Source organism: Lepisma saccharinum, chromosome 3 (genome assembly GCF_977018435.1).
Source record: "Lepisma saccharinum chromosome 3, izLepSacc3.1, whole genome shotgun sequence".
NCBI lineage: Eukaryota > Metazoa > Arthropoda > Insecta > Zygentoma > Lepismatidae > Lepisma > Lepisma saccharinum.
In genome coordinates this window covers 85,787,700-86,051,499 of record NC_139231.1, presented here as the reverse complement: position 1 = coordinate 86,051,499, position 263,800 = coordinate 85,787,700, and the positions used below count along the sequence as shown (strand labels likewise).

The window sequence follows — 263,800 nt, the reverse complement described above, 5'->3', positions numbered from 1 at the left end:
ATCTAAGAAACTGAAATTTTTCATCACTCCTTCTGGGGTGTAAGGGGTGACCTTCCACATAGTACACCCAAATGTCAACCTCACTTCCACGTTAGTGCACCCTGGACTGAAGACTAACGAGACTCTGGCGACTGGCCCCATGGCCAGTATAATTTTATTTGTATTGTCGTGTTGTCCTTATGTGTGCTGAGTGCCCGTTTATAGCCTCAGCTTTTAACAAAAGTCAGAACATTTTAAGATTTTTAATTATGCAACGTAACAGTTGTTCTTTGTAACGATAAGGGGCTGGACCCCGTATAATGTGACGGGTGCAAAAATAGCCTTTGTGCTAACGCACCCAAAATTTTAAATTCAAATTCAAATTCAAAATCACTCCTTTTTTTCAAAGTGCTGATATATTTCCAAGAAATATAACAGCATCTAACGTAGTTTTAAAGATATTTGCTCATTACATTACGTGGAGTAAAAAGTCATACCAGATAACTAGTGAGCAAAGGAATGTAAAGCCACACAACTGGTTTGCAATACACTGAGCCTCCTGTACGACCATTTGGACAGTTTTATTGTCGCCAGTTATTTGAAGGAGTGCATCATAGACCTCTCCCACTTGATATCCCAACGGAGTTAAGGCATCAAATCTGCTTTCCCACCTTGTGGCACTCGGTGGTTTTAAAGTGAGACTACTGATTTGTTCCTTCAAAACAGTGGGTTGGCCATATATTAACTTTCAAGTTATATAATATTAGATTATAACTTTCAAGTTTTCAGTAGGCTTATTTTTTTCTTCTCTTCAAATTTTGCCGCTCTGGGCGGTGGCACCGTCCCCCCCCCCCCTTTCCTATCCGCCGGCCCTGATCTCCTCATAATCTCCAATTCCAACAAAATCTTCATAGGCCTATATAGGTGTAAGTATAGGTTTCTCTTTCAGTGACCTTTGACAAAGTTCATAACTAAGTTATGGAAAAAATGGGTGATAATTTAGAGATAAGGCTAAGCTGGACTATTTGCCGACGCCAACAAAGCCGTTTTCGAAGTTTCCTTAACTTCTATAAAACGCTATGATATCCGAAAATCTGAGAAATTATATTTGCTTGGGATTCCTTCAGAGCATTCACGTGAGTCCTTGTGTTGTTTACTTTTGTTGTTGACTTGTCTAGATATTTGCAATAGTTTTGTGGCTATGTAAGCCTCTAGACACCAGGGAAATCAAACCACATGAAGATTCGCCTGAATGGTCTAGAAGGGATTCTAAGCAGATTTAATTTTTTACCTAATTTTTTAGGTCTTCGAAAGTAAAGAAATTTCAAAGACTGCTTTGTTAGTGGGGGCTAAATGGCACATGTCGTTCATGTCGACATTCACAATTGGTGTTTCCTTTATTCCAAGTCAGAAATAATGTATTCTGTGTAGGATCATAGAAATATATGAAGAAAAAAAAATATCAGTAAAGGAAGTGTTTTCTTTGTGTTATGTATGATGAGTCTATTTCCAAATTATTAACAAGATCATAGTGTATGAAATAAATATTAGATAAACCTATTTACTTCACAGTTGTACATAATTTTGAACAACCTTCTTCCCCTTTTAAGTTCATCTTTTTATTCGATATTCGACCTACAGTCTAAATTAGGATATGAACCTCTGAATCAAATTCAGAACACCTTGATTCAAAGTAATAACATATCTAAGCCACCGAAACTTTTCATTCAAATACAAAACATCCATTTGGATTAACGTCTTAAAATCAACTACTGTATATTAGCTTCCGAGCAAGTCACGCTCAATAATAAATGTCAGGATAGTTTTAATACCTCTTGAATGCACAACTGCTTCAATGTAATAGATGAACAAATAATATTATAGATAAGTAAAAATTTTGTTTTGTACAAGCCCTAAATTATTTAACTAACTAACATTTCCATCTTCAAGAGCTAAGAATACATTGAAATCTAATGTTACAAATCTTCAAAGATTTGAGTAACAGATCAGACAGGGAATAACACAACCACCCGACCCAAAAGAGGAACATTTTTATATTTCAAATGACTTTGAATGTCTGTCATTCACACTATAATAATCCATTTGTCAGTATATTTATAATACAGCAACGTTAATTCCATTCTGAATCTGTAAATATGTAGCAGGTCTGGTAAAAATATTACTACTTTATATTAGCATTAGGTATGTGCATAAACTCTTTTCTATTTGTCTGTTCCTCACAGTTGTTTCGAGTATTTGTGTTCGTTGTTCTTTGTATATGCATATTGCAACACTGTTCTTTCACATCTTGTTGATAGGTTCACATACATGTCGAAATGCATGCTTCAATGCAAAAGCGTAGTCCTACATTTCGTATCAGATAATTGTCTGGTGTTAGAAACAACAAAAGTGTGGATTTTTTATGAAGTAGAGTGCACGACAGATCAGGCATTATGCATTTCTCTTCTGTCTGTGGTTGATTAATCCATACCTGCTGTGAAATACGACACATTCTGACAAAATGCATCACTACAAATATTCACAATTTTCAGTATCAAATACCAAGTAAATTAATCATGCAAAGGAAAATTTGTCATATTTCAACTTCGATTACAATGTTCGTTACGAACAATGAACACAAAACAAACTTTTTCATTCATGAATCTTCATTTAAGCAGAGCATTACGCACTTTTCATATGTGAGATTTGAAGATTGTTTCCCACGATACGTCACGAGCAAGGAAAAAAACAATTGAAGCACTCCTTAGCTACCGACCGGGTTTGGGGAGAACAAAGACACCTCACTCAGTCACACTTTTAGAATGTGTTAAAACCATATAGAAATCCAAGATGGCGGATGTTGACATTTGAAAAATGACTATCTCTGAAACCATCGGTCCGATCTCAACAAACGTTTTTTTAAATGAAAGCTTAATATGTGTTCTATATTTAATGTTATCTTTAGTTTTTCGATAGGAGCAAGTCTTAAGTAGTTAATCACGGATTAGTAAAAAAAATCATTTTTTACTATGAATTTCATATTTATCATTAATTTATTAATAATCTAGGCATCTGAGAAGAAAATGTTCCAAACAAAGAATGTAGCATAAACGCTTATCTTTAATTTGACTTATTACACTTGTTGGTTTTCACCTTAGAATTCATATAAAACAAATGAATTATGTAGTGAGGTGTGCATCGAATTCTTCTAGCAACATGTGTCCTTACTCCTATTTAATTACACGTATTGTAACTCGTATTGACTATTGAATAGTATATTGTTATATACATACAATCACATTTAATAATAATCATAATTGATATTAGTATTATTATTATTAATAATAATAATAATAATAGTTGTTTTGTTGTAGTATTAACTAGCCATCATTAATTTTGTTTAATTGTTACTGATGTTCATGGAAGAATGTTATTGATTGATTGAAATTAAAATTTTGTATGTGTCAGCACTTAGGCTATTTTCACCCATCATATTATATGAGGTTAAGCCCCTTTCAATGTATAAAAAATCACCATGCGTGTGTCTCAAATCTCCTTACCCAGGGTAAAAACCGAGGCGGTACTGGGGAACTCAGTACATATGTTCCTATGAGCAATACACAGGAGATCATACATACAACCATACAAAGGTAGCCTTCTCGGTGGCTTAGTGTAATGTTGTTGCCTTGTGATCAAGGGGACCCGGGTTCGATACACTGTGCAGGCAGAAAGTGCCTATCTGTGGCCTATCTGTGCATAAAGTGTACTTACAAAATTATATTTTATACATGTATATGTGTATTTCTAGCAGATGGGGAGGATAGGTGGAACCCTACCTTAAGCATTATCTTCAATTATTGAGGAAGACATGCTGTATAATTCACCATAATATTTCACATACGTAATTCATTTTCTCATTATGATGCAGGATGCGTGCCAACCCCTAACGATACCGAATACCAGCAGAAGGCAAATTAATTTGTTATTGTTAGCATTCGACTTGAAAGATTGTGGAAAATTGCCGACAACGAAAGGCAATAGAGGCATGGCAGACCCCTTTTGTCGGTGCTGAGAAAGGGCAAACTTGAGGGTATTTTCCATGCATCCTCTTAGATTTTACCACCAGAAGATGTGGAAGAGATGAAAGACGTTGGTTGGGTCCCTCAGATGGTTTACTTTCTTTTGTTTGAAACACGTCCACTCCTGAAATGGGGATGTTCGGTTTATTTTCGCCAAACACAGGATACTCGGTTTAGCACCGTTGTTACAAAAGTATCTGTGACATTTACAACATAAAGAACACATGCCACTGCAGCAGGGGGCTTTTACGAGCTGTGACAAAAAAACAACAAAAAAAACGGATTGATTGCATAAGTGAAAAACAAAAAGGAGTTGACAACAACAGTTTTGGTGACGTCATGCGACATACCTAGTCTATCTGTGCTGCAAGTTTACACTCACCCGGTCTCGCCAGTTGGGAGTATTGCATCATTGAGTGAACACCTGCAACCATGTTCTGCTGAAAAAATGTCTAGTGTGAAAAGTGAACAAAGAATCAAATTCCTTGTGAAACTTACTTTCAGGGTCATAGGTAAAAATCCATGTCTCATCACAAGTAACAACAGATTCCAACAAACTTTGCTCATTTCTAAGGTGTTGTAACATTTCCTCACTCAAGTCTTTACAACACAGTTTTTGGTCATCTGACAGAACTTTTGGTACATCCTTCGCACAAATCTTCCGCATGTTCAATTCCTCTGTTAAAATGCATCGAACAGCTTCCCTATCCAAGTTAACTTACTCGGCCATTGCACGAACACTCAATCTTCGGTCACCTCGTATCTCTTCAAGAACTCTTGCAATGTTTTGTTCCATAATCTCAGTTCGTAGGCGCTCTGCCCTGTACGTTCATTGTCATCCACACTGTCCCTTCCTTCCGAAAACCATTCATGATATTCAAACACGCATGTTCTAGACAAAGTATCATCTTCAAAAGCCTCACTTAACATTTGGAATGTGTCTGTTGCCAATTTCTTAAGTTTCACAAGGAATTTGATGTTGATTCTTTGTTCACTTTACACACTAGACATTTTTTCAGCAGAACACTGTTGCAGGTGTTCACTCAATGACGTAATACTCCCCAACTGGCGAGACCAGGTGAGTCCAAACTTGGGAGCACAGATAGACTACAGACGTCACCAAAACTGTTGTTGCCAACTCCTTTTTGTTTTTCACTTATGCAATCAATCCGTTTTTTTTTTTTTTTTTTTTTTTTTTTTTCACGCCTCTTATTGTGACCCTTTGCTTGGCGACTCTAAGTTATTCACAACCTATCTCGTTCCCTTCCATTCTGGAAAATGAATGTTGACATAAAAGTACCTATTATTTCAGACATATGAGTTGATTTCAGTCACAGTAATTTACATCCATTATTATAATAGGAACGTGATAATTTCAAACTCAAGTGGTGTTTTCTGAGAGGGCAATGCTATTATGGGTTACAAGCCTGATAAAAAAATACATTGTTTCCCCCCCCGCTTATAAGTTTTTTTTCCCTTCTATCCCCCATAAAACATATAATTGAGATTAGGGTATATGTGCCAAGTAAACAGTCCCAATACCATTACACTGTTGCCATCGCCCTGTACTTTCAACACATGACATTGAGTCCATTGACTTGTTTTCACTACTTGCATTCTCCTATCAGAATGTTACAATTTAAACTCTGATTAATTGGGTTATAACTTTTTTCCACTGATCAACGGTTCAGTTTCGATGGTCTGGCAATCTGCAGGGTTTTTTTTTGGGGGGGAGCTGTTAACAGGAAAACCCTGGTAGGACATCGGCTAGACTAACTTCATATTCTTAGGTGAACTATGTTATACCTAAGAGAGGAAATAATTGTAATTCTTGCTATGAATTCCTTGCGCTATTGTTGAGTTGCATGCAAATATTACAAGGGGGCTTAACTGGTAGAATATGAATTTTGACTCTAGCAAGGGGTGCCAAATTCTCAGTTTTCATAAATATAGAAATATCTAGCTGCAACGTTGAATCAAAATAATATAAGTATTTGTTCTTGGAAGGTTCAACAAGATCTGATGTGCAATGCACTCTGTTCTTTTTTTTTTTAATGATCCAACGTAAATACAGGGTGCGTAAGGTATTTGAGAGCACATTGCAGGCAGTACGGAAAACATCAATATCTGACTAACAACGAAATGTACGAGGGTCACTATTTATATTTTGAGCCTTGGCAACACTGATTGAAGTTAGGCGCGATTTGACGTTTGCACGGAATCGTCTGGCATTATTGACCATAACGTACTTCAAATGTTTTGTCAATAGCTACATTTGTGTTGTTTATGTTGCCTTGGAGATTGCGCGACAACAATAAAATGGAATTAACTCGTGAACATTTTCGTGCGATGATTTTTTACGATTTTCGACGTGGATTATCAAGACAAGAGTGCATCGATCAACTTACTTCCACATTTGGCGATGAAGCCCCATCCTTTGGCACTGTGAAACGCTGGTATAACGAATTTAATCGTGGCTGCCATTCGCTCACCGACGAGATTCGCGAAGGTCGTCCAAAATCAGTTGTTGTTCAAGAAAACATTGATGCTGTGCAAAACCTAATACTGCAAGATCGTCATGTGACATACTGTGAGATTGAGGCAACCATAGGCATTAGTTCCACCAGCATATATAAAATATTACATGATAATTTAGCTGTGAGAAAGGTATGTTCTCGTTGGATCCCACACAATTTGACAAAAACTCAAAAAGACGCTCGCGTCAATTGGTGCAAACAAATGCTCAATAAATACAATCGTGGTGCTTCAAAAGACGTATATAAGATTGTAACAGGTGACGAATCGTGGATATATGCATATGAACCGGAACGTAAACAGCAGTCGACTGTATGGGTGTTTCAAGATGAACCCAATCCAACAAAAGTTGTTCGCGCTCAAAGCAAATCGAAACAAATGGTCGCCTGTTTTTTCGGGAAAACTGGTCATGTGGCAACTGTGCCTTTAGAGGAACGTAAAACGGTCAACTCTGAATGGTACACAACAATTTGTTTGCCAGAGGTCTTCGGTCAAATACGGAAAACAAACAAACGCCGTCGGATCATTCTTCATCAAGACAATGCCAGCTGTCACACATCTCATCTAACAACCGACTTTATGAACAATCAAAAAATCGAATTGATGAGTCATCCACCGTACAGTCCTGATTTGGCACCCAATGACTTCTTCTTGTTCCCGAATGTCAAGAATAAATTGTGTGGACAACGATTTTCGTCGGCGGAAGATGCCGTTGATGCGTTCAAAAACCATATTATGGAGGTGTCTCAAGAAGATTGGAAAAACTGCTTTGACAAATGGTTCGAACAAATGCAAAAGTGTATTGACCATAAAGGAGAATACTTTGAAAAACAATAAAGCAGTTTTCAATGCCAAATTCCTGTTTTTTCATTGTTAGGCTCAAAATATAAATAGTGACCCTCGTATTGATGCAAAACTTTGCATACAGATGCAATAATGGTTGCAGTACAGGGTTATTCGGTGTAACCATCTGTAGGTGCAAAGATTACTTCAATACGGGGCTGGAAGCGTTGACATGCAAGAATCAAATGGTCCTTATTATTGTTGGACATTACTCGGATAATGGTGGCTTTTAGGGAATCAGTTGTATTGTGAAAATGTCGATTCATCTACCGTTGAACACATAAGTCTTGGGGATTTGTAACTAGTGAGTTAGGTGGCCACATGTTTTGTGTGATGTGGTAGTACAGATTGGCCACCATCCAATCTTGGGTTGTCACAGCTTTGTGCACAGATGCAGAGTCCTGCTCTGCTGAAACACACACATGGTCTTCCATTGAGTATGCTATCTATCCAGGGCTTCACAACTGTTTCCAGCACTTCAGTGTAGCCAGCAGTATTCACCCAAAGACCCTGTGGAAAGACGTGGGGGACATGACGTGTCCTTCCCTACTCACCACCCCTAAAACTATCACAGTTACGGAAAACTTGTACATAAAATGGGGGACATCAGAAGGATCCGTACATAACCACCTGTCATTTCTCCTGTTCACCTATTGATCCTGGCCTTTTTTTTTCATTGAAAAAAATAAAAAGGTGGCCAGGTTCTTCTGGAGTTTCACCTTGTTCAGAGCAGCCGTTGTTCTTGTGTGTTCGCCAACATGAACTGCCCTTTTCACATCACATACGACTTATATCGAATGTTTTCATGCACCATAGTGCAGATTGTGCCCTCCCACACCTGGGGAGTCTGGCAATGGCCCTCATGAACGTTCTGGGGTTTTTCATCAATGATGTAATGCACCTGCTGTGCGAACTGTAGTGCCCGCATACTGTCCGAAAGCTTGGAATGCTTTTTGTGCATGGCTATAGGCGATACATCCCCACTGGAGGATTTCAACTCATTCCGAACTTTGTGCACAAATGACCTGGTGACTTTAAAAAAAACATGGTCTCAACATCACTGTGCTTTGTGTATTTCACAACAATCATGATAGAAGTTAAGAAAAAGATAAAGGATTTAAGAAGATATCCTGTGAACAAGTCTAGTTGGAGATAGATTGTGTTTTGTCTTTGTTGAATGTCTTTCATGTAGTTTTTTATAACATGAAGTTATAAGTTAAATAAATGTTGTTTTTTTCTGTTAATGTTTTGCATAATTGAAGATCATTACAATGGGCGACGAGGATAGAAATGGAACGAAGGTAGCAAGAATAAAGTGCATAAGAAGATTTAGTCTTATTATGAATAATGGAGGTTATTAATTATGTACAGTTTTCTGAACAGTTCGATGTGGAACATGGCAATATTCAAACATACATTGAAAGGTTTGACCAATTCTCTTTGGCAAATAATATTGCAGCAGATAAAATAGTTTGTACATTAGTTTCCGTAGCTGGCAGAAGAGTGTACGATATACTAAGTGATTTAGTAGCACCAGCAAAAGTGCCACACAAGACATATGAAGAATTAGGTACTTTGTTACTACCAGGTAACAAATTAATAATTCTTAATTGATCCAAAAGAAAACAAGTGTATCTGGGGAGAAAGGTAACAAATGATTTATTCAAAGTATGTACCATCGCTAGCTATACATTGTACCCATCTGTCCATCAAATTGTGGATGCCCTTCCAGACAAGTCGTTCACATTTTGAGGTGATCCAGTCATGGTACTCCCAATCTGGGCATTTTTCGATATTTGCATGGTTCAAATTGATGAGTTGTTGATGGTAGCGAACGGCATTCACTGTTTCACCTGGTTTCAGAAGCTCATGGTACACCACACCCTTCTGATCCCACCAAATGCACAGCATTGTCTTCCTTCCGAAGTGATTCGGTTTTGCGGTCGATGTTGAAGGTTGTCCTGGGTCAACCCATAACTTTTTGCATTTTGGGTTCTTGAAGTAGATCCATTTTTCGTCTCCAGTCACTATCCGATGCAAGAAAGACTTTCTTTCATGCCGAGAAAGCAACACTTCACACACCGTTTTTCGCTTTTCCATTTGTCTGTTGTTCAGATGATGTGGGACCAATTTTCCTGCCTTCTGGATCTTTCCCATGGCATGAAGATGATCAGATATGGTTTGGCGACCAACATTTAACTTCTCTGCCAGTTGTTGTTGTGTTTGTGTGTCGTCTTCGTCCAACAGTGCTTGCAATTTGGCATCTTGGAATTTTTTCAGCTGGCACGGGCAATCTTTGTCTTTCAAGTCGAAATCACCACTTTTGAATCGTCGAAACCAACGTACACACGCGTCTTGCATTAGGAAATTGTCACCGTACGTTTCCACAAGGATACGATGGCTTTCAGTCACGTTTTTCTTTTGATTGAACAAGAAAAGAAGGACGTGCCGCACATGCTCCTTATTTGGTTTGAAGGTCAACATGTTTCCCACACAAACCCAATATCACGATCACTTGCACTCGGTTGCACATCCACGGTGTTTTGACAGGTACTGTCCTGGCAACACACTGACGTAATAGTTAAGACTGTGCACGAACCCTTGCTTCCAGCGCCATCCAGCGAGGAAATTAAGAAATATTAACTGGCACACCTGGTAACTCATTTTAAGCCTAAAAGAAATGTCATAGCTGAAAGGTATAAGTTTCATTTATTGAGACAGGAGGAAGGGCAAATAGTATGTGAATATGCAATAAGTTTGAAGCATCAAGCAGTTAATTGTTCATTTGGTACATTTCTTAATGAAATGATGAGAGACCAATTAGTTTTTGGCATACGTAGTGAAGTAACAAGAAAGAAATTATTAGCTGAACCAGAGCTTGATTTTGTGAAAGCCGTATCCTTGTCATCAACCATGGAAATGGTAGAGCAAGATGTGAGGTTGTTTTATCAAAAAGATAATTTAGTAATGTACATCATGTACATAAAAATAGAACAGTTATTCAGCAAAATAAGAAAGTTGCTTTAAACGTGGCTCAATGACAATGTACTGGATTCCGAACTACCTTTTTCAAAACATTTCACTATGTACAGGAAAGACCAAGGCTCAAGGGGCGGGGGTGTGATGCTTTGCATAAATAACAAATGGAAAAGTGTGGTGCGAAGTGACCTGGATCGTGACTGTGAAATTCTGTGGGTTGAGGTGCTTCTCGGCAAGAAAAACAAACTTTTTATCGGTTGTTTTTACAGGCCACACAAAACTTGTCCTGTAGTAGTTCTGGAGGCTTGCTACGATTCTGTGCTGTCAGCATCCTCTATGGGCGACGTAATTCTTTTCGGAGACTTCAATCTCTCAATTTCATGGACGGACTCCACGCATGGCTTTACAAAAGACAACGACACGTACTTCATGGATCACTTCATACATGGCCTCAGACTTCAACAGCACAATATGTTCAATACACAAAAAGACAATAACCTGGACTACATTCTCTCATCACTCCCTTCAGCGCACATCACCCCTTCGAGAAACCTCATCCCTTCAGTCCACGAATCACTGGATGCTGTATTCTGGCTCCCGGACCACCTGAAGAGTCAACGACCTCCCACTCCTCGACGCCAATACCTTGTTTGGAGCAAAGCACCCTGGGGTGACATCCGTTCGGCGCTGGATTCCATTCCCTGGACAATCCTGGAGAGTGGAAGTGTTGACGAAGCGTGTGACAATTGCAGAAGACCAAATACAGGGAACACATCGGTGCTATCACAAACAATATCAAATCAAATCCCAAACTTTTTTGGTCACTAATCAACTCAAGGAGGCAAAATTCCCGAATACCTTTGAAAGTAAAACATGACTCAGTATGCGCAGAGGGCCCAGACAAAGCTAATCTTTTGAACTCTTTTTTTTCTCTCCATAAATACAACCTCGAATTCACCGGCTTCATCCCTTCCCAACCTCTGTCCAGTTTGCTGTGACTCTCTAACGTCTCTCTCCACATCTCCAGAAGAAGTGCAACACATCCTATCTTCAATGCCTCAAAATCGCGCCAATGGTCCTGATGAAATCCCTTCTAATTTACTAAAAAACACTGCTTCTTCTCTCGCTATTCCATTCTCTATTTTATTAAACAGATGCTTCAATGAGGGTACATTTCCAGATTCATGAACACCATTTTTAATGGGGTATAGATAGAACCTCACAATTGTATGTTTAAGGCAGTGGTGGCAATTGGGTTCCAAAATGGGTGGGGGGTGCAAGGAAAGTTTACTTTATCTTGGTAGACAAGGCTTAGCATTAAGAGGCCATAGTGATAGCGGGGAGGCAAAAATATGGGGAGCAACTATCCCCTAAATTGTAGCTACTGTTTAAGACTGTCATTTTAATCGGAAGGTGAAATTGGAACATTTTTTATCAGTTGACCCCTCTGTTTCAATGCGCTAACATTGTGTGTCGGAACCATCTCAGTATGTGTATGTCCATTTCTTCTCATCAGGCATCAAAACATCTATGTACCAGGAGTGTTTTACGAAACTGTTACACATGCATGGGACAATGCGAGATTCAAACTGTGGGCTGCGAACTGGATGCAGACAGTTCTCGAATATTTCTCTCTGATTCGAGTCTGAACACCACTAATGTGTCTTGTCCTCCCATGTTTGCATCTCTTATAAAAGCCGAAACCAACCAAATTGTTAATATCCAGGCCTAAGCACTCGCAACTGTTCAAAATTGTCTATCAGCGCTTCCACAGTCTTGTCATATCGGCACGAAACATAGGAAGTCTTCTAGAATACAGCTGGATCGCGAAACTAATGCACAGCATAAACCCTTCCGTTCCCAACACATCTAATGTTTTGTCTCCCGATATGATCACATGCTTACTAATTTATATCCAGTTATGTGCCCAAGGAGGGTTGGTTGGGTCATAACGCCATTTGACCCAGTACTCCTTAAAAAAGAGCATCAAAGACAGGAGAAGATGGCAAAATGAGGACTGACCACCAAAAATAGTATGCATAACCCCCCTCCCCTCCGAAAATTCTGAGCAGGCCTCTCTTTATTTCGGACACATTTTTTAAAATCAACTCACCAGAAGTTTTTATCATTTCGTATTGGAGACTAAAGTAAGATGCGTTCTTTCTGCAGGTTTGGATATTATCCATTAGGGTGCTGTCGCCTGCCTTCGTACCTAACTTTAACAAAGCCCTAATTTTCCATCCTTGAGACTAATCTTCAAGACTTAGGAAGATTTCAGACTGAAGGGATACACGATACATGTCATTTGGATTGAGCCAATCAACAGCAACGTTTCACACCGTAGCGACACAAAGGGCCGCACAAACCTACTTTCGACTTGTGAAATCCTCAGGCGACACGGTGTGAAAACTCCCTTAGTAGGCCACTATCATCGTCACCTAGAAGTGGTAGCTCTGGTTGATCACAGAAGAAAAAGGGAATGCTCCTTAGATTTCTTCTTTCTCCTTTATTATCTGTGCTTGTTCACTATACAAGCAACATCTTACGATTTGATGTATTATGCACAGGACATGTACTATGTAGACATTTTAACGAAAAATCAGTCGAAGTCAAGGGTGGCTCGGTGACACATAGACACTGACTGATCACTAATCGACTGTATGAACTGAAGTCTCATTAACCGATTCTGTTAGCCACGTATTTATATCCTCATTATATTCTAGAATGTTCCGCAGATAAAACGATTCGTAACTATTGCCAGTGGTTCGACTTCTTCTCTTACTCAAGAACATTCCCTCTCGTGCTTTCCAGAGATTAAAAATTACAACGAATCGCCCTACGTGTGGCGCTACCTTTGTTGTGCAGCTTCCAAATGCTGACAAGTCTCTACATAGTGCTCAAGTTTTCTGCAACAACACCGAAAGTGCAAGGAAAATTTGCGAGCAGTATTATCAACAACAGGGTTACAGAACATTCTCCGTTTTGCCTCCATAATTATTTTTGTCCTTAAATTATTGTTACATTATTCAAGAAGCCAAAAACCTAATTTTATGTAGTGTAAACTGAAAAATTTTCTGGCGGTGAGGGGCTTGAACCTCCTCATCCCCACCTTGGATATGCCCTATTAACAATAACAGGGTTATAGAACATTCTCAGTCTTGGCTCGATGATTATTTCTCTCCTTAAATTATCATCACATTATTCAAGTAGCCAAAACCATAATTTTATCTAGTGTAAACTGAAAAATTTCCTGGGGGTGGGGGGGGGTTTGAACCACCTCCCCCACCTTGGATATGTCTATTAACAACAACAGGTTTATAGAACATTCTCCGTCTTGTCTCGATAATTATTTATCTCCTTAAATTATCATCACATTATTCAAGAAGCCAAAATCGTAAATTTATCTAGTGTAAACAAACATTTCCTGAAAAAGGGGGGGGGAGTCTCGAGCCCCTGATTCCCACCTTGGATATGTGCTATTAACAATAAAAGGGTTATAGGACATTCCCCATTTTGCCTCGATAATTACTTCTGTCCTCAAATTATTGTCACATTATTCAAGAAGCAAAAAACCTAACTTCATCTAGTACAAACTGAAAAATTTCTTGAAGGGAGGGCTCGATCCCTCCTTGGATACGTGCAATTATCAATAAGAGGGTTACAGAACATTCTCCGTCTTGCCTCGATAATTATCTATCTCCTTAAATTATCATCACATTATTTTATTTCACGCCAAAAGAAACCACAAACCTCATTTTATCTAGTGTAAACAGAAAACTTTCAGGGGTTGGGGGGCCTGACCCCACTAAGCCATCCCCCTTGGATACGTGCCTGGCCCGAGAGGATCTGTTCATTATTCATCGCCAGGAAAGCTTACTTCAAGAATGTTTCAATAACACAAAACTAGTTTTGGAAAGGGTGACATATTACAATATAAAAGTTAATCTCGATAAATGTCAGTTCTTCAAAAAAGAGGTAGACTATTTAGGGTACAGGATATCTAGTAATGGTTTTCTACCTTTAATCAAGAATAAGACAGCAATATTGAATTGGCCAGAGTCAACAAACGCTAAAAGAGTGGAAGTCATATTTAGGAATGATTTCATTTTATCATAGAAGTATGCCAAAGTTCGCTATAAAGATAATACATCTTTATGAATTGCTAAAGAAAGGAGCAGTGTGGTCGTGGACAGATCGACATAAATCGGAATTTCAGGAATCCAAGGAAGCATTGAGAAAAGCTGTGATATTAACTCCATGCAATCCAGATCAAGATATTGTACTGATAGTAGACGGAAGTGGTGTAGGAGTTGGGGCTCAGTTGTGTAATAAGATTAAGGGGAATTGAAAACAATTGCCTGCACTTCGGCGACACTAGCGCCTTCCGAGAGAAATTACAGCCAATTTGAAAGAGAAGCGTTAGCTTTAGTGACAGGCATAAAGACAATTCATAAATATCTTTATGGAAAACATTTCATAGTTTATAGTGATTCTTTACCTATAAAATATATTTTTGGCGAGACAGCAGCAATTCCATCGTTAGCATGTTCACGTTTACAGAGATGGGCCTTGTTATTATCACAATACTCATACACAATTGTTTACACAAAATGTGTAGATGTAGCAGATTTTTTATCGAGATTGCCAATAGGGGAAGACACAGGGGATGCTGCGGAATCTTTAAATTATATTGACACCTTTGAAATAGAACCTCTACTGTTAGATAACATAGTAAAGAAAGCAAAAGAAGATGACATTTTACAAAAAAATGTACAATGGGTTGATGTTGGGTGGCCTAATTCACTTCCAAAAAGAGTTTCAAAATACTGTGATCTTACATTATTACAGAAGGAAGAATGAAATGACAATGAATAAAGTATGTCTTATGTGGGGGAAGACATATAATAATTCCGAAAGAATGGAGAGAGACAGTGTTGAAGCTGTTACATGCAGAACATGTGGGTACACCTAAAATGAAAATGATGGCTAGAGAGTTTTACTGGTGGCCTTTAATAGATGAAGATCTTGACAGATTGGGAAGTCTATGTCTAGAATGCAATAGTTTTCAAAGAGAAGCCTCCAGAAACAAATATGTCGGATGGAAACAAACAGAGATTCCTTTTCAGAGAATACATGTTGATTTTTTTTAATACGGAGGAAGGAAATTTTTGCTATTTATTAATAGTTGCTCTAGATGGACAGAAATGTGGCAGGTGCGATTGACAACAGGAGAAGAAACTATAGAATGTTTAAACAAAAATTTCCAGATCTTTGGTTATCCTTCTGTTATTGTGTCAGATAATGGACCACCTTTCAGGAGTAATCAATTTGAGAAATTTTGTGAAAAGCATGGAATAAGATTGGTACATTCACTGCCTTGGAATCTGGAAAGTAATGGTTTAGCGGAAAGGTGGGTGCAGACTGTTAAAGGCTTATTAAGAAAAAAATATTTTCAAAGTAGAAATGAGGGACATAGAATTAACTGGGAAAAAGTGATAGATAGTATCTTATACTATCTATGATTTTCGAAGTGGCAATGATTGGGAATGTCTCCAGCAGAAAGAGTTATGAGTTATCAGCCAAGAAGTATATTCAACTTACCAAATTGCCAAATAGATTAAAAAATAGACAATAATAAATATGAGGCTGAAACTTGGATGCCCAAATCAGGTGAAATAGTTCGGATAAAAAAATTTCCATCCTTAACGCCTAAATTTATAAAAGCACAGGTGATTAAGAGAGTAGGAGCAGGGCTTTTAGAAGTGAAACTCAGAAATGGATTGACAAAAAGAGTGCACAGACATCAATGGGAAAGCTTAAGAACAACCATAAAGGTCAGAGATTGGAGGTTGAGAAGAAAGAAGAGGAGTTGGATGATTTTTGGACGTTTCCAAGGTATACAGAGGCAGCACCAGGACATGGGGAACCAGAAGCAGGTGTAACTATACAAACGAGGAACATAAAGAACAGAGAATTTCGAAGAAAGAGCCAGATAGACTACAACTTACCTTTGGTAACAAGACCTATGAATGATTTTTTTTGTTAGAGGGGGAGACTTTATAGAAGTTAAGAAAAAGATAAAGGATTTAAGAAGATATACTTTGAACAAGTCTAGTTGGAGACAGATTGTTTTGTCTTTGTTGAATGTCTTTCATGTAGTTTTTTATAACATAAAGTTATAAGTTAAATAAATGTGTTTTTTTTTCTGTTAACGTTTTGCATAATTGAAGATCATTACAGATGACATTGTGCCTTTTCATCCCCTGCATTAACAGATAGTCTGCCATTGTTGCTCAGAAAAAGTTCAGCAATTAGTCTGCACAAAAATGCAGGCACAGACTCATGTGTCCTCAAATACCTTAGGCACCCTGTACATTATGGTTATTCCCTTAGTGTAAATTTGTCATTTATTCTCTTGCAATTTTCAACACAGACATAATTTGATAGCATCTGTCAAAAAAAGGCATCACATTACAAACATTTCACCTGAAGCCATATCGGCATCAGAAAATATCAGTTGGATATCTATTGATATTTTTGTCATTTTTGTCTTTTGCAGAGTCTGAAAAAATGCTGTGCAACATTTTCGCGGTATCTAGTAATCTTGGAAATTATGCAAAATTTGAAGTTTTCAATTTTTTGCGTAAGTATTCTGGCAAAATAAATGTATTTTGTGTTTCCATTTCAGTTATTTTAATATTTTGATGTAATTCTCGAATATTTTAAAGAAAGTTGATGCATCTAATTGGAGTGGAATACCTAGGTGGTTCTTAAAGGTTCTCATAACCACTTTTTATAGATGAAAAATAATATACAGTTATTTTAAGTTGATTTCTATTTTATTTTTCTGCATCATTTCATTCTGGTTTCCCAGCACTTTCTCAAGCCAAGATAAACACACTACCTTGAGAAAGTTCTGGGAAACCAGGACAAAACGTTGCAAGAAAAATTAAATAAAAACCACTTAACTGTATATTATTTTCAATATGGAGTGGAATACTTATAACATGTGTTCGAAAATTCTCTCTGCAGTTTACCATAATCCACTGCAGAGAGACTTTTCGAACGCACGGTACGTAATAATATCAATCAATATTCTGTACAACCGTGGTTACGAGTAGGAATACTTGTTTCATCTGATGGTGCGAACTAGAAGTTTATGAAATGTCATCTACCATAAAAACAAAAAAAAATCTGATTATTTATTTATTTATTTATATATGATCATAACTAACTAACTCACTAGCCTTCTTAAACCCGAAGGTTCATGGCTGCAGCAACACAGGCCTTCCATCTGTCCCTATCCTGAGCAAGATCTATATACTCTTTTCCATCCCTACAGATTTCCTTTAGGTCCATCTCAACGTTGTCCCTCCATCTTCATCTTGGCCTTCCTACAGGTCTCTTACCATCAGGTTTCCCAACAAGAATCCTGGAAACTCCTCTTTCCTCTCCCATTCGTGCCACATGGCCTGCCCACCTAAGTCTTCTTGATTTAATTATTCTAATAATATCGGGACATGAATACAAATTATGTAGTTCTAAATTATGTAACCTTCTCCACTCACCTGTCTCCTCATCCCTTTTAGGTCCAAAGATTTTCCTAAGGATCTTATTTTCAAATACTCTCAATTTATGTTCCTCTTTCAATGTAAGGGACCAAGTTTCACACCCATATAATACTACAGGCAAAATTACTGTTTTGTATATTTTAACTTTTAGTTTCTTAGATATTAAACGAGAAGACAAAATTTATGGAGAGAGAAGTAACATGCATTTCCTGAATTAAGCCTACTTTTTATTTCCTCTTTAATATAATTTTCACTTGTTAATATTACTCCTAAGTATTTGAATTTGGAAACTGGTTCAAACGAGCTGTTATCAATAATTAGATTTTGATTATTACCTAACACTTGGTTTCGTCCTGTAAGCATATATTTAGTTTTATCTTTGTTAACTTCCAAACCTATCTCTTTAGCAGTTTTGAAAAATATTTTAGCATTATTCTTAATTGTATTTATATCATCCCCTAATAAGTCTACATCATCTGCATATGCTAACAACTGAGTCACACCATTTAATTTTAGTCCTTCGTTAGTTTCTTTTACCTTCCTAACAGCATATTCTAAGGCAAAATTAAAGAGCAATGGAGATAATGCATCTCCTTGTTTTAACCCATCATGAATTGTAAATTTGTCAGACACATTAATACCCACACAAATTTTACTTTCTGTTTCACTGGTGCATACTTTTATCATACTAACAAGCTTCTTAGGTATTCCAAACTCGACTAATATATTATATAATTTATCTCTTTTGACCGAATCATATGCTTTTTTGAAATCAATGAATAGCTGATGGACATTTTGATTATATTCCCACTTTTTTTCAAGTGTCTGTCTAATGTGAAAAATTTGATCTGTAGTTGATCTGTTACGTTTAAATCCACATTAATAATCACCTATAATTTCATTAGCATATGGGGTTAGTCTTGTTAAAAGAATGTTACATAATATTTTATACGTTGTTGAAAGTAGAGAAATTCCACGGTAATTATTGCAGTTCATTTTATCACCTTTTTTAAACACAGGAACAATTATGGATTCTTTCCACTGTTGAGGGATTTCTTATTTATTCCATATTAAACAAATGAATTTGACGTATTAACGAATTTCCACCATATTTAATTAACTCAGCTGGTATTAAATCAATGCCAGGTGCTTTGTTATTCTTTAGCCTTTTAATAGCATTTTTAACTTCAGTCAAGTTAGGTTCTGGAACTAAAGGTTCTGCTGTTTACTTCTGATTTATCTCCTACATGAACATTTAAAAGGTCATTAAAGTAGTTCTTCCATCTATTTAGAATATTGCTTGGGTCAGCTAGAAAATCACCATTTTTATCTTTTATCAAGTTTACTTTAGGTTGCCACCCCTTTCTAAATTCATTTACACCTTTATATAAATCTCTGAAATCTTTGTTTTTGCTGTTTGTTTCAATTTCGTTAATTTTACTTTTCAAGTAATCTCTTTTTTAACTTCTAAACGTGCAGTTAACCTCTCACTTTATTCTATTATAATTGCTTAGATTTGTATCAGATTTATTTAACCACCTCAGTCTAGCCTGATTTCTTATTTTTATTAGATTATGACATTTATTATCAAACCATGGCTTACTTTTTCTTGGTTTATGGTATCCTATACTTTCTTTAGCTGCTGATTCTATTGCATTACGTATGTGCTCCCAATTCTTATTTACGTCTGTTTCATGTATATTTTCATTATCATTAAATCCTGCAAAACATCGAATCTATTTGACAGTTTAATTTGGTAATCTTTCTTAATTCTTTCATCAGCAAATTTTCCTGTATTAAATTTTAGAACTTTTAGATTTTGTTCCTTATGATTTATCACTGCGAGTCTTTCTCTTAATTTAGCAATTAATAAATAATGGTCACTGGCCAGTCAGCACCTCTATGTGTACGAACGTCAATTATACTAGTATGCCTTCTCTTATCAATGAGAATATGATCTATCTGATTATGAGTTTTACCATCTGGAGAAGACCAGGTATATTTATGGATATCTTTATGTTTAAAAGTGGTACTTTTCACAATTAAATTCTTTGAGGTTGCAAAAGTAATCAATCTTATACCATTATCATTACTTAATCATGAAGACTTTCTTTGCCAATCGTGGGTTTAAATGTCTCTTCTTTGCCAATCTGTGCATTACAGTCACCTAAGAGAATTTTTATATCATACTGAGAAAATTTATCAAAGACCTGTTCTAACTCTGCATAAAAATCATCTTTAGTATTATCATCTTTATTTATGATAATAAATAGTGAATAAAAATACAGAGTGAGTCAAAAGTCTTTGGACAACTTTTTATTTTGAAACCTAACAGGAAAATCTGGTAATGGGAGATTGTAGTAGGGGGAGGGGGGAGCAATTTGTAGGGTACATGGTGACCATCTTGAAATCTGCCATCTTGAGTGCAGGTTTGAAATTTCAAGTGGGAAGGGGGCAAGTAACATACCAAATTATACTAGCGTGAGCTCAGGAATTTAAAAGTGTCATTGTTTCTTTGATATCTTGTATCGTTTGCAAGTTATGAATCATTTGCAAGTTATGAACACTCAAAGTTTTTTAAAGTCTCATTGTGATGTTCATTGTTTCAGGTGATATAAGATGCCTCTGACAAAGGAACAGAAGATAGAAATAATTCTAATATCCGGGAAACGCAGTTTCAGAGACATTGTAGAGGACTACAACAGGTAACACCGAGACAGACCTCACAGCATGCTCGCGTACGTTATCAGCAAATTCCAAAAAAACTGGCAACTTAAAAATAGGGAACGTAGTGGGCAACCAAAGACTGCCACCTATAAGGAGACTGCAACGATGGTTCTAGCATCGTTTGTGAAGAGTCCCAAACGCAGTACTCGTTGTCTCTGACTGGAAAGTGGTATCAGCCAGTCCTCCATTGTCCGGATATTGCATACCAATCGCTGGCATCCTTATAAGCAGCACATGCAACATAAACTAAACGAGGATGACCCAGAAAGTCGGGTAGAGTTCTGCATGTGGGCTACAAACCAACACGAACTGGATCCCTTGTTTGCACGTGGCATAATGTTCAGCGACGAGGCCTATTTCTGTTTGAATGGGGAGGTCAATCGGCATAATTGTCGGTACTGGTGTGACAGTAATCCAAACTTGGTGCAACAAAGTAAGGAACATAGCCCTGCAAAGGCGATGGTGTGGTGTGGCATATGGGGCACCTGCATCATTGGTCCATTTTTCATCGACACCACCTTAACGGTGCAAGAGTACCTGATGCTCCTTCAGGAACATGTGGTTCCTTCCATTCTGAACCCCGACAGCAACTTTTCCTCTTATTTTCAACACAATGAGGCCCTCCCCACTATGGTGTTGGTGTGCGTAAATGGCTCGATGCACAATTCCCAGGGAAGTGGATTGGTAGCTGTGGTCCCGTGGAATGGCCACCAAGATCACCTGACCTCACACTCCTCTATTTCTATCTGTGGGGCCATCTCAAGCAGATGGTGTATGCCAAGAAACACCACGATACAAGGCACCTACAGGTACGTGTGACCACATTTTACCGGATATTCTCCTGCATGTGCAGTCTGAGTGGATACGGTGTCTATGGTTGTGCATAGGACATGACGGCTATCACATAGAACATGTGCTGTAGCATGGCATTGGTAGGTGATTTTAAGCTTTGAGTGTTCATAACTTGCAAACGATAAGATATCAAAGAAACAATTACACTTTTGAATTCCTGAGCTCACGCTAGTGTAATTTTATATGCTACATGGCCCCTTCCCATTTGAAATTTCGAACCTACATTCAAGATGGCGGCCATGGTCACCATGTACCTCTACTCCCATTACCAGATTTTAAATTTCCTGTCAGGTTTCATAATAAAAGGGTTTTCCAAGACTTTTGATTCACCCTGTATATTATTTAAAATGTTTAGTTAGAAGTAATACCAATATATGAATCCCCTCCCTCTTCTTGACAAAAAGTAAGATTTTATGGTGTTAGCAATAAGATTATGTGTTTATTCTTCTTTTAGAATTTCCTGTTTGGATAACACATCTAGTTTTTCCAGTTTTTTCAGGTGTTCTGCCCCCCTTCTCCCAATTGTTAGTTACTCAAATATATTTCTGTGTGTAGAATTCATCAATACTGCAATTTGCCATCTGATTCGATCACTACATTTTAATTACCTCTCACCTGTTTCCCTTCTGAAGAATCAACAGAGAGGAAAGAAGTTGTGTCTAAGGTAAGCCAATTCCTTGTTTGTTAATGGAAATTCTCGTTTATTGAGGTAGAAGTGCCTTTACTGTAAATAACTATTATACATAGTATGCATATCAGTATAAGTGAAACCAATTATCAAAGTAATTCATATTGCAAAAGTAGTTTTACAATTGTTATAATTGAGTGTTCAACATTATTTAATTTCAAGGTGCATTACGTACAAAATGTTCATAAAGGTGTCTTTGATATGAAGCCTAGATCTCCTCGAAGGTATGTAAATTGTCCTAATGGTTCTGAAGAGATTGATGGTTTCCTGTAAAAAAGGGACAAAGCATTTATGACAATTCATTTTCCAACTTTTTTTATAAACAGTTAATTTAATTTGATTTATTATGGAAAATGAGAGTTAATGAAGTGAAAACTTGTGAAGTAATAAAAAATTAGAACATTTACTGTATGTGTCTGTCTGTCTCTCTTTATTTCAGCACATTGCCACATATTCAGATGTTGTTCATTATAGATATGTTCAACCATATTTGTAGGCTTGTAGTGAACAGAACTGGTATCCATTACTAGCCAACACCCATTGGAAGTGACGGAAGAAGAGGGCATGCAGATCTACTCTCTTTCACTTTGTTGTGACTATTGAGATTGGCAAATGCCATATTATAAGAAGAAAAACAGATAAACCTAAGAAGAAAATTAATTTTCATTAACAATGATTGAAGGTTGAATGACTTTCTCTCAACAGTCCTAGATATTCAAAATATGTGTACAGTAATAGTTATGGCTAAATAGTGAACTAAATCCATTATTACGTACAAACTTTCTTTCATTTAATTGTTCTCTACCTGTCCCGTTGTTATTGAACTTTTTTCCAGATTTTTAAATTTTTTGTGAACATTATAATACGTCGTCGGACAGCTGATAAAACAAGGAAGTTTTTCTAGTAGTTTGTACACTTAGTGTCTTACTGATATTTTGAGATATTTGCTGTTTTTTGGGAAGCAACTTTATTGAGAATTTAAACATCGAATAAGTTTTGACCTGCTCTTTGAAAACATTCGGCACTTTTGATTGTTTTACTGTGCATAAAACATTGTCAACGTGTTGGCATGACATACAAATTAAAACAAGATGAATTCGATCACCACTTTTTTCTTATTTTAATTTTGAACCTGGAAATCGGGAGTTTTTCAACAAAATCAATAAATGTGGAATATTGCGAAAATGGACCCCCCTTGGTATAAGGCACTTTAGGGTTAAATTTGTTGCAAATTCGCTGTACTATCATGCCTTCAAAGGAATATGTCGAGTTTGAGGTAACCCTGTATATTGTCAAAAATTATTTTTAAATACTGGCCTCCTTTATCGCCTTTAAGGTAGAATTATGTTTTTAAAAAAATATACAAACTGTGAAGGAAGAACATTCTGCGTTTCTTCTGCATCCTTGTGGTATAAATCTAGAAGATCAAGTAGTTTCCTAAGCAGGGTCTTCCGTTTAGCTAATATTTCTGCTTCATCTTCACTAGGCTCACATTGAACCTGCAAGAAAGAGAATATGTATACAGTAGCTACATTTCTTGTAAGAATGGGGAATTCAAGCATCACTGAATTATGAGTATGGGGTATTAGATATGTGCAAATACTGTATATTAGGACTAATTGTATGCAATGATATCGGCCACTGAAGCTGAAGCAGTGTTACAAGTCATTATTTATTCCAAGTTTCAGATACAGCACTTTTAAGGCCATTTTACACTGAAAACTCTAACAAACAACAAGAACAAGTCAATATGGTTTTAGGTAAAAACAAGGAAGGTTAAATATAAACATAAGACATAAACAAGCTTTGCCTAAATGTGGATCTTAATCTGTTTTTAAACCAGTTTTTAATCCATCCTTATATGTACACTATCATGGGCTATTATGAATGTAGGTATTTTGACTTTAGCATATTAAGATATGACAATTTTCTATTATTTTAATATGGCTTCCCCAGTAGCACAGTGGTAACATTGTTGCCTTGTAATCGAGCAGTCCCTGGTTTTGATACTCAGTGGATGCATGTAGTAGTTCAGATCCCACTCTAAACTGTAGGTCTGGTCCCGATTAGCCTAGCTGTGCATAAAGAGGACTTAAAAACTCAACTCTGTTAATATTTATGCATGGTTCAAAAGCAAAATTAGTTTCTAATGAAAAATTATTAATTCATGTAAGTTTATTACACTCCCCCTTTGTATTCATCACATTTCATGGAGCAATTATTCTGTGGAAGATTACCAATACACATAGGTGGGGTGAGAGGGGGCAATTGCTTCCCCTAATCATTGACGTCCGCAATTTTTTTTCGCGGAGGGACAAGCAAGGTATTTTTCCAAGAGGCATATTACCCCGATAATAGTGTGCCCTCCCTCAAAAAACCTCTTGAATTTGAAATTACCACATTAATGTAAATTACTATGATTAAAATAAAATTATACGTGTGAAACATATACTTTTAGGTTGACATTCGATTTCTGAGGGGCAGGTGTGGCCATCTTTGCCTCCCCCCCCCCCTTTCAGACGTTCATGTCCCTACATTCACCTAGAAATTTAGTGTAGAGGAATCTTATCGCCGTTATTAAACGCTATTATACTCTTCAAGAAAATGAAGTATTGTCAAGCCGATTAAAGTTCAAAGCAACTATGGGGGAAGGAGGTGCAGTGGTCCAACCACAGGAGGCAACCTCAACCATGGACGGAAATCAATTCTAGGGGGCAAACATTGAAGTAAAAGGAAGCAAGACTAGTAGAATCTAAGAGTAGCAGGACAAAAGGATACTTCACATGGAATTAGTTTTTACGTCTTCCAAACGGCCAAGAACACATGCAGAGGGGAATTTCCCCCTTGACATCAAATTTTTATACATATAAAAACACATTTTGTAAAATTTTCTTGCTCACTTCGCTCGCAAATTCTGCTTTTCTTACAGTCTTGTCAAGTTCAGAGTTGTAGCTAGGGGGTGGCGGGAGTTGGCCCTGGGATCCGAACAATCTAAATGAAAAAAAATGTAAAAGAGAATACCATGGCGTCTCATGAATTATCTTACACCATATTAAATCAATATTGTTTTCAGTTTGCAAAAATTTGGATCTAAAAATTTTCTTGTTCGCTTCGCACGCAATTGTAATGCATTGTAAATTGCAGCGAGAGAAGTTATAACTACTAATGACTTTAGACTCTTGCTGCTAACCAGTTGTGTCTTAAATGCATCAACACAATTGTTTGGAGGAAAAGGAGTGTGGCACATTTCAGAGAAAAATTTATTTATTCGTTATGGTGCCTCTATGTTGCTGCATTACAGAAGGTTGTTTGCTTTATATCCGACCATTTTTGACGGTTACTCACCTTAAGAGATACCACGCCGCCACCACCGATCATGTTCTATTGGACCCCCAGCATTCTAGACTATCGCCCGGCATCGCAGTTTCCATTGCAGCAAGCTCCGGCGCAGGACAGGCATGGGAATTCTGTCCCACTCCTCCCTGCAAGCTTTCCATAGACTATCCAGGGTGCGCGGGCGGCGATGTTGAAGACGTCGTTTCAACAGTCCAAATGCGCAAAAATCCATTGGACTGGCATCTGGGCCTTTCACAGGAATGTCTTCCAACGGAAAGACACGAATTCCTAATTCCTCTGCCATTTCCTGATAAAAACGTAGTGATGTTCTGGCGGTATGACTCGAAGCCTTGTCCATATGGATCATCACCTGGTTCGCGTCCATTCCATACAATTGTGGGATGTCTCTCCAATAGATAGGTGTCAGAATGGAGTCTTGGAAGTATCTGGCATTCACCACGTTTTTGTTTACCTTGCATATCATCAACTTACCCTCATATCCGAATCCCATCACAACCATAAAGCCATGAGGGAAACTTTCCCTGCACTGACGAACAAAGTTGCTGCGCCCCTTGCCGTCAATATCACGGTATGTGATCGCCCGAATGTGACCACCAGCAGTGAGATGGCCATATGATTCATCCATTGTGACAACTTTCTTCCATTTGGAACCCGCCCGGTACTTTTTGTCTTACGTTCGGTAATGTGACGCAGTAGAAGGTGGTGTACACGGGCCTTCCGCACACACTTCAACCTACGGGTGACACTTTGCTTGCAGCCCTTCTCCTGGTGGTTTTCGTGGGTGAATGTTTCGCAAGGAGAGCCTGCTGTGTGTAACGGGCCACAATAGTTTTCGCAGTAGTCACCCCGAGTGTTAACTCATTCTCCCGACACTGTTTCACAATGCGTACATATGGAAACTTAGCATGGAAAAGGGCCATTACGTAACCCTCCCAATACCGGTTGTTTTTTGGCACCATTTGATAACATTCACTACCAACACTCTCGCACCTACAAGGTCAGACACAACACTGCTCCCACCAACAAACCCATAGTTCCAGCATGATACGCCAGGTGGCAGCACCAAATCGAAAATGGTCGGATATAAAGCGAACAACCTCTGTATATATATGCAATGAAACTAAAACAGTGAGATAAAATGAGTTTTTTCTTTCTCAACTGAACTTTCATCGAGGCTTTTGCCCGCCCTAATCAGAGGGTCTGTGCACGCCTATGCCAATACATATATGTACTTCTCGGAAGATAGAGAAAATATTCCACTTACCTCAATAGCTTCCCTAACAGCCATCACTGCAGAAGACAGACAATTTTCCAGATTTTCATTCCTGTCTGCGAGAAAGCTGTTTCGTTTATACAGTGTATCAATGGTTGCTTCCTTGTCTTGAATCATCCTCTGGGTTTCATGCAATTGTTGTAGTGCAAACTGGAAATCTTCTTTCCCTTGCCTTATCTCCTCCTTATATCTTGCACACATGGCTTCTGTATCCTTGAATATCTCGATCTCATCTTTCAGACTTTCAATTTCCTGTGTTAATCTTTGAATAACCTACAGAAAACAAGAAATGATCTGAATTGATGAATACAGCTTAACCAAGATGAGAAAACCCCAGGCAAACTCACAAACTAAAAAGCAGTCATGTGCTTTCTCTTCACTCATGCCTGTGAGCCCTGTGTTGCCACATTTGTTGCAACTGGAACAGGTTATTTCCCCATGCAAGTGTAACAGACATGTGCTGTATTTAATTGTACATATGTTTACAGAGGTGAGCAGCCTCTCCAACTCGTTCTTAGTCATCTGAACGTGGTTTTTATTGCTGACAACTCGGGTTCATCTGCACTGAAATTAGCAATAGTCATAATTATGCACATACCAAAGTCACCTATGGACAGTTTATGTTTCTAAAACCTTGTCACCACTCTTCCCCAGTTTTTTATTTTCCTGATAAGGTTTTCCAATCCTTGCACTCCAGCTGCTACATGCTTTTGTAGCTTGTTTTATGTGATATTAACTTTCATTTATCACTTCAGGATAAAAAATTCAACCACCGTTTGTACCAAGAGGGATCTATAAAATTACTCCACTAATGTATTCAATAACATTTATATTTTGTTGTACCAATAACACAAATCTATAATAGGGAAAGGGTCAGTGGGCTTGGTCCATAAGGCATTGAATGAGTAATATGAAAAAAGATTAAAGCATCAACAACCAGTGAATATATTGGTGGTCTATTATATAAATATTATTGTAGATTTGCAAAATTATCTTGTTCCATTGGTAATAGTGAACAAGGAGAATATCATCTGCATACACCAAACAGAGGACCAGATCCGACTACCACATGCAGAAAATCAGTTGCAATTTATCAACCAGTTGTTATTTGTCATGATGGACTGACCAACCAACAAAAACAAATGAAATTAAGAGAATAATAAATATTAAGAAATAACAGTACTCATTAATCCATAGTACCATGCTTCAGAATTTCTCTTTCCCTTCTGCCGTACCTGACTTTTAATAATATAGTATTTTCCTAGTCCTTCCCACATTTAAATTCACTATAACTTTACAACAAACGGAGATATTTCAGTGAAATAAAGTTTGTACTGCACAGCAATCTTTAAAGTTTTACCTGGTAAAACTGCACATTGAGAGAATCACGTGACTGCGAGTGATCAGGTGATTCCAAAATGAGAAGTCAGTGCGTTTTGTGGTATGCAGACGTTCTTCCTTCCCCAGCTGATTGCACTTGGTATCCAGGATGACATGCACTTCCAGCAAGACAGGACACCTCCCCATTTTACTCTTGCAGTCAGAAACTTCCTGGATCAAGAATTTTAGAGATAGGTGGATTGGCTGTAGAGTACCCACATCATGGCTCACAAGCTCGCCACATCTGGCTCGCTGTGACTTTTGGCTGTGTGGGTATGTTAAGATGGAGGTGTACGTGGAAAAGCCAAGATATCAGGATGACCTCAAAGCAAAGATATTTGCAGTCATCGCGGGACATTTCGGATGAGCAGCTCCAGAGAGCCATTCTGGGTTTCAGGACAAGATTGCAGGAATGCATCGATGTGAATGGTGCCCAGTTAGAGGTGGGGCAATGAGGATGACAGATATGCAGTGTTGCCAGGTAAGATTTTAAAGACTGCTGTGAAGTACAAACTTTAATGCACTGAAATATCTCTGTTTGTTACAAAGTTATAGCGAATTTAAATGTGGGAAGGGCTTTAGGAAAACCCTGTACTATTACTGCAGCCACTGCGCACTTTGAAGCTTGCTTTCTAGATTATTTATAACTTCCCTTCCTTGTTTCATTGTCTAAAAAGTTCATCAACATTAAATATTAAGCCTCTGTTTTATCTGCATACAGTTATTCCCTTTATAATAAACACTTGGCACTTAATGAGCAGTGAGCTTTTTACACTGCTGCAAAATTTGGGAATGGAGACAACAGATTGCATCAACTATGTTCCCTCCACTTTTTTACAGTTGAAATTTCAATGACAGTGCCACAGGAGCATTCATATTTTGGTCAAGCTGTACTTTCTACTAGGTATAAGCTGACATGAATTTTTGTTCATAATGATAAAAATACCAGTATAAAATGTATGGATACTGACACCTTATCTGATATAGAACATTCATAAAATATAGTATCATAATGGCAGAATTTAGCATGAAGTCATTATCAGCAGCAATTGTACTAATGTACCAATGTTCCTATATTGGCTGATACTGATTAACTTGTTCCATCCCCACTTTCTAAGTTGTTTGGCCTAAGCTGTTGCTGTTCACATGCTTGTCAAATGATGATATTTGTAGCAAAATTCATGTGGCATTTTGCTAGGGGAAACCCATTCTATGGATAACCTGCATGGGAACACACAAATGTGTGTACAGCACACTCACCAATACCATGAAAACTATGCAAAAACAAACAGTTTTAATGAGACATAAAAGAAGGATGAAACTATGAAGTGGCAAGAGTGTGTGCATAAGCATGATTCCCTGGTTTCCATTTGCTCCTTGCTGTCTCACCAACATTTTCCTAGTTTCCGATTGGCACAGGAACTGTCAAGTGATTGCTAACGCAAAACAGTTTCTATTAGTGTGGAGTTTCTCAATGTGTTTCTTCCCATTTATTTGCTCTCAAGTTGTGTGTGTCACATATCACTTTCGTGTGACAAGTTCACACATGCTCAGAAATTCTATATAACCCCAGTACTACTGCACAAAAATTGACTATGCCAATAAAACATCTAAGGAAAATACCTGAAATGTAAAGTTACTGAGAGAGAAGTTTGAAAGTTTTGTTCTATTGATTTCAGTGGCCATGACTGTCACCACCATCAATCTTGAAACCTGTTTCTTCACTGGGAAACTTCTGGATCTCCCTTTTTTTTTCTTTTTTTTTTTGCAAGAGTCACTCGGTCTGCTGCTGCAGCTGTAAAACTAGACATGCTGCAGCAGCTCATCTAGTGCAACAGGAAGTCTGTCAAGCAGTGAAGCAACAGAATACTTACATATTAACATGTCTAAATATTCTAAACAACTTTAAAGTGATACAGTGTTAGTATTGGTTCAGCTTGTTGTACAAGAATTTGTATGTCCAACATTTTGCATATTACATATACAACTTCCGCTTGAGAACTTTTATAAGAGCCCTTTCTGCAAATTGTATGATTCTATGTAACCCTTGTGAAAAAAATGATTTGCCTATTAATTTCAGTGACTTGCTCTGAATGGCAACAGTGATGCCAAAATTGATAGGAAATGAAACTTTTTTTTCTGCAAAAACTTCATACAAGTGTAAGAAGTGTAGCTTGATACTTTCCATTGTTTCATATTTAGACAGTGAATGAACTTTCCAGAGTTGAGAAAATAACAAGACCCCCCCCCTCCCCACACATACACACACATATTGTTCTTACCTTGCATTGGACAACAGACTTCTCTCTCATTTCATCTTGCAGCGACTCGAGGATCTCAATTTCATTCTTCTGTTCTTGGTATCTCCTTTTAAGCCTCATATTCTCTTCAGCCAGACTTGCTGACTGATCAACAAGGATTTCAAACTGTGAAAGAGGGTGGAAAATTGTCACCAAATTCTTAATGAAACATTTTTGGGTTATATAACACCAATGATGTATCTAAGAAAGGAGGAAACATGTATATTGTCTACATACCAACTAGACACCGATCACAGAACATTGCCATTATCTGCTAAATAAAAACATTGTTACATTGTTGTAAGCTTTCATATACTACAGTAATGTTACTTGTGTAACTAATAATGCATTGAAAATTTAGTGAAAATTGTGACTACCATGTTTTGAACCTGGACCATGATATTCTGTGCCAATGCTCTACCGACGCCTATAGCTTCACCATTTTTGCCACCACTGCCTGCCATTTCTATTTCAGTTTGAATTTATAATTTTCTTAAATGCTGTAATATTACCAGGAATCTGGAGAAATATTGGTATATTCAAATCCTAAAAATTTACCATTAAAAATGTGTATGTGACTAAAGGGCAAGCAGCCAATAACTTGCCTCATTGTTAACTGCTATATTTTCCCTAACTGTTCGATGAGTTGCTGCTGCCATCTGGGTGTGTGCTTTGTTCTGGAATTCAGTTGCTAGTTGCATCAGTTTTGCTTCCATATCTTTCTTCATCCTGTAACAATGGAGGAACAAAATTAAAAATATCAATAACTCTAGAAAGCAACATCCTCAGCAATTCTGTTAATTCATATGAGTTGAGTTCAATGAACAATGTAACAAATTTACAATGAACCACAAAGGTATGTGAAATTAAATTATCCATAATTATTTCTTAACATGATGAAATGTGTAAATTTGAAAAATTAATTTTGTACTTTCGGTGGAAAATAAGCAACTTAAATTTTGTGATATGAATAAGAGTGAGTTATATACAGCGCTTGTACTAACTGTTCCGTGTGGTCTTGGGTGATGACACATGGTGAGCCTATTTTTTTCTATTATGATTATTTTATACCAGTTTTATTCCTCATAATAGTGGCAATGAGGATGAATAATAATTAAATGAAACAAGAATAATCAAACTGAATAATAATAATAATAATAATAATAACTTAATGTTGTGCACTCAAGTACAGACCATTTTGTACAAATTACCATAAATTTTTCATACTGGTAAAAAAACAGTCAAATATGTAAGTACATATGTATTAAAAAATTGAAAAAATAAGTAATTAAAAAATTCATAAAGTAAGAAATGTGTAACATCAAAAACAACATATTACCACCATTTGCATCTTATCTCTTTAAACAAATTGCTGAGGTCAGACAACCAACAGAAGCTTATCTCAAATACAATATTAACATAAAAATTCACATATTCATCTACTTTCCCAATACATATAATCCTCTTAACAGTAAAAAACAAATAACAGATTTTTGGATTGACTAAATCATCTTTCAGCTTCATGTGAAGTTATTGGTGCACAATAAACCCTGTTCATAGCTAAGATTGTATTGTGCCCTCTGTTTTTCTCCAAAACGGAGACATCTTGATCTTCATCCCGTCCCCAGACAATCCTTCTAAACTTTCCAGAGATGCGGCTGTTGAGTGAACAATTTCAAAGCTGTTAGTTCTGAGCCATACATTCTGCAATTTAGATATGCAAATTTATTTTCAAATGATTAAAAATTCTATTAAATACAAAAATGACAGGCAATATGTACATATCGTCATTCCAGTGAGTAAACCATGAATATTGTAAATCTTACTTTTGAGATGAAAGCATTTTAATATTGAATATCCCAGAAAAAAATAATTATAGGCACATTGTGCTTCAGATTTCCCTTAAAACTGTAGATGCAGTCCCGATTAGCCTTTCTGTGCATGAAGTGGACTTCAAATCAAACTCATTTCAGCCCAATAAAATTTTTCTTCTCGTGAAGGAAAAATCACAAAGGTACTTCAATTAAAAAAAAAAAAACATTTCCAATTTATAAAAAAAATCAACCCTGTCATAGTCTCATTATCAGTGAAAAGTGGTCAGTCATACCTTGGGTCGCCAATACATTTAGGATTATTATGTATGGAAAAATGGGTGTGAGTAATTGAGAGGGATGATGATACCCCTTCTAGACACGAGGCTAAAGTGCCCACTTGTTGAGCGAGACCACCAGCTGCCAACGAGCTACACTGATTTAATCTGGAAATGGTAACAGAAAGGAAAAAAAAACCATGTAATTTCTCCACTGATAAGAGCGTTGATTCATCTGGCCCATTGCCAATATATTCATGAAAAACTTCTGAGAAAAGAAACTCTTTGAATGCAATATGTCAAACCTTGGAGATATTACCTTTCCTTGCTTATTGTGAAATTCCTATCTAAGTTGTACACTTTAGCTTCGTGTTTGGTGTGTTGTTCTTCAAGCTCTTTTTCTAGGTTGGCAAATTTTGCCATAAGCTCCTCCTTCTGCTGTCGAAACTCTTCCAGGGCATGCAGTTTTCCCTCTAGTAAAAGATACTGCAGAATCAGTACTTTTGAATATTTACACTTCATTTTCAGAATGGATCAATAATTCTACACATGAGTATAACTATTTTTTTTATTTTATTTTTCTACAGTCACAAAGAAACCAATTTTGTATTTACTTGATTCTCGCAAGGTCTTGTAGAACTTATTTCTGTGTATTGTTTAGAATCTTAGGCAAAGTAGATGAAATATGAGGGCCATAACTTGAATCTAATTTAACAAGAAAATGATCAAAAAAATAAAGTCATGCTAGGTGATGGTAAATCAGCAGTGGCGGCGATTAGGGGGGAGGTAAACTACCCACTTTTCGCCACTTTTGCCTCTGCACTATGCTAAACTTTATATACAAAGGCAAATATACTGTCTTTGCCACCCCAGTTTTGGCACCTTGACCCCCTTCCCCTTCAGTTTTGAAGCCCAATTGTCGCCACTATAAATCAGCATCTTCTCAGAGGATGATATAATTTTGGTATTGAGACATTTTCATTATTAAGAAAGTCAGACAACATATCTGTGAAGAACCGCCAAACATTAGAGTAAGAAAAATTGTCCTGAAGCCAAAGATCCTTCTTAAAAAAAAAAAAATTAATAAATAACAAGAATAATCCTTTTTGAAATATATGTGGATGGATCAGAAAAAAAGGTTACAACAAATGAAAAAAACACAGTATGACCTGATATGAATTGATGATGTATTCTAAGAAGGCTCCACACACATCACTGTTCCACGTAATCGCCAAGGTGATTGAGACATTTATCAGACCGTTGGACCAACTTGTTGATGCCATCTTGGTAGAAATCATGTCCCTGCTCATTGAACTACTTCATGGCAGTTGCCTGGACATCATCGTTGGACGAGAACCATGTTCCAGAGAATTGTGCTTTCAGCTGGGGAAGAAGGAAAAGGTCACTGGGGCCAAGTCCAGGCTGTATGGGGGATGGTTCCACACTTCTCTCCTGAAACGTTGCAGCCCGTGTGGACTCTGAAACCCTGTGTGCCCCCAACAGGTATCAAACCAGGTTCACCTTGATACAAGAAGTGTATGACACTTCACACTTCCACGGCAGACCAATTCTGCAAGCATTTCGCCATTGCATCGGCTACTTTGCCACTGATGGTAAATGTAGAATTTTCGAAACTCTCCACAAGTATATGGTGCCATCTGTTTCACCTCCAGGTAAAACAATTACTTACCTCCTATTTCTTGCATTCACAGATAGCTTGTTGTAACCTTTTTATCTGATCCATCCACGTATGTAACATAACACAGTTTTAAATGTACATTTTTAGAACAAGTCTGTCATCCATATTATTGCATGCACATCCTTATATTAATTAAGTGTTGGGCGAGTACAGAAGTATAGGGTACACCAGTGAATCGGGTGACTTGTCAACAGTTCCTACCCTTTCCAGCAGAAGGGAGGGAAATGGATAACACCATCCAAACAGAATTCCCAAGCATTTAGTTATAATTAAGTCCTGGACTGGCATACAGCATGCTTTCTAATATTAATTTACCAGAAATTATAATTTTGTGATAACACTAAGCTAAGATGACAATAAACAAATTGTGTGCTACTATTTTCATTCTTGTACACCCTATGTTGTTTTAAGGAATATAGTTATTCTGATTAGAATTAATCTGTCACACCCTTAAAAAAAATAAACTGCTGATTTAAAGTGCTACATATGTATTTCTGTGCTCTGTACATCTGTTATGTTTGATACACTTGGTACCAGCGTGTGTCATTCTTTATATTATGTCATTTCAACTATGCAAAGGACCACGTTGTACTTCTTGTTTGTTGAACCAGAAGTACAGCTAAAGTCAACGTAACAATATAAATGTGGACACTTACGAAGCATCTGAATTTCAGATGACAGCTCATCATGCATTTTCTTATACTCATCATTCAATTTGTTAATTTTCTCCTCGTAACTATTTATTTCAGCTTCCCTTGTCTAAAAAAAAAAAAAAGTCGGTTAAATATTACATTCTGAGATACGTAAAAATATTTGGTACAGTCAATAAAAAACTGGACTAATGCCGTGCAAAAGTGAAATAAAGTGGCAGAGTGATGAAACTTACGGGATATGTAGGCCAGGCTGGGGTACGCCACATGTCTGCGAGACAAGTTCCAGACCACGTCGCTACGTGGCAGCACCGGCAGGGAAGGGAGGTTGTGTATGTGCAATTTGCCTCCAAGGTGCCAGTCAGTGATTCAGTGAGGTGGGTCATGGCATTCACAGTGTCAGGTGCCACAAAGGAGGCTCAGCGATCCGTGATACAGTTTTTGACAGCAGAAGGCAACACACCAGGGAACATTTATGAGCGTATGACTGCTGTGTATGGTGGTGATCGCATGTCTCGAACACAAGTGTATGAGTCGGCAGGTCAGTTTCGAACACGACACACAATAGTGTCTGGTGCGGCACGTAGTGGGTGCCCTAAATGTGTCATTACGGATGAGTCCATTTCTGCCGTTGATGACCTCATACAGGAGTGTCGGTGCGATTAGTCTGAACCAGATTGCAACCGAACTCGGCATTAGTCATGGTACAGCATACACTATTGTTCATGAACACCTTCAATACCAGAAGTGTGCAACTTGGGTGCCAAAGATGCTCACAGAGGAGCAAAAGGTTACACAGATGGGGAAGAGTCTCACACATCTCCTGCGGTACTCGACAGAGGGCAAGGGCTTCCCTGAGCACATTGTGGCAATAGACAAGATCTTGCTCAGCCGGTATACACCAAAGAGTAAATGCGGCAGCAAGGAGTGCAAACACCCCTCATCCCTGCGACCCAAGAAAAGCAGAAAAGTCGACTTTGGTCGCAATGTGATGTTCGTGTTTTTCTTTGATCATCATGGTCCACTTCTCAATCACTTCCTCCAGCAGGGTCAGAATATGAATGCTGCTCTGTACTCTGACATCTTGCAAAACGAGGTGAGACCTGCAATCAGGTGCAAGTGGCGCATCTTCTTCTCACAAGGTGTCATTGTACTGCAATGCACGTCCCCACTTTGCTGGACACACTATGGACATCATCCCACAAATGGGTTGGGAATGCTTAGATCATCCCTCCTACAGCCCTGACCTGACCTATCCCCGTGTGACTTTCATGTGTTTAACCCATTGAAAGGCACCCTACGTGGAATCCCCTTTGCCTCGGACGCACAACTGCAGGAGGTGGTCTTCCATTGGTGCTCACAGCAGCCACAGGACTACTGGGACAGGGGCTACAAAAATCTGGTGAAGCGGTGGGATGCCTGCCTCAACAACGCAAGGGGGGGTATGCCGACCAGTATTAAACGTTAAGTCCGTACAAGATTCATTCCGGTTATTTATTGACCAAAGCAAATACTGTAAGTGTATACTGAAACATTGCCAATTCAAGAAATAGAAATAAAAGCTATCCAAGTCTATTACATTGAAAGTCAATGCAATATCTCAACTTAAGTAGCTGTGCTAATTCCAAAATTACAACTTCATTTCAACCAGGAGGAAGTTGGTGTAGTTAACTTGTTTCCCAGCTAATTTCATGTCCTGAGAAAAAAAAAAAAAATAGTCCAACACAATTTTCTCAGGAAACAAACACAACAGCATTTATAAATGTGATGCTAATATTTCTAATACAAGCAAATGCTCAAAGTAACCACTGATGCTAATTACAACAACTATATCTGCAACAAATTTTAATATTTGTTCATGTCTTTGAATAAACTGAAAAGCCTGTGTTGCAAGTATACATTTTGGTGACCCACTTCCACCATTTACAATTGAATTGGCTCTTCATTTATTCATTTAGAAAGAAGAAAATTTTCGAACTTGTTTGTCCCATGAATGAAATGAAACTTTTCCTTTTACCTCTTGAACACCTTCTAACCTCTGCTCAAGTTCAGAAATTTCATCTGTTCTCTTTTTAACCACCCTCTCCAGATATGCAATTATGTCAGCCCTGTCTTCATCCAGTTTTTCATAGCTATGCTGATACTTCTCATTGCTTAGCTCTAACTCTCCACACCTTGCCTTCAGCCTGTTGGGAATAATAGGATCATGGTTATAAGTAGAGAGCAGATTCATGTCGACAAAATAATAGTGCAAATAAAAGTGCTGGTACAGCATTAAAAAGTTTAGTAATATGTCACTGTACTGTAAGCAGTTCAGATAAAAATTGATTTCATTTTAGTGAATCACTAACAACACATGTGCTTTACTTCAATAAGCTTCACCAAGCTTGGATACCAAATTGTGAAACATACAGCAATTTTATTAAGAAATAACAAACAAACTCTTTTGAAAGGTTTAACTGAACATTAATACAAAAAAGTATTTAACCCTTGAACAATAGGATGGGTGAAAATTCACCCAGTGATATTTTATAACGGATGCCACTAGATAGCAGAACTTCACACAGGTTTCTGCTTTCAGGTATTCTCAAGAGGTTCAGTGCAGAGTAAGCATCTGTGAAGAAATCAGAGTTTTGTGTTGTAGTGTTAGCTGTGCTTGGTGTTGGTGGGTGAATTTTCATCCATCCTAGTAATAGTGCAAGTTTTTATCATTACTAATTACATTACTAAATACATTACATTTCAAATAATTCTTTCTTCATAGCTTTTTATTATCAAATATAAATATAGTAAATTTAATTACATAATGACATATTAATGTATTCTTCAATGATTAATGAAAATGTTAAAATGATAAAAAATGTCCTAATAAGAAGTTGATGATAAAAATACATTTTGACAGTAAAATGTTGTAATTTTACCCTGACAAAAAATTGTGTGATATAAAACTGTTTCTCAAATGACTACAATGTCTTTAAAAAAAGTTTTAGAGTTCAAATACACAAAAAAAAAAGAAAATCACACGGGTGAAAATTCACCCATTCTAGTAATAGTAGCAATAAACACATCCTAGTGTTCAAGGGTTAAATTACAGTAAACTCTTGCTAATCTGGAGCTTAATAACCACTCCACTGAGGTGATATGCTTCCATGGTAAAGTTGTCTCATACTCCTCCAAATGAAGAACAATAGAGTGATGTCATAAATGTGTGATAGGCAAAAGGTCAAGTTGCAGAAGAGAATAGTTATTTTAGGCCAGGTAGCATCATAGCGGTATGCAGTGGCAGCTGCTGCTTAGATGGCAAAGTTGGCCAACCACCACATATTTCTGGACTTATGTAGGTAATTAGTAAACTTATTTTGCAGAGAATAATAGTTACATAATGTAATCATGAGGGATTTTTTTTCCTGAGCATTTTCTGTTGTTGTGTGCCTATGCTGGAAATCTTTGTCTCTCCGGGCAATGGTGTACTTGGCTGCTGCCACTTCAAGAGGGCATTCGAGGCCTGACTATCCTTTTACACACGTTTCATGCAATGGCCTGTTCCATGGCAGGATGGGCAGCATCAAATACTGTGATGCCAGAGCTCCAAGCTTTGAACCCTGGTCAAGGCATGGATGTATTATTATGTTTGTCCAGGTTATCCATCTGTTCATCATCGCGATTAGACCATGAGGTAGAAAATGGACGTAAAATAAACACAATAGAAGTGAATGGAAATAGGTAGATAAACAATAGGCTACTTTCGATGTAAAAAAAAAAATGTTTCAAATTGTGGAGGATGGTATTTTATGAACACATTGGCTTCTTTGCTGAATGTTGTAGTCTGTGTTTGTGTGCGGACCAACAGCTGTTTCTTATTCTTAGAAATATTTCTATCAATTTAAAAACGTTTTTATAGTGTGTGAAGGAAGTTGATTAACATTTTTCAAGTTGCGACAATTTCTGTTGCTCATTTACAATATCATAATATATTCAAAACTTTTGCAATTTCTTTACTTTACCCCCAGGGCAACTTTATGCACGTACAATGCTGGAAAAATTCAGACTTTTAATCACCCTCCCTGGGAATCAAACTCGCATCTTCCGTGTGACAGTTAGACATAATACCCACTAAGGCACGGTGGCTCAAAAATATAAATACATTTCCAATATACTATGGGGAAATGACACTTAAATAGGGGTCAAGGTGGCCCTCCCCCATAGAAAAACAATGGGCCCGAAGTCAGTTTTTTTAAAAAAATTATTTTGATTAATGGCATCATTATAACCAGGGTGGAATTTGAAGGGCCACATTGTACTTATGTATATACAACTTTTTTCACTGCAACCACCAATGGTCTGTACAGTGGGATCCATGAGTAGTACCGTGCAAATTGTCCATCACCATGTTCGTGCACTTTATTTGAAGCAATGAGAGCTTCAAGAATTAAAAGAAAACTCAAAACAAGCTGTTGATAACTTCTGCACCAGCATACATATCAATCCATCGCTTAAAAACACATAGGATGTAAGAGAAAAATTAATTAAAATAGTCGTGGACAATTTGCAGGGTAATACTCATGGATCCCACTGTACCATGAACCACCACTGACGGTATGTGTGAAAGGTTTTATGGCTTATGGGTAATGAAACTGGTCGCTGCAGCTTTCAATCACCTTCGAACAGTAGCGGCATTTAGGGGGGTGAGGAGGTAGCCCCCGCTTTTGCCCCTACACTATGTTAAACCTTATGTTTAAACCCCCTAGTTTTGAAACCCAATCGCCGCCACTGCCTTCAGAAAATAAGCTGTCACATTAGAACTAACATAGAAATGTTAAAGCAAGTTTGTTAAAAAGAAATCACTGCTTGAATTCAATGTCAGATGTGCCGCTGGCATCTAAAAACTTTTGTGCACTCACAGTAAGTTGGTCCACCTCTAATGATCAGATTAGCAAAAGTCTACTATATTCTCAAAACATGATCAATGAACAAAGGAACAGAACCAGAAGAGTGGTTAATTACAGCAAAATTTTCCACACACACCTAAACTTTTTAAAAATGGCCCAATTTATGATCATTTTGGTTCTAAATTTATCCTTACTCCCCCTAGATGGAAAATTCTGAATAAACCTTGTATGTGTGTATGTGTATGTGTCAGGTGCGGTTGGCCCTATAGCGCACAGGATCAGTGAACCCTCAGTAATATACGATAATCACCTCGAGAATGAACAATAAACAATGTCTTTACATTTTCACATTATTTCGCTAAAAATTCTACACAATAAGTCATGTATTTGTGCCCGTAATACGGTGAACTCTTTTGCTGAGAAGAAGAAACCACGATTCGGCCGCCCTGATACAGACCCTCAGTTGAACCCCCACAGGACAGCTCTTGCCATTGTGAAAGCTTCGTGCGGGAGCAGAAGCTCGAGGAGGGTATAGGACAAAATACATGGAAGATGAGATTTGAAGAACCTATGTGCCACCCAACGGTCATGCGCAGTTCGTTCTCTCGCAGAAGGTGCGGGACAAGGCTCCGATCTCGCTGCTTCCTCCCTTCCAGTGTTGCTGTGTGCGGTTCAAGTTTGAAGCGCACACATTACATATTCAATATTCTCTTTGTATCATTTTTGTACTGAACTTCTTGGAATAAATGCAAGATTGTGGCAGAGATGGATGAGTGGAAACAAATAAAAGCTGGAATTAGATGCGATGAATTAAAATAAAGGAGATACATTACCAAAATAGCTCGTGCATGCATTCAGAGGTTTTTCCTTAAAGGTGGAAACACTTCGGGTTCGCGAAAGAGAAAGAATGGCGCGAAGACGTGACTCGCTGTCGCTCGGTGTCAATCGTCTCAAGTTTGTTAGTTTTTGAAGTGCTTGGATACTTGTTGGAAAGTATTAAGTGATGCTGCGAGTGAAGCGAGGGATGGACTTTACCTAGGTTATGTCATTTGATGCAGTGTAGGCGTTGCTGTCCGCGCAGGTAAGAAATGACCGATAGAAATGCACATAATTAACTTAAACAAACTTCCTTGTCCACTGAAAAAAAAGCGTGTGCTGGTCGACCAGCCCCAAATTTGAACAAAGCTATCTTGTATCAATGAAAGGGTCTCAGGTTCGATTTCTAGTATGCACATGCCATTAGTTGCCATTTCCCTTTAATAAATGTAGGACCAGTTCTGATTAGTCGGCATGGACGTCCGGAAGGGGAAAAGGGGGCAGCCCCCCATGGAAATTGAATGCAAACCAAAAATTATATATTACACGCATATAATTTAATTTCAGTCACAGTAATTTTTGGTAATTATTATAAAAGCGTTGCAGTAACTTCAGACTGAAGGAGTGTTTTTTGCTCCTCCTGAGGAAAAAATATATTACTTGCCCCTACTTGAGGACGTCCATTCCAACAAAACTCAACTTTTTTCATAAAGGCACAATTTATTGTAGTTTCAGCCCTAAATTTATTCGCACACCCCTAATACAAAACCTTATACTCCCAGATAAAAAAAATTCTGGACAAATCTTTTAAGCCCGCCCCCCATCCTTTTGTTAGGCGAAGGAAGTTTATTTTGCGGAAACTGAATATATGTCACATGACTTCAGTGAACCCCCGGGTAAATAATGCACGAGCCGCGCCTGGTATGTGTATGTATGTGTGTGCGGGGGGTGGGGTGCATGCTCACATATGTATGTCCACATATAAAATCTTTGCTATTTATTATTATCTACCTTTACATCTTCTTACCTGGACACTTTGGCTTGAAGATCATTGATCTGTATAAGAAAGAATTCCTTGTCAACTTCAGAGAGAACCTCCTTCTCTTCCTGATTTTCTTCTTTTTTCTTTCCTTCCTTCTTCTTTCCACCTTTCTTACCCATTTCACTTTAATAAATTAAGTGCATTAATTTTCTTCAAAATTATAATGCATCCTTCATTAGCATTATCTACTATTTAGGTGTATGTAATAAAATCATGGACATTTCCCGGGAGGGGCAAGCATGGTATTTATTTCCAGGGGGAGGGTTAAGGAGATACATTTCCCCCCATAATAGTGCAGTCTCTTCTGAAAACGTTGCTTCATTTGAAGTCAACATGTTTCTGTAATGCCCTTTCAATAATTATAACATATATTACTGTACTGTGACTGAAACAGGCGTGGGTGGCCTTACAGCACACAGGATCAGTGAACCCTCAGTAATATATGATAATCACCTCGAGAATGAACAATAAACAATGTACTTACATTTTCATATTATTTCGCTAAAATTTCTACACAATAAGTCATGTATTTGTGTCCGTAACATGGCGAACTCTGTTGCTGAGAAGAAACCGCGAATCTGCTGCTCTGATACAGACCCTCAGTTGAACCCCCACAGGACAACTCGTGCCATTGTGAAAGCTTCGTGCGGGAGCAGAAGCTTGAGGAGGGAATAGGGCAAAATACATGGAACAGAATACTGCTGAACCTGTCTCCAACAAACGGTCATGTGCAGTTCGTTATCTTGCAGAAGCCGCGGGACAAGGCTCCGTTATCGCTGCTTCCTCCCTTCCAGTGTTGCTGTGTGGGGTTCAAGTTTGAAGCACACACATTACATATTCAATCTTCTCTTTGTATCATTTTTGCACCGAACTTCTTGGAATAAATGCAAGATTGTGGCAGAGATGGATGAGTGGAAACAAATAAAAGATGGAATTAGATGCGATGAATTAAAATAAAGGATATGCAATACCAAAGTAGCTCGTGCATGCATTCAGAGGTTCTTCCTTTAAAGGTGGAAACACTTTGGGTTTGTGAAAGAGAAAGAATGGCGTGAAGACGTGACTCGTGGTCTCTTGGTGTCAATGTCTCAAGTTTGTTAGTTTTTGAAGTGCTTGGATCTTTGTTGGAAAGTATTAAATGATGCTGCGAGTGAAACGAGGGATGGACTTTACCTAGGTTATGTAATTTGATGCAGTGTAGGCGTTGACCGATAGAAACTTCCTTGTCCACTGAAAGAAGTGTGTGCTGGTCGACCAGCCCCAAATTTGAACATTAATTGATTAATTAATTTGGTGTTTTAAGTCCACTTTATGCACAACAAGGCTAATCGGGACTGGGCCTACAGTTTAAAGTGGGATCCGAACCACTATGTGCCTCCACCAGGTATCCAACCCGGGACCCCTTGATTACAAGGCGATGACGCTACCACTGTGCCATTGGAGAGGCCCCCAAATTTGAACAAAGCTGTCGCGTATCAATGAAAGGGTCTCAGGTTCGATTTCTAGCATGCACATGCCATTAGTGTGGCTGCGGTGGCTCAGTCGGTAACGCATCTGACTACCATGCTAAAGGTAGATCTCCGGCCGGTTCAAATCTGGGAACTTTCCTAACATTGGAAGCTGCCCCAGCATCGAATGAGATGGGTACCTGGGGGAAACCCTGTGGGGGGGGGGGTAAATGCAGTCAGGGGCATGATGCTGATCACATCACCTCCACTCACGACTGGATCAAGAAAGTGTAGGGCGTTACCCCCACACCCCCTATACGCCTTCATGGTGTGGTGCTAAGCACAGGGGAGCAGTCTACTTTTTTTTTCATGCCATTAGTTGCCATTTCCCTTTAATACATGTAGGACCAGTTCTGATTAGTCGGCATGGACGTCCGGAAGGGGAAAAGTGGGCCGCCCCTATGGAAATTGAATGTCAACCAAAAATTATATATTGCACGCATATAATTTAATATCAGTCACAGTAATTTATGGTAATTATTATAAAAGCATTGCAGTAACTTCAGACTGAAGGAGTGTTTTTTTGCTCTCCCTGGGAAAAAGTATTTTCCTTGCCCTTACTTGAAGACGTCCATGATTTTCCAACAAAACCCCACTTTTTCATAAAGGCACAATTTATTCTAGTTTCAGCCCTAAATTTATTTGCACACCTCTACTATGAAACCTTATACTCCCAGATGAAAAAATGCTGGAGAAATCCTTTAAGCCCTCCCCCCATCCTTTTCTTAGGCGAAGGAAGTCTATTTGCGGAAACTGAATATGTCACATGACTTCAGTGAACCCCCAGGTAAATAATGCACGAGCCGCACCTGGACTGGAATTAAATTATATGTGTGAAATATAACATTTTAGATTAATTTTCATTTTCGGGAGGATGGGGTGCCTGCCCCACAAATTTAGATGTTCCCATGGTCTATATATTTGGGCAATATAATTGTACTTTCTACTTTCTTCAGTACATGGAATTAATTTATGATAAAATAAAGTTTTGATTTTTTTTCTTCACACCCTCCCATTTTTTTACAATATACATAATCATTATATGCAAAACTTCAGCCAAGTCGAATAATATTTAAGGGTAGCATGACACCATGAAATGTCCATAGCTAATAATACTGTCAAAAGAGTATTGTGTCAAACGTTTAACATCTCTACAAGTTGCTACAAGTTAAAAAGTGTCCAGTCAGTTGAAAAAAAAATTTCCAGCTTTCCCTGGCTTTCTCAGTATCTGTGTAATGTGAGTGTAATCGCTAGCACCATAAAGCAGTGCTAGCCATGTAGTTTACATGTGCCATACACTGAAAGGTGCAGGCAGGTTACTCCAATCATTCCCATTTAGAACGCGATCAGCTGCAAAGTCATGTGTTCTGCTCTGTGCTCTTATTGTTTTCCTGCTATCTGTACATGTTATTGCAGTTATTTTAGTGTTTTCATACTGTATTTGAAGATGACAGCTCCCGCACACTGTGTGCAGGCAAGATGCAATATGACAATTTAACTGTTAGGAGCATTAGAAGAGTGAAATTATACAGAATAAACTCCCATCAAATCGGCAAGTTCTAAGTACATCTTTTACCAACATAAACCACTGAACAAGACTATTCACAAGAGTTCACAAGCTGTGATAACAGAAGTTGATGAACAACACTCCATTTTCAAGCTGGAAAAATTTCTTGATGCGTGGAGTTGACTAAAGAAAAGTAACAAACGAAGAAGTGAAACTCAATTATTAATTAAATTTTAGAAATGTTTCATCATCATTATTATGACTATGGTCAAAGCAGTCAAGAGATGAGTTTCAATATGTTAAAGCATATAACAAATTTCATGTTACATTTTGCTTCGTAGAAATTTTCAGCAAAAAATGCAGACTCGACCAGGACTCGAACCCGGGTCTCTGGCATACTGTGCCATTGCTCTAAACACTGAGCTACCGAGCCGGCCTGTTTTACCTGCGTGAAATCGTCTTTGCCAGTGCTATCGGAACAGGATCTGTGTCTCAAACTATTTTATTTACAGTATTCAAATTAACAAAATGTGCATTCAATAAGCCCTTCGAAGGAAGATAAATTTTACCATGCTTTACTTTCCGTACTACTTTTATCGCTTCATTAAAATTAATGACATAAGCCATGTCACTGCTTTACCCATTGACACCCAATTTTTTTTCTCTAATTATTCCTATTTTATTGTTTTATTCACTTGAAAAACACTTACATAAACATATTTCAATGAACAAATATTTTTTGCATTCACAGTTTTCTCAAAACGTGCCATCCTCAAATGAGGATGCTGGGCGGATATGAGATAAAATTGTCATTTAGATTTTTCTAAAATATGAGTTGTAAGTAAATAATTATTTTAATTGAACTTTGCAAAAACAGTGCAGTGTTTACATAGATTTTGTTTCACATCTCTAACGTATTATCTTCCTTCTCCTCAGACTTTTAGTTTATTTTGAATGGTACGGTACAAAACACTTGATGCACAGAGTAATATTGCACTTCTTACAATATGTACGTGGTTTGGCGTTACAACCCTGCTTCGCACATCTTCCTTGCTTGCTGCGATGAGCGATTAAATGTTGGATTCCATCTAGCCTAATGTCTGGAATCACAGCACGTACGGTAGATGAAGTTAAAGGACGTCCAGGTTGTGTTTTTCCAGGAATATCCTAATTTTAGGTAAGGTACTGTTACAGCTTGTCTGAATTCCAGAAGGTCCATAGATTCTCTTCCATGAACTGTGTTATATAAAATCCAGGCATTGACTAAAGCCATATCAAGCAGTTGAGTAAAAAGGCACCAGTACCATTTCTTTCCTTTTATACTTATTGTGTACTTTTATACCAGCCAATCATGATGGTCTACTCCACCCATGTGTACACGTTGTATGATTTCAGAACCATCGGTTGTGTTATACTGATTTTCTGTCTCGTGGCTCTGTTCCACCTTGAAGAAGCACTAACGTTTGTTGTCATTCCATCGCACGAATAAAATTTCACCACACTTATTGAATCTGTAGTCGTAAGTTCCTCTTGTTTCTTTTGAGAGTTCTTTACTTGGTTTTAGAGGACAGTCACCACATCAATTATCCCTAACTGTTCCTGTTACTCGGTACCCTACATTTCATGCAGAAGTAAATCACGGCTTGTAAAGAAATTGTCAAAATAAATACTGTGGCTGCCTGCGCATGAGACACAATCCAGCATTTGAAAAATAACTCTTGACCCCAGTTACTGCTTTCTTCACAAAGTTTCCTCTTCTTATGCTGAGATGCATTCTTGTGACTCGATGTAGCAACAGCTGAAGACTGAGTTTCTTCTCCATTCTGCGATGTTGAGTGTGAATTTGCTGCGACGTTAATAATCTCTTCTGCATATTCAGAGCGCAGGAATGGCGGTACAGGGGTACATTGTACACCCCAAATTTTTGAAGGGGGTACTGTACTCCCTAAATCCATAAATCCAACTGTACCCCCCCCCCTTATATAATTAGATGGACCCAAGGTGCTACTGTTAAAATAACCTATTTTCAATTCAATCAATACAAAAAGTTTATTTTGTTTATAACTTAAAAGCACTATCTTCCTTACCACAGAAATTCAAACAATTGTAAACTTATTCTACTATATTGTGCTTGCCACTACTAGTAGTTAGTGCATTGACCTGTGTTTTTGAAAAACCTGTTTAAGGAGATGAAAATCGTTTAAAATGTGTGTGGGACAATGGAATCGGGTAAAGTTTACTCTCAGAAAATCACGCTCCAGACAAATGCTCTTTTTCATAAGGGGGGGGGGGGAGGTGTACAATTTTTTAAAGTCACGGTCACGTCTATTCGAAGATACACAAATCTTCTTCATTAGATGGGTATATGACTGACCTCCTTTCTTTTGAATTTTTCAAATGGAAATTTTCTGACACCAAATACTTGCACAAACGAGACGAGACGAGACAATGAACTCCTGTATCTCACCCATAATTTTCATAAATTTATAAGAGGGTGTTCGGAAAACTACACTTAAACTACATGTTAAGAATTTTTCGAAAATAGAGATGGTACTCAGACAAGAAAAGCCTCTATTTCCTCTCAAATTTCAAGACGAGGCTGAAATAAATCTCTTCAAAATCCAAGCGAGATGATACTTGATGTCCGAGACGATCTCCTTCGAAACTTGAATCATATTTGAAGAAATTATTTAACGTAAATTTAAATTACTACGTGTCTTATCCAGACATACCAACGTATATCTTATTGATTTTTTTTCAAATAAGTCATGTATTTTGTTTACTGTAATTACAAACTTAATCTTTTAGTGACAATTGCAAGCCTGTGCTGCCAGGTTTCATCTATTCAGGATAAAATTCCATATTTCGACGGTTCGCAGCGTTGAAACAAGACGCAAAGCAGAAAAAAACGTTATCAAGGAAAGTTTTTGCTTTAATGACATATTGTATGTTGTGCAACTTTGACTGGTGACACAATGTAGGTGTTGTCTATACTAAACGTTTTGTTGGCCAGGATGATATATATATTTCGCCTTGTAATTAAGGGGTCCCACATGTACAGTGCTTTGGATTCCACTTTAAACTGGAGATTCAGTCCCTGATTAGCCTACCTGAGCATAAAATGAATCTAGAATAAGTTTTAACAAGTTCTGAGTGGAATCCCAAACAAAATTGAGCACAAACAAGAACGAAAATGACCTCACCACACAGGAGACAAGATAAGGCTGTGACAATTCTCGACCCATCTCATCACGATGTCATTCCTTGATGAAATGAAATAAAAATTTTCCTAGGCATTAAAACAGAGTGCAATTTGTGATCTTACCAGACAGGGGAGGAATTATTTTACGTATCTATTAGGTATACTTAGAATTCAACATTGCCTAAAATCTAATTTTGATATTGAATGCAACACAAACACATTTCAAGTTAAACTCTAAAGTCAAACTGTAAGAAAATTACATTAGTCAGATGAATGCATGAGATAAATGGGACTCACTGGAGGTTCTATGGTTCGCCAGTTATCACTGTGGAGCTTAGACTTGATCCAATTTCTTGCAAATTTTTCTGCATGAAAGCAATGGACTGGGGGTATAAGGAAAGGAAATCTAGGTTTAAACTTCCTAAATGATTTCTCTAATCAGTTAAGGTTAGGTTTATGGCATTGAACCAACCCGCTTGCACATTTTGCAGATATTGGTAGATTTTGGATTAGATTCACAAGATCTTTGAGTGAGATGGGAATGTTTGATTGATTGATTTGGTTTATTTCACTTCGCATTTCTACCACTTTCGGCTAATCGCGAAGATGAGGATGAGTGATGATATGATGAAATTGATGAAGGGACACTCATAAATAACACCTATTCCCAGGGCGGGATTCGAACCCGGGACCTCTAGCGTCGTAGTGCACCATGCCAACCACTCTGCCACAGAGGCCGGCAAAGTGGGAATGTGTTTTGGATTTTCTTTGTACAAAAATGCAAAAAAATCTTTATCTGTGATGCAAACATGCTCTTGCTTACATTAAAGTTCACCTTCACCTCTTCACAAAAACGAGGAATTGACATGTCACCCTAAAACACATGCATGTATCTGCATTTAATACTACTACACACGTAAAGAAACCTTGGCCGGCTCTTCATATTGTCCACCAAATATTGAAAAGTAAAAAATACTTTCGAGCATATTGTTTTCCTTGCTTGCTCTGAGATCTGAAGGATTTCAATTTTGTATTTGCAATGATAGTACTTCCAGTGCTTGAAGAGTGTCATTAGGTAGAGATAATTATATTCCAAATAAATATTTTGTCAAATGTTTTACAAATATTCCAAACTTACGCCTCTTACGAATTGATTGGAAACCATCTCAACTCAGTGCTTCTTTTTTTTTAATGCAATGCCCTCTAGATGTCTGAGAAAATACCGAATTCGAACACATGGCTTCTAAAAGGCATCTGCCGAAATTTGTTTAAATATATTTTTATGTGTACCTACGGGACTTTAAAATTAAAAAGAACTGAAGTGGAACTCTATAAGTATGATATATTCAATAATATGGTTTCTACATCCAGTGGGTGGAAGATGATTATTCCTGGTTGAGATGGTTGAGGTGGTCCTCCTCACTTCCTTTAATCTCACCCTGCATTAAAATAAATATATGTATCTTTGCTCGCAATTTTAACAGTTTGAACTCCTGATTTTCCATTCCGTTAAATTTGAAATGAGCCTAGAACAAAGAACCAGAGTTTTATATGTTCCTGAATTGTTATTTGATCTAAATCTCTCTTTGAAATAACTATAAATTCTAAGAAAAACAAAAGGTAACATTATAGTATAGGGGAGACGGATTTCTTCAAATTTACAGGAGAAAGTACTTACGGAAATTATTTTCTCTAGCTGAAATTCATGTTGTTTGTTGAAAATTAATTCTCCGACTGAGAATAGCTAGCCCACGAACCATTGGTGCATGGATAGGTTAGTTCTGTTACGTTAGGAAACATAGTTAAAATTTGGTGTCGTGTTAGTATCAGTATCTAGAAATTGGAAATAATTGCGAACCATTGCCCAGATAGCACGTAAGTTAACTGCAAGTTAAATCGAATCTTGATTTAACTTGCAGTTAACTGGGTGCTATCTGGGTGGCGCTAGCCCCATAAACCATTGGCGCGTGGTTAGGTTAGTTCTGTTAGGTTAGGAAACATAGTTAAAATTTCATCAAAACAACGTTGATACACCTTCAGGAATGTTCCGCGAAGCAGATACGTAAGTACAAATGTCAAAAATTGACGAAACGAAAAAATTAGAGGTGTCCGGAAGATAGTAAAGTTTTACCAAAATTATTTATGCAAATTTTGCATTAATAAACAGGAAATTTGTGTGCGCTGTTACAAAATGGAATATTTACCATGCCCTACCATGTGTATGTACATGTATACACTTTATATATATATATATATATATATATATGTGTGTGTGTGTGTGTATACATATATATGGGAGGCTGAATTTTGTACCCCCCCCCAAATGAAAAACGTTCATGCGGCACTGTGCATATTCATCCCTCGAAGTCGATGACACATATTGAATTTCTAATGATCCTGGAAGCATTCATCTGGACAATCTTCCTCATAGTCAAACTGTCTATGTCAGGTGGCCAGAAAACCACATCAATATTATCACAATATTCATCACAAACAATTTCTTGAAATCCAGGATACTCTAATCTGCTATCTCCTCGAGCGTTAGAGCTCGAACCTTCTTGCACGACATGTTGGCACAATATGACTTCACAAGGAAACAAACTCAAGTATTGGCAAAAGTTTTTACACAGTCATTGTTATTTCCACTTGAATTCTTTATGACAATTGAAGTACTGTCTTTGTAGTGCCGCAAAACCATACAAATACAGAAGGGAACGATAACAATGGAAGTAAACATATCATGTCATGCGAGGGCGGAAGAAAATCTTTTGGTGTATTTTTATACCCTTTGCGCCCAGCGTCCTCATTTGAGAACACTTATCTTTAACATCATATAGAAATATATAAATATTTTGCATCGTTTAGAAAACGTAGTTAAGCCTAATTTTGGGCTATTCTCTGTTAATTCCGTTCGTTATTTAATTAACAGGATTTACATGACAGAGAAAATAAATATTATGTAATAAAGGTAAAGGTAAAGTGTTCCCCTGTGCTTAGCACCACGCCATGAAGGTGTATAAAGGGTGTGGGGGTAACGCCCCACACTTTCTTGATCCGGTCGTGAGTGGGGGTGGTGATCAGCATCACGCCCCTGACCGCCTTTACCCCCCAGGGTTTCCCCCAGGTACCCATATTATTCGACGCTGGGTGGGCGCCGGGGCCGCTTCCATCGTTAGAAAAGTTCCCGTATTTGATTCCGGCCGGGGATCGAACCCGGGACCTTTAGCATGAAATATTATGTAATAGGTTAGCAAATTGATGGGTTGCCACATTCAGTTTACTGTTTTATAAAATATAATAATATTTAGAAATCGAGGAAAAATAAATTATTATATGAGTGCAATTTACATTAAAAGCTAGTAATTTATGGATAAAATAGCATAGAAACTAGTAAAAAAAATTGACTCAAGTGTCCTTATATGAGGACGGTGGGCTTAAAGCAAGTTTTTGCAAGAAAACGATATCCAAAAAATTATGTATGATTTGTCAATTATAAAGCAAAATTAAAAATAAAGTACTTTTTTTTCATTTAAAGAACATTGTTGAATTACGTACGATCGTTGCCTTCATAAACCCGACGTTCGCGAAATTTACATGCTCACCGATGTGTGCTGCGATTTGGAAATAAAGTTGTTGACTAACGTTACCGGTTGCCTGGGAAACGTGCAGTGTATGCAGACAGTATTTTATCATTATCATGGATAGAAGCAAAAAAAATTAATTCCGCCTTTGTCAGAGCCTAATGGAGAATTTTTACATAAGAAGTATATCAACTTTCAAGTTCTGTAGTGGCATAAACCTTCCTACGGTTGCATACCTAACATAACGCTGCGTGCTGTTGGAAATTTGCGAGGAATCACGCTGTAAACAAATTTCTATCGCAGAGTACTATGTTTATATTTTTTGGACGGCGTGTTTTGTTACCGTGGTAAACACGTAAAATACTGTATGGTAATATGAAAGTGGTTTTTTTTTTTCATTCTACTGGAATGAGAAATAATTAAAATTATTTTTTCTTTCCACAAATTAATGTAAGTCTAAATACGTGAATATACAGTAATCTAAATTGATTTTAAAAATCATCTCCTAGGGTACATAATACATATGTGGTACGTATAATAATGTGTATGATAATCTTTACACTTGTAATAGGAACGACTTACATTTAACGTTGTCAAACGTAAAAATAAATTCCAAGGAGTTCGGAATATTTTAGTAATTTCACAGATTATTTACATCTGATGAATGCTTATCCCCCACTAGCACATAACGAGCTGTACATTTTTCGATTTCAAGAACTATATTTAGTACTATTATAGTATAAGGGAAACACCTGTAAATCATATATCTCGCACTTTTTTACATTGCTAACGTACTATTCTGCATTGCGGAACATTTCCTAAGGTGAAATAATGAATTTCTAACGAAAATAATGTATATTTCTTACATGAACGAGTACTTACTGTTGTTCCTTATTTCCCATAAGCCGGTAAAATATAGGGTACTATTATCGTATGAGGGAAACACCTACGAATCATATATTTCGGACTTGTTTACATTGCTAACGTGTTATTTTCGAATGCGGAACATTTCTTAAGTTGAAATAATGCATTTCTAACTAAGATAATGTCTATTTCTTCTATTTACGAGTACTTACTGTTACTTGTTGTTTCGAATCTGTAACACATTATGGCCGTGATAGCGTACCGGTTTAAGGGGCGTTCTGAGAGTGTTTTGTCGATTTATGCAGTGTTGCAACCTCGTTCACTGGAAAGTATCTACTTTCGTGCCCTTATTTGAAATTATGCTAATACGTCGCAAACCATTGATGTTAGGCTTACAAACCATTGACGTTAGCCCCACAAACCATTCACGTTAGCCCCACAAACCATTCACGTTAGCCCCAAAAACCATTTTCCGTATTGTTCGGTTAGGTTAAGTTAGGTTAGGCGAGCATAGTTAAAAAAAAAATACTTGACACGTGGATCTAGTGAAAACACGGCGAGGCTGAAACACTGGCTACGGGGTTGCATCATCTTAACACACGGAACATTGCACTCTCATGCAGAAAGCAAATGGCGGGAGCAGAAACAGCATGTCGGACAGAGATTTTTGCAGAAAACAACACGCATTCACATTAAAATGGATCAAATCTACATTCAGGAACTTCCACAACGCTAAAGAAAATGATTTCCGTAAGTACTTTCTCCTGTAAATTTGAAGGAATCCGTTTCCCTCATACGATAATGTTACCAAAAAAAGCACTCAGAATGTGAAAAATTGCGTTTGTTTTCGTGTAAAAAGCATAATGGCACCTTGAACTATGTTCCGCAATACATAATTGGTAAGTACAAACCATGCGAAACACAAAATATACGATTTTCATTTTTTTCCGATATACAGAACTGTTACCGATTTCCGACTGAAATAGATTGAAAGATGGAAGAAAATACCTCGAGGTACTTCGACAATGCTATAGAAACTGATTTCCGTAATTAGCTTCTCCTGTAAATTTGAAGAAAAGTGTGTCCGATATAACGAACTGTTATCATATAATTTGCTCTATATAGTCCATAATGTAAACGAGACTGCTATCACCCTTCAGTTCTGTCAAGTTGTCATCTTTATATAAGACCAGTGAAAAAAGCAAAATCCCATCTTAAAGAATGTTTCGCAATGCATAATAGGTAAGTACGAATGTAAAAAATGACTAAATGAATGAGTGAAATGTGTTTTCCCGATATCAAAACCAGTAATTAAAGTTTTTGTTGAAGAATGGCTGTTTAGAGGTAACTTATACGCTAAGTCCAAAATAAACAAATGAATGAATGTTTAGAAGTCGCTTTCAAAAATTCTTGGAACGTGAAACATGTTTGTAACAAGTTACAAAGGTGGAGTATGTCACGCAAGATAAAAAATTCATAGACAAATGGTGCATTTTCCCCATTTTGTCTTGTAATTCTTGACCTATTTCACTAGTAGCATTGGATTTTAACTCATTTTCTAACTCTTCTGGAAGCAACACACAAAAACAACTTAACCTGGCCATCATTACACATTACATAATGCCTTACTTTATGTGGGTCCCATAGACCACGGGATGCTGTTTGCGTAAGTCTTTCGGGAAGGAACCTGGTGCAAGTATCATAGTTGTTGATCTGTTTTTTAGTGTACGAGGGGGTATCAAAAGGTTCATGCAATCTCCTGGAATGAAACAAACTAGAAAACCCATTAGATATGTGTATTGTACAATGGCCCTTCTATGTTAAGCACACAATTTTTTGTCTGTTTTGGATGTTTATTGCTATCCTTTTTTTACACGTGAATAAAGGAAGGTGTCATGATTGACAAAATTGAGGCACGGAGCGTCATCAAATTCCTGCATCTCCAGGGGAAAGCAGCGATGCAAATTCATGATGAGATGAATGCAGTGTACGGGGAGGAAAGCCCATCCTATGAGATGGTTTCCAACTGGAAACGGCAGTTCCAAACCTGTCACATGCTAATTTCCGATGCCCCTAGGACATTGAGACCATCCTTCACAAATGATGCCACATTGATGGAGAAAGTGGAGAAGATGATAATGGAAGACAGGAGGATCACCATTGAAAGTTTGATGGCTGTAATCGGTGTTAGTTATGGGTCCATCTGGAATATCATCCATCACCAGCTACACCTTCATAAAGTGTCGGCACAGTGGATGCCATGATTACTCACCCCTTTCCAGAAGAGGACTAGAGAGGAAGCAGCACTAGAGATGTTAGGCCGCTGTGAGCTGGATGAAGAGGATTTTTTCAGCAGACTGGTTACAATGGACGAAAGCTGGATCTACCTTTATGATCCAGAAACAAAGGAGATGAGTAACCAGTGGAAACACAGATCCTCACTGCCCCCAAAAAGGCAAGAGTGCAAAAGTCAGCCGCTAAGGTGATGCTGTCCGTTTTCTGGGACTGTGAGGGAGTCATCCTAAAGGACTACCTGCCACAGGCTCACACAATCACAAGTGACTACGAGGGGCGTATCATAAAGAATTACACTTTATTGTATTCGATACATACAGACATAGATACATTTAATCGGCTATATGCACTTTCTCAACATAGTCCCCCTGGAGCTGTAGACACTTACGCCAGCGGTGTGGAAGTCGTTCGAGACCAGTTTGAAACCAGTTCTTTGGAGTTGTGTGCACCCATTGCTGGACAGCCTCATGGAGTTCCTCACAATTGTTGAAATGGTGACCACGCAGGGGCTTCTTCATGGTGCCAAACAAGTGAAAATTGGACGGTACCAAATCGGGAGAGTATGCTGGATGTGGTAACACTTTGAAACCCAGTCGGTCAATAGCAGCTGTTGTTTCACGACTGGTGTGCGGCCGGGCATTGTCATGTTGGAGAAGCACACCTTTGCCCCATTTGCCTTGCCTCTTCTTTTGAATTGCACGACGCAACCACGTCAGTGTTGCCACGTAGACTGCACTGTTAACGGTGGTTCCCCTCGGTAGCCAATCAATGAGGATGATGCTATCACTATCCCAAAACACAGTGGCCATTTGTTTCCCAGCCGTGGGCGCTGTTTTGAATTTCTTGGTGGAGGGCTACCTTTTTGTTTCCACTGCATGGATTGGGATTTGGTTTCCGGTTCGTGGTAATGCAGCCACACTTCATCACCTGTCACAAGCTTCCCCATGAAATCAGCTGGATTCTGGTCGTAAAGTTCCAAAAGCTCCCTGGAAATGTCTACGCGTTGTTGTTTGTGGCATGCGTTAAGACATTTCGGTACCCACCGAGCTGACACTTTACCCATTTTCAAGTCACTGTGCAAAATGCGTTGCAGGGTTCGTCTGCTTAATCCCGTAATCCTCTCCAGTTCCGTAAACGTCACACGCCTGTTCTCCAGTATGACATTTTCCACACGTGCGATGTTTGTGTCTGTTTTCACACTCACATGTCGCCCTGGACTCTTTCCCTTCTCCGTCGACGTTTGACCATTTTTCCAGCCAGTTACCCAATTATACACCGTTTTCCGTGACACTGCATACTCGCCACACACAGCCACTAACCGTCTATGGATACGTGCCGTTGTTTCCCCTTCCTTCCACAAAATCCAACTCGTCCATTGTTGACCACATTCATCTTGTTCCATGTTGTCCGCAACAGCACTCTTGACGTTGTGCTTCGACGGCTGCACAGGCCACAGACTACGCACTGTCACACGGTGCTGCCACCTGGTGGTAGACAAGGTACCTATGTGCCCATCCTGCGCAGTGCGTGGAATTACGCCATTTCATTTTGCATTAAAACAATAAAGTGTAATTCTTTATGATACGCCCCTCGTATTATTGTGATCTCCTAGCTCGTTTACGTCAAAAATTGAAGGTGAAAAGGCGAGGAAAGCTCACAAAAGGAGTGCTGCTATTGGCAGACAAAGCACCAGCCGATTCTGCCCATGCATCCATTTCGAAAACAGTTCAATTAGGATACGAAATTTTGCCCCCCCCCCCTCGATATTCCCCAGACCTGGAACCGAGTGACTTCTTCCTCTTTCTGGAAATGAAGCGTCCACTCAAGGGATGCCACTTTGACACAGGGGATGATGTCATTTCTCAGGTGGAACATTGGATTCAGGCCCAAAGTGCAGTGTTCTATAAAAACGGCTTACGCAAGGTGAAAGACCACTGGCCGAAAATGGCGACTATGTGGAGAAGGCCTAATACCACCATGATTTCGTACTTGTCCAAAGTTGTTTCCTTCCAGGTGATTGCACGAACGTTTTGATACCCTCTCGTATATATCCCTGACACACTTGAATATGTTGGAAGCCGAAGTGAATTATCAGATCTGGAGTCTGATAAAAGTGATAATAAAGTATTTATCTCCACTGACTATCACTACGATCAATTAGCTTTTACCTCATTTTGACATTGTGCAGAAATTTTTTTGTGTGAATTGTTTTATGTGATTTTGTTTTCTTTGGGTAACTACATGTATGTTCTGTGATAATTGAACAAGTAAATGATTTTTTGTATCTTACAGTGACATGAAAATATTTACAGAGACGTTTATGAACATATTTTTCTAGCTTTAGATAAATTGAGTAATGAGAACTGCAATAACGGGAATAGTGGACAAAAGATTATCATAATTCCATAAAGAAGGTCCAAAATACATGATAATTTGTGAAAAAGTTTGCTACTGTTTCAATAACGTATGGAAATAGTGAATTCAAGTTGCAGGTCCACGGGACCACACCCCACCCTTTGCGTTACAATCTGGCACCATGCCAGTTACGGGTTAACATAATTATTGTTACACCTTGTAGAATCCACATATACAAGAAGTTACTTATCTGTTCACTTCATTTGCTTATCTGCTCAAGTTTCTCATATCAGGAAGTTCTTTTCTTGACATTATACAAATATTTTAACTAATGAAGTGGAAATACTAATGCCCAAACAACCCAAAATCTATTCTACATCCACCTAACTTAGGTAGCAAAGCTATCACAATCAAATATACATATATATGCACAGTGCCGAATCAACAAATTTTGGGCACTCCCACAAAGGCCCCTTATATATAGGTACATGTAAATATATGTGTGTGTGTGTGTGTAAAAATTTGATTTGATTTTTGTTAACACTGCTTTTATGCCACTTTTGACGAATTGTGATGATGAGGATGGCGATGGGATGAAATTGAGGAAGGAACACTCATAGAACACCCTAGCCTGGATACGAAGCTGGTACCCCCATCATAGCATGCAGTGCTAGCCACTCTGTCATAGAGGTCAGCATACCTCTGGAGAGCTAGGTAGAATTGTATTGTACTTTTCACACAGAAGTTATGTAAAATCATGTGCAGATGAAACTTTTTGATTAATCACTTTTGAGAGCTGTTTATAGAGAACAATTTTGCTTGTGATGATGGACCAATACCTGTTTCATAATATTTCTGTAATTTCTCCTCTTTTACTATCAGTTCGTCATGTGTTGGGCTTGACATACGGTGGTTAGGTAAGCAAATCAGGTTTGAGGGCCCCAAAGGTAAATAGTAATTTCACTCTGTCCAGGGGATTTTTATCCCGTGTCACCTCTTAAGCATTAAACTGAAGTTATTAACCGAAAACTACTGCATCTTAGCCAACTTAAAAATTAACAAATGCTTTCACCTTATTATATTTCGGCAGTCTTTTCTTCTTACGTTTGCAGTGCGGGACAAATTACTATGTTTATTGTCTTACACACACATATTTGAGTTCCTATGTAAAGGGCATGGCAAGACCCCCCTAAAGGCTTGCACATCACCCCACCTTCCCTTCTATTCTGTGAGATTTCGCGGTTTATTGATCCGGCACTGCATATATATCTTTGAATTTGAAAATGTTTTCCCATGTTATAAATTACTAACCTTCCTCCTGCAACTCGTGAAAACATACAGATAATTTCTGTTCCAGAATTACTACAGCTTGTATGTCTTGAATATTTTGGAACAATCTAACACCTTCATAACATGACTTGTTATCTCTTCTTGGATGCCAACTCAATCAGCAGCTGCAGAAACTAACACAAGAATGAACGTGGCAGTTAACATATTGATGATAAAATCGTGTCACTAACTGAAATGTGTCTGCAAGAGGAAATGCAGTTTGCCCAAGTGTAATCTATGTTCTATTTAACAAACAATACATACATTTAAGAACATATAAATATTGCAGACTTTTGTAGTCTACATATCTCTGCCATCTTAATAATTTGGTTAAGGCAGTTGGTGATCTGTTATTTAGTAATTAGTAGTTCCTTTCCACTTTTCAGCTTCGAATGGGGAATCATCTAAGATAGACAACAATGGAAGAGGTTGAACAATTCACTCCTTATGACCTTCAGGTAAGAAACACCACACCTTGAATACAAGTCTGAAGTAAATATTGAGGAATCTATGTATGTATGAAGATGATGATAACTCTTTTATGCATATGTATTCAACAATTTTTTTTTATGTTTGATCTGTTATTAGTGTGGTAAATCTATGTCAAGTGGTCCAGGATATGAGTAAATCGTTGATCGACAATTTTTAAAAAATCTAAATTTTCTCTGTGCAGTTACTGTACCATGTTGTTAGTTGAAAACAGTCATTATTTTAATTTTAGTGGCTGTAGGTTTCGAGTGGCAGCCATATTTGTTTTCAAAGATCTGCCATTTGGTAGTGTCGTAAGGGGTTACCGAATCTGAAATATCTCAGTCCCTAATTATCCTATCGATGTGGAACAAAAACCAAAATGATCAGCAAACTGTAAGCTACAAGACTGTGTATTAGCCATTGTTATATATGAATTATGAAAGGGTGAAATTTACGTTTGAAAAAGTAGGTTATTGACGCTAAAAGTCCTGATTTTAGCAGATAATATTTGCAAGAAGGGAAATGGTCAGGAAGTTGAGCTTTACTGGATAAAGAGCTCTGATATAGATGTGCTCATTCACCAAGTTTCAACCCTTAGACATGTCCCCCTTTTTTTCTAGAAATGATAAAAAAATTAGAGAAGTGAAAAAAGTTCACCTTTCACAGGTAGATAGATATCTCTGGTGGGGGACCTGATAAAAATATGCAATCCCTCCCCATAACAGTTCGGTATGAATATATTATGTTCCAAAAATTAGGATTTTCAGATTTCATTATAAGTACCTTTAATATTAACACAAAGTTATACATAAATCAATTGACAGTGGACGAATAACTCACAAAGGGGTTATCAAAGCATACAAAAAAGTTATATGAGGTAAATAGAATAGATATACATGAAAGCAGTAAGCAGGTTGCTCATTCCAAAATACACAATCATGTTCAGACATGCATCTCATGGGAATTCACCACTGGTGTCTCATTCAGATGCTTGCAGCTGAAGAGGAAGGCTGTGTTTCTGCAATTCTGTGTATCGTTACATCCAGTCAGTGACAAATTGGAATGTGATGTAGGTAAATTAAGTGGTGAAGAATGTCATAAGGATGTGTATGGGCCAGTATCAAGAAGCATTAAGGCAATCGTGTTGCGACCCTCTAAAAATCCATAAAAAAGTCATAACTAAATGACTTTCAGAAATTACGAGTGCACACCTACTAAAGGAAAAGAATTATGTTGTAGATCTGATTCCTGGAAAATCATTATGTGCTACATGCTACAGAAGACTATTTGTTGTGAAGGAAAAGTGCAATAACAAAAACAATGATGATGAATCAGGCCATGACCTTGATTTTTTTCCTTCATCAGACAATATTGAAATTTTGAATGCAACGTGTTCAAATTTAGGTTTATCACTGGTTTCCAAAATAAGAAAGTTAAGTGCTGAACAAAGACCACGAGCAATTTGCAAGAAGTTACAGCAATTGTCTACACACCTGCAAAGAAGGCTTGCAGCTTCCTGTGAACTAAGTTCAGTTGCTGATGAACCAGAAAATGTGCCTCCAGTGTCGTTGGCCAAAGAATATGAAGTACTCATTGAAAAACTGAAACAGAAATGCACTGTTGCTGAAAATAATAAGTTTAATACCCAAATCTTGGCCAAGAAGGAAAGTGAGTACTGAATTTCATGTTTCAGAACGTTTAGTTAAACTGGCGAGGGAACTAACAAAAAGTCAAGGAATATTGCCAGACGCATGTAAAAGAAGAAGACTATGTATCTGTGCAAATTGATGGTGTTAAAGTTCACAAGCAGAAACAGTTACTACTCGTTAACTGGAACGAGTTACTTACGTGAAATTTAAAAGATTTCGTAATTCCGCGTTGCACAATTAAATGGTTCAATCCTATTAATTTCGAAGACAGTGGATCTTCGAAATTAATAGGATTGAACCATTTAATTGTGCAACGCGGAATTACGAAATCTTTTAAATTTCACGTAAGTAATTTTAAACCGCGTTTACCGCAACCACCATGGAACGAGTTGTTCTTACACTTCAAGGATTCAACCCCAGATTGTAAAATTAAGCGATCAAAATTCTATGAACTTAGATCCAAGTGGTGTGTATTTGCTGGCACATCAGGAACACATTCTGTATGTGTATGTGTGTATCACCAGAATGTAAAGTTAATGATTGACGGGGCTAAGTTAAATGTGGACTATAAAGATTTGCTTGAAATTTTGACCTGCGATCTCAACAATTCACAATGCATGATGGATAACTGCATGAAGTGTCCAGATCCTGAAAATCTACTTCAACTTCTGTTGCAAGAAGAGTTCACAGACGAAATTCCTGACAATATTATTTACAATCAATGGGTAACAACAGATCGTGCTGAGATGTTAACCCTAGTTAAACCAAGGGAAGACTTTCTTGAGGACCTTACAGCAGAACACAGAAAACTCAAGCCACATCACTATGTGTCCGAAGTACAATCTAGTTTTCTTGCAGACAAGAAAAGGTGTCTTTCAGGCTATGAATGCATTGTTTTAGCTGATTTTTCAGAAAACTTCTCGTTTGTTATTCAAGATGAGATTCGAAGTTTCATTGGGTGAACAAACAGGCAACGTTTCACCCATTTGTTTACTATTATAAACTAAGTGATAAAGGTGATTTAAAAGCTAGAAGTCTGTGTATTATCAGTGATTATTTAGAGCACACCTCCACAGCAGTTCACACCTTCCAAAGTCATTTAATTAAAGATATTAATTAAGTAATCAGTGACAAAGATCATATACTTCTCGGATGGGGCTGCGAGCCGCTATAAGAATAGGAGAAACATCATCAACTTGTGTAATCACAAAAACGATTTTGGTCTTGAAGTAGAGTGGCACTTTTTTGCTTCCTGTCATGGGAAAAACGTTGTGATGGGATAGGAGGGACAACAAAGAGGATAGTAACCAAGAGGAGTTTTCAGATGATAAGCAGTGATCACATTTTGTCTCCAGAGGATATGTTGTCTCAGTGTTGTTCTTGTATGCTGTGATAAACCCCTTTGTGAGTTATTCGTCCACTGTCAATTGATTTATGATGTATATACAGTAAACTCTCATTTATCCATGCTTCTGCATATGCTTATTTGTAGGTATAACTTTGTGTTAATATTAAAGGTAGTTATAATGAAATCTGAAAATCCTAATTTTTGGAACGTAATATATTCATACCGAACTGTTATGGGGAGGGATTGTATATTTTTATCAGGTCCCCCACCAGAGATATCTATCTACCTGTGAAAGGTGCACTTTTTTTACTTTTCTAATTTTTAATCATTTCTAGAAAAAAAGGGGGCATGTCTAAGGGTTGAAACTTGGTGAATGAGCACATCTATATCAGAGCTCTTTATCCAGTAAAGCTCAACTTCCTGACCATTTCCCTTCTTGCAAATATTATCTGCTAAAATCAGGACTTTTAGCGTCAATAACCTACTTTTTCAAACGTAAATTTCACCCTTTCATAATTCATATACAACCTTAGTGACAATGAAGTTCGACCAGTCACAAATATAGGAGTGCGTTGTGAAAGAAGGAGAACACATGCATATGCTGAACATATTTTATTCAGTAGGCTACATGTAACAAAGGAAAACATAAATTTCCGCTGCAACGCAGCAATGTATGGTGTCCACACAAAATAAAACCTTTTTCGTCCATCTACACGTGACATTGAAGTTCGACCACTGTTAGAGGGGATCCTGTTTACCATGGTGTGACGCCGCCCCGTCGGCGAATAACTGTGGCAATGCGTCGGGGCATGCTGCGGACGAGTCGTTCAAGGTATTCCACATCGATGCGGTGCCATTCCTCCTGCAGGCAGGCGATAAGAGCAGCCACTGTCGTGGGTCCCCTCTGTTGCACACGTCGCTTAAGAACACGCCACACATTCTCAATGGGTGAGAGGTCGGGACTCGATGGTGGCCATGGCAGAGTTCGCACATGATGGCGAGTCAACCATTCTGTTGTCAGCCGCGCTGTATGAGGCCTGGCATTGTCGTGTTGAAAGATGAGACGCTGCCTGTGGAACAGGTGCCTTCGCACTGTGGGAAGATGCCGCTCCAGTATGCGTGTATAGGCGTGTGCATTCACGATGCCCTCACAGACGTGTAGTGGGCCAACCCCAGATGCCGTCATGCATCCCCATACCATCACTGACGCAGGTTTCTGTACCCGACGTGCATAACATTTTGCTTCATCCTGTTCCTCCTTCCGACAAATGACTGTTTTCCGTATTTTCCCGTACACAACATTGAAAATGGATTCGTCCGTCCACAAAACCCTGTTCCACTGCCAAAATATCCATCCCCGGTACGTTTGTGCCCACCGTAGTTGATTGCCTTTGTTCGACATGGAAAGGAAGGGTTTACGTTTCGCCTTGTACACTCGGTAACCGCATCGCTGTAGGTAACGGCGAATGGTTCTGGTTGACACTTCAATGTGAAAGCGTTCTCGAGTCCACAGTCGTAATTCGGCCACAGAAACATGATTGTTGGTCTGGATATAGCACCTAAATATCCGTAGGTCACGCACGCTCAGCAGGCGTTTTGGACCGGGAGCCTTACCTGGCTCTGTAGTACCCGTATTTTGGTGGTGTTTGATGATGCAGTGGACGGTTGACTTGGGTAAGTTCAGTTGGCGCCCTATTTCCCGTTCACTGAGTCCATCCCGTTGCAACTCCCCCACTCTTCTCCTCACGGTGTTGTCAGTAGGTTTGCCCCTGGCCATGGTGATGATGCACTGCGGTTCCTCGGTGCACAGCACGCGCTTATATACGGCGGACTCCCTTATCGTGTCCGTGACGTCATGCTTCCGTCGAATGTGTCACTATCTGGAATTTTCCGTATGGGTCTGGTGCCTGGTCGAAGTTCAATGTCACACGTATAGTTCCCCGTTTTCGTTCTTTACGTGACCTTGGGTGCAACATGCTGGGATCACGATTCTTGCCTGCTCACACGCCTCCTCTTACACACATGCGTCACTTCTGCGGGTCACCCATTCCACCGCCTATGCCTCTGTGCATTTAATCACGTATTCCTTTCTGGTTGAACTTCATTGTCACCAAGGTTGTATAACAATGGCTAATACACAGTCTTGTAGCTTACAGTTTGCTGATCATTTTGGTTTTTGTTCCACATTGATAGGATAATTTGGGACTGAGATATTTCAGATTCGGTAACCCCTTACGACACCACCAAATGGCGGATCTTTGAAAACAAATATGGCTGCCACTCAAAACCTACAGCCACTAAATTTAAAATAATTACTGTTTTCAACTAACAACATGGTACAGTAACTGCACAGAGAAAATTAGTTTTTTAAAAAATTGTCGAGCGGCATGGATTGGACCACTTGACATGGATTGTCCCAGTGATTAAAAAGACACTAACATTTAGCCTGGTTGGTAACCCAAGGACACTTGTTCGAATCATGTCTCCAAGAAAGCTACAAATCCTACTTTTGTATCACTGTGTTATTTAATGGTTAGCAGATTTGAGATCTTGATAAAGGCAATGCATGTTGTGACAGTGCTCATCGAGTTGTTTGTTTGTCTACTTATTAGCAAACAAAATGTAAATTTATACATATTAGGTGTTTAAATGAAACTCTTGGTCCGCAGCTAAGAAGAAAATATAGTGCGTAGTTTACATCTTTTCTTGTTTTTTTATATTAATACTCTTCCTTTTCCTTGCGATGGGGTATTTTTAGAGCCATGCTTTATATCCTAGGCTGAAGAATTAAAGCATTTTTTAGTAATGTTCATCCCCACATCTTGTGACGTGTTAAGGCTACCATACTTTCTGAGTGGGAAATACAAATGTAGTTTGGAACACTGTCAGAACAAAACATATAAGAGGTGATACAAAAATACAAATATGAAGGAGGGGTTTGGGATCTAGGAGGGGAGTAAAATTATGCTGTTGTTCCTCTACTTTCTTGGTATAATCTACATCATTCATTCTTTTGTTCTTCACTGTTAAGTTGCTGCTGCAAACAATCCACAAACTATGAAGAAATGAAGTTTTGACCATGGTAGCTCAGTCGTTAGGGCATGTGACTACCATGCGAGAGACCCGGGTTCAATCCCTGGTGGGTTAAAACCAGGATTTTTTTCCACCTGTTCAAGCTGCTCACGCACCCACCCATCATCATATAAAGTGGATATCTGGAGGAAATTCTGGAGGATCAAGGTGGCCAGGGCCGTGGTGCTGATCACATCACCCCCACCTTTGGCCGTGATCAAGAAAGTGTGTGTGGCAGGGTGGGGTTCCTGAGTTCGATTCCCGGTGGAGGCACATGGTGGATAGGACCCCACTTTAAACTGTAGGTCCAGTTCCGATTAGCCTTACTGTGCATAAAGTGGACTTAAAACACCAGATCAACCAACCAACCAAGAAAGTGTGGGGCCCTAACTCCACACTCCCTATTCCTTCATGGCGTGGTGCAAAGCACAGGGGAGCACTTTAGTTTACTTTACATCAGACTGGAATAAACTGTCAGATTACACTAAAGTTTTTCATTTTAAAGGAGGAAGTTTTTTGCCTGTTTCTGTGGCATTTTATATAAAGAAACACATTAATTTAATTTATAAAGAGAAAAACATGGCTGAAGGCATGTTTATAATATTATGGTATGCCAAGTTGCCGTTTTTTTTGTTGTTTTTTTTAAAAAAAAAGGAAGCTCCTTTTAAACTGTGACTACTGATGAACTCATTTTCATTTATTATCAGTACTGTCCTTTATTATATATATATATATTTTTTAACTTTTTTTGCTTCACTTATGAACTTTGCTAAAGGCTCCCTAATGATGTTCCATGCATAAAGCTAGATGAAGTGTCCACAAAGAGTGGAATTTGCATATCCTGGAGAATGTTGATGGTAAAAAAGTGCATTGATGAATGATGGGCAGGAGATTTCAAAATGAACCCTCAGAGATATATGAGAGGCTTTCAATAAAGATTTTCCCTTAACCCACTTAACAGTCATCATATGGCAATGAATGTGCACATGGATAAACACATGCATCTTTACATGTGACATATTGCGATTTTTAGCCTTGACATAATAACCGAGTTTGATTTAGGGCCGTAACGCTGTAGGAAGATATGAGAAAGTAGCCAATGTAGTACAGAGCAGTTATGACGAGTCTGTTCCCAAACAAGTTTTCCGGGAGATGACAATGGTGTATGGTGCAGAAACCCCATTCTGAGAGGTCATAAAGCACTGGCATAGCCAATTCAAATGTGGTCAGACATCAGTGGAAGTGGCTCCTATTCCAGTCAACTGTAGTTAGCCACTGATGGAAACACCTAAAGTAAGTTGAGGCTGCAATAATACAAGATTATCACGTAATCACTTGGGAACTAGCTGACAGAGTAAAGATTTGTGTGGGGTCTGGAAAAAAGCATCAAAGAACATCTGCGTAAGCAGAAGGTTTCAGCTCTTTCAGTTAGTCACACCTTTCTAGGAGGAGGACTGAGTCAGATACTCACTCAAACTTTTAGCCATGTACCAAGGAAAGACAAGAGAACTTCTTCACCAAACTAATTACACAGGATTCTGTGGGATTATCACTATGGCCCAGAAACTAAAGCACAGTGTAAGGAATAGAAGCACTATGAATCACCGCCACCCAAAAAGGCACATAAAAAATAAGAAAGAAAGATACTCTATGTGGTACTTCAGTATTATACGGACTACCTCATTTGTCTACGTGACGAGATTAGGTTCCATTAGCATAAATACAATGAAAAAAAAAAATATTTAGGTGGTATTTATGCTAATGGAAGCTAACCTAACAGGCCTAATGTAACCTCGTAAGCATTCCTCATCACATAGACAAATGAGGTAGTCTGTATAATACTAAAGTACCCTCTATGCTTTCCAACGGTGTCTGTTTCTTGTAAGTCAGTGCTCCTGTCCACACTGCAAATGTCTCCCAAAGGGAAGCATGCTTCCGTTGCTATGAAATTCAACGTCATCCTCTTTATTCTCCTGACCTTGTACCATCGAACTTCCTCTTTCCCTCCATGAAGTTATTTTTGAAAGGCATATGATGTCACACCAATTAATGAGGTGCTGCCTCAGCAGTCCCAACTTGCTGAGTTGTGTGAATCTGGGTGACAGTTATGTAGAAATGGACTAACAGGTGTGTGAACTTGCATGTCTCCCAGCCAATGGTAAGTGGGTCTTGGGAAATCTTTGTTAAATACCAATTATACAAGGCTTGGGTGTGGCATGTTTGATTATACATCATGGAAAACCGTGTTGACAGAGACATTTTAACCTGTAAAAGAACTCCACTACGTGGTGAAACTGTGATGCCTGAAGAGAGTTAGGTCCGCTATGAAGGGAACAGAAACTGTAATGAAATCTAAGTTAAGCCGCCTCATAAAAGAGCACGTGTGTATGCTCACAAAATGCTGCTGAATATCTAGCTGAAGAAAAATGTAAGCTGCTGGAAGAAGAAAAGAAGAAACAGGCCACAAAATATCTCTCAACAAACGAACTGAGAAATTAAGAAAAAAGGAAAGGAACCTAAAATAAAAGAGAAAGAAAAGTATGTGGAGGAGATGAGACTAAAAGCAAATCCTCAAAGACAAATTATCAAAGATTTAAATGACCAGAGTAAAAAAAAAATAATAATAATTCAGGCTGATAATTTGAAAAAAATAACCTGTAGAGGACACAAAGGATATACAGAAAAATAAAGGCAGGATTAAACAAAGCACCTTCATTCATTCATTCATTGTTTTCTGCCTAATTGGCAGGTTTTTCACTGCAATCTCCAGCTTTCCCTATTCTCCGCCTTATGCTTCGTAATAGCATACGACCCAGTTAATTTAATATCATCCATAAGCTGATATCTCTTTCTTCCACGGACTTTTCCTCCTTCAACCATTCCCTCCAAGGCATCCCTTAGCAGGCAGTTCCTTCTTAGACAGTGTCCTAACCAGTTTCTTTTCCTCTTGTTGATGGTCTCCAGTATAGATCTTTTTTCACCAACTCTTTTCAGTACGGCTTCGTTTCTTACCTTGTCCATCCATTTTACACGCTCCATTTTTTGCCATGTCCACATTTCAAAAGCTTCGAGTCGTTTCTCTTCATTTCTTCTCAACATCCAGGTTTCTGCACCATATAGTGCTACACTCCACACAAAACATTTCACTAATCTCTGCCTTAGACCTATGTCCATGGGTCCACAAAAACATTTTTTCTTCTATTGAAAGCTTCTTTTGCTATTGCGATTCTCATTTTCACTTCTTGGTTGCAGCTCATGTCACTGCTTGTAGTGCATCCGAGGTACTTGAAGCTATCCACTTGCTGGATTCTTTCACTGTTTGCTCTCACATTAATATTCCTTGGTTTCCGTCCTATAACCATTGCCTTTGTCTTCTTTACATTAATCCTCATCCCATACTGCTCACAGCTGCTGTTTAACTCTTCTAACATACTATTTATGGTTATTTCATCCTCAGCGAATAATGCCATGTCATCAGCAAATCTTATGCAGTTTATTCTTCTTCCTCCCAATTTGACACCTCCTGTTTCCTGGAAACAATTTTTCACTATATCTTCTAAATAGATATTAAACAAAGTAGGCGATAGGCAGCATCCTTGTCATACTCCTCTTCCAATTTCACAGCCTTCTGTCATTTCGTCTCCTGTTCTCACTTTAACTCGTTGATTCATATATAAGTTGCTTAGAAATCTCCTCTCTTTCCAATCTACCCGAATTTTCTTCAGAATTTCTGAGAGTTTAACCCAATTCACTCTATCAAAGGCTTTCTCCAGGTCTACAAATACTACAAACACCTCCTTTCCTTTCTCTAAATATCTTTCCCCAATGGTCCTCAGTAAACCAATTGCATCCCTTGTACCTCTCCCTTTCCTGAAACCAAACTGTTCTTCCTCTAACTCGCCACTGACCTTCGAGTATAGGCGTCTGTTCAGAATTCTTAGAAGAATTTTTGCCGAGTGATATATCAAGCTGATTGTCCTGTACTCAGAACATTTTCTGGCATTGCTTTTCTTCTGCAGAGGTACCAAAACAGTCTCCGTGAAATCTTGTGGCCAATCCCCTTTCTCATAGATTTCATTGCATAAGTGTAGTATTTCTCTTTTTCCATCTCCCAGACATTTGATAAGTTCAACAGGAATTTCATCAGTGCCCGTTGCTTTCCCATTCCTCATTTCTTTGAGTGTTTGCTCAAATTCTTCATTCAGGGTATAGTATCCTTTCTCATCATCAGGCACGTCGTCTTCATTTTCTACATTCAGACTGTCTGGGTGATTCTCTTTCTGGTAGAGCTCTTCAACGTACTTTCCCCACACATTCGATATTCCTTTTCTGTCTGTGATTTCACATCCTTCCTCGTCTTCTATCATCCACATTGTTTTCCATTTCTTCTTTTGGAAGCCCAAGCAGTTTACTTCACGATACATCAAGTCATACCTTCCTCTTTTTTCCAGTTCTTCAATTTCTTCACATTTTTGTTTCATCCATTGTTTTTTTGCCCTGTCAGTTTCTCTTCTTAGCTGGTTATTCAGTATCCTGTAATTATGTCTTCCCTCTTCTGTATTTACATTCTTCCATTTTCTCCGTTCCTCCATTTTTTCCAGCATACTTTCAGTAATCCATGGTTTCTTTGCACTTTTCCTTTCCCTGTAGCATATTGTTTCATCCACTGCCTTCTGTAAGCAGCTTTTTATTCCATCCCACATCTCATCCATGTTGTTACAACTAGCTTTAAACTTAGTAAACTTTCCTTGGAAATGTTCTGCAAATTTTTGTCTTTCTTCTTCTTCCCTTAGCTTCTCTAAGTGGGGTTTCTTGCTCACCTGGTTTTGTGTTATCTTCTTCAATGTAAGATTGATTTCTCCTATTAGCAAGATGTGGTCTGAATTAATGTCAGCTCCTGGCAATGTCTTCGCATTTTTCAAACAATTTCGAAATCTTTCTTGTACCAGTATGTAATCTATCTGGTATCTTTTGGAATATCTTGGACATATCCAGGTGTATCTCCTTCTCTTATGTTGCTGGAACAGTGTGTTTCCAACAATTAGGGAGTTTCTTTTACAGAAATTTACCAGGCTTTCCCCCCTCTCATTTCGCTCACCTAATCCATATCTTCCTACTGTACCTCCATCTACTACAGCATTCCAATCACCCATTACGATAATGCACGATCCCTTTCATCCTCTTTTATTTTTGTAAAGTTTAAGTATACAGGTAGGGTTTGTTTTGCAATAAAAGCCCTAAGAAAGGATAAGGAATTATTAAATAGTAGTTTTGTGTCTTTGAAATATAGCTGTTAATTATTGTTTGTGAAGCTATGAAATTTGAAATGTATTTGTGTAACTTTTTTCAATATTAACCAACTTACATATTATATTATTGTCTCTCTTTGATACTTGTATGTGGTGTTGTACTTGTTTTTATTTGGGGGGGGGGGAAGGATGTTCATTTGAAACATTAATCGGCTTGAACTTTTTAAATTAAATGTATGCTATTTACATGTATTTTATATTCCTATGTCAATGTACAGGGTGTATTAGAAGTCCCTTACCACCCCTTGTAAAATCCACAGTGATGTATTTTCATGGAATTTGATATGGGCGATACAGAATAGTCCTAGGGGGGCACCTTTTGGAGTATGTCACGGGGACGGCCGCCATCTGGGTTCCGCCATCTTGAATTCAACTTTTTTATTTAAAATAATAGGTGGGTCATGTGATAAATGACCATAGGCTAGAATTTCGTCAGGATGTCAAATCTGAAATCAGATTTCATGTAACTTCATTTGGTGAAAAGTTATTGGCAACTAAAGGTGATGTTTACCTGTTTGTTGCAGGTGCACATGCCGTTAACAACTGAGGAACGCATCCAGATCGTCAAACTAGGGTGGGAGAAGTGCCCGTGCAATGGCTGCCAATTTCAACCTGCATCGTCCAACACGTCACCCTGTGTCACATTTTGCAGTGGCACAGTTATTAAGCAAATTCGAGGAGACTGGCACGGTCTTGTACAGACCGCGTAGTGGACGACCGCGGAGAGTCACAGATGAAGCAACAGCTACGGCAGTGCTGGCCTCCTTCTCGAGGTCATCACAGCGGAGCACACGTATAGCAATTCAATGTGCTATGAGTCACAGTTCAGTGTACCGGTTGCTACAGAAACACAAGTGGCATCCATATAAGGTGCAAATGCAGCAACACCTCTCCAAGTCCGATCCAGATCGGCAGATACTCCATTCCGATAAAGTGAACTTCTACGTAAATGGGGAGGTGAATAGGCAAAACATGCGCTATTGGTCGCATGACAACCTTTCAAGGACAGATCCCTCCAAAATGACCGGTGCAGGCAAAATTATGGTGTGGGCAGGCATATGGGGAACACAGATAATTGGTCCTTTTTTCATTCAAGGAAATTTAAATACGGAACGATACCTGGGGATGCTACAGGAACTGATACTGCCAGCTCTGATGTCGGAAGATGGTACATTTCCCAGGTTTTTTCAACAAGATGCCTCCCCATTATGGCATCCAGGTGCGTCAGTACCTGGATGAACAATTTCCTGGGGCATGGATTGGTCAATGTGGGCCAGTTGAATGGCCTGCCTGATCACCAGACCTAACTCCAATGGACTTTACCTTTAGGGACACGTTAAGGATATGGTGTATGGTGTGAAAATTCGTGATCTTCATCATCTGGAGCAACGGATCATGGTTGCCTTAGATCAAATTTCAACAGATACCTTGATCGGTGTCCACAGACATTGGAAGAAGCGTCTGGACACATGCATTGCCCAGCACGGACAACATGTGGAACACATTCTCTAACAGGTGAACATCACTTTCAGTTGTCAATAACTTTTCACCAAATGAAGTTACATGAAATCTGATTTCAGATTTGACATCCTGACGAAATTCTAGCCTATGGTCATGTTCACATGACCCACCTATCATTTTAAATAAAAAAGTTGAAGTGAAGGTAGAACCAAGATGGTGGCCGTCTCCGTGACATAGTACTCCAAAAGGTGTCCCCCTATGCCTATTTTGTATTGCCCATATGAAATTCCATGAAAATACATCACTGCGGATTTTACAAGGGGTGGTAAGGGACTTCTGATACACCCTGTATATTATTTTATGTACATTTAATTATAAGTGTAGAAAATATTTTTTGTTAAATGTAAAAAAGAATTAAAACTGTCGCAGGAAGGGAATGCCCATTTGGCCTACATTTTTTAAAAAATGTTTAAAACCGATTTAATCTGAAAACAGGCACTTTTAATCCATAAAAAATGTGTTGATCCCAAATTTCCAATGTGGCTCTGCCTCTGTTCCCTTCTGGCCAGAGGTTCAGTATATACCACTGGTACTTCTCGGATGCTATAAAAGAAAAATAATTAAAACTGCACCTGGATACACTGAAATTGGAACATTACACACCCCAACTAAATTGGTACATACATATGATGGATGCATCATCCTGTCTTACTTATTATATGTTCTTTCTGAACATTCATACGTCATCACGATAAGGTATGATTCTCAGTTTCTGTCCTTTTTGGTAGCAACAGTATCTTTAATCTTCAGTTTTTGTTTTGACATTTTCCCTGTGGATTTAGTGGATATTATTACATCTTGAATGACTACTATGAAATCTTTTGTTGTTTAGTATAACAGACCTGATCATAGCCATCAATTTTTAAATTTCACAGTCCTCCCTGTCATTATTATTGTTGTTCAGAGGGAGTTGCCTTGAAGCAAAATCCACAAACATATTTCGGGATGGATCCCCTCATACTAATCAAGTTTTACAAATAATAACAATACATTTTATTGTTAATGATGAGCATATTATTATAGCTAATATTTTTATTATTAGTTACGGAAATTATTATCACCGTGATTACATGAAAAAGTAAAAAAAGATGGCATGAAAAATAAAGATACAACAACATACATTTATTATCTAGCTTATTTCTAGTTAGACCATGAAAATTTCTATGAAAAGGCAATTCTGCAAAGGAAAATAATATTAAAATAAATAGAAAAATGCAAGAATTATAACATAACAAAACAGTTATTTGCAACAGGTAAAGACTTAAGAATCTATTAATATGTATTATTTTTCGAAGCCATTGTCAATACAAGAAAACGGATTCATCCCAGTTGAATCCTATCTTCATGTAAGTTCAATGTAAATAGGCATACATTTCATACATCAAACAACACACAAGTAAAGTAAGAAGTAAGTAAAGTGCTCCCCTGTGCTTTGCACCATACCATGAAGGTGTATAGGGGGTGTGGGGTTAGGGACCCACACTTTCTTGGTCTCGGCCGAGCTGGGGGTGTTGTGATCAGCACCATGCCCCTGGCCGACTTTACCCCCTAGAGTTTCCTCCAGGTACCTACTATATACAATGCTGGGTGGGCACCAGAGCTGCTTGAACAGGTAGAAAATGTCCCAGTTCTCCACCGCCTGGGATCGAACCCAGGTCTCTCGCATGGTAGTCAGACGCCCTAACAACTGAGCTACTGCAGCTTCAACACACAAGTATTTAGCTAATTTAAGTTTAGTGTTGAAACATCCATTTTAATTTTATTAATCAAAGAGGTGAACACCATCCTGCATCCTTTCTAAAGGCATCGTTGGTTATCTTGTAACAAGGTGCATGGAGTAATTATACTGAAATCTTTCTTGCAGCTGCCTTTTGGTGCACCCCCTGTGCTCCCTGATGTCAAGAAGCAGCTAAAAAACTTCCTTCTGTGTCCAGACCATTTACCAATCCATGACCATGAGCAGGCTCAGAAGTATTGGCCAAGACAACCAACTTATACTTCATTGTACCATGTGGATCTTTGTCCGCTGGCAACCACCTTGAAGGTTAGTGAATGATATTGCTTGTTAACTTTTGATATATCAGAGTATACCAGTATGTGTGGTTGTTAACAACAGAATATCAAATAATGCATAAATGTGTCTTGATAATATTCTTATAGGCATCGAATATCTATGTGCAAAATTATCAAAATCTGTAACCAGTTTTTACATCTCAAATTTGAGGTCTGCCTTTTGTATGCTGGATGATGAAAATGTTTCGAAGTTTTGAAATGGATGTGAATTAATGTTTAATGTTTAAAAGCTTAAAAGCTGAAACGTGACCCCACAAGCAGACACAATACAGCCATCCGCCGAGCCATAGATAACTGTGCCCTCCTTCAAGATAGTGAAAAGAAGAAACTAAGGAACACCCACCCCAGCCTTCCCTGTGCATATGGCATACCAAAAACTCACAAACCAGGAACCCCCTTGAGAATCATAGTGGCCGGCTTCAGTCAACCAAGTGTCCACCTAACCAAATGGCTCCTCCAGAAACTGACCACCCACAATGACAAACTCACCTACTGCCTAAAAAACAGCCTCGAGGCAAAAGAATTTGTCACCTCTTTTGTCAAAGCCGACAACTGCAAACTAGCCAGCATAGACGTAGTGGACATGTACTCCTCCATCCCGATCAGCCTTGCACTTGACTCCACCAGAACTTGGCTACTCAGCAATAACACGCCTCCATTTGTAACTGATGAAATCTGCAACCTTCTACAAGCCTGCCTCACCCACAACTATTTCCAGTTCGAGGACAGTTTCTTCCACCAGACAGGGGGCCTAGCGATGGGCAACCCCCTTTCTGCACCCCTATCCAACATAGTGCTGCATGTGGCCGAGAAGTCAATTCTCACCCAACCAGAGTTTGCTCATATAAGATACAAAAGATATGCCGATGACACCATAGTCATTTACAAACAGGAAGAGGACCTAACCCTTCTCCTAACTGCCCGCAATAACATACATCCCAACATAAACTTCACTGTTGAAAGGGAACAAAATGGCCGCCTCAACTTTCTCGACCTCAGCATCCGACGACTCCAAGACAAGTTCGTCACATCCGTATACAGGAAACCAGGTTCGGGCACCCAGTATATCCATGCAAAATCCAACCACCCACCAAAACAGAAAGCTGGAGTATGGATGAACTTTTACAGAAGAGCCTTCACACACAGCTGCACAGAAGATGACCTGCAAGATGAAATAGCGTGCGTAACGGAAATAGGCCTAAACAACGGTTACACCGAGCGCCAACTATCCATGTGGTCCGCAAAAACAGAAACCCAGTTCAGACATCCAAGAAACAGAGATAACCCGAACCAAAATCCTAAACCCAAATGGATCGCCTTTCCATACCACCCCACCACATCTGGAAAATTTGCCAAGGCCCTCAAACCCTTCAACATCCGAGTAGCACACAAACCCATATCCCAAATCGGAAGAGTACTACCCAACTTCAAGAGATACTACCTACCCAAACTTGCATCCCCCGGTGTCTACAAGACCACATGCCAATGCCACAACACCTACATTGGCAGAACCATCCGCACCATCCAAGAACGGATTAACGAACATGTAAAAGATTCCAAAAACGACACACCTAAATCAGGCCTCTCCCAACACCTCCACTCCACTAACCACACCATCTCCTCCATATCCATACTTCACCCAACCGGCTCTGTCATAGAAAACACCATCAAAGAAACCCATGCTATCATCCAGCAGAAACCAGCACTAAACCTGGACAATGGACAAGCACACCCAACTTGGCACCCTGTCCTCAGAAAGATCCCCGACCTGAAAAAGAAAAGATGCTATGCACATACTCGACCCCCCTCCAGCCACGCAGGGAACAGGAACGGCACATTACCGAGCAACACGGCCCAGCCCCCCAACCCCCAACTGACAACGCCACCGGACAACAGGAAGCAGACGACACAAACCAAGATGCACGCGCCAGTGCTGCCGAACGGGAAAAATCGCAACCACCGCCGCCCGGGAACAAACAATGTACTGACGCCGTACCCTTTTGTGAATGAAGACAGTGGATCTTCGAAATTAATAGGATTGAACCATTAAATTGTGCAACGTGGAATTACGAAATCTTTTAAATTTCACGTAAGTAAGTGAACTTACATAACCTACTCATGCAAGTATTCCCCAAGGGAAAAATTAAAAAGGGATAGAATGTGTAAAGAAAACTGATGTTAATTTTGTATCTGTAAATAAAGAAATGTATATGCCAAATGACAAAGTAAAACGTCAGAATTGCACATTATACCAAATGTTTTAGGGATAGCAGCAATAGTTCATTACTTAGGCAATAGTTGACAAATGGTGAATGTGGAACTTCCACATATGGGAAAGAAAATTAATTCTGCAAGAAATATGTAGTAAATATTCTTTACACCTTAGTAGCATGTGCCCATTAAAATGTAGCAAATTCATATGATGTACAGTTGAACCTCGATTTTATGTTTTTCAGAGCACCAAGTTGAAATAACTTAAAATACTGGAAAATGGAAAATCGAGGAAAATGCTGTAACATTTTGCTCCTTTGGGACCATGATGATTGAATGTATAATGCAGGAAAATGTAAAAATCTATGAATGTAAAATCAGGGTTCCACTGTATAGAGCAGACATGTGCATAATGATGAGGTTAGCATCAGGCATATATCATCTGTTAAAAAGTTTTTTAAAATTTTCCTATGAACCATTGCTAAATACTGATATACGAGGTATGTTTCTGAAGTATATATTTATTGTGCTACATTGGGCAAGTTGACCTTTTACATTTAGAACTGCCTAAATGAACAGTTAAAGAGTATATAGTTTTAACCAGGTGATACTAGGTAATAGTTAGATCAAGAAGTAATATGACATTTATCCACGACAAGGTGGATCGAGATCCTACGACAGGCAAGCTTGAAAGGTTCCGTGAGGTGGAAGCAGAAGATGTGGGGATAACAGCCAAGAATTCCATGTCCCTTCGCAGAGCACCTGGGCCGGCAGATGAGTCTGTGAGGGGAAACCCTACAAATTACCCCTTTTGGCCAGGTGGATTTCCTGAACTCTCTTTAGATGAAATGAAGATTGAAGATGAGGCTGAAGTAGATTTTGAAAAAGGTAATTATTGCAGAATACAAAGACAAGGTTGTGGATGTATTTATGTGCGTGTCCCTCTCTCTCAGCTTAATTGTCACTCTGTTGGTATCGATCTATTGCCCATAGGTATATCACGTAATCCATTTCCTACTATATATCTATCAATAGCTTGTAATTTAGTGCATATTTCTGCTATTTTGTTACTATTTTCTTTGATATAAACATACTTCAATTTAATGAAATGATATATCTTATCTAAACAACCATACTTTTTTTTGTCTGGAGAATCCGAATCTGCAATAAAAAATGTGGGTTCCCATTTGAGATTTTAATGTTGCCCCTTGCCCCACCCCCAGGAGGTGGGGTGGGGGTGAAGTTTGGCATCATTGGATGGGCCCCTTCGAGACAAACAAATTTCATTCAGAACTTTTTTCTTTATGTGATGCATACTTTTCGAGATATTTCGTTGTGTCAAGCTAAAAAACTCACCCGGTATATACTTATTACCTTCTGCATTTTTTAAAGAACTTCTGAAACATTTATGCTTTATGAGCAATATAACAAATAGTAATAACATTTAATAAGCACAGAACATAATGTTAATTAAACAATAGTTGATTAATGTGATACCACCCACTAACATTTTTCTTGGTGTCCTTATACTGCAAGAATTTAAAATCCATGGTTTAGATTGAAATATTGACATTAGTACAAGAGTCGTTCAAGGTTGACCGGGATTTTCGTACGTAAAAAATGGATGAATAGCCGGATCATGATGAAACGTGCGGGTGACGTAATGTATTCCTTCGCGAGTAACTAGCGCCCGGCAGGACGTATTTCGCGCATGCGCAACAGTTGCAGCGAACATGGCGGCAAGCAGTGTGTGGCTGTGGAGCAGCGGTGTGTAATCAAATTTCTCGTGAAGGAGAAAGTGAAACCAGCTGAGATTTTCAGACGATTGCAAGCACAGTATGGTGAACAAACGATGTCGCGGACAAGAGTGTACGAATGGTGTGAGCAGTTTCGCGAAGGACGGGAGCTGGTGACAAATGAAGCGCATGGACACATTCGTCCGACTGCAGTCACACTAGTGAATATCGCAGGTGTTGAGCAAATGATTCTTGAGAACCGGCGAGTAACAGTGCGGGATATTGCTGCCGAGGTGAATATCAGTGTCGGGAGTGTTGAGACAATCATTCACGACCACTTACGCTTCCGCAAAATCTGTGCAAGGTGGGTTCCCCGCCAGCTGACATTCGATCAGAAGTGGACACGCAGGACGGTCTGTGAACAGCTTCTGAATTGGTTTTGAGCAGAAGGTGATGAATTGTTGCAATCCATCATCACGTGTGATGAAACATGATTGCACAATTCAACCCCAGAGACCAAAAGATGCAGCATGGAGTGGCGGCATAAAGGTTCCCCGCCCTCCAAGAAAAGCAAAACGTAGCCGTCCGCTGGAAAGATCATGGCAAGTGTCTTCTGGGTCATGAAGGGTGTTATCCATATGGATTTTCTGGACAAAGGGAGCACGATTAATGCCCAGTATTACTCCACATTGTTGAGGGGTGCTGTACGAAAGTCCATTCGCAAGAAAAGACTTGGGATGTTGTCTGGAAATGTCATTCTTCTCCATGACAATGGCCGCCCTCACACGGCCAATGTGACAACAACAACTCTGTTCGACATGCGCTGGGAAGTTCTGCCCCATCCCCCCTACAGTCTGGATTTAGCCCCCAATGATTATCATTTGTTTGCACCCCTTAAAGACCATCTGGGAGGGAAGAAATTTACGACAGACGAAGCACTGCAGAGCGATGTCCTCCAGTGGCTACGACAACAACCAAGTTCTTTCTACGCCAGAACGATGGCAACGGTGCCTCGGCGCGCACGGAGAATACTTTGAAAAACTGACATAGTTTGGTGTTTCTTCTGCTACCTATTTCCTCTGCAGAAATAAAAGTCCCGGTCAACCTTGAACGACCCTTGTATTTAGCCAGCTGTGGCTATAAATATGTCATATTTGTGTAGTCTTTATGCTCACTATGGTAGTTGCATCGATATCAGCTTAAAATTTATACACAACCAATATTCTACCAGTCTCATATTAATTGGTAGACATTCTGAATAACTTTTTTGAATTCACCTCCCTCAGTTACGCTTCCCAGATATTTGAAACTCTTCTCTTCCAAAACATTTCTTGTGCGCTCCTGGCTTCATTTCTTGTTATTTCCTTTTTGGGGGGGAGGGGGCTCACTGAATATCATTCCAGCTCTTTGGATTTCCTTAATTCAAACTATTGAAATTAAGAAGTAGCTGTTTGTCAAGTACAAAAATAAAATTGTAATGCATTGTCTTCCCCCAGACTTACTGAGCGTGCCTCCTGGTTTTGAGAAAGGCTATGAGATTGAGGTCCAACCGAAGGATGCAGTAGAGATCACGGAGCAACCAGCTGCAATGGTGGAAGAGCCAAAAGTGGAACCGGTGTCTGTGCTGAATCTTGCAGCTATCCTCCAGCAAGAGCAGGACTTAATGGGACTGTGGAAGGGTGGGGCTGAAGCAAAGGAGGAGGGAAAGAAGGAACCACTTCCAGACTTCAAAGTTGACATGGACGTATCTGAAATTGTGCCCGAGGTGAGGAAATTCTGCTTGAAATGTCATTTACCTTTTCCTACATAATGAAGGTCCAAGAATTTTCCATCATTTTTAAAAGAATAAAACTGTGTAGTCACCAAAATTAGCAACCTAATAGAATCTAATTTCTATGTTGCAGAAATTGTGAAGAGACCAGAGATTGGCTTGGTATCTCAGTGGTAGAGCACTGGCATGGTATGCTAGAAACTCAGGTTTCATTCCTGGTTGAGTTTTTTCAGCTTGGTCCCCTGAGAAACATGCAGTCAAGGTTCCACTGTACATTTTTGTGGTAACATTTTAACACATTTCTAACAATGCTTTTAGTTTGAGGAATATGTTACCACAAAGAAATATAGTGATTTTTCAACCCTAACTTGTTTTTTACAAATCATCTTTCTCCTTTTCGGCTCCCAAACCATGGAATGCATTACCTGCGAACATCGCTAGTGTAAACAACCCATTAAGTTTCAAAGGTAAAGTAAAAGATCTGCTGTTAATGGAACAATGGCAGAGTCGGGGCGGTACACATACTGAAGGTATCAAGTCACTTACTATATGGAATTGTATTATTATTACTATTGTCTTTTGTGCTTGTAGTTACACTTTTTTTTGTATCCAACTAATTCCTATGTATTTTTTTTTATCTGTGTATTATTTTACATTTAGCTTACTGCTCCCTACGCAGTTTATCTTATCTTATATGTATTATCATATTGGCAAGGGTTATGTGGCAGAGCAGCCCTTGGCTGAACCTTGCCTGCTTAATAAAGAAAATTTATTATTATTAACATGCAATAGCATGATTAAGAAGAATTAACAGATAAAATCATCAAAAACAATGCATTTTTAGAAAATAATAAATAAAAATACCTACATTGATATGAGAAACTCTGAAACTGAGCACAAAATAAAACAATCCTTTAAGAAAGCCCTCATTTAATGTTATTTAATTATTAAAATTTATATTATTATTATTAACATGAATAACACCATCTTTGTTTCTAAAGTGAACATATAACTAGGTCACGAAATGTAAAACTCTTTATTTTGTATGTTTCCTTCCAGTGGATTTATGCCCTTCTTGAACCTTTTCCTTTCCTTTTTCATGTGTTAATTATTGTTTTGTATAGTAATGTTTAGCATATTTTAATAAGGCATTCTACATAAACTGCCTTCCATTTTATTCATTGATAATTTTTATTGTTTTCTCAGGAATCCAACATTCCAGTTTTGAAAATAACTGGAGCAGCCCCACTTAAAGGTCCTTCTGAAACTGCATGGGCTAAAGTGGTTGACGTGACTCAACCTGTTGTGGACTTTGACCAAAGAATACCAAACATGGCTCGAAAGTGGCCATTTCCGTTAGATACATTCCAGAAACAGGTAAATTCAGTGGCATTGTATCTGTCTCTAATTAATTTTAATAGTAATAATTATTATGTTGGAAATTTCAGAGTGGTAATTATTTTCAGACTAGAAATTGATTATGACTTTTTTTTCCAAAATCATTATGATAGTACATGAAAATACGAGTGTGATTAAAAAAGAGAGGTAACAAGAGCTCTCATGGAGAAACTTTATTCCAGGCAAATATACTGATAGACAGTATGGCACTGATACACATTACTTTTCAACATAGTCACCATGTTAGTCCAAACATTTGTTCCAACGGTACACTAAGGCATCAATGCTGGTATAGAAGAAATCTGTGTCAAGCCCTTGAAGCCACGTCATGATGGCTTGCTAAACATCTGTATTGCTTGTTAATCGCCTACCACCCAGGTAGTCAATGGTCTAAAGAAATGAAAATCACTGGGTGCCAGGTCATCTCCGGTGTCACATGATGCACCCACGTTTCATCCTCTGCAATGATACGGTACAGGAATGGCGCTCCTTCCTCATGAAACCACATCAAGTGTATGAGAGACAATCCCATCCTAGTGGCTTTATAGCCTTCTGTGAGTTGTCTCGGCACACAGCGTGAACACGTCTTTCGGTTGCTCATCTTGCACATCTCTCCTGTGCAAACTCAGTGTACCAAAACCACACCTGTTTCCGTGACATTACATTACCGTACACCTCAACCAGTTGATGATGAATTTCTGCTGGTCAGGTGCCCTTTAGATGCAAAAACCTGATCACACTATTCACTTCCACGCTTGACCATTTTTCTGTGAGCGCAGCCATCTTCCAACTGATATTGCGAAGCTCTGAAGCAACGTATGCGCCATCTAATGGATGTGTGATAAAGCTGTGCTCTTCTGTTGCAAGCCTGGCAGGAAATTCGAAGAACAGGAGGGATATGATACCCGAAGAGCTCGTTACCTTACTTTTTGAATCACCCTCGTATATGAGGTTATGTAAAATGATGAGAAAAACAAGCCAGATTTTGCAATAATGTGACAAGTGACACGTGCCTGACATCCATGTACCATGTGACATATCACTTGAAAACAAACCTTAAGAAACAGATGCAACCTTTTACACACCAGAGTAGCATGATACACTGCACATATTACTTGACACTTGGGTGTCCCTCCTTCCAGGCCATTTTATCTTTAGCGTGCAATACTGGCATGCTTACTGGCAGTTATCCTTACAGCACTATGAATGAACACTTTGGATTTAAAATTGTTTGAGTAGTTTAAGTAGAACTTTAAGTTGTGGGCTTAATAGATAATTTAATCAAATATCAAAATATCAATACGTTCAATATTCCTTTGGCTTCACCAGTTTTGTTTGTGCAGCTAGCAGCTGAAATTCACTTTCAACTTTGCGAAAAGGAGCTGTGTTTTGATAATTTAGGATGTGACTGCTTGGATTTTGAAAGAGTCACTGAAGTCTTTGTTGATTGATTTGCTTAATTTGTTTTATTTTACTTCACTTTCTGCCAGTTTTAGCTAATTGTGAAAATGAGAATGAATGGTGTTAAGATGAAATAGATGAAAGGACAATCACAAACACACACGGATAGAATACACAACAAGCCCCACAGAGGATTATACTAGCTGTGGGTCCAGATGCCAGAGCTTCATTATTCTGCAAAATGTTGGAGTCTGTGTGAATGCATCATTAGAGCCACTAGTGTAAAAGCTCATTGCTTTATTCAAACTGTCGCTTGTGGCTTCAATGTGAAATGCCCATTCCTCATGGTGCCTGCCATTTGTCCATTTGGTGTGGAATCTTCCAAAATTCAAAATTATAGGACAGACAATACCATATCAAATGTATGCCAGGTATCAGCTGCTATTTACAAAATGTCATCCAGACTGCAGCACTGATCAAGTAAACTGCAAAACATTATTTTAGATGGCAGCTCCACTACACACTGACACCAGTAGAGGGAAGTAGTTTTTTTTTTTTGTGATCTGAAAGCTATAGAAGTTCTTTAGCAAATGAAAATCCAATATCACTTCATGCCTACCACTCCAGCAAGTTTATGAATGGACGAGACAGTTTGCCAATTGAATTACTTTGCAGACACGTCCTCAATCTGGCATTAGAGAGACTTGTCAAAGGGCAAGAATGACTGCACAATGAACCCAAACTTTACTTATCCAAATGAATCCAATGCAATTATTCTATATTAAGATATGGTAAACTTAATGCCACATGCAAAAATCTGTGAGGAAAGGAAAATTAAAGCCACATCACTTGCTCACCCTTGTATGAAGCAGCTATCAAATTGTTTATTATATAGGTGGGGTGTCATCATGACTGTCCTTTTTTTATTTAAGGCAATTTTGCTGCTAGAGGAAGGAGACAATGTATTTGTTGCAGCTCACACATCAGCAGGAAAAACAGTGGTTGCAGAGTATGCCATAGCCTTGGCCAAACAGCATAATCTGAGGTATTTCATTAATCAGTTTCTTTTTGAATCTGTACTTTTTCTTGCATGGTTTGTACTAGAGTAAAGAATATTCAAGTTGGATTTTGTAATATTTGACATTTTGAAGAATAAGCAGGATGTTAATATTTTCAAGTTAAATACACAATCAAGGGTCGAGAAAATAATCATACTGCAGGTTTAACATTATTTACTACATAAATTCACTTTTTGAAGAATGTTGGATTGTTACCGAACTAAGGTTCTGTCCCAGGGCTGGTTCCTAGAGACACAATGGGTGCGTTAAGACCTTAGCCGTACCAGATTTCAGCCTCTGTCTTGGAGGGTAGGATGGGCGGCGAGTCAGAGGTAGAGCAGTTAAACTAAAGAAACACAAATAAATGGCTGGTTGACTGAGTTTTATTGTGGTAGTAACAGCACTCCAGTTGACTAAATGGAAAAGTTAGGGGCGGAAGAAATAGCACCATAAAAGGGCAGGTACTTATCTCTATTCTGGATGCTGGAACGGTTGGCTGCTGGATGCTGGTCCCACTGGGTGGCCTGAAGGGTCTTGCCTCTGGACAGGCACTGGCTTGGGCCCCATGGCTCCTGACGGCCCTGCAGTGAACTCTCCGCAGCCGGCAGCAGTTGTCCCTCTTGCGACTCGGTTTGGATCCCTGACCTACTTAGTCGCCTCCTTGCCTTCTCCTTGGTTTCTCCTCCCGAAGCAGATTGTGTACCCCTTTTATAGTGCTCTCGGGAGTTAAGTAATATTTGAGAAAGGTTTTCCAGGTATGGCCGGTAACAGAGTGTTCAATTTGAGCATACATATACAGTGGAACTTCAATGTTATGTTCCCAGATTTTACATTTTCCCGCATTGTATATTCTTTCTTGATGGTCCCAACATAGTAAAATGTTATAAAATTTTCCTTCATTTTACATTTTCCCGCATTTTAAGTTTTTTCAGCTTGGTCCCCTGAAAAACGTAAAATCGTGGTTCCACTGCACATATAAAGGTGCGTCATTTTAACTTAAGCCTGCCAATGTGTAGATTACACCCCTTTTTTTTCCTCACTTTTTTTTCTTGGCTATGAGTTGTAAATACATTCAATAACTGTCTCAGGGTATCTACCAACTGGGAATTCTTGGAATCTTTGGTGCTAGGAATTTTCTTCACAAATGGGAAAAACTATTAATCCAAATTCTACGAGATATAGATGTTCATAAAGATCCTGATGAATATTTATCACAATTGTTTTCCTTTTATTTTCACCTATGAAGAAGAGGGTGTTGTTTGAAAAGATCCAGTAGTATTTATGGTGGAAAGCTAAGAAGAACCACTAATCCAATGTCATTTGCAGAGCATAAAGTTAATGGTATTTAGCAGGTACAGCAAGCCATGTTGTGCTACCAGCTACTATTATTATTACAGGAAAATCTCATTAATACAAAGTTCAAGGGACCAAAAAATGTCAGCTTCAAATTAAACGACTTCGAGTTATCCAAACTTTTCAAGATGGTGCATGTTTTTCAGGTGTAAATAAATTACAGTATAAATTATTCCCATAACGGATGTTTTATACTTGGTAATAGCTCACAATATAAGCTTTATATGTACTATAATAATATTGTAAGTTTCAAAGAAATTGTAAAAAACGTTACACAAAATGAGAGCATGGAGCTTATGCGGACACAAAGATTCCTAGGAGATGGTAACACCATTTATCCTGTGTATTTATGCAACTTATTATGCACCAGATCAGTGTGGCTACTCACCGGGAATTCCTTGAATTCCATGAATTCTGCTTGAATTTTTCCCCATAGAAGTGTAAATTGCAACTTTTATTAATCTAAATCTCATCTCATTTATTACATATTTATTAATGCCCTGAGGCAAGTTTTTCACAGTTTAGCTTTCATTTTTATCGAGGAAGGAAAAGAAAAGAAAGCTGCGTGGAAAATAAAGCATAACTGTCTCAATCTGTTTGCTTTGTTAGTGTCCTTTGCAGAACAATCCATCTGACATACGAAACATTATTGCAAGATAAGATATCTTGAATTTGATTAGGTAAATTTCAAATTCTTATAAAATTAACAATTTTTCGTAGATTACTACATCCCGTAACATTTGTGACGAGTTTGTAGATGTATTTCTAGTCTGAGTATGCGAAATGGCAAATGTAAACTCCGCATCTTAAATTATATATATATACCATTCAATTGAATTGAATTAGAATTTTTGGATACATTGGATTCACACAGACCCTTTATATTGTTCATATATTTGTGTGTGTGGGGGGGGGGGTGAGAGGCGGTAATACGTAAGGTTGAAATAGAGAAAACATGTGCTTCTATAGATGGACCACAAGGAAAAAAACCTTGGGACGAAAAGTCCCCGCGCAGCTTTCCCTTCTTCCCTCCACCTCGGGCCATAAGGAAGCATGGTCCACTCTCCCCCCACCCCTACTCGCGGGAGTATGATCCACAGGAGTCGTGGGTCTGCGCAGGTTGTTTTGCTCGTGGTTCCACTATACCCTAGAATTTTTGGGAAGTTCGTATTGAAAACTGGGAATTATACTTGAATTTTATCATGGTCCTAGTGTGGTCACCCTGCAGATGCACGTTGTGGGTAGTAAAATAGAACATGAAAACAAACTGTATTTTATTTTAGTTGTGCACACTCATTGGTCTTCCAAAACTTGAAGAATCTTGCCAGCAATCACACAGGTGCCAGCAAAAGTTGGGAGATAGTCGGACAGAATGAACGTTGGATTTTATGTGGGTTTACTAGAGAATTGTCCATTACAGGATTAACTGGTAAGATACGATCACTTGGGCTCTTGGGAGAGACAGCCCAACCTTTCTCAGCACCAGCAAGAAAAAAAGAGCAGGGCTGTAAATTTTGATCTGGTTCGGCTGTCTAAAATACATCGTAAAAAAAGATTGTTATTTACTCTCACGTTAATCGATGATTTATTGTTGGATTTAGGAGTATTCTGGAGGTCAAACACTCGATTTGCCAAAACTTTACCTCTTGAATAACTTCTTTTTTTTTTATCGGAATCAGCTTCCGTTCCTACATTGAGCATTATCAGATTATTTTTTTATAGCACGCGAATGTTTCTGAAGAAAAGCAGCGATTATATTATATCGAACTTTGTGTGCATCATGAAGTTGTTTTAACTCTTGTCTTTCTTTCTGGAGATTGAATTTTGTTATCGTCAAAGCTTTGCGAGATTCAAAACAATGCTCTTTTTTAGTTCGTGCTGGATGAGTCATTGCTGTTATAGGCAAGCAACAGCTTTGCAGGTGCTAGACGAAACACGGGCACCAGCTGCAGCATAAACACAATGAGACCGGCTGGAAGTTAGAGCAACAGGTGGCAGAAGAGAAAATCCTGGGCATTTTATAGATAAGACCGAACTTTTATCAGCAGGGTGTAAAGGAAAGAAATGATCCTAGATTTACGTTTTACCATGCAACAGTCACAGTGGCATGCCCAGGATTTTCAAAAGGGAGGGGTTACGTACACTTTTTTTGGTAGTCAGCCCCCATTTTGCCATCTTTTCCTACCATTGATGTTCTTTTGTTTAGGAATACCGGGGCCAAAGGGCAGGGGGAGCGGGGGGGTTGATGATCTTTAGTTGGCGTATGTGGCTTTGATCAGTTTCCCTTTTTTTTTTAAATGCTACAGGGCACAAAGAACATGTTTTAAATTAAAGTGGGTACTGGAAGTTGTTGGCTACCAGCCACGAGTTGCTCGCTCACGGGAAACTGCTGAATCTCGAGCTCAGAGCTAGACAGATGGGCGAGACTTCTAGGTGCCATGCATCTTGTATTTTGGAACATTCTTGCAATCTTATCTCGCATTTGTCATCTGGCACTGGTGAATATTTCCAAGGTGGCACATTCAGTGGTGAAAGAGCTTGACCTGCCATGCGCATTGACAAGGAATTCAAATCCAGCAGGTATTTCAGGCTGCTTCTCCCCAAGTTGTCAACAGCTCTTAGGACAACGAAACATATCAAGATCATGTTAAATTAACATCCAAGCTCTCTCCACATTTGATCTCTTGTCAACTTATGCAGGTGTCTACTTCGAATTAAGCGAAACCAGTTTTGCCGAAGGGTCTTGTAAACAACTTCATATTAAAAAGTGTCCGTATTTCGATTTATCCGTACCAAAATACATTGAAAATCCTATCTTATCAGCTGGAGAATGGAAAGAACTTTGAATTAAAGGGTACTTCGTATTAACCAATATCATATTAACAAGGTTTTTTTCCTGTATTTGTCTTCTGCTTAGAACTACTTTCTGACCAACATTTGATTCAGCTAGGTGGGAAGCAATATTGCTGGGGTGACATTTTGACTATAGTGAGAGGTATCCCAATGTAATGTCATATTTTCCAATCCACTTCTGCTGAACTTCTTGTCCAGGTATTTGTTTCTTCCAATTTGCTTTGTAAAGCAAATATGGCATAGACTTGTCATTAGATCTAAAATTTATTCTTCTGGCAATGTTGCATTTTGAACTCTGAATTTGAAAACTGAGAACTTATTTGTTTCTGTTGTCACAACAAAGAAGTTATCATATTTATGGTATCCTCATCCAAAATTTACTTATATAATGAATTACATGACCTTATATATATACAAATTAGCATCTTTCATATTGGTTCATGTTTCAAATGAGACAAATAACTCATAAATATCAATCAGTATACCAAAAGAGTTCTTAAGTGTTAATATAAATGCTACTGTAATGAATTTGAGAATCTTTAATGACCTGCTTGTTATTTTAGGACAGTGTATACTTCACCTATCAAAGCATTGTCAAACCAGAAGTACAAGGACTTCAAGAACACCTTTGAGGATGTGGGTCTTATAACTGGTGATATACAAATAAATCAAAAAGCCAACTGTCTCATCATGACTACAGAAATCTTACGTTCCATGCTGTATTTTGGCAGCAATGTTATTCCAGAGTTGGATTATGTCATTTTTGATGAAGTTCATTATATTAATGATGCTGAGGTGAGTTTTTGTTCTTTTACTTTTTTATCCAATTAATTGTGATTCATGAAAGGAAGGTCAAATAATTTAATATTTTATCAGTCACACAGCACTTAAGTGCTACAGGAAAAAATAAGGTACAATGGAATCATTCTTGAATAAAATGCTTCATATTCTTTATCTTATGTGCCTAAATGAAAAGGGATGCATGTGACTGAGGAATTCCTCTTTAGTGCACATTCTCAGTCTTATAGTTATACAGTGTATGGCAATAAATCTACATCCATTGTATTCTACTTGCAAGCTATTTCACTTATCTTTGTGAAGTCATTGAAAAATGTTTTGGTCAATTTATTAATTCCTTCCAGCTTTATCTTTCCTTACTACGTGGGTTGGAAATTTAATAGTGGCAACACTGCTGTATATACTCCATGAAACGGAACCGGTGCTTCTCACTTATACCACATGTTAGTTTGATACCTAAGCTACCTCCCAGTAAAGAGACTCTTCCTTTCAACACTAGGCGCATGCGCAGTGACAAGAGGAATAGAGTATCATTGAAGTTGGCAGTGTAAAGTTCACTCACTAATGTGAATGTTCTAGTGATTCTCGCCATACCTGCAGGACAGACTGTCAATGCTCAGTATTACCACAGACAAGTTAATTTTATTAACTTATTAACTCGTCTGTGGTATTACTGTTCATTTTGGAACATAACCTGCAGCCTGCGTTGCGAAAGAAGAGGAGACACTTTCTGCTGAATCCTCCTGTCATTTACAGGGCAATGCTTGGGCGCATGTAGCGCAACCTGTGGCTGGTTTGTTAGCTCGATGGGCTGGCAGATGCTCTACTACCCCCATACTTTCCAGACTTAAGCCCCTGTGACTTTGATTTGATCCCTAAGCTGAAGGACACTCACTTCCGAACTGTTCCAGAGATTCTTCAGGCAATAGACCACTTCATTCGAACCATGAACAGAATAGGCACTGCTACAGAAATACTACGACTTTCACATCGCTGGCAACCGTTGTACACAATGCTGGTTGAATTGAATTGAAAAGTCTTTTTATTTACTACAGAGCGAGATTCAGCCTTGGGCTGCTCTACCACCTAACTCTGTTGAATAAAAGTTACAATGCATATATTTATAATACTGATATCAAATATATAACATAACATGAATGAATTTGACATAAATGAAAAATAGTAAAATTATAAGAGAATACAATGAGAGATACATTAACACACATACACACATGCACACACACACATACGCAATTTCCAAATAGATACTAAAATAGCATGCACAGGTTGAAATATTCGTTGTGTCAGATAAGTATTTGCAAATTCATACATGGTTTTACTTTACTTGATTCCTGTTGCTTAGCTGTACGAGCTAATGCTCAATTGTTGTCTTTCCAATAAAAATAATACGACTTGTTCTTTGAAGTTTTTGGGCATTGTAGCAAAAGAAACATAATCGGGAAGAGCATTCCAAACCTTGCAGACCAGAGGGAGAAGGAGCCTTCGAAACTGACAGCAGAGTGGCGGGGAATGTCCATTTTTCGCTGACCTCTAGTATTGTATGGATGTATGGAATTTCTAAATGTCAGTTTCTCGTGGAGATAGCTAGGTGTTTACAATTTTAATACCTTATATATTGTAGAACACTGATGCAGAAGACGTCGCCTAGACATGTTAAGGATTTTGTATGTATTGAACAAGGGTAGGATGTGTGCTGATTTCTCCTGATCGAGAGAACGTAACGAATGCAAGAATTCTGTAATTTTTGTATTCTGTTCGATATTTTACGTTGTAAATTCGTGCCGTACACCACATCACAGTAATCAAAAATAGGATATATTAGAGTTTCGATGAGATATAATTTCGTTTCTCTAGTGAAAAAGTCTCTCCTCCTGTAGAGTGATCTCATTATTGTTAGTGCTTTTGTGCATTGCACTGAGATATGCCCTGCCCAGGAAAAATTGGGATAAAAAATAAGGCCTATATTTTTAACCGTTGATGCATAAATTATGTTTTGGTTTTTAATTTTGATCTTAATTGTATCATAATTTAATTTTTCAAGATAATAGTTAGAGCCTAAAATTGTGTATACGCATTTATTCTGGTTAATTGCAAGCCCATTTGCAGTGAGCCACTTGTTAAGGGCATGTAAATCATTGTTTAATTATCTATCTTGTTTAACAAATCTGATGGTGATGACGATATCATCAACTGCGTATCATCCGCGTAACAATGTATATTACAATGGCTGATGGTGTTTGATATATCAGCGACGTATAAGGTGTATAAAAGGGGGGCCAGAATGGAACCTTGCGGGACTCCTCCATTTAATGTTATCGGTGATGATCCGGTGTCGGCAGGGTAAAAAACTCCTTGCCTTCTTTCGTGTAGATATGATTGGAACCAGTTTATTACAGGCTTCGAAAAATTGTAGTATTTCATTTTTGCTAGGAGAAGGTTATGATTGACAAGATCGAAAGCTTTAGAAAGGTCTAATAATACTAGTATAGTTAGTTTTTTATCAAAGGGCTGTAAAAGTTTCACAGAGGTATCTCTTTCATATCATTTGTAAATTAATAGTTGCCACTAATAAATTTCCAACCCACGTATTAAACTTTTTTAATCTAGGTAATTATTGTTATTTTAAATGTTATAATTCCTCTCTACAAAGAAAACCACAATGTAAGACTGTGTTGACATGCTAGAAACACTTATCATTAAATATGGCACATAAAGTGATAAAAGTTATTAAGAGAGATCTTGTCTCTCAGAAGCTTGGAAATCCTTCCAGAACTCGTGGTTGATATCCTGAGAAAAATCACATCATTCGTCACGTGGAAAACTTGAAGATGTTTCTTAATTCTCCATTCTTTTTAACAATTATAGCGTGGCCATGTGTGGGAGGAAGTTCTTATTTTGCTGCCAGACCATGTAAAAATTGTGATGTTGAGTGCAACTGTACCAAACACCTTGCAGTTCGCAGACTGGGTAGGACGAACAAAGAAGAAAATGATGTATGTCATCAGCACCCTGAAACGTCCCATTCCACTGGAGCATTTTCTGTATACTGGGACCGGAGGGAAGACAAAGGATGACAGATTTTTGATTTTGAATGCAGATGGACAATTTGTAACGTCAGGGTATGTTAATGTTTTCTTTTTATTAAAGAGATTTTCTTTCAGAAGCACTTGCAAATGTTGGCACACCAAAACTTTTAGGTTCTTACATCTCATTGTTAGTTTTGTAATTGATACACGTTTTTTTCATATTGGCCTGTCACTAATATATGTTGCTGAATCAACTCTTGATTTTTCAAGTAGATTTCAATCCTCTTAAGCACGTGATTATTGCATTCTGTGTCTTCATTTTTCAGCTACAATGCTGCATGTGATGCAACCAAGAAAAGAGTTGAAGCAAAGTCAGGCTATGGACCAAAGGGTGGTTTCAAAGGAGGTGGTTCCAATCCAAAACAGGAAAAAACCATGTGGATAGGGCTGATAGACCACCTGCAAAGGAAGGAAAAGCTTCCTGTTATTGCATTTACCCTTTCAAGGAACCGCTGCGACCAGAATGCAGATCTTCCCACTTCAGTGGATCTTACAACACCCTCTGAGAAGAATAAAATTTACTCTTTCTTCCAGAAGGAAGTTATAGAACATCTGAAAGGCTTGGACAAAAAATTGCCACAGGTTTGGTGAAAATTTTTCATTTCTGTATTTGTTTAAACTACTGATATGTAGATAATATATCATATTGGTAAAAGTATCAGTAATTTTACCAATAGACCATTCAGTCAATAGAGATCGAATACCAATTGTGAATATATGATATGTGAAGTGTTGTATTTTACTAGAAGTAAGGAAAAAGCATACTTATGGTGACTAAACCTTTTAGTACAACAGAACAAAAGGACCATTAGGAAAAAAATTGTGGAACATCTGGATGATATAAGTGCACACAAATAAAAACATACGAATTGTAAAAATTAAGATGACAGAAAAATAAATATTGCTGAAGCTCCATCTATTACCACTTTTAGGGAATAGCTGAGAAATATGAATTACAGTGTAATTAAAAATGAGAGTAGTTAAGCATTGTTAATGTCAATATATATTTGACATTTTCTGATTTCAATCCCACAAAATAGATGGAGAATATTACATGTGAAATTAGTTTTCAGTAATTTAATGTAGTTAAATTCAAAGGTACAATTTCTAAATTATTTATTGTTTATTGGCGCCTTGTAAAAGTGATTGACTGACATTAAAATTTTACTTTGTTTATAATGACAAATGCACATGTGAAATGTGTCAAGACACCTAATATTAAAATGGTTTAGCCACTACTTTTTAAAATTAGTTCTGTTATGAATGTGACTCTATAAACAATCTACAAAATTAAAGGTCATTTTTATCTGTTTTATAACTTTGTCCAGTGGTGATTAGTTGGTATGGGACCAGTTAATTGACTAATGGTAAATAAATGATGATGTATTGCCAAATTTTATTGATGTGATAATTCTTTCAGTAACCGATGACTTAATAACAATATCCAGTTGTTCCATTGTTGTCCTTCAGAGTATAAAAGAAAATACATGTATTTCTACAGCAAACCCCATCAGAAGTGTCAGGTTATTTGTTTTAAAGCAGATTTTTTTTACACTGAAATTCCCAGCAAAGATAATTTTATATATATAGACTGACTAATTTCAGTTTAAAATTAATAAGTGAATTGATAAGCAATGTGAATAATGACCAGAAGAGCCATATGTTGTATACATTAAGAAGCTGAATGTATTATTCATATTCTGATTTAAATGTTGGTAATTTCATATTGGATTGTATGCTATTATTTATCTTAGTTGGTCTTTTAAGTCTGCTTTATGCACAGTAAGGCTAATTGGGTCTGGACCTACAGTTTAAAGTGGAATCCAAACCATATGTGCCCCCACCAGGTATCGAACCTTGGACCTCTTGATTACAGCATTACCACTATGCCATCAGGGAGGCTCCACTATTATTTAACAACATTTTATATCTATACTCTATTGTATTAGTTCAATTTTCCTATTATCACATTCCTAAAAAATACATTCATCTTGCTTTGCCAGATGTACTAGATGTATACCAGTCTTGTCTTGAGTTGTTTGTGTCTTATTTTCAGGTGACAAAAATGCAGCAGCTGTTGAGAAATGGAATAGGCATTCATCACAGTGGGATTCTTCCCATTTTGAAGGAAGTTGTAGAAATGCTGTTTCAGCAAGGACTAGTAAAGGTTAATCCCTATATATGTATTTTTTCTTTCTTTATGGATTTCATTTCTGCAACTGCCAATTTCTCATTGTTTGCACCTGGTTGCAATAATTATTTTGTGTGTAATTGAAACATGCACTTTAGTAGACATAATTATTTACTACTCTGCAAAATTACAACTTATTCCATGTCAGATTTCGAAAGAAAATGATGCAACAGCCTTGGTTGATAGGGTGCATAGTTAATTTTCTTATTTATTCTCTTGAACTGCAACTTGAATATAATGTATACAACAGAAATTCAGTAAATAGCAATGAATAAATTGTGCTCTTTGTCATGAAGGACTATAACATTTTGGCAACCAAATTAACAGAATTAACTGACTTGTGTAATGTGGCACAAATCCATTCAGTTTTCATCAGATTGGTGAAATCAAAATCTAATCACTCAAATACTGCTTTTGGGGAAGTTGCTTATTCTATGGTAAATCAAATATTTTTTAATAGTTTTAGACTTTGATGGCTCACAAATTTATATTTCATATTTTGGTTTGTGTATGCAGCAGAAAAAGTGGTGTTTTCTTCTTCTTCTTCCCAGAATTTAATACTAGACTGTTTGGGAAAATGCACTTAAGTTAAAAAATGCAATTTTACAGCAGACATTTATTGTTATTTTTTTAAAAGCAAGCATTACAGACATGATATACATGTTGGATCATCACTGTTTAGAATCTTTACACAGGCCCAATGTAATATTATTACTTATATTTCCTTTAATTGATTCAATGATTCAACATCATCTGTAGTTTCAGAGAAATGCTGTGTATTAATTTTGCAGTCACATGATGCTGGTACATATATGGACCAGCCTTTCACTGGAATTTAAGCTATAAAATTGTGAACAAACTATATTAATTGTAGCATTCTTCATAAATTAATAAATTAAGGTTGTTTCTTTTTTTTATATAAGTAATACATTTGTGATTTTATGATTTCATTATTGCAGCTACTCTTTGCAACGGAGACCTTCGCCATGGGAGTAAATGTGCCTGCAAGGACTGTGGTCTTCGACTCCATCACAAAGTTTGATGGAAATGAGTTCCGAACATTGCTTCCTGCAGAGTATATCCAAATGGCAGGTCGTGCTGGCCGAAGAGGCCTGGACACAACTGGGACTGTTATTGTTCTGTGCAAGAGAGATGTTCCACAAATACATGAGTTTCAAAAGATGATGTTGGGTAAATATGTTTTCATTTATTTGTTTCCTTTAATATATTATTGCCTCCCTATATTGATATTACATTCATTTTAAGAACAATAAATATATACACATTGACACAATGTATAAGATGTTTATCACTAGCAGCCATTACTGAATTCCCTACTGATTCCTAAATATACAGCATTATGGCTCAGAATATTTATTATTGTTAGAACGTAAGTTTTACATTGTAAATATGCAATACAAATCATTTACCAGAGTTGCACTTATATCTGTTCATAAATTCACTTATGACAAAGTCAGAATTTTTCGTATGAAGATGAGTGATTTCCATGCCAAAAGTGGATTTTGTAATGCACTTTTGGCATGGAACTAATGAAAATTTTGCAATTTACATAATTCCCAAGATACTCATACTGTGAAAATGTTTGTTTGTACTTTGCATACTTTATGAAATACCCACAGTCAGATTAAATCTGTGATTTAATTTGGATCAATATACTCTTGAATTTTCATACCAATTCTTCATCTTTGTAAGCCCCGCGACAGGTTAACCTTGCAGCAACTTTTCACATATATAGACCCAAACGTGCGCGCAGAAAATAGTTCCGCTGCAATACTGCGGATTTCCTCGCTGTCTGTGATATGAACAGCTCAGCTGTTAAGGTGAGACTGGCACGGGGATGCTGAGTGCCGCTGTAGAGTGGATTGATACATAAAACCTGCTGCAAACTTAACCTGTCGCGGGGCTTAGTGAATACTGTAGCTCAACTAAGGGAGCTTTCAGACCAAAGCAACATGCAACATGTGTTGCTTGGATGCAAACCCTCAGTAATGAATGCAACCTTTTGAACCGAAGCAACATGACAAGCTGCATGTGTCACTTCAGTGTGAATTCCCCCTGTCTCTTGTCACTTCTGTCGGAAGTCTCCCTAAAGATTAGGTTTTTGGCTCTATTTGTTAAAACTATGACTGAACCAATACCAATGCATGCCAGCAGTATTGATATGAGTATCGGTTCAAATGTAATTGCTAATACCAACTGATACTTTTCTGGAGTAGAATTATCTGCAGGGTCTGTAGAAATGCTGCATGACACTTTCATGAAGTCTAATAAACCTGGAAATTCTCAATTTTCATTAATATTATACTGTAGCTCTTTCAATATTTTAAATCAAAACTGTGGTAAATTGATGTGTGTGCAGTGGAATATTTATATATTAATATTAATCAGTATTCTGAACAACATTGAATTCTGACACTTGTCGAGCATCGATATTGATATCGATGAGAATCGATAAGAGTATCAGCATAGCTATCAGTATCAGTTCAAAGAGGAATCTGCTAAGCTCTAATTTACTTGTTTATTTATTTATTTAATATTTGTGCAGGAAAACCAACGGCACTTCAGTCAAAATTCCGTTTAACATATTCCATGATATTGAATCTGTTCCGTGTTGAGCGACTGGGTGTTGAAGATATGATGCTCCATTCATTCTCAGCACTTGATCATCAGACAAATTTCGAGAAGAACAAACAAATGCTGAAGAAAGTGGAAGGAGAAATAGCAGAGATGAACCAGCTGGAAGGAGTTACAACTCAAGATTATACTGAGTTTTATGAAATGGCTGAGGAATATTTTGATATAAGGAGAAGAGTACAGGTATATACTTAGATCTGTAGATAAACTTACTGACATGTTAGTTTTAGATAAGGCATAACTTACACCACAAGCTATTATTTCACTAAGTAGCTGAAGTCCAGTTTAGGCATTTACTTATTTTTTTAGTTATTCAGGCTTTCACTACGTCATCTGGATTCTTCAGGAGTTAAGGCAAGAAGAGCCAAAGTTACATTATTTTGTCTCTTGTCCTTTCAATTTGGTGAAATTCCTCTAATAACTAGAGCTTTAATTTAGATAAGGCATAATTTACACCACATGCCTTCATTTCACTAAGTACCTGAAGTCCAGTTTAAGCATGTACTTTTTTGGTTACTCAAGCCACATGATGTGACAAAAGTTTGAGTAAATAAAAAATTAAATGCATGACTAAACTGAACTTCAGCTACTTAATGTTGCTTTTAATTTAAAACTTTATATTTTGTAAAACGAGAGTTCCTTGGTCTTTCAGTTTTGTTGGAAAATATGTAAACAAGGGTGTCAATATATTGTTCACCGGATAACAGATCAAAATACAAAGTGTTTTTGAAAGAAAAGCCATTGCATTACATTCATTGATTCAAACCATTTTTAGAGAACATAGTTCTCCTTATTAATACACACATGAAATGTGCTTACTTATCTGCATAACAGATCTGTACTTCTTGGCTGTACTTGCTCAAGTAGAGCATGCCTGCTATCAATCTTTAGTTTCGTGGGAGAAATACATAATAACATGTGCATCCTTGATTTTGGTGTCTATTAGTGTGTGTACTGCATGCTTGGTGGGCAATTTCTTGATTTGGTGGTTGTTATATCTGATGTGTTTTTGCTAGGCCAGTGGTGGGTTTTTTAGTACGAGGGTCACTATTTATATTTTGAGCCTTGGCAACACTGATTGAAGTTAGGCGCGATTTGACGTTTGCACGGAATCGTCTGGCATTATTGACCATAACGTACTTCAAATGTTTTGTCAATAGCTTGATTTGTGTTGTTTATGTTGGCTTGGAGATTGCGCGACAACAATAAAATGGAATTAACTCGTGAACATTTTCGTGCGATGATTTTTTACGATTTTCGACGTGGATTATCAAGACAAGAGTGCATCGATCAACTTACTTCCACATTTGGTGAAACGTTGGTATAACGAATTTAATCGTGGCTGCCATTCGCTCACCGACGAGATTCACGAAGGTCGTCCAAAATCAGTTGTTGTTCAAGAAAACATTGATGCTGTGCAAAACCTAATACTGCAAGATCGTCATGTGACATACTGTGAGATTGAGGCAACCATAGGCATTAGTTCCACCAGCATATATAAAATATTACATGAACATTTAGCTGTGAGAAAGGTATGTTCTCGTTGGATCCCACACAATTTGACAAAAACTCAAAAAGACGCTCGCGTCAATTGGTGCAAACAAATGCTCAATAAATACAATCGTGGTGCTTCAAAAGACGTATATAAGATTGTAACAGGTGACGAATCATGGATATATGCATATGAGCCGGAACGTAAACAGCAGTCGACTGTATGGGTGTTTCAAGGTGAACCCAATCCAACAAAAGTTGTTCGCGCTCGAAGCACATTGAAACAAATGGTCGCCTGTTTTTTCGGGAAAACTGGTCATGTGGCAACTGTGCCTTTAGAGAAACGTAGAACGGTCAACTCTGAATGGTACACAACAATTTGTTTGCCAGAGGTCTTCGGTCAAATATGGAAAACAAACAAACGCCGTCGGATCATTCTTCATCAAGACAATGCCAGCTGTCACACATCTTGTCTAACAACCGACTTTATGAACAGTCAAAAAATCGAATTGATGGGTCATCCACCGTACAGTCCTGATTTGGCACCCAATGACTTCTTCTTGTTCCCGAATGTCAAGAATAAATTGCGTGGACAACGATTTTCGTCGGCGGAAGACGCCGTTGATGCGTTCAAAAACCATATTATGGAGGTGTCTCAAGAAGATTGGAAAAACTGCTTTGACAAATGGTTCGAACGAATGCAAAAGTGTATTGACCATAAAGGAGAATACTTCGAAAAACAATAAAGCAGTTTTCAATGCAAAATTCCTTTTTTTTCATTGTTATGCTCAAAATATAAATAGTGACCCTCACATAAGTGCTGTTGAATTATTTTGTAATGAGGTAACATTGTCACCTTGTTATCAAGAAGTCTTGCGTTTGATACTTGGTGGAGTCATATTGCATAGTGGTTTTGATCCTACTTTAAACTGTAGGTCCAGTCCCAATTAGCCTATTTGCATAAAGTGGACTTAAAACAAAAATTCAAATTCCATTGGATCTGATGATGCAAACAATAAGTTTGTGACATGTTACATGTTGTAAAACATTCAGTGTGTTGTTTATGAATTAATAATGGAACATAATGTATTTTCCAGTTTCTTGTCTCAGATAATATATCTTTCTTTTCTCATATTACAAGGCATCAGTTTTGAAACAGCCAAGAGTAGCAAAGGAGATGACTCCAGGCAGAGTTATCGTAATAACATACGAGGACCATATGAACAAGCCTGGCATTCTTCTAAGTTCAACAAAGGAGGGAACCTACAAGGTGCTTGTGTTGTGCAGTGACAATACTTGTCAGGAGACTGACAAAATACAGCTCTCAGTGGAAACGAGGAAGAAAGACAAGGCGAAAGTAGTAAACAGCGATTGGTATAAGTTTCTCACTTTGGCCGATGAAGAACTGTTTGTTCCAGATGGAGTTGGCAATCATGCTGTTGTAGTTGTGAAGCCGGAAGACATATTTGGCATCACCACTGTTTCAGTGAAAGTTGATTCTGAGAAGGTGCTGAATGACTGGGACAAGAGGCAGATTCCACGGTTCAGGCAAGTATTTGTGTTGAGCTTCAGTACATCATAAATTAAATTTCAAAATGCTTCTTGCACTGAATCATTTTATTGCAGACCCAGGAGTAAATTAAAGGTAATAGGATAAACGAGAGCATTGAAATATTTTATGGAAGCTAAAATTCAATGCAAAAAATAACACAGAAAAAGTTTGAAAATTGAATTACTTTTATTGTTCTCAAAAGGTAGCTGTGATGAAACACATGGGCTAAGAACTGTGTAGGGCATGTAAGATTCTCCTCTTCACACTTCTTGCTAGTTCATATATGGCAAATGTCAAACTTGAGGTATGCAAAATAATTGTGTTATTTTCATTCTGTCTTATATTTGATGAGAGAATGGTCTAGATGTGGGTTAGAAGCTATTTTTAATAAGAACTAAATGCATGTTTATAAGGGGAGCAGTTTTGAACATAAAGGATGTAAATACGGAGAAACTAGTACTCACTTTTATCCACGAAGCTGTTTTTTCTTTTTCGATTAATTTCAGTGGCCACTGCCACCAACCTCGTTCAGTGGCCACTGAAATTAATCGAAAAAGGAAAAAAAGAGCTTTGTGGATAAAAGTGAGTACTAGTTTCTCCGTATTTATATACTACCACGTCTATCTTTTCCCAATTATGAACAAAGGATGTGTATGGAGAGTCCTGTTATCAGTTTGATCCCATCAACTTAGTGGCACAACAGCTCACGCCAAGGCTTGTCAATGGACTTTTTGTTGGGTGATAAGTGGTCGATTTATCAAATCCCATAGATGCTGGTAGCTGGATTTATGGATTGAGTCTGCTCTTACATTTTAATAAGTAGCTTTCCACTTGTTCTCACAATACTGGTTCAAGACCAAAATTTATGGGATTGAACCTGGGAGTGCAGACATGAATAAAAAAAGCATCATTATTTAACTCTGTAGTAGCCCACTAGTTTGAAAACATTACAAATATATTTTTAAAAAATCATTTATTTTCTAAATATTTTAGTAACAAAACACATTACCTGAAACAATGGTATGAACACTGAGAACAAAGTTGAAAGAGATGTTAAAGAAGAGGTTAGAATAGCTTTAAGCAAAAATAATTTTAACAACAATGGTTGTGGTTAAACCACCCTAGGCCTCTCAACACCTGATGGGGTTGCCCCTGGTTACCATAACCAGAATTGAGCCAATCAGTGCCTCAATAGCACGTTGGAGCTTACAAACCTTGGTGCATTTAATCTCTCAATATGGAAAAAGACACAGGATCTTTCAAGTAACACATTTATTCAATACATTCAAAATTATGGTACTTACAATCATTAACTTTCTCCTGATGCACCTGTATCACATGATTACACTGAGTGGGCTAATATATTATTTACTTATATATAGAGCCCGGAAGTTTGGCAAAATGCCTCTTTTTATCTACTGCATATATTGATAAAAATTTTCCAGATATACGTTTTTTATGTTGTTTCGAATATTTTAGAAGCCTTTTCATTTTGCCTATTTTGCCTATTTTGGACTCCACTGCCTATTTTTAATTATAATGCCTTTTTTGCCTTTTTCAATGAAATTTGACCATTTTTTTAAAAAAAAATGTGTATATAAATTATTTTTCTCCCAAAAAACGTTGTTGGCATTTATTTTTCTTCCGTTTATTATTTGAATAATTTTCGCCTTATTTAAGTAATATTGAACTCACGCATGTTCCAACATTGCTGAAGGAGAAAAGTGTGAGAAAAAAGTTGGTGGAAAGATGATCTGGATTTCAATTGATGAAAGTACTGACGTTATGGGACGCTACATAGCCAACGTCATCATAGGAACTATGGAACCAACATGCGGAGAATCCTCGTCATTTCTTCTCATGTCAGAACAACTAGAGAGAGCCAATGGTTCGTCAATAGCTCAGTTATTCTAAAATTCCCTACTTCTGCTCTGGCCAGATGGTGTACATCATGATGACATGTTACTTTTTATCAGTGATGCTGCTCCCTGTATGAAGAAGACTGCCATAGCATTGAAAATTCTCTTCCCGAACATGCTTCATATCACATGTGTAGCCTACGCAATGCACAGAATCGCCGAGGAAGTTAGTGTGTTGCACTCAGAAGTGGACAGGTAGATTTCGAACACAAAGAAGATATTTCTGAAATCTCCCTCTCGAACCCAAAAATTTCAGGAAGTTGCGCCTGAGCTTAGTTTACCTCCGCAACCAGTCTTGACGAGATGGAGAACCTGGATATCAGCAGCTATATATTATGCTAACAACCTTGAAAAAATCAGTGAGGTGATCGATACTCTTCCAGAAAATGGAGCGGCTTCAATTCGTGAAGTGAAAAAAACTCCTGTGCTATTCAGAACTGAACAATGAACTGTTGTTTATTTTTGCACATCATGGTGCATTTCCAGAGACAATTACAAAGCTAGAAAAAAGAGGTGAGACTCTTATAGCATCCATGAAAATCTTCAAGGAAACTAGGCAGCAGATGATGGAAGTGCCAGGAGAAAAGGGGTCAGTCAGCTGTTGCGGAAAAGTGCAAACGGGTAGTGAGTGCAAATGAGGACTTGAAACAATTGAAAACAATTTGTGATATTCTAAAAGGTGAAAATGCTGTTACCAAAATGAGTCCAGCTACATTAGCTTGTTTTATGTATGCTCCAATAACTTCTGTCGATGTAGAAAGATCATTTTCTATTATGAAAAACATTCTCTTTCACAGACGACTATCAGTGAATGTTGAGAACTTAAGAAAACACCTTGTAGTTATGTGCAATCAAGACGGAGAAAATTGAAATGCTCTTCCCAATGTAGATTTTAACATTTTGCCAGAAATTATAGATAAAAGTAAGTAACTTCCAAATGTGCCTTTTTTCGGTTTATTTTGTCTTTTTCATTTTTAGTGCCTATTTTTTACATTATAAATGCCTATTTGCCTGCCTATTTTAACGAAAATAAATGCCTGAACTTCCGGGCTCTACTTATATAAAGAAAGTGGGATTCACTCAGCTCTGTTTCACACGATGAGCATTACCGCCTGATCCAAGTGACACACAAAAAGATTTGGTGGGATTGCACTGCTCACTGAAACTTTGATTTGTCCACCGTGTGCCTCACTGACTACATGGGAACTTGCAGGACAAACTGTTTTTCACATCCTGCTACTCCAAGCAGTACAAAAGAACTGCCCAAGCTTCCCAGCCACTGCTGGCTGAAACTTGGCTTTGTCCACCATGTGCCTCACTGACTACATGGAAACTTGCAAGACAAACTGCTTTCACATCCTGCCCATCCAAGCAACTCAAAAGAACTGAATTAGCCTCCCAGACAACATACTTCCACTTTTGAAGTCATGTGACTGCTGGGAGAGCTCTGATTGGTTGGTGTGACCAGCAGTAATGGCGATTGCCCCACCCATGTTATTGTTGTGGGTCCGCCATCTTAGAAAAATCCCAGAATGGCTGAATTTGTTTATATTTAATGTAAAAATCTTGTGATTTTACATTTTTTGCTTTTAATGAATGTGATTGCCTGGAATTTATTGCTAACAGTTAAAAAATTGTTTTCAAAGTGTTTTTGTGTCTGTAACCTTGTGTGTTAGTGTTTAATTAACATTTTGAAAATGGGTGAACATGTGCTTGGAAGAATGGTTTAGCCATAAAAGAAATATGTAAATTTGGAGGTATTGTATTTTGTTTCACCTCTTTATATCTGCATATAGTTGGGAATTGAAGTAAAATTTGTACATAATAAATTTAATTTGTCCTAGTTTAATTTCTTGAAGTTTAAACTGCCTTAGGAAAATAAAAAATTGCAAATTCATGTTTTGTACAGCCTGCTCTAAGGTTGTTTAGTTCAACATAAGCAACTTGTACACGCTAGTGGTAGAATCAACAAAACATCCAGACAAGGCAGAACGTCCTGCAGCCCTTTTTCCTCTTCTGATCTCTTCTCCCTGATTGGTCGAAAGCTAGAAATTAAGGTTTTAATTTGTTGTGTGCTGATTTTTTTTTAACATACTGGCTCCAAGGTAATTCAGACATCATCATCATAGCATGCAGCATAAGTAATGTATTTTTTTTAAAATATAATAATAATTCAGTGTCACAATAAGCTCTCTTCTTTTCAGTGAGGAATAAATGTTTCAAACTTTCCATTTCAGACCAATATTTACTCATGTTGGCCATTATAAATAGAGAGAAACTTGGTACTCACTTTTTCCTTGAAATTGTTTTGCAGAAAAAGCAAGTACTAAATTTCTCTGTATTTATTTCCTACCACGTCTCTCATTTCCCAAATATGAATTGATGATTATAGTTTCATACATAATACTCCTCTACCATTATCACTATAACACGTATTTTACAAATATTTAAAAAACACAAAATATGGTACTTAGTTTTATGAGTATGTTATTTGCAAAACGACGTTTTGAGAATCTACTGTTCTCTTCTTCAGGTCCAAAACTTCAACTACGAAAAACTTTCCATAGTCACGTCAAGATATTTTAAAAACCAGGAATGAGGGGTGGATTTGATATGGGTTAGTCAGGAATTCAAAAATTATGCCTGAAATTGTTGTAGCCTTCATATTCCATTACAAATTAACAGTCCTTGAAGTTAAAAGATCCTTTCCAACTAAAACACGTATTTCAACATTGAACAATTTAAAAAAGTTTAAAATCGTCCTGCATCATTTCACTACCCGTAGTAACTCCAGTATGTTTCCTCGCTGGGTCGATTTTAAACTTTTTAAAATTGTTCAATGTTGAAATACGTGTTTTAGATGGAAAGGATCTTTTAACTTCAGGGACTGTTAATTTGTAATGGAATATGAAGGCTACAACAATTTCAGGCATAATTTTTGAATTCCTGTCTAACCCATATCAAATCCACCCCCTTATTCCTGGTTTTTAAAATATCTTGACGTGGCTATGGAAATTTTTTCGTAGTCGAAGTTTTGTACCTGAAGAAGAGAACAGTAGTTTCTCGAAACGTCGTTTCGCAAATAGCATACTCATAAAACGTAAATACCATTTTTTGTGTTTTTTGTATATTTTTAAAATACGTGTTATATTGCTATTGTGAGTAATTCGCACATTCATAATGAGAACCATTATCACTGATAATGGCTTATTCTTTGGTCCATTATTATATTTGACCATTGGCGTATGTTAGCATGCACATAGCATTAATCTGAAATGTGTTTTACACTAATAAAATTTTTAATTTAGGGATGATCCACCAGGGCAGTCGTGTAGTCATGCTGTTAAAGGGTTAACAGAGATCTCTCACAATCTGCCAGAGAAACCATTAACATTTATTAATGTTAATGATATGGGACATAAGGAAATGGACTTACATTTGTCATTAAAGAAGACTGAATTAATAAAACATAATGTCAGTCAACTGGGTTGCATTACAAATCCAAACTTTAAGCAGCAGGTTGGTTGGTTTATATTTTTATGTGATCTTTGTATCTATTTCCAAGTGAGTGTGTCAAAGAAATGAATCAAACTGATGGTTTTAATATTGGTGCTTGTTCATTTGAATTGTTCTCTTACTGGTGAAACTAAGTGTAAAGTAAATGAGTGACAGAATATTTTATGTTGTCTTTACATGAAAAAAATTTTTGTTTTCACTTGTTTACATGTTTAAATTTTACATACTATTACAACGCGTTCCTCGCTATCAGTCTCACCTTAGCACTAATTGATACGCCAATTTAGGTCGAGGCCTTTTGAGCCAGCATGGCCGGTAGCACAGCTAGCTTGTATACCTAAAGATGTAAGTAGATGTCTGATGTTATGTGATGTGGGGCATGGATTACTTATTTACTAATGGAGGTTGTGCTTCCTGTAAGAGAACTCTGTTTGATTTATGCTGTTAAGACAACCGTTGAAATGTTGTACACACAATCTAAGTGTAAGCAAGTACTGCACTTTGAATAAGGTCAAATGTTAGTTGAGAAAAGAGAACACATTTATTTCGGATGAAAAAACATATGCATAAAGTTTTTTAAGTACCATTATGACAATTTCTGTATCTTAGATACAGGTGTTCGATGAAAATTTAAAAGTCACTCGAGTTGTTTGGCTACAGGTGCTCGGACGGAATTTTTGCAATTGCTTAATGTTACGTCTGATAAAAGGCCTTACACTGTGAATTCCTTAAACTAATACTTATATTCTAGTCCCATTTTAAATTTTACCAGAGCTCTGGGTTTTAAAAGGATACAAAACCATCACTTTTCTCATTGAGTCCTTTCACAAAATGGATGTCATTTTCCTGGGATTCAATATCTGATCATCGTCATCACATCCGATGGTAATCTGACAACAAACTTTCTTCAGAAGAACTGTGATATACCATCTACTCCATTGTGGGTATATTTTGGATACAATCCGACCAGATTCCGAGTTATCAGTCTTGTTTTGCCATCTTCCCCTGAAGAGTCTATCTAGTCAGTCATACTTTTTTTTACCAGATGCCTTCTTCTTCTTTTATTCTCCCTTGTATGATTTCCACTATCTTCCGACGCTATCTTGGATCCTAACTTTTCTTCTATTGTAAGCTTCAAAACTGTTGTAACCAAAAGAATTATGTCCAAAACACGAAAGTAACTCAATTGCAAGCAGGAACATTACAAAACATATCTCATGCCATGAATATAAAAAAAAATTACAACTTACAATGATATCCCGTATGTAGGATTGCTCATTACCTTTGCGTGACTCTCAATTTCTACGTGTTATAAACTGTGACTTAACTACATACATAAACAAATGGCAAGCTGTGCAGATAAAATCAAATGCGATGTTCCGGCTATGTAAACTAACTATTGCCAATTAGGATGACTTTAATACCATATATTATGGCTTTGAAAATAATAAAAACCACGGTAAAAAGCATATTTACCAAAATACATTAATAAAAGTACATTGTACGGAAATAATTCCCTTGTATGAATAATGTATACTAGATTTGATTTAGTGAAATTTTACATGTTTTAAAATGTTACTAGACCTGAAGATCATTGCCAAACATAACAATTTTTTAAAATGAAATACAAAAACAAGATCTCCATATGGTCTAAAATGCAGTGATGGTCATAATACCTAAATTCAGTAGGCCAGTTATTGAATTGAACTGGATATGCTCACAAATTGTTCTGGCAAAAAATAAATAAATTTCACTAAAATATTGATAATTTCCTTTAAAGTTTAGCCGCTCGTGGAAAAAGTACTGTTCGTACGTCCTGTAACATATAGGTGATGTAGTCAACCTAGTGTCAGTTGGTATTAGGTCTTATGTACTTGGTGAAAAGGAAATACAGTGGCATCCAATTACATGTTTTCAGATTATGCATTTTCCTACTTTATAGAATCTCCTTTCTGGTCCTAATGAAGCAAAAAAAGTTATAGCTGGTATAGTCGCAAAAGAAAGTTTCTCATATTTTTATTTCCCAGAAAACATAGAGATGTTCAGTTGGCAATATGGGTGCTTGTACAGGCATCATTCCTCTTTTATTTTGTAACTCATGAACTTGACCATGAAAGTGGCACCAGCATAGTGCTGTTTTAAGGAAATGGATAGGAAAACAGTGTGTTCCGAGTAGACATGGTAAAAGAGAGGTTGTGTTGCAATTGTTGGTGAAGGATGAAGTGCCATTGTTTGCTATGAATGGGCACATGGGATGTCCATTAATGAAATTCATAACCAACTGGTGGAAATGTATGGTCCAGATGTAACATGGAAGCAAGTTCTGCAGCAATTGTGCCAACAGTTCTGAGATGGGCATGAAAGTGTGATGGATCAGGTTTGACCCAAGAAGTTATCAACAGTCACAGGATGATTGATTGATTGAGGTAAATTTGTTGGGTGCTTTGGCACATGTGACCATTTTGCACCCTTCAGTGTAGTCATGGGATGAGAACATCAGACGAGGTGATGAGCTCTTGACGTGACTGAACTCTGTATCAGCCTACGAAATCATCCCTGACATCCTGCACTACCGTGAAGTGTCATCACTAGGGCCCAGATTTTTAGGATTTTAGAGACATCATTTTAGGCTTTATAAAGAGATTATTTAGCCCTTTTTAGGATTTTTTCCCTACCTGTATTTTTATTGAAATCAATCGCAAATCTTTGCATTTACATGAGCATCAATACTCCAAATACATTTTCCTTCACATATTACATGGTTACTAAACTTAAAGCATACAAAAAAACAGTTTTTAGAAACTACAGAAAATAATAAAAACTTAAAGTTCCAGTTTCTAAAATACCAAGTTAAAGGTTAGCATACAAAACGAAATTGTCACTTTTTTAAGATCAAGTGTTGCAATGAACAACCATGTACAATCCCACATTATCTGTTGTGAAAGATTTCCTATTGTCCCTCAACACATTTTTGTATTGAGAAAAAGTTCGTTCCACACAACATGAAGTGATCGGTGCATACTTCATAGATGCAAGTTCTTTAGGTCCCCATGGTAATTCTCCACTTATTTGTTATCCTTGGAGTCGCAGATATGTCCTTCATCTTCACATATCCAGGATTTCATTCCAGGACTTTAGAGAGCTTTGAAGAGAGTACACCGCCCAATACCCTTGGTACTTCCTTCTCTGAAAGTGTTTCAATGATGTTCATTGCTTTGTTTATTGGAAGTGATGCACCTTCCAGGTGTTCAATGGTAGCAGGAAAGTCAGTGAAGTTGGATTTTATGAATGCAAGAGAAGCGATATTTTTGCTATTATGTAGAGCAATCTTCGCCGTCGAGATGCAAGCAGCTTTGCTGCTGCCAAATTTATCCACAACACTTATTATTTCCTGATAATGTTCAGCGTAGTAGAGTGCAGCTGACAACTCAGCGAGTGATGATTGCCTCTTGAGGGATAGGTATTTCTGGTAGGAACTCTTTGAATGTCTGAATGCGACTTGGTGATTTCAGGAAAACTTTCTTGGCAGAAGAAACAATATCATTTACTTCTGGGAAATTGTTTCTTATTTCTTCTGCACACCGATGTAAACCATGGACTAGTCACATTACGTGGATCACTTTAGGCATGTTGCAGTAGGAATAACTTGGACTAGCTCTGTTCTCTTCTCTATTCTAAACTGTAACTGCTTTTCTTACATTTACAGTCTTAAACGGGAATCTGTTGGATCAAAACAACAATGAAATTTCGGAAAAATTTAAAACTTGTCATTGTTAAGCTATTTCTTTTGTAATGCCAACTTTGCTCCCCTTTTTTCCTCATGCCCTTTCCCTTCTCTCATTTCCATTCCCCTTCTGTGTGTGTGAGAGAGAGAGGGAGAGGGGGGGGAGAGAATACATTTTCATGTTGCCCTACAGTTAACAATGTGTTCACTCTGATCAACAAAACAAGGTTTCAGCATTTTTTTATTTTTATACATTTATTTAGTTGAAAAGTTCAATTTAGCCTTTTTTAGGATCTTAACTTCTTTTAGCCGTTTTTAGGACCTATAGGATTCATGTATTTCATTAAGAAATGGCTAAAACGAAAATATACAGGGTGGCTCAAAAGTAGGTATACAGTATATACCACTGTTGGCCTGGCATTGTTGTTTGTAAGTTCATTATCCTTTTCAGATATCTTGATACTATAAATGATGGCTGGTAATCTGAAAGTAAGCAGTCGTAGTACTACCATAACTTCTTGTTATTCATTAATTGTTGATGAATAAAGTCACTGGTACTGTATACCTACTTTTGGGCCACCCTGTATGTTAGAATAGTGATGTTATCAAGTAAGGAATAAAATAGGTTAAAACCTGAGAATCCGGGCCCTAGTCATCACGGTGATTCCTCACCAACTTCCTCCTGACCACAAGTCTCATAGACTGGGAATAAGCCTGAAGTTTAAGAGGGAGGGAAACTATTTGCTTTTCTGGATTGTGACGAGATGAGAGTTGAGTTCACCACATCACTGCATGGTGGTAGCATACAACATCCTCTGTCAGAAAGAAGTCCAAGAAAACCCCCTCGCAGGCAAGGTACTTTTGACTGTGTTCTGGAATGCTCAATGGGTTCTTTTGTTGAAACTTTGAGAGAGGGGAACCATCAGTGCAGAACGGTACTGCCAGACACTGATTCAGCTGAAGATGCCATTTCAAGAAAGAAACGGGACCTGGCCTCCTGACATCAGGAATCCTCATCCTTGACAACATCACGAAACCCCTGCCAATCATCTTGCTACCATCGACCACCTGCTCTACAGTTCTACCTAAAACACAATGACTTCCACTTTTTCCCTGCATTGAAGATGGAGAGAAGCAATTCACCACCAATGCAACAGTTGAAGCAGCTGTTTGTCAGTTCATTATTAATCAGGATACATTTTATGAACAGGATTCTTCATACTTTTGAAGCTGTACAGCAAGTGCATCAATGTCGGTGGGGACTACTACTTCATCTTCTTCTTGGCATTATAGTCCATTAGGTCCTCCTTAGAGTCGCTCCATCTCAAGTGTGGTATTCCCACTCTTCCTTGTTCCTTCCATACTTGTAAATTAAGTTTTTTTTACATGTTGTATTATCAGTCAATCTGTTCGTATGTCATGGTAATTTAATTTCCTTCACTATCTCTGTACCTTGATATAGCTGGTGTAGTTCATTGGTGGGGACTATGTCGAAGAATAGTAGGAGAATGCCTTCTTTTGTACGTATTATGTTCTATCCTTTGAATATAAATAACTGCAGATGACAGACTTATTTTCAATTACCCCTTGTAAAATTTTCCTGTATGGTAAGTTCTTTAGACACATTCCCCTGGAAATAAGCAAGGTTCCACTGTATACCAATACAAAATTACTATTATAATAATTTATACTGTGCTCTTCATGAGAAAATACTGTTTTTTCTTTCAATACTACTACTTCTTCTAGTAAATAATGAACCTTGATGGAAGGCAATGAGAATTAAGATATTGTTTTCATTTTAGTTTCAGGATGTGTTCAAAAAGATGCAACTCGAAAAGAAGCGGAAGGCTTATAGAGCTCGAATTTCAAAGGAAAGTCTTGAGCTTTACCCTGATTACTGCAACCGAGTTAAAGTCCTACAGAAACTGAAGTATATTAATAATGATAATGCAGGTAATATGCTTTCCTTGATCGACAATACATACCTAAAAATGCAAGTAATAAATATTAATGAGAATCAAGCCATGAAAAAATGTAATTTCCGGATTTTCGGTGTAAAGAATGTACATCGTTTTACTGATTTATGTCTAGTTATTAAAATACAGATTAAATAGATTAAAGATTTATATGCACTCAAAATGTGCAAATTAAAAGTGAACAGGAAAAGCAATTTTGAAAACCATTCTACTGCTATCTTACAGAATACAAGGAAAAAGTAAAACTGCTAAACAATAATTCATTTGCAGTAGATTTGTCTAAATGTACAACAGTCTTTGGTCTCCTGTACACACTAACAGGAGTGACTTTCATGTTGGAAACATTAGTTGTGGCTCTTTTATTTTGAATAGAAAGTGAAGTGAAGTATTCTCATATCTGTCTAACTTACATTGCAAAGGACGACTTCCCCATCAATAACACATAATTTCTCCCAGTACCAGGTGTGCTGGTTCATAATTCTTAATTTCGTCGCTGGATGGTGCTGGAAGCAAGGGTTCGTCCACCGTCTCAACTGTTACATCAGTGTGTTGCCAGGACAGTACCTGTCAAAATGCCGTGGATGTGCGTGCAACCAAGTGCGAGTGATCGTGATATTGGGTTTGTCTGGGAAACATGTTGACCTTCAAACCAAATAAGGAGCATGTGCGGCACGTCCTGCTTTTCTTGTTCAATCAAAAGAGAAACGCGAGTGAAAGCCATCGTATCCTTGTGGAAACGTACGGTGACAATGTCCTAACGCAAGATGCATGTGTGCGTTGGTTTCGATGATTCAAAAGTGGTGATTTCAACTTGAAAGACAAAGATTGCCCGGGCCAGCCGAAAAAATTCCAAGATGCCAAATTGCAAGCACTGTTGGACGAAGACGATACGCAAACACAACAACAACTGGCAGAGAAGTTAAATGTTGGTCGCCAAACCATATCTGATAGTCTTCATGCCATGGTAAAGATCCAGAAGGCAGGAAAATGGGTCCCACATCATCTGAACAACAGATAAATGAAAAAGCTAAAAACAGTGTGTGAAGTGTTGCTTTCTCGGCATGAAAGAAAGTCTTTCTTGCATTGGATAGTGACTGGGGATGAAAAATGGATCTACTTCGAGAACCCAAAATGCAAAAAGTCATGGGTTGACCCAGGACAACCTTCAACATTGACCGCAAAATCGAATCGCGTCGGAAGGAAGACAATGCTGTGCATTTGGTGGGATCAGAAGGGTGTGGTGTACCATGAGCTTCTGAAACCAGGTGAAACAGTGAATGCCGTTCGCTACTGTCAACAACGCATCAGTTAGATCCATACATTGATTGAAAAGTGCCCAGATTGGGCGACAAGACATGGAAAAGTGATTTTGCAGCACGACAACACCTCATCACACACAGTGAAAGGCGTCAGAGACACCATTTCTGCACTTGGCTGGGAATTCTTGCCCTACCCGCCATACTCACCAGACTTAGCCCCTTCGGACTACCACTTGTTTTCATCGATGTCTCACTCACTTTCCCAGCAACACTTCAACAATTACGAAGATGTCGAATAATGGCTTGCTGACGTGACCATGTACATGCTGTATATGTACCAATTCGGCAACACTACTAAATTCAGATGGAGCCATAATGACAGGGGGGAAAAAAAATTCAGTACGGTATGAGGGAGGGGGGTTACTGTGATGCTATTACCAAAAATTTCAATATAAGGGGAAAAAAAAAATTTCCAAAATTAAGCCCAATTAATAATTCCTTTAACAAAAAAAAAAAGATACAACCAGCTCTGGTACCAGGAACTTTGTAACGAATTAGGTGGGTACTCAAATAATAAGCAAAATGGGAAGATGCGCAAAGAGGCCGTGGAAACAAGTTACACGTACCCAAACCTAACAGTTACAAAAGTCGTTGTTTGAGGTTAACGACGTGTATTTTGTACCGTCACCTCAGTCTCGTGTGAGAACCAATTAATCGGGACAAAGCGATCTATTAAGTAAAATGATATCTTCGTGCTAAAGTCAAAAATATGTTCCCCTTTTTTGCGACCAAGTTAACCCTTAAACTAGAACGTGAATTCTGCCACGGTTCCGTATCCGAACAATTACAACCTCGTTTACCCAATTTTTTTAATTTTAAGGTACAGTTTTTTTCTAAGATAAACATGTACTACAATATGTAATTTGCGACACGAGGTCAAATTTATTATATTAACCCCGCAACGGAGAATGGTTAATATTTTCTCATCAACAACAAATACATCGATATAAATATAACATTTCTTTTTTTTTTTTTTTTTTGACGAAAACCAGCGTCTGTTCAAACGTTTAACATTCCCCTGGAGGTAATACAATAAACTAGATAAACTGATAACATATATGGATAACTTACACAAGGATACTATTAAAGTTAGAAAGGTCAATCATTGGCATTGATATACACGACTTTTTTGAGAGAAACCTATTTTTTTGGTGCTCTTATACGTTTTGCCAACATACGTAACGTACTTATTTATCCACAAGAGTGCCAACCAGGAATTACGTAAATTGCATTCCCCCCTTTTTTGTGCCCAATTAACGCTGATTAGTGACCGCCTTGCATATGCAAGAATGAACCGAACGTCACACCACGTTGCTATAAGTGCAATCACGACGTTGTCGTAAAATTGGGGAGGAAATCACTAAAAATCCTTTTTGTTTGAGTTCCCTTTTTTACAATCCCTCTTAATGTTTCGACTTGCAGTTTGGTCAAGAGTAGCACGTACTTTCGACAGACGACACTTCACAGTTCACTACGTAATGGTGGTAAAAGTACATACCTCAATAAATGGAGCAATCGGACTGCGTGGTTTATCAGTGATGGCGAACTGGAGAGCCAAATGGCGCCTTCCTCCGGGTCCTATCCACGTACGTCCGAAGTATCCTATACTGCTACTTGTATCCTTTTTCCTTGAACCTGGCCAATTGCGCCTTCTTGATTCATGTCCCACGTCATGCGCGAAAGAACGACGATCAAAGTAGCCAACGGTCAAAAGTGTTCCGTATAGTCATCGTCGCTGCTTGCTACCTTTTCTCGAAAACACCAACTCTCTCGCGTATTAGTCTCATGCAATCCAAAACAGGGCAGTCTCTTGTCGTGTTCGAGATATAAAGGTAGCCCGCTATTACCAAAGGTCATCGGAAACAGGAAGAGGTACGTCTAACCATACGAGTCCATGCTCTCCTCAAGTCGAGGCCGTCCCTTGCAACTCCTTCACAACTGACCAACCCGTTCGGAACTGACTTTTCCTTCGATCGTGATCGCAGAAAACAAGAAGAATGCCACTAAGGGCCTCTAGCGGTCAATCGACCAACTAGCCCCCAATAACAGGCTGACGCAAGGCGTATCAAAGATATGAGGAAGAATGTGAGGCTTTTCTACGCGATAAATTAACGTAATACATTTATTACTATCTGCGCAGAAAAACGTCACACTGGATCACCTCAAAGTGAACGACTTTTCTGGAAGGGCACCCACAATTTGACAGACAGATGGGCACAATGTATAGCTAGCGATGGCACATACTTTGAATAAAGCATTTGTTACCTTTCTCCCCAGATACACTTGTTTTCTTTTGGATCAATTAAGAATTATTAACTGGCACACCTGGTATCCATCCACAGTGAGGATGCTAGAAGGATTGGACGTCCATCTCCTTTCCTATGCCCCCTCCCCCAACAAACAAGAAAAGCTTTTAAAATGAACTGGTACCTCAAATATCACATATAAAATGCATGTTTATAAATTAAATGTAATTGCCCTCTTATAAAATATACTTGTCTCTTTCTCCTTTCTCAGCCTGCATGTTTATTTTTATGGAGTTTTTACTTGCAGTCATTCCACATTCACATCATGTGACTTTGATTCATCCACATGGTGGTTGGTTGTTACTGGTTATACAAATTAGTTTACAGTTTGAACAACCTTATATTTGGCTAAAAGAAGTAACAATCCTGGCAAATTCTCAAAAATGTGCACTGTCCATGTAAATATGCCATGTTAATATGATTTCATTTTATTGCATTTTTGGCTAAATACAAGAAATTACTTATTTTTTAAATGTGCTTTTCTCAATAAAAACATGCATATAAATCCCCACTCTAATAATAAATTAAGTGATATTTTATTCTAGTGTAGATTAAAGTATAGTTAAGGTTTGTGTTTTACTTCATCATCTGCTGGAAAGAAACTAAATATTACTTCTACCTAGGACATAAATTTGTAGGTTTTTTTTTTATCATTATGAATATATGAGTATTGCATGGTTTCTGATTATTGCTCCTATTTATTTTCACTTTTATTAATTACAAGGTGTGGTTTAGAAAAAAAACACAGTACTTTGGTTATGGACAATTAATAGCACTAACCTGATACAGAAGAGATTTGCCAATGTAATCAGCCAGTAACATTATACAACAATAATACACACCTTTAGTGAAGATTAACTATCTATTTATGCTTCTTGTTACATGTATAGTCATGGACACTTGTGGATTGTAACAACCAGTTGAAAATTGATGGAGTAATTCCAACCTACAAATATCCATAACTGTACATTATACTTGAGCACTTACATTGCACATAACACAGTTTACTAATTTGTCTGATAAAGGGAAATAATGCTCTCATATTCCACATAATCACATACACTACACATTTCTTCCACTTGTTCAATATACACTCTCTCTCCTTTTCCAAATGAAATCTGTAATCTTTTGCATATGCCTCAGACTCCTCTTTATTACTAACCACTATAATTTCTTCTCCCCTCTGCATCATCCTTACTCCTTACATCGTACTAATATTGGTACATGTGTAATCGTCGACTCCTCTTCCCATTATCCTTGCACCCATGAATTTGGGTGTGGACACTGGTTGATGCTACTCCAATTAGTTTCTCAAAATCCTATTTATCAGCAATCTCTAACACTTGTCAAAGACCCATGTCTCACTATTGTATGTAATGTGAAGGTAATGGTTGTAATTTTAAAGGATATTGCAGACCTCCATGTTGTTTGTAAGTCTGCAGATATACATTTGACTTCATTTTCTTACAGTGGAAATGAAAGGCCAGGTAGCTTGTCAGATGGGCAATCACGAGCTCATGATAACTGAGTTGCTTCTGGAAAGCATTCTTGTAGAGCTCCCACCTCCCGAGATTGCTGCTGTGCTCTCTAGCCTTGTATTTCAACAGAAAACAAGTGTTACTTTGAAGGAGATCCTGGAGGATGCTACAACTTTCCTGAAACAGGTAAGATAAATGGAGCGGCATTTTGTTTATTTAAGCTTGTAGATTCAAAATGCATATTCTAGGGCTGAACCGATATCACTTCAACCTGATACGAACACTTCAAAATTTTAACTATTCAAAATAGTTCTGAATACAGTGGAACCTCGATTTTACATTTTTCAGGAGACCAAGCTGAAAATACTTAAAATGCAGGAAAATGTACGGGGTTCCACTGTATTTATAAATTTTAAGGTATAAATTCTCCATTGGAGTTATATCATAGGAATCTACCGGAGTTTTGCTTTAAAATATTCGTAATTTTACATGAGATAATCATTTAATGACAATATCCATTTCTGTGCGCAATGTTGTTGCAATAATTATGAAAATTAAGATTTTCCAAAAAATTTCAGGATATTTAGATTCTGTAAAAGTAGGACTTGTAGCTTTCCTGGTGACGTGATTCAAACAAGTGTTCTCAGGTTAATTCGGTGTTAGCTTCCAACGTTTTGAGCACATACAACAATCTCATCATCAGGGAATGTAAAAGAATCGAGACCAGTGTAGGGGTTAAATACACAACTATGATGGGGCGGAACTTGGATACTGTCTTCCTATTGGCTCGCTCTGGATCCTGGTGTTCTTATTGGCTGGTGTAGTGGATTCCAGGCATGACTGAGCTGGAGACTCACGTCCCTGTTCAGGTAGGTGCTTTCCCGTGAAATGGCTATGACTTCCTTTACTTGTCGGTCCCAGTAACTGGCACATTTGACTATTATTTTGATGTCTACCAATAAAATCCTGTGTCCCTCGGTGATGCTCTGTTCTGCTAGTCCTGACTTTTCTGGTTGAAAAAATCTGATGTTGCGCTGATGTTCACTATGTCGCTGTTTAACACTAGAAGCGCCAGGATTTTTTTACTACCTAGAAGTGCCACCTCCGGTCAAAATGACCGGTATTTAAAATTTGACCATTTCTCAAAATGGATATTGCCAATAATCATGTTATTACTAATAAAACAAAATATTTTGTAAAAAAATACAAAAATATCATGAAACCCAGCGATTTTTATTTTCCATACACTAATTACATCAATAAATATTCATTTTCTTCAAGGAAATAAGTTTCCGTTATGAAATTTCACATATTACATTTTTTGCATTTCAGTACCTTTTCTACACCAGAAACACATTTTCCACAAACATATTTGTTGCACATTGAACAAATGTCACTTGTTTTGTTTTCATTGCACAATGCACCTGGCATTGTCGCCTCTTTCTGGAAACAGAGCCACTTACATTCGGTGCATGTGATATTGATGTTGACAATATTTTATTGGGCTTTGCATTCAAATGTCCTTCTCTCAGTTCCTCAGCTAATTCTATCAATCTCAGTTCCTCAGCTAATTCCATCAAAAAGTAATGTCTCGTAACGTTCCTCCCCGTGACTGCCTTGTAAACTATCCATGCATTTATTGCTGCCAGATCTAAGATATTGTAAAACACATGTACCGGCCATCTACATGATGAAGCACGGGCTGAATATTTGCGTGCCATTTGATCAACAACATCAACACCACATTTAGTTTTGTTGTAATACTTGATTGTTTCTGGGAGTTTCTTCTGGCTTTGCAAATCTATTTCTACATCTGAATGCACGGAGCTTAGGAGTAGAACATTTTTGTTTGGTTTAGCTTGGTATGCACACAATGTAATGTCCCCCTTTTTTAGCAAACATGTTTCATACACCTGTGTTCTAATGTTCATAATTTCATTAGGAATCTCCTTTCTATTTTTCTTCATAGTGCCAATTAGGCTTGTTTTTTCTCCTTTAGCTTCTCAGCGAGTTTTAGCGATGTGAAATAATTGTCAGTAGTTACATTTCTACCTGCATTTAGATAAGGTGAAGTAATTCTCAATACAACATTTTCAGGTACAGTAACATTATCATTCCTTGATTCATCTTTCCCAAGGTATGGAAAGGCATTGCACATGTATTTGGAATGTACGTCCACTAGCATCCAAAATTTTATACCAAATTTGTCTGGTTTGTTTGGCATGTACTGTGTAAATCTACACCTCGCTTTCGAAGGAAACAATTGTTCGTTAACTGTCAGATTTTCCCCTGGAGTGTAGCACCTCCTACAATTAGCTATAAATTTGTCCCAAATTTCAGAGCGTGCGCATGCGCGCGCGCACACACTCCCACACACACACTCCCACTCACACACTCTCTCTCTCTCTCTCTCTCTCTCTCTCACTCACTCACTCACTCCCTCTCCATTGTACAGGCATTCGGGATGTCCCAGGGGTTCGAATCATTGTGTGCATCCACAATGTATGCTTGCACACTCACACAGACACACACACACACACAGAGGATGCAATTGTACAACTACCTGCTTCATTATTTGAAGATTCATTCAATACTTCATCGTCTTCGGAATCCTCAGAATCAGTTACATCATCACCATCCGTTGTAGGAATGTAATCCATATCATCATCAGTAAGATCTGGGTCCTCGACATCAGATTCATTTTCACTAATCTCTTGTAATACTTTCAAATATTCCTCTGGACTGAGGACACATTGTCTAGAAAACATGCTTACAAACTGCAGTGTTCAAACGAAACTGAGTCTTCAGTTTCTTCTTCTTATCAGCTTCGACAATACGCCAACATATATGGGCGAGTTCAAAAGAGGAAGGAAGAATAGGGGTGGAAACTGTAAGTGCAATGTTCCAATCGAGAAGTGGTTTTCCATTGAAATACATTAGCGGTCAAAATGACCACCAACGGTGCTTCTAGGTAGAAACACAAATATTTCCAATAGTATTACTTTTTTTGTAAATAACTCATAGCAGTAATAATGTACTGCAAATTTTAAGAAAAGACAAAATTTCAACGCACGAAGAAAAAGGTTTCTGTACAAAGCAGAAACTGCAATTTGAAAAACGGTCAAAATGACCGGCTTGGCGCTTCTAGTGTTAATGGTGTGTCCTGTTTGGCCTATATGTGGTGTCCCACACTCGCAAAGTGTATGGTATACTCCTGGGATGCAGAGTTCCAGGTCATATTTGACTGAACGGAGTAAGGCCTTGGTTTCAGTGGTGATCTGTGAATGGTCTTCACTCCGTGCCAGGCTAGATTTCTTCTCAACTTCCTGGATGTGTGTCTAAAGAATGGTAAAACTGTTGAAGTGGGGGCGTTCGTGTCCTGTGTTGCTGCACGGTGCTAAATCGGTCCTTCTAAGGGCCTCGTCCTCATGTTTGGCTTCTCTGGGTCCGTGGTTGGTCTCTGCTGAAACTGCCTTGTTGATATCTGTGATGTGGTATCCATTCTGCTGTAACATGGTAGTGAGATAAGTGAATTCTGACTGTAGATTCTGCAATGGTCCGGGGATACGTGCTTCCAGGTTACGTTTCCGTTAGGTTAGGTGAGCTTAACCTAATCACCTACTTTGGGCTTCACTGAATTTGCAAGTGTACCTGGCTATGCAACCTGGACGTACTTATCCCCATGCAACTTTACACTGTCCTCCTATGACCATGTGCATGGAGGATGTCCCCAGCTGACCAGCATTCATTCCTGATGATTGCTGATTTGCCATAGGTACTTTTAGCCTATCTAGATCGGAGTTAGAGGAACACAACTCTGGGCTTATCCACCCAAATATGAATTGAAAATCAAGGAAAGGACACATTTAATTTTCTAGGGTCTCACACAATTAAATCAAAACAAGCACTTGACAAACTTATAAGGATGTTTTTACACAGATAAAATCAACATTTAGGTAAATCAAAGCATAGTACTTATATAATCCAGATCCACTTTACCTGGGCCTTTTGTACTTTTACCTAACACTCCAACATTAAAAGGTGGGATTTTGGAGGATAAACACTCGAAATATGAATGGGTCAAAATGCTTCTGGTTTCTTAAGTATGAATCCATTGTTCTGTGAAGGTATTTAACTGAGGATGTGCAGAATAAACATTGATGCAGTTGGCTGTACACCACATTGATCTCTGGAAAGTCCTTTGTCCCTACCATGTGGTTTGTAAAGCACACTCAACAAATGCATGCTCTCGCATTTTTTGTAATTTAGTCGTTTTTTCCTGGTTTGGAGTTCCTTGCTTTGTAGGACACTATATAACAGCCACTTTGTCCATTTTATGCACTACTAACACAGTTCTATGCATATTATGAATTTACCGCACTTTGAAAACAATGGACACACCATTCTTTCCCACTCCTATGGCCTACTATGGCTCAAACTTATGGAGCGATTTTCACTGCTTCAAGAACTAACAAAAACTGGGGTCAAGATGGCGTTCTCTGATCATATATATCATTCTAGCTCTCTTGTCTGGGGGCCAGGCCCAGGAAGCCATCTCATTGGTCAGCAGCACCTCTGGGCAGCTTGGTTGAAAAAGTACCCAGAGAATCCACCAGGTACAGTCTAGGCAAGGCTAGTTCCACTGGTCTCCACAGGTGGCACTGGTGCTGTGGTATTGATTGTTTTTATCTAAAACATCGATTTCTTAATGTTTTTGAGGTTTATTTGTGCAAATAAATATGAATTGAGATTATTCTCAAAGAAAGCAAGTTATTTTGTGCCTGCTAACTAACTAACTAACTCTCTAGCCTTCTTAAACCCGAAGGTTCATGGCTGCAGCAACACAGGCCTTCCATCTTTCCCTATCTTGAGCAAGATCTATATACTCTTTTCCATCCCTACCGATTTCCCTTAGGTCCATCTCAACGTTGTCCCTCCATCTTCGTCTTGGCCTTCCCACAGGTCTCTTACCATCCTCTTTCAATGTAAGGGACCAAGTTTCACATCCATATAATACTACAGGCAAAATTACTGTTTTGTATATTTTAACTTTTAGTTTCTTAGATATTAAACGAGAAGACAAAATTTATGAAGAGAGAAGTAACATGCATTTCCTGAATTAAGCATACTTTTTATTTCCGCTTTAATATAATTTTCACATGTTAATATTACTCCTAAGTATTTGAATTTGGAAACTGGTTCAAACGAGTTGTTATCAATAATTAGATTTTGATTATTACCTAACACTTGGTTTCGGCCTCTAAGCATATATTTAGTTTTCTCTTTGTTAACTTCCAAACCTATCTCTTTAGCAGTTTTGAAAACTATTTTAGCATTATTCTTAATTGTATTCACATCACCCCCAGTAAGTCTACATCATCTGCATATGCTAACAACTGAGTCACACCATTTAATTTTAGTCCTTATTTAGTTTCTTTTACCTTCCTAACAGCATATTCTATGCAAAATTAAAGAGCAATGGAGATAATGCATCTCCTTGTTTTAACCCATCATGAATTGTAAATTTGTCAGACATATTAATACCCACACGAATTTTACTTTCTGTTTCACTGGTGCATATTTTTATCATACTAACAAGCTTCTTAGGTATTCCAAACTCTACTAATATATTATATAATTTATCTCTTTTGACCAAATCATATGCTTTTTTGAAATCAATGAATAGCTGATGGACATTTTGATTATATTCCCACTTTTTTTCAAGTGTCTGTCTGATGTGAAAAATTTGATATGTAGTTGATCAGTTACGTTTAAATCCACATTGATAATCACCTATAATTTCATTAGCATACGTGGTCTGTTAGGAAAGTAATGAGACTGATTTTCTGTAAACGATGAATTTTATTATTTTTACAAATCAAGGTTATCCCCTTCAAAATAGTTCCCTTGGGCAGCTACACAGCGATGGAGGCGTTGTTTCCATTGTTCGTATCAGTGCTGGAAGGCTTCTGCTGGAATACCTTTTAGCTCGTCGGTTACGCTCTTCTGGATATTATCCAAAGTATCAAAATGGCGTCCTTTCAAGTGGTTTTTGAGCAAAGGGAATAAAAAAAGTCACAGGGACTGAGATCCAGTGAATATGGGGGCTGAGAAACCACGGGAATGTTTTTTTTTGCCAAAAATTCATTGATGGAGACTGCCGTGTGACATGCTGCATTGTCGTGGTTCAGCATCCAAGTGCGTGCAATGTCTGGTCGCACACGTGCAACCCTTTCCCTGGGTCTTGCAAGGACTTCACTCGGTACACACGTTCAAATTTAACTCACTACTGATCATTCTCACCATCAATCGACGATCTGACCTCACAAGAGACCTCACTCTTTCCACATTGTCATCCGTTTTTGAGGTTGAAGGTCTTCCCGCACGAGGTTCGTCTTCCACTTGTTCTCGGCCTTCTAAAAAGGACTTCTGCCATCTGAACACTTGTGCGCTAGATAGTGCATGTTCTCCATAAGCCCTTTGTAACTTTTCATAAGTCACAGTGGCGGATTCGCCAAGCTTAACACAAAATTTGATGGCGCAACGTTGTTCAAACTTTTGCCAGTCCATTTTCGTAACGCACCTCACAAACACAACTTCACGTCAGACGCTCTCAACAGTAGTGTAGCAACCGTAGCAAGTTGAAACTTGTACTGAGTCAACGGCAAGCGTTCACCTACCTGCCGTGTGAAGGTGGTGGCAGCAGCGTTGCCGGTTCGTGCACAGTGTTGCCAGTCTCATTACTTTCCTAACAGACCACGTATGGTGTTAGTCTTGTTAAAAGAATGTTAGACAATATTTTGTATGTTGTTGAGAGTAGAGAAATTCCACGGTAATTATTGCAGTTCATTTTATCACCTTTTTAAACACAGGAACAATTATGGATTCTTTCCACTGTTGAGGGATTTCTTCTTTATTCCATATTAAACAAATTAATTTATGAATTTGACATATTAATGAATTTCCACCATATTTAATTAACTCAGCTGGTATTAAATCAATGCCAGGTGCTTTGTTATTCTTTAGCCTTTTAATAGCATCTTTAACTTCAGTCAAGTTAGGTTCTGGAACTAAAGGTTCTGCTGTGTGTACTTCATTCACTTCTGATTTACCTCCTACATGGACATTTAAATGGTCATTAAAGTAGTTCTTCCATCTATTTAGAATATCGCTTGGGTCAGCTAGAAAATCACCGTCTTTATCTTTTATCAAGTTTACTTTAGGTTGCCACCCCTTTCTAAACTCATTTACACTTTTATATAAATCTCTTTTATTTTTAATTTTTGCTGTTTGTTTCAATTTCGTGAATTTTGCTTTTCAAGTGATCTCTTTTTTTACTTCTAAACGTGCAGTTAACTTCTCGCTTTATTCTATTATAATTGTTTAGATTTGTATCATCAGAGTTATTTAACCACCTAAGTCTAGCCTGATCTCTTATTTCTATTAGATTATGACATTTATTATCAAACCATGGCTTACTTTTTCTCGGTTTATGGTATCCTATACTTTCTTTAGCTGCTGATTCTATTGCATTACGTATGTGCTCCCAATTCTTATTTACGTCTGTTTCATTGATATTTTCATCATCATTTGTGACGTTGCCTTTTGGTTTGGTTTATTGACGCCCGGGAGGAATAGATATATATTGGAAGCAGTGCCGGAGATGGTAATTGTCAATAACCACATTTAATCAAACCTAGACAAATACGCACAAATCTCGATTTTTGCAGCGCCTTTACTGCGTGTGCCTCGAGCAGTTTGCTTGAACCACGCGCATGTAACGACGAGCAAAGCCCTCTTATAATGGGTCGAATGGATTACGCGCTCAGTGCATCCATTAAATGCTAATTTTACCAACAAAGGGGGATTCATTTAATATTTCTCCCATGCCAAGGATTTTACACGCAGAAGCAACATAAAAAAAAAGTTCAAATGTGCATTTTTATGTTGACACCTATAAACAAACAATTTTAATTAAACAAAAATGCATATACTATGTTTACCCAAAAATACCCTTCAGATTATGCGGTTAGTTGCACAGCCTGTCGCTATACGATGACGTAACGTGGGAAGATTACCAATTTTTATCTTAGTGACTTGTGTTTGCAAAATGCCAAGAAAGGTACAAGGAAATATTAACCAATGTGACCTTTATTACTAGTAACTTTGTCACTCAACAATTGTAAGTACATATATATTCAACATATTCCATAACAATATTACCCCAGGATAAATGGTAAACATTATGTTAATCACAAATTCGTGTTCCTTTTTTTTTATGTCTTGCGTCGCGCATACATCGACACGTACCTCTCTTACAAGCAACTCGACCAGCGAGATTAATTTACTATTCTACTATTCAGGTACAAAAAGATCAATCTGCCATTTTTCATTCTACAGAAAAAAATGGCTGCTGTGGCTCAGTCGGTAACGCGTCTGACTACCATGCTAAAGGTCCCGGGTTCGATCCCCGGCCGGTTCAAATCCGGGAACTTTTCTAACAATGGAAGCAGCCCCGGCGCCCACCCAGCGTCGAATAACATGGGTACCTGGGGGAAACCCTGTGGGGTAAAGGCGGTCAGGGGCATGATGCTGATCACATCACCCCCACTCACGACCAGATCAAGAAAGTGTGGGGCGTTACCCCCACACCCCCTATACGCCTTCATGGCATGGTGCTATGCACAGGGGAACACTTTACCTTTTTACTTTTACAGAAAAACACTTTTTTTTTTGTTTAAAAAAAAATCGTGAATATGGTTACTTATGTATTTTACTCTACCCAACAATTATTGTATTTGGGGGTCTTTCATTTGTAATACCCTTTTATATAATGTTACGAACGCGTTGAATGAACCCTTTGATGCTACCGCTTTTTGGGGGAATTTTAACAGAAAGCAAACTAACAAGGGATGGAAGGTTAGCACGTAGGAATTTACGTAAGATGCTTTTTGTTGTCAAGTATTTCCACAGTCGTTATTCTATGGTTCAAAAAAACACGAATAATTAACACTGTTGCAATTAAGGATTAATTTAGGTACTACAATTCGTGGTACGTTCACAATTATGTAGTCATTAGTCAAACGTGGAAATACCAGACACGCAGACAACGTCTAACTATAAGGCAGGCATTTGCAATTTAATCAGTGCATGCTTTTAGCAGTCGAAAACGTGCACGTTCATTCCAATTATAAAAAGGTTCAAAGTTTCACTTCCTGTGTTAGGGTTTGTTCTAAAACAAAAAAAAAAAGGATGATTGAATTCGTGCTTCGTTAATTTAGAACGGGCGAAAAGTCAGAAATAAGATGGGTACCGTTCGCTGCATGAATAGTTCAAAATTTAAGTTAACTTCACTACAAGTCTTTTTGCGTTGCTATTACCAGATCTTCCAATTCTACGTACCTTAAAACATGTGGCGTGTTTTACACAAACAGCCTCCAACGTAACATGGCGAGTTAAATCCACTGTCCGGAATCTTAGGTGTTTCAATGCATGCTTTTGGTACTCGTCATGCAACTTCCAGTTCTATATCGAAGGTACGAGAAGGTTGGCCTGATAAATCGACTGCAGCTGCCTAGTTGTCGGACATCGTTTCACGGACCCATCGAAGCACGAACTAAAATTGCTGAAAGACCAGCAATTTCAGGGTATTTGGAGGAGTACCACAGTGTGTCACCAGGAGGCAGCACGTCTATATGCAGCTGACAGAGGGAGCTACCCTCTGGCGGCGGACATGAGAACTTCGTTTTTAAACGAAAGTTCCTTTTGTGGACTGTGACGCTGCGGGATTTTATATTATAAAATAGCATCGTCACAATTTCCCCCCAGTCGAGGAAAAGTAAACCCACACAACCAAAGCACCGAAAAGGTGTGTAACCATAACCATCATTTGTACATGAAATACAATATCAACCCCAACATATATTTATACGTGGTCTGTTAGGAAAGTAATGAGACTGGCAACACTGTGCACGAACCGGCAACGCTGCTGCCCCCACCTTCACACGGCAGGTAGGTGAATGCTTGCCGTTGACTCAGTACAAGTTTCAACTTGCTACAGTTGCTACACGATTGTTGAGAGCGTCTGACGTGAAGTTGTGTTTGTGAGGTGCGTTACGAAAATGGACTGGCAAAAGTTTGAACAACGTTGTGCCATCAAATTTTGTGTTAAGCTTGGCGAATCCGCCACTGTGACTTATGAAAAGTTACAAAGAGCTTATGGAGAACATGCACTATCTAGGGCACAAGTGTTCAGATGGCAGAAGTCCTTTTTAGAAGGCCGAGAACAAGTGGAAGACGAACCTCGTGCGGGAAGACCTTCAACCTCAAAAATGGATGACAATGTAGAAAGAGTGAGGTCTCTTGTGAGGTCATATCGTCGATTGACGGTGAGAATGATCAGTAGAGAGTTAAATTTGAACGTGTGTACCGAATGAAGTCCTTGCAAGACCCAGGAAAGGGGTTGCACGTGTGCGACCAGACATTGCACGCACTTGGATGCTGCACCACGACAATGCAGCATGTCACACGGCAGTCTCCATCAATGAATTTTTGGCAAAAAAAAGCATTCCTGTGGTTTCTCAGCTCCCTTAGTCGCAGGATCTCAGTCCCTGTGACTTTTTTATTCCCCTTGCTCAAAAACCACTTGAAAGGATGCCATTTTGATACTTTGGACAATATCCAGAAGAGCGTAACCGACGAGCTAAAATGTATTCCAGCAGAAGCCTTCCAGCACTGTTACGAACAATGGAAACAACGCCTCCATCGCTGTGTAGCTGCCCAAGGGAACTATATTGAAGGGGATAACCTTGATTTGTAAAAATTATAAAATTCATCATTTACAGAAAATCAGTCTCATTACTTTCCTAACAGACCACGTATATTACAATACACAACAAAAAATGCTTAATGGAAAATTCCAAAAAAGTAATTGTTGCAATGAATATATCTAGATCAAAAAAATATATATACATAGCTATAAATATATACAATCAGGCCATTCCATATAAAGGAAGGTACCCTAAGCACAAGCACATGATGTAAAAAAAAAATAATGGGCATGAATGAAAGTATGGTTATGAATAGAACATCCCCAGACATAATTTAGGCTAAATATAGAAACTATTAGCACCATAATATATAGGTACAGTTACAATGACATACTCAGAACACTCAGCAAACATGCATAAATTAGATCAAGCAGGAAACATGCATCATATAATATAATCTTAATATAAAAATTTTGCTTTTGCGCATGTATACAAAAAAAAAAAAACTTAAAACATGCAAAAATTCCTATACTGCATAAGCAAGATGCATATAATTAATTTAGAAAATCCGAATTTTAAATGCCAAAGCATGAAAAGATTTGTGTGATCAAAATTCCTACAAGAATGAGCTACACCATAGGAGTGATAGCTATTATACATCCTAGTATCAAATACAAGGAATAAAAAAAAATATATTATTCATAACCCAACACACACTACAGTGCGAAAATTTTACAATCCAGATAAATCAACCACAATCTCTATCATACAAATTGTTTGCCATCACGGTCAAACACATAGAGAAGATATCGATGAAACAGGTACATAAAAGAATTTGTAGCACTGATAAAAAAAACACAACCACCTAGCTGTAATCCATCGCAGATTCCATGTGAGATAAAAGGGTAGGGTGAAGGAAATATATATATATTGAACTCGCTGGCAATAGAAGTATCCAGACTTGGTTCCAATTCCATACCAAATTGTCAGTAGAGTGTACATCCTCACGAAGAAAAATATGAAACAAAAGAAACTCGAAATCAATAATAGAGTACGTAAAGATGGAAAGAAGAAAAGAAATAGGAAAGAAGGGGGAGGACACTACTGAAGGAAGGAAGAAAGGAGGTAGCATCATTACAATATACATATGACAAATTAATACACCATGAGATATCACCTACAGAATATACAGCAAGAAAAGCAACTTTTGTGAAATGCATTAACATGCCCACACATAATATTACATATAAAAGTCAATTAGACAAGCAGAATCTAAACCATAAAGCCAAAATTATGACTTAATTTTAACTAAATTTGAAAATAAACTTTTACTCTAAATTTAGAGGTTCTATACTATCCAAAAGGCAAGGGTAGAAACATGAAATGATCAATAAATGCACTAATATCATGTAACAAAAAAAATATATATAATAAGGTTTATGATGGGTTTTGTAGGACATGACCCATCTGTGAATTTGCCAGATCCGCCATCACAGGAGAAGGTATAGAATCACGAAGAGTATAAGGTTTAACATGCGAAACATGAGCTTTCTTAACTATCTGTTTGGTATCAGGTTCAACCAAAAGGATCGTAACAGGACCAAGCATCTTATAAACCTTGGCAGGACCTGTCCAACGTCCCTGAAGTTTAGCCGAAATATTCTGCAAAGCATTACTTTGGGGAAAAGTGCGAAACAACACCAAATCACCCAGCTTATAAGAAACAGATGTACGAGTTGCATCATATTTACGCTGGCGAGAATGCCAGGATTTCAGCAGGTGTTTATAGGCCTCACCCCAACGGTGAGCACGATCAGGCAAAGGAGGAGCAGCCAGTTCCGCATCAGTTTGCAGTTCCCAAAAGAAATTCATTGGCCTGTCAATATCACGACCAAAGATGATTTTGGCTGGACTTGCGTAAGTACTGTCATGATGGGCAGTATTAAAAGCAAAGGCAATACTACTTAACTGTGTATCCCATTTAGAATGGTCCTGAGAATGGTAACAAATCAAGGATGCCTTCAAGTTTCTAATAAACCTTTCCGCCAATGAAGGATTAGGGTAATAAGCACTGGTGTATATGTGTCTAATATTAGATTCAAACAAAAAGTTGTTAAAGAGATGGGAACGGAAATATGAAGCATTGTCTGAAACCAATTCGCACGGAGCACCAAAAAGGAGAAACAAGGACCTCAATTTGTCAATAATCAAATGAGATGCAGCTGAACGAATCGGATATAATGAGACCCATTTTGAAAAAGCATCTACAACTACCAGAATAAAGGTATTACCTTTCGAAGACCGAACCAAGGGACCCACCAAATCAATATACAAACGTCGCTATGGATGACGAATGACTTCGGAAGACAGTAAACCCTGAGGTCTACGTATGGCAAGCTTGGCCCGCTGACAGATATCACAGGAGCGAACATACTGTCGAATATCACTAAGATAGTTGGGCCACCAAAAAAGGGACGCAATCTTCTTAATGGTCTTATTAACACCCAGATGTGAACCACCTACAGGGGTGTCATGGTAGTACCGACAAATTAAATGCTGTAGTACTTGTGGTAAAACAATTTGAGAAGATACAGCACGAGGAGGCTGCCAAACTAAAAAATCTTGAAACAAGTGGTAATGCTTAACAGATTGACCCTCTTGTAATTGTTTCATAATGGGTTGCAAAGCAGTATCCTGTGCCTGAAGTGCAGCAATATCTGCCTTATTAAAAGGAATAATATTAAATTTAGGAGCTGCACATGCTAAGCTCGTAAAAGATGGAGCTATAGAAAAATCCTCAGGAGAATGTATTCGAGAAAGACAATCTGCAACAGGATTTTTTGCTGAAGAAATATGTTCAACGCTGTAAGAGAAACGTGAAAGATATAACAACCAACGTCCAAACTTGCCAAATTGCTCGGGATGTTTAAGCAACCATGACTAGGCCTGGTTGTCGGTTTGCAAGATAAAATGTTTGGAAGTCAAGTAGGTTTCAAATTTCTTGAAACCGAAGACAATAGCGCAACATTCAGCCTCATATATAGATTGTTTGCGCTCCGGAATGGTACGCTTCCTTGATGCAAAAGCAATGGGGCGCAGGGAACCATCAGATTCACGCTGATTCAAGGTAGCCCCAAGAGCCAAACTGGAAGCATCAGTCTGTAAAACAAACTCCTAAAAATCAGGTAATGCGAGTACCGTATGTTGAACAAAAGCAGTTTTCAAATTATCAAATTTTATTTGGTCATCCTTGGTCCACACAAAGGGATGAACCTTCTTACATTTATCGGTAAGAAAACTAGTCTTTTCCGCAAAATGAGGCAAAAAGCGGGAATAGTAAGAAAGCAAACCCATGACCTGAGAAACACCTTTCTGACTTTTAGGAGGAGGGATATCCTGTATAGCAGAAATGCGATCAGGATCCATGACCATCTCGCCATGACGTACGATATAGCCGAGGTATTTGATTTCATGAGCCATCCAAGTAGACTTTGAGGGATTAACAGTGAGACCATGTTCACGAAGTGCTTGAAGAACTTCAGCGAGGTGTTGTAAATGAGTGTCCATATCAGGAGAATATATCAACAACTCATCTGCATAATTTAACAAGAACTTATATTTAAATTTTCCCAAGATCTCGTCAAGAGCCCTAGTCAAGATTTGAGTTCCTAAATTGATGCCAAAAGGTACCCGGGTGTACCGATATTGACCAAACGAAGTGACAAAAGCAGTCAGATCTTTACTTTGTCATCCAATCTAATTTGATGGAAGGACTGGCATAAATCCAAGCATGAAAAAACGGAGGCAGTTTGAAGATGTTGAAATAATAAATCTATACGGGGTTGTGGTAATTGATCATAGGCAATCAAACGATTAAGATTCTTATACGAGCATAATAAATGATGGGTACCATTCTTTTTGGGAACCAGAAAGGCCGGACTGGAATAAGGGGACCGACAGGGTTCTATAATGTTCTGAGCCTGTAATTCCTGTATTTGATGTCTTAAAATGTCTGTTTGCACCGGGTTTAGCTGAAAAGGTTTGCAACGAAATGGAATATCAGACACCAAAGGGATGGAAACAGGGGGTAAGGTACAAGAGCCAACCTTTTCCGTAACCACATCACTGAAGGTTTCCAAAAGATATTCAAGATTGAGAGGAAAGGAAGAAGGCAATATAGGTTCTAAAACTTGATCAGTTTGTAGAGAAACATGCGGAGAAGAAGGGGGTACCTGCGAAGTTGATGGTGAGGGATGTAAGTCAAACTCCAATGGAATACCCTCCAAAAAAAATGGAAAGGATATGACCTTGCTTTCCAAAGAGAGAGTATAGTGGAACCACAAGCAAAAAAACCTGCGCAGAAGCACATCGCGCCGGTGGGTGCAGGAAAGGGCAGGGGGGAAGGAACATTCAGCCGGCTCACGTCAGCGTTGCCAGGCCTATTGATTTCTCGGGAGAATTTCTTAATAAACTATTGCTATGGAACCTCCAACGGCCAGCTCAAAAACACGTTTCCTGCTCATCTTTACTTGAACATGGAGGAGAGATGTGGAATGAAACTCCACTCAGCCGTGAAAAGTGCTGTTTGAACTGTGAAATTATGTCAAACGCTACTAAATTGAGCTAGGAAATAATTTTATTACTTTTACTACATTACTACTTTTAGATGGCTGTATTTTATCCCACCCTAAACTCTATTTCTATTTTAGTTATTTTACGTCGCTTTTGTGCCTCTACGGGCAAGTACGACAATATGGATGAATGAAAAACTGATGAAATGGATGATATGACACAGACACAGTGAAAAACGTCCTTGCCTTACTAGGTAGAAACACTGACTTCGTAGCGGGGGCAAATTATGTTATACATGTATGTGTTTGTGGGTGTGTGTGTGTGTATTTCTAGCAGATGGGGAGGATGGGTGGCACCCTAGCATAAGCATTGCTATCTTGAATAATTGAGGAAGACATGCTGTCTAATTCACCAAATATATTTCACATACGTAATGCATTTTTTCATTATGGTGCAGGATGCGTGCCCACCCCTATCGATAGCTGTACACCGAACACCAGCAGAAGGCAAATTGATTTGTTATTGTTAGCATTCGACTTGAAAGATTGTGGAAAATCGCCGACAACGAAAGGCGGCACGTTAGCTTCATCTGTGAACACAACTTTCTACCATTTCCTGTCATAAAAATTCCTCGCGACAATAGAGGCATCACAAACTCCTTGTGTCGATGCTGAGAAAGGGCAAATTTGTGGGTGTTTTCCATGCACCCTCTAACCGGAAAATGCGGAAGAGATAAAAGATGTTGGTCGGTTCCTTCGGGCAGTTTACTTTCTTTTGTTTGAAACATGTCCACTCCTGAAATGGAGATCTTCGGTATATTTTCGCCAAACACAGGGTGCTGGGTTTAGCACCATTGTTACAAAAGTATATGTGACGTTTACACCGTAAACAATGCGTGCCACTCCCCTTTCCCCCCCAGTACGCACAACTATGCCGCTCCTCCCCCCCCAAGAACGTCGTTCATCCGCTACTATTAGATCATCTGATTTTGTAGCAGAACTTCTGGTTTCCAAGGAACAATCTCCCGAATTTTTCAAATCTGACCTGGCAACATTGCCCCGAACACCGATAACGGCAGGGAAGTTGCGCGAACGCTTTGGACGGAAGGTTTTTTTCCTTGTGGTCGAGCTATAGCACCCATATGACAAAGAAAATCTGTTCCCAAAAGCAAAGGAAAAGGTAATGAGTCAGATATCTAAAATCGCCATTTCCAAGATAAGTGACCCACACGCAATGATATGGAACTATAAGATGACAAGGCAAAAGTATTATTAGTAACATCTTTCAAAGCTATAGACTGATCATTAAAAATTGTACAAGGGGATTTAATGCATTATACGAGGGTCACTATTTATATTTTGAGCCTAACAATGAAAAAACAGGAATTTGGCATTTTATTGTTTTTCGAAGTATTCTCCTTTATGGTCAATACACTTTTGCATTCGTTCAAACCATTTGTCAAAGCAGTTTTTCCAATCTTCTTGAGACACCTCCATAATATGGTTTTTGAACACATCAACGGCGTCTTCCACCGACGAAAATCGTTGTCCACGCAATTTATTCTTGACATTCGGGAACAAGAAGTCATTGGGTGCCAAATCAGGACTGTATGGCGGATGACCCATCAATTCGATTTTTTGACTGTTCATAAAGTCGGTTGTTAGACGAGATGTGTGACAGCTGGCATTGTCTTGATGAAGAATGATCCGACGGCGTTTGTTTGTTTTCCATATTTGACTGAAGACCTCTGGCAAACAAATTGTTGTGTACCATTCAGAGTTGACCGTTCTACGTTCCTCTAAAGGCACAGTTGCCACATGACCAGTTTTCCCGAAAAAACAGGCGACCATTTGTTTCAATGTGCTTCGAGCGCGAACAACTTTTGTTGGATTGGGTTCATCTTGAAACACCGATACAGTCGACTGCTGTTTACGTTCCGGCTCATATGCATATATCCATGATTTGTCACCTGTTACAATCTTATATACGTCTTTTGAAGCACCACGATTGTATTTATTGAGCATTTGTTTGCACCAATTGACGTGAGCGTCTTTTTGAGTTTTTGTCAAATTGTGTGGGATCCAACGAGAACATACCTTTCTCACAGCTAAATGATCATGTAATATTTTATATATGCTGGTGGAACTAATGCCTATGGTTGCCTCAATCTCACAGTATGTCACATGACGATCTTGCAGTATTAGGTTTTGCACAGCATCAATGTTTTCTTGAACAACAACTGATTTTGGACGACCTTCGTGAATCTCGTCGGTGAGCGAATGGCGGCCACGATTAAATTCGTTATACCAGCGTTTCACAGTGGCAAAGGATGGGGCTTCATCGCCAAATGTGGAAGTAAGTTGATCGATGCACTCTTGTCTTGATAATCCATGTCGAAAATCATAAAAAATCATCGCACGAAAATGTTCACGAGTTAATTCCATTTTATTGTTGTCGCGCAATCTCCAAGCCAACATAAACAACACAAATCAAGCTATTGACAAAACATTTGAAGTACGTTATGGTCAATAATGCCAGACGATTCCGTGCAAACGTCAAATCGCGCCTAACTTCAATCAGTGTTGCCAAGGCTCAAAATATAAATAGTGACCCTCGTAAAAGAGAAGAAGCAATAATAGAAACAGATGAAGCAGTATCTATTAAAGCTAAGCAAGGCTGGTCATTCAGAAGAACCCAGATAGTTGGAGTTGGATACCCTTCCGACAAAAATGGGTACTCAGCATGTAACGAAGACACGAGTGGAACGGGAGTGGAAATGGGAGAATGGGAAGAAAATTCCCCAGCATGAGGAGGAGAAAAGGAAGTCTGCATAGCTGTCATACACGAAGAAACTTGATCAGGTTCGGGTGACGTCTGAGATGAAACTGTGTTCACCTGTACAGGCTCTAATCCTTCCCTCAAATTTACAGATTGCAAATGCAAGGTCCACTTTAATTCAGGTTGTAAAATATGTTGTGCTAAAGCGAAAAAATCCTTCATACTCTGAGGACGAGCGTGCCCGAGGAGGAGTGAAGGAGCAGGAAAACAAATACCCTCAATTATAACATCAATCAATTGTTTATCGGACCAATCCACTACAAGGACCTGGCTAGAGTCATAAATGTCTCTAAGATAAGAGTATAAAGACTCTGTTGGATGTTGCACCCGTTGAAGGATCGAGCGTCGAAAAAGTTGTAACCTAGAAATAGGAATTAGTCTATTCCAGATCATTGATTTAAATAGATGCCAGGGTAATTTTTGTAAAAGACCCTCCATCCATACTTTACGAAGTGGAAGTAGGGTATAAGGCAAGGCCAACAACAAAATAGATTCAATATCTAACAATTCGAGACTGATCACTTTATGCAGTGTCAACAGAAAGGTAAATAACTGAGACACATCATGGCCCGTTAATGGGGATAAATCCTGAAAAAATAAATTTACTGTGGAAAAACGAACAAAGTCTCTGGTCGGGGTTTGATTCTGAGGTAAAATCAGTCCCTGGAGGAAATCAACAGTTGAAGGTGAAGGAGGTGGTAAGGTTGAAGACCCATAAGGGGCAGGGGGGGGGGGTATAGAAAATGACATAATGAAAAAGGGGCATAAAAAAAATACACCTAACAACATGTAAAGGATAAGGAAAACAAAATTGTGCACAACTGAGAAAAGTAAAGGAGGGTGGGAATGGTTATCAGGAAAAAAAATTCCCAAAATTGAAAATCTCAAAACTTGTGTGTAATAATCACACTACAATTCCACTTCCTATTATTTATATTACATAAATCAAAAAGAACAGAGCTCAACAAAATATTTGGGAGGTGGCTGGGGGTAGTGGCAGGGAAAAAAATTACTGAAAAAATTGGAAAGCAACCTTGCTATGCTACCAAAACTTTGTGACGTTGCCTTTTGGTTTGGTTTATTGACGCCCGGGAGGAATAGATATATATATATTGGAAGCAGTGCCGGAGATGGTAATTGTCAATAACCACATTTAATCAAACCTAGACAAATACGCACAAATCTCGATTTTTGCAACGCCTTTACTGCGTGTGCCTCGAGCAGTTGCTTGAACCACACGCATGTAACGACGAGCAAAGCCCTCTTATAATGGGTCGAATGGATTACACGCTCAGTGCATCCATTAAATGCTAATTTTACCAACAAAGGGGGATTCATTTAATATTTCTCCCATGCCAAGGATTTTACACGCAGAAGCAACATAAAAAAAAAGTTCAAATGTGCATTTTTATGTTGACACCTATAAACAAACAATTTTAATTAAACAAAAATGCATATACTATGTTTACCCAAAATACCCTTCAGATTATGCGGTTAGTTGCACAGCCTGTCGCTATACGATGACGTAACGTGGGAAGATTACCAATTTTTATCTTAGTGACTTGTGTTTGCAAAATGCCAAGAAAGGTACAAGGAAATATTAACCAATGTGACCTTTATTACTAGTAACTTTGTTACTCAACAATTGTAAGTACATATATATTCAACATATTCCATAACAATATTACCCCAGGATAAATGGTAAACATTATGTTAATCACAAATTCGTGTTCCTTTTTTTTATGTCTTGCGTCGTGCATACATCGACACGTACCTCTCTTACAAGCAACTCGACCAGCGAGATTAATTTACTATTCTACTATTCAGGTACAAAAAGATCAATCTGCCATTTTTCATTCTACAGAAAATCACATTTTTTTTGTTTAAAAAAAAAATCGTGAATATGGTTACTTATGTATTTTACTCTACCCAACAATTATTGTATTTGGGGGTCGTTCATTTGTAATACCCTTTTATATAATGTTACGAACGCGTTGAATGAACCCTTTGATGCTACCGCTTTTTGGGGGAATTTTAACAGAAAGCAAACTAACAAGGGACGGAAGGTTAGCACGTAGGAATTTACGTAAGATGCTTTTTGTTGTCAAGTATTTCCACAGTCGTTATTCTATGGTTCAAAAAAACATGAATAATTAACACTGTTGCAATTAAGGATTAATTTAGGTACTACAATTCGTGGTACGTTCACAATTATGTAGTCATTAGTCAAACGTGGAAAAACCAGACACGCAGACAACGTCTAACTATAAGGCAGGCATTTGCAATTTAATCAGTGCATGCTTTTAGCAGTCGAAAGCGTGCACGTTCATTCCAATTATAAAAAGGTTCAAAGTTTCACTTCCTGTGTTATGGTCTGTTCTAAAACAAAAAAAAAAGGATGATTGAATTCTTGCTTCGTTAATTTAGAACGGGCGAAAAGTCAGAAATAAGATGGGTACCGTTCGCTGCATCAATAGTTCAAAATTTAAGTTAACTTCATTACAAGTCTTTTTGCGTCGCTATTACCAGATCTTCCAATTCTACGTACCTTAAAACATGTGGCGTGTTTTACACAAACAGCCTCCAACGTAACATGGCGAGTTAAATCCACTGTCCGGAATCTTAGGTGTTTCAATGCATGCTTTTGGTACTCGTCATGCAACTTCCAGTTCTATATCGAAGGTACGAGAAGGTTGGCCTGATAAATCGACTGCAGCTGCCTAGTTGTCGGACGTCGTTTCACGGACCCATCGAAGCACGAACTAAAATTGCTGAAAGACCAGCAATTTCAGGGTATTTGGAGGAGTACCACAGTGTGTCACCAGGAGGCAGCATGTCTATATGCAGCTGACAGAGGGAGCTACCCTCTGGCGGCGGACATGAGAACTTCGTTTTTAAACGAAAGTTCCTTTTGTGGACTGTGACGCTGCGGGATTTTATATTATAAAATTGCATCGTCACACATTTAAATCCTGCAAAACATCAAATCTATTTGACAGTTTAATTTGGTAATCTTTCTTAATTCTTTCATCAGTAAACTTTCCTGTATCAAATTTTATAACTTTTAGATTTTGTTGCTTATGATTTCTCACTGAGAGTCTTTCTCTTAAGTTAGCAATTACTAAGTAATGGTAACTGGCACAGTCAGCACCTCTATGTGTACGAACGTCAATTATACTAGTATGCCTTCTCTTATCAATGAGAATATGATCTATCTGATTATGAGTTTTACCATCTGGAGAAGACCAGGTATATTTATGGATATCTTTATGTTTAAAAGTGGTACTTTTCACATTTAAATTCTTTGAGGTTGCAAAAGTAATCAATCTTATACCATTATCATTACTTAATTCATGAAGACTTTCTTTACCAATCGTGGGTTTAAATGTCTCTTCTTTGCCAATCTGTGCATTACAGTCACCTAACAGAATTTTCATATCATACTGAGAAAATTTATCAAAGACCTGTTCTAACTCTGTATAAAAATCATCTTTAGTATTATCATCTTTATCTTCTGTTGGTGCATGTATGTTTATTAAGATAATTTTACACCACCTACCCTGTAAAACTGCATATGATATCCTATAATTAATAAATTCTACTGTTGTAAGAGCCGAAATAATTCTATTATTTATGAAAAAGCCTGTTCCAAAATTATGATTTTCAGTACCACCATAGAAAAAAGTATAATTTTTAGTTTTACAATTCCCTTCTTCTGGCCACCTAACTTCCTGGACAGCTACTACATCTAATGTATACTTAACTATCTCATTAACTGTACACTGAAATGCCCCAGGCCGGTAAAGGCTCAGAACATTCCAGGTGCCTAATTTAATATCCTTATTCCTAATGTAGATCTTATCCTTAGTCCAGGGACCTCCCAAAGTAGTCCCCACCTGGAGATCCGAACGGGGGACTATTTTACCTCCGGAATATACCTTGGGAACATCCATGGCCTTATATTGCTGTTTCTTGACATATATTCTGCACAAATGTTATTATCCAGAAAATCTAGTCACTATTAACAAATTTGCGTGAAATGCAATATGTGCTCATGGGATTAGGCCTACTTACAAAATGTTAGCATTTTGATAACAAATTATTTTGGGTCAGGGACCTACTATTTACTTGATATTTTGGTGTTTTAGCGTGATTTTACCAACTTAGGCCTAATTCCTGCTAATTTTAGTATATAGAGAAATCGCTACTCCTGTTAATTGTACATGGAGTGAAATAGCCTTGTACTTTTGTTGGAGTGGAGTGGTGCTTGTATGTGTTGGGGATGTATAGCCAACCTTTGGTTGGTTATAATTCTCCTGGTCCGAAATGGTTACTGCCCTGTGGGCTAGTGTGTTCAGAAAGGCTAGATGCTGTGCTTTATGATGGAATTTCATATTTTTTTCATAAACATGTAAAATTAGATCTACCAAGACTTTAGTGTTACAGTTAAACATTCATAGACATTATAATGAATGCCCATCACAGTTGTGCTTAGTGCATTTATAAAATCAGTAAAAAGTATTGTACATAAAAGTACAATTATTCTTGAACCTCCTTCACCCTATAATAAATATAAATATATATGTGCTATTTCCAGGGAATTGAAGCAATTCAAGCTGTAGCAGAAGATTTGGAGAGAGTGGAAAAGGCTCATGGTGTTGGCAGAGATGACCCCCAATCTGATTTTGGAGACAAATTAAACTTTGGCTTGGTTAAGGTTGTTTATGAATGGGCAAAGGGAAAGGTGTGTTGCTTGCGTTATTCTGTAGCATTATGTTGTAAAATAAACTGCAGAAGTATGTGCAACTTGTATCACAAGCAAGGAATGTAGAACAAAAAATTTGATAGTGTCAGTATTAAATATTCCATGTTTACTCCAAGCATTTTTCAGTTTTTTTATTCATTGGTGTAGCCAGTGCTTATTAGGCCTCGACACTTTCTGAACTTAGGCCAAATTATCCACAAATATTGGTCGGTGTGCTGAGGATGATCATAAAATACTTTTTGCAGCACCTGTAACGCTGATCTTGAAGATCATACTTTTATCATAGTTCAGGGTGAAATATCTGTTTGGAACAATGGAAAGAGAATCATAAGGAAGCAACCAATTGATGTTGATTGATTCATTGATTTGATTTAATTTACTTCGCTTTTCTGCCACTTTTGGCTAATCCCAAAGATGAGAATGAATGAATGATGATATGATGAAACTGATGAAAGGATAGTCACAAAAAAAAAATATGCCCATGCCAGGATCCAAACCTGGGACCGCACCAATTAATGTAATGGCAGAACTTATTCTGTGCAAGAAACAATTTTTCCCAAATGCCCACAGACCAATTGCAATTTCTTTCAACCCTATCTGTCTACCCACTCCCACAGCAGAGAAATCTTCGTTAATTAGAGATGTTTTTAAGAGACACATACAGTGACTGACAGTGATGACTGTGTGCACAGTAACTTCTTGAAGATCACACCAGAGGAAGTGTTTGTAAGGTACAACATTCCATTGTAAGGTATGCGATTTTGTCGTACTAAAAACTAAAATTTTGGAAAAAATATGCAACTGTATTAATGTTAAGTGCAGAAGTAGAATCTTAGAAATACAGTAGTCACAGTATACTTAGTGGTAGGTATGTATTGTACTTCAGATTTGTTTTCCCATAACAGTTTTCAAACATGCTTTTTTTTTTTTATCAAATACGAGGGTGGTTCAGCATGCTCCGCCCCTGACATAGAAGGAACCCTCGTAGGAAAACCAAATCACTGTCACTTTTCAACATAGTCCCCTGCAACATTAACACACTTTTCCAATCGGCTTTCCAGTGCTTCAATCCCAGCAGAAAAAAATTATTTTGGTTGGTCCTGCAACCAAGAATTCACAACATCCATAACCTCGGAATCACTGGCAAAATGTTTTCCACAAAGGTGTTTCTTCATGTTCGGGAACAGGTGGAAGTCACTGGGGGCCAGATCTGGAGAATAAGGGGCATGAGGGACAATTTCAAACCCTGCTGCATGAATTGCAGCCACCGCAACTTGGGAGGTGTGGGCGGGAGCATTGTCACAATGGAACAACACACCACGGGCGAACATTCCGCGGTGTTTCTCCTTGATGGCAGTACGTAATTCTTCAATTAGGGTTGCAAAATAAACACCTGTGATTGTCTTTCCCTGTTGGAGATAATCTATCAAAAGGATTCCTTCTGCATCCCAGAACACAGATGCCATCACTCTGCCCTTTGATTGTTGAACCTTGAATTTCTTTGGGGGTGTTTCCATTGCATGCTTTGGCGTTTACTTTCAGGATCGAAGTGGTGAACCCACGTTTCATCCATTGTAACAAATCTCTTCAGAAACTTTGGCTTGTCAGCCTTTATTGTCCGCAACAGGTTCTGACTTGTCACACGACGTGTCCTCTTTTGGTTGACCGTCAGCATTCTCGGGACCCAATGTGCAGAGATTTTTGCCATTAACAAATGATGATGAAAAATTGAATGCACACTGCCAGTTGAGATGCCACATGTGTCTGCTATATGGCGGACAGTCACTCGCCGGTCTGCCAAAATCATGTCATGCACTTTTGTAATCATTTCTGCTGTGGTCACCGTTGCAGATGAGCCACCACAATGCTCATCTTCACAGGTCTGCCGACCACATTTAAATTCACGGCACCATCTCTTCACTGGATCATATGAGGGGCTAGAGTCTCCAAGAGTTCCCACCATATCTGCATGGATGTCTTTCGGTGTTAGATTTTTCTTGAGTAAATATTTTATCACTGCTCGGACCTCAGATTTTTCCATTGTTTCACATGTGACTACACTTCTTACTGATCATCAACGTGTAACAAAGAGAGAAATTGTTGTAAATTCTTGAAACTTTGTGGATATTAGTCTAAAGAATGAACAATGTTACATATAAAATTACAGGTCTCTACTATCAATGGAAATGGGTCAGGGGCGGAGCATGCTGAACCACCCTCGTATACCCCCACCTGAGAAAGAAATCCTGGCTATACCCTGAGTTTTATCGTCAAATTGTACCAGATTAATTATTTCGAGAAAAAAATTTGAACAAGGAGAAATATATTTTTATCTTGTTTATTTAACAGCCTTTTGCCGAGATTATGGAGTTCACTGATGTGCAAGAGGGAATTATTGTCCGTTGTATTCAGCAGTTAAGTGAGACACTCAGAGATGTAAAAGGTGCCGCTCGGATAATAGGGGAACCAAGATTGCAAGAGAAAATGGATGAAGCCTCAACTGCAATCAAGAGAGACATTGTATTCGCTGCTAGTTTATATACCCAGGAAGACAAGAAAACATAATCATCCACATCCAGGTGCTGGTATCCTTGTGATCAACGAAGTACTAAAGTTAATATAAACTTCTGTGACTGGGAATCAAACTGCTGTGATCATTTCTCATTGTGAACTCTCTGTGCATGTAATTTTGCACAAAAGTTGTACAGAAATAATAAATATTGAGTAAGAGTTGGTGGCATTTATTTTTATACTTCTTTGAATGTTTCAGAGTTAAGTACCTTTGCAAACTGAATTCAAGACAAAAATATGAGATGAGTCTTGCCATTGTAACTTTCCCTATCATTCGTCTTCCCATTTCTTTACAATTTTCAGCCAGTGGTGGAGTAATCAGCTACGAAGCCAGAAGTCCCAAGTTCAAAGCCTGGTCAGGGATAGATATAATGTTGTATTTGTCCCATCATTCATCCTCGTCATTGTGGTTAACTCAAGAGGTAGAAAAGTGACATAAATAAATGAAATAGAAGGGAATTTACAATTTTTGCTTTTTTAATTTCTTTCATCAACAAGAGTTCTTTCTTTCTGTCTTGTTTCACTGTTTGTTATCTGCTTTCAAATTTCAATTTTTTTTTACCTTTGTTAGGGATCTAGAATTTTCGATGTGGGGGTGTAAAGGCAAATTTAGAACCAAAATAACAATAACCATAAAAGGGCAATTTTGAAAATTTTAGAGGATGTTGGGGAAATTTGGGTGTGTGTGGATAAATCACTGGTCTATAGTCCCACTGTTCATGTTTCTGGATGTTTCTTCTTTAACTCTGAATTGTCAAAGCCTTTTGACGACTTAATTTTTACATGCAAAACCTGATTTCTCTATTTGTTTCTTAAATGTTTTCCTGTTCTATTGGCATTTCTTTTTCTTAGTTCTGCCTTCTTGAATGAATTACTAGAAGTTAACACTCCACAATTGCTTTTCTTGCTAAAAGTATCATTTTCATCTTTCTAAATTTGCATCTTTCCAGTGCCCCATATGTTGGCAGTACAGAATGTTGTTCGCTTTATATTTGACCATTTTTGACGGGTACTCACCTTAAGAGAGATTACGCCGCCCCCACCGATCATGTTCTATTGGACCTCCACATTGTGGACTATCGCCCGGCATCGCAGTTTCCATTGCAGCAAGCTCCGGCGCAGGACAGGCTGTCCCTCTCCTCCCTGCAAGCTTTCCATAGACCATCCAGTGTGCACGGGCAGCGATGTTGAAGATGTCGTTTCAACAGTCCAAATGCCCAAAAATCCATTGGACTGGCATCTGGGCTTTTCACGGGAATGTCTTCCAACGGAATGACACGAATTCCTAATTCCTCTGCCATTTCCTGATAAAAACGTAGTGATGTGCTGGCGGTATGACTCGAAGCCTTGTCCATATGGATCATCACCTGGTTCACGTCCATTCCATACAATTGTGGGGTGTCTCTCCGATAGATAGGTGTCAGAATGGAGTGTTGGAAGTATCTGACATTCACCTTCACGTTTTTGTCCACTCTGCATATCATCAACTTACCCTCATATCTGAATCCCGTCACAACCATAAAGCCACGAGGGAGACTTTCCCTGCACTGACGAACAAAGTTGCTGTGCCCCTTGCCGTCAATGTCACGGTATGTGATCGCCCGAATGTGACCACCAGCAGTGAGATGGACATATGATCCATCCATGATTCATCCATTGTGACAACTTTCTTCCATTTGGAACCCGCCAGGTACTTTTCATACAGTTTCTTGCAGTTTGTCTTACGTTCAGCAATGTGACGTGGTAGAAGGTGGTGTACATGGGCCTTCCGCACACACTTCAACCTGAGGCGCTTGCGAATTGTGTTGTTCACAGTTGACGGTGCGAGGTGAAATCTGTGGGCCATATCACGTTGAGTCGGGGGATTTTCTTGGCACGCCAATCGACGGATCCCCCTTCGCACTACGGGTGACACTTTGCTTGCAGCCCTTCTCCTGGTGGTTTTCGTGGGTGAATGTTTCGCAAGGGGAGCCTGTTGTGTGTAACGGGCTACAATAGCTTTCGCAGTAGTCACCCCGAGTGTTAACCCATTCTCCCGACACTGTTTCACAATGTGTACGTATGAAAACTTAGCATGGAAAAGGGCCATTACATAATCCTCCCAATACCGGTTGATTTTTGGCGCCATTTGATAACATTCACTACCAACACTCACGCACCTACAAGGTCAGACAAAACACTGCTTCTGCCAGCAGACCCATAGTTCCAGCATGATACGCCAGATGGCAGAACTGAATCGAAAATGGTCGGATATAAAGTGAACAACCTCTGTATTCATATACTGTACACTATATTAAAGTAAAATGTTGTGGCTAAAGCAGTGGCATGTTACCTGATTTACCAATGGTAAATCACTTATTTCATATATATAGAAATTACTGGAACATTTGAAGTTGCCGGAGTTCTGTTTTTGTTTTACTTACATTGTTGTTTTATTTCTATTATATCTAATTACTATGTAATAAATATATTCAATAAATAGGATTGTTGCGGTGAACTAGGTCACATTTCAGAATGTGCCACTGGGCTAAAGAACTTGCAATACAGGCTCCATTCCTACATGGGCTTTTGAGTTGAGAAACTACTCTCTTGAAGGGATACTCTTCCGTTGTCTTTGGCCATTCTCACATTCCTTGTGCCTTGACAATAAAATTGATTGTGAATAGTTGCATGTTGGGGGAGGGAGCACTAAAATGACTGTCATTCTTCACCATTTGGGCAAGTGGTTCAGATTCTCCCTCCCCCTCCTACTTTCCATCAGGCATCTTCTATTGTATCAAGTGACTTTCTATTCCCTCCCTTTTGGAGTTCTATCTGGGTATGAGTGCCAATTTGTTTAAATTCATGCTGACCTATACATGTAAAACGTATTGCAGGGTCAACTTGAATTTCTGGTAGGGGCCTGTGTCGATGGTATGAATCCTACTTTAAATTAGATCCAGTCGCAAAAGGTGTATATACACAAAAAGGAGACTGAAACTGTTTACAGAGGTATGAATACATACTTCTGTGTTGTAGTGTGACCAATGTTGTAACTAAACCAATATATTTGTTATTGTACTGTTTTGCATACACAGGAGATGTACTATGCAGGAATTTCAGCAAATAATTGGGGCTCAACTGGGACTTCCGCATCCTGTGCCGTTGCTCTACCAACTGCGCTACCTCTCTTGTGTGTGCAAATTTCAATTTTTTTTTACCTTTGTTAGGGATCTAGAATTTTCGATGTGGGGGTGTAAAGGCAAATTTAGAACCAAAATAACAATAACCATAAAAGGGCAATTTTGAAAATTTTAGAGGATGTTGGGGAAATTTGGGTGTGTGTGGATAAATCACTGGTCTATAGTCCCACTGTTCATGTTTCTGGATGTTTCTTCTTTAACTCTGAATTGTCAAAGCCTTTTGACGACTTAATTTTTACATGCAAAACCTGATTTCTCTATTTGTTTCTTAAATGTTTTCCTGTTCTATTGGCATTTCTTTTTCTTAGTTCTGCCTTCTTGAATGAATTACTAGAAGTTAACACTCCACAATTGCTTTTCTTGCTAAAAGTATCATTTTCATCTTTCTAAATTTGCATCTTTCCAGTGCCCCATATGTTGGCAGTACAGAATGTTGTTCGCTTTATATTTGACCATTTTTGACGGGTACTCACCTTAAGAGAGATTACGCCGCCCCCACCGATCATGTTCTATTGGACCTCCACATTGTGGACTATCGCCCGGCATCGCAGTTTCCATTGCAGCAAGCTCCGGCGCAGGACAGGCTGTCCCTCTCCTCCCTGCAAGCTTTCCATAGACCATCCAGTGTGCACGGGCAGCGATGTTGAAGATGTCGTTTCAACAGTCCAAATGCCCAAAAATCCATTGGACTGGCATCTGGGCTTTTCACGGGAATGTCTTCCAACGGAATGACACGAATTCCTAATTCCTCTGCCATTTCCTGATAAAAACGTAGTGATGTGCTGGCGGTATGACTCGAAGCCTTGTCCATATGGATCATCACCTGGTTCACGTCCATTCCATACAATTGTGGGGTGTCTCTCCGATAGATAGGTGTCAGAATGGAGTGTTGGAAGTATCTGACATTCACCTTCACGTTTTTGTCCACTCTGCATATCATCAACTTACCCTCATATCTGAATCCCGTCACAACCATAAAGCCACGAGGGAGACTTTCCCTGCACTGACGAACAAAGTTGCTGTGCCCCTTGCCGTCAATGTCATGGTATGTGATCGCCCGAATGTGACCACCAGCAGTGAGATGGACATATGATCCATCCATGATTCATCCATTGTGACAACTTTCTTCCATTTGGAACCCGCCAGGTACTTTTCATACAGTTTCTTGCAGTTTGTCTTACGTTCAGCAATGTGACGTGGTAGAAGGTGGTGTACATGGGCCTTCCGCACACACTTCAACCTGAGGCGCTTGCGAATTGTGTTGTTCACAGTTGACGGTGCGAGGTGAAATCTGTGGGCCATATCACGTTGAGTCGGGGGATTTTCTTGGCACGCCAATCGACGGATCCCCCTTCGCACTACGGGTGACACTTTGCTTGCAGCCCTTCTCCTGGTGGTTTTCGTGGGTGAATGTTTCGCAAGGGGAGCCTGTTGTGTGTAACGGGCTACAATAGCTTTCGCAGTAGTCACCCCGAGTGTTAACCCATTCTCCCGACACTGTTTCACAATGTGTACGTATGAAAACTTAGCATGGAAAAGGGCCATTACATAATCCTCCCAATACCGGTTGATTTTTGGCGCCATTTGATAACATTCACTACCAACACTCACGCACCTACAAGGTCAGACAAAACACTGCTTCTGCCAGCAGACCCATAGTTCCAGCATGATACGCCAGATGGCAGAACTGAATCGAAAATGGTCGGATATAAAGTGAACAACCTCTGTATTCATATACTGTACACTATATTAAAGTAAAATGTTGTGGCTAAAGCAGTGGCATGTTACCTGATTTACCAATGGCAAATCACTTATTTCATATATATAGAAATTACTGGAACATTTGAAGTTGCCGGAGTTCTGTTTTTGTTTTACTTACATTGTTGTTTTATTTCTATTATATCTAATTACTATGTAATAAATATATTCAATAAATAGGATTGTTGCGGTGAACTAGGTCACATTTCAGAATGTGCCACTGGGCTAAAGAACTTGCAATACAGGCTCCATTCCTACATGGGCTTTTGAGTTGAGAAACTACTCTCTTGAAGGGATACTCTTCCGTTGTCTTTGGCCATTCTCACATTCCTTGTGCCTTGACAATAAAATTGATTGTGAATAGTTGCATGTTGGGGGAGGGAGCACTAAAATGACTGTCATTCTTCACCATTTGGGCAAGTGGTTCAGATTCTCCCTCCCCCTCCTACTTTCCATCAGGCATCTTCTATTGTATCAAGTGACTTTCTATTCCCTCCCTTTTGGAGTTCTATCTGGGTATGAGTGCCAATTTGTTTAAATTCATGCTGACCTATACATGTAAAACGTATTGCAGGGTCAACTTGAATTTCTGGTAGGGGCCTGTGTCGATGGTATGAATCCTACTTTAAATTAGATCCAGTCGCAAAAGGTGTATATACACAAAAAGGAGACTGAAACTGTTTACAGAGGTATGAATACATACTTCTGTGTTGTAGTGTGACCAATGTTGTAACTAAACCAATATATTTGTTATTGTACTGTTTTGCATACACAGGAGATGTACTATGCAGGAATTTCAGCAAATAATTGGGGCTCAACTGGGACTTCCGCATCCTGTGCCGTTGCTCTACCAACTGCGCTACCTCTCTTGTGTGTGCTAAACAGTAAGATCATTGGCGGAGCAACTTGTCACAAGGGCCTGTGTGAGATTAGAATGTGGGGACCTCCTAATCCGTTCTTTAAATTTTGCATCTCAATATAAATCAATACAAAATCTTCAGCAAAGTATGATCAAATGTAAATATTAATAAAAATTATGGATTAAAATTATATTGGATCATTTCACGCACCTAAAAGTGCTTTTTCTGCTTTACCTGGAGGTGAATTCGCTCATGACTTCTGAATAGCGTTCTTCTGACATGGTTGTTTGGAGATAAGTTTTTATATCTTCAACGTGGAAAAGCTTCTTCCATTCCTCTGCGTTCAGTGTTCATTGTAGCCTAGTGCAAGGGTAAACACTCACTTCGGGCCAAGTTTCATTAAAAGGCATAACAGAACAACAATCAAGTATTCAACACAATGAGAAATTATTTTATCCATAGCTTATTTATAGGAGAGTGGCTTCTAAATATAGAGGACTACCTCCTGGTTTATTTAAAATACTAAATATTTGACGTTTTCATTCAAATTGTAACGTTTAAATATAATTTAAAAACAGATAGTAATGTAATTTTATTGCCAGCAAAAATTAGCATTTTTCATCTGTTTCTCTAACTTCCATTTCTTATGATTTTTTCATACAAGGCCCTGGACGGTCGCCCACTTTGCCCACCCCCCTGCTATGCCTCCAAGTAAGATAATTTACTTTTTTATGCTGCGAAAAACTAGGCACTGTCATCATCAGCAACTGTTTCAAAGGCAACAGATTCTGTTGCAGCAGCACTTGACAAAGACAAGCACGAGGAACAACACCTTCTCACGTGTATTTCAAGAGCATGAAGCAGATGACCGATTTCACGGTCATGAGAACATCATAAAAGGAATATCCAAATTGAGGCCGTTTCGGTTTTCGTGACGTACATCATCAATTTGGAACAACTTGTAAGGTCAATTTTTCACAAACTGTCAAATTAACAGAAACTATTCCGCACAACGTTAATATAAAATGAATGACATTGTGTGATACAGTTGAAATCATATTGTACGTTACAGTGGAATGGAAACGTCCATTCAATGTTAACATATGTTTTATTGACATTAAGCGGACATTTTCCTCTTGTACTTTCATCCAGCCGAGCCCCTCCTTTTTTGTGACAACACTTTTCAAAATTATAATGCAAGACAGTTTTTTTTCAATTGGGCCCATAGTCTGGCAAGGGCCAGAGGGCTCCCCCCCCTGGCACTGCCATCAGCCCCCTTGACATCAGGTAAAACTATTTTGTGTAATTTATTTGAAGTGGAGAGTGAAAATGTAGACAGCAGATATTAATTTCTTCACAACTTGGTAAAGGATAAATTCGCAGAACATGAACATCAGCTATTACATTCATTCATCTTGTTTATGATCAGAAGTGTAAGTAGTGGCAAATATTTAGAAGATTCTCTAGGCTGTAGAAAGTTATTTCATTCATAGGGAAGCTTGTTCTCTAGACTAGAAAGTTATTTCATTCATAGGGAAGCTTCTTTATCTGTACCTTCGCTAGCCCCTGTTGCGGCCTCCCATTCAGACAGAAATCTGTGACATTGACATCAGCGGCATATACTCTGGGTCTCATAGGTAATCGAAGATGAGCCGGCTATAATTTAAAAAAAAGTTTTTTGTTTTTTTAATTTCTTCGCAATATTCTTCGGACCAATCTTTGATTCATACATTTCTTTGCTTCTAGCGCACAAAGGTTTTCAACCGTTTGTTGCTGAATGTCCGAGAAGCTTTCTCCAGCTGGTAGAATCTTCTCAACAGGGTGATATTCCGCTGGCTCCCTTTAAATGCCTTGATGGGATGGAGGGGAGAAGGGAAGGAAACACTGCTTCTCAGGCACAGTGATTACGTGACCAGAATAACCTCCTTCTGGTGAGAGTCCATTGATTGCACTCTCCCTCGGCTGGCACCTTCCTCTGCCATTCTTCCCCGATGGCCTTTGTATTGTAGAGGCTGTGTTGTTTACAACGGAAATTTCTCAGGAACGGTAATTCTGGATTCACAAATTACGTACTGAAAACGGAGGTAGGGAAAATACATCTGAAGGTGCGTGAGATACAGAGAAATCTGAACAACATTTGCGAACCAATTCTATTTTAATTCTCATTTTACATTTGCTTCTGTCGTCCTCATCTCTGCTATTTGAATAGAATTTGTCAAAGGGAAAAAGCTTAAATATTGTAGATGCAGATAATTAAATAAATTGAAATTTAAACTTGAAATTCATGAAATTACACCATCCGCTGTGGGGGAGTGGTGAGCACAGCTCCCTACGATGCCAGAGCTCTAGGGTTGGAATGCCAGGCTGGGCATTCTTTGTAAGTGTCCCTTCATCAATTTCACATCATCACTTGTTATGATTAGCCTAAAGTGGCAAAAAAGCGAGGTCAAATAACAATTTAATCAATCGATCAATGAAGTAATTCAATTCTTTATATGCTTACTCTTTTTTCCATTTTTGAAAATCTGTGATTACTTTCTCTTTGTAGCCTTCAAAACCAGTGAGAGTACTTCTTTCATGGAAATGAATAACTTTTGAAAGGAAAAGCTATCAGAAATAAATTATGTTAGTTAATTTACTCTGCTTTTCCCCCTCTTTAGATTAATAGTGATCATAAAGATGAAAGATGTATGAATGTAAAATATATAAAGAAGAAATGCAATGATTCCAACTTATAGAATCTCGCTCATTGCTGGATAAAGTTGGTAATGGGAATTTTTCAGCATCCATAGGAAGTTTTATTCTTAGTCAAGCAGGAACACAACAGAAGATTGGTGCAGGGAATTGAATGCGTGTTGTAGGTGGCTTTGTGTTGTGGTTGGTGTTCCTATTGGCGATTCGAAAATGTATTATTTGTTTAGGTGTTAGTGGTTTAGTATTAGTGCTAGTGCTGTGTTTACTGAAGTTAAAGGCAATGGATGTAATAGAACATTTGTGTGTGAAAATATTTGGGTAGAGATCTTTTCCAGAGAAATTGCAAATCGTTAATGCAGGTAGGCCAGTAACATCTTTTGTAGCACAGGTCTTGAACTCATACTTCCTTGAATAGAAACAAAAATCGGGAATGCACGAGTAACTGGGTACTGGGGTAACTTAAATTTTACACTTCAATTAATATTGAATGTTTTTATTTCACTAGAACATTCCTTTCATATTGTATATTACGTTGTTTTTCTACAGGATAATTATACTTTCTTGTTTTATTACTTGAAATTCTAAACATACATTAACTGCAATCACAATAATTAATTGATAGTGGTTGCAATAATAAGGAAAAATTTTCTACACATATATTCATAAATTCTGTATGGATGCTGAGGTAAATTTGCAGGGAGACTTCAGGAGTGGGTGGATGAATCAAGGGTCGGATATTACCCACTCATTAAAACCAGCATACGCCACTGATTGACATCTGCATCCAAGGTCAAGTGCTCCCAAGTTTTGGAATGAAGGGGAGTTTTATTGCTTCATCTGGGGGTGGAATGTACTGTAGGCACTATGATTGAATATTGTGCATTTTTTCTTCTATGATATAAATACAGGGTGTTTCGTAAGTTCGTTTACAATGCTTGGGAGGTGATTGTACGAGTGGAAATAAGGTGGAAAGTTCATGTAACGAAATTCCGGAAACGGCTTTGTTGCCGAGTTATTGACGTTTAAAAACGTGGGAAAATAATTTTCCGAAGTGAATAATGGCAAAACGGGTGGAGAGAAGTTGTCGGTGTTGGGCGGTCCACTAAGAAATTGGGTACGCTCTTGTCAAAAAATCACTCGGCAATGTTGTGCAATGTAGGTGCAAGGGATTCCCCAAAGGACGCAAACGAAGATGTTGACAGGAGTGGGGTGGGTGTGCGTTTTGCGTGAGCTGGTATAGACGAAAATTGGCATGTGTTGAATGGCACCAAAAAACAAAGAAAATTTCCTGAGCGAAGGGCACCATGACGGAAAAACGAAAAGAATGAACTGTCATAGGTTGCATACCCTGAAGGGCACACAGTATGCTTAATGGAGATGTGAAGGGAACCTCATCACAGACGGTTTTCAAATTGTCCACCATGTACTTCCAAGCAGAGGCGACAACGGCAAATCAAGGATTGTCTAGTGCGACCCAACAACCCCGGCGTTTCTGCTATCGATGCTGCAGCTACATTGATACGGGCAACGAGGTCCTCAGCTGACACGACAGGTGTTTCGTAAACTAGGCGTTTCATCTCCCCAGAGGAAGAAATCCAGGGACGTAATATCAGGCGATCGAGGTGGCCATGGCACAGGCCCTCCCCTGCCAATGCACTGGTTGTGGAATACGGTATTGAGGAAATGGCGCACATTCCGATCAAAATGTGGGGGTGCACCATCATGTTGAAACCACAGTCTTTGTCTCAGTTCCAAGGGCACGTCCTCTAGTAGTTCAGGCAAAACCTCACTGAGAAATGCTTGATAAGTGGTTCCACATAGGCGAACAGGTAGAATGTTCGGTCCAATCAAATGGTCATGCAGTATCCCGCACCACATATTCACTGCAAATCTGTGCTGATGATGTGCCACTAGCAATGCATGTGGATTTTCATGTTCCCACACATGACTGTTTTTACTATTGAACACACCAGTTTTCGTGAAGATAGCCTCATCATTCCATAGTACCGTATTCTGAAAATTGGGGATAGTTTCAATTTGATGAACAAACCATTGGCAAAAGTCCTCACGTGGGCCAAAGTCCCAAGGTAAAAGATCTTGCACTTTCTTCAATTTGTACGGGTGCATCCCCTCTTCTGCCAGGACTCGCCACACATTCACATGGGAGGTGTTTCGTTCGTGGGCTAGTGCACACATACTGGTGCCTGGATGATCTGCAGTTAGCACATCTTCCACAAACCGTCGTGTTCGCACACTTTGCGGTCGTCCAACTTCTCGACGAGGTGGCAACACTGATCCTGTTTCCCGAAGTCGATTGTCTACAGTTTGAAATAAGGTGTGCGATGGTAACACCCTATTTGGAAAACGTACCCCATACAGACGCCTTGCAGCACGGCTATTACCTCCAGCCTCGCCATAAATCAGATGCATGTCCGCCAGCTCTTGGGGCGTGTATGCAGCCATCCCTTACACCGGTCTACAAGTGTTTATGGTCGTTAACACTAGTACACTTCACAGATCACGATGTGCTGTGGCTAAGAATTAACACGTAACACTGCTAGGTCAAATATTTGCCCAACACTACTGTCCAAGAACCTTGCGTCTTTCCATTCAACCGTGAATGTTTAACAACCTGCTGCTGGCACAGCACCTGAAGCACGAATGGCACAGACACGTGCGCTCGTTCATGAGGAAACCTACACTGTTGGCGCCCCTAGCGGGAAATGTGGTACTTAACGTCAGATCACACGGACACCCATCTGCCCTTCAGGGTATGCAACCTATGACAGTTCATTTTTTTCGTTTTTACGTCATGGTGCCCTTCGCTCAGGAAATTTTCTTTGTTTTTTGGTGCCATTTAACACATGCCAATTTTCGTCGATACCAGCTGACGCAGAACGCACACCCACCCCACTCCCGTCAACATCTTCGTTCGCGTCCTTTGGGGAATCCCTTGCGCCGACATTGCACAACATTGCCGAGTGATTTTTTGACGAGCGTACCCAATTTCTTAGTGGGCCGCCCAACACCGACAACTTCTCTCCACCCGTTTTGCCATTATTCACTTCGGAAAATCATTTTCCCAAATTTTTAAACGTCAATAACTCGGCAACAAAGCCGTTTCCGGAATTTCGTTACATGAACTTTCCACCTTATTTTCACTTGTACAATCACCTCCCAAGCATTGTAAACGAACTTACGAAACACCCTGTATATGTATCATCAAAAGTAGTATGGAGCGTGTGGTAAGGGATGATGTCAGTAGCAGTCAATTAACGCTTCAAGAGATATTTTAGAAGATATAGAGGGGAAAAACTAGTATGTGTACGATATTTCTAAATTATAGAAAAACCTAGTATTTATATGATACACACACGAAAAATGGACTTGGTTTAGAAGGCCTAGAGATCAGTTCTAGCTACAGGCCTGCTTTCAATAATCGTCTCGATAAATGCTATACACAAAACAAATTAAAATTTTTACCAGGCAGTAGAAAAGTGCGATATGGAAAAAAAATGAACAATAATGAAGCACTTGAAGTAAAAATAGCAGGTGACGTCATGGGCGTCCGGAAGGGGGGGGGCCGTGACCCCCTGGAAAACGAAAATCAACCAAAAATTTTGTATCTCACACATATAATTGCATTCTAGCCACAATAATATGTGTTAATTATTGCATGAACACCATAAATTCAAAATTAAGCAATTTTTTTTAGGGAACAACACTATTTTGGAGGGAAATGTGCCTTGTTTGCCCCTGGAAAAAATTCCTTCCTTGCCCCTCCCTGGAAAAAATCCTGCGGACATCCATGGGTGACGTAAAAATACGAACCAAAATTTAACGTTCTCTAGAGTTCCAAGTTTAAGGATTCATTAAATATATACGTAACAGGCAGTGGCGGCTGCTTAATACGTGCTACCGTGCTATAGCACGTTGCTAAATTTGTTAAAATGAAAAGAAGAAAAAAGCAAATCTCACAGATGCAAGAAGTTTAATGAGGCCGCAAAGTGAAATGAAACTTCTCATGTTAAGAGCCTCAATATCACTCCGCGCATGAATACTGTACACCCCCACTCCTCGATTTGTACGGGTGATAGGGTCTCGGCTCGAGAAAAATCGTCTCCTATCGTGCTACAGGAAGACTCAGCACGGTAAGTGTGCCATCTCAGGATAAGAAGAAAGTCTACGACAACCTATTGTCTCTGTCAGAACAACGTTTTTTAATGTCATTTTCAAACGTTCTGTACGTTATCAGTGTAGACTTACGTACTGTTTGTAACATGTTGTATACATCAGAAGCTGCAAAAAGTTGGAACGCGAATTGACACTACCCCTTAGCCTTTTATCTATTTCGGAGGTAAGTTGTAAAGATTGCAACTCTGAAACTATAGTTCGTGCCTTTTTTGCTTCCGAAAGTGGATTCTGCTATGTAATTTATGTTTAGGAAATTTTAATTTTATATTTTATCTAAATTACCTGTTTTAAAATGTTTATAATGTTTGTAAATATATTTCCTTGTGTTTATGTAGCACTTCAATAGTCAAGAAACAAACTTACATAGTACCGTCATTTTCCCCCGGCTTCCAGACCCGAAAATTTTCCGCGCGGTTCATTGTGTTAAAATCGCGCGGCGCGTGAAGTGGTGGTCATTGTTGTGAAGGATTAGCTTTTTGTTGTTGTTGTTGTTGTTGTTGTTGTTAGAAGTGAAAGTGATTGTATGTTAGTGTACGATGAATTCGGTGGATTCTTTGTTGCAGCGACCTTTCTCTTGAAGAACACTTCAAGAAAAGTTGGAAATAAAAGCGCTAGGACGGCCGTTGCCAGATTTGGATCTATCGCAAAATGCAAAGGAAGGTAAGAACGCTACGTATAGAAGGCGATTTAATAGAAAACTGTACGATAGTGAACCATGGCTTTGTGGGTGTCAAATTCGAAATGAATTATTCTGTTTTCCTTGCATACTTTTTGGAAGTAATGATTCGTGGTCTAAAGGAGGGGTAAAAGATCTAGGACATTTATGTGAATATATGAGAAAGCAAAAAGCACATGAAGAGTTAAATTTTGTCTCTCTCGGAACTGTCAACATAGCAACGCATAATGAGCAAGTTGAAAAAAATCGCCACGTCTTGTCAAAAATCATAGACTGCATCAAGTTCTGTGGAGCTTTTGCGTTGGCCCTGCGTGGCCGGCCACGATGAAACAGATTCCTCCGCAAACCCTGGGGTATTTTTAGGGCTCCTTGATTTTGTCAGCAGTTTAGACAATGATGTTAAAGAACATCTTGACAACAGCACTGTATTTAAAGGCACTCGATCTCGCCATCCAAGTTCCAGGTTGGAGTCTTGGCCCGGGTATGGATATTCTTTGTAATACTTTGTAATAATAAAATTAATGAAGGGGCATTCACAAAGAATACCCATATCCGGGCCGAGACTCCAAACCGGAACTTCGATGGCGAGATCGAAAGTCGACCACAGAGCGGGTGTGGGTGGGGGGGGGGGGTCATTATAAGTACATGAAAAACAGCATCAGTTGTAGCACGCATCTTTAAAAAGTCACGAGCCGCCGCTGGTAACAGGATCTGGAACCGAAAAAGCGTAAGGAAGTGTGATTATCGAGTGCTCCGATTTACGCGTGCTCTTTGTGTTGAGACAGACATTTGTCTATTTGTTTCAAAACCATATTTGGGAACAAATAGATTGTCACAACATGAAAGGAAAGAATAAAGAAATCAACGTGGCAAATGCTATGTTAGATTTAGCTGACACTATAGGAAATCAGAAAGATCAGGCGGACAAAACTGCTTATGATCAAGAAGAAGTGGGCCTCATGGATTATCAAAAGAAACATGCTCCCAAAAGACAACGAGAGGAAAACAGTGAAGTAGAACAAGAAAAGGTGGTTAAATCATCCATATCTGCCTCATCCAGCTTTAGTTATTCTCCAAATCATCAGGGCCCTTATATTGTCCTTTTGGAAGGAGTGGACAAGAATATTGGCAAATTAAATGGGGGAAGTCTAGTCAATTTCTGTAGGAAAAACGAAATCCCAATTGAACTGGTCGAACAATGTGGACGAAATCGTGTGCACACTCAACTAGCAGTACTGGCCCAAGTACCCCAATCATTAGTCCAACGAGAGGGGCTAATCTTTGGCGTACCTCTTGATTTAACAGAGAGAGACATTTTCGAAGGAATAGATGCTGGGCCCATACAGGTCATTAATGCTAAATGACAATAAAAGAAGACCTTGAATTCTGACTCTAATTTCACGCTCACAGATTCCTCTGTAGTGTGTGTCACTTTCCATGGAAACAGACTTCCAGAAAAGATTATACTAAATTATGAGATCAAGGAAGTTCAACTGCGCATTAGACCTGTCCTACAGTGCAAATGTTGTTACAAATTTTCACATGGTGCAAATCAGTGTAAATCCAAACCCAATTGCCCACAATGTCAGTGACGTGCACTGAGGAGTAGCTAGTCTAGCAGAGATAGATCAATCAATCTCACGTCTCTAATTATTTTCAAATATTTATTATCTTGAAGCCTCACTTCATATGCAACACTTCTTTCCACGCGCTTCTCGCCCCTCGATGTGATCAGCTGGCAAGGCTGAACACCCTAGCTGGCTCTTGTTCCACCTTACCAGATCCAGGTATAGACAACCGCCTTAGGAAAAGGGAAGATTTCTGCCTGTACCTCCCTTGCCCCCTCGCACCCTGCTCAAATGGTTGAAAGCCCGTGGTTTCAGGTCCTCCAGTCTATCTCCTATAGGACAGATAGGGGATAGGTTTCCATTCGATTCCTTTGTAAATCCTCTAAAGAACTCAGGGGAAAATTTTCTGCAGTACTTATGTTCTCTGTATTTACACAACCTTTTAAACGTTGTACAATATGTATGTATAATATGGGATGTACGTAGTTTTATTTGTATATGAATGGGAACGTACTTCTTTTTTTCAAATATGGAATATATAATGATTAAATAACAAATATTTGCTCACGCTCTCTCTCGCTCTTGTTTTAGTAGTGTTTTATTTAAATATACTAATAATTTGGCCTACAATAAAAAAATGGGTAAGCAAAACAGTCATAAATACGGATGTATTAATTTAAGCAAGAAAACGCACGTTCTAATTGTTGTTGTTGGTTTGGTTTATTTTACTTCACCTTTCTGCCACATTTGGTTATCTCGAAAATGAGGATGAGTGATGATATAATGAAATTGATGAAGGGACCTCACAAAGAACAATTCAGGCCGGGATTCGAACCCGTGACAAGCGCGCATTCTTGTTCCTATGTGTTGTACTCTGTAGTGAATAATGAAATAATTTGGAATGAAAAATGTATCCCAGAACTAAAAAAGCCAAATTAATATTTTTGAAGAAACTACAAAAAAGTGTGTTTTGTTACCTGTTCATCCCCTCTAATATATTTAATTTTTGCCACCTTCCATCACTTTTTCTAGCTGTATAGATTTAATCGCGATAAGTAGCTAATGAGCTTATGGAAGTCACGAGGGACAATCATAAACAGAGAACTCTGGACTCCTGATTTCACAGTGCCCTGCAGATGCACTGGGAGGAAATTATTTGTATTTTCTTTTTCCTTTCTTTAGCGTTCCTTTTCCATCACTTTACCTAACTTCTGCCATGACGATGAACGTTGATTAAATTAAACGGATGAAAAGTGGTTACATAGGAACACTCATGCACAGGCCAGGGCTCGAGCCCGGATCCTTCAGTAACGAGATAATGAGATGGACAAATTAGGGAAATCAAGCAATGCATTTTTTTTGGAAAAACGTTAATCATATACAAATATGGTGTTTCAAAAATCGTTTTGGCTAATCGTCAAGATGATAGGATAAAATTGATGAAGGGACAAACACAAATAACACCCATGCTCAGGTCGGGGTTCGAACCCGGGATCTCTGGCTTAATAGTCAAATCAACATGTTTTGGATTTTCGAAAGTGGGTGGGATTAACACGTGGTTCGTTTCAGTAGTCCTTCCTCATTTTGCAATCCTTTCCTTTCTTTGACGTTCTATTTTTAGGAATACTGGGCCCTAAAGGGGGGAGGGGATTATGACCCACACCAGCCTTCCTTGGGCCCGCCACTGATTGCTACCCCAAGTGTCGACATCACCGCACGTCACTGCACAATGTGGAGTCCCGAAACACGGGGAATCTTGCAATAAGCCACCCCAATGCATAAATTGTAAAGGTCAACACAATGCTCTAGATAAGAATTGTGCAAGTAGGAGGGAAGCTACTGCCATACATACTCGTATGGCAGTAGAAAATATTCCATACTTTGAGGCTTACCACAAATTACGGGGCACGTATGTAGCCCCTCCCACCAAGGCGGAAGTATTGCGATCATTACAAGACACACATACATTGTAATTATCCAACCTTACCTACCTTGGCGGTAGGTACCTCTATTGGTGGACCACTGGTCTCTACGCCAAGAAATACTTATTGCAACGTCATGAGACAAGAAGCCCCTAGGAATAGGGCAAATAACATAGCTTCTACCCAGGACTGTACACCTCTAGTGCGCTCTACACATGGAAAAAGACATAAGAGGAAACACAAGAAGAAAACTTCCGGCATTTCGAAATCTTCTACTAGTGCCTCAGAAGAGGAGGTTTTCCATCCTTCACCCCCAATAGGATCCCAGGCTTTTCCTCCACCTCATAGCACAGGGGCTGGTGCCATAGGCGAATTTCCACCCAACAGTACACCAGAAAGTACCACGATTCGTACGTACGAGACGGTTCAATGTCTAACAGACTCTCGTTCTGATATTACTTTACCCCCTATGCGGGCATATGGTGCGATCTTACGTCCCATCATATATATTATATCGGGTCGTTAATATGTCCCGATACCATACACTTTTATCCATCTCACCTCCCCCCCCCCCTTCTTTAAACATGTCCTTACCTGTTACTCTGCAGTGGAATGTGTGCAGACTCTCGGCACGTAAATGCGAAATTCAAGAACTGCTGGCAGATTTCAGTCCACAACTTATCTGCCTACAGGAGGTGAAAGGTACAGACGGGATCAAATGAAATGTACTTCCCTTTTCCTACCAACTCAGAAGCGAGTTGGAAACTCTTCATTGCTCCTGTATAGATAAGAAAGTGGGGGAGGGCAGTAGCAGACAAGGCCATCATGCAAACTTGTTTCCGGCAAGCTTTCTGTTGGAGTCTTGGCAGTTTGTGGAAGGATTTTGTGTTCCTACCTCTCTTTCTCTCTTTGGATTGAAGAACAGGGTGCGACGATTATGCGATGAAATACGGTAATATATAACGATAAAGCTTTATTTGAAGATAATAATAATAATAATAATAATAATAATAATAATAATAATAATAATAACCCGTGCCGCAACAGTCCGTGAGGGCCAGGTCCTACCTACCGACTGCCGGCCTCACTTCCACCTGCCGAGGTGGGAATAATGGTGTGACGTATGGTCAGCAAGACAAGCCTTCAGCCTTTGTAGGTTTCCGTGGCCGCGTCACGCTACTCATTTGTAGCTCCCCAATTTCCTCACGACGGTGGATGGCCACCGGCCCCAGATAGGCGGTGTGAGCCACGATAAAGCAAGCAAGCAAGTCACCGGCCTCATACACAAGCCGAAATCTCAGGAGCAGGTGTTCCGGGTTCGAATCCCGGCCTGGGCATGGATGTTTCTGAGTGTCCATTCATCATATCATCACTCATCCCCATCTTCGCAAAATAGCCAAAAGTCGCACAAAAAGCGAAGTAAAATAAAATCAATTGTTAGGGAAGAACCATATATCACACAATACAGGTGAAATTGGTGTTGGTTGACGTGAATTGCTAATATGCCTAAACTCTTAAAAATACTCTTATATCAGGTTTTCTGTTGCAATTATTATTTCAATTTTGAGGGCCTCCATGACAAAGTGGTTTGCATATGCTACTGCTCTATGAAACCGGAGACCCTATGATCGGTTGATTGATTTGCAGTATTTTAATTCGCTTCTTGTGCCACTTTTGGCTAAACGCGACGATGAGGATGGTCGATGAAATGAAGGAACACTCACAATGATCACCGAATGAACACAATGCCAAGGCCGGTGTTTAAGAAAGCTGTGCTAACCACTCTACCACGGAGGCCGGAATCCTTTTTAATGTATAGGAGAAATCGTTCTTTGATATCGAACTAAGAACAGTTAATATGCGTCACCTCGGAGTTATTATATTTTAAATTTCGAACAATCAATTGAGATTTATTCTTCACCATTCTTTTGCCTACATCAAAACTTCCACACAATAAGGTCAATTACACTAAGGACAACAGCGTTAGAGTCTATGCTTTAAGGAATGATTAAGCACACGATGATGACGGAAAATAATTCACATGATTATAGTGATGCATTACATCAGTGAAATATAAATTTTCGGACATGAAGAAAAATTGAAAAACGCAGGGACACAATAACTGATTGATTTATTTATTTATTTTATTTCGCTTTTCTTCCATTTTTGGGTAATCACAAAGATAAGGATGAAAGGTGTGTTAAGATGAAATTTGTGAAAGGACAACTACAAACGTAAATGGATGGGACACAGTCCAAACCCCACAGACCATTATACTGACCTTATGTCCAGACGCCAGATCCTCGTTAGTGTGTAAAATGCACTCCATGGTCACAATGACGTAAGCACTGTAAAATTGATTTGTATATCATTCTCTTTTTTTTTAGAAAAACGCGAGCTAAACTATTGCGCATTATGAGATATGCTCATTACTTCTCAGGAACACTCGCGGCCTTCAACCAGTTTTATCCTTAAACAAAATTGCGGGTTAAGATGTTAACAGATACTTCCAAGACAATATCCAAAGAATACTGTCACATACGCAGAATGCGAAACATTTTTATTTTCTCGTTTCTACTACATCCCTGGGGAGTAAAAACGGCTGGAGCGTGATGCTGATCATTGACCTCCAAAATGGCCGAACTCGAGAATATGCGGCGCCCTACTGCCACATCCCCTAAATGCGCCTTCATGGCACGGTTCTATAAGGACGACGAACTTTACCTTACCTTTACTACTACTAACTACTTATGCCAGGAATTTTTGTATTTTTGATCCTTCATTATGTCTCCATTGCTAACCTGGTTCATTTCCAGTCATGACAGCAATTAGTCGATGCAATAAAAATAAGTCAAACTTAAAATGAAACAGTTGTCGGCGCGCGCGCGCGCACACACACACACACACACACACACACACACAAACTCAAGGAGAGAGAGAAAGGCGGGGGGGGGGAGGAACACAAAATTCTTCCACAAACTGCCAAGACTCCAACAGAAAGCTTACCGGAAACAAGTTTGCATGATGGCCTTGTCTGCTACTGCCCTCTCCCACTTTCTTATCTATACAGGAGCAATGAAGAGTTTCCAACTCGCTTCTGAGTTGGTAGGAAAAGGGAAGTACATTTCATTTGATCCCATCTGTACTCATCATGAGAACTATCGGTTACCCCACTACTTAATGTATTGCCCTCCCTTCGATCAAAATCAACGGGAAGTTGCTGTATACTCTATGTGATCAAAAGTATCCGGACAAGCCGCGAAACGTGTGTTTACCATAGAGGGCGACACGGTACTGCCATCTACCGCGTGGAACATATAGTCAGCGACCTCAGTAGTCTGCAGACAGTGTGAGACAGCAGTATGGGATGGTCTGAGGAACTCGCAAACTTTCAACGTGGTCAGTTGATTGGGTGCCACTTGTGTAGGAAGTCTGTGTGTGAGATTTCAACCCTCCTAAACATCCCTCTGTCCACTGTTTCCAATATTAAAGGGATGTGTACAACCCAAAAGCGTGCAGGCCAACCTCCCATGTTGATCTCCAGAGACCATCGAGTGTTGAAGAGGGTCGTACAGCATTATCGTCAATCATCCATCGCCACCATCACGCAGGAATTCCGAACTGCATCAGGATTTACTCCAAGCACCATTACTGTTTGGCGCAAGGTGCGGCAACTTGGTTTCCATGGCCGAGCAGCTGCCCATAAGTCAAACATCACACAGACAAATGCCAAACGCCGCCTCGTGTGGTGCAAGGAGCGTCGAAACTGGACCATAGAACAGTGGAAAACCGTTGTGTGGAGTGATGAATCACAGTACACAATGTGGCGATCCGATGTTAGGGTGTGGATGTGACGAATGCCTGGTGAACGACATCTACCAGTCTGTATAGTGCCGACAGTGAAATTTGGAGGTGACGGGTTTACAGTGTGGTCATGTTTCTCCTGGAGGGGGCTTGGCCCCCTTGTTGCTTTACATGGCAATGTCACGGCACAAGCTTACGTTGACATTTTAACAGCTTTCATGCTGCCTAACGTCGAAGACCAGTTCGGGGATGACCATTGTGTCTTTCAACACGACCGAGCACCCGTCCATACTGCAGGGCTTGTAGGGGAGTGGTTTGACGAAAACAACGTCCCACTAATGGACTGGCCTGCGCAGAGTCCTGATTTGAAACCCATAGAACATCCCTGGGATGTTTTAGAATGCCGACTTCGTGCTAGACCACACCGATCCACATCAATACCTCTTCTCATTTTGGCGCTCTGCGATGAATGGGCTACCATTCCTCAGGAAACCTTACGGCACCTGATTGAAAGTATGCCTGTGAGAGTGAACGCTGTCATCAAGACTAAGGGTGGGCCAACACTGTATTGACTGCCATTGTTCCCGATGGAAAGTTGCCCAAACTTGTAATGTATTTTCATGTTGGTGTCCGGATACTTCTGATCACATAGAGTATGTCCAAGAAAACATATCTCATTCCGTAATTAACATTCCATATTCCCTCCCATTAATCAGACATTACCAAGGTGAAATAGCTGCTGCCCGAATTAAATATGCTCATTACTTATTTACACTCATATCTATGTATCTTCCACGACCACCACACACTCTCACACAGAATATTCCACTCTCAGCTTTGAACGAACTTCTAACAATCATCCCGGGCCATATTTGATAACAGGAGATTTTAATGTACATAATCATCTATGGGGTAACTCTCGGACGGATAGGCTGGGAACCACAATAGAGAATTGGGTTACTGAAAATAACCTTATTATTCTGAATGATGGTTCCCCCACACATTATTCTCATAGCGGATCCAGCTCGACGAGTATAGACCTCTCTTTAGTATCACCACATACGTGGTGTGTTAGGAAAGTAATGAGACTGATTTTCTGTAAACGATGAATTTTATTATTTTTACAAATCAAGGTTATCCTCTTCAAAATAGTTCCCTTGGGCAGCTACACAGCGATGGAGGCGTTGTTTCCATTGTTCGTAGCAGTGCTGGAAGGCTTCTGCTGGAATACCTCTTAGCTCGTCGGTTACGCTCTTCTGGATATTATCCAAAGTATCAAAATGGCATCCTTTCAAGTGGTTTTTGAGCAAGGGGAATAAAAAAAGTCACAGAGACTGAGATCCGGCGAATAAGGGTGCTGAGGTACCACAGGAATGCTTTTTTTTTGCCAAAAAAAAAAAACATTGATGGAGACTGTCGTGTGACATGCTGCATTGTCGTGGTGCAGCATCCAAGTGCGTGCAATGCCTGGTCGCACACGTGCAACCCTTTTCCTAGGTCTTGCAAGGACTTCATTCGGTACACACGTTCAAATTTAACTCACTACTGATCATTCTCACCATCAATCGACGATCTGACCTCAAAAAAGACATCACTCTTTCTACATTGTCATCCGTTTTTGAGGTTGAAGGTCTTCCCGCAGGAGGTTCGTCTTCCACTTGTTCTCGGCCTTCTAAAAAGGACTTGTGCCATCTGAACACTTGTGCCCTAGATAGTGTATTTTCTCCATAAGCCCTTTGTAACTTTTCATAAGTCACAGTAGCGGATTCGCCAAGCTTAATACAAAATTTTATGGCACAACGTTGTTCAAACTTTTGCGAGTCCATTTTTGTAACGCACCTCACAAACACAACTTCACGTCAGACGCTCTCAACAATCGTGTAGCAACTGTAGCAAATTGAAACTTGTACTGAGTCAACGGCAAGCGTTCACCTACCTGCCGTGTGAAGGTGGGGGTAGCAGCGTTGCCGGTTTGTGCACAGTGTTGCCAGTCTCATTACTTTCCTAACAAACCACGTATATTCAATAACATCAATTGGTTTATAATGACATAGATTTACGAGGGAGTGATTATACTCCCATTTTCCTTTCTCTACCGGGTAATTTATCGACTACAAGCACGACTGTACCTCCCGTTCGTCGCTGGAAACGCGACTCCATAAACTGGGAAAATTTCCGTACTTCTTTCCTCCGTTCATATTATAGTGATGATTCGGCTTCAGTACGATATACCCAATCTTTGCAAATGCTGACAATCGTACTCGATGACAGCGGAACGAGGCAAAAATTTTACTCCTTTGACCGTTTTCCAAAACTCTATTGGTGGAACCCAACCTGTGCCGCAATAAAAAAAAAAAAAGAAAATATTAGCAAAGTTATACGCCAGATATCCTATGCCGGATACCTGGCGAACGAGAACTAAAGAATGCCCAGGCGATAGCGTAAAAAACATATATCAAGGCTAAACGTCAGGCATGGAAATCATTTTGTCAGTCCCTCGACCTTAACGTGCCTATTATTAGTATTATTTGGCGTAAATTAGTAGTTAGAGAAGGGGCTCGAGCTGCCACCCCACCCAAAATCTAACAATTTCATAGTGAGATCTTTAAGTGTAATTTAACAAAAAATCAAGGTTTTAGTTGATTTCTTAACTATAAAAAACTAAAAATTTATTTTTACGAAAAATCTTAATCCATTTTTATTGTATAAAATTCTAAGTTTCAAATAATTTCCCCCTATGACAACCCTATTTTTTAAATTTCACTTTTTTCAAATAACTAAAGCGAAATCCATTACTTTTTTTAACTGTAAAAAATCAGTGACGTGCACTGAGGAGTAGCTAGTCTAGCAGAGATAGATCAATCAATCTCACATCTCGAATTATATTCAAATCACAATATTTATTGTCTTGTTAAAGCCACCACAGCTCATATGCAACACCTTCTTTTCCACGCACTTCTCGTCCATCGGTGTTCTCCGCGGGCAAAGCAGGCTGGATACCCTAGCTCGCTCTTCTTCAGCCAGGCCAGTTTCCAGGTAGAAACGGCCGGCCTAAGGAAAAGGAAGATTTCTACCTCTACTTCCCTTGCCCCCACGCTCCCCGCTGCAATGGTTGAAAGCCCAGGCTTTCAGGTCCCCCAGTCTATCTCCTATAGGACAGATAGGGGATTGGTTTCTAATAATTTTTTTTGTAAATCCTCTAAAGAACACAGGGTAAAATTTTCTGCAGTACTTATGTTCTCTGTATTTACACAACCTTTTACACGTTGTACAATATGTGTGTATGTATAATATGGGATGTAGTTTTATTATTTATGAAATGGGAACGTTTTATGTGCAGACAATAATGTTATGCTTTCTTTCCTTCTTTTTCTTTTCAAATATGGAATATATAATGATTAAATTACAAATATGTGCTCAGGCTCTCTCTGACTCTCGTTTTAGTAGTGTTTTATTTAAATATACTACTATATTGGCCTGTAACAGTCATAAATACGGATGTATTTATTTGGGCAAGAGAACGCGTGTTCATATTGTTGTTGGTTTGGTTTATTTTACTTCGCTTTTCTGCCACATTTGGTTATCGCGAAAATGAGGATTGAGTGATGATATGATGAAATTGGTTAAGGGACCTCATATGAACAATCCAGGCCAGGATTCGAACCCGTGATGAGTGCGCATTCTTGTCCTATGTGTTGCAGTGAATAATGAAATAATTTGGAATGAAAAATGTATCTCAGAACTCAAAAAGTCAAATGAATATCATTGAAGAAACTACAAAAAAGTGTGTTGTGTTTTGTTTCCTGTCACCAAATCAACCAAGCGCGGGGGAGTGGTTATCACAGCGCGCTACGACACCAGGCGTTCCGGGTTCGAACCCCGACCCGGGCATGGGCGTTCCCTGTGCTCGTCCCTTCATCAGTTTCATCGTATCATCTTCACAATTAACCAAATGTGACAAAAAAACGACGCTAAGTAACAAAAATCATTGATTGATTGCTCAAATTGGTTTATTTTAATTCGCTTTTCCGCCACCTTTGGTACAACAAAATAGATGAAGGAACACACACAAAGAACACAAATGGCCAATCCGAGATTCGAACCCAGGATCTCTGGCTTAGAGTCAAATCAAATAGTTTTTTTATTTTCGAATGTGGGTGGGGGTTACGTGTACTTTTTTCTAGTACTCATTCATAATTTTGCAATCTTTTCCTGTTATTGACATTCTTCTTTTTTGAAGGAATACTGGCCCTAAAGGGAGAAGGGGTGTGACTCACACCAACCCCCCCCCCCTTGAGCACGCCACTGACTGCTACCCCAAGTGTCGACGTCACCGCACGTCACTGTAAAAAATAATTGATCGCAAAGCTCAATTTTGAAAATTTTTGCAAAAAAAAAACAGTATACATTCGGTCCATTTATATCTGAACCAAAGATACCGTACTTGCATATTCTCATATCCCCAGTGTTATGACATTGTTTTTCACACTGTTTGTGCTTATAACTAATCAGCAACATCATGGCGGTACAAGAAATATACAAGTTTAAGATATTTTAGTAAAATTGGGGACCCTAAAAACTTATCTACGTCAACTTAAGAGCGCTCTATTATGGTTTTCAGCTAAATCCAGTCACTGCTTGAACATGTTATAAAGCATTAGGTAATGAAACTTGGGTCTCACAAGTACTTTTTTTTGGAACTAGATGGAGAGCACTTACACACACATCCTTCTATTTGTTAGTAACCCCCCTCCCCCTTCTGGAAAAGTCTAATATGCAAGTGTATGTACAAACATTGAGGCATTGCTAAATGTTACCAGCTCGGAGAAAGTTACGTCATACTCAGTTATGAAAGCTATATTAGTAATCTCCTTTGCAACTAGATGGCGAGCACTTACATACACACACACACACACACATGCTTCTATTCTGCTTTCATGTTTCTCGAAGTACAATTATTTGCTGCTAGATGGCAATACTGTGTAAGAAATAACTTCTCTCCCTTCGGAGGCTCTGTAGAAGTACAACACACATAAATTTGCCGTTGCGTAGATACCAATTTTCGTTTCGTCTCCCTCTCTCTTAGGCTGTGTCCGAGAGCTGCAAGACCATACTTGAAGCGAGCATACTTCGAGAGCATACTCGCAGTGCGGTCTTGAAGCCTGGAAGCGGAAAGCTTTCGAACTGCACTTCGACTGCAGCGCCAACACAAGTGAGGAATGCAACAAAAGTTGCTTCGAAACTAAAATTATCAAACATCGACTGTATGTGCCACTCTTGTTTTCCGTGAACAACACACACATGACTCGGCGTGCAGTTTATATAACACAGCACGTTATTAATTATAGAAATATGAAAGAAATTTGCTCTTTCAAATTAATTTTCACACATTCCGCAACATGGTTTACGATCGCGGGAAAATAAATTGTTTTCTCACTTTTAAACACCTTCTCACTATAGAAGAAAGAAACCACGCATATATGAATAAAACCAATAAATAAAATTACATAGTATTTTAAAAACTTGTTTACTTACTTTTCCACACAATGGAAGAACTACAACTACCAGCTGATTGACTTCAGACGTCCATTTTTTTAACAAATGAAAAGCAAGCACAGATCGCAAGTGTGCACCGCTCGTGTGCTGCGTCCTCTGGTCTTGTACACTCGTTTGCTTGGCGCTTTCGAACTGCACTAGGTGACGTCACTTCCGTCAAGACTGTACTTCAAGTATGCACTTTGTACCTTTTGGACACAGCCTATGTATCACGTGTTCTACCCTGCTCGAAAACCTTCGCTATTGTTGCCATATTGTCATTCCATTCCTGGACACACTCGCGCAAACATCATTGAAAACAATTGAATAGTGCTCCAGCTCGCGGTTCACACCGTTCGGCAGGGACGGTAATGTGGCAATGTAGCACGGCGTAGTAGTTGCTTCTTTTATGCAGTGCCTGTTCATTGGCTAGCTAGTAACTAGTGTTGCCAACTGTAATAATGAAGCACTATTTCTGTCACGGAAGGGGAAAGGCAGGTAAAATGACGATGAGTTTTGTTGGATTGGAAGCACCATATTTTTATTTCATACTAAGTATTTTACCGGTTTGACGTTGTGTGCGTGTATTGCGTGTGTGTATGTGAAAGTGTGTGTTTGTTAATGAACGTTAAATTCCATAATGCCTCCAGTTCTGTCAAAGTTGAAATCAAAAACCTTGCATAGCCAAGCTCTGGAAATTCTAAGCAACGTGCACGAGTTCATGAAGGAGGAAGCCAGTGAAGGTGTTAGCATCCCAATACAGCATTTTGGCAAGAGAGCAGCGGCTGCGACTGGAGTTCCTGAACGAACAATCAGGGCTATCATGAACGAAAGACAATCTCTTGAGATGTCAGAAGGCCCGTCCACATCATTCCACACTCCCGGGAAAGAACGACAAAGACCAGCGACCAAATCGTCAGTAGACGCTTTCGATGAAAACGTTATCCGTAGGCGCATATATGACTACGCTCTGCGTGAAAATGAAGTGCCGACATTGAAAAAATTGCATGTCAAATTACAGGCGGACATACATTTTGCGGGAAGTCAAGAGAGTTTGCGACGTTTGCTGCGAAAGATGGGATTTAGGTGGAGGAAGAGGAGGCTGTCATTTTTGCTGCTTAATGCGATGCATATTGTTTTCTGTGTTAAAATTGCCATGCTTTGATGGGTGACCAAGTTCATAGCAGGGCCGGCGGAAGGGGAGGGCGAACCGTGCCACCGGCCAGGGCGGCAAAATTTGAAGAGAAGAAAAAAATAAGCCTATTGAAAACTGTGGTCGAGCGAGATATTCTTTTGCGCTTAATAGTATTGAAATAGCATAAGAAGTCTCATTATTTACTTAGGAATATATTGATTTTCAATTTCCCGTTGCTGCGTAATGGCGGGGGGGGGGGGGGTTCGAAATGGAGCGGCATCTACCGCCACCGCCCAGGGAGGCAAAATGACTAGCGCCAGCCCTGGTTCATAGCAAAAGAAAAAGCCGCGCAGCTTATCGTCTAGTGGCAGTATATGTACTTGTTATTGTTGTGGAAGCCGGCATCGTTAGTAAATGTAGAACAAAGGCAACCGACTTTCGCGGATCACAGAGAGGAAATAATAATACTGCTTGAGGAGGAGTGTTGTGGTCCAATTGTCGCGGTTCAACACGTTGGCATGTCGTTATCTGCCGTTGCAGTTCTGTACCAGTGTATACGGGTTTTGGGAGTGAACAGTTAGAACGCCACCAGTGCATTAATGCAATGAAAAATAATATTTTTTTATTTTGTTTGAAATCACTCGAATAAGGAATCGTATGAAGAAGTCTTCTTTGCAGCATTTTTGGTAATTTTACGTATGTGTTAGTTCATATTTTGCGAATTTTTAGTCCATATGTATGTAGCTACATACAAAGCCACTTGTTAGTACATATTAATCCTAGTCCTGGTATAATGAATGACGTTTAAAACTCAACGTTAGATAGACCTGAATTCTCTAATTTCCTTGTTGTACGTAACAGCTGTGCATCGGCGCACTGCAGCGATTTTTCTATCTGCTCCATTAGCAACACTGCTTCTTTAGTTCTGTCGCGCATCGCACGGCAGAAATATCTGTGTTGGACTCTAATATGCAGGTGTATGTAGGAACAACGAGAAATATTATGTCGATAATAGTAGCTCGGAGATGTTACGCACACTCAATTATGTAATATTATTGATTTGCAAAACAGCGTTGTTCGGAAAAGCCAAAGGTTCCCGAGGGAAGCATGTCTTTGTTTCTGCAGGTTCCTTAAGGTTACATGATTTATTGCAAGGTGGAGATATTGGCCAGTTAGGGAAATAAATACTCTCTTAGGGGGGAATACTCCCTCTCTTTTTCTCTCCTCCTAAAAAATCAGAGACACAAAAGCTGAATGAATGAATGAATGGCGAGGTCACGCATGTTGTGCGAAGAGAAATCAATGTTAGTTTGTAACACTGACATATGTAGTGTGCGAACAGGGGATCGATGACAGTTCGTGACATGACACGCTAAACAGATTCAACTTGGAATAAAGATTGTTATCTGTTTCTTTGCGTGTAATATAGAAAGACAATAAGTAATATATTTTGTCTTTATTTTTCTTTTCTTAATCTTTTTGTCTTACAGTTTTCTTGACCCAGTGATCACTTGCAAATTATTAAAACACTCATATCTCGAGAACTATGCAACGTAGAAAGGTGCGGGTTTTTTTTATTCGCTTCGTCTCAACGTACTCTTTAAAATGAGACCAAAGTCGACATAGCTTATCATAAAAAAATATTTTATATCTTAAGAATTAGTAAAGAAAATATATATTAAAATGATAAACATATCCCAAAAGAAAAAAATGCCAATGAATGTATTTGGCTATAAGAAGCAACATATTCCTCAAATAGAGAGAAGTCCAGACAGCAACATGCAAGTAATTTTCGATCTTTACCGTAAATTGAGAGGGTTGGTTATTATTCATCTTAATAGTATTTGATACGAAGTTGATGAGAATACCGGAAAACAGCTATATGTAATCAATAACAACCATCCATCATATGAAATCCCTGTCACAGGGAAAATCCAGATATCTATCTCACCACCTAATGCTGCTGTGGTCCATATAGGAAAAATCTCTATAGAATTAAGCACAATAATATGTTTCCCAACACAACATACGATGTAGAAAAAGGAAATTTCCTCTATGCTGAAATAATTGGCGATTATGATAAACTAATTCCTCTCTTCATCGAAATAAGAATAATCTATCCACTCATGAATATATAAATACCGAAACAAAAATAAAATAATAAATAAAATAAAATAAAAACACATAAACAAAACAAAAATGGACATATTTGGAAATCGAAGAAGACAGGAAATACCGGATAATTCCAGCGATATTGCCAGATTAGACGAACGTCTTAAAAAACTGAAATCAGATTTATTAATATTACAAAATTACAAACTAAACTACAAACATTAGAAGATTTTTATCAATAATTTACCTTCATCTTCCGAATTAAATGCCATTGCTCGCAGTGTTGCCAGCATCAAATTACAATTAGAGACTTACGAAGATTTTGGTAAGATACAGGCTACTATAGCTCATATTGAAGATACTTTGACAACCATGAGAAACGAATTGATAACATAAGATGCCTTATTGTGGAAAAACCACTTTGCTGGTTGATAATTTCTTGCTTGCCCCCAATTGGCTAGATTGGAAAAATAGACACTTGTATGTAAACTCAAAGAGTTTAGAACAACCGAAATACCAACAACTCATGAAGCTGTAAGAGGGACTGGGCATAGCAACATTTGCATCAACAATAAAACCTCTCGACCAGTGTTTGAAAAATTCTGTTGTGGTGTTTGATGATGTCATTCTGGAAAATCAGAATGAAATTTTTTTTTTTTTTACACAGGGTCGTGACAAGGAAATAGACTGCTTTTATTTAGCTCAAACATATTCCAAAATTCCAAACCAATTACTACGAGATAATACAAACTTAATCTGTTTGTTTCGTCAACATCATACTAATTTGAAACATGTATACGATGATTATGTGGGAGGAGACTTAAATTACAACCAATTTTCAAAATTCTGTTAATCTTGTTGGAACAATGACGATTTTGGATTTGTCACCATCGACATGACTCGTAAACCTAACAATGGTAAATTCAGAAATAAAATCAACGACTTTTTAAACGTTGAAACGATATAAAATAACCATTAATTAAAAAAAAAATATGATGAAACACAAAATTGAAGATAATTCGAAATTACGAGAGTACTTGTCCAAACGTTTCAAAGGTTCGAAATCAGAAAATCGAGGCTTTTACGAACAACACAAACGTAAAGACCAGCCAATTATCGATGCAATCAGTGGTCTTGGTAAAGAGATTAAGGGTGTCACAGAACAAGATAAAAATCTCATAAATGAATTGGTACCTCTTAGTGCTAAAAATTAAGCAGAAACCCCTCCTACGCCATTATCCAGCATTCACACACCTCTGATACTCAAGGTACCACCTGCTAAAGCAGCTATAGAAGAAGCAGAGAAAATCGAGTTGGGTCCCCTGGCAAGGGATTACCTAAATACTGGAAAATACGAAAAAGATGAAGTATTTGGATTGTATCCAACTATGGAACCAAATGAAGGCGCAGTATGGAAAATTGGCAAATTTAAAGTAACATTCGAAGGGGACAACATAAAAATTAATTTGGGCGGGAAAAATAGCTGGTCCAGATATCCTGATACTGTTGGGTTATGGGAGCTCATCACTAAGAAACAACCAAAAAAATTTACAGAAGATAATTATCAAAGTTACTCTGAAATATTGACACTCTCTGATGCCCTGTACCAAAATAATGATGCCAGTCAAAAGCGAGTGAAATCGAGCAGTGGGGATAAATACAAAAATCTGATCAAACCCATCTGGAACCAACTCAAAACCGGTAGTGGTATCAAGCAATACAATACTTTACCTAAAGAATTTGTGTGGGTAAACGATGTTAGAAAACTCATAGATAGATTGCTGGTTGTAGCAGGGGAGGAAAATGCTGGGAACAATAATTTCCATAATGAGAAAATGGGTATTGTAAACATGATCATTGACAAACTAGCTAATTTTATTGTAAACGATCCCAAAGGTATAGGATACTTAATTAAAATTATCAATACTTTACCTCCTAAATTCTGGAATATATCAGAGGGTCGAGGTTTGGTGAATGATATTATTAATAAACTTCTATTCGAATTACACGTACCTGGTTACCAATACTGTGGTCCGGGGACAAAACTTGAAAAAAGGTTAGAAAGAGGAGACAGGGGTATTAATCCTCTCGATATAGCTTGTAAAGAACATGACATTGCATACAACACACACAAAGATCTAGATGATCGTCATGTGGCTGATCAAAAATTAGAAGATGCAGCATTTGGAAGATTAACTAGCAGAGATGCTTCTTTGGGTGAAAGAATAACAGCATTGGGTACAACTATTGCTATGAATACAAAACAAAATTAAGGGTGGGGTTTGTAATATAAATAAATATATAATATAAATACCCTGAATAATAATAATAATAAATAATAACAATGAAAGACAACAACAACATGAAACCAAAAGGAGTTGTGTACCAAATACCATATCACAATCTTAAAAATTTAAAAATTAATTCGATTTTAACTAAAAAACAACAAGAAAAGAAGAGACAATGTATAGCCAAAGGAAATGGAATAAAATTATTACTCAGTACGCTACAATTCAAACGATTGCAAAATACTAGAAAGAAAACACATAGTGGAGGATTCATATTCAGTATTCCAGCTATTTTAGCAGCTTTAGGGGGAGTGGGAAGCTTAGCTGGTGGTAGTGCTGCTATTGCCAAAACTGTAATTGATTCAAAAAAGAATAAGGCAGAACTAGAAAAGTAGAAGCGTTATAATCTTGCCATGGAGAAAAAATTAGGCAGTGGTGTGAAGTCCGGAGCACTCAGAAAATGAAAAAAAAGAAGCGCTCACAAACCAAGACATTGAATCTTTAGTTAAAATATTTAAAATTAAACACTTCAGGGGGGTTTCATGTCTGATTCTCTCCCTAAAGGTAGTCTTCACTCTCGAGAATGTGGTGTGGTGAATTTGGACATGTCACAAAACATTGGTACCCACTGGATATGCTATTATAAACAAAATAACAATGCTTTTATTTTCGATTCTTTCGGAGGGGTACTCCCTACAGAATTAATTCGTTCCTTAAAACATGTTAAAATTTATTACAACGACGATCGTATTCAAGATTTCGATCAGATTATATGTGGCCATGTTTGCATTACGATGCTCAGAATATTAAATAAAATACCAAACATCAAATTAAAAGATTTTCAAAGAGCTGTATTATATATAAAATATGGGAATTTTTCATCTCTCCAGCGAGACTTCGGTCTTGAAACTACATCTTCACGATGATATTATCTATCCATAATCCATAGCTCTGAGAGCATTCTACAGTATGTATCTGATTCCGAATGTAACTAACTACAACAATAATATATTAGTAGGTAATGAAAAAATTATTATTCCTCCCGGACAGTATAACTAATCTACTTTACAATCTGAACTTCAAAACACCGTATTGCTATCTCAAAATTCTGTAACACACAGAGTGGAGATTGTGTCTACCAATGAAACAGTGGACCTATCTACCATGGGGGAACTTTTAGGATTTGAGAACAATAGCAAATTAGAATTAGGTATTAGGCACATAGGTAAATTTATACCGAAATTCTTAGCTATTGAGACATTAAATATTCACTGCAACATTGCCAAAGGTATGATTATCAAAGCTGAGGAAAATTCGATTGGTAGCCACAAGGAAACAGGTATCATTGCTACATTTAAACCAAATTCAGAATTTATGGAACACATCTTCTATTCCCCACTCCCACCAGTCTATTTCCCTGTTTCTTAATTACATAGAGATAACAATTACAAATGAGAAAAATGAAACCATCGATTTTGCTGGTGCTAATCGCACTGCAATAATAGAAATTAATATTTAAAATATATAAATAAATACCAAGATGGAAAATATCGAGAGTTATGAATTACAGTCCTTCCCTCCAAACAGGAGGACATTTGCAAATTTGAATCAGCCCAACAAAGAGATACAGTAAGACATTACGGTGGGGGACGGGTTCATTCATCCACATAGATCAGATCTGTATATAAAATTTGATATTGTAAAACAAAGTAATGGTGAAGAATATCCAGCTACTGCTAAAGTAAAACTTATAGATAATTTTGTTCCATTCTTATTCTCTCAAATTGAAATTAGGAAGCATGGTACAGTGATTGACAGGATTGATTGCCCTGGAATTACATCCACTACAGTGGGGACATTGATTGTCCAAATCAGAGAGTGCATATTATAAAGTTTGGTGGGTTTGAAGCTGGAACAAAAAATTAAGAAAAAAGTCACACAGTACTGTTCCCCATGAGATTGCTATTTGGATTTTTCTCTGATTATAAATAAATTATGTGGAAAGGTGGTTTGAGTGTCATATTTCGCAGATCACCCAATGATTATAATACCATCATGAGATACAAAACTTTATATGCAGATGGAACAGCTAATGAGGCTAGTTTAACCGAATCTGCAAAACGTGTGATTCAGTCTATAGAGTTACAAATGCCTATAGTTGAATATGAGTCTAATTATGCTCTCAAATACAAAGCCAACATTTTGAAAAATCCTCAAATACCCATACAGTTTTATACATACCAATGCATTCAGAAACCGGTAGAGGGTAAATTGTTTGAATTGACATTACGAATCAGTTTCAATCTTTACAATACAACATGCCAGAGTTTGTAGCTGCATTGTTTCAGACAGGGAAAGATGACAATCAGGAGAAGGATAGCAGCCCGTTTGATAATTGTAAAGTTAAAAATGTGTATATAAAGAATGGCAGAAATGAGGTGTTCCCTGGTGAAAATTACAATTTAAACTTTGCAGAACAAGATTATTTGAAGTTATATGAAGCATTTAGTGCTTTTAAGAGAGTGACTGAAGGTAACATAGACATGTATTATAATCCAGATGAGTTCATAGTTCACAGACCAATGTTTTTAATAAATGCATCAAAAAGAAAATTGGTAGTTATAAATGATCGAACTAATATAAAATTGATATGTGAATTTGTTGAAACTCTACCAGAAAATACTGCATGTAGTGCTATATTAATAGTAGAGAAGTTATATGTATATGATGTAAAGAATGAGAGAGTGATAGAACAATTTTAAATAATAGAATAGAATATAGAATTTTATTATTTTATTATTTACTTCAGGGCCTTAGGCTCGATAAAAATATATGAATAATTATATATAACATTAAAAAAATTAAATATAAATATTTTTTATCAACTTTTTAATTTACATTTATTACAATGTTTTGTGTAAACATTTTTATAGTGTCCATATTCTCTAGTATGGATGTTACAATCTAATATGTCTAATTTATTGTCATGGCCATCGAGGGCTATTTTATTTTTTATTGTAGTATAAACAACATGATTTTTGTTGGTAAGATAATATGCAGACATTAATTTTTTTCATTTTAATTTTCAAATAAACCATTTTTAAAATCATTCATTGTCAGTCTTACTATATTTGATCGTTTCACGCCCTTATCTTTTTTAATTTCTTCTTCTTTTTCATCTATTTTGACACAATACATTTTTGCTCTGAGTCCAGCAAATTCTGATATTATAGATCTTGCTGCTTCATCTTTCATTTTCCCAGGGATCATCTGGTTTTCAACACTGTATAATAAATTATATAATGGACAATCTTTTGGATAGTTACTAAAATCAAAATGTTCCTTCATATCTAGTAAATCTTTGTACAAATCCTCTGTTTCTACAATATTTCATTTATAAAACTATCAGTATCCATGTATTCTACTTCTATTTTATTTTCGTATCTAGCTTGCATCACATCATAATGAAATTTATACATTTCTAATTTAGATAATTCAAGAATTGTAACACCCACAGCTATTGGCACATCACACACTACATCGGTGTTACTTCTTTCAATGAGAGTCACATTTGCAGTAATTTCTCTAAAAGCTTTGTATGTAGGATCAGCAATAAGTTTCAAAAGTTTTTTTTCCAATTGGTCACCAAACTACACCTCAATCGATTTTTTTTGTGCTCTAGAAATTTTCCATATATGGTATTAATTATTAATTTATAAACATCTTTCAAAACTTTAGAATTTGTTTGTATTCGATTGTTTGTATTTTTCACAATATATTGAACTAACCATTTTGTTTGATCAAATTTTAAACCTTTATTGATTTTTGTTAATATCATACCTTGCTTCAAATAATATTGTAACAGTCAATAATGAACCACATAATGATATTTGTTTTCGAATGATAATATTAATTTTGTTTCTTCTGTACCTGGAACGTTTTGAGATACTGGTGCCATAGCTAATCTGTGGTGTTTCTCATGACACCATGGTGGGTATTGCATATCAACTTCCAATAGACAACCTTTAGAATAATCTTCAGACCATTTTAAGAATTCCTTCTTTTCAAGTTCTTCCTGGGTCATCCATTCGTAATTATCAATTGGGAGTGATTGAGTCATGACATACCCATATAAATTGTTCATATCAATATAGTGAATATATTTAGATTTTTTATTAGCATCATAATCAGATAAATATTCATTGTTTGCTTTTATATATCTTAAAGGACACTGTACTATACCACCACGTATAGCAGATTCAACAAATGTAAACTGTTCAGTATCTTCGAGAAGACCAATTTCAACTCCAGTATTTAAAAGCATAGCTTGCCAAGATAAACCAGGTGTTGTACACATAAAAACAGGATACAAATTATATTTTTCAAAACAATTTTTTCCAAAAGTGTCTAACACATCAGCCAACAAGAGAACATCTAATTTCAAATAATAATCATGATAATCTCCCATTGTTTCGCAACTTAGCATGTCCCAAATTGTGTGTGCAAGTTGATAATCTTCCTCGCTACATTCTTTATCTTGAAGATAGTTACAAAATGCTTCTCTCGATGGTAACTGTGTCTCTTCAAATTTTTCAAAATCATCCATGTATTGATAGGGGTAGACTCCTTTTCTCATTAGCAAATTTATATCATATTACCCAATTTTTTTTTGTATAAATAAATTTGTCTTCGGTTAATTGTTTGACCAGAGTAGCTAAACTGCTGGAAAGAAACTGATATGAATCCAAAAATTTAAGAACAACTGTTCTTTCATTTTCTAATCTGATAGTTTTCTCTACAATAATATATTTTTCTTTAGTCTGTGATATAATATTAATATTCTCTACATCATAATCTAATTCTTTAATAAATAAATGTGTATCAAACGTTTTTGAATTGTGAATAATTACTGGAATAAAAAATGTTTTTTGTATTTTCAAGTTACATGAATTACAAATCGTATGGATATATTTTCCATTAAAATGGTTGTGATGTAGAATTCTTTCATTATCTAAATCAAAATTACTTTTACAGTACACACATTGTATGGCATTATCGTGTTCCAGTTGTTGTTCTGGTGTAAGATCATTCATTCGTATTTTTGTATGTAAGAATGGAGCAAGAATTTTTACTCACTCTCGAAGTGTTTCAATAAATTTTTTGGCTGCATCTTCACCTCGATATATAAACGGTTCTCTTAAGTTATCTGGTATTTGGATCCCATAAGTATTTATTAATTTTAGTCCAAAACTACAAGCTTCATGCTTAGCTATATTTCTTGTATATGATGTACTTGAATCTTGGTTAAATTTGTTTGCTATTAGTTTTTGTGTTGTTTCCAAATCAGCAGAGATTATAAATAGATGTTTTAGCAGTGCCTTAAACAGAAAATTTTATACTTTTCTTTGGAAATTTGTAAGTTACATGAGGATGAGTATTACAATTTTTAATATGTTGCTCTAATTGTTGTTCGCTTGATATTTTACCCCTTCCATAAAATATTTTCAGACATCTATCACATATAGTAATTTTACCATGATGTAGTGTTACTTGACTTTTTGTCAATTTTTGGAGATCCTGTATGAGACAGTAGTGTTCTTTGTTATTTTTTTAAACATATAATACATTTATAGTGCGTATATCATGTGGTGATGAATGATTCTGTTTGAGTACATAAATATTATCATTTTTTCATTATAACCATAAACATGAGCAGCTATCAATCGATTATTGTGTTGTTTGTATTGTTTTTCAAATTGCTCGATAGCTAAGATGTCTACTGGATATTTTATTCCTTTCATAGCTTTATTAAATTCTATTTCAAATTTTTTATATTGGGAAACACGATATTTATGACTTTTAGCTGGACGAAAATGTGCTAAGATGCACCAAAGAAAACATTTATTGTCATCATTTTGAATATTCAATACACCTTTTTTGTTTCTGATCTGTTCTGGTAAACTAAAATAACTAGATCCACTTCCCCCTCCAAGGGGGTGATATTTTGCCATTTTCAATTCAAGTTTATGGTTTGTATTACAAAGTGACCATCCAGAATTTCTTCTTTCAAAATGTTCATGTTTTAACTTCAGTTCTTCACAAAAGCTATCATAAATATCATCTAATTGATGTTTGTTATTATAGTGTAGAATTTTTGTAAGAGTATAATGATAAAAAATGTCTTCTTCATTATTAGAAGAATTTCTATAGTTTGATGATAAAATAAAATGTATTTTGAGAGAACATATTGTAAGTTGACTATTTATTTCATTTATAATTTTTGGTTTAAGTTTAGTTAGAAAATGGGGAATATCTAATGCTTCATTATTTATATCAGTTTGTGTCGCCCCTGTCAACACATGCTTTTTCAAGCAAAAAAACTATTAATCTATGTTGGAATCTCTTCTTTAAAAATGTTTTATTGTTAATGTTACAATAGGTAATGAATTGTTTAACTTAAATCAGGAAAAAATGTTGAAACTATAGAAATATAAAACAACTATGTAGTAACCATGGTAAATTGTAAACAAAATTATGATATAAAAGAGCTAGACTTTTGTAAGCCTACGGGACATTCTCCTGGTTGCCGAAAGGCTGATGGTTCAGGGGACGTTGGGCAATATCTCGCTTCAATCTTCGGATTGGCTGGTGTACTTGTACTCCATTTGGCAGATATTCCACAAACCCAACTCTGAATAAGGCGTTCTCCTGCATCATCAAAAAGACCAGGGTTATAAACTTCGGTACAACTAATAGGTTTAGGCCTACAAGTTGTACCGGGTGAATTGTCTGTTTGAAAAAGTGTTTGTATAACATCAGAAGTTTAAATAAATCTTCGAGTAAAAAGGTCTTAATGATCTGTCATTTCAAACCTACATAAGTGATAATTAAAAATAAATCCTACACCACAGACCTCGCAAGGGCTTGGTCCTACTAACCCTTAGAAGCCTTTGAGAAGTCCGATAAAAGGGTTATAACCAGACTAACCTAAAGCCCTAAAGGCAGAAGGTGCGTGTCAAGTTGTATCATATATAATATGATCTAAAAAAATTTGATTATTAATTTTTTATAATTAAGTTTTTTTAATTAATTAAGTTTTTTTAAAAAAATTATAAAAACTATAAATTTTGGAATTAGTTTTATATATACAAAAATTTTTTTGGGGGTTTCTTAAATTAATTTTAAAAAATTATAAAATTTGAGATAGCTTTTAAATATACAAAAAACTTTTTTAAGATGACATATTTTTAATTAAAAATTTATGTTATTTAAAATACAAAAAATATAAAAATATACTATACACTGTAATAAATATTTGTTTTTTATATGTTAGTATACAAAACTATATATTTTCTGGTAATTAACAAACCTCTTCCCTCTTTACTCTGATCGAAATCTGTTTTAAAGTTTTAACACTGGGGATATGAGAATATGTAAGTACGGTATCTTTGGTTCAGATATAAATGGACCGAATGTATACTGGTGTTTTTTGCAAAATATTTTAAAATTGAACTTTCTGTTCAATTATTTGTTTACAGTTAAAAAAAGTAATGGATTTCGCTTTAGTTATTTGAAAAAAGTGAAATTTAAAAAAATAGGGTTTTCATAGGGGGGAATTATTTGAAACTTAGAATTTTATACAATAAAAATGGATTAAGATTTTTCGTAAAATAAATTTTGAGTTTTTTATAGTTAAGAAATCAACTAAAACCTTGATTTTTTGTTAAATTACACTTAGAGAACTCACTATGAAATTGTTAGATTTTGGGTGGGGTGGCAGCTCGAGCCCCTTCTCTAACTACTTAAATTCAATTCTCTCCGACATTCCCATGTCTCCCCAAGGGTGGATTAAAGGGGAGCGGAGGGGGCGGCCGCCTCCTCCGAGGCCCTTGAGAGGGTGTCGTGGGCGACTTTCACCAAGGACCTATTTTATTTTTTTCACATATTGATAAATAGTATACACAGTTGGAATGAAATATATCACACGTAGTGTCAATTAAGAAACATACAAGAGGGGGAAGAAAATGGGGACGGAGGGGCGACAGACCCTTAAGGATCTCATTTTATTTCTTCAATATGGTAAATATTGTGGTATTTTACGAAGAACTACCATTATGGGGAGCAGGAAGCTTAACGGCGAGTGTAACGAGTGACTAAAATAGGGGCGACGAATGATAAGGGGCGAACAAAGATAAGGATTTAAAGATAGGGGCGACGAGAGACAGGGGGCTAACAAAGATAAGAATGAGGAAAGATAAGGGTGACGAATGATAAGGGGGCGACGAGAGACAGGGAGCTAACAAAGAAAAGAATGACGAAAGATAGGGGTGACGAATGATAAGGGGGCGAAGAAAGATAAGAATTAAGAAGGATGGGTGGCAGCCGACAAAAGATTGGAGGGAGACGACAGATAGGAGGTGAAGAGGGGGCGAATAAAGGTAAGGATGACGTAGGAAGGGGGAGGGGCGACGAAAGATAAGCACGAAATGAACTTAAGATGAAGGTACTAGGGTGGATCAAAGGAGTTGTGACCGACCAGTGCGTAGTTAGAGATTGGTTAGTTCAATGAACTCTCCAGCCTAATTATTGCCTATTTTTGTGGGAGCAGGTCGCTAGGTGCCGTGGCTTGCCGCGAGTAGATAGCTTCTTGGAGAAGAGGCCTTGCTCGAGAAAGGTTATATATCCATTATGTCAACATGCAACCCGGGGCGGTCCAGTTCCCGAGGATTAAGGTGGAAACCTAACGGTGCCACACGAAGCCTTGATCGTGACCTTGACGTGGTCGGTCATCTAACGAAGTGGAGCCTGGGCCACTGATAATCCTACCTTGTGACCGACAGACATACTTCTAATAACCTTGCGACAGACGCGGTGGAGCCTAGGCCACGAAGAATAATCCTCCAAGGCAACCATTTATAGACCATTTATATCATCTAACAGACTACACGCTACCCTGAAGACGGAGGCAGGTTCAGCCTCCGAAACGTAGATAAATCTCTTTTAATAAATAACAGTGGTTAAAAGTCCAAAAACTAGAATGAATAAATCACCACTGATTAGCTACAAAGAAGAATAGTACGGCTACTACTACCATACTACTACGACTTCGATTCTATGGTACTCCTACTCCCCAGTGTTTAGATCCTTGATCAAGACTGCCACATACAAGGCGGTGAGGGTCATGAAGAAGAAGAAAAAGTCTTTAGAGTTCCGATATATGCCGATATCATTTCTGATGTCGACAGTCACATTATATATATTTTTTAATATTCTAGCTACTGTTCATCTAAGATCCACGGTGGTCTACTCTGTAGGGCGTCTGACTGTCACACGAGAGATCCGAGTTGTTTGTCTCCGCATAAAGCGACTCTGCGGGGGTAAAGGCGGCCGGAGCGTGGTGCTGATCACATCACCTTCAAAATGGCCGACATTCACATCCACTAAATGTGCCATCATCGGTAGAATGAATACAAATCGCCCTGTTTGTGCTCTTGCCACGTGCAATAATAATATAAGAAAGTCGCCTGGAATAAAGTAACCATTCCTTCCCAAAAAATAAGTTGCTGCAGCAGGATTGATTCAATTTGTTCCTCCAAATTTCGGACTTACTCAGAGGTGCAACCACAGGGGGGGCATTGCCATCCCCAACCTTCGACGGAAGTCAATTCTAGGAGGGGCAAACATTGATGGCCAAGGGCACCTGCAGGGGGCACAGAGGAGCAATTGTACCATTCTATTACAAATTTTATACAAATAAAAATACATTTCGTAACATTTTCTTGCTCGCTTCGCTTGCAATGCTTGCTTTCCTCAGTCTCGCCAAGTTCAGAGCCGTAGCTAAGGGGCGGCGGGAGTCGGCCATGGGCGCCAAATGATCTAAATTTTTAAAAAAAGTTGTGAAAGAGAGAATGCCTTGGCGCCATGTGATATTATTTGCTCCCTATTAAATCAATATTGTTTTCAATTGCAAAAATTGAATCTAAAAATTTTATTTCCCGCTTCGCTCGTAATATAATTGTTTTCTGTAATGTAATGTATTTAAATAATATGTTTTGTATATATATATTGAATAAACTTTGAATACGTACATAATTTAGTGTTAGCATCTTGCACAGTGATGTTCGTCTACGCGTAAACAACGATAGTCTACATTCTACACGTAGACTATTTTACACACGTAGATTACGTGATCTATGTAAACAACATGGCGACAGGTAATAACTTAGCAAAGGGCGCCGTGGAATTAAAATAAAATTATACTGCGTATCAGTTGCTGATGTGTGAGGAGAACTTTTCATACTCTTTCTTACAAATTCGAACAATTTCTCACCTAAGAAGAAACCTAATATAGGAAATTTTCTAGTGTTTTATGAGGAAAAGACCACTCTTGCCTCACGACTGCCATCTGTTGTTGTTTTTTGTATACTATTTATGTTCCTCCATAGTTGATAATAGAAGAGAAGAGAAATGTTGTTGTAAATAGGATTCTTTTAATTTCGTTAGGAACCACTACAGTTGAAAATGTCACTTTCCTTTCATGAAACCCTTGAAAATTAATTTCAATTCACTTTAGATTGTGTACGTAATCTATGTAAACTACAACCAATGTAATCTACGCGTAGATTACGTGTAAACAACGCATGTAGACGTAAACTTATAGTCTACGGCACATCACTGATCTTGCATAGGTATTTTCTTATTTTATGTCGCTCCATGTTGCATATGTATAAAACATATGTTGTACATGAAATGATGAAAGGTATACATGTTATATGTACAAAAAATAACTTCGGCATGTATTTTCTGCTATTCCAAAATACAGTTTGTGTGCTTGTTTTCCATTATTAGCTAATGTAAAGTTGCTGGTGTAGAAAAAATATTTCAAATAGTTTGTTCCAAATAAATGCTTTAGCACACACATCTACCCCCTTTTTGCGTAATTTAAGAGGATAATAACGTCTTTGATACTACTACCACTAGTAGTAGTAGAAATAATAATAATAATAATGCCATTATTGTTCTTGTTGTTATTATTTATATATATATAAATGCCATTATTAATGTTTTTGTTATTATTATTGGTACGTTTATACTGATACTCCCCCCCCCCAGACAAATATTCGTGGTTGCGCCTCTGGTATTTAGTATTTACGGTATTTAGTCCTTTTCATTTTCGAATCACTAGATGTAAAGCCACCAATGGACACTGACTGATCACTAATCGACTGTATGAACTGTCACACTTACCTTTGAATTCTCATTAACCGATTCTGTTGTACAGATCAACCTGGAAATTGAAGACGTGTATTTTAACCTCATTATATTCTAGAACGTTCCGCAGATAAAATGATTCGTTAATATTGCCAGTAGTTCGACTCCTTCTCTTATTCAAGAACGTTCCCTCTCGCGCTTTCCAGAGATTAAAAAATTGCAATGAATCGCCCTACGTGTGGCGCTACGTTTGCAGCTTCCAAATGCTGACAAGTCTTTGCATAGTGCTGCGACAACACCGAAAGCGCAAGAAAAGTTTTAATGCAATATTACCAACAACAGGGTTATAGAACATTCTCCGTGTTGCCTTGGTAAGTATTTCTCTCCTTATATTATCGGCACACTGTTCAAGAAAACAAAAACCTAATTTTATGTAGTGTAAACTGAAAAAAATTAAGATGGGCCACACCGCCCTGATCCCACCTTGGATACGCGCTATTAACAATAACAGGGTTATAGAACATTCTCCGTCTTGCCTCTATAATTATTTATCTCCTTATTATCGTCACATTATTCAAGAAGCCAAATATCTAATTTTATCTAGTGTAATCTGAAAAATATCCTTGGGGCGGGGCGGCTCGAGCCACCTGATCTCCACCTTGGATACGCGTTATTGACAATAACAAGGTTATAGAACATTCTGTGCCTTGTCTCGATAATTATTTCTCTCAAATTATCATCACATTATTCAAGAAGCCATGAACCCAATTTTATGTAGCGTAAACTGAAAAATTTCCTGAAGGGGATGCTGGAGCCCCTGATTCCCACCTTGGATACGTGCTTGACTCGATAATTATTTCTATCCTTAAATTATCGTCACATTATTTTATTTCACACCACAAGAAACAAAAACCTCATTTCATCTGGTGTAAACCGAAAACTTTCTGCGGGGGGAGGCTCGAGCCCCCTAAGCCCCCTTGAATACGTGCCTGCTGCGAGTGTCCCTTCATCAATTTAAACTAATCATCACTCATCCTGTTCGTCGCGATTAGCCAGAAGTGGAAGAAGACGCTAAATAACAAAAACACAAACACAAATTTATCCTCATCGTGGCGATCAACTGGAGAATCTGAAAAGTAACATAAAAATATTAAAGGAAAATTCCAGGATATTCAGTAAAAAGTGTTATCAGAATATGCCCGGATAAGAACTTTCCTTAGAATTAGACATTTAAAATAAATGCAATAGGTTAGCTGGAAAGAAAAGCCGGCAGTGGACTACAGCCTACAGGGACAAGATATCACGCAAATAATGTCTGAAAAAGAAACTATACATTGCTTCGGAATAAATGTATTCTTCTATCGCGTATTTCATCTCTTGTTGTCAAATTAAATTAACAGCTTTGGTTAGGGTGATATTTGTTGACCAAAAAGAGTATAGTCTGTAGGTTGAAAAACATAAAAAGAAAACTAAAATAAGGGTGGCTATTTGTTATTGCTTCTATAGCCCATATAAAATAGACCTACACTCTAGAAATTCAAATTACTTATGGGACTAATGTAATTAGCTAATTACAAATACTTCCTCACCAATGGGCACCATCATTCATACTTCTGGGATGATTTTGCTCTCTTGAGTATGTTCAACATTTGTACCAGGCAGAGTAAACAAGAATTTTTTTATAAGAGGCACAATCACTTTAAATTTGACTCAGCCTGTACTGACCTCCACTTACCCATCATTGTTTCTTTTCTTTCTGTGGATCTTAACGCATTTTTACGCGTAAAATAAGGAATGAAATTAAATAGCAAGGAAAATAGTATATTTGGGGATTTTTGCAAATTGAAAAGAGTATAGAGTATATGAACCTCTAAAAGAGTATAATACTCTTAAAAAGAGTATGTCTGGTCACCCTAGCTTTGGTGTATAATATCAAAAGATGAATGAAAACGCAGCGTTTCATGGCTACATTCTCCGCATAGCTTTCTTCAGCTCGTGTCCGCTTGGTGACGTCACAAGCTCTAGCCAATAACGTGCAAGTTGCGGGGAGTTCAACTGGAACCTTGACAGGATCGAGACGTACGTACGCAGATCCTCGTGCAGTGGTTACTTGTTCAACTAGTTCTCGCGCTTTTTCTACCAAGTGATAGTGTAGTGAACAGGTATTGTATAGGAACACATACCGCGTGGTTTAATAGAACAGTGATACGTATACCTTCACCCGGATAGCCGGCCCGAACGGCCATGGACGGGAACGAATCCCCGGACACCGACATGGACACAATAGAACAACTCTCATCGCCCACCAAGACTAACCACATCCAGTGGCGTGCGGTGACATTTAAACTAGGGTACGCAACATGGGCCATCCGAAATGGATTATGGGGGCCAGAACCCCCCCCCCCAATCCCTGGCCATCATGTTATTCAGAAAATAACTTCTTTCTACAATTTTATAATGGAAACTTTCTCGTCCTTGTATCAATATCCAAATGTCTGGCGGGAGGGGGGGCTCATTCAAATCCCATTGTAAGTGTTGTGTTTTATTATGTTTTTCTTTTATCATTCATTCATATCGTCGGGTCACCAATCAACACCCATGCTATGGAACTCAAAGGAAATGTTGATCCCGAAAGGAGATAAACAGATACTTTCATACACTGAGAATTGTGCGAAACTTGAAAATTGTTCACATATTTTCCCCTCGACACAGTGACAGTCCAGTCTGGTCCTCACCTCCCTATACGAAAAAAAAACCTTGCTAGTGTAACTTTACCCTCACATAAATATTTTATATGTGATAGTTTACGCGTATATTAAATATGATCTTCCACCACTACATATTCTTGCCCTCCTCTCTGATTCCTGTATCACTTTTTATAATGTATTTTTATTGCAACCCAACACAGTGATCTATCTACGCGTGGTTGCTAAATGCTAGTAAGCTAAGCATTCCAGAAAAAAAATATATGTTGACTACTGTCAACACTGCATACGCTGTCAAAATCTTGGGTACCCTCGCCGCTTAGAACCGGGAAAAAAGTGGGAGAGAGGGTAAGCGCGGGCAGACCCAAACACGTGGTCGGGGCTGATATGAGCCAATGGGGCTACCTTCCGAATTTCTAGGGTACCAAGCAGAAGAAACAGCGTCTTTCTGCGGAAATCGGCAACGCGGATCGGGTGGGTGCCGAAGTCACAATCGGGATCATTCGGGACTGCCTTCAGGAAGGCAGCAGCGTGTTCGTGCGGAAATCGGAATTTCTTGCAGTGGAACTGCTTTCGGAGCGATAACTGTTGAATTTTCATGTTCGGGGAAGACGAAAAAATGTTCATTTTTTCTTACTTCGTTGTGGGTACGCAGAGCGTACCTTGCGTATCCCGAATGCACGCCGCTGCCACATACCACCCTCCCAGATAAGTGCGGACAAAAACACCCAAACACGCCACCGGGATGAAATGGAGGAATCGATTCAGCCAGACAAAGTTCCCCGCGGAAACTCTCTTTCCGAAATTCAACCCACTCTTCCCGAATACTGGTACGACAAGGACATGCCGGGACCATATGTCGTCCTCCTGGACGGCATTGAGAAAAACGCGAAAAGACTTGCCGCAGGTAGCGTCGGAAACATTCTCAGGAAAAAAAATGTGACCGTCAACTTGGTACAACAATGTGGTATCAATCGGGTCCGGGTAACATTCAAAACAGCAAGGGCTGCTAATAATTTCATGCTGCAGACTGCTTTACATCGGGAAATGCTGGTTCAATCGCGGGTGCCACTTTCATTAGTTCAAAGGGAGTGTCTGGTATTTGGTATCGAACATGATACCTCCGAACAAGACGTATTGGAAGGTATAGAAAGCCCCATCAGGGTTCTCACAGTCAAACGCTTGCCGAAAAAGATCTGGCGAGAAGATGGGACTTTCGACCTCGTTCCAACAAAACTTTTCTGTGTTGCCTTCCGCGGGAACCAAATACCTGACAAAATCATCATTAATAGCCAAATACATGAAGTAACACCTCGAACAAGAGCAGTATTGCAATGTTCCCAATGTTGGCGTTATTCCCACCACCAGAAACAATGCCGTTCAAAACCCATGTGTGCCAATTGTGCCAAAGATAAACATGAAGACCAGTGCGACAGTTCACCCTCGTGTATTAACTGCAAAGAACCCCATTCCTCTTTATCAAAAAATTGCCCCCGACGTAGACTTGAATCAGCCATACAAAACAAAATGGCCGAAGAAAACATTTCATACCACAAGGCAAAAAACAAACTACAAGGGATTTTTATTCCCAGCCCCACCAGGGAGGAAGTTTTCCGCCCAAGATTCACAGGTGCTAATTTCCCCCCATTACGTCTTCCAAGGTCGGAACGTTCGGTGGACAACACTAGACTTGACTTGCCCCATTCTACACAAACGGTCAATAACTATCAGATATTGAATTGTGAAACGCCCTCCCTTGCCCAGGAAAACAAATGCTACCACTACCAAGATAGAGGCGGCAAAATCTCCCTCGGACAAGCGAAATAGCGTTACGGTCCAGGTTAAGTTCGTGTGTAGGAACCGGTGACCGACAGTGCATAGTGATAAGCCATATCGAATAAAAACAAAGACATATGTACTTTCAAATAACCACCTCTTTACCTGTAGCCAGGAAGCGGCTAGCTGCATGCCTGAAAATCACGGGTAGCGACATGCGTACGAAATGATATAGCCCAAAATTAACATGAAAATAAAAAGTATATTCTATTCATAATCAACGAAGATCAATTTACTACATCTCCCCCTCTTTCACTCTCACTTTCACTCACAGAATCAATCCTCACGGGGTCATCGACACAAAGAATGATACATGACATGTACAGGTGTTATGACGATAAGCCCTAATTATTGCATTCTCAATTAATTTTACCTTACTTTTTGTCTAATCAGGTCATTTGTGATTTTGCTCCAGTGCTACTCAAATCCTAGCCAGCCCTTACTTAAGTTCACCTTTTTTAAAAAGAAACTAGTCGGCGCGGTGACAATACATTATTTGATCAGCATAAACAAAGGCGTCTCAACGGCAATTACATTCACGTGGGCGGACGTTTTCCTTTTACAAGACCTCACGTGGTTCAAACATAACAAATAGCCTCCGTTGAGTGACGCAAACATATACTCTCTAGCAGGCGGGACTTAAACACTTCGCCGCGACGAGCAATTCATATTACCAGGCAAATACTTTTAACAAATAATCACACATGCGGCCTGACATAGCTAGCAGCGACACAGCACTGACACATAAAAAATGAACAAACCTCCAGTAGAGTAAACAATTAAGTGGGCGGCGCTTTACTCTAATGGTACGCACTTTAAAGAAATACAAAGGAGCACAAACAACAATGAATTTAAGATCATTAAAAAAAATACCACAAGGAATAAGAAAAATTGACCTGAGACGAATAAATTACAAATGACAAGCGCGACGGGAGTTTGATATGAAGTTTCGAGTTGTGTGGGCGTTTTCAAAATGTTGACGAATTTCAAGGGCGTTCTCTAAATCAATCGGGCCGTCACGTGCTGACAATCACACAGATGAATACATTACCATCTCAGCTTCCGAGGTGCATCCTGGCGTCTTTATGGGCGATTGAAAACACATAGTATTCACACGAAAGGTTTCCTTGGTCGCGACGATGAAAATGCAAAAAGTGATCATACGTCCGGTTCCTCGGTTTCTCTTCCCCTCGGGATCGGTGAACATCTCCGTGGTCTGGGCGTCGGGACGTCAACGTGGCGGCTGGTAGGCATCATCGGAGTGTCGACAGGGCGGCGCTCGACGTCTCTCTCTCTCTCTCTCTCCGTGGCGGCGGGTAGGCATCATCGGTGTGGCTCGTCGTCTCTCTCTCTCTCTCTCTCTCTCTCCGTGGCGGCGGATAGGCATCATCGGCGTGGCTCGTCGTTTCTCTCTCTCTCCGTGGCGGCTGGTACGCATCATCGGCGTAGTCTCTTCTGACATCGGGCGAATCGACGGTAACGCCCTCATCTCTCTTCTTCCTCTAGCCCGCCATAGTTTCCGGTGTTCCTCGTTTCTCAAAAATTATAAACGGCGTAAGGTAATCACGAAAACACGGTCTCGCTTCAACTTCTCCCAGCGGTTGAGGTAGGCGCACTCGTGTAGACTTACTGCCTATCACACACTGGTGTTCGCAAAACACAACAAAGTCCACTGTACTCAAAGAGATAGCACGAAGGCGCTCTCGTTACAAGAATCGCGGCAAAACTGTATGCGGAGAGGTAGCACGGAGCTGCTCTCGCTACAAGGATCGCGGTAAGACTGTGTATCGAAAAACCATGTCCTTCGTTTTATTTAGATTTTGAAAAAAGACGCTAGGCGTTCGTTGAAGTGACGCTTCCAAAGAGGTCATTCCACTTTGCTCTATTGTCTCCCAACTGGGACGAGCCGTGCTCGAAGTTGAGTTTCTGCGGATTAAGCCTCAACCTCGCTGTCGCCCATAGCTCAATTGCAACCGGTGTCCACAAACTGATCAATTACAACCGATTTGATCTGGCGTCCGTAATTGTTGCTTGATCGCGACGAAACTCCACACATCCGTCCTTGCACACATGCTGCTGCGCTGGTATAAGTTTCACATGAATCTGACCGCTGGAAACCGAGATATTTAAATGTTTGTCACTACGGTCGAATTTCCTAAGCTTTAGACGCATAACGTGACCCTTCAGGTGCTCAGCCTTAAGACACGCGAACGTCTCGTTCCTCCCATCGGCTTGGCAAAAATCAAATATGTATTCTTACAAATTAAAACTCTCAACGCTTTGAATCAACACATTCTTTACCGCTATGGACAATAATAATAATAATAATAATGACGTCGGTAAATCTGACTGTCACAGAATCATACGCAATCGGTGCTCACAAGGGAAGAACCAGTATTAGAAAATACTTCCCCTACTGATGCTATTAAACCGCCAAGGCGACCCAAAACATCCAAAACAAAAAGAAAAGACGACCATCAACCCCGCAAAACGTACACTAGCAGGAACTGGTATGACGATGATGAAGTGTTAATCATGACCTCCAGTTCCACCTCTGACACAGAAAGCAATTATTCCAAACCGATAGGACAAAATGCCCGGCCCGCTGCTTTGACAAGTAAGAGGGAGATAGATAGAGTGAATCCTGTTCGGCCACCAACAAATGTGTTCTCGAATAACTCAACCTCAGCGCATATAACAATAGAGCACAATCTTATTTACAACTCGATCCTAGACATGATTCCCAATTTATGGGACGCGGTGCGGGAAACAGAAAACAAAAACCGTCGCATTCAACTCATCAAACAAATCCAATCTTTAACATCCAATCTCCTGGCTATCATAGAATGCACACATTGACAGAACAAGGTTTCGGATAGATACCGGAAATGGAATCAATAGTACAATGGAATGTTAATAGCTTCTCCGCGAGAAAACTTGAATTACTAAACTTAATTGCCGAATATCAACCCCAAATTCTCTGTTTACAGGAAGTTAAAGGTACCAAACGCGAAAAATATCGTATTGCGCATTATAATATATACGGTACAGTGGGATCTATAAGTAATACCGTGCAAATTGTCCATCACCATGTTCGTGCACTTTATTTGACCCAATAAGAGGTTCAAGAATTAAAAGAAAACTCAAAACTAAAACTTCTGCACCATCATACATAAAATCCATCGCTTAAAAACACATAGAATGTAAGAGAAAGATTAATGAAAATAGTCATGGACAATTTGCTGAGCAATACTAGTGGATCCCACTGTACACCAACAACTAATAGGGGAACGGTATTATTCGTACACGAAAAAATTCAACATACAGAAGTCCGGATTCCGAATGACATAAGATTAAAACAAGATTTCCAAGCAGAAATAGTAACTATCCGCGTTTCTATCTTCCTACGAACATTCACAGTCATATCGATATACATCCCTTCCAATACTAACTCCCAACGCATACGAGCAAGAGACCTTCAAGAAATGGTACAACACGTTCCCGGACCTATTTCCCTCTTAGGTGACTTTAATGGACACCACTCAACGTGGGGGGACAAACGTAACGACAGACTAGGTAACGCAATTGACATATGGATCACTGAGAATAACCTCATTCTCTGTAACGATGGCACCCCCACCCATTACCCTCTCAACGGAAATAACCCATCCTGCATAGACCTGACGATAACGTCTCCGGAAATATTCCCTCAGTTCGCGTGGCATAAAGACGCAGACTTACGGGGCAGCGATCACACACCCATTCTCTTAATCAGACGTCGTCACAATCTCCGACCCCCAGGCTTGGCTAACAGCCAGACACCCCCAGTACGGCGATGGAATAAAGCTTCCATTAACTGGGATGCGTTCAAAGCCACGTTCTCACGGATATACATGCCAATTCTATCATTCCGAAATATCAACCTAGTTTACTCCAACCTCATCGAAATGATTACGGTCGCTATGGACCACAGTGCTACTCGTACCCGCTTTAGTATCCCGGCCAGATATCCATCCATAAGTTGGTGGACGAGAGATTGCGAAACTATTAAAATCAGAAAACGACAACAACTCCGAAAATATGAACGACACCACCTCCGAGAAAATTTGATTGAACTAAAACGCCTACAAGCGAAAGCAAAAAAAAAAACTTACCTCCAAGCGAAGAGAGCAGCATGGCAAAACTTTTGCAATACATTAGATCGCAGCGATAGCATAAGCTCCATTTGGCACAAATTTAACTCCATTCGCAAACCCACCCAAAGTAAGGTGAGAACGCTAGACCGAACCTGGGAAAACGACTTCATATCTTTATTAACACCCCCTTCGGTTAGCTCGGGTTATAAACACGACGAAAGATTAAACGCAACATTCACAGATGACTTTCCCGCGGTAACCGCATTAGAACTCACAAATACCTTGAACTCAGGCACGTATCCAGGAATTCCTTTCGGGGGAGGGTCAACACCATTTTTTAAAGGGGTATAGTAAGAACCTCACAATTGTGTGTTTAAGACCAGAGGTGGCAATTGGGTTCCAAAACGGGGGGGGGGAGGGCGTTGCAAGGCAAGTTTACTTTCTCTTGGTAGCCAAGGCTTAACATTAAGAGGTCATAATGTTCAGGCAAAAAAAAATAAAAATGTGGAACAACTATCTCTTAAATCGTTGCCACTGTAAGGCTATAATTTTAATCAGAACGTGAAAGCGGAACATTTTTTACCACTCGACTCCTCTGTGCCGGAACCATCTCAGTATGTGGGTTTGTCCATTTCTTCTCATCAGGCATAAAATCATCTATGGTGTCTTTGAGTGTTTTTACGAAGCTGTTACACATGCACGGGATGGACAATCCACTCGACAACGCGAGATTCAAATTGTGGCCTGCGAACTGGACGCAGACGGCTCTCGAATATTTCTCTCTGATTCGAGCCTGAACACCACTAACGTGTCTTGTCCTCCCATTTTTTCAGCTCTTATAAAAGCCGAAACCCAACAAATTGTTCAGATTCAGACCTTAGCACTCACAAGTGTTCAAAAATGCCTGTCACAGCTTCCGCTGTCTTGTCATATATCGGCACGAAACAAAGGAAGTTTTCTCGAATACAGGTGGATCACGAAACAATTAATGCACAGTGAAAACCCTTCCGTTCCCAACACATCTAATGTTTCGTCTCCCAGTATGATGAAATGCTTACTCATTTATCTCTAGTGACGTGCCCAAGGGAGGTTTGGTGAGGTAATAACCCCATTTGACCCAGTATTCTTAAAAAAAAAAAAAAAAAAAGGAACGTCAAAGACAGGGAAAAAATGGCAAAATCAGGACTGACCACCAAGAATAGTATGCGTAAACCCTCTCCCTTACAAAAATCCTGGGCACGCCTCTCTTTATCTCGGACACATTTTTTAAAATCAACTCACGAGAAGTTTTTATCATCCTATTGGAGATTGAAGTAAGATGCGTTCTTCCTGCAGGTTTGGATATGATCCTTAAGGGTGCTGTCGTCTGCTTGCCTTCACACCTAACCTTAACAAGGCCCTAATTTTCCATCCTTGTGACTTGGATTTTCAAGACTTAGGAAGGTTTCAGACCGAAGGGACACGCGATACATGTCGATTGGAATGGGCCAATCAACAGCAACGTTTCACACCGTAGCGACACAAAAGGCCGCACAAACCTAATCTTCAGGCGACACGGTGTGAAATCTCCCTTATTAGGCCATTGTCATTGTCACCTCGAAGTAGTAGCTCTTGTTGACCACAGAAAAAATTATCCTCAACCGGTGATAATGCTCCTCAGTTTTCTTCTCTCTCCTATATTTTCTGTGCTTGTTCACTGTACAGGCAACACCTTACAATTTGATATACGCAGGACATGTACTATGGAGACATTTTAACGAAAAATCGGTTGAAGTCAAGGATGGCTAGGTGGCTCAGTTGGTAGAGCCCTGATTCGGGTCCTGGTAGAGCCTGCAATTTCTGCCTAAAATGTCTACATATGCAACATCATCTTGCTTTCTCTTCTCGACATTCATAAAATTTTCGGCTGTCTCTTTATGGTAGTTAAGTGTTTGAATGTGTTTCGAACCCAGTAGGCTTAAAGAAAAGTATTTTTTATACCATGAAATTCTCGGACTGCATGTACGAAATTTAGTTCTGGCAAAACTAAATCATCACTCAAAACTTTGATTTTCAGTTGATCTATGCAGTTTATTTCTGTTTTAATAAACCACTCCAATATCCGGTACTGCTGAAATATTCACTTTAGAGAGAGACCTTTGATCTCTTCGGCCCTCGAACGGAACTAGCACTACACTGAGGCGCCGGAAGTTCTGCTGTCGTCAATGTCTTCATTTTCGAATCACTATATCTCATAAAGCAATCAGAGGACGCTGACTGATCTGATCACCAATCGACTGTATGAATTGTCACACTTACCTCTGAAATCTCATTAACCGATTCTTTGTACAGATCAACCGAAAAATTGAATCCGCGTATTTACATCCTCATTATATTCTAGAACGTTCCGCAGATAAAACTATTCGTTAATATCGCCAGTAGTTGACTCCTTCTCTCATTCAAGAACGTACCCTCTCCCGCCTTCCAGAGATTAGAAATTACAACGAATCGCCCTACGTGTGGCGCTACCTTTCTTGTGCAGCTTCCAAGTGCTGACAAGTTTCTACATAGTGCTCAAGTGCGCTGCGACAACACCGAAAGCTCAAGAAAAGTGTATGTGCAATATTATCAACAACAGTTTTATAGAACATTCTCCGAGTTGCCTCGATAATTGTCTATCTCCTTAAATCATCGTCACATTATTCAAAAAGCCAAAAACCTTATTTTATCTAGTGTAAAATAAAAAAATCATGGGGGGGCTCGAGCTACCTCAACCCCAGCTTGGATACGTGCTATTATCAATAACAGGGTTACGGAACATTCTCCGTCTTGCCTCGATAATTATCTCCTTAAATTATTGTCACATTATTTTATTTCACACCACAAGAAATCAAAAACCTCATTTTATCTAGTGTAAACCTAAAACTTTCGGGGGGCTCGATCCCCCTAAGCCCCCCCTCTGGATACGTGCCTGCTTGAACTCCCTCAAAAATACCGCACCAGGATATGACGGCATTACATATGACGTACTTCGCGACTTGTCGGACGAAGGTATCCACCTCATTGTACAAATTTACAATGAAATCTACCGCACCGGTATTATCCCCATAACCTGGAACAATCATATTGTAATTCCTATCCTCAAACCATCCAAACCTCGCAACAACGCACAATCGTATCGACCCATAGTATTAATTCCGGTACTCACCAAACTTTTTGAAAAAACATTACAACATCGCATAAACTGGACCCTGGAAAAGCAACAATTTTTCCCCCCAACAGAAATGGGATTCAGGCTCAATCACGGCAGCCAAGATGCCGTATCCACTCTCACAGTCGCAATACAAAATAGTCAGATAACTAAGGACTATTGTTTTAGCCTGTTTACAGACATTGAGAAAGCCTATGATTCGGTTTACATCCCAATACTATGCAATGTATTAGATAAATTATCAATACATCCTTCCGTTACTAATATTATCTGGAATTTATATAATGAACGAAATCTTGTATTTTGGTTCGAGGATCGAGTGGACGTGGCCCGAAAAGTACGAACCGGAATACCACAGGGGTCCCCCCTCAGCCCCCTACTATTCAATATATATACCCACCACATCCACCAATTAGATCTCGCTGACTTTAAAGTATTACAATACGCCGACGATTTATGTTGTTATAAACAAACTTCTGATGCCACTCAAGGCATACTTGCTCTAAAAAGGGCTATTACTCTACTTCGGGATAACCTCTGGAGTATAGGACTAACCTTCTCACCCTCCAAATCAAAAATCCTCATTTTCAATTACCGACAACCTTTAACTTATCCAAACAATATACCAAGTATCCAAAATATACCTCTTGTAGACTCCTATAAATATCTCGGAGTTTTTTTTGACAGAAAACTAACGTGGAAACCCCACATTGAATACCTCAAAGTAAAAGGAAAAAAAATATTAACATATTACGAAGCATATCCACCACTAAGTGGGGGAGTCATCCATACATTATGCTCTTATTTTATAAAAATTGCTTTAGATCATTATACGATTACGCAGCCCCAGTATACGGTGGGGCAAACACAAAAACCCTGAACTCGTTAGATATATTACAACGACAGGCTTTACGAACGTGCCTCGGCCTAATGCCTTCCAGCCCAAACGTGAGTGTCTATCTCGAGAGTAATGAACAATCACTCACCCACAGACGAAAAAAACTCACAGTACAATTTCTACTCAAAACATGGGCTATACACCCCCACCCTTTCAATAGAGAATTTGCCATACAAAGACAATGGGAGATAATAAAGCGTATAGATCACTCAGCCCCCCGATATTATTTCTTTTACTGCTATTACATAGACACAGAGGCCTATCAGCTGTCATTTACCCACGACCACCCACTCATATACCAATTAAATATCCCCATAGAGCCAAACCTAGATATCCATTACGCCGACCGAGGTGAACATGGAAAATATCAAGAAAATGGCCGGAGTCGACATTAATATATACGGATGGATCAAAAGACGATACCGCAGTAGGTTCTGCATTTTATATCCCGTCCCAGTACATAATTCGACAATTTAAATTACCTCCCGACGCGCCAATTTTTTCGGCGGAATGTTATGCAATATATAGAGCATTACTTCATATCCTCGCGTCGGGCCTTCCACAATGTCTTATACTGACCGACGCCTTGAGCGTGCTCCGAACGTTGTCAAGAGCAGGCACTGCAGCCTATAAACTTACGATTTTCCCCTATCTTATTCAAAGTGCAGCGTTACGGCTCCGAAAACGGGGACAAGAAGTGACCTTTACCTACATCAAGGCACATTCCAATCAAAACAAATCTCACGACTTCGTAGACATCTACGCAAAGCAAGCTCGGACACTCGAACATGTAACCCCCTTACGCTTGCCTTACACAGACTTGCTCCCTCGCGTAAAAATGAAAATCCAACACGAATGGGATGAATGGTGTGTACACGAAATCCAAAACACAACCACCTATAAGTGGAACACGCACATCGGCACAAAACAACCTTGGTATCAACCTTTGAAAATGCCTCGGGCCGTGATTGTGTTCACCTTGCGAATGCGCACGGGTCACGTTCTGGCGAATCAACATTTGGCAAGAATACACGCGGTACCTATAACTTACTGTCAATGCGGAGAACCCAGCCAAACAATAACGCATCTGTTTTTCCAATGCCCCTTACGACAAGCCCATCGGGAACAGTTGTATCAAACCCTACTTCGACTAGCTGTTCCATTTCCGGTATCAATCCCAACCCTGATAAGTCAGCCTCGAGATCCCATCATGTGGACGCTCTATAGCCTTCCTTCCTTCCTTCTTCTTTGATTGGCACACACCGCCTATGAGCGATTTCTTGCCAGGGGTCCTATTTGGTTTGTTATGAGAAAGTTTGTTTACATTCCAAGTATCTGTTTGTTTATGTTACAATGTTGTGTTTTCGTGCAAAGCTGTACAGTATCCACATGACATCAGACCGTGGTTCGTAGAGTAGAGTCGAAAGGGACATCGGAAATGGAATACCCACACGTTGTAACTGTTTATATAGAGTATTGCGATGTTGTTGTCTAATTGGGCATTGTAAAAACAAATGTGTGGTTGATTGTATAGGTTCTCCACACTGACAGGAAGTTGCAGGCACGGTATATGAACGCGGATGTATGACAACGTGACCTGTACGCATTCGCATGGTAAACACTAAAACTGCACGGGGTAGGTTAATCTGTTGAAACCAAGGACGTTTATTGCCGACTTGTGCATGCCATCTATATGTATTGGTATTGAGGAGTTGTTGGGTGCACCAATCGTCCCATTGTTGTTCTACTTTGATTTTTACCCGTGGGAAGAGGTCAGTGTACGGCAGGCGCATCGGGGTAACAGTTTCTTTCGTTCTTGCTTGTTTAGCCATTACGTCAACGCGATCTTGATATTTATTAAGGTCACTGTGGGCGCGAATATATGTGAAGGTCGCTGACAGACCCTGCTGTTGAAGGTCTAGCATGATTCGGAGAATAAGATAGGGAAATACCGTTAATTTATATGCTGCCCGACCTGTTCGTGCTAACGTTTGAAGTACGCTCAATGCGTCCGTAAGAATTAAAGAATGATCGAGTCGTAACTGCAGGGCGAATTGTAGTGCTTTATAGATAGCATAACATTCCGCCGAGAAGATCGACATATCGGATGGGAGGGAAAATTGTCGAGTGATGTTATGAGATGGTACGTAAAAGCGCATCCCACACCGTCTGCAGACTTCGATCCGTCAGTATAAATAAAGGTTGATCTGGGCCACAATTCTCTATAATTTTCATGTCTGCCATGATCTTCATATTGTATCTCCACTCGGGGTTCTGTGGGAATATTCAGTTGATATAAAAGCGGGTCCGGATGGGTAAAAGTTTGGTGGTAAGCTTCAGGGTCAATATTATAACATTGTAAGAAAAAAAAAAACGTTTAGTGGGGGAAGGGGGGTCGGGAGGCCAAACCATTGTCGTTGAATCGCAAATGTTTTATTAAAGGGATGAGCGTGTCGCGCCCACGATTTGAACAAATATTGCACGGTGAGTTTGATGCGTCGGTGTGACAAAGAGGATTCATTGCTTTCTAAATATACACTAACATTGGGACTGGACGGCATGAGTCCTAGACATGTACGTAAGGCTCGTCGTTGTAATACGTCTATAGACGTAAGAAGTTTTGGATTGGCCCCACCATATGCTGGTGCTGCATAATCAAACAATGCACGAAAACAATTTTTATAAAATAATAGCATTGTATGGGGGTGTCCTCCCCACTTGGTCGTGGAAATACAGCGAAGTAAATTAACAATTTTTAACCCCTTTTCCTTGAGATATTGTATATGCCTTGCCCAATTCAGTTTCCTATCAAAGTATACACCCAGGTATTTGACATTGTCGACTACTGGGATGTGCTGTATTTCTGTGATATTGTTAGGGTAGCTGCTCATTTTTCTCGAGTTAAAAATTATGATTTTGGATTTCGGAATGGAAATAGTGAGTCCTAAGGCATCTAAGTGATCTGTAAGAATTGTGACTGTTTTCTTTAGGGCGAGTAAGCCTTGCGTGGCGTCAGGGGTGCATTTATAGCAGCAAAGATCGTCGGCGTATTGTAAAAATTTAAACCGTGCATATTTAGGTGATGTATATGGCGGGTATAGATATTAAATAGTAGGGGGCTAAGGGGCGAACCCTGAGGGATCCCCGTGCGAGCTATACGGGGGCCTTCCAACCTATCTTCAAACCAGAAGTGTAAATTTCTTTCGTGATATAAATTCCAGATTATGGTCCCTACTATGGGATGTATGTTTAGTTGTACCATCATTTTATATAAGATCGGGATGTGAACAGCATCATAAGCATGTTCTATGTCAGTGAATAGGCCAAAGCAATAATCTTGAGTAATCTGGCTATTTTGAATTTCAACTGTAAGGGTAGCTATGGCATCTTGGCTACCATGCTGCATGCGGAAACCCATTTGTGTTGGCGAAAATAACTTATTCTTTTCCAACGCCCAGTTAATGCGATGTTGAAATGTTCGTTCGAAAAGTTTGGCAACTACTGGTATTAATACTATTGGTCGGTATGACTTTGCCTCCGCGGGAGGTTTGTTTGGTTTTAATATGGGGAGGACTATATGGTGACGCCACTCGATAGGGATTAGGTCTGTGCGATAGACGGTATTGAATATATGAGCAAGTAATTGTATACCTTGATATGGCAGATGTTTGAGCATGTCATAGGTGAGGCCGTCATATCCCGGGGAAGTGTTCGGCAAAATTTCTAAAATTTGTTGTATTTCGATACCATTAACAGCCGGGAAATCGGCAGTGAAATCGAAATTCTGTGCAAAGGATTTTGCCTCTCGTGCGCATACAGAGGGTGGCGTGAGTATTTGCATGAATTCTGCTTCCCACTGTCTATCCAGATTTTTTCGTCTTGGGTGGGCCGGATTCCTAATAGAATGAAATTTATTCCATATGGAACTAAGGCTATCTGTGCAATCGAGAGAATTACAAAATGAATGCCACGCTTCTCTTTTCGCTTGTAAATATATTTTCTTCGCCTTAGCTTGCAGTCGCCTAAGTTCGATTTTCTTCCCCGGCGAGGGGTTTCGTTCGTATCGTTTTAATTGATCTTTTTTTTGATATTTTATTAAAGCACAATCTCGGGTCCACCAACTGAGGGAAGGAAATTTAATTGGGCTACTATATTGACTGCGATGGGCACTATTGTCTATTGCAACGGTAATCATACGGAGGAAATTTTGGTATGTTATATTTCCGTCATTGTGGGGAGTTGTTTGATCATAAATGCTTTTAAATTGTGCTGTAAATGTGTCCCATTTTATGGAAGCTTTGGTCCAACGTTTCACTGGAACTGACTCCCTATTTTCTCTCGACAAGCATGTGGAAAACGATCTACGGGCTATAAGTAAAATGGGGGAATGATCACTGCCACGGAGATCTTGTTCCTTTACCCAATGAAAACTATGATACAAGCGGGGAGAAGTAATTGTGAGGTCAATACAGGAGGGTCGATTACCATTTAATGGATAATGAGTAGGGCTGCCATCGTTAAAAAGGATAAACCGATTGTGTGTAATCCATTCATCTAAATTTCCCCCAAACGATCCGCGTACGGATGTCCCCAAGAGGGATGATGGCCATTAAAGTCACCGAGAATGAGATAGGGGCCCGGAGCAAGGGATATGATCTCTTGTAAGTCGTGAGAGCGGATTCTTTGGGAGTTGTTTGAGGAGGGAATATATAATGAAATGATGACTATATATCGGTCATTAATGTTGACTCTGATAGCCACTAACTCTAGTTGAAAGGTCTGGACGAGGAAAAGGTTATGTGGAAATTGGATTTCTGTATGAGAAAGGGTTTCATGAACATATATGACAGTACCACGCTGATGCGTAAGGTTGCCGTACAAGTGATAATGGGCGAGTCTATAATTCTCGTGCTTCGTACCTTTAACTTCCTGCAAGCAAAGAATAAGCGGGTGGTATTCAGCAATTAAATCTAATAGTTCGAGCATAGAGGAGTTAGGGTTCGAGTTTACGTGCGGAGAAACTATTCACATTCCATTGTAAGATGGTACCCATTTCCGATGTCACCTTAGGCATTGTCTTCGAGTAACGTCAAAAGTTTGTCTGTCAAAAATTGAATGTGCTGGATGAGTCGAATTCGATGGGCGTTGTCCCGTATTTGTCTAACAGTATCCCACATGCTGGGAATCATATCTAATAGAGCTTGATATACCTCGCTGTGTTCGGTAGGTTGGTCAGTAATGTGCGAGTGTGGATTATCATGCCTCTTGATCGGATGCAAATATGTTTGGCGTTGGAAATGCTTGGAATGGGAATGAGTGTCATTTATCGGGTATGCGTTATTTCCTACGGGTTGGGATGTCACTTCCTCTAGGTCGGTAAGGGTCGATGAACTAGCAGGGGACTCTATTGCGACGTCATCGTCTTCCCATCGCGGGCGGCGATGTATTTCTTTCCTCGGGGAAGGGCGGATTTTGGATTTCTTAGTGTTTCTTGGTTGAGAAGTGGTCTTAAAGGATGGCACCTTAAAGCGAGAAGAATCAATTGATGTTTGAGGATCCTTATTTTCAGGAAAGTCTCTGTCAGGTTGATTACGTAGCGGGGAAAATATATTGGCATATGTCCTGTTTGAGGAGTGCCAATTGTGATTAGTAAAGAAAGGTTTTGTGCGGGAAGTCTGCAAGTTAGGGAATGCCTCTTTCGTCACTCGGGGTCGATAAACATCATCGCGAGTGGGAGTGGGGAGGAAGATGCCTTGCAGCTTGAGTTTCGCCTCCCGATATGAGATATTGTTTTCAGCCATGCTGGTTTGGACAGCTGTTTCCAACCGCCAGCTTGCACAGTTACGGTCTAAGGCTGAATGTGGTAACTTGCAATTGATGCAACACAAAGTACTTTCACAGTCCTCTGGGTGGGAGTCCAATCCACACTTGGCACACTTGGGTTTTGATTTACAAACTAAATTTAAGTGGACGTATCGGAAACATTTGGAGCATTGCTGGACGGAGCGTATACGCGGTCGAACCTCGAATATTTCACTGTTAATGAGAACTTTCTCCGGCAAAATATTACCGCGAAATGTGATGCAAAAGAGTTTAGTGGGAACTAACTGGAAAGATCCATCCTCTTTCCACAGTTTTTTGTTCATGCGCTTGGCCAAAAGGGCAGGAATAGGACTCTCGAAACCATCGAGAACGTCCTGTTCAGACACGTCATGAGCTATGCCGAATATGAGTCCTTCCCGTTGAATTAACGATAATGGAATTCTCGTTTTGACTCCCATATCTTGATGCATTGCACTACGCGTGAGAAACTCATTAGCAGCTTTAGCGGTGGGGAAAGTCACCCGAACGCGATTACGACCACATTGTTCCACTAATTGTACTCGGACTTCTTTCTTACGGAGATAGTTACCAACACTTCCAATGGCAAGAAATTTCTCGTTATTGTCTATACCGTCAAATAGGACTATATATGGACCCGGAATATCCGTACCATACCAATATGTAGGTGGAATCTGGGGGGACACATTAAGTGTATCACTTCGGGAGATTTTATCGGGGTGAGTATCGTCCAATTCTTCGCGAGAACGTTTATTGGAACCTTTCTCAGGGACGCTCTATAGCTTCGCACGAAAACACAGCATCTCAATGTAAACAAAAACAATAAGGAAGATCACAGTGTAACATACCCAACAGGATACCCTCCCATAGTGAAAATCACGAGTGAAAGTGAAAGTGTATTGTGCATGTGCCATAAGGAATAACGACTGAACATAGACATACTACAAGGAGACAAGAAGAAGTCGGATCAAATAAAACAGTCCCGATGGCTAGAAACCGCAAAGGATAGGCGGTGTGAGCCACGATAAAGAAAGCCAGCAAAAGCAAGCAAGCAAGTTGCGGAGTGGCCCCCCTCTGGCTACAGGGTTCGTTCTTGAACAAACTGAGGCAATTCACAATTTTTATACAGCATGAATGAATGATTGTTAAAAACTTTTGTCTTATTCAAATCTGTTGTGTTTGTGGTACTAATTAATTGCTGGATAAGAAGGAGTCCAAAATTTATTATATGGTGGTTATTAATATTTTTAAGGTCATTACATTCAAGTAGCAAAAAGTACACAGCTGAAATACGCGTATTGACTAGGTGTGGAAAATGTTCAGGTGAGTACTGAGTGAAATTCGCATAATTCCTTGCGTAACAATATTCATTTTCATTTGTATCTATTTCTTAGTTGGTACGTCTTAATTTTACTTTTAGGCGAATTAATTTGCAACGAATTTTAAAAAAATATACCTTTGTTCTTCGCGGACAGAACAGTATTTACTATGTACCTCCGCTGTAAAGATATTTTGGTAAATATGCGATATCGCCCGAACAGGATAAACCGTAAGAATTTACAATATAGAGAAAGTCTCCAATTTCGTTAATTTTCGGTATACTAACTAATTTTGGCCTCCTAATCACGAATCTGTTGTAAAAAACCGAGGGTCACGTCTGGAAATTGTACATTTTGATGAAAAATTGTTCATTAGCGCCAAAAACCATCCACGGGTAGCTCCACAAACCATTGACGTTAGCCCCAAAAACCATCCACGAGTAGCCCCCACAAACGATTGACGTTAGCCCCAAAAACCATCCACGGGTAGCCCCACGAACCATTCACACGAGGTTAGGTTAGGTTCCATTAGCACTCATTTCACCCCTAAATTCATCGAAAAAATAGGGATCGTACTAGAATTATACATCATAAATCATTTTCTTGTAAAATAACGGCTTGGTTGGATACAATGACAGGAGATTACATTTTTGTTCGTAAAACTACACCTATATATAAAAAAAATTCAATCTGCTTTTTTTTTCAAATTTTCAGACGTGACCCCCAGTTTTTTTCAACAGATTCGTGATTAGGAGGTCAAAATTAGTTATTATACCGAAAATTAACAAAATTGGAGACTTTCTCTATATTGTAAATTCGCCCCCTTCTTTGCGTTCGCGGTGCACGATCGTGGTGCGGCACCTGGCATCTCTTCGGGTAAGTACCTTTTTCTTTTTACACTTTCTGTTCACGATAGCCCCACTATCCATTCACGGGGTCGAGGTATGCCTACGAGGTTAGGTTAGGCCTGTTAGGTTAGGTACCATTAGCACTCATTTCACCCCTAAATATGTGCTTCATCATCTAAAAAATTCCTCAGTACGTTCAATTACGCATATCCGGACAACATCGGTTTTTCTCGATTCACTCCTTCAGGAAATTTTTCCTCGCTTTGGGATTTACGTTGTTGAATTCCTTATAAAATAATCTTTCCAACGATATATGACACGTATTCCTTAGGAAAAGGACGTAAACTACAGTCTTACCTTAAATTGAAAAAAAAAACCGCTCACACGTCATCTTGTAAAACTACCACGTGATTGCTACACTGACAGGGGGTTACATGATCGAACGCACGGAACATTTGATTCAAGTAGTCGACGGTAATGGCGGCACGAGCTATCGTACAACGGAGATGCATGAATGACGAAAAATACCTTACTTACAGGCCAAATAAGTTGCACGATTCGAAAAAACAATTTCCCTGGCTTCAGAAAGTCCTTAAGAACGCAATTCCGTAAGTACTTTCTCGTCTTATCTCCTGTAAATTTTAAGAAATCGGTCTCCGGCTTATACTATCGTTGCCGTAAAAATATCACATGTTTCAGTATTGGGTGTATGAACCAATGTTTCTATTGGCATACAGCTATATTTTTGACATGTCCCTAAAACACACAAATTACCACTAATACGATTACACATAATATTGTTAGAAATGTTGAGTAAATGGGAGACATTACTATGATATTTATCCACTTTCAGTTCACAGAATTTGTACTAAGACCAGAGTTTTTGTCCAGACTGCATATGGGTGAAGTTCATACCAAATGGTCCAGCCCTGGTTGCTTGACCATTTTTAACACCTATGAGAGGGCATTATGTTTCTAAAACTTGACTTTGTTTAAAAATGGTGGCGATTTTTTGTTTCATGTTTCACCTGCTCTGGATTATTCCACGTGCAATGACCCTGTTACAAAAGGTGTTCGAAATGTTGTTCTGCTGCATCCACATTTTTACGGCATCTTTTTAGGAAAATTTGACTAAAAAGCATCAGTTACTTTTCTGAAATTGCTTCAGTTTCTCTCCTGATATTTTATTTCAAAGCATGTAATGTATGGTTTCAGGTTTTAACGCTTGGTAGCTCACCACGCAGACATCATGGAAATATTTTTTTCCTTGTGCAGTGCACCAGAAAGATTTTTGAGGAGTACATATGTTCCAATTCTGCTCCAACGTCGTCTAGTTTCTCCTCAGTAAGCACATGCCGTTTCACCCTTCGCTTCTTATCAAGAACAGATCCTATTTCACTAAATTTGTTCACAAGTTTTCGAATACTGTCTCTGTGTTGAACAGGAACATCTGGAAATTCTGCTGCAAAAATCATTCTAACTTTCCTACAAGAATTCGTAATGACGTAAAGAGTTGTACATATATAAATTCAGTGTTTTAAATTGTATATATATATATATATATAGCCTAGAATGGCATTATTAGTCTGCAGAAAAACACCAGTAATACGTAAACAAAAACAACAATCTAAAACACCTTAACACGTCATACACATGTGCAAACTGGACACCTGCTATCTGGATACTAAAGCACTGACGCATCCAGTGCCGAGTTCAACTGAAACATGTGGGCAGAATGCCCAAGTGCTCTCCCTGCCCAGCATGCTAGCCACTGCTGCACGGGCAACTTGACCGTAGAGAGCACTCTATTATATAAATCATCTTGATATGTAATACATATATACAATAAATATAAATTGTTGCAGTAAACCAGGTCAAATTTTTAGAATAAGCCATTGTTTTTAGCATTACAATAATTTCCCTAAATGCTTTCGACATCTTATCATGTCGGTGCTTGTTTCAACCACAACACCCCTTTAAACCTTGTGTCTATGGGAAGTGGGAATATTTGTGTAAAGTACCTTTTACATCTTCTGTTTGCCAATAAATATGACTTTTTGAAAATGCAAACAGTTCGAATTACTTTCGGAAAACTTCAAATTTACTTTCACAATCATTTGCGGTGGCTCAGTCGGTAACGCGTCTGACTACCATGCTCAAGGTCCCGGGTTCGATCCCCGGCCGGTTCAAATCCGGGAACTTTTCTAACGATGGAAGCGGCCCCGGCGCTCACCCAGCGTCGAATAACATGGGTACCTGGGGGAAACCCTGGGGGGTAAAGGTGGTCAGGAGCGTGAGGCTGATCACATCACCCCCACTCATGACCGGATCAAGAAAGTGTGGGGTGTTACCCCCACACCCCCTATACGCCTTCATGGCATGGTGCTAAGCACAGGGGAGTACTTTACCTTTACTTTAATCATTTCCACTAGTCTGCTATACTTTCTCTTTCTTCTATGAATGATAAACGTCTTGTCGATGGGAAGTTCAGATGCATAAGGTACTTTTTACATTTTTGCAATAAATTGCACTTTTCATAACTCTAAACAGTGGTGATTACTTTTACCAAGGTTCCATCCAATTTACTGGAACAATCATCAGCAATTCTGCAATACTCCATCTTTCTCCTATTAAATTTTGGAAAAGAAAAACATTAATTGTCTGCTAGTTGCAGAAACACGGGAAAACATGTGCCGAACCAAAAAGCACAGACCAAAAGCCTCTGCAAATTGCAGAAAGTGCTGACTGTTATGATGAAGAGTGCGAGTGAAAGGTATGTGATGTATAAGCATGGAAATTGCAATGTAATTGTAAAGATGTATGGAATTATGGAGCAAGTATTGCAGGTTTTTTTCTAGTAGTAGTAGTAGAAGGATTAGTGCAAAGCAGGTAATTTTGTGGCAAAACATACATTCTTGGTGAAAGCATAGTTTATCTTATTTTGTCAAAATTACTATCATCTTGTGCAATAAACAACAATTTCTGATGATTTATGTAGGTAGTAATGTGGACATGCAGGCAGGTGTTGGGCCAGAGCAAAGCGTCTGAAACATAAACATGTGATCACGTGCAAAGAAAGAGTTACCTCTTTATTTGAAATTTGCACAAGTATTCAAGTTAATGATGACAATTGTTAAGATTTAAAAAGAGGAATATTTTTTGGTCGAAATCTTGGTGATGATGAACAGTTCATATATTATTTGTGGTAGTGGTACAGGTATACATCATGGTGCAGATTTGAGTGTTTTATTTCAAAAGCAAACTTCAAAGCAGCTTCACATATTATTGCTGTTAATATAACAGCCCTTCCACTGTCCGCCATTTGTAAATATTCCAAACAAAACATGGTCGAGGTCGTTCCAAAAGTCTTAATAATAACTACTTTCACCAAGTTCACGAGGCCAGTTACTTTCTTTCGATTTGCGTGTTTCGTTATGACTGAATTCACCCAGTGTTACTATGTATATGTTTTAAGTAGGTTTTAATCGCTAGGATTGATTACCTTAGTATTTCCATACCTTTTCTTTTCCATCTCCTGCATGTGCAACCAACAATTTTCATGCAAATAGAATGCAGCAGGCTGTGCAAACTTATGAACATGGTCATTTGCCGAACCTAATTTTGACAGCATGATTCCTTACAAATTTATATACAGGGTGATTCAGAATTCCTATTACACACTTCTAGGGTTTGTAGAGGGGACTTAGTAGATCAAGTTTTGATAAGGAACCCATGTCCAGAAACGCACCATTTTGGTACTACACAAATGACAAGATCACATAATTTCACATCTCCCGCTTTACCTGCGTCACTACAAGAGCTGCTCGATGTGGCGACCCTGAAGTTCATTGCAAACAGTGTACCTCCGAAGGATGTTTGCATACACATGCTCAAAAATACCTAGTGTGTGCTGAATTGCAGCCAGAACTCGTGCAACCAGGTCTTCCTCCGACACTACAGGAGTCTCATAAACAAGATTCCATGTAGCCCCATACGAAAAAGTCAAGAGGAGTTAGATCCGGTGATCGTGGTGGTCAAGAAGTTGGTCCACCGCAACCTATCCACCTGTCCCCATATGTTTGATTGAGATGTTGTCGGACATCATGGGAAAATTGTGCTGGTGCGCCATCATGTTGGAACCACATGTGCTGGCGAATGTGCAGCGGCATATCGTCCAAGAACGGTGCCAATATTTCTTGCAGGAAGATTAAGTACCTCGGACTTGTTAGGTGGCCCGGAAGAAGGTTCGGCCCAATCAGATGACCATCGATGATACCAAACCATTGCAGAAATCCATGAGAATGTATGGGACGAGAATTTTCATCATCCCAAATGTGGCTGTTCCGACTGTTGAAAACACCTTCCCTGGTGAAATGCTCTTCATCCATAAAAGGAACAAGTTGAGGAAACTTGGGAACTTCCACACAACGGTGTAGAAACCATGCACAGTAATTGACACGTGGTACAAAATCTGCCAGACCTATTACCTGTACCCTCTGTGGGTGGTACGGGTGAAGCTGCTGGTCATGAAGAATATGCCAGACACTGCTCTGAGACACATTCATGTGACATGCAATGGTGCGAGTACTCTTTGATGATGGACCTCCTCTTCAACGTCGAGAGTGTTGCATGTCTGTGGAGCACCACAGTCGGCCCTGTTAACTTTGAAGTTACCTGTTTCTCGCAGCCGTTGCTCGAATCGGGCAGAAATTTTATGTGATGGAGTGACACAATGCGGAAAATGCTCTGCATACAGACGTTGCGCAGCTCTACCATTACGTCCAGCTTTGCTGTAAATTAACAACCTGTTGGTGTTCTCGGCAAATGTGTATTCATCCATACTGTACTGTCTTCCACAATGACCGAATAGCAACTGATGTGAAGGTCGAAGCACTCTGGATTGGAAACAGAGGACGTTGGAAGCAGCACACATGACATCAGGTGACTGAAGACGTCGCCCTCCGTCAATGTGGGTTGCCTACCGTGAAGCGGGAGATGTGAAACTATGTGATCTTGTCATCTGTGTAGTACCAAAACGGTATGTTTCCGGACATAGGTTCCTTATCAAAACTTGATCTACTAAGTCCCCTCTACAAGTGTAATAGGAATTCTGAATCACCCTGTATAAAATGCACAAGTTAGTCTCTCTGAACTTCGAAATTACTTCCATTAACATTGAAAAGAAAGAGCCGAAATTTTCAATATATTTTTTTTTCATCAGAACTTCTCACCTCCCTCAGTTTCCGATCCTCTCCCCCACTTAAATGCTGTCTGTTCTCACACACTATCTTCAATCAAAACATCCCCCGAGGAAGTAAAATACCTTCTCGCTTCATTGCCCCTCCACCGATCCCTAGGTCCAGATGAAATCCCCACAATATTCCTACTTGAAACTGCCGACTCGTTGGCTCTTCCTCTGTCTGCCTTACTCAACAAATGTTTCTCTAAGGGTGTGTTTCCGAAAAACTTCAAACGGGCCAACATTGTGCCCATTCACAAAACTGGAGATAAAAAATGTGTAAAATCCTATAGACCAATCTCACTTCTACCGCCTCTATCAATTATTTGTAAAAAAATACGTCACCATATATCAACACAGCACAACATGGTTTTCTTCCAGGCAGCTCTTGCCTAACAAATATTTCCGTCTTACTTTCGCATGCTGCCAGAGCTATTGATAATAACTCCCAACTTTGACAAAATTAATCATAAATTTCTTCTTCATAAATTATCATCCAGATTTAACATCCATGGCAAATTTCTCTCTTTACTCCAGGACTACCTCCATGAGCATGAACAACGTGTTATTCTTTCAGGTACCTCTTCTAACTTTCTTCCCGTTTTGTCTGGAGTTCCTCAGGGGAGTGTCTTAGGGCCGCTCCTATTCCTTCTGTACATGGATGACCTCCCTGAAAACCTGTCCTCCCTCCCTATCAATATACTTTTGTTTGCGGATGACTGTAAACTCTTTAAGGAGATCTCATCGCATCATGACATGATGATTCTTCAAAATGCTCTCACAGAACTTGTTAAGTGGAATTTAGAACTAAAGCCTCAGAAATGCTCTTTCCTTACTTATTCCCTAAAAAAGAACAAAATGGTGTCTACTTATTCTATTGAAAACAATCCAATCCAAAACGTTTCCACCTAAAAGGACCTAGGTATTATCATGGATGAAAAACTCACTTTTAATTATCATATTATAGCTACCACTAAAAAACCCATGCGCCTTCTCGGTCTTCTATACAGATTTAGCGAAATTCAAAACCTACCATCTCTTGCTTTATTCTTTAAATCTTTCATCTCGCCCATCCTTGAATACTGTTCCCCAATTTGGGCAATAGCCTCAAAAACAAATCTCACCAGAACAGATTCTGTTGCCAGTTTCTTTCTTGCAATTGTTCGCCATAGAATACCTTCCTTTCGACATGTATCCAAATCAGACACCATGGCTGCTCTGAATATTCACAGTCCATCCTTTCGTTGTTATCTAGCTGACATGAAATTTTCATACAAGATAATAAATGGCAAAATTAGAACAGATCTCCTAATCAGTAAATTCACACTTAGGGTACCCCAAAAGCAAACGTGCAACCTGCAACTCTTCCACAACCCAACCAATAGGCTATCCCTTCTACAACGCTCCTTGTTTTACAGGCTCCCAGAAATCTACAACAAACTTTCCCTGAATGTAAATATTTTCCTTCCAGAACGTAATTTTTGTATATTTCTGACCAAGAACATGTAAATCTATCCCATCTTGTTATTGTTTTTATCTTTTGTTATTTTTTGTTTCTACTTTATGTTGTTTCAGTGTAAAATGACCAAATAAGACTGTATCTGAAACTCTGAGTAAATAAATAAATAAACACATTCGTCATCCTCCTGTACAACTAGTGAAAATCAATATGCAATCAGAACCATAACCTTTATTTCATTTTCCGTCCCGTATATTATAAATTGCATCTATTTTATACATGTGACTGAAACACACATCATGTTCTGTTTGCATACTTAAGAAGAATTTATCAGGCATTATTTGAGTTTTTTGACACCTAATTTTAATTTGGCCTGATCACTTCCTGTGTGTAGCAAGGTGGTTATATACATTATTGTAGAAACCCAACTTTCAATAGCCAATGTGTTCATTATTTGTGCATTTTCAGCATAATTTGATTTGGTTACATGGCTTAATGCATATATTAAAGAGGCAGAATGAATTATTTGTGTGTTCTTCTAGCAATTTTTTTTTCTTCCATATACATGGTGGCTATTTGTTTATTATAAGTAGGAAACTGATGAGTGATGCAATTTGCACTAGCATAATCACTTACTTTGTGCCCCATCTAATGCAGCTTTCTTTACATATTCTGTAGATATGTTTGTGTGTGTCTGTGTTTGTATGAAAATATAATTTACCTAGCAAAATTATATGATGTTACACAGTTTTCATTACATTGCCTTAAAGATCCACCACCACATTTGAAACCTGGCGTGGGAACAGTGTCGCTAGTTAATGTCATGGGGAAGACTTTAGTTCGCATATTTTCCAAGGTTTCAGAAATCTTGGTGCTATTATAGTATTTGTCTCCTTTCTTCTTCTTCACATGGGTTCAACATTTTTATTCTGAATAATATCATTTCCCTCCCAAAATTCTTATGCCAGTAGGTCAGGTAAGTTGATTGACTTAGTTTTTGTGCAATTATTCTTTAGACTCTTCCAGCTGCTGACTCTTGCAACATTTCATAATTTTCAGTATGAATTTCATCACAGCTATTGCTTAACCTAACTTAAAACCAGCAGATTCATGTTCTACAAATGTGAAACCTTACTACGAGGCATATTCGGAAAGTAAGTACCGAAAGGGTGTAAAAAATAAAGTAAAATAGTTTTGTACCTTTTTTTTATTTTCATTGCATTCTACAGACCTTAAACTACTTTTCTACGTAGTTTCCACCATTGTTAAAGCATTTTTCGTAGTGTGGCACTAGTTTTTGTATCCCATCATCATAGAATGTTCCCGCCTGTGACGAAAGCCATCCATGCACTGCTGCTTCAACGTCGTCATCCTCGTCGAAACGCTGACCAGCAAGAAACTTCTTCCTCAGATGAAGAAAGAGATGGTAGTCACTTGGTGCCAAGTCAGGGCTGTTGGCGGATGAACAAATTGTTACCAGCCGAATGACGTGATGACATTTTGAGTTTGTTGGGCCGTATGCGGACGAGCATTGTCGTGAAGCAACACAATGCCTTCGCTAAGCATTCCGCGTCTTTTGTTTTGAATTGCACCACGCAGCTGGATTAATGTGTCACAGCAGGCATCTTTGTTGAGGGTCTGTCCTCTAGGCAAGAACTCAACCATTCTTGTATAGAGAAAACAAATCACAGACCGGACTTCACAGTTAGCTGGCCGATTGATTTTCTTGATCATTTCAAACCTTCAGAAAACTACGAAGAAAAAGAATGACCTGCTCCCACGCGTGCCTGTGGCTAACTAATGGATGAAGGACGTCAGCGAGAACTCCCACGGTCGCTACTGCATCGCTACAGCGGCAATATTTGCAAACGGTACTTACTTTACGAATACGCCTCGTACTTGTACAATTCCAAGAAGTTTGAGTGCCTTCCTTATTTGCCATTCTTAGTAGAAGGGTGCCTTCTCGCATGTTTTAGGTGACTTTCCCCATATGTTTTATGTTAACATTAGTAATGTTTTTCAGTTTTCATGTGTATACCACATTTACAAATTCTAACCCCACCTCCCCCATTATTTTGTTGGGATTATCTTTAATAGACAAAGAAGAAATGGAATTCATTTACAACTTATGTCCACATTTTCTGTTTTGTGAATTCAGTGGCAATTTTTGCAAGAGTTCCATTTGTATTTGCATGCTGCGTTGGAGCTTGGAGGTCAATTCACAATCTTGCCACCAAAGGTTCATGGTTCAAGTACTATTCGACATAAAATATGGATAATACAAGTACAAATTTGGATTTTTGTATTCATTTAGTTTCTTTCTTATTTTCAGAGTGGTTCGAATTATCCAACAGAGTGTGGTACCAAGTTCAGCAATAGCCAGTTGCATGAAAAACATTTCTACAAATACATCTCCATTGTTGCTGAAATTCACACCATGCTTATTGTAAGTTTGTATTATTACTATTGTATATGATCTCTTTTCTTGTATCTAAAATTCATGTGGGGCTGTGCAACAAAGTTATAAATTTTATACATTTTCCATAACTTTCAAGGGTCTGTTGGTTGTAGTTCATGTTTTTGTAGAACAAATATTTATATTTCATATGCCATTTTTTTTAAAGTATTGAGATATGGAAATATATTTTAAAATGTTCACATTATCCATTTTATTATTTCTAGTACATTATGAGAACCAGAGGGACATAACTCCAATTTATCGAATTAAAAGGAGAGAGGAAATGATGTATCTTTAGGAATATGTCTGACTCTTAAAGAAAGAGTCAGTAAATTGGAGATATATGACTCCACCTTACTGCTAACTATTAGAAGTGGTGATATGTCAGTCTGACTCCAAATAGAGAGAGCTCTTCAGATGAGTTTATTTAAGCAAAACTGATAACCATGTTTTTGGAGTTACGCTCCTCTCGTTCTCATACGATGAATGAATGCAGTTTACTTTTCAAACTTATGTTTTTCATTTAAGGAGGCCTATCTTTTTCCCGGTATCACATAGCAGTTGCAATTTAACTGAGAAAGCAGTACAATTTACACTACAAAGAGGAATAATTCCGAATTTGGAACCCACTTCTAATTAAACAAAATTTTTTTGTAAAGAGAGTTTACACAATTCTGTGATGTGATGTATAATTTATGTACCTTTATTATATACTTTAGAAAGGATAAAAATATTTCATTAGAGTTTCAGATACACTGCAAACAGCTTAAAACTTTATAGTGTTGATATTTATATGCCAAATTGTATCGAAATAGGAAAACACGTCTTTGCATATAATTTCATATTTAGCCTTTAAAGTTTAGAAATGCCATCTTTAAAATGTGGAACCATACGTGAAATTTCTCATGTTAGGTCAGAAATTATTCAATTATTTTACATCATTACTATGTTTTTTGCAGTGCAGAGCCATTGAAAAAGAAGAAAAAGTTGGACCCTGCCATTATAAAACAAAGAGAAGACAGGAGAAAGAAAAGACTGGAAAAGCAGATTAAAAAGCTTGAAAAGAACAGGCGTCAGCTTAAGCCAATTGATGAACTAGAAATTCCACTATGTCTTATAGAGCAAAAGGAGTAAGTATTGTTTTTCACAGTACAGAAGTGATTGTAATACTTGTGCAATGTATATATAGTTGTTGATGTTTATAAAAATATCATAAACTTTAAATAACATATTCTAAAATCATTATCCTCAAAAGATACTTGCATGTCTCCAGAGTAGTTTTTGTAATACTTATCTATTATGTTGTCATTCTAATTTATGTAGTTCATGTAATGTAACTTTTATGTGAGTTAACAAAGTAGAATTCTTAGATATAGTATTGTCATGTTGTTGTTATTCATTTCCATTTCTCTGTTGAGGCATTCATGCTGTTGTCAATATTGCAAATCAACTTAAATAAATAATGGTTCTATTGTTGTTTTACATTTTCATGTAACAGAAACTACATGATTCTAGACAACAGGCTCCTGTTTCTTTGTTTTCACTTTCTACATCTATTTATATTGTTATGTTTATATGTTTATCATGACAATGGGAAGAATTTATTTATTTATTAACACCTTGTTTTAAATGTCGGAGTTAAGACCGTACAAAGCCTTTTCTTCCACTCAACCATACACATTAAATTATACATTATTATGTTAATGTTAGAAAAAAATAATAAATACCCATGACTACCTGGGATTCAAACCCATGATGCAATTTTATCACATGATTCCTCAACCCACCGAGTCTAGCTAAGTTCCTGTTTGTAGTTCAACATATTGTTTTCTTTTTATAAAAACTATGCAAATGCTGGTTATAATATATTTCCTTATAAAAATTTCCCATCCCAAATAGATTTACAACTGGTGCAAGTGATGTCTCCAGGTTCTATGTGGCATGCACCAAAGCACTTCTGGTGCTATGTAGCTCAGAGCACCTTGAACTGCATCGTGTAACACTTTGTTAACATTATAACGTTAGGACAGCATTTTTGATGATGTGTTGTTAGTGATGGAAAATCAGGAGTATAGGTATTCCAATTAAGTAAAGTTGAGGGTGTTTGTATTCTGTCACAAATTCAGTGATTGGGAAATTAATTCCACAGGCATAGTATGTGGTTGAGCCATGTGTCAAGAGAAGAACCATGTTAACATATGAAGTGATGTTATAACATCCCATATCATTGTGCGTGGCAAATAGTGTTCAAATCATGTGTGAATCGAGGATTTTTCTTTTGACTAGAAAAAATACCTTTCTTTCTCATGGATTTTGATAAATGACATGCATGCTGCACCTATAGTTCAATCTGGTTGTGGAGCATGCTCTACTAACCCCTGAATCTTGGAAGGTTTGATGCAACATTTGAATATGTATAATTTTACTCAATGCCCGAGGTAAAAAGTAGATCCGATAATTAAACATTTTACAAGAAGGGAATGTTAATCATTGTTGAAGTCAGTCTCAGTTAATATTCATGCACAAAGAGAAGCTGGAATACAATAAAAACATGCATTTGCTTATAAATACTCAGTGTAGTAAGATGTAGTTTTTTATATATACGAGGTATATTTTATAATTAGGGTCAGTTTTGTGCTCAGGTTGGCAACACTGCCTGCTTGGCGTTTTGCGCATGCGCGTTAGTTACCGGCATGACTTGCACGTAAACAGACGCCATTTGTACGTTGTGAAATGCTTGGTGTGGTTGTGGTGGACAATGAAAGTGGTGCAGGTGATTGAAAATCCCGCTGAGTGTGAGATACGATCAGTGATCAGGTTTTTGACTGTGAAAAATGTGAAAGCGGCAGACATTTATCACCAGTTACGTGAGGTGTATGGTGAGAATGTCATTGTTGAAGGCAAGGTGCGTAAGTGGGTATATCTGTTTAAGGTGGTCGCACGAATGTTCATGACGAACCACGACCAGGATACCCCTCAATCATAATGGTCTCATTGGTGCATGATATTGAGAGTGTGATACAAGCCAACCGCCGTTTGACAGTGTCAATGCTGTCCGATTTGTTTCCACAAGCTTCACGTTCTGTACTGTACACGATTTTAGTGGAGAATTTGAAGTTCAGAAAGCTGTGTGCTCGGTGGGTGCCCAAAATGCTCAGAGGAACACAAGAGTAAGCAAATGGCAAGTGCATTGTCTTTTTTGACACTGTACCAAAGTGAAGGTAACGAACTGTTGAGCCATATCATCACTGGGGACGAGTCATTGGTGTCCCTCTACACCCCCGAAACAAAATAACAATCCAAGGAATGGCGCCACACATCATCCCTCACAAAGGTGAAGTTCAAGCAAGCGACCTCCACCAAGAAATTCATGCTCACCGTCTTCCGGGGTGCTTCTGATTGAGTTTCTGCCGAATGGACAAACAGTTAATGCAGCCATGTATTGCAATACTCTCAAGAAACTATGCCGAGCAATACAGAATAAACGTGGAATGCTGTCTTCCGGTATCATGTTTTTGCACAACAATGCACGGCCACACACTGCAGCTGCCACACAGTCGCTCATTGACTCATTTGGCTGGGAGCAGATGTACCACCCTCCATACAGTCTGGATCTCGCCCGTAGCGATTATCACCTATTCCTCCACTTGAAGACTTTCCTCGTTGGGAAGCAATTCAACAGCGCCGATGAAGCCAAACAGGCCGTGATGGATTGGCTGTCTGACCTGGCGGCAGATTTCTTTGATGCTCATCTACCGCTACAACAAGTGTCTCAACAACAATGGGAACTACGTTGAGAAGTAGCTGAATGTACATATGGATAGCCACAGAGGTAATTAAATTTCTTCATGTGCATGTTTTCATTTTATTTCAAAACTGCCCGTAATTAAAAAATAAACCTCGTACATACAACATAATTTCTGTGTTGAAACACACGAAGTAGCATGCCTCAAAATTTCGCAAGGAATGAGTGGAAGGGCTTTAGTATTGTAAAACGAAAGTAAAAGTAAAGTGCTCCCTTGTGCTTTGCACCATGCCATAAAGGCGTATAAGGGGTGTGGCGTTAGGGCCCCACACTTTCTTGATCTCGGCCAAGCTGGGGGTGATGTGATCAGCACCATGATCCTGGCTGTCTTTACCCCCCAGAGTTTCCTCCAGGTACCCAGTTTATATGACGTTGGGTGGGTGCCGGAGCCGATTGAACAGGTTGAAAAAGTTGCGGTTCTCCCCCGCTGGGGATCGAACCCGGGTCTCTTGCATGGTAGTTGGATGCCCGAACGACTGAGCTACCGTGGCAACTTTAGTATAGTTGTTATTTTAATATAGCAGTTGGTTCAATGGGAGTAAGTACATCTTTTCACTGAATCTTGTCCTGATCCTCTGGGATCATTTTCTGCTGGAGATTCACCTGACTGCATTCACACTTTCTCCATTGTTACTAATATTACAATACAGATGTAGATTGTGGGTTACATTCGAATGTCGGTGCTGGGTGACTTCCAGATATCATACTTCCTTTGCTGAATTTTAATTTATCTGATACCACAGTATTATAGGTATTGTTGTTTCTTCAACATCCTGTACTTTGAATCTAAATAATGCTACGTAACATGCCTGATGGAACAGGATTCCATCCTCCTGTATTGCTCATTTCTTGATAACCTATTATGTCAATATGTGAGGATAGATGCCACCATTGTACACCATTAGGTTGAAGGAATTTAACAGTGTTTTCTACTCTGCACCATGTGTGTAACTTATCTACATGTAGTGAAAACTTGACTAGTAAAATGTTCTTTCATTTTGCTTTCAGGCAACGTTCCAGAAGCGTGCCTCCACTTTCAGAAAGCGAGAAAGATGCTAGGATCCTCTTGGAGAAAGAGTGGTCCGGGTATCGTTACAAGCAGCATCTTGCAGAGGTTAAGATGATCGACCGTATCATATCTTCTCAGGAGAAGGCATTGGAAGAATTGAGGAAAGAGTCTGAGGAATTGTACATTGAAGCAATCCAAGTAAGTTAGAACCAAATCCCTACATAACAATTTTATAATGGGAACTATGTCACAACATTTCGGTATTGTAATAGAGAGTAAATATAAGCTTGGAGTGTCTTTTGATCAGGAATTCCTTGTATTCAGAGATGTAACCCTTAACACATTCGGGTCTGGCCTCATAATACAGCATTGTTACCTCTGGTCTGCGGTTTTTGGTTGTTTTTCAAAAAATCATAGAAAAAATATTTTTAATTTGTTTTTATTTACCACATATTTCTTAAATCTACAAAACTTCCTCTTTTCAATGAACAAAAATTTGTTAAATTTTATTTTAATTTTCAGTCGTTTTTTAATATTTTTTTCAGCAATGTTTTGTGAAGAAGAAAAAAGTACAACATTGCAACAAATGTTAATATAGATATATTTTAAGTTTGTAATCTGGAAATTTCAATAATTAACTACATAAACTATCAATACTTGTTTTGAATGTTGCATAAGAATACTTCTTATGTGCACATAACAAAAAATAATTACAAAGTACAAGTAATTATCTTTAGTATGAAAAAGTGGCTGCAGGACAGGACCAGACGATGTATCAGTTGGTTCTGCGTCATCTGTAAAAATTAAACAAATAAATAAATAAACTAAATAAATAAAATAAATTTTCATTTTACATACACTATACAAAATAATAAATGGAAAAACTAAAAATACATCAGTGCATTTAGGAGAATCAAGCAAGAGGCAAGATGAATAGACCCAAACAAATTACCTCTTCTCACTTCATTCATAAAATACTAGAGTTTGCAACACTGTTTGTATTGTCGACAATAATTATTACGAATATACCTACCTTCCAAATCTTCAAATTCATCTTCATCATCAAAATCGTCGCTAACTTCAAACTCTGAGGCGGAATCCTCTATGCAGTCTGGATCTAACGACGCCATTCTAAACAATGCACAGTACATCAACCCGACAACAAACAGTCACAGGTGCGAGATAAAAATAGCACATGAGTCACCTAGGGGTCGGAATTTCAACAGAGGGGCTTGAATGAACACGCGCATGAGACGAAGTACGAGCATAGCCCGTCGTTCAATCGGAAAAGCGATTGCATTCCGCAGGACGGGCTATGCCCGTCGTTCGTCCACATTGACTTTAAGTGCACTGCAGGCTATGCCCGTCGTGAGACCCCAATGTGTTAACCTTTTGTGTCCCAAGCGTCTCGATCGAGATACCCAAATGTAACCCTCACGGTCCCAAGCATCTTGATCGAGACGCTGTGTCAAGGTTGTAGTTTTTACGTTATAACTTTTCTATTTTTGGCTAGATTTTCGATTTTTTTTTTGTATTGTTCCTAACACATGTATTTAACAGAAATGTTTCTTGCACCTTTTTTTTTCTTCATGAAAATGGAAGTGAAAAGGGACTTCCCTTTTGCATCTCTTTTCAAGGTCAAATTTTTGCCGACAAAGGAAGACCGGCTTTGTTGTTCTAAAGCAATGCTTTTCACTCCCGCCTGTTAACTGCATTCGAAGGAAACGTGTTTATCAGTATCCGATGTCAAAATGAAAGTTTTCCGTGAGGGCGCAAGCAGGGGGTGGGGGGAGGGGGAAGACTGGTTGTTGAATCTGCATTGTGAGAATGGAATTTCGAAGCGCGCTGAAGGAAACCTTTGTTTTTTTAGCACAAGTGTCCACAAGTTGCAACAGGGGTTACCCTGCATTGTCTAAAAATAGAATTTCAAACACCATTTTTTTTAAGAAAAGTATTTTTGAGGGGGTTTCCCCCTTTCCCCCTCCATATATACGCTGAATGTGCATAAACTATATATCGTCTGAATCTGTGATTCATTCTGCGTACAACGGTATATCTTTAATATCTCTAGGGCATTTAGTTTCTGAGCTATAGTCATTTCAATGTAACTCTGCAGTTCGCTCAATTCCGAAGCTTGAGACAGTGCCATACAGCCTTTCGTTTCAGGGGTACAACTTGCGTAATATTGGTCATATAACAAAAATGAAAATATTTTTCTGTTTCTTAAATGCCAGCGATAATTTCTATGTGCATTTTGAACTTTTCATATCCTTTTTTTCGGGGGTGAGGGGGGGGGGGAGAAACCCCATTTTTTAAAAAAAAAAGTATTTTCAGGAGATTTCCCCCCTTTCCCCCTCCATATATATGCCAAATGTGCATAAATTATATATCTGTGATTCATTCTGCGTACAACAGTATATCGTTCTTATCTCCAGGGCAAATAGTCTCTGAGCTAAAGTCATTTCAAGGTACCGCTGCATTTTGAAGCTTGAATCAGTGGCGTGCCGACCATTCCTTCTGGGGGTACAACTCAAGTTACATTGGTCATGTGATAATAATGCAAATTTTTTTGTGTTCCTTACATGTCAGTGATCATTTCCATGTGCATGTCGACACTGTCATGTACTTTTTTCTTGAGGGGAGGGTGAGGGAACCAATTTTTTTTCCCGAAATTTGGAACTTTGAGAGTCCCCCCCCCCCCAGCACCACATATATGCCGAATTTGCATAAATTTCATATAGTCTGAATCTCTGGTTCATTCCACATACAATGTTATATCACTCATCTCTCTAGGGCAATTAGTCTCCGATCTACACTCATTTAATTGAAACTCTGCATTTTGCTCAAAATCTGCTCGGGACAGAGAGGCTTACATGCGAAAATGGCCTTGGGACTCAAAAGGTTAAACATCGATGTGGAACAAAGGATGCTACATAAGGTGTTTTGGTCAATGGATATTCCATGAAGTGGTGTAATTTAGTGAGACTTGGGAACACCCTGTAATTCATTTAATGTTCCCGATGTTTGTTTTTTTCATTGTTACATGAGCTTTAAAGTATGTAAGGATTAATTTGTTGATCGCTGCAATGGCTCTTTGATGCATAGGAAGTGGGGCCTTGCCTTTCAAATGTCAACAGATTTTGTCTAAAAAGAAAAGAGACTAGGAACTGGTGCCTTTCAATGTTAAATGTCAATTGTACTAAATTTTATTGACAAATGTAAACCAAAATTAGCCATGTCAAGACTTCATATTTACATGCTTACAAAATCAGCGATAGAGCACATTGAATATTTGGCCTATTACCTTGTATCCAAACATTCAAGGCATTGGTGTTTGAGTGTACTTTTTAATTTATTTTTTATCTATTTCAAAAATCTGCATTTCAGAAGTCCTACAATCCTAGCTTTGAGTACGCATAACCTATAAACTGTAAGGGATATTCACACTAACCATTCAAATCAAAATTCCAAATCCTGGATTCAGTGTCTGAACCTCCCAATGGCATAGTGGTAACACCGTCACCTTGTAATTAAGGGATTCTGGTATGATACCCAGTGGAGTCACGTATTGTTTTGAATTCCATTTTAAACTGTAGGTCCAATCCCACTTTGCCTATCAGTAATATAGAAACCTGTGTTTAAAAAAAATCTTGGCTTAGAATCTCACGGGTGGGTATTGAGTTAAGATGTGATGGGTGTGCAATAAGGATGCATTGTATAAAAGTGAAGTATATAACTAACTAACTAACTCCCTAGCCTTCTTAAACCCGAAGGTTCATGGCTGCAGCAACACAGGCCTTCCATCTTTCCCTATCTTGAGCAAGTTCTATATACTCTTTTCCATCCCTACCGATTTTCCTTAGGTCCATCTCAACATTGTCCCTCCATCTTGGTCTTGGCCTTCCTACAGGTCTCTTACCATCAGGTTTCCCAACAAGAATCCTGTAAACTCCTCTTTCCTCTCCCATTCGTGCCACATGGCCTGCTCACCTAAGTCTTCTTGATTTAATTATTCTAATAATATCGGGACATGAATACAAATTATGTAGTTCTAAATTATGTAACCTTCTCCACTCACCTGTCTCCTCATTCCTTTTAGGTCCAAAGATTTTCCTAAGGATCTTATTTTCAAATACTTTCAATTTATGTTCCTCTTTCAATGTAAGGGACCAAGTTTCGCATCCATGTAATACTACAGGCAAAATTACTGTTTTGTATATTTTAACTTTTAGTTCCTTAGATATTAAACGAGAAGACAAAAGTTTATGAAGAGAGAAGTAACATGCATTTCCTGAATTAAGCCTACTTTTTATTTCCTCTTTAATATAATTTTCATTTGTTAATATTACTCCTAAGTATTTGAATTTGGAAACTGGTTCAAACAAGTTGTTATCAATAATTAGATTTTGTTTATTACCTAACACTTGGTTTCGGCCTGTAAGCATATATTTAGTTTTCTCTTTGTTAACTTCCAAACCTATCTCTTTAGCATTTTCGAAAAATATTTTAGCATTATTCTTAATTGTATTCACATCATCCCCCAGTAAGTCTACATCATCTGCATATGCTAAAAACTGAGTCACACCATTTAATTTTAGTCCTTCTTTAGTTTCTTTTACCTTCCTTACAGCATATTCTAAGGCAAAATTAAAGAGCAATGGAGATAATGCATCTCCTTGTTTTAACCCATCATGAATTGTAAATTTGTCAGACATATTAATACCCACACGAATTTTACTTTCTGTTTCACTGGTGCATAATTTTATCATCCTAACAAGCTTCTTAGGTATTCCAAACTCTACTAATATATTATATAATTTATCTCTTTTGACCGAATCATATGCTTTTTTTAAATCAATGAATAGCTGATGGACATTTTGATTATATTCCCACTTTTTTTCAAGTGTCTGTCTGATGTGAAACATTTGATCTGTAGTTGATCTGTTACGTTTAAATCCACATTGATAATCACCTATAATTTCATTAGCATATGGTCTTAGTCTTGTTAAAAGAATGTTAGACAATATTTTGTATGTTGTTGAGAGTAGAGAAATTCCACGGTAATTATTGCAGTTCATTTTATCACCTTTTTTAAACACAGGAACCATTATGGATTCTTTCCACTGTTGAGGGATTTCCTTTATTCCATATTAAACAAATTAATTTATGAATTTGACATATTAATGAATTTCCACCATATTTAATTAACTCAGCTGGTATTAAACCAATGCCAGGTGCTTTATTATTCTTTAGCCTTTTAGTAGCATCTTTAACTTCAGTCAAGTTAGGTTCTGGAACTAAAGGTTCTGCTGTGTGTACTTCATTCACTTCTGATTTATCTCCTTCATGGACATTTAAAAGGTCATTAAAGTAGTTCTTCCATCTATTTAGAATATCGCTTGGGTCAGCTAAAAAATCACCGTCTTTATCTTTTATCAAGTTTACTTTAGGTTGCCACCCCTTTCTAAACTCATTTACACCTTTATATAAATCTCTTTTATTTTTAATTTTTGCTGTTTGTTTCAATTTCGTTAATTTTGCTTTTCAAGTAATCTCATTTTTTACTTCTAAACGTTCGGTTAACTTCTCGCTTTATTCTATTATAATTGTTTAGAGTTGTATCGTCAGAGTTATTTAACCACCTAAGTCTAGCCTGATTTCTTATTTCTATTAGGTTATGACATTCATTATCAAACCATGGCTTACTTTTTCTCGGTTTATGGTATCCTATACCTTCTTTAGCTGCTGGTTCTATTGCATTACGTATGTGCTCCCAATTCTTATTTACGTCTGTTTCATTTATATTTTCATCATCATTTAAATCCTGCAAAACATCAAATCTATTTGACAGTTTAATTTGGTAATCTTTCTTAATTCTTTCATCAGTAAACTTTCCTGTATCAAATTTTAGAACTTTTAGATTTTGTTGCTTATGATTTATCACTGAGAGTCTTTCTCTTAATTTAGCAATTACTAAATAATGGTCACTGGCACAGTCAGCACCTCTATGTGTACGAACGTCAATTATACTAGTATGCCTTCTCTTATCAATGAGAATATGATCTATCTGATTATGAGTTTTACCATCTGGAGAAGACCAGATATATTTATGGATATCTTTATGTTTAAAAGTGGTACTTTTCACAATTAAATTCTTTGAGGTTGCAAAAGTAATCAATCTTATACCATTATCATTACTTAATTCATGAAGACTTTCTTTACCAATCGTGGGTTTAAATGTCTTTTCTTTGCCAATCTGTGCATTACAGTCACCTAACAGAATTTTCATATCATACTGAGAAAATTTATCAAAGACCTGTTCTAACTCTGTATAAAAATCATCTTTAGTATTATCATCTTTATCTTCTGTTGGTGCATGTATGTTTATTAAAATAATTTTACACCACCTACCCTGTAAAACTGCATATGCTATCCTATCATTAATAAATTCTACTGTTTTAAGAGCCGATATAATTCTATTATTTAAAAAAAAACCTGTTCCAAAATTATGATTTTCAGTACCACCATAGAAAAAAGTATAATTTTTAGTTTTAAAAATTAAGTAAAGTGAAGTATATTGTTTATAGAATTTTTCCGACTGTCAGTTTGAGTATCTATTTATTTATCTATTTTATAGATTGATCCTACACTTGTGCCATTTTCTGCAAGAGGCCCTGTGAGAACTCCTCCAATAAAAGACTATGATAGTCCTGATGGAGAATACATCGACAGAAGCAAAAAGTGGGAATGAATTTGATTATAGCAGTGATCTGTAGTTGTTGAGTGAACAAGCTTTTTGATTTGAACATGTGTTGGACCAAACTTTGTGAAATCTGGCTGCATTGTTACATGCAACACACACAGTTTGTAGAATATGTTATGTCACTTGCAAATTGTCAGAGCACAATTGCTATAATGTGTAAATAAAAGTTATATAATATATAGTAATTGCTGTTATACATGCTTTTATAAACTGCATGATGCAGAGATTTTAGTTTCAATTGGAAAGCTACCTTCAAAGTAGACCAATAACATTACATTAAACTTTACAATAGTCACAACAATTTAGTCCATATTTTTCAGTTCATCCGTGGTCACCCTCAAGCTTCTTAGCAACACCTTAAGATAGGTTAAAACTAGGGATGGCCAAATCTGGATTTTTTTAAATCTTGAATCCGGATAGTAAAATTGGAAAATCTGGATTTCGGAGAAAACCTGGATATCGGAGGAAATACGGATTTCGGAAAAAATCTGGATTTTTGGGAAACATCTGGATATCCGAGGAAATCCAAACTTTGGAAAAAATTCAGATATCGGAGGAAATCCAGATTTCAAGTTGTTTCCTGAATCTGTTTGCAGCCAATTCCATTTCCATACTGGAGAAAGAGTAGTAGCTAGGTAACTGAAAAACAATGAGCTTTACTGTTGTGATGACAGCATTGTGAAGCTACAGCTGTTCTTTGTTGCGGCTAAACATGTCCACATTGTTCGATGTTTTCTTTAGATTTTTTATCAGCGATAGCTGTTGCACAAAAGCAGAATTTTTCATTGATTCGATAATTTCGTGCTCAATTCATGCATCTTCTGACGCCAAAACAATATTATCACTTACACCTGCTTCTTGTCCCGGAACTCAAACAATGGAATCGTATACAACACAAAGTGTCATATTTCCTTCTGCTTTTGAGCGAACTGTTCCTGCTCTCGTATTTCATACATACAAACGTTCTGATTACATGTGATTGTTGCGGAACCAACATTTTGTTAAGCTGTAGGATTTTTAAAGGGAGACTGGCAGTTGGGAGATAGGCCAATGCTCTTCCAGGGCTGTCAAGCCATGGATTATTTATTATTAAAAATGAAAAATGTAGGAGTACTGATAAACGTAATGCAATCATCTCATTGAAGAAAAAATCCAATTTATTGCAAAGAACAGCCAGCTTCAATATAATTTTTTAATAAAATATTAAAACAGGAAAGTAGGGTGGAACAGTTTTACAAAGCTCCATTCCAAGAAATTCCATAAAATAGCATAGTGAAAACTTGTAGAAGTTGAAAGAAAAGAAAAAAAGATTACATCGGGAAAGCGATTTATCTGGAGGCACGTTTCATGATAATTTTGTACGATATAGTAAGATTGTTTCTTGTTTTTTCCACAGAGAATTGAACTTATGACCCCATAATTATAAAGGTGACAGCGTTAACCTCTACAACAACGGGGAAGAATGACTTGGTTACAGTGTCTGTGCTCAGGAGGGGGCAGTTTCCCCCCACTGTTTGCCTTTTTGCCCCCACATTATGCTAAACCTTATTTACCAAGAGAAAGTAAACTGTCCTTGCCCCTCCTAAGTTTTGGAATCCAATCACTGCCACTGCTTGCTTACATGCGGTACAACCAATTTCCATTTCACTGGGACATTCGTTTGTAGCAGTTTTGGTGTTCCACCCTCCCCCTCCCCCCATGCAGATAAAATTTGGACTCTTAGCAAAATTTAATCGGGAATACTGTAACATAAGCTGTGATAACACCAGAGGAGTGGATCCCCTGCTGTAAGCAAGTCCTCACCTCATAGAGACAAGAGAAAAAAATAATGAAATGAACTTATGAGATTTAACTAAACCCCTATCAAAAAAAAAAAAATTCTCTAGTTCTCCACACTTGGTTTTTACTATTTTTACTAGCGTTGTCACTACATACAAGGGCTGTTCAAAAAGGAACCAAACTTGTACAAAATTGCAAAAAATTATTAACCAGCGATTTCAATCTGTCTTCTTCAAAGTACATCCCTCCACTGTTCACACACTGTTTCTTCCAGTCCTGGAATGCATACTGGAACTCCAGTTTTGGAATGGCCTGTAGGCTCCTTAGCGGATTCCCCTTCATCTCTTCTATTGTCTGGAATATGTGACCTTGGAGGGTTGATTTCAAATTTGGGAAGGGGAAGAAGTCTGCTAGTGCCAAATCAGTGGAGTAGTCCGGTTGCAGGGCAACAGGTATCCAGTGCTTTGCCAAAAACTCCCAGACAACAAGTGAGGAGTGAGCAGTGAGCACATGCATTATTGTGATGAACGTTCCAGGACTTGTTCTACCACATCTGTGGTCTATTGCGCTGCACCTTTTCTTGTAATTGTTAACTTAGAATGCTTCATTCACTGTGGAACCATGCGGCATAAATCCTGATCCCCTAGCAGTCGAAGAACATGATTAACATCATTTTAACATAGGGATCTACTCATTCGTCGTTCTCGATGAAGGTTCAAGCTGATCTGGAACGTCTGTACCAATCGTAACAATGTGTTGATCTGAAACCTTCTTCGCCATAGGCTTCATGTAACACGTCGTAAGTCTCTTTGAAAGTTTTATTTAATTTGACACAGTTTTTTTAAAAAAATACTCATAGCTGCTCTACTCTTCCAGTTACTTCATAGTAGGGTAACTGAAAATTGCAGCGGGCACTCAACACACCTGCACTCAACGCTATCTACTGCATTACTGCGGTTAGCAATGGCTTTGAAATTGGGCCACGTTAATAACACCGCTAGGCACCACCAGTGTCGGTTCTCTTCAACAAATTTATATACAAACTTTACAAAAGGAGTTCGGTTTCTTTTTGAACAGGCCTTGTATATCAAGAGAAGTAATAAACTCGAATTTTTTACCAAAATAATTCACAAACTAAATTAAATTCATTGCAGCAACATTTCTTCAGGCCAAACAATGTAAATCAGCTGCCAAAATAAAAGTAAATTTACAATTTCAGATTAACCTTTCTTTTCGTCTACTCTTGTTCAAGAGGTCTTCATGTTTAATTGACATATTCTGTGAACCTTAATGACTCCCAGTCAGAGGTGGCTCAAGATAACATTTTCACTCGAGCGAGGTGGATTTTTTGTGGCCTCAAACTTTCCACCTTGCACTTTATCAAGAGTAGAGACCACCCCTCTATCATCCCACAAGAGCTTGCGTAAACGCCAGGCAAAGGGCGATGTTGTTCAGAACTCCTCAAAATATTGCTCATAAGCACAGGAGTGTATTCACAACTCTCAACTCAAATTGCCCAAAGTGGCAGCTTACAAAGATAATTGTTAGTGTTTGTTCAGACAAGAAGATATCCAGATTTTATCTGAAATCCGAATTCCTCCAAAATCCGGATTTCATCTGAAAGCTGGATTTTATTCAAAATCCAGATTCCTCCAGAATCCAGATAGTAAAATTTCCGAATCCGGATTCTGGAAATTTTTGGCCACCCATAAACATGGTTAGGTGAGGAAAGTTAACATTACAGATAAAACCCAGGCTAACATTGATAGTATGTGATCAGGGATCTGCCTGGACCAGAAGTTCCTAACCGCGTAATGTAATGTCATGCTAAGTAGCTTTCTCATTGAGAAAATGCCTAAGTGAATCTGAAAATTGTAGTCTTAAAAGAGGTACATGTTGATTTTTGTCAAGTTTACTGTTACACTGTAATGGAATTCTGTTATTTTTTTTAAGAAGATCAATATGTCTGTATTTCATCGTCTTTTTGCATGTTATACTCTGTTGCGTTGCATTGTGCTTATTTTATGCTACTTTTTACTTCTTTAGGTTAACCATGACAGTTAAGATGAATGGATGAAATGAGGCAATTGTAAAGAAATGCCCATATGTTTCCCAGGTTTCGATTCAAGCACCTCTGGCATCGTATCATGTTAAACAAGCCACTCCATCGTACAAGCTAGTGATAGACAGATGTATATATTACTCTAAATTAAATGAAAAACCAATAGTTGCTATCTTTCTATTCTGTCAATTAACTGAAAAGCTAGCATAAATGATCATTCAGTTTGGTAAGTGTTGATTAAATAATTTTTTCATTGCATTTCCTTTCACCACTTATTGCTTGTTGCTCAACAGCCGAGCAGAATTTCACCATCAAAGATTCTTCATTCAAGTCCTGACTTGGCATGCATGGTCTTTTGTCAGAGTTCTTTCATCTTTTTTTATCAAATCACCATTCGTTTTAATTTCATTTGGCTTTAAAAATACAGAAAGGTAACAAAATATGATTTTTTTTAAAACAATACCACTCATTATTTCTTCTTTCTCTGAAATACTGTCAATATATATATTTTTTCTTTTATGTCTGTTCTTTGTTATTGTGTCATTCTGGAAATAAATCAAAATAATTGTATTTAACATATTTATTATATTTCATAGATTCACACATTACAAAACTGCTAAAAAAATAGAAAGATCTTCCATTCTCTCTCGCTCACAGTACAGATAAAAATGCTTATAATTTCAGAACATAAATACAGACAAAAAAAAAGTGCAGACATTTACACCTTCAAGCATTCTTAAGTACAGCAGTTCCGATACAAATGAACTAATATATAAACTTCATATATTTCAATATTCAGTTCCTCCATGAAAAACTATTGAATCTACCTATGAATGGTGGTGTACAGATATTGTTAGAATTAGTGAAGAAGTCATGGTCATGTGAGTTCTTTAGATTAGATTCCCACTTCCGAATCCAATACAAATAGTACTAGGAAACAAAGCACTCATTCTATTTCAGAGGAACTCAAGTAGTAACAAAACAAGTACAAATATATAGACATCAGTCAAAATGTTTTAGGTGTAATAAAATAATTCATGAAAGGAACAAGTACAAAAAATGTTTCTAGGAGACCTCATAGTCTTACCTAAAGTATAAATTATTTACAACATTATGAATTTAGAGGTGGAAGGAGGAAAATATTGCCGGGATTACATAAGTAAGATGACAAAATAGATTTTAGCCATTAATTTGCTCTTCTGACTTCAGTCGGTGCAAAAACACCACACCTAAAGTATAAAAGTACATTATATGAGTATCATTTAATACTCTTGGGATACTTTTTCAAATTAATATTTTATAATACAGTCACATTGAAATGAAGGAATTCCAGTGAAGTGGTTCTGTTTCCACTTTCAATTCAAATAAATATAAATATTTTCAATGTTGTTCAGTTTTATTTTTTCTTTGTAAATTCAATTTGGTGTTAAATTTTTTCTCCAAGAGTGGCATCCAAATAATGTTCCTGAATCTTTATTCTTTAATACTTTAAGTGAGGTGAAGTAGTATCTGCTACTATACTTACCACTACAAACTATTCGGGATATATTTTCTACAAATTTATCACACTTTCAAATTTTTCAGAAGAATATTCTGTTGGTTCTCTATATATCCCCTATTCTAATACTTCAGACTAATAAAGTGTTAAGTTTTACATTTTTCATTTGTACTGTTAGGCTAACCACATATGTATTAAGAAGATAATAGTAAAATAATCTTTGGTTCTAGTGCAGTTCAAATTCATAGCTGATTACAAACTTCATGGTTATAACATATTCATATTTACATTCATAGTTCAGTGTATTTGTATATGATTCTTTAAGCATGTTGCATAATTTTTGTGAACCTGTTCTGTGTAAAACTGTATACAGTTTTTACCTATTTTGCTGAACGTAAAGATATCTCATTTTCTCAACTTGATTTTTGCTCTGATCATCTTTATATGGATTTGCTAATATTCAAATTGAATATAGCATGTGCTTTGTACAATTATAATTCAGTCCTGTCATGTTTTAGTGTCCTTCAGAAAAGTTTCTACTCAAATATCATTTCCCGTTTGCAAATTGGACAAATATCAGAGTTCTTGAGGCACAAGCGAAGGCAGTCTCCGTGAAACATATGATGGCAGGGAGTAATTCGGGCCAGTTTCATGGGACTAAGACATACTGCACAAACATCGTCAAATTCAGCCAACTCGTCTAATGTGGCATACCGGTATTGGCTAAGCACTGCTCGTTCTGCACTGAGTGAAGTCCAACTGTTGAGCGCCATCTCCTTGAATCGCAAGTACACATTTACGTACATTGCAAGTGAGACTACACGATACTGGCCGTAGATAAGAAGTGGAAGAGCGAATGTGAATGACAGTGCTCCGGTTATTGTACGTAGAATGACTGGTGCCCACAAGGACTCGAGGGACTCCAAAATATCCAACTGGAGAAAGGAGAGAAGTGCAGGGAAACCTTCTATGAACACTTTCTCCGTGCACATGTAGTAGACCCAGGTAATGATCGTGTAGTTCCATGTTGGATGGTAGTGTTCCAACCCTTGCTCAAGACCGAATACGAGAAGCATGAAGACAACTGTTATGATGAAAGTCACGGCTTTGGTCCACTCCAACACTATCTTGGTGGCTGACATGGCAAGATGCTTGATGTTGGAATGCTTCGTCATGTTCACATATGGAGACCAATCCTCTTTCTCGATGAGCTCCTTGATGTAGGACATGCAGTATGCCACAACATTGTAAAACATGAGTGAGTACAGACATGTCACTCGTTGGTCTGGTACCAGGACTCTGTCACAAAGCATGAAGAAGATTAGCTGGAAAAAATAATAATAGAAGATATATACCTGCACAGCTTAGAAGATTCAAAGTTTCTAACACATAAGTTATCCATACTTTCATTCATTAAACTTAATGACGCATCCTGAATATTTGCTAAATACAGTATTGGCCAAATTATTGGACTCAGTTGAAAAATGAAACACAGATCAATTCACTTTATGTAGATAAATTTGACAGATCTAATGTTTTGTGATACACATTGCATTGTTATACACACAGCAAGTATTGTCAGTACTTCGTATGACCACCTTTGGCTCTTTTCGAGCCCATTTTTAATCACTGCTTGTGTACAATTCCTTTATCACTCTTATTTCTAAATTCCAACCACGTGGTTCATGAAATTACATGTATATTCGGAGATACAAATATAGAGCAATCAGAATTAATATTATTTCCTTTGTTATAACCAAACAAATAGCATAAATAACATGGTAACAATGTACATATTGTTTCAGGCATTTTTGCAAATGTGCAAAGAATCATGTTGCCACCTATTCTTGGGACACAGAAAAAGAAAGGATTGTGGGAAACAAGATTATATCGAAGCAGACAAACAGTTTAATCCCAATCGTCAAATTTATTTAGTTAGAACACTTTCAAAACAACGAAATGTGCTTTTTTTTTTACAATGAGTCCAATAATTTGGCCAATACTGTATATGTACTCTGTGGCATTGAATCAGATATTATTTTAATTACGATGGAGAAGTATTGATCGTGAATAATATTATTACATATCCCAGTAAACGAAGTATTTTTGTCGGAACTAATTAGGGGAAAGCTGAATTTTGGTGTATTGTTAGACCATCATAAGAGATGTATTTTACCAAAAGTCCCTACCCCTTCCCCTGTAATTTTTCTCCCTATGCTCCCCTGAACATTCAATATGCAGAGTTTTAGGAAAGCGTCCATATCTCTGAAACTAGTGGACATATCGGGGACGTTCTTTTTTTAATTTCTGTGCCAACATTACTCTCTATAAAGTGAGTTCTCTTTATGTTTTAAATATTCCCAAAGGTTTTTGAGTTATTTTAAGACAAAATGAAAAAAACATAAATTTTTATACTTACTTTTTCTTTTTGGGACTGTATTTTCGTTACGAATGATATCGCACCAACGACATTCAATAAACTACAGATAGTCCAGAATAGAGCAGCCAGGACCATCAGCGGCCACAGCAGGGACACAAGGATCATCCAGATACACGAGGACCTGAATCTTCAACCTCTGAGACACCATGCTGTAAGACAGACTCAAACCTTTTGGACTGACATTCACTTCCATGACAACCCCGCTGTATGCAGCATTGGACAGACACCCATCCTAAGGTGGAAACACCGCACTCCCAGACCAGACGACCCAAGAAATCGACAAAGAGACGAACCACTGCTCGACTAACCCACTACCCCACGAAAGCAGAACCCTGCCTCCACCATTTTACTTCAAAATCCCAACCTAAACCCTAAGTGTTCACATACACCATTATAACCTTTATGAATATCTAAACCTTGTTTGCAAAATCCACATAATACCTAATGACCTGTACATATATTTACTCCTTGTACCATGTATGCATAATTAACCTTTCTATCCTGTATAACCCACATATGTCACCATAACAACCCCATGCCCTTGAAATAATGTTTTTCCATGTATACCATCCACCTAATTATCATTGTATCATGTTATATCCCAAACATGTACCTGTTTACCCATACCATTGCACGGCTCGTGCAACAGAACCTTCTACACCGGCTGAGGGAGCAAACAACTCCAGAAACAAACTGCCACTACGCTCAGCCTCCAAGGAGGCCCCCCCTCCCACCCCCTTTTCGAGGTAGAAGAAAACCTCAAAACTCTTCGCTCCAGCCAAGTTAAGGAGCAAAAATTCCTTTCCCCACCCAAGACCAACCCCGCTGTTGCAGTTGCTACAGGAAACAACTCACCCCAACTAACTAAATAACCAACCTTCCTGTCCTACACAGCACTTCTACCCCAAGAAAAGCCGAATACTATTGGAAAATTATCCAAACAAAAGTTGTAGAGTATAAAATTATCTTTCATTTGATACCAATAAAGACAAGCTTGCTACTAAAATTTGCCCTGTAGCGAGAAAAGTTCGACCGTGAGCACATGCACTTTCACTCGCTATGTGTGCTCCCCTACTCTTGCTGCGTTCCACAAAAATCCCCACATTTTGATGTTTTTTGTTCATATGTGCTACATTTAAACAATATTTTTAATGTTTTGTAACATTTTAAAGTAGCCCATGTGCTGTAGATGGATAGAATATACAATTTTAATTGTCTTATTTTGAAAATATTAAAATGACTTGTATGCAAATATTTGCATAATTTACCTCTTAAAAATATCATTCTTGTCTGCCATTCTCATATTGTTGAACTCTGCACATGATTGTTTCAAGTACTTTTTCGTAGCCTAGTTACACTTTGTACCAGGAATCTGCAGAGCAGCATCATGCACGACGGTAGAGAGGGGGAGAAAGTGAGTGGATGGAAAAAGCAGTGCACGCTGCTGCAAAAAGGTGGTAGCTGAGGCTGAGTTTCCCATCCATGCACTCATTGGTCAAACACTCTCGAGTCCTACTTGCGCAGAGTACTTCTTTTTGTTTTTCTTCCTCCAGTCTCCCGGGACAGAGTGTAACATATCTAGTACTCTTTGAAAATATTCTTCATTTCATGGACACATACGTATGCTGTTTAGAGGGGTCTATGATATTCTACAAATAATGTTGAAAATGTTGTTAATATTCTTAAGCAAACACTAGAGAATTGTAGCAGGAAAGTCTGTTGCAGTGCATCTATATCCTGATCTCCATCAACCATGGGAAGTCTCCATAAGCTGCCCTGCAGACACATGAAATTAAACAAAGTCAGTAGCAACAGATTGGGTAGTTGTCATTGGTTTCAAACATTGGCCACGTATTTTGCATCTCCAGTCAGTATATTGATGTTTGTTTCAAAACCATGTCTGGATTTGTAGCTGAACCCTTAAATCAGTGGCGTATACTCTGGGTTATCTAGGTAATCGCAGATGACCCGCCTATATTTCGTTTTTTAAAATATATATATATATATATATATATACATACACACACACACATTTCTTCGCAATATTCTTCCAAACCAATTTCGATGCATACATTTCTTTGCTTCCAGCGCACGAATGCTTCCAACCATTTGCCGCTGAATGTCCGGGAACCTTTCTCCAGCTGGTGGAATGACTTCAGGGAATCTCACCCTGACGTCATTCCTCCTGCTTCCCTTACAACCCTTGTCGAGGAGAGAGGAAAGAGGGGGAGGAAACACAGCTTCTCAGGCATGGTGATTCCGTGCCCAGGGTAACCTCCTCCTTGTGAGAGTCCACCGGTCTCACTCTCAACCTTCAGAGCCTTTTCCGTTCCCTCCACTGAACTAGGGAAAACATACCCGGTAGAGTGCGAAGAATAGGAAAATTGAATAACATGAGCAAACCAATTCTCTGGCCTGCAATGATTCAAACTTTTAAAACCTGTCATTTCGAGCTCGGAAAGGGATTTTTTTTTTATCATTCATAGGGAATTTCATTCTGAGCCAGGAACACAACAGAAGTTTGGCACGTGAAACTGAATGCGTGGAGTCGTTGGCTTCATGTTTATTATTTATTTAGGTGTTAGTGTTTGTCGTGATAGTGCTGTGTTAAAGGGTAATGGATGTGATACAACATTTGCTGGTGAAACCTTTTGGAACAAGATCTTTTCAGGAGAAGTTGCAAATTGTTAATACAGGTAGGTCACTGTCATCGCTTGAACTTATTTCTACACACAAAGACAAAAATCGGGAATATGTGAGGCATTTTCACAAGCAAATTATGACAAAACACCATGGTTGACAGGAAGTATAAGTGTTAATAAGCTTTGCTTTTTTGTTGGCCGTGCTTACTTTTCGGGGCTGAAAAGTGTATGGACGCGTGGCGGATACTGTAATCTTTGCAACGCTTGTGCCAAACATGAAAAATCCAAAAGTCACATAACTTCCTTTGTTAAGCTGCAATCTTTCGCACAGACACGTATTGACGTGCAACTGGACAAACAGCGTGCTTTGGATGTGGTACGGCACAAGTAATCGGGTCCTGGAGTAAGTTGAATTTTGCACTTAAATTAATATTGCGGGTTTTTATTTCACTAGTGCATGTCTTTCATTTTATATTTCACATGTTTTTTTTTATAGCTTTATAATACTGTCTTGTTTTATTATTTGAAATTCTACACGTATATTAAACTGCAATAACGAGAATTAATTGATTGTGGTCGTAGCAATAAGACAAACATTCCGACACAATATTCCAAAATCCAATATGGATCCTGACATAAATTGCACGGAAACTTTTGGAGTTTGAAGATCAAGGGTCGGAGATTACGCACTCGTTAGAACCAGCATACCCCATTGTTTAAAATATTTTGACATGCTGCTGAGGCACTTGGAGAGGGTTCATCCAAATCAGAATGAGCTTTCTAATACAATTTGCTTGTTTGAATTATGAAGCTAAAGTTATGAACTTCATCTAGATGTTTATATTTACTCAATCCAAACAAGACAAGAATAAACTTTTTTTTTTTCATTTTGCAATCAATTCTTCTTGAGAGAGAATCCTCCTTGGCTGAAAATGGCTGGCTGATCTTTTGCATCAGATAATAAGAAAATCTACTGCTTTTGTCTTCCCCAATGCCACTCCCCCTCAAAAAAAAACCTCTTTAATAGCCATGAGGAAACATATCTATGATTATCTTGATGAAAGAGTTTTTGGATACTGAAAAAGACAGGGGGACTTCGGGGTCAGTGCAACTGCAGGACCAGCAAATATCTGATCCAACTATTATAACTTTTGACTAATCATCAATTTTTGTATAACCACCTGAATTATGTCAACATCAGCAACTGCTTCTTCAAGAACTACTCCTAAAACAAATTTCTGAGCAACAGCATTAACTAGTCCCCTTTTGTTGGATGCATTAACCTGGTCATTTTTCAAACCTCTTAGTTATAAAAAATAGTTACGACACAATTGATGTTGTTTCTGAAAGAACCCTGAAGCAGAGCTCGAAGTGAGGGCGAATGGGATGGAATGTTATCCCACGGCTAACAAGTTTTTCGCAAACACATCCTCCCAGCTGTCTAATTGTTACCATGTTAAATCATAGGAGCCCCCCCATAGCTTGTCCAAACATCACCCCAGATGTTTTTCACTTCAAGTGCTGGCCTGAAGATCTCTACAGTCCTTGACTGATACACTTTTAAGTAGAGCTGAGCCAATACCACCATTTGCCGATACCCACCGATATCGATGCCAATACTTGTATAATTCCAGTACAAAATAACAAAGGCTAGTTACTGAGTCATACTAACTTGCAGCGGCGTAGTGCCCATGTAAGGCTTGTAAGTCCACCTTACAAGTCGAAATTATTGAAGATAACGTATTTCATTCCCGTATTTATCGCTTGAAAACACACAGAAATATCAGACTGCAAGTAGAACTTTTAACGAAAGAATAGAGGACTTGTTTTGATTTGAGTTGTTTCTCTGTAAGGCTTCTTCAGAGGACTTACGTGTAGGTGAATGGAAGAAATTATTTGGACTTGCCCATGGCGGGTGTGTTTGCTTACGTAGTATCATCTCAACCAATGACAGGGCCCCCTGATTCTGAGCCAGATGTAAGGCGCATTACCAGTGGGTGCTAACTGGTGAGAATTTCTGTCCCCAGGTAGGCGAAGCTTAAGCTGGCATGGTTGCCGCTGCGTATGACTCATATGCTTGCCACGGTCGGAAGAGAACAAAGAAATTCAACTCCCGTGTTGTTTCAAAATGCTTGACGGGAGGTGTAACAAAGCGGATGTCATTTTTAATGTGTAAACTAACTATTAAGTTTACAAACGAGATGGTTTAATGTTGGATATTACCTCCATTACAAGCAGCGAAGTTAACGATAAAGAGGAATGTCTGGCAATCCAAGATCCGGCAGCGCCTGCAAAGTTTGGCACGTGCATCCCAGTTACCCATAATGTTAAAGCTTGCGCGTAATACTTAGCATTATGATTTACAGATTTTTTTTTGATTTTTTTTTTTTTTACCTTTTCCTTTCACTAAGTTGCTTGATATGCTTTTCAAAATGTGCACAAATATCGTAACCATGATAATGAGTAATATTCTCGAATGCATTTGCATTTGCAAATTGTATTCGACGCATTTCCCACAAATGCATTTTTTAGTGAAATAAAAATAATAATAAGAATAAAAATATGACATGACCTTTCCAGAAGAAGAGTTTGTGTCCTTAACTGAGCTGTATGCAAAATTTTTAAATTGCTACCAGTTGAAAGTTGAGCTACAGGTAATTTATTCTGAAGCCGAATATTGAGTAAAGAGTGTGTTTGAACTTCATGAGTACTTGCGTACTACCCATTTGAACGAAGCTGTTGAACAAGTGTACAAACTAACAGAATTGTTCCTCACTGTTCCTGCCTCATCTCGTCGGTGGAAAAGTCATTTTCTGCACTGTAGAGGATTCATACATTTCAACGCAGCACACAGACTCAGGCAAGGAAATCTGACTTGGGACTGATATCCATTGAAAAGGAAGCTGCTAAAGACATTGACCAGAAACTCCCGATTCTACGACGACGTGATTGAGGTGTTCAGACTAAACGATCGTCGGATCGAGTTACAGTATAAATGAGAATTTTCATTAAGAAATACATATGCTATTATTGTTAACATAGAGTGTGTGCATTTTGTGTTTGAAATTGAGTATGCCCATACATGAATTAGATTCAAATAGATTCTATTTAGTTAAAATGTTTTTGGGTTTTCTTTATCCAATATTCAGGTCAGGTTTATCTAAGGAAGCCTTACACCTTTCATAGAATCACGCTACGCCACTGCTAACTTGTCACATCACTAGGCACGTATTTAGAAATATATAATTTGGGGAGCCAGTCCGAGCCAAGTGTCTCGGAAATATAATAATAAAATTGTTTCTATTTAATACATTAATATAATTATTTGTAATAATATGAATAATATGAAAATTAATTAATTAATTTCTCCGATGCGTATGGAGTATTTTGTTGTATGTAACCACAGACTAATAAACTGAGGAAAAACAACGTTAACACTTATTTTGTTCTTTCTGTCTTGACTAAAAAATATTCCATAATTGGGAAAAGAGACATGCGGTAGTATATAAACATGGAGAAACTAGTACTCACTTTTATCCGCGAAGCTGTTTTTTCTTTTTCGATTAATTTCGGTGGCCACTGCCACCATCCTCGTTTGAACTTGCTGTACTGTTGCTTGGCGTGGGTCTTTTGAAAAAACAGCTTCGCGGATAAAAGTGAGTACTAGTTTCTCCGTATTTATAAAAAATATTGTTATTACATAAATAGTAAAAAGACACTATAAAATCAGAGATAAAACAGCAAATATTCATCATCTAGCTTACGTCTAGTTAAGAAAGACCGCTAAAATTTGTGTAAAAACAACAGTCATGGCAAGGAAATTTATGTCAAAGTAGTAAAAAAAAATAGAATGTGTATTGAATAACAAAAAGTATGATGGTACGTCCATTTGATGAAAAGTAAAGTTCCTGATAAATATTTAATGTACATTTATCCCTCTTTTCCAAGAACTCCGCAACTACCTGACCAGGCATTAGTGCGGCGGGGGGTTAAAAACGTCCACCTATCTTACCACAACGAGCTTCAAGCAAGAATTGGCAATGAATGGTTTATTTCCTACAGTGGTAACTAAGCAGTTACATGCCCTCATGGTCACATTTAGGTTCAGCATTCATTTGCCCATGCCTTTGATCTTGCCATATACTTCCCAGGAGGGTGGGGTTTTATCCAGTGTTTCTAGGAAAATCTATGGAACTTCTTGTTCTGGTCTCTTAAACTGTCACAAGGAAGGGTGAACAAACTTTTAAAAAGGACAAATGTTGAGACGAGCTGTTGCCTTTGCCCGCTCTTCTAGCTACTGAAAATCTATGGTATCGGTAAAAGAAAATCAACCGATACTGCCGGTATCGGCTCAGCCTTACTTTTAAGTCCTGCTTTCTTTGTTTCTTTTTGACAACTGGAACATGACAGAATATCAGTAAGGTGCTTAGTTTGTTTGAGTTTGGTTTTTAGGCCACTTTATACACAGAAAGGATACTAGGAACTGAACCTATAGTTTCAATTAGGATCCAAACCATTATGTGCCTCAACCAAGTATGAAACCATAGACCTCTTTGTAATAAGTATACAACGCCATCCAACCATCCATACAGCCAATGGAATGGTAATGTCAGTGAAATCTCCACTGGAAATTGAAATGGCCATTGCCTGACAACTGATATTATCACATTAGTTATTGCTATTGATCTGTACAGAGCCATAACCAATTTCTTATTGATTCCAGCGAAATGAATTAATCTATGGACCATCGTTTGGATGTCTTCGATTAATATTAACAACAGTGGCCGATACAATCCACAACCATTCTATAGTTTTATCACTAATCCACTAGTTTGAGCTTTGAGTGCCAAATAGACTAAACAAAAACAAGTCCTCCACACAGGTAAGACTCGAGAGAGTTCGATCAATGAATGCGTGAGTGCATGGAGGGAAAACCAGGCTGCAGCTACCAGCTGTTTACAGCAGTACACACTGCTTTGTTCCCTCTACTTGCTTTCTTCCCTTCTCTACCGTTGTGCACGGCGCTGCTCTGCAGATTCCCGGTACAAAGTGTAACTAGGCTACGAAAAAGTACTTGAAACAATCATGTGGAGAGTTCAACAATATGAGAATGGCAGACAAGAATGATATTTTTATGAGGTAAATTATGCAAATATTTGCAAACACGTCATTTTAATATTTTCAAAATAAGACAATTAAAATTGTATATTCTATCCATCTACAGCACATGGGCTACTTTAAAATGTTACAAAACATTAAAAATATTGTTTAAATGTAGCACATATGAACAAAAAAAACATCAAAATGTGGGCATTTTTGTGGAACACAGAGAGTAGGGGAGCGCACATAGCGAGTGAAAGTGCATGTGCTCGCAGTCGAACTTTTCTTGCTACAGGGCAAATTTTAGTAACAAGCTTGTCTTTATTGGTATAAAATGAAAGATAATTTTATACTCTACAACTTTTGTTTGGATAATTTTCCAATATTATCATTCGTAATTACAGTCCCAAAATGAATGAAAAAGTAAGTATAAAAATTTACATTTTTTCATTTTGTCTTGGGGTGTAAGGGATAACCTTTCACGTAGTACACCCTGGACTGAATTTTGCAGACTAACGATACTCTGGCGACTGGCCCTATGGCCAGTAAAATTTTGTGTGTTGTCCTGTTTTTTGTCCTATGTGTGCTGAGTGCCCCTTTACAGCCTCAGTCTTTAACCTAAGTCAGAATATTTTAAGATTTTAGTTATGCGACGTTACAGTTATGTTATTTGTTATGATAAGGGGCTGGACCCCGTATAACGTGATGGGTGTAAAATAGCCTAAGTGCTGACACACCCAAAAACTTAAATTCAAATTCATTTTGTCTTAAAATAACTCAAAAACCATTGGGGATATTTAAAACCTGAAGAGAACCAACTTTATAGAGAGTAATGTTGTCACAGAAATTAAAAATGAACGTCCGTATATGTCCACTAGTTTCAGAGACATGGGCGTTTTCCTAAAACACTGCATATTGAATTTCAGGGGGTGTAGGGAGGGAAGTTACAGGGGGAGGGGTGGGGACTTTTGGGAAAATACATCTCTTATGATGGTCTAACAGTACACAAAATTCAGCTTTCTCCTAATTATTTCCAAAAACCCCCCATTTTTTGCCTTCCGTTTCCTGTACTATACAGTATGAAGAGGACTTCCACGAATAAAAATGAACTTCATTATTTCCCCACAAAATTTAGATTCTCCCTTTTATCACTTTAGATAAGGATGTATGGTTGGGTAAATATCCATTGCTAGAGACTCATTGAAAAATATGCCGAAATTCCTACAATTCACTTCCTCTGTTATGTGGCTTGTCTGTCAAAAAGAGATATATATATGATAAAGACATTTTGGCATATATTTTGAATGATTCCATAACAGCAATTTTCCTTCTCACTGTGCGTACATAAACTGAGTAATGAACCTACTGCAAACCATACAACCTCCAGTTGATAATGTATTTTAACTTCCATTGCATTTTATATTTTATTTTTATCATGTGTTAATATCAAGGACTTACAAATTGCAAGTAAATATTTTTATTGATGTTTGGGGAATAACAGATGTGGTAGTACACTAAATATATGTGTTGAATTACTATATCTGCGAGACACACTTTTAATGGTTGTATTAATTTCAGTGGACCAGTTCAAACAGGTGGGGGATTTCCATACTGAGAAATATTAATGATTTACAATCTCTATACTTTTTCCAAGAGGTTAACATTCCAACACCTATAATATAATGATTGTGAACCTTGACAAAAAAACAACTTCTAAATGGGAAGTTAGAAGTGACGGAAAATTATTATTATTATTATTATTATTATGGATGCTAAGCAAAACAAAGACCAGTTTTAGAGTATGTAAGATGTTACATCATGAACTTAATTTGTAGTAGCTCTAAATAGGCTCTCATGATGAAATCCTAAATTACTAAAATTTTAAATTCCAGTGTTAATTTCCCCTAAAATTAGAGTAAATATTGCAACTTTTACAGATATTTTAATATTTTTTTTCTTCTAAAATTGATCACATAAGTGACACCAGTATCCTCTTTCTACTTTAGATTTCCATACATGAGCGTAACTTGGGACCTATGTTGGGAGGCAGAACCGAAAGGTTTTTTGTCCCATAACAAGGTGGCTACAACTATTTTGCTAGGTAACTGTTAAGTCTGGCATATCACAAAAATCACTTTTTATTTCTTTGTTCCTCAGGTTACAGGTTAAAAAAATAGTAAATTTTAACAAATCTGAATTTTGGGGGAGATGGGGCAAAGGCCATCCTTTGCCTCCACAAAGTTACGCCTATGATTTCATTTTAATGATTCATTTGCATACCTAAAAATACATCTTCCAAATCAACTTACTTGGTTGACCATAGTAGATATATTAGACATCTTCATAAAGACCTTCTCGCAACGTTCCAGTGGAGCATACATGGTAAGAAAAAATGTTTTTGCTGGCTTCAGTACCAAGGAACAAGTTGCTATGAAAAAAAAAAATATTATTAGCTTTGTTACAAGCACCTAATTTTTAAAATGCACTTTGAGCCCCATAGATTATACTTATATTCTAGACAACACTACTCTAACAACTAGTATGATTTAAAACTTTGTGCCTAATGCAAATTAATTATTTGTACCATCAATCACAGACACTTCTGTGGTGTAAACCAGAGAATTGTTGTGATCTTTAAAACACAGAACCATCAATGACTGCACAGGGTGGGCCAAAAGTCACAATCTGATATTCATATATACTTATTATTATTGTGAAAGAAAGTGGGGTAATTGCTGCAGAAACGGTATTGGAGCAAGTCAGGAAACCAATAACATGAGTAACGCACACCACCATAACATAGTTTTTTTACTGCAGCATTCGAAGATACCTCTATTGGAAAGCCTAACTCCTAACCACAATATTGGGTTTGACTAACCTCTATCAGAAAGCAAACTTAATATTTCTACACAACGTATGTGAGGATAATTCCTCTCAACCTATGGCAACCTGTTATGTCAATTTCGCTTTGTGAATAATACGTTCTTCTGTACTATAAATAGGGATCTTGCTATTTCGCAAATAAAATAATACCGAAAAATGTTAATTGTTGCAAAAACTGTTTATGTACTGCAGTGACTGTTCTAAACACATTTTACATTCATTTGAAATTGCGAAATAACGCGAATTTGGCATAGGCTGAAATGCGAATTATGGTCTTTTCAACACATTTTGTGCTTTAAAAAAATTAATCATACTACGGAAATTCGACATTTCTTGTGTTTTTCGCTTTAAAAATAAAATTACTATATTTATGCATATAAAATGCGCAGGTTTTCCAAAATTGTAGCCTCCCGAAAAAAAAATATATAGTGCGTGTTTTCATGGAATGATTCCGACAGCTACATGAAACCATGTATAAATTGATTTTTCTCACGATTTTTCACCTATCGGAACGTTTTGAATCGCCTACCTGGCGGGAGATCTAGTGTTGGTTCTCCTACCGTCACACCTCACAAGGGAGCCGCAACATCGGCATTTATCGATCAAGAAATCGAAAATAACTTCGTCAAAACTAGTTTCCAACGGATGAATCACAAACAGACGTAGGAAATGTGACTTACAAATTAAAATACTAGTTTAAAAGCACAATGGATATATAAGTTTAGGTGTATTTAGCATTAGCAAAAAGTGCAAAAATAACACCAATTTTGTAGAAAAATAACGGGAAAAATCGAGGTCCCTAACTATAAATAGTATCCGATCATGAGTTTATTTCCAGAGTGTACATTGCCTCAACATGGTTGAAAATTACCACTGCACTGACACTCCAAAATATGAAAAAGTAGCCCTAATTAATTGTAGGCTACTGATAGGGGAGAGAAGGTAAACTATTTTTCAGATGTTTTAAAACATTTGGAAAAGTGATGATTTGTTTAGAAATAAATTAAAACCCATGATTTTTGCGCGTTATTGCTCAATGTGAAAGTCTCACATTTCCAAATATTGAGCATATCGAAGAATCCGTTCAGTGGCGCCTCCATCGCGTATCAAAACTACAAGATGTCGGTGAGATGGGTCACAATAACTACCGAAGGCCTTTATTCAGACTGAGTTACAAATAAGTTCCGCCGTGAATGACAACAGTGGATCATCGAAAATAACTGAATTAAGAAAAATAATATTCGTGGGTAAAGGTTTTAATTTTATTTAGTGAATATTGCAAGAAGATGAAACACAAAAGATTATTATATTAACAAACAACAAAAGTTTAACCTTGGTTAAATTGATTTCCGACAATTAGGTAAATGTAAACAAGAGGGAAAAAAACGTGATGGGAAATGAAGCCACCTGCAGAAATACCTCCTTACTTCCATTCGAATAAATCACTCGAAATAGTTGAAACACTAAAGACTCTCGAAACGCGATACTTCTTGACATAACGCGCCGCCACTGTTCACAGTGCTTACGGACTGTGCTGTCTCCTCTTTACTTGTTTAAGAGAAGGGGTCTTGTTCCTTCTTTAAACCACCATAAATCTTCAGTTCAATCTTCCGTTCTTGTTGCTATGAGCGCGAGCTGGGCTCCAGTTGGCTGATAGCGACAGCTTCAAGACCAAGTCCTTTCGTTCAGCTCGAGGCTTCCGTTTTAAAATATATGGTCGTATTTCAAGTAATGAGGCTGAATGTTTTTAATCAGAAATTATTATTTTGTTGTCATCTCCACGAGTTAATCGCTACGATGTGGATGAATATAAGAAACCAGAAACAGCCAGATTTTAATCCCCCCCCCCCCCGAAGTTTGCAACCAAGTACCATGGGAGTTATTATCAATAATATGATGACTATGGATGTTTATCACTTATCAGCCGACCTCCGTGGTGAATCCAGGGCTCCCAGGTTCGAATCCAGGACTGGGCATGGTGTTCTTTGTAAGTGTCCTTTCATCTCTTTCATTATATCATCAATCACCCTCATCGTCGCGGTTAGTGAAAAGTGGCAGAAAAGCAAAATGAAATAAACCAAATCAATCATTTTTCGGTAAACCAGTTTACTGCTACATACTTCTCCCCTTCCTCTTAATAGAGTGCTATTACAGTAAAAGCTTACACTTAAAATGCATTAGAGGTGGAAAGTGTACAAGATGAGAAAATCTACTAAAAGGGGATACAATAACCTTTCAAAATAATTAGAATAAGGGCAAAATACACTTGAAACCAAAAGAGAGGGAGATGGAATTGCACGTACAGCCGCTAATAGAGAAATATAAATGTCGTGACTACTAAACTTCTATTTAAAAGAAATTATAGCTCAGCCGATGCCGATGTATCGCTATCGGAAAGTATCGGTTAGAATTTATTTACCGATACTTTCCGGCATTTTGTGGTATCTAATTATCCTGGAAATTATGCAAAATTCGAAGTTCCTTTTTATTTTGCACCAGGTTTGTGTGAAAAAATTGAATTTTGTAATAACTAGAGCCCGGAAGTTTGGCAAAATGCCTCTTTTTATCTACTGCATATATTGATAAATTTTTTCCAGATATACGTTCCTTATGTTGTTTCGAATGATTTGGAAGCCTTTTCATTTTGCCTATTTGGGACCCCACTGTCTATTTTTAATTATAATGCCTTTTTTGCTTTTTTCAATGAAATTTGACAATTTTTTTAAAAAAAATGTGTATATAAATTATTTTTCTCCCAAAAAACGTTGTTGGCATGTATTTTTTTCCGTTTATTATGTGAATAATTTTCGCCTTATTTAAGTAATATTGAACTCACGCATGTTTCAACATTGCTGAAGGAGTGTGAGAAAAAAGTATTTCATGCTGAGTTAGGATATTGCCTTTCGGTTAACATTTCTTGTGCATGATTGACTGCTGAAGTGGACAGGTTGATTTCGAACACAAAGAAAATATTTCTGAAATCTCCCTCTCGAACCCGAAAATTTCAGGAAGTTTGGATTGAGCTTAGTTTACCTCAGGAACTAGTCTTGACGAGATGGGGAACCTGGATATCAGCAGCTATATATTATGCTAACAACCTTGAAAAAATCAGTGAGATGATCGATGCTCTTCCAGAAAATGAAGCGGCTTCAATTCGTGAAGTGAAAAAAACCCTGTGCTATTCAAATTTATTTTTGCACATTATGGTGCATTGCCAGAGACGATTACAATTATAGCATCCATGAAAATGTTCGAGGAATCTATGCAGCAGATGATGGAAGTGCCAGGAGAAAAGGGGTCAGCTGTTGCGGAAAAGTGCAAACGGGTAGTGAGTGCAAATGAGGACCTGAAACAATTGAAAACAATATGTGATATTCTAAAAGGTGAAAATGCTGTTACCGAAATGAGTCCAGCTACATTAGCTTGTTTTATGTATGCTCCAATAACTTCTGTCGAAGTAGAAAGATCATTTTCTATTATGAAAAACATTCTCTCTGACATACGACTATCAATGAATGTTGAGAACTTAAAAAGCACCTTGTAGTTATGTGCAATGAAGACGGAGAAAATTGAAATGCTCTTCCCAATTTAGATTTTAACATTTTGCCAGAAATTAGAGATAAAAGTAAGCGACTTCCAAATGTGCCTTTTTTTCGGTTTATTTTGCCTTTTTTTCATTTTTAGTGCCTATTTTCCACATTATAAATTCCTTTTTGCCTGCCTATTTTAACGAAAATAAATGCCTGAACTTCCGGGCTCTAGTAATAACATAGTATGTAATTTAATATTTTGATGTAATTCATATATTAATTAATGCATATATTAGAGTGGAATACTTGCATACCGGTAAATGAAATAGTTGACAGCCTGACAGTGTTCACGAATTGTGTGGTAGTTCTCTAATACTTCTCTAACAAGGGCCAGTTGTGTGGAATTTTTGGATTGTTTGCAAATTACAAATAGGCCTATTGTGAAATAACGGTGAAAGGTACAGTACAGTCATAGAGATTTATGGGTGTAATAATCCCACTGAAAGTCGATGGGATCGTTACAACTTGAAGTATGCAACGTGACAGTACAAATGCGTATCTTTCAATATAGGAGCGTATCATTATAATCAGCATTTAGAATTAGAATAACTAATTTACTTAAGTTCTTGACAGAATCACTCGGAAGGCAAAGGTTAGAAAAATATGGCAAAATTTGTCCTATTATTACAAAAATGGAATGGAATGGGAAGATGAAACTTGATGACTGGTTTCCTATGTTTAGCGAGAACCTGGGGTACTGGGGTCCACGGCCGTCAAATAATTTAGAAATATGTTTTTGTACGAGGACAGGCACAGGTGTAAGTACAGCCACCGGAAATACAAATGAGACGCCTAGATCCTGAAATACCGACTTTCTTGCAATGCGCTATGTGTGTTGCCTAACTCTAAGGAGATAAGCCAACTTCCGTAGCAACTTTTCAGTAGGAAATTGATAACCCTGTTTAGCCTTGTTTCCATGTTAATCAAACATTAAAATACTGACCAAGGCAAAATTTATTGTATAAAAATATACACTAAAAAAGTAACGTTTCCACCATCTAACAGGGTCTTCTTCAGACGAGGATTTATTGTTAATCTTCGTCTCAAAAAGACCCTGTTAGAGGGTGGAAACGTTACATTTTTATACAATAATTTATGTCTTGGTCAGCATTTTAATGTTTTAATAGGAAGTTCTGCTATCGCCGCAGAGTTAGGCAACACACATAACGTTATGCAGGGAAGCCAGTATTTCAGGATCTGGGTGTCCCATTTTTATTGCCGGGGGCGACACTAGAGATAAATGCCTGTTCTGACTGAACAAGTATCGTATTGTTCTTACTTAATGGAATGTTAATTCTTAAACATCTGTGGATGGAGGGAATTCTTTCTTTCAGTCATTGCACAGATACTCTTCGTTGTGTATGTCCATAAATGATATTATCAGTTTCCTGTTAAATTGTTTCCTAAAGTAAAGAGAGGGGGGACCGACTGATATGCATTTTGTCAATCCAATTCTAACGAAAATGGATCCGTACAAAAGTATAACACTGTCACATTTTATTTTTGGCTCATCTTTGCAGTAAACTGGGAATTTATGAATTAAGGCAGCACTAAGTAACGATTAAAGGTTTTAGGGTGGTTTGGTATTGTTTCACGTACTGGAAATTATGCTTCCGAGCAGTAATTCCAAGCGATATTGCTTTTGTATTTTGCTACTTTACGTCGTTTCCCTATCTCTTTAGGCTGCAGCTAAGGTGAGAATGAATTATCATTAGATGACACTGTTGAAGCGATTATCACGAAGATACACCAATTCCCAGTCCAGGTTTTGAACCCACAACTTTCGGTGGTGAGACGGAAAGCCGTATTGCTGTGCTCATTCCCCACTTATTTAAGTTATACAGGCTGGGACAGTGACGAGATGAGACCAACTCTGGGTTTCGCTGGTCTCGATTCTGTCTCGAAAATTAAGACGATATTAGACTTGTCTCGTCCTACATACAAACTATGCCCCTCGATAATAATAATAAAAAATATTGGTGCACTGCAGAATATGCCCGTTCCTATATTAATTCAAAGTTTAGGATAGCTATTCATACATATATTCTCTATACTTGACGTACTGGCTTTAAATATATTTACAAAATATATTTATTACAACATATTACGATATTATGTAATGTGGTTACTGTTACAACGTATGACAGTTCTTTTTAAACAAAGGGTAAGTTGACAAAATAAGTGGAAAAGCAAATGTAAAATGACTCATCGTAATGTTAAACCCACATAACCTCGCTAACATGACTTGATTTTAGCACACAATTTTTTTTTAAGAAACAAATCCTTATCTTTCAGAATCGCTTGACAACAAGGGGGACAGTTGACGGGGCCGACAACAAACTTGTTTGCGGAGGCAATTGTTGCCATCAAGCCGACCCTGTCATGTCGAATCTGCCACTTTCTCATCTTGGGATGGCCAATGACGTCACTGTGGTTCCAAGCAACCCCCATCAACCATATATTAAGCTGGCAGAGCCGAAGTCTGGCCTCAGCTCGCGTCCAACGAAGAAGTCGGCAACAGATAGTCAGCTGCAGGTGAGTGAATATCTTCAACGCTATTTGCTTCACTTAGTTTCACAACTGATACGTTTTCTCTCAATTTTCTCCGAGCGTGAAGTGGCAAAGAACTGACTAGAGTTCGATACCGGATCTGTATATTTCTCGTCATAAACAGAACATAATCTATGTAGTGGAAAGGAAAGAATTATTTTGTTATAACCACCAAAGAATTACTTCTTGGATAATTGCGTTAGTATCGCGTGAAATAAATTTTATCAATAACTCTAGCGATAACCGTTAATTCTCGATACTTTCCCTTGTGCTGTCTCTCTAAATACACAACAGGACTGTTTATGCACTAAAACACACACACAAATGGAGAATGGTGGTTTCATTTTCTCGTGATTCAGTAGAACCTCCTAAATTTGCATGGGCCTATTAACGGGGAGAACGAAGTAGTTGCCCCGCCCACAAACACACGCACACACATGCGAGAGAAAAACCCTAGATGTCTAAAATTAAGAAAAGTCTACGACCAACAGTAAGCCTTCAAAGTAGCTATAGTGGGCGACAGCTAGGACCGCCCTCTTCTCACGAAAGAAGGTATTTAATCCACCACTGAAATTTTGTCATTTTGTGTTTGTCCATCCGTCAAAAAACGAAGCGAGTAAAAACATAAATCTACATGTAAAGCTCCCTTTCCGTACATTGGATGAATTTTTGTATTTTTATTATTTTCTGATGTTTTTCTGTCTTTCTACACCAATCGCGACGATGAACGACGATTACGTGAAATGGGCGAAGGGACACTCACAAAGGAACTCCCATACTGACGCCGGGAGTCGAACTTGGGACCGTCGATGGCCAAAACCTTGAGTCCAGCAGTCAACACTCTCTGTCAGCTCCCTATGCAATGCATGAAGGTGGTGTGATAGGCATCTCGCTCCGAACACTTCTAAACCATCCTCGTCTAAAAAATATCGACTGGAGAATTTTACTTACCTTTGGAGTGAACAATACAGCACCTAAGGGCGCTCAGAGGGTACTTGTAGTTGGCCGAGATGATCATGGGGAGCACGAGGCACGAGTACGCAAGCCCTACGCCTCCCACGAGAAGGGACGCATTCCCCCTCGCCAGATAGGGGAGCAGCAGGACGATGGACAGCAGGCAGACTGCAAAGAAAACAGATTTGGTTCAGCTTATACACTACAAGGTTGCGATTACTAGAAATAACCTTGACATAGGAGCAGTGCTTGAAAAGTTACTATTTGAAAGTAACTGAGACACCGTAACTTCATCCAAAAAGTAACTGTCACAGATACAGTCAGGGATTTATCCAGAATTTTTAATTTTGGAGAGGGGTGTAAGGTTATATTTAGAGTAAAAATGACCATAAATTGAGCCTTTGTGGAACAATTTAGGTGCGACGTTGGGATGGTTAACAATTTGCGAAAATAATTCAGTTACAATTATTTCAAAAGCAAATAAGTTACTTTCACAATTATTTTTTACTAAATATGACTCGCATATGTTCCATGCATGAGTTTCATGCATACATGAATACGAAAATAATATATGCATTAGATTATAAATTAGCCTCATATTTTTAAATATACAAAAATACAGAGTTAATGAATTCAAGACGAAAATGAAGATCAACTTCTTTTTTAGCGGACCATAAGGTGCGGAAAGTCCAGGAACCGAGGAGGAATGAGAGAAACGGAGAAACAAAGAGAGAAATAAACGAAGGGGAGAGAGAGAGAGAGAGAGAGAGAGAGAAAAGAAAGAAAATATACGAAGGAGAGAGAGAAAAAGAAGAAAGAGATCGAAGAAGGAAAAGAGAGAATGGAATAGAGAAACAAAGGAAAGAGAGAGAAAGATAGAATTCTTGTATAATAGCCATGGCCAACCATGTAGAGATAAATACCTGAAAGCATTTTTTCGTCTAACCTTGAGCCAACCGAACTAAATTCTCTGGCGACGCCTCTGGAAAGGTTATGCTGGTCAAAATCCTCATTTGGCTTCATTTTCACGAAGAAAAGATAGAGAAATTAAATTACATCGACCCATGTTCCTAATCAAAATTGAATTCCAAATGTTTCCTTCTCCCCCAGCAGTTGAATCCCCCTCTCCCTTTAAAAAACCCAATGCGCACAGTGACATGTCTAGAAATTTCTTAATGAAAGAAATCAGACTTTCTTTTTACCATATTTTCATGTATCCGACATTGTTTTAGGGAATTTGGACTCCATCAACTGCCCTTGATACACTTCGTGTTCGAAAATGCGACTATGTAGATTTTTTTTTTTTTTGCGTATATGTGTGTAGATACTTTGCAAGTCTCCACTTTTGGAGATTAGTACTTTGGTGACTAGACAACGGCTGCGTCCCAGGATCGAACCCTGGTCAAGAAAAGGTGTATCATTGTGTTTATCGAATTTATTCATTACTCATCTTCATGGTCGCGATTAAATCAAGAGATGCGAAAGTGGGCGTAAAATGACTGAACTAGAAATATACACTACAATTGCTATAGCTTTCTTTTTATTTATTAGCCAGTATGTAAAAAATAATTTATGTTATTTCATACACTGGCATTTATTCTTTATTAATTGAGGAAGCCCATATAAGTTTTCAACTTTGGCGGCTAAGTGTGATGCATTTGGAGCTACATTGTGCCTGATAAAATGATAAGGCCAAGTTTCGAACACTGCGGTGTATACGCATCATGGTTGATCGATTTGTGCTATATTACATCGCTTTCTTGCAACTTTTGGCTAATCGCGACGAGAACATACAAGTAGAGCGCAACGAATTACTAAATAATGTTCCTCCAATGTCCATGGCCTGACCTTACTTTCACCGCTCGTGAGGAAACGACATATAAAAGAGAAAATAAAAAAAAACTACACGTCACTTGAGCGGTTGGCGATTTCTAACACAGGAAGACGTTTGTGCAGCAGCCAACTGCGGATCCGGCTGCGTATTTCTGTTTTCATTCCACGTCAACAGATGGCAGGTTCGTCGAATTCATTTCAAAATTATCCCAGCAAAGGGATGGCGGTATTTGTTTAGATCGCGTGGCCAATTCTTGATGGCATGGTTCGCTGCCCTGAGAATGACGAAAAGGATAATGCGCTGGTATTTTTGGAAAATAATACACAGACATGTTATTTTTGCATTGTACGATCAATGCAAAAAATATGAGTTCTTGTTGGTGACGCTAGTAATGATTAGGATTCTTTATTGCATGTTCTTCATACAGTACTGTTTCATATTTATATAAAGCTGGGAATTTGGCACAGCTCCCCTTTCTCTCTAAAGTAAAGCAGTCTATAAGGAAGTTGCTTAATTCTTGTTACCTTATATTTAGATCGAATCTGAAGTTGCACAGCCTAGATATATACTGACATTAGCGTGACCCCCTTTAGATGCCATGAGTTTTGGTTCTGTCGGATAAAGATTGGATAATACGGAAGCTACTTAAATAATATCCCAATCTTGAAAATTTTATGATAGTCATATCATTAATGTTAAGTCATATCATTATATGTTATAAAAAAATCATTTGAAGAGACAAGATATAAACTGAAACAACACAGCAACATCTCATTAAAAGCAACACTAATTTTCAATTAAACAGTGTAAGGTAGAACTTGAGTAATAAGTGTGCACAAAGGTCCGATCATTTCACATGAAAATTTCTTTGCAGCAAAGGTTCAGGGGCGGCCTGGTGAGTCGACCCTAAATCAGACTTGCCCACCCTGTCTCAAATGTAATAGGCAAATTTCATGATAAGAAATTAAATGAAAGTGTGTATATAATTTGATTATGACGGTACCCTTCATTGTTTGGATCACATAATAACAAGAATGACTTAACACGTGACGTGTTCCCCGGTTTCACGTATTTTTCTTCCTGAAGTGCTTAGGTACTTTAACGATCATCCACGTAAGTAGAATTCTGACCACCATTCTTTTGATAACTGATACTATTTTCGTTCAGAATTACATTCCCGACAGAAGAATACTGAAATTGTTGTCTACTTAAAAATGCCCGCTTACGACTATTCTTGGTTGTAGGGTCTCTAAGCTGGCAACACTGTTTGTTGTGAAAAGATGTTCGGGCACCGAGTCAGGTGACGTGAAACGCCACCGTTGTTTTCACTGGACCGATTTGTAGAAAGAAGGGGGAGGGGTCGGAACCGATCAGTCACACGGCGTTTTACGTACGAGATGAAAACGATTGCTGAGTAGGTTAGATGAGCTTCTTTTTTTTAATTCATGAAGGTGACTTCCCTGTCTATCTGTAGCTGTTCCATCGCACACTGCGTTGGCTTAACGCCAATGCACTCGGACGTTTAGTCCAGACACGAGCACATTCAGTTTGTGGAATATTATAAAGGGTGTCCGTAAATGATTGATGCACTATTAATTTGTTATACCACAGCTATTATAGACGCCGATTTTGGGAGGAGAATACATTTTCGCATCCACTCTCTGTTAAACTCTTTTTATAAATAGAGAGAGAAATAAACAAAATCAGCAATTTTTTTTAAAAAAAATTCTAAGCTGTCCTAAAGCCACCTTTGCATCACTATTTAGCTTTAATTTTTATCGGGAGGACGATGCCAGCTTCCGTGGCGGAGTAGTTTCCTTTCACGGTACGAAGCCAAAGATTCTGCGTTCGAATGCTAGGTAAGGCACGTACTTCGCTTCTTCATTCATTTCAACAATTCATCCTAGTCGTCGTGATTAACATAGAACGGTGGAAAAGCAAAAATAACCAAAATAGAAACAGAGAACAAGAAGAATGTCTGTTCGTTTGAAAATCTGGCAATCATGGCAATCAGTCTGTTTACGCACCTACGCAATTTGTCAGACACGATGTTTACACTTCCTGAGATGATCTGCAACCCGTCGCACAAATGTGTTGTGTTGGTTGCATATAAGAATAACGTAGCTGGTCAAGGCATGTTGGGCACGTTAATTAATTATCAAAAGTAGGTAGCTACATACTAGGGGTGGAACAAGGCGCGCTGAAATACCGATTTTCAAGGTATTTCATTACGTCGCGTATTCCTACCGTTAGTATAAATGCAACGTGTGACTATCTATTAACGAGGCGTTTCTAAATTACAGTAGAACTCAATTACAAGACAACACAACAGTCCACAATTCACGTTTCCTAATTTAACAGTGAGTTTCCGATAAGCATACCAACAACGCCGTTGCCTTGTAATCAAGTGGTCCCGAGTTCAGTTCCCGGTGCATAGTGTGACGTACGCGATAATAATCTTGGGGGCTAAAAACCTGCCTCACACAGGGAAGACTGGTAACATTGATGTAGACTTGAATCCGCTCTCAGTCTACTTAATGGTACCGAGCATGTAACATTTCTAAGTCCTGCCACAGGACCTGCCTTTCAACTCTAACAAAGATTGGGGAGTTGTATTCTGTTTCTACTTTTCACAATTAATCATTTATACAATCTATTTTCTTTTTCAAAAATGTATGGTTTAGGTTTATTTTGTAAGTTTAATATTGAATATACTATGTTACAAACAACTGACATGAAGCAATACTTGTTTTATTTATTTATTTACTTGCAAGATATTTTAAACTACTAATCTCCGTGGCGCAACAGTTCTTTGAGTGCCAAGGCCTTCTTTTAAATACTTTTTTATTGGGTGAGCCATGGTCAGCCGATCGAGTCCAATTGCCGCTATTTTCTGGCTTCCCGGATCACAGTTTTCAAGTACCTCCCCAATTGTTCACACGATGCCAACGCCGATATTTTGGTGCTTCTATCGGGGATCGAACCCTTGACCTCTAGCACCAACGGTGACAGGCCTAAGTAGGAGTCCCGCAATATATACAAATATATATTCTCAATTTTTTTTTCAATCTTATATTTGGGAAGGTTGCGGCATCAGTTTCAAGGATTATTGATGGAATAATCCTATTCACTGAACGTATGCACCTGTCGTTTGTCCGAAGAGACTAATGCATCCAGTACACTAGTTCGCTGCTTCTTTTATTTACCAGCCTTGTTGTGTTTTCCGAGGAGATGCTCACGCGCGCGTGTTTGTGTTTAGAAGAAGGAACCAGGCAGCTTGAGGAATTTCCGACGATCAAATGTTGGAGTTGCGCCATCCCCCTTTCTCCATTCTACTTCCGGATGGTCTGGTGACCGCAGACAGCGGCTGCAACCTGCGTAATTGGCAAAAGGACTCAGAATGGCATTTTTTTCATCTCAAGGGAGAGTTTAAAGGTCAGAAATATTTTCCTCGCCATCACCATAATCATCAACAGCAGCACCCGGCATACATATACAGTACATAAAAATCTCTGCATCTCACCAGCCTTTGACGGCCAAGGCTTACCAAGTCGTTGGGTGACACGTGGCTTTTCAGACTGAAGCCTACCAATATTTCATACTTAAGGTAGTTGCATTCCCGCGCTGGATCAACACAGATCTTGTATACACACAGACCTTCTGTAAATATTCAAAATGTACCAGACTATGACACTAACACCTGAGAGTGCGAAATTAACGAAACAAAGCAGAGGAGACGAATTAATTTTAGAAGGTCCAGAAGCGTAATGTCCATTGAAAACCAGAATTGTTTACATTTTGGGAATGGCATAACTGGGACCGATTCCTTTTAGGAAGTGGAGAGAGGAATGAAAAATGGAAATAGTTTATTTTAGGAAGAGAGGATATTTAAATGAAATCAGATTCTTTTAGGAAGGGACGAGGTTGAAAGTAGTTCCATTTCTTGAGGAACCTCTCTGATCCATTTGCCAGTAGGCGCAATTTTATAAATGTTGGCGTGGTCACGACTGCAGAGCAGGTGAAAGCTCGGAGGCTCCCACGAGTATTTATAGCTGCATCTCGACCGGTCACGTCTCGACTCGAGAGGCACTCGCAAGGGCAGCAGCTGGAGATGCAGAAGGCTAGGGAGGGGGAGATCGTTGGCCAAGCGTTCACCTCCGAAGTTGCAGACGGTGAGAGCATCCGTACGTGAAGATAATGACCAATACCTAGGTATTTCATTGTAATCCAGCAATAAAAACCTTGCGCTGTATACACAGCAGCGATTTAAATAAAATTGCCATTATTTAGGTTAACGGCTACCGTGGGTGACGATGTCAGGAAAGTATGAGAGGTCGTGCGTGGCTGTTGTTAAATAAACCATCACAGTATCTTCCTGGGATTTCTGAAGTGAAAAGAAAAAACCAACGTGTAAGTCTCTTTCCGGATGACCGATTGCCGGATTAAACTTGCAACCTCCGTAATAGGCATTCATCACCTTAACCACTCGATCAAGCTCGTTCGGTGCACACTGTAGTATTTCTGGCATCCAATAGTGTAAGAGCGCGAAAAAATGTCAAAGATATGCTCGTCTGACTCACGGTTCCATCCATCTGCTTTAAAGAAACACATCACGTAAGGCGACAATGTAGCTACCAATGTGGATTTTTAAATGGTTGTCTTGGTCTCGGTCTTGGACTTGCCTCACTTGCGTTAAACATCCTCCCACGTGCTTCATTGTTGAACCTTACCAGCACCCACCCCTCCCCAATCTCGACCAAGCACCCCCCCCCCCCCGGCCTTCCTCACCTAGGAATTTCTACTTCGAACAGGAGTTCAGTACTTCCTATTTGCCACAGATTGCTATAGTAGGTATTCGACCTCTTCGCATTGTTCAAGGTCAAATGCCAATAGTCAGCGGACTACCTATAGATAAGTTCAAGGATACTACAAATGCCACTCACCTGTTTGCGCAGTCTTCTCCTCCTGTGCCCGGGCGTCCAGCTTGGCGAGAGTATGCAGAGAATGGAGTCTGGCCCTTACTCTGGTAATCATTCCCATCTCAGACGATAACTGCAACGATACAAGCCAAAAATCAATCTCCAGCAAAGAAGCATTGTTCGTTGGAAGAAAGTATTCGCCACGCAAACACTCCAGACTTTGTATCGTTGGCACCGCTTGGGGTGCGCTACGGTGAATAGTTGATATAGTTGTCGCGTTCATTGGTTCCCCAGGCGGCTGCCTTTGGAATCGTACCCTGTTGACAGCATGCTCACCCTGCACGCGTCGCAGGATTGCAATATTCTCAAGGGTGGGAGGATCTGGTTTCCAAAGGAAACCGGCGCGCTTTGATGCCGCCTGGGGATCCAAAGAACGAGGCAAGTATAACTGATGTAGTGCAACAGGCCAATGCGGCCTGTTTTTTATACATTTGACCACGTGATCAGGCGTTGCACAGTGCGTGGATGTTTGTTTGTGACGTAGCAGTGCTTAAATAAGCCTTGCAACAGCCTATTTACTATTTCAAAGTAAACCAAAAAAATATTCCCACAGAACAATAATGTACTGATACTTATCCAATTTTTAGAAACATTTTTTTCACAATGGAAAAGCATTCTACAATTGAATATGCCCAGAGCGTTGCCCAGGGTAATGTTTCGAGCTGTGAAAGAGTTCATATTTTGCGCCGCTTTTTCTACAAATTTAGGCTAATAGTGACAATGCGAATGAATGGTGATTCGACATAAAATTGATTAAGGAGACAAATTGACACCCTTGACCCGACTGGGATCCTTCGTTGACGATATCGTGGATAGACCACTCAAAATGTTGTCACCAAGGTGGTAATATTTGATAAACGTTACATCTTTGCAATGTAAATATTGTTCATTTTTCATCATCTTTATTATTATTATTCCGAAGGTGTATCGGGAAGTTGAAAACATAAAACTCTTCGACACCCCCTTGAACATGCACATATGAGACAAAATCTTCAATTTCCATACACAATACTCTGTTGATTATGAATGTAAATGTTATTAAAATATTGCCAGATGGAATGAGCCACCGAACATTTTATACTCAAAATTACAGACAAGAACTAAGATACAAAACCACCGGACATAAACCCCCTTTTTTCAGAGAAAAAGTCTTATTCCGCCCCTGTAGCTCTGTGCTATACTTTTTACAAACTTTGCTCGACGCAAAAATATATTGATTATCGACTATTCTCAAAGCACTTTGCTGAATTGATATTGTAGTTGTAGTTGTTAAAAAGTACACAAACAATTGATGTGCACACAAAATATTATTCGTGTAGACTTCTTCATTAATTGAACAAAGCAAACATTATATTTGATTCCATTAGGTGTGTTCAAACTAAAAATAAATTCATACATCCGGAAGGAAAGAACGCATCTTATAAAGTTACCAAACACAGCACTACGTACACAGACTTACTTTTAAGAGTTAGAATTAGTATAGAATATTGTAATACATTAAATTGAGATATAGGAATATATATTTCTGCAGGTGTCACTTTCTTTGTTTTAAAGTAAAAAAAAAAAAAAAATATTAGCGGATGACATAAAAAGGTAGAAAATCAAAACGTAGAAAGCGGCTGATATGACTTCCATTTGTATCCCTTCTTAAATTACAGCTTTCCAGATTTAGCAATTTTTGTGGGAACTATAATTTTTTAAAAAATAACCAGACATTGGCCATATTTACAATGTGACAGTGGCTACCGAAAGGTAGCAATTGTAGATTTACCATCTTTTACATTATGATGAGGTGGCTGCAGAGAATGAGTGCCACTACGTCCATATTTATTTTCGAGCACATACTTGTAAGTATTTGGATCCTTACACGTATATTGGAACCACCTTGCATAGTGGTTCGAGTCCCACTTTAAACTGTAGGTCTAGTCCCTATTAGCATATCTGTGCATAAAGTGGACTTATAAAACAACAATTCAAACAATGACCGTACCCTTATGTTATGTTCCACTCTGTATCAATTCGCTGTCCAAATTAGTACTTTTTCTTCAATTTTCTAATGATCACCGATACTTATCGATAAAAGATTAAAAAAAATAATGATCGAAAGGACAAAATTGTGGAGTCTAGATCCATAGATAATGCTAGAGAATGTCAGAAACATGCCTCCGTTGTTGTAAGTTCAGCTACAAACCGAGGCTTATATTCCATAACATTGCTTCTTTTGAAGAGATATACTGTGTCCAGAAAGTTAGGAATCCGATTGCTAGCGGATGCCCATTTTCATGTTTGAGTATTGTGGTTATTTTCCCAATCATATCTCAGGTTCGAACTTCATTTTATAAAGTGCTTGAAAGCATTGCAAAATTATGAACGATCGAGCCACACTGTTCATAAATTGACGGTTACAAGCACTAGAGAAAGTTTTATATCAGTCATGTTAGCCATAATGAAAGTTTAAATACATTTCTTCTAGGTTAGATTATGTTGTGCTCGGTTGAGTTTGGTCAAATTTGTATTTTTCTCTTGGAATACTACAACACTCTGACAGAAGACACGGCGGAAATGGCACTTAAACTAAAGATATATCCTTTATCCTGCAAAGCGGAAATCACCACTCCTGTCCGTTGTCCCGGTTGCCGACAATCAGGGGTTCTGTTAATGTCGTGAAGCACTGAGGCACACCACACTTACCTGTCATGGAAAGGAAACTTTCTGTTGTTTGGCGGAGTTCAAGCAGCAAACGTTTAGATTCTTCCAATGTTCAACTGTTTCTGCCGCTAAGGGACTCGAGGATTTGGCTCCTCACCAACCAGAAGTTGCGTCAACCATGCCAACTCAGCAGTCGCGTGGCCGCTCAATGAAATGTTGCCAACCTCCTGCAAATTCCTCTTTTATCAGACTACGATGTTGTTTTGGAAACGTTACGTAAACAACAACAGGAGTGGTGGGACAGAAAAGTCGTCACATGATGCTATGTATGCTGTAACCCTTTGTATCCTATTCCTCATCTAATTTTGCAATCAATTCTAGAATTTTAATTAGGTATGATGGGGGCAGACTCATTAAAGTGTCTAATGTTTAATAATAAAAGTGCTCCCCTGTGCTTAGCACGACGCCATGAAGGCGTATAGGGGGTGTGGGGGTAACGCCCCACACTTCTTGATCGTGAGTGGGGGTGATGTAATCAGCATCACGCCCCTGACCGCCTTTACCCCCCAGGGTTTCCCCCAGGTACCCATGTCAACGACGCTGGGTGGGCGCCGAGGCCGCTTCCATCGTTAGAAAAGTTCCCGGATTTGAACCGGCCGGGGATCGAACCCGGGACCTTTAGCATGGTAGTCAGACGCGTTACCGACTGAGCCATCGGTAATATTTAAATTTATAAATTTTCAATTTCAAAATGTCTATAAAATTCGAACCGCGAATACGAATCATTATGCAGATTAAACAGAGCACTGAATACAAGCTCTCACCGGATATCCATCTCAGAACCAGACCGAGACAATAACAAAATGCCCAGCGTTATAAGTAGCATTAATAAAAACAGGTTAGCCTAAATTTAAGTAAATTATTATCCACTCGAATCAGTTTACTCTCGAACGATAACAATACAATACAATAATAGGAATAACGAATAAACTTTAAACACCCTCCCAAAGTCACAGTGTATTGAGTAGAGACCATAACACTTGGTAAATACCCAGATCTGGCCATGCAATTAACAAAGGACACTACGCTGTAAGTCAGGGTCTGCCGCCTTGACTGCATACTTTTTCTGGCTCTGAACTACAGAAAAATAAAAGTAGAAGATGGAAGATGATAGGAACTGAACTAAAAATTCATAGGGACAGTAACAACTTTTACATAAAACTAGCAAAAAAAAAAAAACTTGAAGTAATTTAATAAGTACCAAACGAAAAGAACATAAGCGATTTAGTAACAAGTTCAGTGGGAGGAGAACGATTATGTCTGTAAAGTGCGTTATATATTCTAATTTGTCTCTATTTCAATCATTCCAAATATTAATGTTCGATGAGCATTTAATTCTGGGATTACCCATTTCAATCATAACGAGTCCGTGCGATGTTTTATTTCATTTGAGTACACCGATAATAATAATGAGACTCCCCTAATTAATAGGAATCCCTTTTCCCCCTTAGCCTTGTAGATCGGGCAAATTATAGTGTCATTTCCTTGGAAACAATCCTTTCCGATAGAGTCCATTCATTATTTCCTTGCCCGCTTTCGCCATCGAACATTGTACTGTATACACCAACGAAACATATACATTCGAGGTTTAAAATCATACATATTAAATTTACAAGAAAAATATTAGAAAAGTTAGTTTGTTCTGTTAGATAGCTTATTTCCTTTTATAGAGGTTGGGGACGTCCTCAGTCTTCTGGAAACTGTATCTTGGCATCTTAAACAGCCCCATTTACTTCAAACTTATCTATATTTCAAGTAATTGCTATTCAAGCCTCTAAACTATCTTTGCACGTCAGTTAAACTGTCATATTTTCATTGCCACTTTAGAAGAAATTTCCTTTTCTAGAAATTTAGAATCAGCCATTACTTCAAATTAGTCACATCTCAAAAGAATAAAAAAAATAATGAGTTGCAGGTTGTTGGAGATATCCGGTTTATGCTCACGGTGGTTTATCGGTAGCCTCCCAAGTCTAGCTACAAATTTTCTTCCACTCCCTCTAATTTATGACCTTGCACGAAGATATGTAAATTGGAAAGTTGCAATATGGTTAGTGGAAACCATGCCAACCGCCCCCTTGTGGTCTTTTCCCTGCATCTCTCAGATTGAAAATTCTCGAAAAGTTTTGTATTCCTCTCCACGATATTCAGGCTCCTTGTAATTGTTGTTTCCGAATCGACAACAGCTGCTTGGTCCATCTCCATATGATTGATTGATTTGGTTTATTTTACTTCGTATTTCTGCCACTTTTGGCTAATCGCAAAGATGAGGATAAGTGATACGATGAAATTGATGAAGGGACACTCACAAAGAACACCCATGCCCGGGATTCGAATCCGGGATCCCTAGCGTCGTAGCGTGCTATGCTAACCACTCTGCCACGGAGGTCTGCCATCTCCATATGATCAGCTGATGACTGCCACACGGGAGAATTGCATTATATTCTCATTGTAGGTGCGATCCCCAGATGCGACTTTTTCCGACAACGTTCCTGCATTAAATGCTCAGGGGCGCATACAGCTCATCTTGGAGGTAACCATAGGCGTAACTGATCCGGGTCAAGGGGGTGCTTGCTCCCCCAAATGTTAAGTTTTATTAAAATTTACAAGCTTACTTTATTTAGTCTCCTGAGACCTGAGGAGTAAAGTAATAAAGTGTAATATTGTGATTTCGCAAATGTAACAATTATTTAGCAATTAATCATGGAAACTATTTTTATGAGATGAGAATACTTTTCGAGTCTGCCCCTCAAAAGTTAATTCCCAACTTCGATTCTCCACTCCTCTAAATTAGGCCCTAAGTTACGCCCATGGAGGAAACCCTGGGGTGTGAATGTAATCATGATCAGAACGTGGTGTTCACTTCATCACCTTCAGTATGGCCGAAATAGAGAATGAGTAGAGCCGTGTCTCCAAACCTCTCTGCAACTTCATTATACGTTGCAATGAACAGGATATAGCTTAAACTTTTTATCCTTTTTGATACATTTTCAAGAGGAGCGCAAATGACATCGAGTAGGAGAGGACTTTCTGGAGACATTCCAGAGAGAAAGTTGGTAACACTCGCAAGATGTTTCCCTGCCAGGCGGTGCTAAATGCTATCCCTCTGTGTCTCCCACACAACACAGCAGCATCGGCGATTTCCTCACGTCTGCAAAGGAGAACGCAGACATTCTTC

The 263,800-nt window shown here is 38.4% G+C and overlaps 5 protein-coding genes across 6 annotated transcripts; 2 read left to right on the top strand and 3 right to left on the bottom strand.

Annotated features, from left to right (window-relative positions):
- Positions 1–22,429: 22,429 nt before the first annotated feature.
- On the bottom strand, positions 22,430–30,685 carry LOC145985891 (uncharacterized). Its single transcript, XM_083120025.1, has 4 exons — positions 30,546–30,685; positions 26,875–27,156; positions 23,622–23,752; positions 22,430–22,520 (listed from the first exon to the last, which is right to left on the bottom strand). Exons 1-4 carry the CDS (start codon positions 30,642–30,644, stop codon positions 22,436–22,438), a joined length of 597 nt encoding a protein of 198 aa, XP_082976151.1. The 5' UTR covers positions 30,645–30,685; the 3' UTR covers positions 22,430–22,435.
- A 456-nt stretch (positions 30,686–31,141) lies between these two features.
- LOC145985595 (cilia- and flagella-associated protein 157-like) lies at positions 31,142–51,591 on the bottom strand. The gene is made up of 6 exons (XM_083119665.1): positions 51,568–51,591; positions 41,734–41,871; positions 37,019–37,187; positions 35,008–35,110; positions 32,972–33,125; positions 31,142–31,292 (listed from the first exon to the last, which is right to left on the bottom strand). Exons 2-6 carry the CDS (start codon positions 41,865–41,867, stop codon positions 31,142–31,144), a joined length of 711 nt encoding a protein of 236 aa, XP_082975791.1. The 5' UTR covers positions 41,868–41,871; positions 51,568–51,591.
- A 282-nt stretch (positions 51,592–51,873) lies between these two features.
- tst (superkiller complex helicase subunit twister) lies at positions 51,874–141,319 on the top strand. Of its 2 annotated transcripts, none has more exons than XM_083118954.1 (19): positions 51,874–51,996; positions 58,776–58,847; positions 73,624–73,803; positions 76,703–76,931; positions 79,276–79,544; positions 80,757–80,927; positions 83,282–83,394; positions 88,177–88,408; positions 91,298–91,551; positions 91,785–92,100; positions 93,575–93,685; positions 94,669–94,900; positions 96,276–96,547; positions 98,997–99,403; positions 104,635–104,845; positions 110,369–110,519; positions 115,638–115,831; positions 138,422–138,568; positions 140,939–141,319. In XM_083118954.1, the coding sequence occupies exons 2-19, from the start codon at positions 58,809–58,811 to the stop codon at positions 141,152–141,154; spliced, it is 3,744 nt and encodes a 1,247-aa protein (XP_082975080.1). In that variant the 5' UTR covers positions 51,874–51,996; positions 58,776–58,808; the 3' UTR covers positions 141,155–141,319. The 2 variants fall into 2 exon arrangements, with proteins under 2 accessions (XP_082975080.1, XP_082975081.1); XM_083118955.1 differs by having other exon boundaries at positions 51,990–52,074.
- Positions 141,320–203,778: 62,459 nt separating this feature from the next.
- mRpL40 (mitochondrial ribosomal protein L40) lies at positions 203,779–225,799 on the top strand. The gene is made up of 5 exons (XM_083118952.1): positions 203,779–204,028; positions 213,903–214,016; positions 214,988–215,158; positions 218,842–219,040; positions 225,480–225,799. Exons 1-5 carry the CDS (start codon positions 204,021–204,023, stop codon positions 225,591–225,593), a joined length of 606 nt encoding a protein of 201 aa, XP_082975078.1. The 5' UTR covers positions 203,779–204,020; the 3' UTR covers positions 225,594–225,799.
- A 4,226-nt stretch (positions 225,800–230,025) lies between these two features.
- LOC145985208 (uncharacterized) lies at positions 230,026–260,680 on the bottom strand. The gene is made up of 5 exons (XM_083118951.1): positions 260,608–260,680; positions 257,881–257,989; positions 251,101–251,271; positions 243,436–243,554; positions 230,026–232,269 (listed from the first exon to the last, which is right to left on the bottom strand). The coding sequence occupies exons 2-5, from the start codon at positions 257,975–257,977 to the stop codon at positions 231,481–231,483; spliced, it is 1,176 nt and encodes a 391-aa protein (XP_082975077.1). The 5' UTR covers positions 257,978–257,989; positions 260,608–260,680; the 3' UTR covers positions 230,026–231,480.
- Positions 260,681–263,800: the final 3,120 nt, after the last annotated feature.

What these genes read in the sequence shown, in the direction of transcription:
- LOC145985595 (XM_083119665.1), bottom strand. Translation starts at nt 41,867, where the DNA reads ATGGGTAAGAAAGGTGGAAAGAAGAAGGAAGGAAAGAAAAAAGAAGAA. An exon ending in CTTCAAGCCAAAGTGTCCAG is followed by an intron (nt 37,188 to 41,733) that starts GTAAGAAGATGT and finishes TATTCCCAACAG; the next exon opens with GCTGAAGGCAAGGTGTGGAG. An exon ending in GGTTAGAAGGTGTTCAAGAG is followed by an intron (nt 35,111 to 37,018) that starts GTAAAAGGAAAA and finishes TTTTTTTTTTAG; the next exon opens with ACAAGGGAAGCTGAAATAAA.
- mRpL40 (XM_083118952.1), top strand. An exon ending in TGTCTTATAGAGCAAAAGGA is followed by an intron (nt 215,159 to 218,841) that starts GTAAGTATTGTT and finishes TTTTGCTTTCAG; the next exon opens with GCAACGTTCCAGAAGCGTGC. An exon ending in TGTACATTGAAGCAATCCAA is followed by an intron (nt 219,041 to 225,479) that starts GTAAGTTAGAAC and finishes TCTATTTTATAG; the next exon opens with ATTGATCCTACACTTGTGCC.
- LOC145985208 (XM_083118951.1), bottom strand. Translation starts at nt 257,977, where the DNA reads ATGGGAATGATTACCAGAGTAAGGGCCAGACTCCATTCTCTGCATACT. An exon ending in CTGTATTGTTCACTCCAAAG is followed by an intron (nt 243,555 to 251,100) that starts GTAAGTAAAATT and finishes TTTTTTTCATAG; the next exon opens with CAACTTGTTCCTTGGTACTG. An exon ending in TATCTACTATGGTCAACCAA is followed by an intron (nt 232,270 to 243,435) that starts GTAAGTTGATTT and finishes TATTTTTTCCAG; the next exon opens with CTAATCTTCTTCATGCTTTG.
- LOC145985891 (XM_083120025.1), bottom strand. Translation starts at nt 30,644, where the DNA reads ATGAGGCTTAAAAGGAGATACCAAGAACAGAAGAATGAAATTGAGATC. An exon ending in CTGTTAGGGAAGCTATTGAG is followed by an intron (nt 23,753 to 26,874) that starts GTAAGTGGAATA and finishes TCTTTCTTGCAG; the next exon opens with GTTCAATGTGAGCCTAGTGA. An exon ending in CAGAATGTTCTTCCTTCACA is followed by an intron (nt 22,521 to 23,621) that starts GTTTGTATATTT and finishes CCTTTTTTACAG; the next exon opens with GAAACCATCAATCTCTTCAG.
- tst (XM_083118954.1), top strand. Translation starts at nt 58,809, where the DNA reads ATGGAAGAGGTTGAACAATTCACTCCTTATGACCTTCAG. An exon ending in GGACAATTTGTAACGTCAGG is followed by an intron (nt 91,552 to 91,784) that starts GTATGTTAATGT and finishes TTCATTTTTCAG; the next exon opens with CTACAATGCTGCATGTGATG. An exon ending in CTACAACTTTCCTGAAACAG is followed by an intron (nt 115,832 to 138,421) that starts GTAAGATAAATG and finishes TGCTATTTCCAG; the next exon opens with GGAATTGAAGCAATTCAAGC.